The sequence below is a fragment of the Camelus ferus genome, chromosome 32, assembly GCF_009834535.1.
Source record: "Camelus ferus isolate YT-003-E chromosome 32, BCGSAC_Cfer_1.0, whole genome shotgun sequence".
NCBI classification, from domain to species: domain Eukaryota; kingdom Metazoa; phylum Chordata; class Mammalia; order Artiodactyla; family Camelidae; genus Camelus; species Camelus ferus.
In genome coordinates this window covers 20,540,685-20,773,467 of record NC_045727.1, presented here as the reverse complement: position 1 = coordinate 20,773,467, position 232,783 = coordinate 20,540,685, and the positions used below count along the sequence as shown (strand labels likewise).

Here is a 232,783-nt window from a genome sequence, read left to right as displayed (position 1 = left end):
GCCCTGACCTTGCCACCTAGGAAAGAGTCTTTGGTCTAGTTTGGGAAATGCACCTGCCAGCAAAGTGTGGAAGGTGCCTTTAGGGGAGGGTGGGGATGCTGGGAGGGAGGACGAGCTTCTCCAGGTGGGGTTCCCCAGGTGGCAGGAGGCAGGAGAAAGTTCCAGGCAGAGGGGGAGGGCAGAGCCTGGGTGTAGGGGGCAGTGGGAGGATCAGGCCCTTTCCTACCATCAGGTACAAGAACCCCAAGAGCAGAGAGGGTCCCAGAAAGCAGGGGGCACAACTCAGGGCAGGATGAGAGATGGTGCTGTGGGGATGTGGCTGCGAGAATCAGGACCAGGTGCTGACTGGGTGTGGGAGCCAAGGGCACAAGGAACCCAGGACAACTCCGGGTTTGGTGCCGGGCTGTGAGGGGTTCAGTAGGCGACCACTGCCTCACAGACCCCAAAAGTCAGTGGCTCAAAGGGCAATTTGTTATTGTCTCTCCAGGTCTGTGGGTTGGTTGGGCTCAGTTCTTACTTGGAGTTATGTGGCAAAGGCCAGTCAGGTGACCTAAAGATGTGGCTTCTCCACCCGCACATCCACGATGGCTGGAACAGCTCACAGCATGGCGGCCTCAGGTGGGGCCACCCCTCCTTGGGGCTGGCTGCTCCTGAGTCTCCGAAGAACCTAGCCCAGGAGTCAGCACCACTTCCAGAGACAGCCCGGGTCAGTATCTGAGCCAGGGTTGAGTGTCTGAGAGCTGAGGACTGAAACCACAGCAGGGGACATGAGGAGGAAGGAGCTGGTAACAGAGATGGGGTTTCTTATAGGGGTGATAAAAATATTCTAAAACAGATCTACAAAGCTACAGTTAATCCAAACAGTGTGGTGCTGGCATAAGGATACCCAGATAGAACAATGGAATAGAATAGAAACTCCAGAAATAAGTTCTATGTCTATGATCAACTGATTTTCATTACAAGCACGACCCTTCAATGGGTAAAGAATAGTTTCTTTAACAAGTGGTGCAGGGACAACTGGACATCCACATGCAAAAGAATGAAGTTGGAGGGCTACCTCACACCAAGAGCAAAAGTTAACTCAAAATGGATTGACAATCTAAACATAACAGCTTAGGGGAGGGCATAGCTCAAGATAGGGAGAGCTATCTTGACAGAGCTCATGCTTAGCATGCAGAAGGTTATGGGTTCACTCTCCAGTACCTCCTCTAAAAATAAATAAACCTAATTACCTCCCCTCAAAATAAATAATACAATAAAAAATTTTAAATATATAAATATAACAGCTAAAGTCATAAAACTCTTAGAAGAAAACAAGGGTTAATCTTCCTGACTTTGGATTTGGCAACGGTTTCTTAGAAATGACACCAAAAGCACGAGCAAAAAAAGGAAAAAAATAGATAAATTAGACTTCATTAAAATTAAAGACTTCTGTTCACCAAACGTCATTATCAGTAAAGTGAAAAGTCAACCAACAATGGGAGAAAATATTTAAAAATCATATACCTTATAAAGATCTGGTATCCAGAACACAGAGAGAATTCTTACAACTGAACAAGACAACCCAATGCAAAAATGGGCAAGGGACTCGACTAGGCATTGATCCAAAAAATTACACAATTTCACCCACTAGGATGGCAATAACCAAATGAATGGAAAATAACAAGCATTGACAAAGAGGTGTAGAAGTAGGAACTGTTGTTTATTGCTGATTGGAATGTAAAGTGATTCAGCTGCTTGGAAAACATTTTGGTGTTTCCTCAAGAAGTTACACACAGAATTACTATACGAACCAGAAATTCCACTGCTAGGCATATACCCCAAAGAATTGAAAGTAAGTGTTCAAACAAATACTTGCACACGAAGAGCAGCACTAGCCATGACAGCCAAAACTTAGAAACTCAAACATTTATCAGCAGATGAATAAACCGTGGACGATCCACACAATGGAATACCATTCTGCCATAAAAAGGAAGGGAAGACTGACACAGGCTACAACCCAGATGGACCTTGAAAACTTCATGCTAAGTGAGAGATGTCAGACACAAGAAGGCAAATATTCCACGATTCTGTGAATTCCCCTGCAGGGTATATTCCCCTGATGCGTAAGGGGTTTTATTTGGTGATGATTGAAAGTAGACAATGGTGGTTGTACAACATTGTGAACGTACTAAATTTCACTGGATTGTTCAACAAACAGTTCTTTAAAACAGTTCATTAAATGCTATGTGAATTTCATTTCAAAAAAGTGTAAAACATTGATCATTTTGGGAAATGCTATGATGTCTGGGATTTGCTCCAGAATAAAGAGATGGGTGTGGAGATACAAAAAGAAAAAACAAAAGAAAAAACAAACCTTTGGTTTGCAAAGGGGGTGGGGAGTGGGAAATGGATCGAGGCGTACAGTTGGGAGCCACTGCGGAAATCCAGGTGAGAAAGGAGGCTGGGGGGTTGGGTGGAGGAGGAGCCTGGAACTGAAGGCCCTGACACCTATCTGTAGATAAAAGCAAGAGGGCTGTTTGGGCCGAGGAAGGGATCCAGGTTTTTGTCTGGACCCTGGAGGCGGGATTGCCTTGGGAGATCATCTCCTTGTACACCTTCCATTTACACAACTTCACGTCTATTGTATCTCAATAAAAATGGGAACGACGTACACATACTTTTTTAAAAAGGGATTGCTCCTCGGGGTTAATGCGCGGTGCAGATCAGACGCCGGTGGAGACGCTGAGGAGGTGGGCGGTCCTTCGCCCGGTTTTCCTCCCGCCGCTTAAGTGCCCTCCCCGGGCCTGATCCGTCTTCACATCCTCCCCGACGGGCTGGGGGACGGGCCGGGGGCGAGGGCTGCCGCGACCCTGGATCGGCCCCCGCCCGGCCCTGCCTGGCGACACCCGCCAGGTGCGCTGGGTGTCTCCACCCGGCACCCCCCAACACCCCCGGCCCCTCGGGAAGGGCGGGACAGACGAGGCCACGCTCAGGAGGAGGGCGCGCCGGAGCCCCGCCCCAGCCCGCCAGGCCCGCACCGCGCGCCTCCCAGCCCTCGAGAGCCCTCCGGGTCCATGGCGGCTGCCGAGCCCAAGCCCCCCGCGGGGGTGGCCGCGGCCCGGCGCCTGGCCCGGGGCTGCTGGTCCGCGTTCTGGGACTACGAGACGCCCAAGGTGATCGTGGTGAAGAACCGGCGCCTGGGCGTCAGTGTACCGCTCGGTGCAGCTGCTCATTCTGCTCTACTTCGTGTGGTGGGTGCGCGCCAGCCCGGCGCCGGGAGGGGGAGCCCGGGGGAAGGGGACTCAGGGGAATGGGGTGCCCCGCGGGGTCCCCAGGGGCGGGAGTGCCCGGGGAGGGGCCGCCGGGGAGTCCTAAATGGCAGGGGCCACACTGGGCTGGGAGCAAGGAGGTCGCCCGGCGAGAACGGGCACAGGGGCTGGAGAACGCTGGGGGCGACCGGGCTGGCCCCTCCCGGCCCGCAAAGCCTACCCGGCCTCCGAGGAGCGGTGATGGAGCCTCGATCCCGCGGGCGCCGAGCCGACTTGGTAAGGGAGGGATCCCGAGTCTAACCCGGTGTCCGCTCCAGAGCTGGCTCTGTCCGTCTGCACAGGTACGTGTTCATCGTGCAGAAGAGCTACCAGGACAGCGAGACGGGCCCCGAGAGCTCCGTCATCACCAAGGTCAAAGGCATCACCTTGTCCGAGCACAAAGTGTGGGACGTGGAGGAGTACGTGAAACCCCCCGAGGTGCGCCCCGCCCCCCACCCCCGCACCCTGAGAGTGGGACCTAACGGTTGCCCAGCCGCCCCCGCCGGCCGACCCGCCTTTCTTTCTGAGCTCAGGGGGGCAGCGTGTTCAGCATCATCACCAGGATAGAGGTCACCCCTTTCCAGAGCCTCGGAACCTGCGCCGAGGTGAGGCCGAGTCGAGGGCAGAGCTGGGAGGGGAGGGAGGAGCCCTGCCTGGTCAGCTGCACTGACCGAGCAGCGCCTGGGGGCAAGGGGTGTCGGGGCCCCTGACCAAGCAGTCCCCCTCCCTAGAGTATGAGGGTCAACAGCGCCACCTGCGACTCGGACGAGGACTGTGTGGCTGGGCAGCTGGACATGCTGGGAAACGGTCAGTGTGCGCCAGCCAGGGGCAGGGGCAGGGGCAGGTGCAGGGGCAGGGCCGGGGCGCGCCCCGCGCCACCTGAGCGCGCGTCTGCCCGCAGGCTTGCGAACCGGGCGCTGCGTACCTTACTACCACGGGTCCTCCAAGACCTGCGAGGTGACCGGCTGGTGCCCGGTGGAAGACGGGGCCTCAGTCAGGTGTGCGCGGATGGTGACCCCACCCACCTAGGACCAACCAAGAGCCACTCCGCTTTGCTCCTTTCTTCTCGCTGACCAGAGCCGGGGTTGCTGGGGGAGGGGGAGGGGAGGACAGCGCAGCCAGGGGGGGCTGGGGAAGGTGGGGGGAGGGGAGACTAAACACACCCAGTCTGTGCCTCCTCAGCCAGTTTCTCGGTAAGATGGCCCCCAATTTCACCATCCTCGTCAAGAACAGCATCCACTACCCCAAATTCCAGTTCTCCAAGTAAGAGCCATTGGGCCACGGCAACAAGGGACGGGCTGGGGTGGGAGCTGCCTCCTTGGAATGTGCTGTCTGGGGGTGCAAGGCTTCTGCCCTCTCTCCACCTGATGCCGCTGGGCCTTGTCCTCAGGGGCAATATCGAGCACCGGAAGGATGGCTACCTGAAACACTGCACATTTCATGAGGTCTCTGACCTCTACTGCCCCATTTTCAAGCTGGGCTACATCGTGGAGCAGGCAGGGGAGAACTTCACGGAGCTGGCACACACGGTGAGGGCGCAGCCAGGGAAAGTGGGCAGGGCAGCTGTCCTGGGTGCTGGCTCCCACCTGCACACAGAGGGTCTCATTACAGCTGAGTTCCTCTACAGTCTTGGCCAGCCCTGGCCCTGCTCGGGCAGAGGAAAGAGAAACACGATCGCCTGACCCATCCGGGTGTGTGGCTCCTGCTAAATTATTGACTCCTGGTCACACAGTTGGCCACGGGCATCCTCATGCTTCAGAAGCAGGGCACTCAACAAGCCCCCTTCTCCAGCTCTCTGCCCCGAGCTGCCCTGGATGCCCCCAGCATGCCCCTCGCACAGCCTCAGCAGGACCCCAGGGCTCTTGAAGTCCTCTCTGTGAACTCAGTCTGACCAGTCTCTGTGCTCATTTCTGGGCAGGGTGGTGTCATTGGGGTCATTATCAACTGGGACTGTGACCTGGACCTGTCGGCATCAAAGTGCAACCCCAAATACTCCTTTCGGAGGCTTGACCCCAAGCACGTCCCAGCTTCATCTGGCTACAACTTCAGGTACCTTGGCCTTGGGACACTTGGGTTCTTGTCTGCCCTGGCTGTGGAGGTCCAGGAGCAAGTAGGGCAGGTGCCCAAAAGCCTGGGGGCGCAGTGGTCAGCAGTCTTGGAGCTGCCCCCTGGGTAATGGGCATACCCACCACCATGCTCCTCAGGGTCAGAGCCAGGGCTCTCGCACCCAGTCATTCTGTCCCAGACTCTGACACACTTCCGGGTCCTAGGTTCGCCAAGTATTACAAGATAAATGGCAGCACCACCCGCACACTCATCAAAGCCTACGGGATCCGCATTGACATCATTGTGCACGGACAGGTGACTTGCCCACCCTGCCTACCCGGGATTCAGGCTGGCCCAGCCTCTGTCTCCCGCACCACTCCACCCCGCCCCTCCCTTGAGTCCCACCCACTCCCCACCAGCTGAGGCAGCCTCTCCCCGCCAGGCAGGGAAGTTCAGCCTGATCCCCACCATCATTAACCTGGCCACTGCGCTGACCTCCATCGGGGTGGTAAGAATGCACGCTAGGGTTGGGGACGTCGGGGGTTTGCCAGGCCCTTATGCATTGGTCTTGCTGGCCTCAGGGCTCCTTCCTGTGCGACTGGATCTTGCTAACATTCATGAACAAAAACAAGGTCTACAGCCATAAGAAATTCGACAAGGTGTGTACCCCAAGACACTCCTCAGGTAGCTGGCCTGTAACCCTGGCCCTTGTTTTGGGCCAGGCCCCTCCCCCACCCTATCCCTGCTCCACAGACCCCGGGGAGGCAGGCCATCTTCAGGGTGAAGGGCAGAGCCAGGAAGGAGCTGTCCCACCCCCACGACCTCGCCCCACCTCCGCCCCATCTGAGCAGATGGTGGATGCTCCCAGCCGGGGTGCAGGACCAGGGCTCTGTGCCTCCCAGCCTTCCCAACAGGACTACACACTCACAGATGCCCGAGGTTTGGCCCAGCTCTGAGCCCACTCCCACCTTCCGCCATGCTGCACCAGAGACCTGGGCCTGTCCGGGCCCCTGAAGTGTGTGGCCCTGAGACAGCTCCCAGCTACCCTGGCAGCACGGCTGGGACCTTGGACCTGGGCACTGCCCACACCCTCAACACTGCATCTCAGCAAAACCAGCAGCCAAAGGACCCCCAAGCAAATGGGATGACATGAGGGGATGGCCCTCCATCCCGTCCCGCAACTGCCCAGGGGCCTGTAGGGGCGAGTGCCCACTTGCACCTCTACCTCCTCCCCACCCACCCACCACTACCCTGGCCCTTTGCTCGCCTTGTAGCCAAGAAGTCACATGTCCAGTGTCTAATAAACCCGTGACCAGTACCTTCTGGCCTCCTTTTTGGGGAAACGCATATTGAGGCTCTGAAGACAAATATGCACACGAGGGCTCTTGGTGTCCTTGGTTTTCAGCTTCCCTCTAGCCAGCCTGGGTGCAGGGTGTGCGGACATGTCTGCTGCCCCGTCCAGCCAGGTTACAGTCACGTCCGACCTGGGGGCCAGTGGAGGTGGAGGACACACAGGCTGAGAGTACGTGAGGATCCCGGGACCCGCCCAGCAGCTGCCCTTTAATGAGCACATTTACCGGATAACTGCAGGGGTCACCCCAGGCTCCAAACCTCAAAAAAGGGGCAGAGGATGGCACCTCTCGAGGAAGAAGAAAGCCAGAGGGGAGGCTGTGAGAGCTGCCTCCAAGGAAAAGGAAAGCTTAGGTCACATTGGGCTCTTAAACCAAAACGCCTGTCAAGGCCCTGAGGCTCTACTTAAAACGGGGATTGACGTGGGGGAAGGACGTTGGTGCCGGGGAGCAGGGGTGGACAGGGCAGGAGGTGGAGCGTGGAGAGCTGGCACTGGGTTAGCCAGGCTGCATCCTTGGATGCTACAGTTGTCATCCCACCCAGCAGCTCTACCTGGCCAGGCCCTGCTCTGAGGGACACCACAACCCGGTGGAGGGCGGCTTCTCCAGCAAGTGATGGGTGTGCAGGTCTGAGGCACAGTGCCTCCTGCAGACCATCTCACCTGTGATCACAGCACTCCTGAGGTCATGGCTGGCCCTCCCATCTGCCAACTGGGTCGGCCCCACTCTGGAGCCAGCGAACACTTGAGAAGCCCCTATCCAGCCACCCCTGCAGACCCTCCTAAGCTTGCAGTTGGCCCCACAGGTCACCCAAGTGCCCGTGACACCCTGAGTGTTTGGCTCACAGACATGCAGCTCTAGTTTTAGAGAAACTGGCTTTTCCAGTTGGGGCTGGGCTCCAGCTCAAGAACCAGGGCCGGAGGCTCAGGTTTCCCATCCCAAATGTGAGTGACCTGGGACCCTCCACCGCCCCAGATGCTCCCGGTCCCTAAGCTGGCATCCGAGGGAGCTGCCAGCAGCTGTGGAGGCAGCCAGCACCCAGTGCCCCTAGCCCTGCTGCAGGGAGCACAGTAGGGGTGAGGCACGCAGCCCCACCTCAGGCTCCTCTGTGCCCCCTGGGACTTCTCCGTCTCCGCTTCCAGGAAGCCTGGTTTGCCCTCTTCCTCCCATCCGGCCCTAATTTGATTTGTTCTCCATCTGGGGCTGACCGGCTCCATCACCAAGCAGAGTCAGGTTTCTTGCAGTCATTGGGCCTGGACACACCTGGTGGGCAGTACCCAGGGGCCGACAAGCCCAGACGGACACATGTCAGTCAGTTTTCTTCCAGAGACCAAGGCACAGTGCACAAACACAGGAGACGTAAAATTCACATGGAAATTCCAAGTGTTAAATTAGACAACAAGGATGAATTTAAACCAGGCTCCGGATCCAGGAGTGGGGCCCCACCACCCACCCATTAAGGGGTTTCTGAGTTTATGATTCACATTTAATGTGTTTGCTGCCTCGTCAAGTTGGCTGTTTTTCTTTTTCTGCTTTTGTAGTTACAAGTGAGGGGCAGAGTTGGTCTTGTGCTCTGGGGCTCTTGGCAGAATGGAGGGAGACTCACGCTCAGCAAAGGCTGCACCCGGTCGCTGGAAGGCCGACTCCCAGCCCCACCTGGGACGGAAAACCTGCAAGGCCCACACCAGCAACAGGGCCCTGAGCAAGCCGATGGTAAGTGTCCAAGTTTAAAGACACGGCCCAGGGCCCTCTCTGCCTCGGGCACTCAGAGACTGGGCAGGCCCTTGGGGTCAGAGGTCCTGGGCTGCTCCCTGAGGCTGAGAAGCAGGAACAGCGCCTCCACCGACACAACAGCTCTTGTCCTTTGCTGCGTCCTCTCCCGCCCCGCCCACCCTCAGGGCTGCAGGGAAGAACTTGGTCTCGCATGTTAAGAAGTATCTTTCTAAAATCCAGGTGCTGACATATGATATCAAAATCTGAGGTAATGGTGTGCCTCATTCCTCCCCTGGGTCCCCAGGTCCCCTGCTGCGGTGGCCCCTTACAGCACATGCAGGTTCAGGAGGAGGGGGTGCCACACCCACTGCAGCCAAGCCCCCAGCCGTCTCGCTGCTGCACGCAAGGTGACTACACCCCAATACAGCCCCTCTGCAAACCCTGCTCTGACCAGGAAGTGTCCACAGACAGAGAAGCCCAGAACTCAGAGATGCTCAGGTTGAGGTCAAGGTTCCCCGGACCCGGAGGACAGCATCCCTCCGCGGTAGCCCGTGACTAAAGAGCCGGGGCTGCAGACCCTACCAGAGCTCAGAGAAAGACCTCTGGGCGCAGCCCGGGCAGGCAGCAGAGGAGAGGGTGGGAAGGCTGTGGGGAGGGCTGTTCACACAGGGGAAACGACCCCTCCTGGGCCTAGAGAGGGCTGCCCTGACCGAGGCCGGGGGCATGGGGAACCTGGAGCCACTTCCTGCTCTGGCTGGATCATGTTCCTCTGAGCTGTGTGATCTGCTCCCCAAAAACTCTGAGGATCGTTCTCCTGGGTGCTCATCTTGGATGCGGGAAGTTGGAGCAGAGAATGGGGACACCACCCCGCTGGCTAGTGGCCCAGCTCGGGGTTCTGCTGCAGCAGCCACTCCAGGGTCTCCATGAGGTACGACATGCCGTAGTGCTGGGCAATGTTCCGGAAGATCCCGATCTGCTCCATGAAGACCTACAGGAACGACACAGTGCAACCTCGTCCCGGAGGAGGCACAGGGGTGCAAGGCCGAGGCCTGGGTGCGTAAGGGGAAGGGCAGGTGTGGGCAAAGCACAGAGAGGGCCAATGGCCAAGTTGGGCAGCAGGGTCGGCTGTCCGTGGGAGCCCCACCTTGGTGTGGATGGTGAGGGAGAAGCCCCCAGCGCAGCTACAGTACACGGCCATGTTGGTCTCCTTCACACCCCGGCATTTCAGGCAGATCTGCAGTGGGAAGCATCCCTGGTCAGCGCTGGCCAGTCGCCTGGTGCCTGGCAAGTTCCCCCTACCCCCATGGCCTTCACGTCAACTATGAATAAAACCTGAGACTCGATAATGGGCTTTAACCAAACTCCCTCTCTGTGGACACCCCACCCCTGACTCCGAGTCTGGGGCTCCCCTGTCCATCACACCAGGCTACCGGCTGTTCTCTGCATGGATCCCAGCACCTCCCTCGGGTCTTGGCTGAGATGTTCCCTCTTGGTGAGACCACTCCTTCATCTACACTGAAAGCCCCCTCCTTTGCACACACATGTCCCCGTCTGTCCTCTGTGCTCTCACCACCACGTACACACTTTATCTGTGCTGTTTACTGTCACTCTCCCTCCACTAGAATAAAAGGTCCATGAAGCCAGTACCTGGCCACTGTAGGTACCCAAAAGGCGCTGTAAGAATGAGTCAACTAGGCTTGTCTACAAGGCCTGACCTAAGAGGCAAACTGCTTATAGAGAAGCCCTCTGCTGACTGGAGGGTAGGGGGGCCAGGCTACAGAACAGCACCCAGCGCCAGGCCCCATTGCTCACCAGGTCCTGCAGGGTGAAGGCCATCAGTTTCTTATGCAGGGCTTCCACCAGGGCCATCTCGATGACTGAAGAGTCGTAGGGGACCTGACAGTTGGAGCAGAGCCACTGAGGCAGCACGGCCCCATCCTAGGCAGAGAAGGAAAGGGCCCGGCCCTGTCACCCTTCCACGCAGCCTTCCTCAGCAGCTTCTCCACACCAGCCCGATGGGACCCCAGAGTCGAGAAGGGATGGGGAGCTCTGGGTGAGAAACGCGGCCCGCCTGCCCACAGCCCCAGGGCACACTATCACCACTGTCATCAATTTGTGTCCTGTTTACCAGCACAAGGGTCTGGCACGTGGCAGCTGAGTGGCGTGAAAAAGGGTTCTTCTTTCATTTTTTTTTTTTGTGGGGGAGGTAATTAGGTTTTAGAAGAGGTACTGGGGATTGAACCCAGAACCCTGTGTATGCTGAGCATGCGCTCTATCACTGAGCTATACTCTCCCCTAAAAGGGTGCTTGTTTCTAATTCACATGAAAGCTAGCAGGGGGCCCAGCAGGTGTAACCCAAAAACGGTGGAGACTGGGGTCACATGAGAGGGGATATAGCAGGACCCTCCAATTGTCTGACGCCTGAATATTCTGACCCTACCAGGGACGGGCTGGTGGCGCTGGCCCACCTGAGAGAAGGAGGGGTCTTTGCACAGGTCCAGGTCCCGGCAGAAGTTGCAGCTGCGGCAGATGACCTCAGGGAGCACGTACGAGCGGCAGGGGTCTTGGAACTGGGCCTCCTCTGAGAACTCGCCCACGTCTACCAGGCGAAGCAGGTCTCGGTTCAGCTTGTTCACCTGGTTTGTGATGTTCGTGTCCAGAGACAGGACCTGCGGAGAACAGAGCCCACGTCAGGGGCGCTCCCAGGACGCCCTGCTCCTCTCTGCACCAGAAAACCCTACGGCCAACTCTTTAAGCTGTTTCTCAGCATCATCTCAACTCTTCCTTTTCACGTTAGAAGCATCAGAGGGCACATCAGCAGGTCCCCAACTCAAGGCCGTAAGAGTGGAGGCCCGGCCCTGCCACACGCCTGCTGGCCTCTTTCAGCTCCAGGGGACTCTGGAGCACCAAGGTGGCCACTCGCCGTCCTTACTGGCTCCTTCCTCCTCTGTGACAGGCAGTCCGAAGTCTACCAGAGCTTTCTATCCTATTTGCAAAGTGGCAGAGTTCAGCCTTCTACAGTGGAGGGATTCCTGGGTCAGCCCAGAAAAGTCTCTTCTCACACACGTGGTGCTGTGGTGCTGGCAGTGGAAGTCAGACTCCCACAGTGGTGCCTGCAGAGCCACAGGCGAGTCACTAACCTCTTGTCTGTAAACAAGAGGACAGGACAGGACAGGTCTGACTGACTCACAGGCCTCCCCCACCCCTCACACCCTGCTGTCCTAGCCCAGTGCCAAGAGCACAGAACCAGACACTGCTCAGAAGGCTTCTCTGGGGTAAGTGCTTGTGATCAAACTTGAAGCAAAGCAGAGGAGTTCACAAGAACGTTTACTTACTTATTTATTTAAACACCTTTATCGTGGTCTGGTTCCTGTCAACTACACGTATTTCAAACGTACAATTTGATGATTTTTGATAGATGTGTAAACTAATGTGAAACCACCACCACAATCAAGGCAGCTAACATTTCCATCACCCCCCAAGAGGTGCCTTTTCAAATTCCCAGTTTATCCCTTCCCACCCCTATACCCCCGGGTGACCATAAGTTTGTTCTCTATGTTGGTGAGTCTGCTTCTGTTTTGTAAGTAAGTTCATTTGTGTCCTGTTTTTTTTTTTAGATTCCACATATAAACGGTATCAAATGGCATTTTCTTTCTCTTTCTGTCACAAATACATTTATAGTAAGGACTGACAGCCTATTGGGCAATATACCCCTGTTTGTTTAAAAATATATACATTACACAGGCCCTTTACATAGGAAGAACACTGGATTGAATTAGAAGAGACAGATAAAAATGGAAGTGAACTTACCAAACATTAAGGAAGAAGTAATACTGATTCTACACAGTATCTTCCAGAAAACACAGGGGGGATAACACTCCTAACTTATCCTGTGAGGCAGCACCACCCTGATAGCAGCACCGAAGTCAGTACAAGAAAACTACAGAAGAACAACTGTCATGTGTACAGACTCAAATATCCCCAACAAAATACCAGCAAACGGAACCCACTGATCTATAAAGAGGATAATACATGAAGACCAAGTTGGGGAGGAGGGTATACCTCAGCGGTAGAGCGCATGCTTAGCATGCACAAGGTCCTGGGTTCAATCCCCAGTACCTCTATTTAAAAAAAAAAAAAAAAAGCCCAAGTGGGATTTATCCCCAGGAATGCAGGAAATCAGTGTAATTCACCGTATTAATAGACTAAAGGAGAAAACCCAATAGGATCATCGCAACAGATGCAGAAAAAGCCCCTGACAAAATTCAACATCCACTCATGATTAAAACTCTCAGGAAATGACAATTATCAAGGAACCTCCTCAGCCTGTTGGAGGGTTGTCCCCGCAATAATCTACAGATAATATCGTGCTTACTGCTTTCCCCCGAAGATCAGGAACAAGGCAAGGATGCCCACTCTGACCACTGCTATTGAGTTCTGAAAAACGCACAAACATAAATGGAGAAAGGATAATTTTCTCAACAGTGCTGTAATAACTGGATATGCTTATGCAAAACACAAACCTCAACCTGTAACACACACATTGTACAAAAATTAACTCAGAATGGACCAGACTAAATATAAAGCCTAAAACCTAAAACTGTACAACTTGTCAAAAAAAAAAAAAAAGAGAGAAAACCTTTGTGACCTTGGTTAAAGCAAAGATTTCTCAGATATGACACCAAAACCTCAACCCATAAAAAAGCGATAAATTAGATCAAAGCTAAGGTCTTCTGCTCATTGAAAAAATCTGTTACAGAAATTTTGAAAAGGCAAGTCAAAGTTTGGGAGGAAATATTTGGAAATCACAAGAGCTAATAAAGAACTTGTATCCAGAACATATGAAGAACTCTGAAAACTCAACAGTAAGAAAAATGACCCAATTTTTAACAACGGGCAAAAGATCTGGACTTTTCACTAAAGACATGAATAGCAAACAAGCACGTGAAACAACCCTCATCTTAGTATTAGGGAAATGAAGCTAAAAGCACGACACTGGACTTCTGACGAAAGAGGTGGCTAAGCCAGAAGAATCCAATGTGTCGACCACAGGCCAGTAAACAGAACTGTCATTCAAAAAACCACCAACAAAAAACAAAAGCAAACCGTAATGGTATACACCACTACACACCTATCTGGACAGATAAAATCTTGAAAATCAACAGCATCAAGTTCCTGCAGGAGGCAGAGCAGCTGGACTCTAGTCCTACGCCCTGATGAGAAGGCAAAACGGAGCAGCCACTTTAGAAACCACCCAGCAATTCCCTGCTCGGATTTTACTCAAGAGAAGTGAAGCTTTCTGTTCACACAAAAACCTTTTTGAGAATGTTTATAGCAGCTTTATTAATAATCACCACAAAGTGAAAACAGTGGGGAGGGTATAGCTCAGTGGTAGAGCGCATGCTTAGCATGCATGAAGTCCTGGGTTCAAGCCCCAGTATTTACATTTAAAAAAAAAAAAGTGAAAGCAGCCTGAATGTCCGTGGGCAAGTGAGCAGAGTGTGGTTCTCCCACACGGTGGAACAGCACTCAGCCAGGGAAAAGAACTAAGCACGGAAACAAGCAGCAGCTCCTGGCCCGGGAACCCCAGGTGCGTTTTGCTGTGTGAAGGACGCCAGACCCGCGAGGCTGCATAACCAGCCATTCCACTCATGTGATATTCTGGGAGGGGTCCCAACGCAGGACGGAAGGCGGACGGCTGGTTTCGGGGCTGAGGTGAGAGGAGGGTGGGGCCCCAACGAGAAGCACGGGGGGCTTTCTGGGGGGGGGGGTGGTGGTGACCGTTTCAACCTTGCCGTTGATGCACAGCTCTCTCCGTCTGTGAGAACTCGAACCACCGCACTGCACAGTGACTCTTACCACAGATTTGAAAAAGCGAACAAACCTCGGGACAGACAGACGAGCCAGTGCCAGGGGTTGGGAATTTGGAGGGTGACGGAACGTCCTGTATCCTGACTGTGGTGGTGGGTACATGACTGTGTACCTTCACCAAAACTCATGGAATGCACACTACAAATGGTGAATTTTACTGTATGTAAGTTACACCATAATAAAAATAAAAATTTAAATTTCTGAAGCCTACCAAGGAATTAAAATGGTATGTGAAATCATTTCTTAACCACAGTCAGAAGTCACTTGATCACTGAGAAATGCAGTTTGCTGGGAGGTTAACTTAATGGACAGTAAAGTGCTTTGTAAGGGATGACGCCTGCTGGGTCCTTATCTGGTAATATTATCCCATCGCTGATTGAGCCTGCCCTTCCCAGAAAGGCATTTAGCATCTGAGAAGGCTCTCCTCTTGGGTTCCACAGTGGCCCAGATGTTCGGGGAGCTCCGTCCAGTTCCTAGCCTGTCCCACCGGCCCTACGTGACCCGTAAGCAACTGCTGTTCCACTGCTCCGCTGCTCCGCCTTCCACCAGCACCGCCAGATCGTCCCCCGGGGTCTCTGCCTCCCCTCCACCCAGACTTCATTCTTCCCTCAGATCCCCACACAGCTAGGTCCTCTCAGTCCCAGGGTCAGCCTGGCCCCATCAGAGGGCCTCCTCACCTGCCCCGCCCCTCTTAGCCCACCTGACCCTCAGTGGAGTGCGGGATCCAGGACAGAGGTCTTTCCTGTCTCGTCCACCTCTGAGCCCCAAACGCCTCACACAGCGGCTGCATGCAGTGGGGTGCCGAAAGTGTTGTGGAATAAACAAGTGACTTGCACCCACATCACGTGCACTTCCTCACCTTGCACACGTATTTGATGAACTCCAGAGCAGGGTTATTGAGCCGCAAGTGAGAACCAGGGAGGACAGGAAACATTTCTGAGAGCTCGGTCAAGTTCCGAGAGCCTGTGACTTTCTTCTTAATTTTCTGAGTGATGGTGAAGAAGTTCTGAGTGAGTTCATTCGCCACATAGTCTTGTGAGAAGGTGATCATCCCTGGGAAGAGACGCACACGGTCCTGCTGCCTACTCTGCAGTAATGAGGACACTGAGGGAAGGAGTTGGGGACCCCAGTGGTGGCCTCACACAGCAAGGGTGCTCACCGGGGAGGGCTCCGGCCCCCGCCTGGGCCTCCTGGGAGAGCTGGCTAGCCCCCCTCCTCCGCACCGGGGTACTCCCTGGGGTGCTGCGCCTCAGCTCCTCCTTCATGCTGTGGTACACGGCCACGATGTAGGCTGCAGAGACAGGGCAGGCTCAGCCACAGGCCCCCAGAGTCAGCGACGCCTGGAGCATTCCAGCACCCGCCGACCAGGCTGGGCTGAGATGCCATTATTAGTGGTGATTCTATTTGCTGCATGTAGATGAGCCAAAGTCAGAGAGATGGGAATGAGCAGGGCACTCGCTGATGCCCAAGCTCACACTGAGGGAAAGCGTGCCGCTGAACAAGGTGACGCACGCTAACCTTCACACTGGTGCCATAGAGGGTTTGCGTTGACTCCCAGGGAGCACACCCCTCTCCAGAAACTCCACGAGGCCCACATTGCAAGAGAACTTAAGAAAGTGAAGGACTCAAGGACAAGCAGACAAAATATAAAATAATCATAAACACAACTACCTCCGCCGCGAGCTACGTGGGCACGTCTATGCTGCGTACCCGCTGCCAGTTCATTTATGACGCTCTCCATTACTCGTTCTGTTCTGATGCCTCGCTCTGAGATGCACTTCATCTGCGTATCAACCTAGGTGCCTTGGGTTGTAAATACTAAGTCTTTAAACCCAGATCAAATACAGGAGTTTCTTATACCAAAAGTTGTGAAAAAAAGACCAGCCAGAGGGGCAGCTGATTCAGGAAGGGCCTAAACTTTTCTCTCGGGGTTTGTGTTAGTCACGGCACGTGCACACGCACAAACCCCGGGGGCAGGACCTTCGGTGACGCCTGGGCAGCCTTCCTCACTGGTTCTGTGGGAGGCCGAGGGGCCTCCTCTCCATCACCCCGGGGCCCCGACGCTGGGTGTGCTTCCTCCTGCCGGGGCCACAGCGCCCCCACCGCAGGACTCAGACGTGATGGCAAGCGTGGACGACTCACCGGAAACAATCATGAGGAAGTAGCTCTGGCAGGAGGCTGCCTGTGGCAGAAACTGCAAGATGTTCCAGTTGTTTTCCAGCAAGTCCTCCACATCCAGCTCCTGTGTGCCTTCCTCCTCCTCCTCCTGCTCCTGCTCCTCCTCCTCCTCCTCTTCAGGCTCCCCCTCCTCCTCGGCTCTGCCCTCTTTGGGGGAGTCCCGCTGTGACAGAGACCACCCCAGTCAGGCTTCCCCACAGTGGCATTCACAGCGGGAAGCACGCTGGGTGGATCCGGGGTCTGGCCAGTGTGATGTTCCTCATCCCATGTCCCCATGCCCGGGTGAGGCCCCGCAGGACGACGACTCTAAGGAGCAAGCCATTCAGAGCGTGCTGGTGCAGAAGCCAGCTGTTGCTCTCATTGCTGTTTCAGAGGATTCACTTGAAAATTACTCAATTCCCACCTCCCCGGAAGGGAAGAATCAAGGGGGCTTCCTGGGTGAGCAGTTCTCCTGAGTTCCAGGCCCCCTCCTGGGATGGAGACGGTTCTACTAAGGATCTGGCTCTCTGGCAGACCGCCCCTGCCGCCTGACCACGGCCCTCCCCACAGCCCTTTCACTGCAGCATCTCACCTCTAATGGCCGCCATCCTTAACAGCAGCAGCCACCACCGCCTTCCCTTGATTCATCTATACGGCCTGCACTTCCTCTCCTGCAGCGTGGTCTCTGGGGACCTCCCTACCCCACCACCAAGGGCAGCCTGTCTGCATGGCTCTCAGCAGCACAGCTCCTTGCTTCTGGGAACGCTCTCTGGTTCTGGAGGCTCCACCACCCACTGGTGGCTTCCTCCGTGGAGACCTGCCCTAGGAGTGCTCAGTCCTCCCAACCTGCACTCACCCCCAGGTGATCTCACCAGCCCCAGCTGCCAGGCTCACGGATGACACCAAGTCCCTACCCCCAACCCTGCCCCAGACACCCGTCACCACCTGGCCTTCCGCACGTTAAGCAAATTTCAGGCATGGCAAACACCACATGCCCCTGCCAAGCATGCCTCCCCTCTCCCCACAGCCATTTGGGTTCACACACCCAGGCACACCCCTCCCAACCTATATGCCCGGGGATCACCCCAAATTCCCCCTGCTGGCCTGTCCACTCCACCTTCAGTACCCACTTGATCCCTCTCCCTGACTGCACCCTGCCCCGCCCACACCTTCCTTGGTGCTCCCAGTCACACCTGGTGGTGGTGTCCACACGGGGCCCAAGTGAATTCAGGCCTTGACACTTCCCCACTCAGAATCTCCCCATTACTAAAAGCCAAGTCTCTGTTAAGGCCCTCAGGCCTAGGTGGCCTGCTCTGTGCCCACACCTGTGCCCCCGGCAGCCCTGCACTGGGGGCCTGCCCCCACTCCGAGGACACCCTGGCCTCCCTGTCTGGACCAGCCCCCACCCCCCGCTCTGTTCCAACTGTGCTGACACTGTGCTCTGCACCCACTGGTTTGCTTGTTCGTGACGTCTGCCCTCAGACTCTGTGAGAGCACGGACTCCCTCCTGTTTACTGCTGCACCACGGGGCCCAGACCTGTGCCTGGCACTTGGCCTGTAACCACCATGTGTGTGCTGAAGGGAGAAGCGTGGACACCTAAAGTGGCCTCACTCAGTTCTCCAAGCCTGTTGCCTCTTACCTGTCCACAGTGAATACTAGATGGAACATTCCCTTTGATTCCACCATAGTTAGAGGGATCCATCCAGAGAAGAAATTCCCAGCATCGAGAGAAAGAAATTGTCAAAGAATGGAAGATCTCTTTAGAATGGATGCTAAAAAGAAACAAAACAGAAACTGCTCAAATGAAATCAATAGTTTCCCCCCCTTTCTCCACTTTCCTTGTTTTATTATCTGTTTACCTTCCACTTATTTAAAAATGAATTTAGAGTGGATGCAGATTTTTATCATCCTTCAAACTTTCTAGGGAAGATGAGAAACATAGCACCAAGGAGGAGTAACTGGGACCAGTGCTGAGGGGATGAGAGGCGAGGGCTGTGTGGAAGGAGCCCCGAGGTGCACTGAGGCTCCCCCTCAAGCCCTCAGCCAAGCATGGGTCTCGCATGTGTGAGAAAACTACACAAGGCCAACTGGGTGCCGGCTCCCACCCCATCAGAGCGTCTTATAACTTACGAGGCATCTGGGGCTGTGTTCACCAAAGTCTGCTTCAACAGCGGAATAGTGAGCTCTAGACTAAACACTGCTCTGGCTTTCCCTATAAATCTCAAAAAATGCCCAAAGGGATCAAGCTGTCCCCACGTAACGCAACATAAAGCAAGAATATTTACAAGGACGTCAAAGTATCCAACAGACATGGCAAGATTCACAGCGCCTGGCCCCATCTACTATCACCAGGTGTGCAAAGAAGTGGAGAAATACAATACATAGTAAGAAGAAAAATCTATCAATTTGAAAACAAATCAGGGATGACACAGATGTCATAATGAGCAGAGTAAGACACTAAAACAGTCATTGTAGGGGGAGGTAAAGCTCAGCAGTAAAGCCCATGTTTAGCATGCACGAGGTCCTGGGTTCAATCCCCAGTGCCTCCTCTAAAAAATAAATATATACATACATACATATGTAAATAAGCAAACAAACAAACCAAATTATCCCCCCAAACAAAACAAAAATAAAAGTTATTATACTTGTAGTCCATGTGTTAAAAAAAAAAAAGAGGAAAAATTTAACGTGTTTACAAGTAGACTCTAGAAATGTATAAATAAGAAGACCCAAACCAAGCTTCTAGAGGTGAAAATTCTGTGTAAAATGAAAACTGTACTGGATGGGATTAACAGCAGATTGAACACTGCAGAAGGTCAGTAACTAAAGACATAGCAACAGAAATTATCCAAAAAAAAAAAACCAAAAAACACAAAGAGGAAAAATCTTTTAAAAAAGGTCCATCTACAATACTATACCCAGCAAAAAAATCTTTCAGAAATGAAGGTGGACCAGGGAGGGAGGGCACAGCTCAGGGGCAGAGTGTGTGCCTGACATGCACAAGGTCCTGGGTGCTTCCACTGAAGACGAATAAATAGAAACCGGATTACCTCCCCTGCACCCAAAAAAAAAAAAAAAAAAAAAAAAGGTGAAACAAAGGATTTTTCAGATATTCAAAAGCAGAAAGAATTTGTTACCGACAGACCCACGCTGCTCACAGGTTAAGGAAGCCTGTCAGCAGAAGGCAAGAACACAGGAGAATGAAGAGCCCCAGGATGCCGGCACCTGTTGGTGATATACTCCACGTAGGCAAGGGCGTCTTCCACCCACCGCTTCTTGGTGCAGAGGATGATGCGGTTGAAGTTGGCATAGACCACCGACGACCCCAGGCGCTTGAACTCAGCAATGAGCCTGTGGACCAAGCTCAGAATCAACGTCAAAGACACCACAGACAACACTGGAAGACACCATGAGGAAAAAAGCTGACCGTCCTGGAGCAGAATGTATACTTGGAACCAGAAGCAACAAAAAGCAAAGAGCTCCGTGTGGCAAAACCCCACCACAAACAAAAACAAAGACGATCAGAGACAGAAAAAACACACCTCACATCGTAGAAAAATGGCTAATTACTTTCTTCAAGGAACTCATACGAATCAATGAAGAAAAACAACTAATCTACAGAAAAATGGGCAAGGATATGAAAAGAAAATTTCATTCATAATAAGGATGACAAATTAAGAGTATATCAAAATCACATTCTGTCCCATCAGGTTGGCAATGATACCCGCCATGCTGGTGGCACTCGGGGTGGAGATGCACTCCCCGTCATCGCTGGCAGTCCAACCAGCTGCACAACCTTTACGGGAGCTCTTCAACAGTGTCGACCAAATTAGCATTTATCCACCTGCAGTCACCTGGTGTCACACCCGCATCAGTGTTACTTCCTGGACTTCATCCTACAGATGTATCTGCATGACCTCACGCACAAGCCACACCCTGGCTGGCTATGTGTAGCAGCACAAGCTGTGGAAGCAGCTTCACCTCCCATCAGTGGGCGCACCCGCCCACATGCAGCTCTCCAGCGCCTGCTGCTAACGAGCGAGGTGCTGAGCAGCAAGTGCGGTGCAGGGTGACTTGTGCAGAAAAGCGGCAGGACCGCATCGCACGGCGCGTCCGGAAGCTGCAACGGCAGCAGAGCCCTCCCTGGGCCCGCCTGACTGCTCTGGACCAGTCACCTCTTGGGTTTTGGGGGCTGAGGCTGGAGGAGGCACTCACTGCAGGAAGAGCTTCTTCATCATGCTGTGCAGCGTGCGGTGCAGCGCAGGGTCGTGGAGCAGCGAGGACGGGGACCGGAGCCAGCGGTAGAAGTGCATCACCTGGTTGTCGGCGTAGACGTTGCGGTACTGCGTGATCTCCTTTACCCAGCCCACCACCATGCTCTTCAGGATCCTGGAAGACGGGTTCACAGGGCCCCCCGCTGCTGACACCGGCCTTTCTCTGATCTGCCATGTCTCTGCCACCTCCCTCCTCACCGTCCAAATTCCACTCCTTGGCCTCTGAAACTCATCCGCACCCCCAACACCACTGCCCTCAACCCAGCCTTCTGAGTCTCCCCATAGCTGGTGTCAGGATGAAGCTGAGAAAATGGGGGTGCCCTTCGAGAAGCAGCAGGTTTGTGACAGGTGCCTCACCCTGCTGCGAGGAGCGGCCCCCTCCCTGGTGCCAGTCATAGGCCCTAACTGTGACTGCCCGCGTTAATTGCCCACGTGACTGCAAGCGCATCACAAGGCCCTCTGCCACTCGGCCACCCGCCGTCTGACTCCATCACCTTCGAGGGCTCAGCTGTCCGCCTCTCTGCCCAGACAGCCCTCGACCCTGAGCACGTCATGCACATTTTGGCCTGAGCCTTTCTCTCCACCAGTCCCCCAGCCTGTGAGAAGGCAGCAGGAGTGGTGGAAGAAGAAAGCTCTGGAATCACAAGACTTGCTCTTGAATGTCAACACTTCCCCACAACTGCAGCAGGGCCACAAGCACGGACAAGTCACATCACCTGTGGGGCTGGGAAGGGCATGTGCCCCTGGCCAGTCAGCACTGCAGTTCTCTCCTGACACCCAAACCCTGGAGCTCACACTGCTTCCTGTGTGGCTTAACCCACATCCACATCCTGCTGTGTGTCCCACAGGAGACACCCGATGAACACCCACACCCCAGGTTAGTTGGTGACTTCCCACAGGCATGCCTCTGGCCACAGGAAGGGGCCAAGATGCAGCACCTGGAATTGTCACCCACACCTGGAGGGTGGCCAAGACCCATGAGCAGAGCAAGGAGCCGGACCCGTGTGGTTTCTGACCAGGCAGAGGGAAGCCCCAGTGACAGTCTTAGCTCTTCGCTTCCAAAACAAGGACAGAAAGTAAAAGAACTCCTACTGCTCCTTCCAGAGCCCCAGCTGCTGTCCTGCCCTTGGAGAGGAGACCACACAAGAGGACAGGGTCGGGTGCTGTTCCCAGGGACACAGGCCCGCGCACCTGAAGGTGCTCGAGCAGAGGGCCGTCTCGTCGTAGCTGGCGGGGGCGCTGGCAGCCTGGTTGCCGGTGATCATGTCCTCCAGGGAGGCCTGCTGGATCACATCGAAGCTGACACCCACACTGTCGGCCCCCTCCATGTCATTGACGTGGTGCGACTGCAGGATGGTGTTGACGGCCAGGTTCTGGATGTCCAGCTCCATGCACACTGCACACAGACACCACTGCTTGTGCATTGACCCTTCCTGGGTGCCGAGCCCCACCCATGCGAGCACTATCTCAGAGAAACCACGGCTGTTTGGGGTGGCTGGTGAGCCCCTAACTCAGGCTGCCTGCAGAGCCTGGGTGCCAACTGCTCCCTGGGAGCTCCTGCCCCCACAGAATGGCAACAAATGGCAGAAACACCGGCCGCCAAGGTCCCCGTTCGCCTCACCCACCCACCTGTGGAGTAACAGCCTGAACTGTTGATCTCCATTGCGGCCTGGTCGTCAAACTCCATGACGAGCCGGTTGTCATCAGCCTCCTTCCCGCCCAAGTCAGGGCGCAGGGTAGGAGACAGCCAGAGCAGATGGTTGTGGCGCTGGAGGTGGCGGGCAAAGAAGAGGTCGGAGCCAAAGGTAGAGATGTCCTCAGGCAGGTTCCCAACGGGGACATGGAAGTACCTGCAGGGGCGAGGGGTGGGCCTCAGGAGGACGAGGGGCCAGCCCCAGGACAGGGACAACACCTGGGGAAGGCTGACTTGTTGCCAGAGGCCAGAGAGGTCAGCAACAACCAAGACAGCCAGAAACACTCTCCATTCGGCTCACCTGCTCATCTCAAAGGCCTGTGACAGGCAAGTGTCCAGGTTGAGGTAGTGCTGGATCATGCGCCGGGCTCCGTGGCGCTGCCAGTCCAGGACCCCGTAGCTGATCTTATCAGCCACACGCACAGGCACTAGCGGGAACTCCTCCAGGACGGGAACCTCACCAGCCAGTCTCTTCAGCTCCCAGTTGGACTGAACGGCGATGAGTGTCGGCCCTCGGCGCTCCTCCTGGGCGTGGGGAGGAAAGCAGCTGGGGGAACCCGGCCCAGGGAAGGTGGGGGCTCACATGGCGATGGGACCCCAGAGGCACTCACTTTGTAGGCCAGCAGGAAGCGCTGGATGGCTCTGCAGATGACCTTCAGGTCGGTTTCAGCCCGAACTTCAAAAGTGTGTTTGGGTGGGGGCAGGAGCTCAGGGCCCACTTTCTCCAGCAGGAGGCTGTGCTCCGCTGAGTACAACGTGCTGAGATTGGGCATTTGGTTGCTTCGCACCTAGACAAACAAGGGCTGGGTCAGCCCCTCTCCCCTGGGGAAAGAGGTGGGCAGCCCCGAGACCGGATACAGGTGGCAGGCCCTACCTCTGCAGATCCACTTCTGACTCATGGGCAAAGGCTTCTGGAAACAAGGTGGTAGCCGGGGAAGGAGGGAAGAGGGTTGCGGGATGTTCCCGCCCAGTGAAGTGCTCCTCCCACAGCCCTGGCCCAGGAACTCACAGTGTCCAACACAAACACAGATGCCTTGCGCTGTGAGGGCACGAAGACGCCGAAGAGAGCTTTGTGGCCCTGTGCGTGATGATACAGGTAGATGTGGCGGATGCTCCCTGCAGGAGGACATGGCCTGTCACCCTGAGATGCGCAGGAAGTGGGGCCAAGCAAGAGCAGCTAGCAGGCGCCATACCTGGCTCCAGGTAGCTGAACTGGGCCAGAGAGCGCATCTCCAGGTGCTCAAGAGAGAAGGTTTCCGCTTCCCAGCCTGAAAGGTGCCTCACCAGCTGCTTGTTGACCACACACACACAGCCCAGCTGCACCAGGGCCCGGAACAATAACGGAACCTGGGAAGGGGCAGATGGGGCGTGAGAGCTGACTGGGGAGGGTGCACTGCTCAGGGCGCAGGCCCCAGGCCATCCCTGGAAGGCATGCTGCTGGAAGTCAGTGTCCATGGGGTGAAGCCCACAGCTGCTGCTGCTAGCCTGTCTGTTCCCTGTGGGTTTTCCCCTCTACTCCGTCCTGCTGGATCCTCACACAGTTCAGGAGGGAAGACAGTTACCTGAGTCTCATATACGCCCTCGATGTCTGGTGCTGCCAGCTCAGTATTGATCTCATTGATGTGTTCTTGGTACATGTCCTCTGGCACCGAGTACTCATAGAGATTGTAGACCGTGTTGGAGCGAGGAAGAACTCGATTCACCTGGTGACAGAACGGCAACGACCTCACCCCACAACTGTGCTAAGTGCTGACGTCTATCATAGTGCACAGGTGTGCACACGAGCACACACCCTTACACACACACAGGCATTGTCCAAACAGCGCTAGGACTTCTGGTGCCCACAACCATGGAGTAAACCCCCCAGCACATCTCTCCCAATGAGCAGAGTTTGAGAAGCCACCTGAGGCTTCTAAAAAGCAGATAAGCTCTCAGACTGTGAAGGACTATTGCCCCTGGTTTATTTTCCTCTGTTCTCTCCTGGGTTTAACCTAAGGGTGCAGGAAGGAAAAACCCTGGACAGAAGCCTGGGAAAGGAGCCCCTAGGGGAGCCAGAGAGCGTGGGGAGTCCTGACGAGGGAGCAGGAGAGGGTGCCCAAAGGAAAGAGGTTTCCCCACAAAGTTACATCACATCACATCCCAGAAAGCTGGAGGCATTCCAGATCACTTGTTCTCTGGCGCCCTAGATCCTCCCATCCTCTTTCTAGAACCACATTCTGCTGAATCTGCCGGTCAGAATCAAGGTTCACCTTCTCCAGAAAGCCTCCTCAGTCTAGTTGTTAGTTACAGACACCCAAGTCTCATCTCCTCCACCAGACATCAGCTTGCTGAGTGATCTCCGACACCCAACCAGGAAATGGGCCCACTTGCTCAGTAAACGAGCTCTGGGCAGAGCTAACTGGGATGGAGACACCAGGCGAGAGCCTCTGAGGACACCCCCGCAGAAAGGAGGACCACCCGCTGTGGGAGTCCATGTGCGTGAAGCGTCCACAACAGGCTGATCTGGAGGCAGATGGTGCACCAGTGCTTCCTGAGGGCCGGGAGAAGGGAGAGACTGCTAAGTCCCTTCCCTGATTCACGGACCTCAGAAGCAAGAGGACAGCACAGCAAGGACAATGACACCAACTGCCCCTGTCACTCAGCACTTCACAGCATCACTTCAGTTAATTTTTACAGCATCCCAAGAAGGTTCTCGTGGGACAGAGTCTCCAGAACAACACATTCAAGGTCACGAAGCTCACCAGGCCTTTGCATCTGCAAACCCCGTTCTTTATGTGGCCTCTGCCACTGGGGAGACCACCTCTGAGGCGGAGACAGCAGCTGCCCCTTCGCCCCGCACCTTTCGATAGGAAGGGCCCGCCTCCGTTTTGGCCACACGCTGGTTCACGTAGAACACCCGGGGGATGTTCAGCTTGATGCAATACAGATCACTGCTGATGACAGCCCACAGCCTGAACAAGCCAGGCTGGCTGGTCTCGCTGATCTGAAAGGGAAATGCAGATCATTCGGCAGTGTGTGTTTCACCTCGATACCTGTGAACAGGCCACCTCCCAGGTGGCCTCCAGCACCAGCACCACCACAGTGACATGAAGGTAAGGCCCCGCCCTTTCTGCTCCCTTCCAGACCAGGTTCTCAGACACCTCTTCTCATGGGCTGTACTCCTGCCCTCCCACTGATCCCGGTCCACACCTGCACAATCTGCCACGGAAGGTCAAGAATGCTGCGAGCAGTTCTTCGAAAAAAGCCCCCCAGCCCTGCGGAGGGCCCCTCACGGACGGCCCCAGGCCTCAGTGCACCCTCTGCCGCCTCCAGCCTCCGCCTCTTCTTGTGAGCCAGGCGCTGTCGAGCCTGCAGCTGCCACTTCTTCTTGTGGAACCGGAGCCACACCAGCCACTCTTCCTGGGATGGGTGGTGGACCATGTCAAGAGCAGAAACACACACCGTGCACACAGTAAAACAGAAACTTCCTTCCACAGCAACTAAACCTCGCAGCCCCCAAGCACTCTGTAAGGACTAGGCACATCTCACAAGTCAAGACCGACTTCAGGGCCCCTCACTACTCAGCCGACCACAGGGAGGTAGCTTATCACAGCTTGGGCCTGACCAGTGCCCTGCTCCTCCTCCCACCAGCCACGCTGGGCTCCCTGAGGCTTCTTACGTGGGTGCTCCCGAGCGCCGGAGGCTGCCCCAAGATCTCCTGCCAAGGCATCATCAGCTCCATGTCCTGAGACTCCTCCTGGCTCTCCCAGAGGATGCGCTTCCTCTTAGTAGCAACAGGGACTGCTGAGGGTAGCGGCTTCACGAGGCCAAAGTCCTCCATGTCAGGAGCAGCAAGGCTCTGGGCACCTCCTGAGGCTTGTGCCACTCCCACCTGCAAAGATCCAAAGCAGATGAAAAATTTTCTTCTAGAAAACCATTATAAGCACATCGTCTGAAAAAAATACAATACTCGTGTGCATTTATAGACTAATCTACTTTTAAACTTTAAATAGTGAAAAAGTCAGACAAACAAGTCACTCAGGTACCACTATTATGAAGTGAATGTTTACATTTTTCTGTTTGCTCCAGAACTCTGTACTTTTCATAAGAAATGCAAATAGGTAAAGGCCCCCTTCTTTCTCCTTCCCAGCCCCCAAGCACAGTACCGATCACTCCCCATACAATTCATACCTTTAATCCACCTTTGTAAGCAACATACACCACTACTTTAAGCTGCAGCTTTATATAAATAGGCACATGGTGCACATCCTACTGCAACTTGCTTTTTGTTTCTCAGTGCACACGGTTTTGAGGTTGTTCCCTGTGGATATGCACGGACACTGTCCATTCATTCCAAGGGCAGTACAACCCATCACACAAGCAGATCAGCTCACCTATCCAAGACTCCCTAAAGTCCACTCTCCAATCCAGAAACGGAGTCAACGACCATCCTTCCGCACACCGCCTGAAGCCCTTGTGCTCAAACTCCCACCAGAAATACAGACGAGCTCCTATTTGCCCCCTGTGTTAGTACCTGGTGCCACCACACTCATCTTTTTGGTATGACATGTATCCAAGTATTCCATTTTACATTTACCCAATGGACAGTGGGACCGACACTGTGGTAGGCAGCCTTCCAAAATGGCCCCAGTGACCCTGCCTCCAGGTGTTCAAACCCCTGTATGACTCCCTCCTGAGTGTGGGCTGGACCCCTGACCTGCCTCTAACGAACAGATTACAGCAAAAGGGAGAGGATGCCACTTCTGAGGTTAGATAATAAAACGCCGTGCCCTCTGCATGACTGGTTCTCTCTTTCACTGGTATCCAGCACCGGAGTAGCTGCCATGCTGAGCCATCCTACGGAGAAGAGGTCCACGGAGCAAGGACACAAGGGCAGCCTCCACACACGAATCCCGCCACCAGAGTGAGCCTGGAGGCACTTCCTTCCCGTTGTTGGCGAAACCCTCAGATGAGAAGTATTTCTAAGACTTTGGCTTAAAGGTTATTTTGTCTGGCATTAATAGCTACATCAGCTTTGTTTTGGTTAACATTTACCTGATATATATGTTTTTTCATCCTTTTAATCTTTTTGAGCCCTTTTCTTTTTGGCATAGCTATTATAAATAAGATAAAGTTAGATTTTAAAAACCAATCTGAGGCTCTGGTTTTTAGCAGGTGAGTCTGTATACTGCTCTGGTTTAAAGCTTACTTTTCATTTTTAGCACCTGAGAATTTTCTTCTTGAGCTTTGGATTTTAGCTATGTTTGTTATTAGACCGTCTTCAGTATTTTTCAGTGCTTCTGACAGATTTTTTACAGTTTAGAAAACTGAAGTCTCAAGTTACAGTAATGCATTCCAAGTTATGAGTCGAATTAGCACAACCTCTACTTACAGATAACAGTTCTTCACCCTAAACTGACAATTCAGTGTTTCCTGTCACAGAAGAACACTGGGAGGAATTAAAGGATAAAGCATCAAGGTGTGTATTTTTTAAAAGAAAAAAACATTCTAGATGCTCCAAACCATGGCCGGCGGTACGAGGACTCTGGTGCCGTGTGCCCTGTGATCCCCGCCTGTCACAGCCCCTGTCGTCAGCGCCGGTCCCCACTACCTGTCTCTTGCCCTCAAGGACGAAAAGCTCACTGATCTTCTTCTGCTTGCAGACATCATTCTTCTCCAGCAGTTTTTTGTGCAGCCAGTCGGGGTGTTTGACGCGCGGTACTGGGTTCTTCACCTGTGGGAAGGGGACACCCATCACTTGTCTGACTGCTAGTCTGGGCCAGGCCCAGTTTCTGTGACTTTTCAGCCACACTGGGCCCCGTTTCCACAGGCTCCCAGCCTCACCTGTTGCAGGGCTGCGGGGATTGTGATGATCTTCTGTATGGCACTTCCCAGCCGCTCAATGTAGTAGTCCCAATCCAGAATCTGGGGCAGCAATAACGGGGCAGGGCATGAGAGAAAAGCAGCAGCAGCAGGTTTCACTCTGCACCAAACGCTGTGCGGAATGAAGGCTTCATGCGTCTGATTCAGCCCTCCCAGAAATTCTACACTGAAAGGTGCCCATTCACAGAGGAGGAGACGAGGTGGACAGGGTAAATGACTCTCCCAGGATCACAGCAAGTAGGTGGCTGAGCCAGCACCAGACCCCAAACCTTAGTCCACCTGAGAAGAGTTAAAAGGGCCCCCCTGGCATCTAGTTTCGCCAGTTTTGCCCTCGAATGTCAGTTTCCTCATTCATTACATAATGGAAAGGAGGAAATCAGAAGAGTGAAGGCTCCAGACAAAAAAGGTGACCTGAGTCAGGAATACCCTGCTGTCTAGTTTTCCTCCTAAACTTCCGAGTAGAAAAAAATCAGCACTCACTGTACGAATATCAAAGTCTTGAAGGGAAGAACTCTTCAGCCATTTCCGGAGAAAGTGCTTCCTCACTGTGGGCTCGGCCTGGAAAATGGCGAGTGGAATGGCCCTGGGTGAGAAGAGACACAAGACTCACATATGTGCAAATCTCCCTGAACCCGAACATGGCGCTTCCCAACAGAACACACATTTCACCTGGAAGTAAGTATTTATGATCTACTTTCTTTCATGTGGTCGTTTTGTATAAACCATGCCTGTATCGGCTGTTTGCCACACTTAATAACTAAGTAGCACTTCATCACGTTGACATACCGCGGTTTACGGCACCGTCTCTCCACCACGGGCCATCTGGTCTGTGTTGTCGCTGTTAACAGGTGTCCTCACATAAGTTATACATTCATGTGCATGCATATAATCAAACATCAGAAAAAGTTATTCATTGGGTAAAATGTCAAGTCCATCTGCTCTCCTGGAAATGAAGCCAGTTTTTGCATCACTAGCAAAGCAACAGGGCAACTGTCACCACCCCTCTTGTTTTCCCTGGAGGAAACACCTGTTATTGTGAAATACTGTGAAGCAGCTCAGAAAGAACACAAGACACCTGTGCACCCTTCGCCTGGTCCTTTCAAGCTGGCCCTGCCATTTCTACTTCAGGGATGAAAAAATAAAGAGGGAACAGCCCCCTGCCCCTCCTCCTCTGGAGGCACACGCAGTCTTCACCTTGGTGCCTTCCCACGGGTGTAGGCCTCTGTAGCACGCCTGCTGTGCATCCATAGGGGAGTACAGCTCCCCAGGTGTGAACCACACAGCTGGCCGCGCACTGTCTGTCACCCTGTGCTGTTTTCTTGCTTAGCTGTTTCGCACTCTATGCGTGTTGCAGCACATAGCTGTGACTCAGCCATCCCAACTCCTTAACAGTACGTTACTCTATATACATTTATCCTTTTTCTAGTTGATGGACATTTATGGTGTTTCCAGATTTTGCTTACATCTTTAAATTTTTAAATTTTTTTCCATTTGCAGAGCACTCTTTAATATTTTTTAAATTTTATTTTTATTTTTTAACATTTGCTGAGCCCTGCCCTATTTTCTTTCATTTTTTTTTTTTGGAGGGGGGAGGTAATTAGGTTTATTTATTTATTTATTTTTAATGGAGGTACTGGGGATTAAACCCAGGACCTCATGCATGCTAAGCATATGCTCTGCCACTTGAGCTATACACCCCCCCCACCAGATTTTGCTTTTAAACACAATGTAAACACACATGGGCAGTTACGCAGTGTATTCCCCAAGGGCGTGACTGTGGGGTGGGTCAAGGGTCTCTACTTCACCACGCGCTGCTGGTTTCTCTCCACAGGGACTGTCGCCCACACTGCCATATACACTGTGTGAAAGCCAGTCTACATGGTCACCAAAAACTGATACCAGCAGACTCTTTATTTCCAACCAAGAGGCACTTTAAGATCTGCATTTTCTGATCACTGTACTGACCATCAATTTCTTCACTTGTGAAATGCCTGTTTGTATCTGTTGCCCACTTCTTCTTCTGGCTGGTTGCCATTTTCTTTTTGACATCCGGGAATTCTTCATTTTTTTCTGCATGTCATCTATTTTAGCCTTGTATCAAATTCCTTCTCTTTTTGTTATGACTCTGGGGATTTCTTTTTAAGAAAACATTTCATGTGCTTCATTTTCCTCTTTCTACAGGCCTTGCTAGCATAGGTGGGAACTCTGATCACCAAAGCTTTACCAGTTATCTACTGCTGAATGAACCACCACAAAATTCAATGGATTGAAATGATAACCACTTTTTGCTTATGAGCCTGCAATTCGGGCAGTCTCTCCTGGGGTCACTGGTGCAGCTGCAGTGGCCTCCCTTGCCAGCGCAGCATTGGTGCTGCCGGCTGGGCCTCCTGCACTTGACGTCTCAGTCACACCGGGCAGCACCAACAGCAGACCCGCCAGGCCTCTTGGGACCAGAGTTCAGCAGTTACAGGTCACTTCCATCATATTCTACTGGTCACAGCCAGTCAAAGGGCCGCCCAGACTCTGGGCAAGGAGAGAAAGGCCCCTCATCACGCGAGAAGCAACAAGGCCGCATTACAGGGGATCACGGAGGCACCCTGAAGGCCGTTTTGAAACAGTTTCCTTTGATGGAGCTTCGCGCTTCCCTGCGTCTGCCCACAGGCCATTTTCAGTGCTTGAGTTCTTGGCAGGAAGATGTGCCAGTCACACAACAAAGGGCAGGGATGAGGTCTGTTTTTCACTCTAGGTACCCTCAACAAGAAAAGCGATCCGCTGTACTCTCCTAGTTCCTCCATGGTGCTCCTGCACCACCTGAATGGCCCACCAAGCCTGGGTGACACAACTGCCCTGTGACCCTAAAGTTTCCACAGTCAGAACTGGAAGCTAATATCTGACAGAACCCTTTGCTGTTGTCCTTGGCATGTTCCAGAAGCTGGGGGACATTTCTTTCTGTCATAAAGCAGGCTGGGGACACAGCACTGGCAGCACAACAGCGCCTCAGATGCTGGACATTCTGTGAGGCACGCCAGTGCGCCCTCTCCAGCCAGGACGGCGTTGGTCTCCTCGAAGGGGTGAGTGATCTGGAGCCCTGCCCCAAACTTGGACTGGACCTTGTGACGGGGCCCATCGTAGCAGACCCTCCAAGACATCCCCCACCCTCCCACACCCAACAAGAGGGCACTCTCAGCCCGGCCCCTCAGGAGCCTAGGTTCTCTGGGCTCCAGGTGGATGGGTTCACCACATCCTCAGGGGGCTCACCAGGGCCCAGCAAGCCCTCCTTCATCTGATCTGCATCATCTGACCTGTGGGGAGTCCACGGCCAGGCCCCTCCTTCCACCACGTGACCACCCTGCTCTTTCTAAGGAAGCTCTTTTCTCTATGAAGGCTCAGAGCTTCCACAACAGATGCAGGTTTTCAATGTAGGCATCTAAGTCCCTCAAGGAACTCCTTTCTTAATTTGGAAAATGCTCACCTCTCTGTGACTGGAGACCCCTCAGGCTTCCGGGAGATGATGTAGCGGCAGCTCAGCCCAGCATCCTTCACCATCTGGTCTCCCAGGAACTCGGCCAGGCGCTTGGCTGTGCTGATGGACGTGGACTTCTGCTCCCCGTAATCTTCCAGCTTCCGAGACATGGAGCGGTTCTCAGAGATCAGCTCAAACAGCTCCGAATCAGGCATGTTAGCTGCCTGGAGTAACAGGCAATGGGCAAGATATCACGCAGAAGGAAAGGAGTACGACCCTAAGCTCACCTGAGCCTTTCCTCCAGCCGAGACCTGTGTTTCTCCAGCCTCGTGAGCTGAAGGCAATAGTGTCATAGGGCTGTCTCATGCCAGCCCTAGGTTTAAACCACACACAGAACCTTAACATTCATTTTATTAAGCTGTGCAGAAGAATTTCGAGAAACATTTATTGAGCTATTAACATGAAGACTGCAGAAAATAAGAAAAGACAGAAGAAATGGTGATTTTTTTCCCCTAAAAGGAAGAGAAAGGTGGGGAAAGGAAGAACCAAGAGGGAGAAGAGAGAGACAGTGACCATCTGGACAGCAGCATTCTTCAGCAACAAGGAGTCTAACGGACTTGTCTGAGGACAAACAGCTTATAATTCCTTTCATTATCATGCGATTTGGTGCCTTCACAGAATTCTGTCACTGGATACAAAGCTGAGGGGGATTCTGAGAGGCCCTGGAAGGCTTGCTGGTACTTCGTGTGACTTTCCCCCTTGGTGCTTACTCTCATGTGTGGGTCAGCTCTATACAGAACAAGACAACGTGCCAAGAAACAGAAGCCCACGAAGCAAACGAAGCCAGAAAAATGTCCAGAATACTCCAGTATTCCTTCCACCCAAAAGGCCTCCTCCTAGCAAACAGTACAGGACAGGAGGGAAAGGCCATCTGTACAAAGATGTCTGTGCAACATTATTTGTAACAATGAAAACAACCGACAGTAGTGGACTAGTTCTGTAAACTGAGCCACAGAAACCTGATGAAATACAAAGACTGCAGAGCAGCACAAGAGCAACGATAAATTCCGTGAAAGGTATGAAGATAAGCCAACACTGTCACTTAAACTGTAGAAATTATGTTTGCATTTATGGGGCCTAAAAAGATGTTAAAAAAATCAAAGAAGTTGATGAGCTCGCTGGTAAATTTCTCTCTTACAATTCACTCATTATCATGCTATTTGTTTCCTCCACAGAATTCTGTCACCGGATATAGAAGCTGAGGGGGATTCTGCGACGCCCTGGATCTAAGGAGGTCATGGGATTTTGCCAGAGTCAGCCTTGAGTTCATCTGTCACCTTGTCACCAGGTCCCTGACTGCAGGGTCCTGGAAGCCTCACCTTGCTGTACAGCACGTCCAGCCAGTAATCAGCCACCTTGGCCACAGAGCTGTACACTTCTTCCAGGGTGCTGCCCTTGAGGAAGGCCTCGAACACCGAGGACTGGAAGATCTTAATCAGCTGCAGCTCCCCGCGGCGTTTGACTTCGAAGCCCTTGAGCTCAGCCAGGGAGCCATCCTCATTGAACACGGCGTACCTAGAAGCGCAAGCCAGCACAGCAAGGAAGGGAGCCTGGGGTGCCGGCTGCTTCTCATCACCCTCTGCCTTCCTCCTCCTGTTTCTTACCCTCCCTCCAGCACCCATCAAGCAGCAAACACCTTTCCACCCTGAGGTTTATGCTTCTCCAGAGTAAAAATGACTCAAAGGCCTACAATCTGTAGAACCAGAATACCACAGGTGGAGAACAGATCTGGTGTCGATAACAGCTTTCCACATTGAATCAAAAAGTACAAAACACCAGAACCGAGGTCTGCCCCCATCCTGGCTCCTGGTCCATTTCCTAGAGAAGTCGTTAAACCTAATCTATCCATTTCCTTTCCCAAGCACAAAGGCTGTGGGATTCCTACCTCTTCTTCAGCTTCTTGCCTTCTTCCTTGGAGGCTGGAAGGATCATGGCAAGGTAGGGTCCGTCAACCTCAAAAAAGATGCTGTTCTCTGAGCGGGTGACATAGGTGAGTGAGGAGGGCTCAGCCAGCTCCTGGTACTGATCATTGGTGAAGCCTTCCTGCAAAGCCAGAGTGAAGAGAGGGCAGCCTTACTCGCAATCATCCAGACCTGGGAAGACCAGCTGCCCTCCAAGGAGGGGACAGATCAGCACTGGGGCTCTTCTATACAATGGATGCCACCTGGCAAGAGAAAGGGATCGAGTTCTGACACGTGTCCAACATGGACGAGCCCAGGTGCCCCTTGCCAGCTCCAGGAGGTTACACAGCACGTCTCCCCTCATAGGGCATCTGGAAAAGGCAAAACTGTCACACAAAGAACACACTGGAGATAGGTTTGGGTGTAGGGAGAAGTCTTGACGACAAAGGGACAGCACCCAGGAACCTTTGAGTGCTGTTCTGGAACTTTGTGTTGCTCCATGGTGGTGGTCACACGCCTCTACGTGTGGGTCAAACCCCACAGACATGCACCCTGTAAAAAGTGAATTTTACTGGAAGCAAATTAAAAAACATTCAACCAGGATCTCAGGTGATGCCAGGAGAGCCTTGCAGACTAGGACCAACGAACTCAACTGCGTTACTGATGTATGGCAGAACCCCGCCAAAGGGCTGGCTTAAGTCACTTTGGCAAACCTCGTGCTGATGGGTGGTGTAAGACTGAAGACAAAATACAGACTGCAGCTGGGGAAGTCACTGCTCAGACATACGGCTCTGAAGCTACTTCACACACACACTAGGGCTGAACAAATAAATAAAATGGGAAAATCAGAGACAGGAGAAAAAAGTTAAGAGTAAGAAGACTAGACTAGAGCTGGATATGTCAATACAGACTCACGTTACTTATTTCTATGAACATATGCAGATAAACAGAGGAATAAATACAGATGTGTGTGCACGGGGTTACTGCTCATACATAAATCACCTAGTCAAGCCACCAGGAGCAGTGGCAGTGGTGGCACCCCAGCAGCAGAGAGCACACCATCACCCCACCCTGGTCTCTAACACTGCTCTCAGATAAAAGGAACCTGGGATCCTTGAAGAAATGCCTGATTCCAGGGCAAGATGAAGCTGCAGTGTCTCGTAGTACCAGGAAGTAAGAAAGTACTCAGACCTAGACCAAGGAACTCGGCACGTCTCAAGAATGTAGGGCAAATGTGAAGGACTCCCCACTGGCCAAAGGGGAGCAAGCTGAGCAACAAAACACATCAGGATGGAACTGGGTTCTGACCCAGCAGAACAAACACCCAGGAACCCACACGGACTCAGGCAACTGATAAAGCAAGGGAAAAAGTGGGGTGGTGGGGTGACAACTCCTCCTTACAGGTTTTCAATTACCAAATGTACAAGGAACAAGGAAAGGGGTCCTCTCCAGGGGCAGAACCACCCTGGAGAACACAGTGATGACTGCTGCACGAGGACCACCCACGGTGCTACACTAGCAGGCGAAGGCTCGAGAGAAATGGCACATTTGCAGTCTCAGGGCATCTCCTCCACAGTCTTACTGATTACTGTGCTGGCTGTGATACATGGCCAGGCTCTGACACTCCTCCCTCTGGGAAGGGAAGCTTAATTCCTCTCCTGGGATGTGGACTCACTAACTCGCTCCTGTAACATGATGGTGGGGCAGCCGGCAGGCAGTGACCGGAAGTGCAGGCCCCGGTACTCTGCCCTGACAGAACGCCAGTCACGTCACCCCTGTGGTGTTTCTCAAAAAACCCCAATAAGCCTAGTCTAATATCCAAGAACAACAGACAAATCCAAATCAAGGGGAAGCCAGCAGAATGAGGGCCAGCATGCATTGGTGTCCCGGTCATAACAGACTGGAAAGACTGAGGGGCTGCGGGCTGGAGGGGACTAAGGAGACAGGACAACTAAATGCAGCGCTGGGTCCTGGAAAACCAGGCAATCCAAGTCACGCTGAAGTTTAGTCACAGTGTGGTGCCAAAACGACATCTTAGTTCTGACAACCACACTGTGGTTTACAGATTTTAATATTAAGGGAAGCAGGCTGAAGGATATCTAGGAATTCTCAGTTCTATTTTTGCCATTTTTCTGTAGGTCTGGGTGCTACGCGGAAGGAGAAGGTAGTCAGGTAACTGTCAAGCACAGCATCTTCCGCAGATGCTCAGGCTACAGAAACAGTCACCTGAATGGCAGAGGCAGGGGGTCTGAAATCGGGAAGGGGATCGTGCCAGTGCGAGAGCCGACGCAGCGCCCCTTCCCGAATCCCCTAGTGCGGTGGCACTAGGAACCCAAGCCCAGAAGGCTGCCCTCTGCTGGAGACCCAGACTCACCTTAACCATGATGTTTAACATAGCCCCAGGGTAGGAGACGGTCACCTTGGGCTTCTTCACACTGGCTGTCTTGATGACAAAGTTTTCGGGGAAGCTGTTGGGCAGGACGCACCATATTCCATCTGTGTCCAGCTCTAAGGGCCTCCTTCATAGAAACAGAGAAATGAGGCCACATGGATGCTGGGCTGTGACCTACACAGCAAGAACCCAGTGTCAAGTCCTGACAGTGGACGAGGCTCCTCCTGGCCCTGAACCCACGAAATGAAACACCTGCCAACTTCAAACTCCACCTTCACCATTTGTTCCCTCCCACGCTCAGCTGTCCGGCCTCCCCCACCAGCCAGGCCACCCCCAGCAGCCAGCCAAAGTGCAGCACTCACCCAATCTGCTCAATCAGCTCCCGTGCCTGCGTGATAATGTTGGCCCCCGTGAAGCAGACGATGCCGGCCATCTCCATGGAGTACCAGCGGGCCCTGCGAAGGACAGTCACAGTCGGGCGTGGGGGGCTTCCTCCAGAGGGTCATCAGAGGAGTTGGGGTTGGGGGAGGGGGAGGAGGATGCCAAGAAGGGGATGTCAAAAGCAGGGAAGAACTGAGCTGGATTTGAGCTCTGTGCCGAGGGCACTCCTCTGTTCCTACTTCAAGGTGCAGGGCTCAGCTCAGGAAAGTTCTGGAAGGATGCAGCTTGCTGCCACTGCAACAGCTCACCTCCTCAGCTTCAACAGGACTCTCAGTACTGGCCCAAATGGCCGCGTGTCCCCCGAGTGTCTCTCACCCTCCCCCGCACCATCTCATGCCTTCTCTGTTCTCCCAAACCCCACACTCATCTTCTGACTTCTCAGGGAAAGCACAAGCTGGCAGATACCCACAGCTGCCCACCTGCCCACATGGCTCACTGTCCACACCAGGTCTCAAGAGGGGTCAGGCGACCTGAGGCCAGTCCCTCCAGCCCCAGGGAACTCCACTCAGGTTCCAGCCCTGCCCATAGCCCCTCCCTCTCTACCATTAAAAAGCAACAACAAATAAACAAAGCCACCCTCCCTCGAACCAGTCCTGGCCCCACCACCACCCTTCTCCTCCAGAGCTGCCCAGTTTGACCCTCCTCAAGGCCCCCACCCACCTGGCAGTTAAGTCACGCAGGCCCCACCTGGCCTCATTTTCCTTCGGCACCTGACCCCAGGAACAGTCTCCATCTTGGTTTTGAGATCCTCGCTCTGGCTCCCTCCACTTTTGGGACGACTTTACGCCCTTCATTAGTCATATGCCAGAAACTAGCAAACTGCTGCCTCCAGCCCAGGGTGCCCAGAAGAACGTACCCAGCAATACCGACCCTTGACACCCAGGCCCCACCTGCTCTCGCCCTTATTCCTGGAAGTGAGCCTGCAGGAGCCAACCCTCCCCTCCCGCTCGCAGCCCTGGGCCCTGCTCACCTCGAGGTCAAGCTCCCTCGTTGGTTCCCTGGCCCCCAGGCCTCCCCAGGCAGGAGCTTACCCCTTGCGCATGACGTAGCCGTAGAAGGAGTTGAGGATGCACTTGTGCGCCAGCTGCAGGGAGTCGTACAGGACCTCCATGTTTCTGCAGCGCTTTACCTCAGCTGCGTCCCCCGCCTCCACGGCTGCGGAGAGCTTCTTTTTCCACACCTGAGAGCCACATACACAGTCACCACCTGGAGTCTCCCCGTTCACGCTCTGCATACAGTCAACGCCCAAGGTTTTAGTATTTCGAAAATTTTAAATATATAGGAAACTTAGGGGAAAAAAGTACGACGAAGACTATATACGCTTCTCCAAGAGAGGCCGCTATTGATACTTTTTGCCACATTTCCTTTACTCCATTCTCTCTCTCTACTGGCACAAATAACTGAAAGCTGCCGATAGCATGAACAGGCCCCTAAAGACTTCAGCACACAATTTCCAGGAACAGGGACGTTCTCCTACGTAACCACAACACCACTAGTACTCAAGAAACTTAACATGAGTACAGCATCAACATGTCCCTCACAGGGTCTGCATGCCCCCCAACCAAGAGCCAGGCCACAACGGCACACGTGGTTCTCAAGTGTCACCTTCAGATTAGAACTGTCCCATGTGAGACAGATGTCCTGAAAGGAGTTTTGAACATAAAGGAATATACATGCACGTTACATTTTTGTTTCTTATGAGACTAAGGACTAGGAGAAAATACTCTATGACAGCAGCAGCCCACCTGGACACCTCAGACTTGGAGCAACTTCAACCTCCTGGGATAGAACCCAGAACCTGGCAGCTAACTGTAGAAGCAAATGAAATTCACATCTGGTGACCAGTGACAGAGGTAGGGGCTTCACTCCACCAAAGAGGCCCAGGGGTTGCCAATTTGAGCGAGTCCTCTGATTCAATCTACTCTCTTATGTGATGCACTCAACAAGCTGAGTTACAGGGTTTCTCAAACAACGGAACTCAGAAACCACCGACAGGCAGAAAGCAAAGTGCACATCATTAGAGGCAACAGCTTAGAATAATTTACTCACTAGGCAGAACTCACAGACCAATGGTGGCTAGTCACAAACTATGTCAACGCCAACAAGGGCCGTGTGCTGCCCCACCTGAGGGCCAGGTTACCCCATGCCAATTTCACCTCAATAATGTAGATGCAGCCATCACCAGGGAGGGTGAATGCACCTGCTGCCACTGCGCTGTACACTTCACAATGTTAAATTTTGTATTACATATGTTTTAGCACAAAAAAAAAAAAAGCTAATGATAACAAAGCATGATGATGAAAGTCTGTAAGGGCAGGATGCAATGACTCACTGAGTCCAGCAGGGAAGGAAGGTCTCAGAAACAAACAACTCGATCTGCTGAAATATAAAATTATCTGTTGATATCATAACTGAGGTACTGCTAGGTACTTTCCTTAATCCTATCAGATGAAACATGTCAGTAAAAACATTCGTCTCACGTGGCCCAGCCAGAGGTCGGCAAGGTAAAGGGCCACGTGGTGGCTTCTGTAGACACGCAGGCCTGTTTCTGACTCAGCTGCTCCCTCCCTGCCGCGGCAGACACAGCTCAGTTCCAGTAAAGCCAGCTGTAGCTTGCTGACCCCTGCTCTACATAATTATTTTAAAAGCAATCATTCAGAATAGCTGTGAGGCCCCAGGCCCTTATCCTTCAAGGTTAAAAACAACTGCACACCGTCTGAATGCGCATTCCCAGCCCAGAGGTCAGGAGGAACACATCCAGATCACGACAAGCAAGAAACTTTCAGCCCAGAGACCAGACTCTATTCCATCCTCAAAGGTGACTCACCTTGTGGAGACCTTTGAACTCATAGCGCCTGTCCCGGAAAGCGCGCACTGTGTCCACATAGAAAGAGTTCTCCCGCTGGCAGATGGTGGTGAGACGCTCCTCCACCTTGGTCACATGGATCTTCTTGTACGCCTTCCGGCAGTAATCTGGACACCATTGAGAGTGAGGGGCGTGTGAGACTCCACACAGGAGACAGGCAGGCCTTCTGGACACAGCCAGAGAGAGCTAGACAGTGATGCCAACAAATGCAGCTCCTTATTAAGGCAAAGGAGCAGGAAACTCAGAAGGACGTGCTACGAGTGAACCATACGAAAGAAAGGGCAGCCATCGTAGGAACAGACCGCGTACACAAAGACTACAGGAAGGAGGGTGCAGTATCTGAATATTCGCTGGAAGTCCTGGCCACAGCAATTAGGTAAGAAAAAGAAATAACAGGGATCCAAACTGCACACTCGCTGAAGGATCAGTGATGAAAGGGAGCCCACAGGAGGAGCTGCTCAAAGCAGCCTCAGCTAGCTCAGCACTGGCTTCACTGACCCGAGGTGCGACACACCAGCACAGAAGATGCGACTGGAAGACACAGCTTGCGGAGACCAGCGGCTGCCCCAGCTGCTCACCTGCCAGCCTCCTCTTCTCGTACTTGGCCTGCTCCTCACGGGACAGCTCGTGAAAGGCCCGAGCGGGGCCCTCCGGGGTCAAGGGAGGGAACTTCTCTGACTCCAGCTGGTGCTGGATCCGATGATACTCACTGCGACTGGCTGGCACTAGGAAGCGTGACGGGAGAAGTGTCTGTGATACAGACCCTCCCGCCTGCTTCCACTGAGCAGCCCCCACCCAGGGCCGACACTCACTGAACTCGCCCCTCCACTGCCAGGCCATCTTCCTCTGGCAGTTTGCTCCAGGCTTGTTGAAGTCACAGGCAGCACAGGTAGCCTCATCCACCATGGCAGAGGGCTGCGCAGGGGGCAGAGAGGGAGCAGTTAAGGTTTGGGCATGAAGAGCTTGATTCACTATGAGAATCTGTCTCACCTGCAGGCGGTTCGTCAGGATGATGTTGGGGTACATGGCCCCCACGTCCAGGTGGTAGATAAGAGGACACTCAATCCGGTTAGGGACATCTTTCAGGGAACTGAGCTTGGTCTTAATCTGGTCACACACCTACAGACAAAGGGGAAGAGGTTGAGGCTGGCAGCCAAGATGAAAACTGCAGACCGTATGGACAAAGTAACAGAGAAAGCACCCCAGGTCCCAGACGGACGGCAGATGACAGCTACCAGAGCCAGGCCCTGAAGGTGCACGGGACTTGCAGGAAGGGCAGAGGACAGGATCACTGGAAGCAGCAGCTTCCACCCCCAGAGCTTGGAGGGCTGGGAGAAAAGATGGTTTGCAGCCTCACAGGCCACGGCCCGTCCGCTAGCAAGCGCAGAACCCAGCTACCCAGCTACCCAGCTAGATTATCAACAGCCACACTCCCTGGGTGCCGAGTGCCCTGCCCCACCGGTGCAGGCATGGGACACGACATCCCTGTCTCAGTAATCCCTCATCTGATGGATGAGAAGGCTCGAGAGGTTAGCATGGGCTCAATAGCCGGCCCTCGTAGACCAAATGCTCTGCCCTGAACCATGGTGCTAAGACTCTCCAGCATTATTTTATAAACCAATGAGTCAGATTTCTCTTTCTAGCCAAGGCTGTCAGCTTAAAAGCCCTCCTGATGGCAAACATCTAGAAATCCTGCATAAAATATGAAAACTATCCCTGTAAATGCAGAACTAAGCTTCTAAGTTATCCCCAGAGAACAAAAGTGACAAGCAGACTCAAAACCAGAGCAGCTTTGAGCCTAACTCACTGGCCCTGTGTCAGGGTCCCCAAGACTACCCCCAGCTTTGGTGACTCACAGTGGAAGGACACAGAGCTCAACAGGCAAAGGGGCAAAGTCAGGAGGTGCCCAGGCTCAAGTGGGATGAGCTTAATTCCAGCATCAAGCATGATAACACGTGAGAGGTGCCGTCTCCCAGGGAAGCTCAGAGAGACCCAGCACCCAGGGTTTTAATGGGGGCCGGTCACACAGGCACCTCTGCCTGCAGGTACCAAAACAGCTGACTCCCAGAGGGAGAACAGGTGCTCAGCATAAGCCACGTTGTTGGCACGAGCACCCTAAGTGCACATGAGGCATTCCTATCAGAGGAAAGTGAGAAGCCTCCTGAAACTCAAGTTCCCAGACACCAGCAGCCATACATGCAGGCTTTTCTGAGGTCAGCGGCCTCAGGCCTGTGGTGTGAGCTCTTTCCTTCACATTTCTCATGTCTCCTCAGGAAGGGACAACCTATACACAACAGGGAGACAAAACCCACACCCCCAAATAAGGTAGGACTCTCAAAGGCCACCTCCATAACAGGATAAACTGGAACAAGTCTGCTCAACAAAACTGCATCTATTCTGGGCTCTGGTGGAGAAAGTGTCTTCCCTGAGCATCTGTCACCACAGGCTCTAATAGGTCTGTGATCTGCATTATACTCTCCACTTGGTCTGGGACCCTCCAGCCAAGGAACCAGGTGAGGAAGGACATCAGGCCTGTGTCACTTTTGTGGAACCAGGCAGAAACTGTAAAACTACCTGACGGCTCTCCTGCTAAAGATGAATTCACACTCCAAAACTGCAGAGCATGCGAAAAAACACCCACTGTGACTGAAAGCAAACACAGTGGGAGGAGATCTCCGAGAACGTCAGAGAGTAAACCTCCTGGAGTGCACATGCTAAAATTAGGCTGATCAAAGATAATAAAGACCAAAAATCTAAAACAAAGGAAGGGAAAAAGTCCAGGCCATTTTAAAGAAATAAAGCACATTTAACAAAAAGAACCAATACAGAGTTTCTGAAAATAAGAATATTACCCTAAAAAACAAAAATGGTCACATAAACTGTAAGAGGCTGAACAGGCTTCTAACAGTTATTTTTACTCACTCCCCAAAATGTAACACCTAGTTAAATCAGAACACTAGGGATATATAATTATTTGGTAAGCTCACTTTGTCCAAAATGTATGCAACACTAAGAAACATGACACTAAAGTTTGAGAGTTTATCTAATATTTATTTAAAATTTATCTAATATCTAAGGAGTTAATCTAATATTTATTAGATCATTTAATTTAATACACCGGCATTCTTAGACAAGCTGGTCAAAAAAAAACCAAAAAAACAAAAAACAACTTTAGATGTGGGTTCAGCAAACCTCTGTAAAGGATCAGGTAACCAATACTTCAGGTTCTATGACCACAGTCTATCACATATTCTTTCTCTACCGCATTTAAAAAATACAAAAGCCATTCTTAGCTTGCTGGCTGTACAAAAACAGGCCTCCTGTGCCATGGTTTGCCAAACTCTGCTTTAGACATTTAAGAATAAACTAGAAAACACTTAAATTATGCAAAAATTAACCAGAAAAAAAATTAATCAGGAGAGAATACATTAAACTTGGTAAATTCATTTTACAAAATTACTTGTATGTAAAATTCCCCTTAGTATTAAAAAAAATTCCTTAAAGCCCTCCAAAGTAGTCAAACTGAAATTGTAAAGAAAAGAATGACTAAAAGGATTATCTAGCAAGTAGAACAGGAAATACCAGACAAGACTTGATTCTAACTGAGTTTTAGGCAAAAGAACCACTGGGAGAACAATCCCCCATCCTTCTCCACTCCAAGGCATGTTCTGAAATGCTGCTCGGGAAGGGACAGGGAGGAAGGCTGGGAGGACAGGGGACAGACGACCCCTGGGCAAACCAGACGCCGTGTGCCCCCTGCTGATACCTCCCACCAACTGCCACCACCCACCGCTGGGATGATAGCTAGGAACAAACAGGTGAAACCGTTGCCCTTCCCCTAAAGACCCTGGCCGGCCCGTAGAGAACACTTTCTGGAGACAGCTACCAAGACACATTTCCTGTCATCTAGAAAGAGTTCACGTCTGGATTCCCTAAGGTGTCTGGAGACCCTTTAATTAATTAATTAGCACACCTTTCACCTCACTCCTCACTCATTTTATTGTTTCTTAGACTCGAGAGAAGTAGCTTTGTTCCTTCCAAGTTGTTCTTCAACCCCATTTGTTATTCAGCCAGACTTCCTTCTTCCCACGTTGGTTTGTAGAGAGTTCCCGAAGTACATGACAGCTGTAGCTGACAACAGCTGCACAGCACTTCACAATTAGCGGAGTGTGTGCACATGTTCTTGTTTCAATTTTGCCTGCTGAATCTATTACAAGGCGTGTCTTGAAATCAGTTCTGGAACTGGTAAAAACCACAAACCACTGGAGTAACGGAACATGCCAAAGTGTGGAGCAGGGCCTGACTGAGACCAAAGATGTGCCACACTCAAAGGAACAGGACCAGCAACGCAGGAGGTGCCTGGGGCCTCCAGTCATGTGAGACACTTTGGAAATGGCACTTTCTAAACCATTATGTGATGGACTTTACAGTCACTACATTCTACCCTGTAATTTGAAAGAACTTCTGTCACCATTTTTAAAGTCTTCTTAACAATAAATAAAAAAACCTCCAACGGTGGTGGGGGTAACCCTCCAAAGTCTCCTCACTGCCTACAAAATAAAGCTCAAATGAGCTGGCCTGGAACCCTTCACTTGCCTTCCCCTCTCTCATATCTGCCCACCACTGTGTCCTGAGAGCCAGCTCAAGGGCCCACTGCCTCTCTGAAATTTTCCCACCCCGCTAAGCTGGCTCATCCACTGTGACCAGGCGACTGCCCTGTCCTACTAGACCAGACGAGACCCTGTGTCCTGTCTCAGTGCCCAAGCACCACCACACAATAGGTGCCAGTCTACAAGGCAAGGCATGTGAACAGACTGTTTCTCCCAACCCCACCCCCAGAGCGTTACCTCTTGGAAGTTGGTGACCTGCTCCATGGGCACCTTCTCCTCTTCCTCAATGGCATGACGCATGGTCTTCTCCACCCGCTGCAGCAAGAAGTCAAAAGCGGCAGGATTCTAATGCAAACAACCAAAAGAGAGCGTGGGTAAGACAGGAAAACACCCTCGCACCAACTAACCTGCCTCAGGGGGAGGCTACAGAGAGGATGCTCCAGAAGGAGCCAAGTGCTTGCCCTGCAGTGCCCTGGACAAGGGCGGCCAGACAGAGGATGTAGGGGGAGCCCAGGGTAAGGGCTACTCGTCGGCCCCTGGGGCTGGTCCCTCCTGGGTCCTACACAGCACTCAAGGGAAGAGGCCCAGCCTCAGGAGACTCAGGGTGGGGCGGGGGGGGTGGGGCGTGCGCACCATCCGGAACCGACAGGGGATGTCACTGCGGAACACGCCCGACTCCAGGGCCTCCACATGGCCCCCCACGTAGGTCTCTGCATCCAGCACGTGGCCATCATCTGTCAGTTTGTTGAACTCCTGCTCCTGCTTGTTGGGGAAGATGATGTTGGCGTGGAAGGCCTGCACCATCAGCAGGGCCTCACACAGCGTTCCGGAGCCCTTCCGCAACACCTGCAGGGGAGACGCCAGGCTTTGAGCCAAACCCCAGCCTCCAGTGGCCAAGTGTGATCAGCCGCCTGGGACTGCCCCCAGCAGAAGTGGGCCAGGGGAGGCACTGACCTCATCAGGCTCCATGGGGATGATGGTGCAGAGGGCGAATATAAAGGGGTGGACGTACTTCATGTACAGGTAGTACGTGGCCACCGCGTCCGACACAGAGTAAGTGGCCAGCGTCTGAGGAGAGAACACGGGTGAGTGAGGTCGACGACTTCCCAGTGGCCCCCACATCCCTACCAAGGGTGAACTCATCAAGGCAGCGCACGTGCCTGGGGCTGCTCGGTGGCCATCCTACACATGTCTTCGGGGTCCAGTTCCACGGGGTCATAGCCCAGCTTCGCTTTGGCAGCTGCCTTGAGGTTGTGGCTGCCCACAGGAAGGTAACTGTCCCTTTTTACCCACCTGGGAATGTGAGAGACAGGAAAAGCCAGAAATGAGTGAGATGAAGCCAGGAGCCTGTGAGAGGGGACAAAGCTGCACACACCTCAGGAGGATGTGGGGTCCTAACGGGGACCCCAAAGATCTCCAAGACCTCATGTGGTACAGGTCCCTTAAGAAAATCTTTCACCTAGAACCAGGTAACTTCACAGACGCACTCACAAATACAAGGAGATGCCAGAGCCAGTCCTCTGAACCCCTTGGCCTTCCTTCTCACCCTCAAAGGGAAAGTCAGAGGTGAGCAGGCAGGACCCTAATCCTCTGGCCGTCCAGATCCCTCCACAGCTGGTCCCCTATGGGTGCTGCCAGGGTCCACCCTGCTCTCCCCTCCTCTTACAGGACCTCCTCAGCAAGGAAGTGCTCAAGGCCACCCCATGCCCACCTCCACTTCCTCCCCAAGACTCAGCCCCACGACTGACACCATTGTCACTGTCCCTCTAGGACACACAGCTTCCTACTGGCACCATCTAATTGCACCTTCTTTGGCATCTCTGCCCTACAGGCCATCCTCTCCCCCAGAAATGCCCCACTGTGGCCTCCCTGGCACTGCTGCCTCCACTGAAGGCCCCCACCTCTCTTTACTTCTCTTCTTGAGTATCCTTCAACTCTGTTTCTTTTACATGCCCCACAGTCCCTGGGTCCTCCATGAGGATGGGGCTCCCAAGCCTGCTTCTACTTTGAACCTGAGCTCTGCCCTATTCCCCGAGGAGCCCACCTCAAATCCTGAGGACTAGTGCCCCCGTGCCTCTTGGCCCTCTGTCCCCAAATCTATAGATCCCCAAGTCCTCGCTTCTCCACTCCTGTCCACATTATGACCCAGCCCATTCCTTCAATCCATGCTCCATAACGCCAGGCTAAAGGGAAAAATGAATCAACCAAGATAAAACCCACCTCTCCACAGGGCACAGAAAGGCCGTGAGACCTCCCACCTCCCCAGCCTTCCCTTCTCAGCACTCAGGGCTGCCTTGCATACTTGTCCTCAGCCTGGACATCCCAGCCTGTCTGGGTACTGTGCTTGTCCTTTAGGAGACAGCCCAGCTCCCACTGGGCCAGGCACCCCCACGAGCTCCCAAAGCACTGGACCTCACTCCACCAGGCCTTTCTCCCTGGTGTGGCCTCCACACCCCAAGGGCCAATGCTCAGCATGTGTGTGCTGACTGACTGAATGATGAACAAGTGATGAAAGACATCTCCCTGGGCCTGGGCAGAGCCAGTAGGCACTGTCCTCTCAGGTGAGCTGCTTCTTGGAATCCACCTTTCTTCCTCAAGAGAGTGTGGATAGAATCAGCATGAACGAGAAGGAAGCCTTGGATCTCACTCACAGAAAAGCCCTCACAAGACACTGCGACAAGCCGTTAGGTGAGCTGCAGGGCCTACCTGAGACAGTCCATGTGGATGCACTGGGGTGCCTTGTACTCCCCCTGGCTGTCCTTCTGGAACCCTATCTCCTGGTACATGCTCAGTCCGTGGACTGCTGCTCTGGCCTCCACAAATGGCCTGAGGGTCAGAGGATGGACAAGCACATGGGGCAGTGAGTCTCAGTTCTCTCAGAGACAGGGAAGACTGCCCAGAGGACATCTCACCCCATCTCCTCTCAGACGGAATGAGGACCCATCCATGCCACCTGGTGCTCCTCTCCCCAACCCCCCAACTCACCAGTCAAAGAAGTCCCCGTTATAGGTGACCACGATGGTGGGTTTGGTCTCCTGGACATGTTCGAACCATCTCTGGAGTAGATGAACCTGAATTCAACAAATCTTAGTAGTCAGAGGGTTGCTTTTACTCTTCCTCAAGCTGCCTGCAAGTGTTTCTCCGAAGCTGAGGAGCAGCCACCTCACACCAGCCCTTCACTTTCACCCACCACCCACACTGGGCCTCCACAGGAATGAGGAACCAGCCACTAGGAACCGAGTCCAGCTGCTGCTGTGACAAGGGGTCACCAAGCCTCCTCCTCCCATTCTACCCCAAACACAGGCAGTTTCCCATGACATTGCTACCTCATCAGGCTCATTGAAGACACAGAAGGGCCCTTCGTATTCTGGCTTGGGGGTGAACTCGAAATCCTCTATGTCTTCTGAGACGATCTCCCTGTTGGTGATGAGGTAGCCCTGGAAAGTTCATTAGCAGTCAGCACGAGTTACAGACACAAAGCCGAAGACACACCTCTCCACACGCAGCCGAGACTCTGGCCACAAAATCTCTGCAGCATCTCAGAGGCACCTTCTGTAGCTTTCCCAAGAACAGATGTGCTCCCTAACCCTCAGATTTCCACTGGAAGGCAGAGCATGGCTGAATGTCAGACAGCTAATTCACCAAAAAATACTAACCATGGGCTGGACACTGTTCTGGTTTGGGGACCAGATATGGTCCCTGTTCACAGGGAGCTTACCTCCCAGAAGGCACCACTCACCTGACCATCAATCATATAGGAAATCATCATAATCTGGTCAGTCTCAGCGTCGGGAAACTTGAGGGGCAATTTGGTCGTCTCAATGTCAAATGCTAAAACCACAGGGTCCTGGAGGGACGAAATGCAGCGTTAAGTAGGCCACAAATCAAGCCGAGCTCCAGATACCCTGGTGGTCCTCTCGACAGCTACCACCTCCACCTCCACCACCAGTTACTACAAGCAAGGGTCAAGCTGCTGCAGAGGAAGGCTCGGGAAGAAGTTAAACTAAACAGGCATCTTGAGACTGACTGACCTATGTCAAGGACACTATGATGATACAAAAACTTACACATGTGAGAAAAGGCTAGAGCAGCTGTTCACAGGAAAAGTCTAGAATTATAGAATGCATGAGTCTCAAAGCTCTTGAAAATGCATTACCTCATTTAGACCTCTATGATACCCACGACAGGAGACTAGTACAGAGCCGACATCTTCATTTTGGATGGGGGAAAACAGAGTACAGACTTTCCCAAGATCACAAAGCTGTCTCTGAACCACTTGTAAATCCATTTCTCAATGTGTCACTTTGCTATTAACCACCCAAAATGGAAGTCAGAGAGCTTTCCCTCCAACGTTCAGATCCAGCCTCGCTCAGATACTGACGTCACACGATGATGCATACGTGCAAAGTGAAATTACACTGTCAGGCCAGAAATTGATGAAAAGAAATACAACATGATTCTTTTAAGAAAGTATCTGAGGAAAAAGCAGCAAACAAATTTCTGGATCAAAGTCACTTTTCAGCACTGAATTAGATACTCCCAGAAACAACTGGAAAATTCATGATGGTGGAAATGCAAGAGGTACTCACAGGTCGTTCAACGAGGTCATCTCGGCGGGTAATTTCCACAGGAAAGGCATTTCCTCGGTATCTGACATTGTACCAGTGAGCCTGCAGGACGAGCAGTGCATTAACCAAAGGTCCCACGTTGGCCAGCAAGGTCCACGTCTCTGCGGCTCCACCCTTCAGTATCACCCCGGCCGCCAGGAGCTGTTCAAGTGCAATGGCCCACTCACCACGTGGATCTTCAGGTCGATAGAGAGGCGGATGTGGTAGGGCACATCGTACTCTCGCATGTCTACAATGTTGTCTGACTGGTCAGCAATCTTCTTAGAGGCTTCCTCTTCATCAGTAATCACACTGCCCCCTTGTAGAACACTGCAAAATTAGAGAGCGGCTTCTTTAACTACACTCTTCTAGCGGCTGGAGTGGGAAGACCAGCGTCCGCACACTGTAAACACAAGAAGTAAATCAAGGTGGCTGAGATGATCAGGACAGGTTCTTCTTAAGGAATGACCTTGGATGACCCATACTCCACCAAGCAGCAGGCCACAGACACAGGAAATTCAGTACACTCAGGAGGTGCACTTTATAGGATGTAAGTTACACCCCAATTAAAAGAGCAAAGAAGTTACTTGGGAGGCATGTCTACAGATGTGACCCACTCTCACTGAACTTGTTTCTTCATCAAGAAAAGGATGACAGTAACAGCCCCACCTGCAAGAGTGTTGTCGGTAATAGTGACAAAGCTCTCTGCATGGTGAAGTGACTGGTAAATAGTAACTATTTCTGATTCACAGTGATTCTTATATCCAACTGAGAAATCACTGTCCCTAGAACATTCACTCCAATATTTGCCCACTAAGCTTCCAAATGCTAAATAGACTATTAAGGGGGGAAAAAAAGAATGAGTTTTAGAGAAGGCTCAGGCTTTATTTGGTCTCTGGTTAAAACTCGAAATATTCTCAATAGTAACTAATGGGCCACTGGCAGGGGGCATGGGGTTTGCAGAAATGTACAGGGTCCCAAATTGATCTTCTTTTGTCAGAGGATACAATGAGTTCTTCTGAAGTCATCATAACGTTTAATTAGGCAAGATTTCTTCTTAATCTCTCACCCCATTTCCTGTTACTGCTGATGTCTATACATTTAATGAGCAGTGTTTGGTATCCTGTGTTTAAACTTCTCTGTATGATACCCAGTGTCCTCTGGAGAAGATGTGCACCTCAATTTGGAGGTGCAAATCTAACTCCTGTGTGAGTAAAGGAGGACAACTAAAACATAACCTAGGAAGCCACCATATATTTAACACAAATGGAACACACAGGAAAGTCTACCTAATTGCTCAGAAATGTTTCCACACTGAATGGAGCCGGTCATTAAAGTAGTCTTATTGCTGTTTTCCCGCCTCCTATCTATCTTGTCAACTAAGGAAAAATGGGAAACAGTCCTTGTGGACTGATTGGCTCTTCTGCTTATGTGAGTGACGCTCACCTGGAGAGCATAGCCGTGTATGCATCGCTGGCATGGCTCTGCTCCCGGTTTTTCTTCACAGCAGGGGAGATCTCCTTCCTCACTTTGACAAGGTCCTCCACAGTGTTGAAGGACAGCTTAATGTAATTTCGCTTCAAACCCACCAAGTGATTTGGCTACAGAGTGAAGAGATGGTGCTCATGAGTTCAACAGAAAAAAAAAATACTTAATTGGGGAGAGGAAATAAAAGAGAATATTTCAAAGGTAAATAAATGAGTTGAAAATTTGGCAACTCCAAAGGACCTTGTCCAACTCTGCACGTGGCACCAACTATGCCACAAGAGTTCTCTAAGAGGATGTAGGAAGGTCACCAAAGCCCCATCACCTGTATCCCCCACGGGTGCTGAACTTGTTCTCTTCCCATCTTGCCCCAGGGCAGGCTGGACCCAACCTCATTTACCCTGAAAGGGCTGGATGATACTCACCAGGTCCAGATCCTCTTTGGGGACAGTCTCTACTTTCGCAATTTTACCCTGAAACTTCTTGGAGAGAAAAGATGAAACTTCTCGCTCGCAACCCTAAATCAGGGTTAGAATGAAAGGATTTTTTGTTAGTAAAATCTATTTCATTCCTTGTCTGCTTTTCTAGCAGCCTCTTTACCTCCAGTGCCGAAGCCCCTACAGAACAAGGCACAGCTGGTCTGACGTGATGCCATTAACCACAGACTTACCTTTCTGGTTGCAACGTAGAAATATGGCTTGTAGGGCAAGGCCACCTGCAGGAGTCACAACCCGTTCAGGGGTGATGAGAAAGAAAAAAGGGAGAAAAATGAAGACAGGCTGTTTGCTGTTATATCTGTGAGCAGCCTAGACCCAACGCGTTCTTGACCTTGCCATACCTTAAGACAGATGATGCAATACAAAATTAGGACCTGCACGTATCACAGAGGCAGGAGTCTAAGAGATACAACACTGCTCATCTTTTAGTCTTTCCAAGCCAGATTCTCTTAGGACATCTTAAATGGTGATTAATGTGGCTCCCAGGGGCCCATGTTCCCGATGGGCTCTGGGTAACTGCACACTAGAAACCTCCCGCCCCTCCTCACAGCTGCAGAGCTAAAAGAACACTTGTCATCTGGGGCACAGCTATGCCTCATCGCTGAGTGGTTTTAGCTTCCTGGGGTTCAAGAGCTTACCTTAAACCTGCTCCCATCATCTTGAATAAAGTAGTAATCCACCGCGCTAACTAAGCGCTTATCTTCATCTAAAATCTCAGTCTACAAGAGAATCAGTCAACATGGGCACAAGGTTATCCTCTATACAGCACAAGAGACTTTCCTCCTTCTCTGGGAAACTGAGCACTTAAAAAAAAGGGGGGGGGGATGGGGGAGGTATAGCTCAAGTGAGAGAGGGCATGCTTAGCATGCACTAGGTCCTGGGTTCAATCCCCAGTACCTCCTCTAAAAATAAATAAAACCTAATTACCTCCCCACCTGAAAATTTTTTCTAATTAAAACAAAACAAAACCTTCTTCCACCTTTGCCTAAATACTACCAGACCCATTCACAAGAACTTCATCACAACAGCCTCCGAATGGGAATTTCTCTGCCTCCCCCTCATCTTTGAAAGCTTTATTCTCATGGGTTACAGGGATGCCCCTCACCTTAGTCTTCCCAGCGGCCCGCAAGAGGGCTCAAAGCAGTTAAAGAGGAAAGTAGAACTACAAACAACCCCACCTCTGCATGGCCCAGACAACCAGTTCCCACCAGGGGTCATTCACAAGGGGGTGCAGCCACCCTCCCGAGTGGGGAAGACGGAGGAAAAGCACTGGTGCTTACAGGGTGCATGTTGATCAGCCAGCCTGTCTTCTCACCAGGCTCTTTGAGTCTCTCAAAACCAAACCGCATGTCCATCTTATCCGTCCACTGACTGCGCTCCAGGCGTTTGAGTGCCGAGACTGAGGAAGAGGGGCCATCGTCCCTGAGAGAGAGGAGGAAGTCCAGTCTTCGCTGCTCATGACACTACCCAGTCCTACAACCCTCAGTTCAGTATAAGCATTTTAGGTGTGACAGGGTAGGAGCGTCCATGAAAAACCTCACGTTTGGCAAAAGAGCTCATTAAGGTAACAAGACTCATAGGAAAAATTTGACTGGGGCAGGACCCTCAGAAATTGTTCAACTCTGTAACCGGAACACTGATTTAAAACAATCTTGGCTGGACGCTACTGCCTCATGGGATATTAAAAATGCCCAAAGTCCAGTATTGCAATTCTAGGCATTTATCCCAGAGAAAAGAAAACACATTTATACAAAAACTTGCATGTGAACATTCATAGCAGCTTTGTTCATTACAGCCAAAAAGTGGAAAACAACCTAGATAGTCTTCAACAGGTGAATAGTTAGTTACCCTGCGTTATACCCACCCCATGGAAACAGTTCATCGATAAAAAGGAACAAACTTATAGATAACATGCAATAACTCGGATGGGTCTCAAGGGAATTATGCTGAGTGAAAAAGGCCACACCCCCAAATTACACACTTTATTCCACTTATATAGCATTATTAAAATAACAAAATAAGAGATGGAGAACAGATAAGTAGCCGCCATGGATGGGGGAAGGGAGGGATGGAGGTGGCTGTGGCTATAAAAAGGTAGCAGGAAGGACCCCTAGGACAGAACTGTTCTGCACCTTGGTTCTGGCAGTGGTGGTCATGAATATACAATATGCACATAACTAAACACACACACAAACACAAGTGTACATGCACTGTACTGTACCGATGTCAACTTCCTGTTGTGACAGTGTGCTTGAATGATGCAATATGTTATAATTGGGGGAAACTGGGTTAAGAGAACTCTGTATAATTTCTTACAACTGCATAAGAGTCTACCCTTATCTCAAAATAACAGTTGTTTCATTATTTATTTGTTAAATGTTAGTTCCCAAATTATTACTTTCTTGCTAAAATGGAATTAACAATATCTACCACACAAGATTTTCATGCATATTATAAGAGACAATGAACATAAAAGCACTTTGAAAAATGCAAAGTTGGCAGCACGGTACAATGTATTAAAAAAGAATGACCATGTTATTTTGGATTCTAGTTCTGGCAGGATGCAAATGATGTGCAGATAGGATTCTTTGTTGAATGGGTGTCTGATAATTAGTATTTGTGGTACTTATTAAAGATCAATAGAAACAAGGGATTCTCCGCTTTTTGTTATCTACAAGGTAAAATTCTGTACTGTCAGAGTTATTTGAAATAACGTGAATGAACGAATTCATCTGGGTTTTCAAGTCTTGTAATTTGAGTTGGAAAAATACTTACTGAACACTTTACAGGTACTACCTTGCGCCAAGGCCCATGTAAATAAAGCACAGCACTGGTACAACCACTGAGGTGGTCACAGAACATTGGGGAAAGTGAAACAAGGATGTCTGCAGTGTGTTGGGATGCACAGTCCAGCCCCAGGCATGAGTGTTCAGAAAAGGCAGTGATCCACGCTAAGCCATTTTCTCCTACTTGGTTTATCAACATTGAAAGGTAGCTTTATTTTCTGTACAGTAAAGTCACTAACCATGTTTTTATGGAAATATCTATTTTAAATGCACAAGAGAGCAGAGATCTTTGTTTATGACTGCTGAGTACAGGAGAAAAATGTAGCCTGCCACCTGAGATTTGTGCAAGGGGGTTACACCTCTCTGATGATTTTTTTTTTTAAGTTATGTGTGATCTTTATTCCACCTTGGTACCGTTGCTCATATGAAATTTTCTTCAAGCAGAGCCAACACGGCACATACCTTGCAACACTCCAGCCAAGAGCTTTCCCTTTTCTCCCAAGGACTGTAATTTTACTCCTCTATTCCTATCCCCTTGCCTAGGGAAAACTAACTAAACCAACACCATCTCCACGTTTTACTGAATTGTCCTCCTGCTTACCAACTGCATATGAGCAAACCGGGGTTATAGAAACACCTGTTGCAACAGAATAAACTGTACCTTAAAAACATGATATATCTTCTGGGATGCCTGAGCCTGAATGTCAGTAGAACCACATACAATGGGATAAAAATGGGGATGTAATATTGTTCTGTGCGAGAGGAAGTATCTCAACTGACAAAGAAAATCACTTCTCAGCTCTACAACATCAGTACATCTGCCTCAAACTTCCCAAGCCTTTTTCTGATTAGGATTTTGTAAATAACTCTTCACACAGATTTAATCATAAACCTTAAATTAAGTACTTGATAAAGACTTTTCATCAACAGAACTATCCAAACCTGTTCTGAGTTCAGAGACTAGGATAATCCCAAATTGCTCACAATCTTTACCTCCACAAGTGCGATCCCATCTAGATAGACCAGACTAATCATGGTTTACCTGTCTTCCAAACAGAACAATTCTTTTATTAGCATTCCAACTTAAATGCTACTTTCTTCTTTAAACTGCAGTTCTGAGATTCTGAACCCTGTATATTTTGGCAAGAAAGCCTATTTATTAGCTAAGCCAAGTGTACTCTCCACTCCTCAAAAATGTACAGCTAAGAATAAATATCTATGCCTTTTTGTCTTAATGTAAATAAATGAGCTACTTTATAAACCAAAGAGCAGAGAAAATACGTACTTGTCTAGAGTGGTACTGATAAGCAAGTGGGAGGGGGCAGGTGGAGAAGGTAAATATATATTTCCTATGCAGAAACAAGCAGATTCCCACCAGCCAGCGTCCCCCCCACCCCCACAGGCATATGTATCTACACCAGTTCTCATTCTTGCTAGACTGTTCTCCTGAGCAGTGTCTCCCTAAAAACTGTTGGCATGCTCTGGCAAACAACAAGGCAATGTGGTGAGTACTCCAGGTCTTGGAGACATTCTCTCCCCCACTATTCTTGGATATTCATCCCCTCCCTTCCATCACCTCTCGTCTGCCAGCATCTGATTCTAGCTTCTTGCTACATGGTGCCAGGTTCCTGGGATCCCACAACTCTTGACGAAATTAGATGACCATTCCATCTCCGACCACTAACAGATTTCTCCAAAAAGTGAGTGTTTCTAAAGACAATGTCCTATCATTTTAACTTGCAATTCCACTTCTAAGAATATATGCCAAGGAAACTGATGTGCAGGAAGTAATTTTCACCTAGAGATGTCCATCACAGCTGTTATTTTTTTTTTAATTGAGAGGGAGGTAATTTTACTTAGTTTTATTTTTCAAAGAGGTGAATTGAACCCAGGACTCTGCATCCTAGGCACGCGCTCTTCCACTGAGCTGTACCCTCCCCCTACAGCTGTTTGTTTTTAATGAGAGAGAAAAAAAAGGGAACACTCTAAAGCTAAATATACAAAACAAAGGGAGAAAAAGACTTGAACCAAACCTGTGCAAAATTCATGTCTTTAATTACTATAACATGTTTCACCAGTTACTAATTTATAAACAGAAGTGGATAGAGAATTGCTTAAGAAAAATTCTTCCTTTGCCTGAAGAACATTCCTTAGGTCACTTCGACTTGAAGAGGAGAATGACCTATTTCAAGATTAGAATCCTTACTTTTCACAGATTATAATCACCTGTTGCAGGCAGACTAATGCCCCCCGCCCAGATATTTATGTCCTAATCCCGCAGCATAACGGCACTTTTCACCCCGTGACGGTGCATAATCTGAAAAATGGAGGCACCAATAACGAAGATGACTCCCACAGACGCTGCTTGCTACTACGAGACACCCGGTCGAGGCGCATCCTCTCTCACCCACACCGCCCCTTCTAAGGGGACGGCGAGCACCCCGTTTCCCAGAGGACCTGACGCACACCCACGCGCCCTCGCCCGTTACCACCACCAGCACCACGTCCCGGGCACCTCCTAAGGCCCCAGTTCGAGTATAAAACGCGCACCGCTGCAGCGGAGACGGCGGGCACCGAGCCTTCAGTCCGCGGGCCCTACGGTGCGCGCGGCGCTGCGGACCGAAGGCGCTCAGGTGTAAAGGAAACCACGCCCGCGCGCCGCTCCGCCCCGAGCTGCCCCTTTCCCAGGCGCCTCCTCCCGCAGCCGCCTCGGCGGGGCCCGCGGACGGCCTCGACACCTCGCGGGCGAGCTGACGGGGACGAAGGGGAAGGGGCGGCGGCGGACACACGCCCCAACTCCCAGACGGGAGCCCGAGTCACGCAGCCGAGGGGAGCGCTCCCGCGCCGCCCTCGCGGAAAGGAAGGGGCGCCGAGCCCGCCCGTCCGCCCTGGAGGCTGGGCCGCCCCTCACCGGCTGGCCTCACCGTCCGCGCCCGGCTCCGCGCGCCGCCGCCCGGTGTTTCTCAGAACCATCGCGCCGAGTCCGCGCCGCCGCCGCCGCCTCTCCTGAGAAATTTGGCGCGCTCCCACCAGCTCTCGCGAGAGACCGGAAGCGCCCCGCCGCCCAATCAGGAGACCGGTCGAGCCCCGCCCCGCCCAGCTCCAATCGCCGCCTGCGCTCGAGGGGAGGTGGCCCGTTAGGGACTCTCGGAAAAGTGCGCGGAGGCGCGTGACCCGCACCGCGGGGTCTGTCTCCGGTGATCTTGCGGGCCTCGGCGGGGCGGGAAATGGCTGGCCGTCCCCGCCCCGCGCGCGGCATCCCGAGTCCTGCGCCCGGCCTGCCTGGAGTACGGTCGGTCCCCCCGGCGGGCGCGGCGCGCGAGAGGCGATGGCGCCGGCGGCCTCGAAGCTGCGGGCTGAGGCCCGGTTCGGGGCGCTCTCGCGGCGGGCGCTCGCCCAGTACCTGCGCCTCCTGCGGCTCTACCCGGTGCTCACCAAGGCGGCCACCAGGTCGGCGCGGAGCGGCCGCGGAGGGGACGTGCCCGGGTGGGGGCGGCCCACGTGGGGGTTTGTGTGAAAGGCGGAACCCCCTGGGTCAGAATCACCCTCCAGAGACCTTCGATTAGCCAGAAAGCTCTGAGTGTGCGGGTCAGTATGTTCGGTTCTGAACCTGGTTCTGGGGCGACTCTAAAACGCGAGCCCGGCAGCCAGACTAACGGAGTGCGCGAGCGGAGGGGCCTGTGCAGACCGCTGGGCCTTCAGTCCCGCTGCCCCGGAGGTAACATCCGTCCGTCCGTCCGAAGTGGAGCCTGTCCCCGGCCCGGCCTCCGCGCTACTGTCGCTGCTGCCTTATGGCCCATTAGTCGCTGAGTTGGTTGTGAGGGTTAGAATGGCTTTCAGGAAGGGTGCGCGGGGAGGCTGGACGGCGTGGGAGGTGTTAAAGCTTGTTGTCTTCGGCCCCTTTGCTCTTGGGAGAACTCAGACAGAGCGCCCTGCCTCTGTGCTGCCGGTTAGCTCGGCCCTTTGGGAGTACAAAACATCTCCCCCTTCATTACTTCTAATCAGTTTTATGTTTGTCCCCTTTTATTCATTCGACCTTTCATAAATGTGTGCAGCAGATTCCTGTGTGTGCAGCATTAGCAGGGATTAAGATAAGTACTTAAGGTCCCCATCCTCAGGGAGCTTGCATTCTTAAGAACTAGGGGGAAAGAAGTTAAATATATAACACAGATAAAGTGGTCTGGGAGGTTTTATCTGAGGAGGTGACATTTAAATAGAGGCCTAAAGAAGGGACGGAACAGGCCATGCAGAGAAGAGAAGCAGAAGCTCTCTGGGTAGCGGGTACAGCAGGTGCAAAGGTCCTGGGGGAGGAGCAAGCTAATAATGGAGGAGTGGAAGGAAGGTCTGTGTCACTGGGGAAAATGAACAGCGAGTAAGGGAAAGGATGAGGAAGAAGTAGCCAAGGATCGGATCAAGAAGGTCCTTATTGCCCCTACTAAGAATTTTGCATGTTGTAACTTAGCTTCTCAGAAACCAGCCATGGGCTAAGACTTTGAGCAACTGGGCTTGTCTCCACCTTTTTATTTGAAGATTTTATTGTGATAATTGTAGTTTCACGTGCAGTTGTAAGAAATGATACAGGGAGATCCCTTGTGTACTTTCTCCAGTTTCCCCCACTGGCAGTGTTTTGTGAAACTGCAGAACAATGTCACAACCAGGACACTGGTGTGGATACAGTCTGTAGATCATGTTCTGGTAACCTTTTGCAAAATTACATTTTAATATCACAATCAGGATATGACGCTGATACAGTCTACCAATTGGAAATATTGTAGTCCTGTGTGTGTATTAAGTTCTACTGTCTCCACCTTTTGATGTAGGGACCTTCCATTGTGGCTGCTCTAATAGGGGTTCGTTTCCACCCATCCCCAGCATATTCTTAGAACTGTGCTAACTCCATGGAGGAAAAGACGCCCGCCTGCAGGTTGCTTCTGTTTTCTGAATACCTCTCTGTTCACAGTGGCATTTTGTCAGCCCTTGGGAACTTCCTGGCCCAGATGATTGAGAAGAAGCAGAAAAAAGAGAACTGCTCTCAAAAGCTCGATGTCAGTGGGCCTCTCAGATACGCCATTTTTGGGTGAGTTCCATCAAGAGCTGGTTTACCCACTAGCAGACTAAGTGCAGACGAAGCTAGGCTATCAAGACTTGGAATAATCTAATTTGGAAAAATAATTTTTAAAAAGCATTAAAGTCATCATGGGAAAAATCAAGAGTGGTGGTTAATGTTAACTTCACTTAATTTATAGTTGCATTTGGTTTTTACTTTGAATTGCATGGGTGGGGGTGACCGTCTTAACTGGGCTGAGAGACCTGAGGGCAGATAGCTCCACTGGAACCTCAAATCAGACTTCAGGACTCAAAGACCCTGAAAGAGGAAAAAGACCCAAACATGGCCAGTTAGTTCCTGTTGTTATTTTTCATAGCATAAATAACCGGAAAAGAAATACTTGGGTATTTCTTTTTTTCTTTTTTTAATACTTAGGTATTTCTGAAAGAAGTCATTTCTGAACCACTTTTTGAATTGCAAAAGCACAAAGATTCAGGTGTTTACCAACTAAATCCACCCCAAGTTCTCTGGACAACAATCATGTTTGTAGAGGGATTATTTTGAAGTCTCTTAAAACAAGAGTGATTTTTTTTTTTTAATTCACAATTTACAAATACCAGTTTTGTATTTGTAAGCATGCTAACTTCAGTCATCACAGCTTTTTCCATAATTTTTTTTTTTTGCCTCTTTTTTGGTTGGGGGGAAGGTAATTAGGTTTATTTATTTAGTTATTTTAATGGATGTACTAGAGACTGAGCTCATCCCCTTGTGCATCCTAAGCATGTACTCTAACCGCCAAGTTATACCCTCTTCCCTCTATGATGTACTTAAAATCCTAATCCCCCTGGAGAGGGAGAGTGTATCAGAATCACCTGGGAGGCTTTATCCGAACACAGTTATCATCTTCAAGACTTCCAGAAGGGAGGGTATAACTCAGTGGTAGAGTACATGCTTGGCATGCATGAGGTCCTGGGTTCAATCCCCAGTACCTCCAATAAAAATAAATAAATAAATAAATATGTGAATAATCCTTATTACCTCCCCCACCAAAAAAACACAGAAATTAAAATAGAAGGAAAAAAAGACCTCCCTTCTCTTCCTCCTGAGAAGCCCTGCTCTAAGCCACTTAACATTCCAGGAAAGGGTGGGAAGAGACAAGGGAGAAACACTTGTTTAAAGATGTTCTGCATCGAGCTGGAAGACCCCTGAGCCCCTGCCCATCTTTTGATTCTGGATTTTATAGAGCCTTACGTCCATCCCAAGAGACATGGTGGCCGAGTTCAGTCCGCTTCTGAGTACTCTGGGCACTTGGCAATGAATAGCAGCAATACAGACAAGCCGGGGCACCGCGCCAGATTTCAGCCTTGATAATGACCGGGGAGGGTTTGATGAAAAGCTCTAGAGGGGAAGGGTGTATGTAGCTCAGTGGTAGAGAACGTGCTTAGCATGCAGGAGGTCCTGGGTTCCATCCCTAATACCTCCATTAAAAAATTAAATAAATAAACCTCATTACTTACCCCCACAAAAAATAAGAAAACCAAAATTTAGAAGAGGAGCGCTCTGACACGAGGGACGCATCCGTTTGCACCTCGCTGAGCCAGGCCCTGTTCCAGGCACTGCAGTCACGGCAGCTGTCAGACGGATACTAGCCCGTCCGGCGAAGGTCACTCCCAGGGGTGAAGGGGGTACTGTGCAACTGAACAAATCAGACCGTGACGTTCAGGGATAAACGCGCTGAAGAAGCCTGGAACAGGGAGCAGCTGGGACAGAGGTGGGCTCACTATTCAGGACAACTAGGAAGCAACTCTCCAAGCCAGCAGTGTTGAGAAGGAGCCAGCCAGGTGACAGCTAACGGGTCCATAGGCAGGAGCAAGCCTGATCTGTCGGAGGCAGAAGAAAGAATGCTTGCGGCAGATTCATAGAAAGCATATTTTCTAGAAGGACCACCCAGAGCTGTGTGGTCAGTGCTGAGGGACTCCAGGGAGGCATCGTTCAGGGTCTGGAGTTTGGGGGTGAAGCTGGACCCAAGAAGGGCATGTGCTGAGAACGCAGGCTGGCTCACCGCCACTCTGGGGCCACAGGTTCTTCTTCACAGGGCCACTGAGTCACTTCTTCTTCGTCTTCATGGAGCACTGGATCCCCTCCGAGGTCCCTTTGGTGGGCGTCAAGAGGCTGCTCCTGGACCGCTTCCTCTTCGCACCGGCCTTCCTGCTGCTGTTCTTCCTCGTCATGAACTTCCTGGAGGTTGGTCTCTGCAACAGCACTTAGCACGACGGCCCTTCACTGGGCACAGGGGTTCTTAACCTGGCGTCCGCGGTTGGAGTTCAGAGGATCTGTGAACCGGTCACTACACTCCAACTGAAGTTTCACGTTTTCCTCTGTGCACATCGGAAGCAAAGCACGGTCGTATTAGCAGCGCCCGTTGGCCTGCAGTAGCAATCACAGATAGTTGCGTATCACACGTCCACAGTTACAGGTGTCCCAGGGCATCATTTGTGCTTCTCACTCCTTACACCGACCTTAGGTCTTATCACTGAATATGTTAATAAAGAAGCACAGGGGGAGGGCAGAGCTCAGTGGTGGAATGTGTGCTTAGCTTGCATGAGGTCCCAGGTTCAATCCCAGGTACCACCATTAAAATAAGGGTATAGCTCAGTGGTAGAGCACGTGCTTAGTATGCAAGAGGCCCTGGATTCAATCCTCAGTACCTCCTCCAAAAATAAATAAACAAACCCAATTACCTCCCCCTCAAAAAAAAAAAAAAAGATAACCTAATTACCTAGTCTACCCCTCAAATAAAAACAAAAACAAAAACAAAAAAAGCTTAAAATAAATAAACCTGTGGTGGTTTCATGGGTGTATACATCTATCAAAATTCATCAAATTGTACATCTGAAATACATGTAGTTTACAGGAACCATACCACAATAAAGGTGTTAAAAAATAAATTGAAATAAACCTAATTACCCCCTAAAATAAAAAAAAGCATTAAAAAATAAGCTTAAAAAAGAAGCACATATACTGTCATAAAATTGTTTTCTGAATGTTTTGATAGATGTACTTAAGTATAATTGGTTTCTTCATAGTCCCACGGAGTTTTTTTTATACATTACAAAACGTGATACTGAGAAGTGGATGTAAGTGGGCCATCACCAGGTGGCCAGAGGGACCTGTGGTGCCGAAGCTTCAGCCCCTCGTGACGTTGCAGAAGCCTGTGCTAGCTAGCTCAGGGCCTGGACTTCAGAAGTGCTCTGAAGAGGTTAACGCATAGGCACAGACTTAACATCACAAGTATCTGGAATACCAGGCATGTCCATGTTGATGTGCCCAGCCTCACTCCCGCTCCCTGGCATCCTCACCTGGGTCTTCTGCCTTGGTAGTAATTTGTCTCAACCAAACACAGCAAGTAAAGGCTTCTCATTCAGATTTTATTTTGAAACCACATCTCAAGTTCTTGTTACTACAAGAAACACATCCCCCCACCTTGCTGTCTGCAGTGGCCCTGGAGAGGGAGAGGTGGGAAAGATGTTTAAAGTTAACTGCGATTGCTAGTAAGTTCCTGATGTTTAAAAGATATGTTTGGGAAATCCTTAGGAAATTAGAGGTAGGAGAAAGTAAAGCGTGCCCATATTAGAAGTGAGGGTACCACAGCAGTTTCTCCTTTTTTCTTTCCTTCCAAATAGGGAATATATTTTCACTGAAAAACAAAAACCCAAGGGTGGAGGGTATAGGTGAATGGTAGAGTGCATGCTTAGCGTGCATGAGATCTTGGGTCCAATCCCCAGTGCCTCCATTAGCAACAACAACAAAATAATAACCCAACCAAAAAACCCCAGTGTTACCAAAGTGCATAAAGTCACCACGTCAGTGACACATATGGGACCACACTATATATACTGCGCACACTACAGATGCTACTGCATCAGGTTTTGTGATTCCAGATGTCATGTTAGACTGCAAAGCACGCCACCATGCGCCTGTCCCTCTTGTGTACGGATCCCTCTTGGGTCCTTGTGTGTCCTCGCTGTGGTGCTGCAGAACAGTAACGTCAGTGGACATTTACTGAGCACCTGCCTTGTTCCAAGCTCCAGCCAGTACTTCCGGGCTTTGAGCTTGGCATCAGCCCCACTTGACAGCTGAGAAAGCTGAGGCCTTCTGTAATTTAGGGGATAAATAACTGGCCTAAGGTCCTGTAACTTGTGAGTCCTGGAGTTAGGATTCAGACCCAGGTTCTGTGACTCCAGAGAGCTCCTAACTGTTACGGCTTTTTCCTCTGTGAGGTTTGTTTCCCCACACTCCTGACAACTGTGATTGTTTTTTTCTTCTAAATAATTTGCAATCTGACAGGTGAAACGTATTTCAATTTCTGTGTATTTATGAGACCAAACACCTTTTTACATGTTTATCTGTATTCTGTGAACTTTGCTTCTATTAGAGTGTTTGCCTTTTTTCTTACTGATTTGTATGTCTATATATATTAAGGATTCATAAATCCTTAGCCAAATATGGTTGCACATGTTTTTCCTGTTTTTTAGGTGTTTGTCTTCTAACTTCATAGAAAGTTAAAATGTTTGCATGTAGTTTAAAAATTTAAGTTCTTTAAATAAAATTTGTTACAGTGTCTTTCTCCATACAGGAGTTTAAAAAAATTTATGCATTCAAATCTGTCATTCTTTTCCTTTGTAGACTTCCTTAAAGGAAGATAATGGAAATACTCTCCTATGTTTTCTTTTACTCTTACTTATTTTCAGTTTTCTTTTCAGGGGGGGAGGTAATTAGGTTTACTTCTTTAGTTTTGGTGGAGGTACTGGGGATTGAACTCAGGACCTTGTGTGTGCTAAGCATGCTCTCTACCACTTGAGCTATACCCTCCCCCCTCTTCTACTCTTATTTTGTACATTTTGATAAACCCAAATATAATAGGAATATTCTCATATACTTTCCTCTAGTATTATGTGGTTTTTTTTATGATCCCATTTTTTTTAAGGATTAAGTTTGGGGTTTTAGGGGGGAAGGTAACTAGATTTATTTATTTAATTAATTTATTTTTATTGCCTTTTGGAGGGAGGTAATTAGGCTTATTTATATACTTATTTCTTAATGGAGGTACTGGGAGTTGGACCCAGGACCTCCTGCATGCTAAGCACATGCGCCACCACTGAGCTATACTCTCCCGCACAGGGGACATTTAGAATCCATCTGTCGGGGTCCACTTTGATTGGAAATGCCTCCACTTTGTAGATTATTCTGGAAGGAGCTGACAGTGAGCCTTAAGCAGCAGCAGTTCTGGGGGGATCACGGCATCAGCGGGGCTCCTGGGGGGGGGGGTGGGCCGCGGCCTGGCTGGTCTGCTGGTTTTCCTACCTGACGGTTAGCTCCTCGCGGCTGCGCCGCTGGTGAAGCACACGCGTGCGTCGCCTGCATCTAAGCGGAACCAAATCTGCAGTTTTAGGTGTTAGGCTTCGGGGCCCTCCGGCCTGGTGCCGCGGTTCAGGCCGAGGGGCGGTGGGGACGCTCAAGGTCTGCCTTTCCCCCCCTTTCCAGGGGAAGGACGCGGCCGCCTTCGCTGCCAAGATGAAAAGCGGGTTCTGGCCGGCGCTGCAGACGAACTGGCGAGTCTGGACCCCAGTGCAGTTTATCAACATCAACTACGTCCCTCTGCAGGTAAGGCCGGCCCCAGAGACCCTCCCCACCAGTCCCCAAGTCACCCCAAGTCCCGGACTCTCTCCGGGGCTTTCCTTGCCGCCCGAACTCGTTCAGGTTCTGGATTCCGGGAGGCAGAGCGACCTAGAGGGGCCCCCACCACGGTCCGCGCTTTGCCCATTCGTACCGGTCGGCGCTCGGCTTTCTAGGGATGGATGGTTCCCAGGGCCCGGCCGCACGGATTGCAGCCCAGCGCGCGCAAAGCTGCACAGCGGCCACGGGGGCGGGAGGGCAGCCTCACCTGTAGAGACGTCAGAGCCACACATGGGTGGGGGCGGGGCGGCCGTCCCAGGCCGGCTTCAGAGCGTCACTGGCGCTGACTTCCAACGCCTGCTGTGAGGCCACGCCTCCTCTCCCGGGTGTGGAAGGCCCCAGCACTGTCCACTGTCTGCACACCAAGTACAGCCCCTCTGTATCTGGGTCTGAGGACCACTGCCAGGGTTAGAGACTTGCTCCAAGGGCGCACAGCCTAGACTTACAGCCACGCAGCAAGGACCTACAACTGGATCCTGGGAACCCCTTGCAGGCTTCCTAGGCTGCCTGCCTCCCTTGAGGGTCACACAGCCCCTCTCTAAGCCACCCACAAAATGCTGCCACCTGTGGTGTTTCTGCCAGGGGTTTTATCAGGGGGCTGGTCACCTAGGCTCCTCTCTCTGCATGCACCAGTTCCAGACTCCGGAAAGAGGGCAGGTGGTCGCATAGCCCACACTGGTTTTTGCAAGAGCCTAGGCCCAAGGAGCCATTCTTATCAGTAAGGAAAGGTGGGAACCCTCCTGAAATCCAAGTTCCCAGACGCCAGCACCAGCCAAGGACCAGCCTCTAAACAGCCTCCTGCCTACTGTGATAACCTTTTTCTGCACAGCATCTAAGTAACCTACCTGGAACTAGCTCATACAGGCTGATTTCCGCCTGCTTTAGAGAGAGGAGAGAGAGAGACCTGGGGAAAAAAATTTAAGAGAAAAATCAGTTCATTTCCATTGGCTTTACTTGTTTATTTTTTAAACTTTTTTGGTGGGGGAGGTAATTAGGTTTGTTTATTTTTGGTGGCAGGACCTCATGCCTGGTAGGCATGCACTCTACCACAGAGCTATACCCTCCTCCATTGGCTTTAATAGCGACCTTCCCAGGAACAATTTCAGTGGCTCAGCAGGGGCTGAAGCCAGATCGCTGGGAACTGATGAGTGGGTGGGGAAGTAGAAAATAAACTGCAAGTCTAAAGAAGTCTCCCAGAAGTTTGGGAAGAGGTGAGGAGAAATGGCAGAATGGGGCCAGGGGAGACGTGTTTGCAGCCAAGAGAAAGTTGGCCATGTTCTATGCAGATTTCACGAGCTGCCCCTAATGAGAGGAGGGGAAAGGATTCGAGCATAAGCAGAGGCAGGCTAGAAGGAAGGCTCTTCTTCCCCACGATTAAAGAGAGGAGGCTGTTTACTGGGGAACCCCCTTCTCTTTCCTCTGGGAGGGTGGTGGGTTGGGATGGGGCTGCCTGAGAGGAGAGGAGGTGGATGGGCATTTTGAGGGGAGTGAAGAAGTGGTAACCTTGGCATCGTGGAGAATGGGAGGAGAAGCTGATTGGAGACAGGGGAGCCAGCAGAAGCCAAAGACCCTTATGTGCACAGGCCTGGGGGAGGTTAGAAGACAGGGAGGATAGAGGTTTTTCCAGGGAGTCCAGCGGAGGAACAGGAAGGTAAGGAAACCAGAGCTATGAGCCATGGGTTCTAAGACATGAGAGAGAATGAAATAGAGAAGACGGGGGAGACAGAGCAGCTGGGGCTGTGGAGGGGCCCGTGGACGGAGAGGAGAGGCTGGAAGACTGCACCCTCCTGAGGAGCTCAGGGGCAGGGCTGCCAGGGCGGGGCCAAAGACTTGCCTACTATTTTAAGTGGTTGCAGGCGAGTTCTTAAGGGGCAGGGAGTTTATTCAGCAAATACTGAGCACTTGCTTTATGACCTGCTGCTCTAGACTCTGGGGCTACCGAGCTCAGTGAGCTGGATCAGACTGCCGCTTTCATGAGCTTATGTGCCAAGGACACGCAGTAACTGACTAAAGGGGATTTCAAGTGGGGGGAGGTGCATCAGATCATCGACAGGACAGGCTAGCGTGAAGGGAAGGTCATGGAGTTGTCAGGGAGGGGCTGGTTAAAGCCACATGCATGACAACTGGTCCTAAGATGAGAGAAGCTGAACCAGGAAGTGCTGAGTAAAGGACCATTTTCCGAGATGATGCAGGAAAAACCGAGGTGGGGTATGAGGAGGGCCATGTCCTGGGTCTCAGTGGAGCCCTTGGGACATGCCACCCCAGATGTGGGTCCTTGGCTTCACGCAGGAAAGAATTCAAGAGCGAGCCACAGTTGAGTAGAGGTAGATTTATTTAGAGAGAGACATACTGTATAGAGTATAGGCTGTTTCAAAAGGCAAGAGAAAGGCCATGAGGTGTGGTGCTCAGATTAAAGTAAAGGTACACACTCCATAGACAGAGTGTGGGCTGTCTCCGAAGACGAGGGAGTGAGAGAGGCGGGCATGAGGCGTGGTGCTGCCAGTTTTTATGGGCTCAGTAGCTTCCCACGCCTGCAAGTGGGAGGACTATTCCAACAACCCTGGGGAAGGGGCTGGGGTTCCCAGGAATTGGGCTCGGCCCACTCTTTGACCTTTTGTGGTCAGCCTTGGGACTGTCATGGCGCCTGTGGGTGTGTTATTTATCATGCTAATATGTTACAATGAGCATGTAAGGAAGCTCAAGGTCTACTAGAAGTCAAACCTCCCGCCATCTCAATCCTCAAGGCCAACTGGGAGTTCAGTCTTCCACAGTTTTGCTGTTAATTGCTGTCATTCCTTGAATGGCTGTGTCCTGCCCCCTTCCCTCCTGTCTCACTACCGTCCTGTAAACACTATTAGGCAGGGCCTGTCCTCTTCACCTTTCTCTGCTGGGGTCCTAGCCCAGTACTCTGCAAAGTAAAGGCTCAGCAAACACAATAGTTGGTGGATGGACTAACTAGTGGATGAGCTCTGTCCTGGGGAACTGGTGCCTGATAAGTGTGCCCAGGGCCTGCCCTTACTTAAGCCTGTCTGTGTTCTTCCTGGCAGTTCCGGGTGCTTTTTGCCAACGTGGTGGCTCTGTTCTGGTATGCCTACCTGGCCTCTCTGGGGAAGTGAAGATGACTTGGAGAGAACATCAGCCATGCTGATGACGTGCATCAGGGAAAATGCTCACCTGCTCAGGGTGAGAGAGCAGAAACAAGCCGATCTGGCTCTAGATCATGTGATTCAAGATGCCCTAAAATGATGGATGGAGAAAGAGAAATCTCTTAATGTCAGAATCTTGTGTTTTAACAAGGCAGTAGCTGTCCTCAAGTGGTGCTGCCCTAGAAACTTAAAATTCAGTTGAGATGATTTCACCTGTCACCTTGGATTGAATTAGGATCACAATAAAGTGTAACATAGCTTTTTCAGCAGTGATTTTTTTTTTTAATTGAAGTATAGTCAGTTATAATACGTCAATTTCTGATGTACAGCATGATGTCCCAGTCATGCGTATATATGCATATATTCATTTTCATTAAAGATTATTACAAGATACTGAATATAGTTCCCTGTGCTGTACAGAAAAAAATTTGGTTTTAAATCTATTTTTATATTTAGTGGTTAACATTTGCAAATCTCAAACTCCCAAATTTATCCCTTCCCACACCCTTTCTCCGGTAACCATAAGATTATTTACTATGTCTGCGAGTCTGTTTCTTTTGTAGATGAGTTCATTAGTGCCTTCTTTTTTTCTTTTCTTTCTTTTTTTTTTTTTTAGATTCCACATATGAGTGATATTATATGGTATTTTTCTTTCTCTTTCTGACTTACTTCACTTACAATGATGATCTCCAGGTCCATCCATGTTGCTGCAAATGGCATTATTTTAGTCTTTTTTATTGTTGACTAGTATTCCATTGTATAAACATACCACAACTTCTTTATCCAGTCATCTGTCAACAGACATTCAGGTGGCTTCCATGTCTTGGCTATTGTAATAGTGCTGCTATGAACATCGGGGTGCATGTGTCTTTGCAAGTTAGAGTTCCCTCTGGATATATGCCCAAGACAGTGGTGATTTTAATTTCTCAGAATAATTGCTGTTGCTTTGGAAGAAAGGAGTGATCAGTGGACTGCTCTCAGATTTTTTTAAACATTTTAAAAATTGTGGTAAAATACATGACAGTACTACTGAAAAGAGCCCCTTGAGCCCAGGACTTTCCCCTGATGTTCTGAGAGGCCCTATGTGCCACCCTTTCCACTGATTCTGCTCTCCTGCTGCTCATTTACATTAGCCTTCCCTTCTTGCTTTTTCACTTTTAGAACATTCCTTCCTGATAGTATCCCATGCTTATTTCATGGATGCAGTATCCCTTGGGACCTTAAATACATATTTTTTGAAATTTTCTTCTGTCCCATGTGCTATTTCTGTTTTCTCAGGGTTCTTTTTTTTCCCTGTTTGTTTTTATCTTTATCTTTCTCCATCAGGATTTCCTGGAATGTCTGTTGATCCTTGATTGTGCATCACTGTTTAAGAGTCAAAACCACTCGGGTATTCTTTGGAAGATTAGTGTACATGTGCTAAACAGTACCCTCACTGTGGGGTGACCAAGCAGGGACACAGTTTTGTGGGGAATCACCCGTTCTTGATAACCGAGGCCTTTTCTCTTGGGCTAGTCAGTTTACCCAGAAGGAAAGATGGTGGCTGTAGGGGAGCATGGTATACACACAGGGGCCAACATTCTTGTGGCTAACTGGAGAAAGAGGGTTAGAGTCCTACATGAACTTTATATAATTGCATCTTTATGACTGCATCCCAGTCTCAGCTGTCTGGTGTTCTCAAATCCCAGTCCTTCTATTCCAGATCCTCTGGAATGAACGTTTTCTAGTCTTCTGCCACGGTGGAGGTGAGGCATTCACCTGAATACACTGGTGATAGGGGAGATGTATAGTGCAACCTCTTGCAGATTTTTCAATCAATCCTCCTGTGCTTAGCCCCACCCACAGTCCTGTCCTCAGGGATAGGGCTAGTACCTGGAACTCACCAGACTCACTGGACTAAATGAGCTTGCTTCTTGGCTTCTATCAGTGCAGCAGCTGATATTCCTCCATCTTCTCAGGTCAATGATGATCTGATTTCCAACTTCGCAAATTTTGTCAACTGATTGTTTCTTCTTGTGGACCCAAATATATCTCTGTGGATTTCTCTTTTTTTTTTTTCTGGAGGAAGGAGACATAAATGTATGAGTTCAAGACAGCATATTTGAGCAGAGCTCTGGTTATTTCTGTGGAATACTCTCCAAGTGATTATTTACAATGTAAAGCAGATTGGGGGAGGGTATAGCTCAAGTGGCAGAGCACATGCTTAGCATGCAGGAGGTCCTGGGTTCAATCCCCTAATTACCTCCCCCACAAAAAAATAAAAATAAAAAATTTTTTAAAATGTAAATCAGATCAAGTCACTTCCTCACTTGAAAACCTGCCAAGGTGACCCAGCAATCCCACTTCTGAGTATACACCCAAAAGAACAGAAAGCAGGGACGTAAAACAGATATTTGCAGACCCATGTTCACAGCAGCATTATTCACAGTAAGTAAAACGGGAAACAACCCAAATGTGCACGGATGGATGAATAGATAAGTGAGATGTGTTATGTCCGTACAATTACTCAGCCTTAAAAGGGAAGGACGTTCTGACACAGGCTACAACATGGGTGAAACTTGGGAACATTAAAGTGAAGTAATCCAGTCCCAAAAGGACCAATACTGTATGGTTCGATTTCTTTGAGGTTTGTGGAGCAAACTCATAGAAACAGAATGTAGGAGGGTGGGGGCCAGGGGCTGGGGGAGGGGAATGGTGAGTGAGTGACAGGGACAGAGTCTGTTTGGGAAGATGGAAAAGTCCTGGAGAGGGATGCTGGTGACGGTTGCACGACAGAGAATGTGCTTAACGTCACCGAGCTGCATACCTAAAAGTGACTAAGATGGTAAATTTTGCGTTATCTGTGTTTTACTACAGTAAAAAAGCAACCGCCAAGCCGTGCGGGAGTTTCCCAGCTCCCTGAAGCCAGAGTCCCCAGTTTCTGCAGGGCTGGGGCTCCTTCCAGGCTCCTCCGAGTCGCCCCGCCACCTCGGCCAGGCCGCGCGGCGCCCCTCGAAGGCGGGGACGACGTGCGCCGCGCCCCCAACCCGAGGTCGTGGGGAAGGTCTCAGAACCGCCGCCGCGCCGCCTCCGCTCCCGGAAGTCGCCGCGGCGGGGCGGGGCGATCCCGCCGGACCTCGCGCCGCCCGCCGGCCGGAAGCGCGCTCCCGGCGAAGCGTGACCCTCGCGGCGCGCCGTCTGGCCCCGTGAGCGCCTGCGCGGAGGCGGCGCGGACTGGCCGGCATGGCGTTCCGGCAGGCGCTGCAGCTGGCGGCCTGCGGCCTGGCTGGGGGCTCGGCCGCCGTGCTCTTCTCGGCTGTGGCGGTGGGGAAGCCCCGCGCTGGCGGGGACGCGGAGCCGCGCGTGGTCGAGCCCCCGGCGTGGGCGGGGGCCGCGCGCCCCGGGCCCGGCGTCTGGGACCCCAACTGGGACAGGTGCGGGGCGCGCGGTAGAGCCCGGTGGTCCCCGGCGACCGGCGGCGGGAGCCTTCCCGGACCCGACGTTGCGCTGGGTCGATGTGGTCGGCTCAGCAGAGTGGCGGGCGGGCTGGCATGCAGGTTTCTCTTTCGGTTCTGGCGGCGAGGCTGGCTAGGGCGGCCCTCGACCCCTCTGCTAAACCCCGCCCTGGTCCGCCCAGAGGGTCGTTCTGAGGGACAGCACTGTGATGCCGGGACAGCGCCCGCACTCCGGGAAGCCCGAGGGTCGTTTTCAGCCCCAGCCGGAGGGCTTGGGCTCCGTGGGCTCTCAGGCTTGTTACCCTCTCTCAACTGAGCCCTCAGACTGGCTTAGGGCATGTTGACTCCGTATGTGCGACACGGCTGAGAACGAGGTGGGTGTGGGTCCTGAGAGGGGCCGCTGCGGGAAGACGGCCAAGGACAGGACTAGCAGCCATCTTGAACGGGAACCGGAGCCTCCGGGGGTCTTGGTCCCCACCTGGCCACTACCTGTCACGGTCTTACTGAGCACTTGAACTGTGGCTCCCGTGGGAAACAATTTTTAGTCTTACTTAATGTTAATTAAATTTCAGAGCCAAAGCAGTGCATGTTGTGTTGAAATGATATTTTTGATACACTGGAGTAAATAAAGTGAGATGGTGAAATTTCACCTGTTTCTTACTACTTTGTAAATGTGGCTACTTGGAAATTTAAAATTACATATGTTGCCGGTGTTCTGTTTCTATTGGACAATACTGCTCTGGAGTCTGAGAGTGGCCACGTGGGATGGTTCACCCAGTCCCAGCTCTTTACTGCTTGACGCTTCTGAGAGTGTGGCAGCTAATGTTTATTGTTAGCCTAGTTGTATCAGGAACATTATAGGTGTTTTTTTTAACCTTTAATTTTTTAAAAGATACACTTAACACTATTTTTTTTTACATATCAGCTTATTTCTGTTGTTTATCTTTTTTAACACTTTTATTGTGGTATGATTCCTATACAGTAAACTACATATATTTCAGATGTACAGTTTGATGAATTTTGATGGGTGTACACACCCATGAAACCACCACCACAATCAAGACAGCTAACATTTCCATCACTCCCCAAGAGGTGCACATTTCATATTCCCAGTTCATCCCTTCCCACCCTCTTTACTCGCTGGTTATCATAAGTTTGTTTTCTATGTCTGTGAGTCTGTTTCTGTTTTGTAGATAAGTTTATTTGTATCCTTTTTTTAAGATTCCACATGTAAGTGATATATGATATTTTTCTTTCTCTTTTTGACTTTACTTAGAGTGATGATCTCCAGGTCCATCCATGTTGCTGCAAATGGGATTATTTTATTCTTTTTATGGCTGAGTAGTATCCCATTGTATAAACACACCACAACTTTTTTACCCAGTCATCTGTCGATGGACATTTGGGTTGTTTTCTTGTCTTGGTTATTGTAAATAGTGCTGCTGTGAACATTGGGGTGCACGTGCCTTTTCAAATTATATTTTCTTCCCGATAAATGCCCAAGAGTGGGATTGCTGGATCACAGGGTAGGTCTATTTCTAGTTTTTTGAGGAACCTCCACACTGTCCTCCATAGTGGCTGCACCAATTTACATTCCCAACAGTAGTGTAGGGGAGGGTTCCTTTTTCTCCACACTGTCTCCAGCATTTATCATTTGTGGATTTTTTTTTACTTTTCTTTTTTCAGTTTTATTAGGTAGACTTCTTACAATTTGCGCATATACAGTGTACTGCATATAAATACATATACACAATATACTGCACATGTATTTTAAAAATTTACATATATGTACTGTTCATTGTTTCTAAGAATGTAAAGCTTTAGCTTTTTAAACTTAAATAGTTATCAAAGGAATAAAGCCAATCATTTGTGGAGTTTTTTTTAATGATGGCTATTCTGACTGGTGTAAGGCGATATCTCATTGTAGTTTTGATTTGCATTTCTCTTACAATTAGTGTTGTTATCTTCATGTGCCTGTTGGCCATCTGGATGTCTTTGGAGAGATGTCTATTTAGGTCTTCTGCCTGTTTTTTGATTGGGTTGTTTGCTTTTTAGATATTAAGCTGTATGAGCTATTTGTGTATTTTGGAGATTACTCCCTTGTCGGTTGCATCATTTGCAAATATTTTCTCCCACTCTGTAGGCTGTCTTTTTGTTTTGTTGTTGGTATCCTTAGCCATGCAAAAGCTTTGGAGTTTAATTAGATCCCGTTTGTTTATTTTTGCTTTTATTTCCATAACTTTAGGAGCTGGTCTGAACAAAATACTGCTGTGATTTATGTCAAAGAGTGTCCTGCCTGCGTTTTCCTCTAGGAGTTTTACATTTAGGTCTTTGATCCATTTTGAGTTCATTTTTATATATGGTGTTGAAGAATGTTCCAATTTCAGTCTTCTACAAGTAGCTGTCTAGTCTTCCAGGCACCATGTATTGAAGAGACTGTCTTTTCTCTATTGTATATTCTTGCCTCCTTTGTCATATGGGGCCCGGTTATATCGCGAGCACACCCCCCCTACTGTCCTGCTGTGGTTACCTCTTTATGTTTCCAGTTGAAGATAATCTTTTTTGCTAGGTTCCAGTCTTTTTCCCAATGGTTATTTAGCAGTCAGTTGTGGTTTTGTTCTAGCTGCGAGGAGAGGCGAGCTCGTGGTCCTACCATTCCTCCATCTTGACTGGAAACTCCAGAAAACTTATTTTAGAATAGCTTTATATTTACAGAAAAATTGCAGAGATGGTAGGGTTCTGGCTACTCCACACCTGACTTCCTGTGTTATGAACATCATACACTGATGTGCAGTGTTTGTCACAGTCAGTGAAGCAATACAGAGAGGTCATTATCACCTGATGTCCATCGTGCTGTGTCTGCGTGCTGCTGTCCATCGTGTCGTCGAGGATCCCACCTGAGCGTTGTCCTGTCCCCTTGGCTCCTCTTGGCTTTGACAGTTTCTCAGGCTTTCCTTGTTTTGATGACCTTGACAGTTTTGTGCAGTGCTGTTTAGAGATTTCATAGAATGTCCTTCCATTGGGATTTGTCTGTTTTTATCATGATTAGACTGGTCATAATTTTCTTTTAAACATCAGTACAATCTTGCAGATTTCTTAGGCTTTCTAAGGAAATAGCTTCAGTCTGAGGTTAAAGGACTTGAGTTAGTGCCAGGCTCCAGCTTTACTAGTTGAGGGTGACATGCTGTATTTGCTCGTCGGGTCTAGATTTATGGGCAGGGGGGTGACTGTCCATGCTGGAAAATTCCAGAGCCTAATCCCATGAAATCTCCAGCCTCTTCCTGAGGAATGAGGTGTGCTCCAAGAAGCTGGCCTCTGGGGCCAGAGACAGAGAACAGAGCACTGAGGGCACTGGCTTCTGCCCTGTGCTTTCCCAAGAGGGAAAGACTGTCTTGTCAGAAATACCCAAGGGTGACTTGTGAACAGGGTCAGAGGACACACTGTCTCGTATTTCATCATTAGGCGAGAACCACTGTCCCTGGTCAACCTGCGGAAGAGGAGCCTGGAACCTGGAGAGGAAGAGCTGGCATCCAGGCTGGACCACTACAAGGCCAAGGCCACGCGGCACATCTTCCTCATCAGGCACTCCCAGTATCACGTGGACGCCTCCCTGGAGAAGGACCGCACGCTGACGCCCCTGGGTACGTGGCTGGGCCTGCCAGACCCCCAAGGCCGGCCTCCTTGAAGGTACCCCTGGGCGCTGGGCCTCCTTGGACCTGTGTCAGCCGAGGTTCGAGTGTTGTTATTATCAATAATTAATTCTCAGCCTCATCTGACACAAGACAGGCCTTGAAAACATGTTCATCTTTAAAAATATTACGGTGCGTCTTCCTGCAGGCGAGAGGTGCTCTGCAGGGCAGTTTCAGTTTCAGGGTGCCCTGTCTTGCTTGAGTTGTTCTCTTGCTTAAGATCTGCATCTGCAAGTCTGCCTGGTAAACAGACGGGCAGATGGGGTGAGGGCAAGCCTCGCAGCCCCGCCCAGAAGCGGTGCCCATCGCAGCATCCTGCCTGGTGTCCAGCGCTGCTGGGCCCTCCCTTCCACCTCTGTCTTCCTGCCCATGTGCACATGTGCCCGTAGGAGAAGGTCCTGGGAGAGGAGAGGAGGCGAGGTGCAGGGCAGTCTGAGGTACAGTTTACACTTTTAAAAATTTCTTTGTTGAATGGGACATCCCCACTTGTGTGTGAAGGGGCTGGTGGCCTGTCCCCCGGCAGGCTGTGCCCACCACCCTGGGCACAGATGGGACGTGAAGCTGCATCTGTGGTGTCGGGAATCCAGCTGGACTGACTTCCCGAGGACGTTTCAGCTGGACTTCAGGATATATCTGAGAAAAGCATTTGTATTTGCACCCAGTCCATCCGTCCTTAGCAGGGCTGAATTGTCCCCTCTTTGCCTGCCCACATCTGTGATGGTTGCACAGCTGGCAGTCACCAGGTGGTCACTGGCGCACTGAGACCCAGTCTTTAGACAAAGTTGAGTAGGAATGGTGTGAGGGATCCAGCAGGACCCACCCACACTTCAGCCACCCTCAACTGTGGTCATTGTTTTCGGTGTTTTTTCCTGATGGGGCTGAAGGTGGCTGGTTTGTCTCGTTGAGTTTACCTGTTGAATGCCTGGCCCCTTCATCGTAATGGCCTGAGCCCCGGGAGCCCTGCCTGTCTTGTCCCCCAGCCCTCACAGTACTTGGTGAAGACCAAAGGATTTGTGCAGTAAACAAAGAGGAACTCCGGCGACATCTAATTCTCCAATGTGTCTCACCCTCCAGGTCGAGAGCAGGCTGAACTAACTGGCCTCCGACTTGCAAGCTTGGGGTTGAAGTTTAATAAAATCGTCCACTCCTCCATGACCCGTGCGGTAGAAACCACTGACATCATCAGCAAACACCTGCCGGGTGAGTGCTGGGCGGCCTGGGGCCCCCGCCAGGCAGGGTGCGGCTTCCCCGGCGCTAAGCACGGTGCCTTTCCACAGGCGTCTGTAGGGTCAGCACGGACCTGCTGAGGGAAGGCGCCCCCATCGAGCCCGACCCCCCCGTGTCCCACTGGAAGCCGGAGGCTGTGGTAAAAACTGCCCCCCTCGCCCCCGCTGGGAGCAGCCGCCACACCGGGGGCGGCCAGCTCCTGCTCCTGGCTGCTGTGGGCCCTCCTCTCCTGACCCTGCTGCCGCCATGCCTACGGTTCCTCTCTCTGCCCCCAGCAGTATTACGAAGACGGAGCCCGGATCGAGGCCGCCTTCCGGAACTACATCCACCGTGCGGACGCCAAGCAGCAGGAGGACAGCTACGAGATCTTCATCTGCCACGCCAACGTCATCCGCTACATCGTGTGCCGGTGAGGGTCCCCTTGGTGCCCTGGGCCCGCCTCCCCTGCCAGCCTGCTCCAGGCCCGATCCGGGTGCTGCTAGGAGGAAGGGGTCAGGAAGAGGGGTGTCAGGCAGGCCTGGGCCCGCACGCGGCTCCGGGAGCCGGCACATCAGCTCTTTGACTAGGACGGTGCCCTGAAAGTGGTGACAGTGACACTGAGACTTTAGAAAGCAGCGTGGAGGTAGTCACTCCTTTGTCAGCAAAACCCTTGATGGGAGAATGTCGGCTGATGCTGCAGGGCCTGCCCTGGGCGCCGCCCATCCGCCCGGCATCGTTTGCTGTCTCACGCGTGGTCTTCGCTGTGCTGCGCTTTTCAGCAGATACCAAGTGGGCCTTTTATTTTCGATGGGGATTTAATTTTTTTTCTTAATGGGGATGTTTTTAAATGGGGATTGAACCTTGTGCATGCTAAGCCTGTACTCTACCACTGACCTAGCTCTACCCTCCCCACAAAAAGGCCTTTTTCTGAGCGTGAGAATGCTGCTGGGCAGTGGGAGCCAGGGCAGCAGGGGACCTGCTCGTGCTTACACTGGTACGAAACCAGTGCGTTTCTGACTCGCCTGCATGTCCTGAGTGGAGTTGAGCCCCTGTCCCAGACAGGTCACCTCACCCTGCTGTGACCCATGGGTTGGTGTCACCAAGCAGCGCCTTCCCGAGAAACCCCCTGCTGGGAAGCGGGAGGTACTCAGGGATGTGGCCCCAGCCCCAAGAAAGCCTACTGAGGCCTCCTTACCTGGGGCTGGGGCTCTGAGCTTCGCCGAGACCCTGCCTGTCTCCCAGAGGAAGCCCTCATTCCTAGCACTTCTCTCCTTGGTCCAGGGCCTTGCAGTTCCCACCGGAAGGCTGGCTCCGCCTCTCCCTCAACAATGGCAGCATCACCCACCTGGTGGTCCGTCCAGACGGCCGCGTGGCACTCCGGGCCCTCGGGGACACAGGGTTCATGCCCCCGGACAAGATCTCGCGCTCCTGAGGGGCCCCCAGCCAGGCCCTGGCGTGGGTGCCACCAAGCACACAGGCCCCTCCCTCCATCTTCCCTCCGCGGGCTTCACCGCGGCCAGTCCCGTCACTCCAGGATGTGGCAGTGGAGCAGAAGTGTCCTGAACTTTTCAGTACTTGCGGCCCGGGATGGGCAAGGGAGACATTTGGGTCCGATCTGCTTGATTTCTCGCAGGGTCTCTGCCTCGCTCTTGTCCTGCAGGACGAGCCACGGGGTCTTGGGGACTGGGTGAGGCCTCAGAAGCCATCCTGGTGGAGCCGCAGGGCCCCGTCCAGGCTCCGTCAGCAAAGCCTGTCGGCAGAACCCGGGGAGGAGGGCGCCAGTGCTTCCTTCGTAACTTATTTCGCTTCACACATTTCTTTCCATTTCTTAAAACTCTGGTCACTTAACTATTTGTCAGTTAAGGATTTTCTGCATTTGGGTTCTTGCCTTGAAAACCAGTCTCTCACTTGAGTTACTCCCCAGATTCTGTTGGATCGGGGCTCAAGTGTGTCATTAGGCCTTTGCGGACATGGGAGCCCCTGGCAGGTGAGGGCAGTGACGCACCTGAAGGTGTCGCAGGAAAGGGGCTGGGCAGTGATGGCCCAGGAGGGAGTCTGGTTTCTATAAAATGTCTGACTCACAGTTCAGTCTTTGTTTGCCTCTGGCTGTTCATCTTTTGTGCTTATATTTAGATATGATGTATCCATCCCAAATTTCCACTAATATAGGGAAAACTACAGTTTCTGTGGAGTGGTTGTGAACATTTTCTGCAATCAGTGCAACTAATTAGGATATTTGATCCATTTCTCCGTCAACTTTGGAAATGACTACAAAATAAAATTTTATTATACTGGTTTTTCAAAGTGCTGAGTGTTTTAAAGAGAACAAGAAGCCTGTGCAGCAGGACACACGGCAGCCCTGACTTGCTGAAACAGTTTTAGCAGGAGGCTCTTCTCCCCAGTGTTTTGTGGACCCTGGGCTGACGGTTTTGCTGGGTGGTCTGCCCACCAGGGCCTCAGTGAGAGGCCCTGACCCAGGATGGTGAGCTTGGTAAGAGGTTTTCTGAAAGCAGCAACCACGCAGCATTTTGTAGCGATAGTTCCAACAAGTTAGCCAGGGGCTGTGCTGACTTCCAAGACCAGAAAAGTCACAGGTGGCTTCCAGGTCTGGCCTCAGACCGTAGTGCCACAGGCCCCGCCTCTCTGTTCCCTCAGGCCTGCACGGCCACCTCGCTCTCCAGTCACAGGCCTGTCTTTCCAGTGGCGTTTCCACCCTTCACACTTGACCTTTGAGAAGCAGGGCAGCATCTCAGGAATAGGAAACAAGCCCAGTGGGAGGAGGGTGTTTGGGCCCCGTTGTTTACAGGGCCCAGGGACATCATGCTGGAAACTGTCCCCTGAGGTGGGCCAGACTAGATGACTGGAAACTTCGGGAATGACAGTAATGCTACCCCTAAGTTTGACTAAAAGGAAAACAGCCTTTAGAGACCATACAACACGTGGGCCCCTGAACTGGCGCCAGGAGGAAGGGCCACAGGTTCCTCCTGCCTGTGTTGCTCCAACCACTCCCGCAAATAAACCACTGAGATGGCTGTACTGTTTAAGCAAAACACTGCTTAAAATTTTGCTAAAAAGGACATTTTGCCAGGGCAAGGGTGAGAGAGATCTTTCTGAAAGCGTATGATTACCATGTGGGTTTAAAAATAATTTATTTCATTAAGTAGTTTTAAAAAGACAAACCTGCCATAGGACATGTGATAATGCATTCACTGCAACCAGGACCACCTCATGTAAACATGTGGAGAAAGTCAAAGGCCTCAATTTGAGAAAACAGCCTGCAGAATTAGGGCAAACCACTTTTAATTTCCACATGGATATTTACAACACACAGGACAGCACAGCTGGACTTCGGAGAACACGGATCATCCCTGTGAATATTCCTGTGTTGTGACTTCTCTGAGAACAGGTGCCTTTTAAATGTGCTGTTTGGTTTTTAGAACAGAACGTAGTTTTCTGTCTTACAGCTAGAGCGTCTCTGCACAAGTCGTACCACCCTGTGTAACAACCTTTTGAATTTTAAAACCTAAATCTTGGTTCCAATATTCCTGACCTATTATCTCGTTATTGTGTGAAGAAATACACTTAAAAAAAAACAAGTTTCACATCAGAATTTTTACAAATAAAAAAGCTCTTCTATGCCTACTTCCTATCCCTGTATATTCTCAAAAAGTCCAGGAGAATCAAAAGTGATTTACAAAAGGCACTGAAGTCGGCAGAAGCATTGGTAGTTTGCACTTTGGATCAGACACTGGAGATGTTCCCAGGATACTGCTTGTGTGTGAGCAGTGGTAACACCAGGGAGAAACCAGACCTCAGCTTGGCGTCCTTGGCATGCGGTGCTACGTGGGTTCCCAGGCTCTGTGCACACAGACCCTGCGGGAGGCAGAGCCACGGGGAAGGCTGAGATAAACCCACACTAGGGTAACGAAACCCAGATCAGACACACCCCCTGAAGCAAAGCTTTAGTTTCTGTACTAAAATGTGACACTCTTTTCTGAAATGAATTCTAACATACGGGATACGTTTCAAAACTAGGGAACAGTTTGATTTTATCACCACTGCGTTGGCAGCTAAACAAGGTGCACCGTGAAAGGTCAAGTGCTGGTGAAAAAACATCTTGTAGTGACCACTGGTGCATGAGTTCTGTGTTTGCATGACTCCCAGTGGCTCAATTTTTTCTGAGTGAAAAGGTAGTTTTATCTTCTGGTCACCCAGTTAAAGGTTTACAGTGACTAAAATTCCGAGTATCGATGCAAGTCTAAGACATTCAAGGTCCACTGGGTCCCGGACATCCACCTCACCACTTTGTCTGACCAATGAGATCGACAGGCAAAGCAAGGAGGATTTTCTACCAGGAACTAGAAAGTCAAAGACCCTCCCCGGAAAAGGAAGACGGTGCAAAAATCACCTTTTTCTTAAGAACAGAGTTGCAGCAAGCGCAGCTGCTGGCGGAATGCTGCCGCCGCCAACGGGGCGCTCACTGGCCATCTGGCGAGCTGGCAGCCCCAGAGCCCTCCTCTGTCTCGTGTGCAACTAGGGACGGCTAACTGAAGTCTGTGTCGTCACCACGCAGACAGGTTTCAGGAAATCTGATCTGTGTGTGCTTTCATCAACTTCTCACAAAGTACCAGAAAGCTGAATTTTATACAGAATGTTGGCATTGTCTAAAACTGTTCCCCTCTAAACGAGAATTGATAAATTAATCAGAATACATGTATGTTTTTGTGTGTGTGTGTGAAATTTTAGCAATAAGCACATTACCTTTCTGTCTTTAAAAGTGAAGGGGGAACCAAGAGCCGCACAGCGCTCGGGCCCTACAAGACGGGGAGTGGGCCCAGGCGCACCATCCTGCGGAGGTGGCCCCTGTTTGCGGGGCTGTAGCGCCCAGGGCTGCCTGGGCCGGGGGAGTGGGGAGCGGGGCCAGGCTTCCCGGGGCTGCCTGCCACGGGGCTGCTCCTGCCGGGGCTGCCGCTGGGAGCACAGCCAAGATCCAGCAGCTGCGACTTCACCTTCCCTTTCAGCGCGGGGCTCGGCCAGCTGGGGAACCAAGAGCAGTCAGTCAGCACAGACAGTTGAACAGGATGGGGAAGGCACAGGCCACCACAGAACTTGGGCCCCTGCACCAGAGCCTGGGGAGCCCTGCAGCTCCGAAAAGAGGTGCCTCAAACCTCAGAACCAGGGGCCTTGAAGGCGGAAAGCTCATACTATTTCCCCCTCGAGTCGAGTGACCCTGAACAGGAATCCCTGCACCCCCCATCCCTGCGCCCCCCAACTTGCCTATCAGCAGTGCCCCCGCTGCCAGCGTGGCCGACAGGTCTTCTATGTTCCAGACGAACCCTCCCGAGAACCCAGCTCCCGATACCCCACGTGACAAGCAGATCGCCTCCGAGCCCCTGGTACCTCTGTCTGTCCGCGGGCGGGTAGCACAGCACGGCGCCCCTCCACCGGTGCACGGCCGGGTACTGCCGAGGGTCCACGTCTGCACACTCTAGAGCGGCCAGAACGTCGCGATCCAGCTTGGATGGCTCTTCTCTAGAAGGTACGAGAAAACACAGAAGCAGCCATGGTTACAAACTCAGATGTCTAGCAGCACACATCCTGGAGAACTGGAGGAGGACCAGGCGGCATGGGAGCCGGCCTGTCACCGCCAGCTGTCAGGGCTGCGGTCCAGGCTGCGAGCAGCCCAGGCAGGGCAGCGGAGGGGATGCAGGGAGGAGCCCTGGACCTGCCGTGCTCTGAAAGCATGTTTGTTCTGCATAAAGCCCCTTCAGGCCACAGAGCATCCTGGGGCTGGGGACAGCCCATCAGCCGGGGGCCTGGGACTGACCCTGAGGGGTCTTTCTTCCTAAAACAAACTAAACTCCTAGGACAGCTCAGTCATCCTGGGGACAACCGCTTCCTAGGAAGTACAGGGATGGGGGGATGGGCCAGAAAGGAGGATGCCATCTTCCACGACTTAGAAGATGGTCGAGGAGCATCAAGAAGCTACAAACTGGAGAGAGGGAAGGAGACTGCCCATCAGTCAGGCTGTGGGCAGAGGAGCGGCCAATGGGCCCCCAACAGCGGCCCTGGTCCTCACGCCCCACACCCCCCAGCAGCACCGTGTGCACACCCCAGCTCGTACCCCAAAAGGAAGAGCCTCTGTCTGGGCTCCTGCGAGGCGGGGACCCCCGAGGGCTCCAGAGGTACAAAGCTGCAGCCATGGTGGGCCTCACGCCCAGGACTCCTGGGGCCCAGGCACATTTTAGCAATTCCAGCTGACATTTCGTTTTCTGTCCTTGTCTGGTTATTTCCGAGTTTGTCGGCAGCAAGCGGTTCTAACCAGTCATTCTCTCCTGCGTCCCCGTTCGATGCTGGGGTCTCTGCACTTTCATCTGGTGTCTTAGAAAAGCCACTTCCTAGATTCTGCAAATTCAGTTTATGGAACTCAGCAGTCAGGCCGGAGACAGGTGACAGGAGGGCCCCCTCCCCATTCAGGTCCTCGGGCCTCTTCTCACGGCTCAGGCGGCCACACAGCCTGTGTCCGCTGCTGCGGGGGCTGGTCGGAGCGTGGGCCTCCACAGGGCTGGTATGCTCCCAGGAAGGGTTGTCGCATCCTGAGCCTCCGAGGGCAGCGCCCGGGGGCCGGCTGCCGTTTGGAGCCGAGCTCTCCCGGGTTTTGGTCTCTTCCACGCTCACGCCATCGTCCCCATCTAGAAAGGCCCTCACAGAGACGGAGTTGCTGCACCTCCGGTGACGGCCTATGGGGACAGAGGGCGGCTCTCAGGGGCGAGAGGAACGTACCCTGTGCTGCCATCAGCACGGCCGCGAACCTCTCCATAGCAAGTCCCCCACACTCAAAGCCCCCTCCTCAGATTCCAAGACAGAAAACCCCTTGGGCTGCTCCCTGGAAGTGGCAGGCAGGACCCAACAAAGAGAAATACAGCCTCTGGGCCCGGGTGGCCTCCCCCAAGGCAGGAAAACGAGCAGGAAGCTGCGGTGGGGCTGGGCCTGAGACCCCTAGCAGGAGGGGCCGCGGACAGCTCACCCGGGGGGGCCGAAGCGTTGTCCTGGCAGCAGGCTGCGTCTTCTCCCATGCCGTATTGGGGATTTTTGCCTACTTCCTGCTGAGTAAGATATTCTTCTAGCTTTTGCAGGCCTGCCTGGGAAGACAGATCAACAAAACAGCCCAGAAAGTCCCAGTACTCGACCCAGGGGTACCCCAGCTCGTGGGCCAGCTCCCTGTAAGAATAAAGCACAATGACCACTTGTGAGACCAGAACAACGCCCACAGAACTGACTAGGCAGGAGACAGCGCCTGATTCTGGAAGTGGCGGGACAGCACCTGCAATCCTGGTGGAGACTCTACATGATCCTCTGCTTGGGGCTAAAGGCGCACTCTCGGTTTTCTGAAGGGGCGCCCCTCCCAGGGTCAGGCTGAGCATAGCCTTGCTCTTGGGCTCTGTCATGGTCAGGAGTGAGCCAAGGTCACCAGGGAGAAAGGAGACCCCAGCCACAACACACCCTTCACACCGACACATTCAAGAGGGAGGAAAGGCCAAACCACTCACTGACAGAAGACTTTCTGGTTTTCATAAAACAACTGTATAAAGTTGGAGATGATTCTGGTTTGGGCCAGACATAAAAATTCTAAAGTCCTTTTCGCTTGCAAGCGGAAAACCTAAAACCAGGCACATATTTTGAGAAAAAGTTCTGAAAAATTCAGTTAAGCTTTGTTTATTTCCCACATAAATTAGCTTCTCGACTGCAGACAAAATCCTTTCCAGGGGCTTCTCTGACTAGTACCTTCTGGCCACACCCACCTGGTGTGTTCACTTCCCTGTTCATCATGGGGCACCTTCCACCACACACTGTAGCGCCCTCGGACCCCCCTCGCCCCCGCAGGACCATACTAACAGAGACTTGTGCTGCACAAGCTGCGCTGTGCACGTCTGCAAGGAACCCGGCCTGAGAGGCTTTAGAACCTCCCAGGAAACACCTGGGAGCTACCGCCTGAAAGCAGCTGCACTTCCCCCGCAACCTCCAGACAAGCACACGGCGGGCCACGCAACAGCACCACAGCTCCTCGTCCCTTCATGCCCTTCAAGTACCTTCCCACTCTCTCGATGCCTCTTTCTGGATCGGATTTCCTGACGTTGTGAAAGAAGCCCGCTTTCTCTCGGGGTGGGGTCTTCCAGAGTCGGCGGAAGTCTTCTGCCTACAAAAACGTGTGCTGAGCTGTGCTGTGCCCCGTGGTCCCTAGGCCCACCTGTCCCAGAGCCAAGAGAGCACATTCCAGAGATGACCGGGGTGGGGGTGGGGGGGTGCTCTGACAAGGTCCCGTGAGGGGAGGGGGAGGCCCTGGGCTGGACTGAGGGTCAGAGCCACACCAGGGCTGCCACCCCAAGGGCCTCGAGCCATTTCCCCACTGCACAAGAAGAAAACAAACGTTCATGCTTTTTACGTTGTATGTGGCTAACTCTAATCCTGACATTTTTACAGTCTCAGGTAACTAATTGTCTAGAACTTTTCATTTACCAAGATTATATACCGGTCAGCGTATGAAATGTCTTGGTCTGGAAGGAACTTCAGTCTGCAAATAAAGTTTCCTAGTGACAATACAAATCCAAGAATACTTGAAGGGACAGCCTAGCCAGCCCGGCACAGCGCTGAGAAGGGCCACCGACACAGATGGGAGCAGGTGCCGACAGCGTGGGGAGGGTTGGCCAGGGATACCTTGCCTCTTGGAAGTATGGGCTCAGCACACAGCCGCCCTGGCTAACCAGTGAAGAACGGGGTCAAGACACTAGTTCCTCCAGCAAAAGTTCTGAAGCCTCTGACAAGTCACTGAGATTCCACGAAACCTGGTCTCTAAGGACCAGAACAAAGCAAGAGGCTGGAACAACCCAATGCTTCTGTTGGGGACAGCCAGGAGCTGGTTCCAGAAGCTTCCACAGCTCACCTTGGACGGACTCAGGGGCCCCACAAAGGCTCGCAGGGTCAGAACAGGGTCCCTGGGGCCGCCTCCACTGTGGCTGACGTGAGAGGCCTCGTTGGTCTGGTCTGAAGACCACAGCTCCCCAATCACCGGAGAAGATGTATCCTCTGCTCTCAGGAGGGGCACGTAATAGTGACCTGCAGGAGGAAACACACCAGGGCTCAACTGCCTGCCTGGGCTGCCCCCAGCTCAGTGGATGTTCGCCACCCCACAGGCCCCGCACGGGGTCCATGGTAACAGTAGTAAGAAGGCCGCAGAAGCTCTGGAGCTAAAGGACCCGGGCAAGAGGCCAGGGTGCGCCGTCCCACACAGAACACGCCCGCGTTCCTCCAATGAGAAGCAGGAAGGAAGGGGCAGCAGGTTCTTACATGGACCGAGAGCGGGACTGGGGGCATGATCAGCACGGGGAGCACTTGAACCTCCCCACTCCCTTTTGTGTATCTTAGTGTCTTTTGCTGAATCCAAGACACTTTGCCAGGCCAGGTGGCACAGTGCGGCGGGAGCGCGCCCAGAAGAGCAGGGAGGCAGGCCTTAGCCACCCCTGCGGCCCATGGAGCAAGGTGGGCGGACAGGGACGCCAGCCAACAGAGGAGCGGAGACCGGCCCACGGGGAGGCCAGATCTCTGCTGCAGTGTCGTCCCGCGAGCGGCACCACCGGGCTTCTGGCGAAAGGGCACAGGACAGGTGCTTCCGCGGCTGGCTTCCCAAACTCACTGGAGCAGCACAGAGGACGACGCTGGGAAAAACCCTTCCCGCAGGCTGCCACCTTCCCCCCAAAGCCTGCACGCCAGGAGATGCCAATGCCACGGCCCACACGCTCCGGACCAGGGGCGTGAGGCCAGAGAAAGCACTGGCAAAGCTTGCGGAGCCAAGCAGGAGGGGTGGCCCCACGGGTCACGGTCTCAAAACCCAGGGCTGCAGAGGCCACAAGAGGGGTGCCGGCAAGGGAGCCGGAGGAGGGGCAGGGCCTAGGGCAGCGGCTGTGGGGTGACAGGGCCAGCAGGGACCCACCCACCCGCCGACCTACCCCTTCTTGCCTGAGGGGCTCAGGGCAGCCGCCCCCCTCCACCTGAAAAGAAGGGGCCACAGAAACCTGCAAGACAGGCCCGCAGAGGTTGAGGGCCGAGGCCGTGAGCCACAGTCAAGTGACAGACAAGTTGGTCTCCCAGAAAACAGGTGAACAAAGGGTAATTCTGAGGGCCTCCCTGCAGCCCCGCTTCACCCTCACTTGCAAGACCAGGCCCGGACGCTGCCCAGGACCTCCACCTGGGCCCACTTCCCACCACCCGTTCCCCACCTTACCCTTTAAATAGTCTCTAATCCGCTCCTTCAGCTCCACAGATTTATTTTTGCTCCTTTCACAAATAACCTATTTTAAAGAAAAGGGGAGGGTATAGTAAGTGGTAGAGCATGTGCTTAGCATGCAAAAGGTCCTGGGTTCAATCCCCAGTACCTCCATCAAAAAATAAACAATAATAATAATATAAATAAATAAACCTAATTACCTCTCCCCCCACCAAAAAAAAGAGAGTAAGTGAACACTCTAAATCTAATTTACCACATTTTCTTATCATTAAAATGATTTTTAAAAAGCAAGCTGTAAAGTCAACAAAACAAGGATAGTATCCTAATGCTGAATACTGCATAAGCCCACCATCAAAAAATGTGCACTGAGAATGGAGCGCCCAGAAGTAAACACACCTACGGTCAGTTAATCTCCAACAAAGGAGACAAGAATATACCATGGAGAAAAGGCAGTCTCTTCAGCAAGTAGTGTTGGGAAAGCTGGACAGCAGCATATAAATCAATAAAATTAGAACACTCCCCACACCACCCATAAAAATAAACTCAAGATGGCTTAAACACTTAAATAAAGGCAAGACACCATAAAACTCCTAGAAAAGAACACGGGCAAAACATTCTCTGACATAAATCTCAGCAATGTTCTCCTAGGGCAGTCTACCAAGGCAACAGAAATAAAAGCAAAAATAAATAAATGAGACCTAATCAAACGTACAGGCTTTTGTACAGCAAAGGAAACCATAAACAAAACGAAAAGACAACCTATGGAATGGGAGAAAGTACTTGCAAATGATGTGACCGACAAGGGACTAATTTCCAACATACACAAACAGCTCATACAACTCAGTACCACAAAAACAACCAACCCGATCAAAAAATGGGCAGAAGACCTAAATAGTTATTTTTCCAAAGAAGACAAATAGATGGCCAATAGGCACGTGAAAAAATGCTCAATATTGCTAATTATCAGAAAAGTGCAAATCAAAACTACGATCAGGTATCACTTCACAGTGGTCAGAATGGCCATCATTAAAAAGTCCACAAATGCTGCAGAGGGTACAGGGAAAACGGAACTCTCCTACATTGTTGGTGGGAAGGTAGTTTGGTACAGCCATTATAGAAAACAGTACAGAGGTTCCTTAAAAAACTAAAAATAAGAGTTATTGTATGATCCATCAATCCCACTCCTGGGTATACATCTGGAGGAAACTCTTAATTTGAAAAGATACCTGCACCCCAACGTTCACAGCAGCACTATTTACAACAGCCGAGACACAGAAACAGCCTAAATGTCCATCGACAGATGACTGGGTAAAGAAGATGTGGTATATTTATACATAATGGAATACTACTCAGCCATAAAAAAGAATGAAATAATGCCATTACAGCAACATGGATGGACCTAGAAATTATCACAGTAAGTGAAATAAGTCAGACAGACAAAGACAAATACCATATGATATCACTTACATGTGATATGAATCTAAAATATGACACAAATGAACTTATTTATGAAACAGAAACAGACTCACAGACACAGAAAACATACTTATGGTTACCAGGGGGGAAAGGGGAGGGGAGGAGAGATAAACTGGGAGTCTGGGATTAGCAGGTACAAAGTACTAGATACGTAACAGATAAACAACAAGGTCCTGCTGTACAGCACAGGGAACTGTACTCAATATCCTGTATAAACCATAGTAGAAAAGGATCTGAAAAAGAACACATGTAACTGAATCCCTTTGCGATACACCAGAAACTAACATAATATTATAAATCAATACTACTTCAATAGAAAAAAAATTTTTTTAAAGTGTGTTGAACAGTGTTATCTTCTTCCTAGAATTTTTTGTAAAAGTTCACAGGGGCTGGGACAAGAGGAACAAACTCTGAGATTAAGGGTGAATTTATCATTTTCTAATTTTGTGCAAGGAAAGGAAATCTTCAAGTGCACCACCAAGTCAGAGCCAAGACACGCAGACACGTCTACCCTCAGTCCCTAGCATCTCGCTGCCTGGGCGCTGTTCACTGCTGTCTGGCTGGGTTGAAGAAGAACTCCTCTCCAGCCTGGGACACGTGTTTTATTTTGGCAGCCAGAGGAAACGATGTTCTCATCCAGTCGAGAACTGTGAACACTTTAGCTAGAAGCAGTAAAAAAACCAATAACCTTACAAGAAGGAGGGAATTCCCAACTCCTGTCAGAGGAACAAACTACAAGGGTACAGCTGTACCCTTTGACTACCACAACTAAGTATTTTCTTTTAAATTCTGTAACCGATTGTGAGATGGCAAATGCTTTAAAAGTGTTAGTTACCAGACAGCCTTTTCTATTGAAAAAAAAAAAAAAGCACATGAAAAGTTGAATCAGATTTATGCAAAATAATGTTAATTTCTGGCTTGTAGAATGGCCTGGTAAATTTTACCCTTTCATGTGCATTCCAGACTTTCTAGAGGTGGGCCCTACCTGTGTGTAATCACAGCCACTACAAAGGAAGCGCTCGCTACCGAACGGGACCCTTGGGATTCTATCTCCGAGGGGCTGGTGGGTCCAGGCCAGCTAACCGCTCCTATGCATGGTTCAGATTAACCCATCTTCCAGTTCTTTTCCAGTCCCCGCCCCTCTCCACCTCACTGCAGAGGCACCTCTGGCCTCTGGAAGGCATATTTTGCTCAACTGTCAACACAGATCATGACGAGGCCTGCTTCATACGGCTTGTATGGGGAAAGTGAGGCTACACGGGAAGGGCTTAGGACGGCCGCTGGTGCACGCTGAGCTGAACACCCATCAGCCCCTTGCAGCACCATCGTCCTCACCATCTCCATCCTCACCACGACCCCCACCTCCCGTGTTCTCTCTGACCCTGGTCAACTAAAGTATGCACAGAGGGCACCTGATCAAAGACAGGTGCTGCTGAACACAATTCGACCACCAGTTTAAGGAAAATATGATCAGCAAACTGGGGCAGTTCACTCCCTCCTGGCTCTACAGACGCAGCTTCTTCACAGAGCATGTCTTACTCAACAACCAGAGTCCTCAGGTGTGCCCCGAGGCAAACACACACACACAGTCAGAGTCACTTGTGACCTCACAGCGGCTGTGACCGCAGGCTGTACTTCCCTGCGTTTTCACTTCTAACACTGACCGGTAATAGCACTGTAATGGATACTTACGTCTTCAGGTGTTTTATCGTATTTATTTCTTGGGTTTTTTACAGTCAGAGGGTGTGAAGAAAGCACATTGACCACATCTGCATTTCCAAACTTACAAGCAAAGTGCAACGGTGTGTCGTAGCCCTGGGAGAGAAGTAAAGAAAGAGCACTTACTTCCTATTTACGCTTCTTGTGTTTCATGAAGCCACTTTAAGGTGCAAATATGTATTTAGTAAAACAGTCAAACAAAACCCTTGAAAATAAAGACCACAAAAGACAGTGTTTTTCTAACTGAAAAATCACTGGCATGCTGGCACCTCCCCACTTTATGCCAAGGCTTGAGGGTGGCATGGCCGTCGTTACTGTGTACCCTTTGCTGGCGGGGAGTTCACAGAAGAGCTGGGGTCTAACACCTGCTCAGCAAACAGTAGCTTTAACAATTCAGGGCCCAGTACACTGTCTTAAAAATCAGTGCTCAAAAAGCAAAATAAACAGATGACGGCCACATTCAGGACAAACCAAGACTATGTTTTGGTCTGTACTCAAAACACTCTCTAGCAGATAATATCACAAGTCAGCCACAGAGCGTCCAAAACAGAACCCACTCACGGCAGCCCTGCAGTCCACCTGCAGCTACCAGCTCTGACATCCCTGGCAGGCTGTCCCCTCCTTCCATACGCCACAGCTGCTGTTTCCAGGGCTCCTCGCCAGGTACCAAGACTCCAAGGGACCTTGCTGCCCAGGGTTGCTCCCAGCTCCAGTACCTCTCCACCCGGTGACCCCGGGGACCTCGTGCAAGCAAACATCCTCAGGTCAGCTCCTGCCACGGGTCCATGCCTCCTTGGGCCACGGGTCCATGCCTCCTTGGGCCACTGCTCCATCTAAGACAACTTCCTGAGCTGAAAAGTCCTGGGTGTTTGCCCTCCCACACCCCCCGCCCTTTGTCCAGGGTTGGCAAGCTTGCAGTTCAAGGGCCACGTCATAAACCTTTGGGGCTCTGTGGGCCATCCAGTCTCTGCCCTAATGTTATGACTCTGCCCCCTGCTGCAGCTGCAGACAGTAGAGAGGCTGAGCATGGCTGTGTTCCATTCCTGAATCAGGCCCTTCCTGATCACCTTCTACCTGAGGTAACTCCAGTTCTGCGGCCCAGGCTCCAGCCAGAGTCCGAGCCCCCTGCCAGGCCTGCGGAGCCAGGGCCGCTACACATCAGGGCCAGCTGGTTCCACCCGGCATTCAGAGCCTCACAGTGGCCCCCACACTCACACAGCCTTCTGGCTGCTCCACACCCTCACGCTGCAAACTGTCCGTCTCTAACCTGCTCCAAGTCCCACCAACGAGACCCCAATCTCCCCTCCTTCGTGCCAGAAACTTCCATCCCTATCAGACAGCAAGCTCTGGGCTCTCCGACACCCCCGCTGACCCAACCCCGCTTCTCACCCACCTCGTAGTCTCTGAGGAGCCCCTGTGCTTTCTAAACCACCCAAGAACTTATGGCCAACACTTGAATGGATTCCTGCTTTTGGTGCGTTACAGCCAGAGCAGGTGACCTGGGACATCTACTTTCCAGACTTTACGTGTTCTCGGGGAACCCACGTACACACGTCCTCAAGGCAAACTGCAAAGATGTTAAGAGACTGTATTTTCTGTCGGGCCCGCAGGTCTGTTCGTACCTGAGAGATTACACCCTCCACTGCACCATCAGACCCCCTGACTTACTGCTTGTTCGTACGGCGTCCAGAGCTCTTCGACTTTGCACCTTCTGTCCTCTTTTACAGTCACTGTTGCTTTCATGTGCCACCGCTTTCTCTTTCATGCCTTCCTTTCACTCTGCTAGCTCGGCCCAGTTTATCTCCATCCCCTCCTTCCCTCCTGTTCATTCTCGTTTGCTCTCGCCTCTCAGTCTGCAGCTCACCGTGCACATTCAGCATGTATGAGGACACCACTCCAGCCTGCTGCTTCTGCTTCCTCTCCCTGCCAACCACAACTTTTCAAACACCCAAGTTTCGCTCTGAGTTGACAATTCTTGGCTCTCAGATATCAATGGGTTTTCCCAAAACCCTTCTGTTTCAAGAATCCTTATGTAAACCTTACTTCACTGAACAATTTTCACCCCACAGGAATATTCCTAATGTCACGCTACATGGAAAAAAGATACGCGTGGAACACGCCCTTCTCTCTTTAACTTTTGGGCATCTCCCTGCCCTCCCATCAGCTCAGGCACATCTGAACAGGGGCCCTGGGGAAGTGTCCAGGGGGCAGCTCCACCCCGGCTGAGCCCCAGGTGCACCCACCCTGCCAGGCCTGGGGGACCTCCTGGGTGTGAGCAGGTCCCGTCTTCCAGCCAAACCTTCCTAAGCTCCCTGACCCCAATGAGCTGAGCTGAGCCAGTGCAGGGACATGGTAAACAGGCATGCAAACGCTAGGCACCCAGCCCCCTTCTCCAGCCGGGGCCTGGCAGGGCCTGGCCAGGAGGCGCAGACGCACCACTCTGTCTGGCGTGTTCAGGTACAGGTCCACCACGTAGCGGATGCGTTCCTCCAGCATGGGCAGCTCGTCGTCAGGGTACATGAGCCGCATGAACTCAGGGTTCTCCAGGGTCTCCAGGGTCAGCTGGCACATGGAAGCCTGGTTCTCCTTGGCAGCGACGTGCATGACATTGTACCTGCACCCTTCCTGAAAGAGACCCGCAGACTCTGAGCCTCACGCCCAACAACCGCCGTCCTAGCACGCACGAGGCTGGCGGCGGGCTCACCTGCACGATGGTCGGGTTGTCCCCCGAGCCAATCAGATAGCGGGGATTGCTCCAGATCAGGTCGGAAAAGGTGTCCTCCTCTCCCTTCTCCACAGCTCTCCGAAGTTTGGCGGTGAGGTCTTGTGTACGAGGATTTTTATAGCTGTTGGCTCGCTCTTTGTTTGCTGTTTCTGACTCAGACAAGTACAACCCATCTGTTGTTAAGAGACAGAAATAAAGAACATTTAGTTTCACAGACTTCTTCTCATCATTGAGAAAACCAGGCTATACTGAGAGCGATAAAAACCTTTCCCACAGAAGCTGACGTCACTGGGAGTAAAAAGTAAGAGGGATGTGTTTCCTGGCCCCCAGCAGTGGCTGTGGCTTGGGAGGGAAGACGGCACACACCCAAGGGCCGCCATCAACATCCACAGAGATCTTCCAGGCACACGGAGCCCTCCCGGAAAGGCCCTGAGCCAGGGCTTAGTTACAAAACCTAAGGGTGCACGAAAGCCATCTGGAGGGGAAGTGCCACGAACTGTGAAGAGGGAGACCTGTAATGTCTGAAATCGGTCTGGTTTCCATCGGAGGGAACAGAGGAAGAGGACATGGGCCTCTCGACTGTAGGCCAAATGTCCGCAGGGGGAGGGCACTTCCTCTGGAACACCGGCCGGCCTGAGAAGCAGGGCAGCTGTGAGCTCCTGGAGAGGCTGAGACTGAGGCTGGGCTGCCGGGTTGTGTTCGATGCTGACTGCAAAGGCCCCTGACAGGACCCTTGTTCTGAGCTGGGAGTAGCCTGCAGAGGAGGCTGACTACTGCTGAATGGCCCAGGGCTAAGTCGATGCCGTGGTCCTAGAGGGAGGTGTAGCCCCTGGGGTGGATGGGGCAGACAGGTCTCAGCATCTGAAAAGGCCCTGAGTCCAACAGGTGGCGAGCATGACCAACGGACGGAGCGGGAGGAGACGGAATGGGAGGGAACGAAGGAGGAGGGGACACAGGCCCTCAGCAGCTTCAGGGCCTGCAGGAGCCACCGCCCACTCGGCCCCCAGCCCTGTTGCCTCTGCCCAGCCTGGCAGACAGATCCATCCTCCTCTAGCTGTTCCACAGCCTGGGCTCCGCGCTCTACTCCCAGCAAAGTGGACTCCCCTCGCAGGTGGAGAAAACTAGTTACCAGGAGACAGAGCACAGAAAATGGGGCGGGGGGGGGCGGCGAGGAGTAAACCTGACAGTTACGCCACGACGGGAAGTGCTGAGCAACCCACCTCTCAAGCCACCATCGCTAAGGAGTGGCACTGTCCTCACAGGAGGTGGCAAAGAGGCTTTACGTGGTGAAGGGGAGCAGTCGCAAACTCCTCTAGCAAACTTCTCAGCATCTTCTCTGCTTGTGAAAGCTTTGAATCGGGACCCTTTCATCATCTTGACAGCTTGCAAGGCTTCCTTTTTATCTTCATAAACATGGATCCTTTCTGTGTGGGAAAAGCGACAAGGGAAATCAGAGGTAACCAACTGGAGCCACTGTTACTGAATTCACACCTGAAGCCCTGGGTCTGATAACTAACAATTGTTACCCAGTTGTCTGCACTTTTCTCCCGTTAATATTTCATATTTTTAGTCTTGAAGAAAAAGGGCTTCAGGTAGCCAAAAGAACACATCATATGTATGTGCACAGATATATATGATACATACTTTATACCTACACACATGGTTTTTATATCCAAGGGTATCATTCCATACTAAAAAGTTAAATTCATGGGCTAATAATCTAAATAAAAATAATTTTTAAAGTAAGCTAAAAACTGTATTAGTAAAGAATGTAAGAGAATTTTAAACATAATTTGGATGGGGAATGCCTTTCTAAGCATGCTAAGAAACCCAGCCGCATAAAGAAAAAGAAAGCTCCAATTACATAAAAATATTAAAGCTCTGCAGGGAAGCCGTCACAGTCAAGCTCTGCATGTGACTCAAACACACACGACACAAATGACAGACTGGGGAACATACTCTTAACCCGATACAGCAGAAGACAGACAATGTCAATGGCCAATAAAAATAGTCAACAGACATGGCCAAGCAATCTGCCAAATAAATACAGACAGACTACAGCCATATAAAAACGATAACCAACAACAAAGAACAGGTGTTGGGGAGGATGTGGGGGACAGGGAGCCTCATGCACTGCTGGTGGGAAGGTAAACTGGTGCAGAGTATGGCAGGTCCTCAGAAGGTTAAAAACAGAACCACCACACAATGCAGAGTAAGGGCTGGGTGGGAGAAAGCAGCTTTACTTCTACTTTGCAGGTTGCGTCTATAATACACACATGTACTTTCTTCTTACAAAAAGCAACTTCATCCTAATCAACATCAAACTTTCACTAAATCTTTCCAATGCTCTCTCTTTTAGTCTTCTTTAAAGTGACAATGCTGGCGGGAGGGTACAGCTCAGTAGGAGAGTGGGTGCCTAGCACGCACAAGGTCCTGGGTTCAATCCCCAGCACCTACATTAAAGATAAATAAATAAACAAATAAACCTAATTACCTCCTCCCAGCAAAACAAACAAAAAACACTTAAGTCTTATACTTCAGGCAGGATAAAAAAATAAAATGACAATTCTTTGATGCTGAAAGTTACATCTTCACTGACCATGTGCATTCATTAACATACAAGGTGGTCAGGTTGAATTAAAAAAAGGGAGAGAGACGGTTAATCAACAAATGGCAGCTGGTCAATAGATCTTCGTAAGAGAAGTCTATCTTCTAGAATCCAATTTTCTTAATTTCTGAAAATTCCTACATAGCTCAACAAAAAACTCAGGTGAGTTCTATAGAAAAATGCTAACAGTGGTTACTGTGGAGTGGGGAGATGATGCTGGTTTGATTCTTTCTTCTCCTCTGCTGTCTATCATTCTCAAAATCACTTTTCCCCGCTGTCCACGCACCGCCCATGTAGGAGACCAGGCACCTGCCACCTTACCATTTCTCACTGGGGCGTCCTCGTAGGCCAGACACACCCCATAGTACACAGGTGGCTCTGCGGAGGCTCTTGGTGTGGCTCTGTGGCTGTTGACCCCAGGTGAGGCACCAAAAGACACTGAGCAGGTCTTAGAGGCCACAGCATCTTCCTCTGGAGGATTCAGGCCCACACCATAACCAAAGTCTCTGTCTTCAGAAAAGCCCACTGGCTCAGCCGGGCTCCCTCCTGCAGACTGCACGGGCCTCTGTGTCTTGTGGCCAAGAGCTGGGGCATCTGCGGCACCCTGGTCAGGAGGGTGTGAAGGCAGTGAACTGTGCTCTGATAAAGCCCGAGCCAATTTCTTCTCCAAAATGAACCTGGTGGTTGATGTAATGGGTCCACATTTCAACCCGGCTTTGACCATTTCTTCTCTAAGGTCATCTGAATTCAGGAGTTTCAGTCGCGCCAAGACGGTATCCATCGTCATTTCACCTAGACCCGAGACAACAAAAGTCAATCGATGGCTCTAAGTACATCTTCCCTTACACGAATTCAGCAAAGCTGCAGATACAAGAATAGTATACAGAAATCTGTTGCTTTTTTATACGCTAATAATGAACTATCAGAAAGAGAAAGTAAAAAAACAAACCCCATTTAAAATCACATTAAAAAAGAATAAAGTACCTAGGAACACATTTAAGCAAGGAGATGACGACCTGAACAGACATTCTCCCAAAGAAGACACACAGATGGCCAACAGGCACATGAAGATGCTCAACATCGCTACTCAGGAAAACGCAAATCAAAACAATGAGCTATCACCTCACACCTCTCAGAATGGCTATCATCAAAAAGTTACAAATAGTAAATGTTGGCGAGGATGTGGAGAAAAAAAAAAGAGTACCCTCTTACACTGTTGGTGGGAATGTAAACTGGTGCAGCTCCTGTGGAAAACAGTATGGAGGTTCCTCAAAAAATTAAAAATAGAACTCCATATGATCCAGGAATTCCACTCTTGGGTGTGTATGTGTGTGTGTATGTATATATATATTGAAAACAAAAACATTACTTTGAAAAAAATATGCACACCCAATGTTCATAAAAGCATTACTTACAATTGCTGAGATATGGAAGCAACTTGTCCACCAAAAGATGATTGGATAAAGAAGATGTGGTACACACACACACACACACACAACAGAATACTATTCAGCTATAAAAAAGGGTGAAATTTTGCCATTTGCAACAACATGGATGGACTTAGAGGGTATCATGTTTACTGAAATAAGTCAGATGGACAAAGACAAATACTGTATGTTATCACTTATATGTGGAACCGAAAAAAAAACAACAAACCAGTGAATACAACAAAAAAGAGACTCACAGATAGAACTAGTGGTTACTAGAGAGGAAAAGGGAAGGGGGAGGGCAAAGCAGGTGAAGAGGATTAAAAGATATAACTACTACGTAAAAAATAGAGAAGCAACAAGGATATATTGTACAGCACAGGGAATTACAGCCACTGTCTTGTAATAATTTTTAATGGAGTATAATCTGTAAAAATACTGAATCACTATGCTGTACACCTGAAACTAGTATGATATTGTAAATCAACCATACTTCAATTAAAAAACAAAGTGGCAAAAAGCTGGCTTCAGAGTTTCATTTCAATCCAGTATTTACCCATATTCTTTGAAGTCTATGAGTTTTCTGAGAATTTTCGTAAGTTTTTTTCTTTCCAAATTTGTAACCATCTAAACAAAATTGAGAGGCAGTTTCTGGTTCACTTGGATGAGAATCTTAAAAGCGCAGTGCTTCTATGTGCCCTGGTCACATCGACACTCCAGGCAGGCAAGTACACTGGGAAACAGGGCACCCATCTGGGGCCACTTGGAGTATAATCTGGAACAGATCCCCAGGAAAGCAACTGGACAATATCCGTCAAAACTCCAACTGCAGAAGTTTATCTTGCAGATATATTTGCACCTTATTCTGTAAGTGATGAGAAAGTGTGTAAAGATTTAAATGGCGGAGCCACACAGATAGCTCCAGCAGTCGTATGCATATACTGATAACAAAGAGCTACTGTTTAATGAATGCCTGGGTCTGTCCTAAAACCCTCTGCATGCACTAAATTATTTAAAATTCACAATAACTCCACGTGGAGGTATCGCCATTGCTCACCCCCGCCCCACCCCCTGCTTTACGGATGGAGATTCTTAATCAGAGAAGCTAAGTAACTGGTTCAAGTTACACAGCCCCCAAGCAAGTGGATGGGCGCTGGGGCTGGGGCCCCAATCAATGTACCAGGAGAAAGCAGTTAAATCTATGGCGTTCAGGTGTAAGCATGGTCAGCTGGAACCAGGGAGAAGGAAAGCAGCGAAAGGGCTAGATACGAAGCCTCAGAGGAGAGAAACAAGATGTTTTAACCACAGACAGAATAGATGCCTTGGGGAGGGGCCTGGGGGACTGGAACCCGAAGACGATAACACCTCAGTCTTCAGCCTGGATCCCTAGGGAGTGATTCTACCCGAGGCAGAGACTACGAGACAGAGAACAGATGGAGATTTAGGCTCTGAGCATTAGACACACCTAACCACACATCCAGTGGGCATTTTGATGTTCAAGTGTGAGATTTAGAAGACAAGAAGCTTAGAGTGGGAAAAACAGACTGGGAGTTACAAGCACACAGGTAGAGCCCACCACTCCGAGAGACTAAAGGCAGGGGTAACAAGAAACACACAATCTGAGTCACAACAAAGATTAAGGAGGTCAAAAAGACAAGAAACTCAAAGAGATGATCAGGAAAGAATTGGATGTATTAAAACATCGTTGAAACTGGAGGAGAGGGTTTTTAAGACGGGTTTACGGCTGAAATGACAAGGTTGGTGGGGCTGGCTTTAAATTACTCCAGGGGTCTACTGACCACAGGATCCCACCCAGGGAGAGCCCCAAAGGGGAGTTTCGGAACACCCAGGTAGAAGGGCAGCAGAGGTGACAAGGAACTGATATAAAAGGTATAGGACAGGTCAAAGCCACATGCAAGGCGAAGTTTGACGGGTGGGGGAGACTGGGGCGGATGCTATGAATAAGCAGAGGAGCCCCACCCAATCCGGACAATGTTCCCTTTTGCATACCATCTCTGCGTCCTCACTCTAAAGCTACCTTTTTAATGTAGACTAGTTTGAAGGGGGTTTTGTCCTCACAACCAGGCAAGCCCTCAACAGAATTCTCAGGTCACTAACGGTGTGACCTTGGGCAAGCTTTGTGAACTCTAAGCCCCGGCTTCCTCATCTATAAAATGGACTAATAACATCTCTACCTCTTAGGCTGTAATGAGGATTAGCTAAAATAATGCCTGTGTCTGACACTGAGAGATTATCCTCAAGTGTCAGTTACAGCTCTGAAGGTATCAAGTAAATACTTACTGAACTCGCAAGATACATAGTAGGCTAGGAAGTCAATCTGAATAAAAACAAACATGTACCCTGCGTCACTAACATTCTTAACATAATACACTTAGCTTATAATAATAACATTCTTATGAACTTATTTAATAAGTGTCTAATCATGTGTGCAAAAGAAACAAAGGATAAGATGGAAACAAGAGACTGGTCCGCTTTTGGGAGGGTGTGAGCTGGAGAGGAGCAGCGCAGGGAGGCGGAGAGCAGCACTTCCGAACGTGACCTGGTTTGTTCTGACTTAGAAACAAGTTTATGATTCACACGCACAAAAAGTACGATGGGGGGAGACCTCCGAGTGGAATACAAACCAAAGCAAATGAGCTCAACTGTAGGAAGGCAGTGACATGTAACCATGGTCTCTCGGTAAAGACTAAGGAAGGGAACACAAACATACTCGAATGGGCAGGTGGGTTTCTCCGGTGTTACAGGTTAGTTATTCTGAAGCTATTTTATGTGTGGTCTAGAACTCGGCAAATCACCGGGTATATCATGCCTAATGAGGGCCAGGCTCCTCACTGTCAGGAGGGCGTTACAAATGAAGAGGGAGAAGGTTACAAGAGGTCTCAGCAAACTTCCGTAAAGAGTCAGGGAGTAGATTCTGAGGCTCTATGAGACGATGTCCCCTCAAACATCAAGAACAACCACAGAGGAAAGACTGTGACTGTGTTCCAAACATAGGTGGGTGCCGGACGTAGCATGCGGGCCATCACTTGCCCACTCTTTGAGCTAGAATTAGAAGTATCTGCAAGACCTCCATCGACTGATTGATAGAAACATCAAGATACAAGTATAAGAAATTGAGGCAGGTCTGCAGATGGGATAATCTGTCTTTCCCACTTGTGTGGGGAAGATTATCAAAGACACTAACATTGGGGAATCGAAGTGGATGGTAGACAGGATTCCTTTAACTCTTCATTTTGAAGTAACTATAAACAAAAGTTGAAAAATAGTACACAGAGGTCCTGTGGACCCATCACCTGGCTTCCCTCAATGGTGACATCTTAAACACTGAAAGGCATCATCCAAACCAGGCAACTGACACTGGCACTGCACAGTGAACTAGGTCGCAGGCCTCACCAGGACCCACAGCCACTCTTCTCTTGTGTAAGAGTTTGTATGTCATTCCGTGATCGGTCATCACACGTACCTGAATAGTCACTGAACTGTGTCATCACCACGGAGATCTCCCTCTGGCTGCCCCTATGCTGTCTCGCCCAACCTCCTCCGCTGTCCTCTCCCCTTGGCAACCACTAATTTGTCCGCTATGGTTGTAATATTTTCAACTCAAGAATGTTATATACATGGAATTATACACTACAGACTTTTTGGCAATTGCGGATAAAGTTAGAAACATTCAGATGTGGGTTTCTGCCTAAGTGTTCTTTCCTCCAGGGTGAAGGCCCAAGACTGCAGTACAGGCTCAACTTCTTGAGAAACTGCCAGTCTGAGCTCAGAGTAGCTGCACCTTTAAAATTTCCACCAGCAGTAAATTAGACCCACTTTCTCAGCACTTCCACCAGCATCTCGTAACATCTCCATTTTTTATTATAGCCACTCTCATAGGTGTGTAGTGATATCTCATTGTGGGTGTTTTTTTTTTTTGTATATATATATTTTACCAAAGTATAGTCATGAACATACATCATTGTAGTTTAATTCAAAATAAATTTAATTTTTTTGAGGGGGGAGGTAGTTAGATTTACTTATTTATTTTCAGAGGAGGTGCTGGGGGTTGAACCTAGGACCTCCTGCATGCTAACCACGTGCTCTACCGCTTGAGCTACGCCCTCCCCTGCTCACTGTAGTTTAACTTTGTTGAACATCTTTTCATATGTGTTTATCTGTACTATTTTTGCAACTGCTCCTAAGTCTAAAATGATTTAAAAATAAAAGTTAAAAATTGAAAAAGAATTTAGTGTAAAAAAAACACTCCAAACTCGCTAATGGACACATCCGTCCTTTATCCTTAATTTTTTGTCTCGGGCACAGTGCTCGCAATGTAACTGAACAAATCAGCGTGCTATTGACAAAGGTGCCACCTAAAGTTTTCCTAAGGGGATGAGAAGGTAAAACAGTCAGCAGCTGGACAGGATGGAGGTCAAGCCGAGCCTCGTGTCAACGGGCCTGCTCCCCGCCTGGCTTCTGCCTCGGACCTGTGTTCTCTCTACCGGAGCGGGACCTTCCGGGGACAGTTCCCTCAGTTGTTTTAAAAAAAAAAAAAAAAAAAAGGATCGCTTAACCCTGAAGGTGCCAAGGTGGGGTCATCAACTGTGCTTTCCGCTAATAAAACTCCACCTTCCTAGCAGAAAGACTTGAGGAACTCTTGCTTATCCCCCAGGAAGAAACCAGACTTGCGGGCAAGGGCGTGAACGGAAAGCGCACCGGGACAGGTCCGGGATGCCGCAGGGCGCGCACGGCCTTTGCGGTCGAGTCAGGGAGCCAGACTCACAGGCCGGCAACGGACAGGCAGTCGAGCGTGCAGCCTCACAGCTTTTCCACCGACTTACGGGGACGGCTGCGGAGCTTCACTCCACGTCTCTTCCACAGCCAGACTTGGGCCGGGTGCAGGCTCCGAGCCCGGGATGGGAGCCGGGGAGGGAGCCCGGGCGCCCAGCCCCGGAGGCAGGTCCGGGGAGGAGGGGAGGAGGATCCCGGCCCGGGAGGGGCGCGGGCCCACCGGCGGGCCGGCCTTACCTGGATCGGGGGCTGGGCCTGCGGCCGCGCGGGGCGGCGTGGCCGGGGGCCCGCTCTGGCCCAGGCCCCGAGGCCGCGTGTCCAGCCGCCGCACCAGCCAGCGCACCGCGATCAGCAGCACCGAAGCTCCCAGCAGCTCCCAGGCCAGCGCCGCCCACTCGGCCGCCGCCAGCCGCGGCCACAGCATCGCCGCCTCTTGCCCAGTTGCCGCCGCCGCCGTCTCCGAGGCCCGCCCGCCGAGGACCCCGCGTGCCGAGCTGCCCGTGCCACTGCCTGACGGCGCTGCGTTGGGGAGCGGCCGCCGCGGGTCCGGGCCTGCATTCACGAGACAGGGCGTTCTCCCCCGTGCCCGGCGGCCTGACGACGGAGCGCAGCCGCGGCCCCAGCTCCTGCAGACGCAGGGCGGGCGAGGGCTTTATCGGGCAGTGGGGCGGACAGCCCGGCAGGCAGGGTCCTGACGCGGGCGGGAGGCGCCGGCAGGTCCCGAGGCCCCGTAGTGCGGCGCGGGCGGCCCGGGGGCGGGGTCGTTCCAGGGGGCGGGGTCGTTCAGGCCCGGCGGCTTCCACTGATGAACCGCCCCGGTTTCCCTGGAAACGGCCAGCGCTACGTTGCGCCCGGTGCCACAGCGTCAAAGCGGTCAAGATCCAACCCGCGAGCGTCGGGTATTTTATTCTTACGGATGCCCTTTCTTTCTTTTTTTTAATTAAAGTATAGTCAGTTACAATGTGTCAGTTTTTGGCGTACAGCAGCATGTTTCAGTCATACATGTACGTATATTCATTTTCATATTCTTCATTAAAGCTTATTACAAGATATTTAATATAGTTCCATGTGCTATACAGAAGCAACGTGGTTTTTTAAAAATCTGTTTTTATATATTTTATTGATAAACTTTCAAACGGCAAAGCTTCTGACGGCTCACAATTTTACAGGGCAAGTGTCCCCACGCCAAGCCAGCCGACTTCCCAGCCGCTGCGCGCGGAGAAGTGGTGCCCCACCTTTGCAGCAGACGTTGCCCTGCTTTACCTGGATTTAAAAACGTTCTTACGGGGCAGTTTGCTTTCTCACTACCCTAGCCCTGGGGGCACCCAAGGCTTCCCAGACACGTATGAAAGTCGCTGGACCGCGGGTGTCCTGTCAGGCTCCACGCTGTGTGACCCCATTCCCAGGGCATCCGCGCAAGTGGCCCGGCAGCAGGGGAGTGGTCGCCGCCGGCGGGGAAGGTTGACTACCAAGGGGCCTAGGGAACTTGAGGGACTGATGGAACTGTTCTGTCTTGATTGTAGTGGTGTCACACAACTGCATAGGCCGGTCGAAACTCTCAGACGTGTGTAATTAAGAAGGGCGAACTTTTAAAAAAGCGCCTTTATTGTGGTCTGGTTCCTGTACAGTGAACTACACAGATTTCAAATGTACAACTTGAATTTTAATAGTTGTACTCACTTACGAAGCCACCACCACAATCAAGATAGCTAATATTTAAAAAGGGTGAATTTTCCTGTGTAATTTATACCTTTTTTTTAATAGAAAAAATAACCCTAAAGAAATAAAATTAACATCCTTGGTTCAAAAAAAATTAATTAGACGGTACTAACAGTCAACTGAGCACAACAGAAGAGTCAGTGAATTTGAGAATGAGTAAAAAATGCAAATTAAACCCACAAAAAGATACTACTTTATACCCACCAGAATGGTTAAAATTAGAAGACAGACAGTATGAAAATTTGGTGAAGATATGGAACAGTTTTGTAATTCTCATACACTGCTGTTAGGAGTGTAAAATGAGCTAGCCACTTTGAAAACTATGAGGCAGTTTCTTGTAAAGTCAAATGCAGTCCTCCCTGTGGCTCAGCAGTGCATCCTTAGCTATGAAAATGGGCGTTCACAGAATGTTCATAGCAGCTTTATTTATAACAGCCCAAATAGGAAACACCCAGGGGTTTGAATAAACCCTAGAAGGATGCATAAACAAATTTGGAGTTCTCACGTGATAATCCTATAGAAGTTTATTATTCAGCAACAAGGTAGATGGACTTGAAAGCCATATTAAGCAAAAGAACCCTCACACAAAAGTGACACTACATGATTCTGTTTATAGGAGTTTCAAGAACAGCCAAAACTTATGGTGAAAGAAATCAGAACAGGGATTATCTGTGAGTGGTGTGGTGAACTAGGAGGGGAAGCAGGGGACTTTCATTGTGAAAGAGATGTTCCACATTTTACTTGGGTTGATGGTAACACAGATGCATGTTGGTTGACATTTGTCAAAACTCATCAAATTCACACTGAAAATCGGTGCCTTTTTTAATGTCAGGTTATTTTTTAACACCTTTATTGTGGTATGATTCCTATACAGTAAACTACACATATTTCAGATGTACAATTTGATGAATTTGGTAGATGTACACACCCATGAAACCACCACCACAATCAAGACAGCTAACATTTCCATCACTCCCCAAGAGGTGCAAATTTTGAATTCCCAATTTATCCTTTCCTACTCCCTTTATCCCCTGGTAACCGTAAGTTTGTTCTCTATGTCTGTGAGTCTGTCTCTGTTTTGTAGATAAGTTCACTTTTGTCTTTTTTTTTTTTGATTCCACATATGAGTGATACTATATATTTTTCTTTTTCTTTCTGGCTTACTTCACTTAGAATGACAATCTCCAGGTCCATCCATGTTGCTGCAAATGGCATTATTTTATCCTTTTTTGTGGCTGAGTAGTATTCCATTGTATAAACACATCACAACTTCTTTATCCAATCAGTCATCTGTTGATGGACATTTAGGCTGTTTCCGTGTCTTCACTATTGTAAACAGTGCTGCTGTGAACATTGGGGTGCATGTGGCTTTTCAAATTATATTTTCCTCCAGATATATGCCCAGGAGTGGGATTACTGGATCATATGGTAAGTCTATTTTTAGTTTTTTTGAGGAATCTCCATACTGTCCTCCATAGTGGCTGCACCAACTTACATTCCCACATTCCCACCAACCATGTAGGAGGGTTCCCTTTTGCCACACCCTCTCTAGCATTTATTGTTTGTAGACTTTTTAATGACAGTTTTTCTGGCTGGTGTGAGGTGGTACCTCATTGTAGTTTTGATTTGCATACTAATCTAACAATTAGTAATGTTGAGCATCTTTTCATGTGCTTGTTGGCCATCTGGATGTCTTTTTAGTATCCATTTTGTCTACATTTAAAAAGAAATAAATGACACATTATAAACTGACTATACTTCAACCTAAAAAAAAAGTGAAAAAAAAATACACCCAAAAAAAGAAATAAAGTGCACCTTGTTAGAATGAAATCTTACCATTTTTCATTTTTAATTGCTAAGTACCTGAGAACAGGTGTCTGTCTCTAGCCGCTCCCCAGACCGCCCCTGCCTGCTGGGTAAACTTTTGGTGAATTAATCTCCCTGTGCTTCAGTTTTCTCAGTAGAACAGGATGACAGTTGCATCTCTGTCAGAGGTGAGGATTCATACATGCCAAGCCCTTGCTACAGAGCCACAGCGAGGACTTAATAAACATTAGCTGGTGTTACTACTTCTTTAATGGTTTAAAAAACAGGAAAGTTAGTGGGGACAGTTTAGCTCAAGTGGTGGAGCACATGCTTAGGATGCATGAGGTCCTGGATTCAATCCCCAGTACCTTCATTAAAAAACAATAATAAATAAATAAACCTAATTGCCTCCCCTCCACTGAAAAATAAAAATAAAAAACAGAAAAGTTATGTGTGTGTATGTATACATATACATGTATGTATATGTATGTGTATGTGTGTGTGTGTGTATATATATATATATATCTCTCTCTCTCTCCATATCCGAATCTTTAAGGGGTAGCAGGGTCACCCCCATCATGAGGGATTTGTTTCAGTAATCACAGATCCTAGTAATTCAGAGCATGACTCGAGAGATCTGAATTATGAGAGATGCTGTGGCCAGCAGCACCCATTCTCTGTTTCTTCATAACAGAGTCTCCAAGCTGTTGCTGGACACACTGCTGTCCAGCCAGACACCACATCCTGTGGCCCAGTGAGTGAGCGGAGGCAACAGGCGAGGCTGGGTCACTCTGTACAACAGATGACCCCCAGTCAACACTCTGGCCCAGAAGGGACACACCTGGGCAGCACCCCAATGCCTGGGGGACAGAGCCTCCTGCCTACAGAGTGCACCTGCAGCTCCCTGCAGCAGAGCACGACTGATCACTGTGGAAGCCAGTCAGTGTGGATGGAACTGAGGTGGAGTGGGGTCATGGTAGCAGGTCTGCAAGCTGAGCTGTGTGCACTGAACTCAGTCCTGCTTGCTCGGCCGGAGTCAGCAAACGTGTGCTGCAGGCAGCAGCGGGAAGAGGGCGATACGGAAGGCCCAGAGACCATTCTGGGGCCGGCTCCCGAACTCAGCTGGGTTCCAGGCTGTTGCACAGAAGGGAGGATTCGTGAAACAGCGACACGGAAGGAGCTGTGGGCTGGGCTGGGCCAGGCCAGCAACAAGAAGGATGCTGAAAACACCATTTTATTACCAAAAGAAAAAAGAAAAGAAAAAGGATGCCGAGGACAGGAAACCCAGGGGGCTAAGAGATCAGAGGGACAGATCACTGTCATAGGGAAGTCAGCCAAGGAAGGGCCCATTTTCTGGAAGGAGGTGAGGCGATTCAACACATTGAGGTTTAAGGACTGTGGAAATCACTTTGAAATGTCCACCGAGTATTTAGAAATGCGCATTTGAGCACTCGTGGAAAGCTCACAAATGAAACGATCGTCCTCCAAGAACTTCCTGAGCAGAGACTGTTCCCAGGTGGAGTCCAGACCTGCCGCAAGCTCCCAGAGGTGCCCCTTCCAGCCAGGTGCCAAGCTCGGGCCTGAGAAAGGACCTGGTGCAGAAGCTGCACCCCACGCCAAACAGGCCAGTGAAGGGATCAGCCACACAGAATATTGTTTCCCACGCTTCTGGGGAAAGATGTCACCAAAGCATACTTTTTACCGGAATCTGCCACATTCTTTGTTAAGTGAAAACCTGCATACAGGCAGGCTGCTTCTGGTCGGAGAAGTTACTGATTGCACAGAATTCCTTCTCAGGGAAAGGCTTGGATGCTCTTCCAACAGCCCTCGTGTTTATCCATCACACTGCACATCAGTGGCATCAATAATTCTATTCATCTTCCCCACGAAGTCTGCACAAGGGATGAAACTGCCTGATCTGGTGATTTTTAAACACCGAGCCGCCCCTCGGCGCCAAGTCCCCGGTCCCACACTCACCACAGGTTTCCACCGGCAATTACACCTCCTCTAGGCCAGGAAGCGGCTGGCCATCTGAGCCTAGACCACTCCTGCAACACCCACTGCGGGACTGTTAAGGGTAGGTTAGCACAGAACACCTATTTGATGAAGGAGATACAACATAAAGGTAAATCCAGGGGGAGGTATAGCTCAGTGGTAGAGCACATGCCTAGCATGCACAAGGTCCTGGGTTCAATCCCCAGTACCTCCAGCAAAAAAAAAAAAAAAAAAAAAGAAAAGTAAATCCATCGACTTGTTAGCTCATCAGTGCCTGCATATGTCCAGCAACTTTATAAGAAAAGGGAAGAGTTCGGATACATAGAACCATGCCCCTCATGATTACTGCAGGAAAGAAAATCTGCATCTTCAACCTTTCAGGAAGCTAAGGCCACAAAAAGAGGCGGTCAGAGTCTTCATTCAGATAAGGTAGTACGTGTGCTCCCTGACCCCTGGGTATGGACGCTAACCCGGTGGAGGCCTAGGGAAAGTGTCAGCCCCACCGCAAAACCAAATCCTGTGCTGCCGGCTGGCTTCTCCTTCTCTGTGCTTTTTTTCTCTTTTTTTAAACCATGCTGGTTATTAATACTAATATTTAACTGAAGATTCTTACTGATCAAAAAAAGTATGAACGAAAAAGGCAAAACTGGGGAGCTGCAGCATTTCTCTTAGTCAAGTATTTGACCAGAGTTTATAACTGGACAGAAAAGTTACTTCCAAATGTGCTGAAATATAAACATTAAAATGAAGCCACCCCCACAATGAAATGTAAAAAGTCTTTAACAAAAAATAGTTTATTGCACAAATTCAAGGAATTCCCAAGCACGCTTGAATTGATATAAAAAAAAAATCAACATGCTTTTTAAAGTTACAATCCGTTGTGCGTGGTGACAACCTTTCCCCTGAACGGCCCCAACCCGAGGACTCCCTTTTTGTGAGGACATTGTTAAGAGACACGAATAACTTAAAACCACTGAGTTTTCAAGACCCTCTAAAACATTACTCTCAAGGACCCATCATAACCTGGGACCACCATACCGTGAGACTCGCCTGGAACACGGTGAGTGGACTTGTTTGAATAAGGCTCAGAGGGTCCCACACGCCCCAGCGTCGCACACGTTGTGGGGTCCAGGACATTTCTCTTTCAGGTACACTGGTCCGTTTCAATATTAGAAATCTTTACGCACGACATTTAGTTTTTATTAAAAAAAACACTCATGGAAGTGGGAGCTTATGTCGTGGGGACTCTGCAGGCTGTGGCTTTTGCCACTGCAACAAGAGTCTTTAAACTGAGAGCGTTTAACGAGAATCTTCCTAATGCAGCCTTCCACAGGCTGCCTCCCTCGAGGCCCGTCCTGGTCCTGGACCCCAGGCCAGGATACGAGCCAGTTTCACACGCTGTCAAAAACACTGCCTGTGATAGCTTCTAAACAGCAGAATGAAGGCGTGTAAATCTGTAAGACGTGGCATCTATCTGATGTGCACCGTGGAGAAATCAGCAATAACCACGTTGCAATAAGTTATCTTTGGGACGTAAGAAAAACACGTAATAATAGCATGAAGTGTCCAAGCCGAGGACGCGACATACAGTATCCATCGTACAGATGAACTACAGACACCAACACAACGCAATGGCGGGCTTGCCTTTGTAAGTGCTCCAGAGCTGACTGCTGTCTTCCGTGAGCACGTTCCTATTTCCCCCTTCTGCCCACAGCAGAACATTTCCAACGTCACTCACTCAAGAACCTAACTCTGGGAGGTAGCTGTGCCAGTAAAGTCCCTTGGACATAGAAAACCAAAGAGCCAAAAAAACCCCCTACAAATCAAGAGCAAGTGAGTCAAAAACACAGCTTCCTCTTTCAAGATGATGTATTGAGGAAGCCTGAACACAAGAGCCCCGGATGGGGAACTGCGACCAGACACACATGAGGCATCACTGTGGCTGGAAGTGGACAGCCAGGCACTGCCAGAACCAAAGGACGAGGCTGCACCCTCGTCACCAGGTGACGTGGGAGGGCACGGGCACACACACACACAGGCCCCCCACAAGGGCACACGCACGCAGAGGGTGACGCGGCAGAGGAAAACAGGGCCGAGGAACAGAGATTGGCTTTCTCCTGATGGACGTCTTCAGGATTCGTTCATCCTTTCCTAAGAAGAAATGACCGTGACCAGCATTCACGGAAGACCTCAGCAAGCAGTCAGGAAGCAGCTACAGAAGGAGGCTGTGTGTGATTTCTTGGCTCTAAAGATGAAAACAACAGAGTGCAGCCGAAAGAAGTGAGAACATAAATTACACTTTTCTTTCCCGAGGGCACAAAAACAATCTTGTCAAAAATGATTCCAACCTCGGAGGCAAAGGATATATTTATAATGAAGTTTTCAAGTATAATTTCCAAGATTAACCCTGTACCAATGACGTACGTATTTTAGAAGTTCTATTACCTGCTGGGGGAATTTTTTTTCCAATACCAGATGTCCTTGTGGTTATTGCCACTTTAACCTTAGGACTTAACCTTCTACAGCAGATCGTGAGAGAAGAGGAACGACTGAAAACACCGCGCTGCTTTCTGCACCGACGAGACTCGGGTGACACGGTGGCAGGAGCGGATCTGGCCTGGTCAGTATCACCACAGACGTCATCTTCAGACCAGCAGCCTGCGCGGGGGTCCCACACCCTCCCTCTCTCCTCTGACTCAGAACAGTAAACACTATTTTAGGACATCTCAGCAAACTGGGGACAAATGCACAAACCTCGAGTCTCACAGTCAACCATGCAGTGCCGAGGTGCCCTAGGTGGACCCTCACACACCCGGGAGCTCTGACTTCAAGTTCGGCATCCTGACATCCCGCCCGCCCAGGGGTCGGCCACGGTGAGTGAGGCCACATAGGGCCAGGAGTCAGACAGGTGGACATTGTGCATGCAGGATGAGGAAAGAATCTCAAAATAAAGTGAAACAGAAATAACAAAGAACTTCTGTCTAAGGATATTTGGTTTTAGAAGGTGAATAAAATAATTACCTTTCTTAAAATATAATTTTCTGTCTGACGTTCCTAAATCCTACACATATATTATTTCCTAACAGCAGATTTTCAGAAAGGCCATCGACAAAAAGACAGTTCAGGTCATTCTTAAATAAGGTGAGCATATACTTTTAAAAGATTAGATTATGATTTTTCAGGATTTCTATGCACATTCTATGGAGGGATGGTATTGAAAATAAAATAAAATAAAATAAAGACCAAAGGTGCAAATGGAGTCTCACTTCTGCAGGGAGGGAAAACTCTTCCTGAATCAAACAGGACAGTGAGAAACCAGACCCAGAGTGTGGTGACCCCACCAGTGACCGTCTGAGAGCAGCGCCCACTGTCGTCCTAAGAGATCTCCTTCTGCAAGTAACCCTTTGGGTACGTTCAAGACGTCCCTCTGAGATCTAAATGAGGTTTTCAAGATTTGGTCATTTCAGGAGAAAAGCTGGTTGTGATCTGCAAATGACGATTTGTTGACCCTGGGCTCTCGCCCTGCTGTGCTCCTTGTAGAGGCAAATGCAAACCTTAAATCTCATCTTAGAGAAACACAGAGCGCACGGTCCAATGAGCAACATCGGTACGAGGACATTCCTCTGGGTAGCTACGAACACTCGGGGTGGGGCTGCTGAGCGGTCGCTGTTCCAAGCCCCTCTTCAGAGGCCCTGCCCTGACTGTGTCGCTTCGTGTCCCCTCTGGGGTTGGCGTGATCTCCCGACGGGGCGGGGCCGGCGGGGTCCCCCTGAGTCCATGAGGACAGCGACTCATGCACAGTGACCGTGTGAGCCTCCATCTGGCGCTGCAGGCTGTCCATCTCCTGCCTGGGGAGACGGGGGAGGCAGAGGAGGAAGCGCGGTCAGGGGAGAGCCGGCAACAACGTCGTCCCTGCCCTGAGACACAGCAGTCGCCGCGGACTCGCCCCAGTGACCCTGAACGGGACGGCAGCTGGCTCATGCGTGGTGCCTTCTGGGACCAAGGGAACCTCTCTACTTGGACTGGGAAAGTGGTGGGGTCGCAGAACGAGAGGGATCCTGGGCAGTTTTCTCGGCACCCTGCAGAGGCCAACTGGCCATGCGGTGCCCCGCACGGGCCTCTGCTTGGGGACAACGTGGGAAAGACAGTCGAGGGTCCGCCCCTCACGGCTTCCAGCCACGGGGTCAAAGGACACAGGGCCCCATCCTCCCAACACTGGCCTCCCGCTGCTGCCTTTCTGAGGGCTCAGCCCTGTGGCTGGAGGCGTCTCAGGTCGTTTGGCCCTGGGCAGCCCCCCCTTAACAAGTGGCTTGAGGAGGGAAGGGTGTAGCTCAAGTGGCAAAGCGCATGCCTAGCACGTGCAAGGTGCTGGGTTCAATCCCCAGTCCCTCTTCTAAAAAATAAACAAACCAACCTAATTACCTCCCCCCAAAACACAAAACAAGTGGCTTGAGAGGCATGTGACCCTGAACACAGAGCTGCTCAGCTTCTGCTGGGTAGGCAGCGCTGGCAACAGGGAAGCTCCTTCTGGGTTAAAGGTGCCACTTAATCAGAAGGACTCAGTGCCGGGGCCCAGAAGCAGGTCGTACTTGAGCTGCTGCAGGCAGCTGTTGAGGTTCTTGAGGGGCTCCTTGCTGACGGCCGGTGGGGGTCGCAGCAGCTCCTCCAGCAGCGAGGCGGGGACGGGGCAGTCGGGGACCTTCACTGGCGTCACGGGGCTGGAAGAGCTGGCGTCGCCTTTCCGCTCCTTCCTCTGATTTGAAAAGGGACAGAGTTAGCTGCCCCCGTCCCCCAGGAGGCTGCTGGTGGGGCTCCACCACCCCGACTGCTTCCAGAGGTGCCTCCCCAGCATCCCTGGGGCCTCAGGAAGGCATATCCTGCTAGTTCCAAATCAGCAGACCCAACTATACTTCAATTAACAAAATAAACAAATCAGCAGAGCTGGCCACCGCAGGGGTTCACGAATTGGGGGCTGAATAAAGAGCCACCTTTCTGACGCATGTGACAAACATCCAGGCCTGGCTCCTTGGGCGGACGGGGCGGACGGGGCTGAAGGCCCCCCAGGTGTGAGCACGACTGTGGGGCTTTCCACAGCCTGGACGCTGAGTTTCCCTAAGAAATGAAGTTACGTTTTCAACTCCTAAGACACCTCCCTACCTAGGACTTCAAACCTCTGCCACAGATACTTAACCAGGCTGAGTAAACCTCTGGATCAGAGCGATTTCTTTGCAAAACATTTATACGGACCGAGGAGAAAGACAAACGGTGTGTAAACATACAACCTGAGCAGGGCTCATGACAGTGGCTTTCGGGGTCCCTGAGCCCCGAGCCCGTGCTGGTAGCTGTCAGGTCCCTGCTAGGCTCACCGAGAGGGCCAGAGGCCCTTGTTAACACACGAGCTCCACACCCTTGTGTGGCCTGTGAGACGTATTGCAGTAAGACAGCCCTGGAATTGCGGGGGAAAGGCACCAAGGCAGTGATCTGGCCTGGTGTCGCAGCAGAACACTCCCTCATCACCTATTTTCACACAACAGTCGCTCGATGTTGGGTGAGTCAACTCCGTAACTGAATGACCAGGAAACCCGCCAGCCTCCCACCAACACGTCTACGTAGGCCGCTGACCGTCTTGGCCGCACCGCGTCGCAGGTCCAGCTGGAGCTGCTGGTTTTGTTGAAGTAGAGTCTTCATGTTGTTCTTCAGTTCTGACACTTTAGCCTGAAGCGTGAACTTGTCTTTCTGGGTCATGGACAGGTCTCCCCGCACCATCTCCAGCTCAGCTTTAATGTTCTAAAGGGAGGGAAGTCAGGTTTTCAGAAACTGAAACACTTGAACCACTGCTAAAATCTTCATCTGTAGGTCACCAACCCAAGGGGCGAGTGTCTACAGGATCGCTTTTTACCCGACGCTCCCTCCCCAGCACAGCTCCTCTCCCGGAGCCTGGCCTCCATCTTCTGGCCCAAATGTCAGCGCCTCTGCCCAGGAGCTGGTGGTTTTCCTACATTCTACAGTGAACCCCGAGGTGCCTGTTCATATCCCAAGGTCAGAAGCCTAACTACCCCTAGGACAGAACACAAAGCCGTTCTGATTGCTCCTCAAGCCATCCACCTACAGGGAGGAATCTCAGCAGAGTCGTGGCCCTGATCCTTCTCTCAAGTCGTCAAGACTCTCCACACATTTCTTCCTAGAGATGCTTATCACAGATGTGTGAGCTAACGTGTACTGTCTCGGTTTTTGGACTTAATGAGACCCAGTTCCTGGTACACATCACACAGCTCAGCCCAGGCCAGGGCACAGGGTCTCTGATCTCTGCTCAGCACCCTTCAGCGGCCTGGCCTGGCTTCTCTCTGAAACGGGACAATGTCTACAGAAAGGTTTGGTGAGAATATCCGATCTATCGAGAATGCCTGCACAGCACCGGGACAAGCTTGTGACACGCTGCCCTAGGGCCCTTGCATGCCACACACCTGCCATGACTGCTGTATTCCATCCAGTTCCTTTTTACTCTGCTGTTCCGTCAAGTTCAGCTGCTGCTTCAGGGACTGGATTTCTCTCTCCTTCTGATCCACCTCCCATTTGAGATTTTCCATCTAGAGAAGGGAAAAAGTCACGTGAGCAAAAGAATTTTCAAATGGCCTTCTTGCGTTATAAAAGTGCTCTCACTGTATCTCTGCGTGTTGCTTAATATTACACTTAGAAAAAACAAATATCCCTTTCCGAGGAGATAGGGAATGAAGCGAAGTGTCGGCCAGCAGAGCCCAGCTCTGTAAGCACATCCACCGCAGGTGGAAAGCTGCCTCGGAGGCTCACCTCTTGGGTTCCCACGGGCTCTCTGCTCAGCTGCTCGTCCAGCTGCTTCTGCAGGAGCTGGAGTTGCGTCCGGGCCTCGGCCAGCTCTGCCTGGAACTGTGCTACTTCCTGGGAATGCTTCCCCTCCTGAATCCTAGCACGAAGAACAAGGAAGAGTGAAGTCACAGTCTTCCCTTTCCCTTCCTGCTCTACGACGCGGTCAGTTGGACGCTGCATGTGCTGGTGACACTCCTAATGACAGACAATCATGTACGGCTCACCCTGGGCGGGGACTGTTCTGGGAACTCTGCGATGCGCTGTCCTCACTCATCCTCACTGCTCCCCCAGCCCCCCACCGAGGGAAGCTGGGTTGGCGCATTTCACAGATTGTGATGGGAGGGAAAGTGCCACGGGGACCCACGCGCCTGCAGGGCCCAGCACGTATGCCTGCCCTGAGCAACACGCGGCTTGCCCAGAGGGCGCCTACGGTGAGCCTCGGTGCTCGGTGGTGGGCACAGCCCGCAGGGCTCTCTGTTCTCGAAGGAGGCCCAGCCAGGCAGGGCGGGGGCGCATGGCGTCAGGGCCTGCGTTTCAGAGTTAAGCTGCAGGCGTCCTGACGCCAGAACTGGCTCTATGGCTCCTTAGATTTGCCTCCAGAGCCCTGGCAACTTGCTGAGAGACCGGGGGCCTGATGTGCTGAGTGTGCGAACTGGAGGGGGCAGGGAAGCCCCTCAGGAAGCTCTCCGGTGGCGCCGCCTGGCCCGTGCCCGCTCGCACTCACTGGAGCCCGTCGGCCTCTGCCTGCAGCCTCCGCACCGCCTGCTCCTTGGCCTGCAGCTCCTTCTTCACCTCGCTCAGCTCTAAGGTGGCGGCCCTGAAGTGGCGGCGGTTATGGCCCGCTTCCGCCTTGGCAGCAGCAACCTGGGCGGGTGGAGAGCGGCAGCAGCAAGTTCAGAGGCGGAGCCAGGCTGTGCGTGCCCGGGGTGCGAGGAGCAGCCACCCCGCCACCCGCATCCCTGCCAGCCTTGCAGGCTCCCCTTCCAAAGCGTGCAAGTCCCTGTCAGGGACTAAAGCACCGAACGCGTGCCGGACACGCAAGCTCGCGCAGCACAGTGCAGGCAACTGTGACTGAACAGAGGGGCCCGGTGTTCTGGGTTTTCCTCGGGCACATCTGTACGTTTCTTGTTTATTCACAATTCACGTATTTGGGAGAAGTCTACCTTTCCATCAGACCGTCTCACTGTAATAAAGCTACTGAGTATTGTCTGTTTACGATATAACTGGCTTTTACATAGTTAACAGTTTAACTCAAGGTTTTTGAAAAAGACAAGCAAATTCTCCGAATATATCAGTGTTTTCCATCTTCCTTTCCAATAATTTAGTTTTCTCATCTAAGTGCACTAGCAAGCACTTCATTTAAAAGAAGTTTCAAAAAAAATTTTTTAAAGAAGTTTCATAAAAATAGTTACAGTATATGACATATGAATATAGAAAGAACTCTCAAATGTAAGTGGGAAAAATCCTTCCACGGAAGGTATGAGCAGTGGTTGTTACTACTCAGAGGTTCAGGATGGTCTGTCCTTCAATCTCCATATACTTCAAAGCTGTTTACTAGCACGTGCTACTTTTACAATCGGGACAATCAGCCCAAATGCACTTAGAAAAACGAATACACGTTATTCACAATTACCGCCCTTAAAAAAAGAAATCAAAGTCAAATACACTTCATGCCCCCAGCACTTTGAGTTACACATCACCTAGCTAGAAGTTGTAACTTCTTTAAGCTGAGACTAAACCTAAGAAGTGACACTTGAGCATCTCCCACACCAGAGGCAGGATGAGGGGAGAGAGGTAGGGAGAGCTGCCGGCCCAGCTCAGAGCCATCAGAGGGGAGCAACGCCACCCAGAGACCGAGTGTCAGCTGCAGATGCGGCAAATGTGGGTCAAAAATCACTCAATAATGGTTTATGTTCAAACATTCTCAACGTATCTTAAAACTAGTTCTATTTCAGAAGACTGTTTCACTGTGTCACCCAGGAAATAGAGAACTGTTTTCTTCTATCTCTACTACATAATTATGGAAAATTTTGAAAGAACGTGCCAAAACAGGGGGGAGGGTATAGCTCAGTGGTAGAGTGTGTGCTTAGTGTGCGTGAGGTTCTGAGTTCAATCCCCAAATCCCCAGTACCTCCTCCAAGAATACATAAATAAATGAACCTAATTCCCTCCCACCCAAAAAAAGAATTTAAAAAATAAAAAAAATTTTTAAAAAGAAAATAATAAGGAGTGTGCCAAAACAAAACCCAGGTCAAAAGAAAACACCTGCGTGAACATGTGCACGGCCAACGTGCCCTGGGCATCTGTTCCGTGCAGGCACTGGGGTGTGAGGGCGAGGGAGCCGCGGCCCTCGTCCCAGGAAGCTGACATTCTAATGAGGAAAGGGCTCTGTGGAACCACAGGCGCAGAGACGGAGAACGCGGGGCCCGCTAGCCCGCAGGGTGGCTGGGGCAGGCCTCACTGCCAGAGGAGCCGCCTGGTGTGCTGGTGGCCACCTGAGTGTGGCCAGCAACAGCCCGAAAAACTGCTCCAAACACAGAAAATGGCCCAGGGTCTCCAGACTGCTTTTCCTGGTTGCTTTTTTAACACAAATGGGATCACCGTCCTGCTCTGCAGCCTGGTGTTCTAACTCCCTCCCTAACGCGCGCAGGGAGTCTTTCCTAGCGGGTATAGAGCCGTGTGCAGGCCTTACTCCCGCCTGCCGGCGCCTTGGTTTAAGCTAAGCCCCTCTTCCACTGACGAGCCTGGGGGCTCTCTAGCCTCACTGTCACCAGCACCACGATGACACCTCTGTCCTCGGACACGGCAGAAAAGGCGTTCACGCGGTAAGTTCCTGGACGGGAACCTACGTGCCGAGGGTACCAATACTTCAGACACTGGAAAATCACAGCCCTGAAGGCTCTATGAGTTGTAACTTGGACCCGGGCGGGAGCCACGCACCTGCTCCTCCAGGCTGTGCGCTGTCGACCTCTCCTTCTGCAGCGCGGCCTGCAGGGCCTGGACCAGCTGCTGCACCCGGCGGTCCTCCTCTTCCTTGCGCTGCAAAACCGCCTGCACCTACGGCACAGGCCACGAGTGGGAGGAGGACAGATGGACGGGCGGACGGCAAGTTCCCAAAGCCTAGGAGCCCTGGGGGAAGGCATGGGCCACGCTGATCGGGGCCACGTGCACATGGGGGGGCCTGGCGTTGTGGCGGCACACGACATCACGTGTTGCCAGCAAGGGTACAGCCAGGGCAGGTGCGAGAACTGATTCCATCTCCGGAGACTGTCATGGCAAAAGCTGCAACCTCAGCTCACAGGGACCCAAAAGATGCACGTAAGTCAGGGGTTACAAACGCAAACCCCTTCACAGCAAGGCCGGGACAAGGGGCTTGAGACCTCCCCTGATTCCCTGAGCCTCTGTTCCTGCACCTTGGCCCTGCAGGTGGTGATGATGATTCAACACCAACCAGGCGGCTGACACACTCCGAGGGCTGCCTGGCCTGCAAAGTCTCCTTCTGCTTCTGGAAAAAGAGTTTCAATACCTGAAGATTCAGCTGAACTAGGTCTGCTTCCCTCTTGGCCAGAGCTGTTTCCAAGATGCTGTTGTGCTCCCGCAAAGCTGCATTGGACTGTCCCAGGCCCGTCAGCTTCCCTCTCTCATGTTCTAACTCAAGAGCCAACTTCTTATTTGACTCCTCAAGGCGCTTTATCTTCCTCCTAAAGCCTCTGGACTCCTGGAGCTGAAACAAATCAAAGTCACCCTGAAGCCAGGTGGTTACACATCCCAGTTCCCGGAGCTACGGCACACCAGAAACCGAACAGCTAGAGCCAAAGCGCAGCAGCCAGCAGCCAGGGAACGCACCGGATGCAGCGGGCGCTCGCTTCACAGCTGGGAAAGCGGCCGCAGTCTATTCCCTTCCCAGACCCCCAGCCAACAGCCCAGCTTTCCCCCGAGGACCACATACTTCTGGAGAAGCACACCCCAGGTCGGAGCCCAGATGGGCCCAGACATGCGTGTGACTCAGATGGCGCGCAGACCCACAGCTCCTGATGGCCACCTGGGACCCCAGGGAGAGCCCGTGGCAACAGTGCCACGCTGCTGTGTGGGCACCACCTGCCGCCACAACTGTCTCTGGGCCCGAGGGCTACATGGAGTTCCTCTAAAGGCTGAAGCTAGTTTGAGCTCGGTTTCTTCTCTGCCACCAGGGCTTCTACCTGGGAGCAGCAGGGGAGCCGCCAGGAATGTGGCCGATGGCCTTACTGAAGGGCGGGGGGCACGCAGCGGGCCTGGCTGGAGAGCTGATGGCACCACACGGGTGAGGAGTCTGGCAGCACGGGCAGTCAGAGGCCCAGAGCAGCGGCCAGGCGGCGACGCTGAGCACACAGGCTGGGCTATGACTCGGGGCCCCCTCCCTGCCTCTGAGCTGCGCTCGGGGCCACACAATGGCAGGACCTACCTACCTCGTCCTCCAGCTCCAGCACCTTCTCCCGGTGCTCCTCCAGCTCCTGGCCAGTCATCGCGATGACCTCTTGGAGCTCCCGCTCTAGCATTGTCTTGCTGTGGGCGACGGTCTGCAGCTCCGCCTCCAGGGCCTGGATCCTCTCCTGATGGACAGGAAGGTGAGCCTGGTCACAGGTCTCCGCATGGCCTCCCCTAGCACGTGACCCCACATCACAGAGGCAGAATGAGGCTGCTGACCACGCTCGACAGGCGAGATGCTCTCTGCCGGACTCTCCTCTTGGTTACAGTTAACTACGCTCAGCAGGCACGCAGGAGTGACTCACAAAGGTACTTTTTCAGTTAAACACTATGAAAGCAGGTGGGAGGGTTTAACTCAAGTGGTAGAGGGCATGCTTAGCAGGCACGAGGTCCTGGGTTCAATACCAGTACCTCCTCTAAAAATAAATAAACCTAATTACCTCCCTCATCCCCCACCAGAATAAAATAATTAAATAAAACAATAAAAAGTGAAGAAAGAAATCCACTATTCTACAAATTTGAATCACAGAAATTCTAAAAATTACTAAAAAAAAAAGCTTTGACAATACAGAACGACTACTCTGTGGCAGATAGGCTGCAGTATAACCAGGACCACGCTCGTGTGCACGCACAAGTGCACACAGACACGCGCACGCTGGCTGCTGTTACGGTGCGGGCGCTGGTCTGAGCACTTCACACGTCTCCTCCACTCACTCAGAAAGCTGGTCCCATTTCACAAGGAGAAAGGAAACTGCAGTTGAGTAAGCTGTCCCCCTCCCAATGTTTTCAAAAGTAAGCAGGCGAGAGGGAACACTGAATTGATCTATTTCCGCAAGAGAACACCACGCTATGATACGGCCTCCTCACTTAAATCGAGAGGAGAGAGAAATAGAGAGAAAACACAATTACCAAGCGTAAGCGTGTTATTCACATTGCTGAGTAACAAGTGAACTGCAAATGACCTTCAGCAGAAGTTCACACCCACGAGCAAAAGGGAAAGGCAGTGGTCAGATCCAGGACACTGACGGCGACAGTGCGAAATCCAAGAGCTCGCGTCTCACCAACACCCCCCAGCACACACACAAGCCAGGAGGACTTGCCGCGCTGCCCCGTCCTCCATCCTAAGACAGACCCCAAGGCCGGAGGCTCCCGCCCCCTGAGGCGACAGTAGGAAGAGCAGTTTCAGCGCCCCCGCCCCTCACCGTGTGGGGCCCTGGTCCTTCTGAACCCTAGGGCTTCACAGCCACCCCCACCAAAGCCACCCTCTCTGGCCCCAGGCTTGCCCCTGCTCCTGCATGCCAGCTCCCCGGCACTGTCCCCCGCAATGCCACCTCCTGCTTGCTCCCCTGCCACCTCCACTCAGTCTCCGTCTTCTCAGCTGCTGGCACAGCCTCTCCCGGCCTAGCCCTTCCTCCTCACTGCTCCTCGGGGTCCTCCGGACAGGACAGTGACTGGTCTCAGCCAGCTCTCTGTCACACGGAAGTTCCAGTCCAAGTCCCTGACCCAGCCCACTCACCCACCCTCCAGTGGGACCCTCCCTGCCCACCTGCCCTCCCCAGAACCAGTGCAGGGCGCACCTGGTACAGGAGCACCCCTTGGCTGGGAGGCCCCTCTCATTCAAGACCAGTTCGGAGGTCACCTTTTCAAAAAGCTTTCCTGGATTTTCCAAACACTCACCCCAAACCTTCTCACTGCCCCTTGTCCGCTCACAGAAGCTCCTCCCCAGACACCGGGGCGGAGGGGTCTGGCCCAAGCAGGGGAGCCGAGGGGGAGAGAGGGTCCCCACGTCACCGGAATCCCTGTCCATCCGTAACCGTGCGGTGTTTTAAAGAGACGCTAGCCCACCCCTCCTTTCCAGGCCCTCTTGGGGCCCAGAGGGGAGACGCCCGTAAGCGCCAGGCCCCTGCGTGAGTCTCTGCGACCGGCCACAGCAGACAGGCTACCCACGTGCAGAGCGAGGTCGCCGCCGCCGTCAGCCGCCCGGGCTCTCAGCTGGTGCAGCTCGGCCTCAGCGGCCTCCCTGCCCACCAGGGCCTCCTGCAGGCGGCGGCTGAGGATGCCCACGGCGTTCTCATAGGCCTTATGCTTGGTCTTCATCTCCTTCTGCGCACTGCTCAGGTCTGAGCCCAGCCGCTTCATCCTCTGCTTCTGCTCGGTGATGGCCCTGGGGCGGGCAGACAGAGAAGGAAGTCCTCACTCACTCCGGCCCTACTGCGCCGCGCCAAGCAAAGGCAACGTGTGTCTGGCCAGTTCTGCCCTTCTCGGCCTCCAGCTCCCTCCCTGGGGCTCTGATGGGTGGCCGCCCCCCGCTACCACACTGCCCAGGATGGGGTGGGTGGCGGCCTCCGCAGAGCCCAGCCCTGCGCTTACACCCACCCTGCTCCCTCTTGGGGCTGCTTCCAATGTTCTTCCAGAATAGCAGTCAGAAACTCAACTGTCAGGTGCACAGTAAATCAGAACAAAGCCCAGAGGCTCCCCCCATGCGCATGTGCCCCGGGAGGGTGGACACAAGCGTCAACCCTGGTCTGGGAGCCAGGGGTGGGGAGGGCGCTATTGCCATCAGCGCTTGATGCGAAAAGTCAAACAAAAACAAAAATGAACAGGGACCGTTTGTTAAAGCAGGTGTGGAACCGCCCAATGACGACAGAATCACTTTGCCAGCTTCATCTTTGGCACTGACATCCCAGGCCAGGGCAAGTGTGAGCAGACCTGGCGAGGGCTGCACAGACAGCGCTCAGGGCCTGGCCTGGCCCCCGCCCGCCACCCGCTCCTCCCTCCCACGCCCCCATACTTCGTGGCTTCTTGCTGCAGCTCCTCTATCTGTTTCTTGAGCATCTCGTTGGCCTCCGTAAGAGCAACCATCTGCTCTTTATCCAGCTGCAATGACTTTGAATAAAGGGAGAGAAAGACAAAGTGAGGAGTGCAAAGCCCTCCCCAGGAAGCCCAGAGGTCGGGACTGGCTTCCCCTCTGAGGGGACTGACAGAGGACCTTGTCACAGTGACCACCTGACAGGGGTCAAGAGTGCCCTGAGCTGCCTGTGCCAAGACTGCTGCTGGGCAACAGGTGGGAAGGACTGGCTAACAGGAAAGGCCCACTGGACCCCCGACAGAGCCCCCCGGCCCCTTCCCTGCTTCTCCCAGCCCTCTCCAGAGCAGCCATGGGCCCTCCTCCTGGCCTCACTTGCTGCCGTTTTCCTTCTGTGCAGTGAGAACTGTCCCAGGACGAGTTTGCCCCTGAAAGCCCTGAGCACCTCAAGGAATGCACGTGTCCTCATAGCTGTGGGTGTCACACCACACTCCCCCAGGGCCCTCTTCTCCCCTGCACCCTCCTGGCTCTCAGTTGCAGTCTCCAGCCAGTCTTTCTACCTGAACCCTGCCTGGCCCGCTCTGTGGCCTTCTGAAATGTTACATGTAAGACAGAGCCCTCCGTCTGCTCCCTGTCCACCGCCCTCCCCAGGTCAGCGGTCTCCCAGTTTCTAATCTCAGGACACACTCCTCAGTCTTGACAGGAACCTGGACTGAGGGTCTCATCTCAGACCCTGGGGCTGACCCTGCCCCACGATCTCTTATGGGCTCCCACCCCGACGCTCACCTCCCCTCGACCCTGGGGACCCTCAGGTGCACACATCAAATCCGGTGACCGGCTCCCAGAGCACATACAGCCCAGAGCCCAGCACCACATTGTCCTTGCGCTCCGGGTCCCCCGCCTGCCCCACCAGATGGGAGCTCCAGCAGGGCCTCACTCCAGGCTGCTGGGCTACAGACCTCCCCATGTGTGCCCGCCCCCAGCACGGCCCCAGGCACATCGGCAGGACCTTCTCAGTCAAGTGCTCCCGGACCTGCAAGCGTGTCTCCACCTCATCGCGCTCCCTCTGCGCAGACTGGAGATGCCCTTCAAGGTCCACCACCTGCTGCCGGGCCTGGGACACTTCCCTCTGCAGGCGCGTAGTGCTCCACCTCCACCGACCTCTTCTCCCCCTGAAGTTGGATGAACTCCTGCCTCAGCTCCCTCATCTCCGAGTCCAGCCTCTTCTTTGTGGCCTTCAGCTCACTGATAAGCTGGTCTTTGGAGGTGGCGTCCCGGCGGTAGGCCTCCACCATCACCTGCCGAACGAGACAGTAGCTGCAGCCAGCGCGGGGCGGGGCCTTCCGAGGGTTCTGGGGCCTTAAAGAAAAATGTTCACTGCGAGTCTAGGCAGAACTGTTGTGGGGCTAAGGATAACACATTTCACCAAATCCAAGATACCACCACGGAGACTTGCCGTGGCTTTATGCACTGGAGCAGGTCTGGGTGACGCCTGGAGCGGCCACGGAGCTGCTGGGACCTTAATTGCCTCACCTGCCCCCTCCAGTGCCCCCCCCAGCTTCTGATGGGGACCCCCGCTCACATCCCAGGGATGAAACCCACAAGCACCTGGTGCGCCCTCGGTCATCCTCCCTGAGCCCCTTGGTGATGCTCTGCGCCCCTCCTCCCACAGCACTCCCACAGCAGAGTGGGCCTGACTAACGTGGAGGGCCTCGTCTCAACGCTGGACTGAGGTGTCACTTTTTCAGATATGACAGGCAGGACACTGGACCGGTGTGGTGGTGACACACGCTCACCCTGATGTGACAGCAGGCGTGGTCCACGTAATGCCAACCCCGCTGTGAGAAGGCATCCAACCTCAGAGACACACGAATGGGAGAGTGAGCGGGTATCTTAGAATCAAAAAAGGGCCTTCCAAGAACTGGAGTCTGGCTGTTACCTCCCTCCTGAATGACTTCCTTCCAGTGAAGTGATTAACCGCACAGGATTTTCTTTTTTTCCTTTTTTTAAAAATTTTAATTTCGTGAAGCAGAGCTTAAAACTTTGCCAAACATACAGGACTTTCTTCACGCGCCTGTTTTGCAGGAAGGAAACCAACCCCACGTTTTTACCTTTTGTTGAAGAAACTGTTCCTTTATCTTCTGCGTCTGCTTTTTCAGGGCGGCAGCTTCTTGCTGCAGATGCTCCACCTGCGAGGGACACGCATGCAGACGTCACCCTGACGGCTCCACCTGTGCACGCCACTGACCTGCTCCAGTGTGTCTCTCCTAGAAACTGTCCTAGCACCTGTCAATGTGCCCAGACAAACCACAGCCTGCTTCCCAGGAGGAACACACGTTACTGGTCTCCTCCTGTCCTCGACGCTCACAAGGGGGATTTGAAGACACAATCGCTCCCGACACCCACTCCACTTCCTCCACACCCTGAGCTTTCTTGTTTCGTCTGCGTTTTTTTTCTTAACTTTTAAATTTTGTTTTGTTGGGGAGGCTATTAGGTTTTTCTTATTTTTTTAACGGAGGTGCTGGGGGTTGAACCCAGGACCTTGGGCACATCAGGTGCATGCTCTAGCCCAGCGCTTCACCCACCCACTCTGCATTTCTTAACGTTCACCTACATCGTCAGGAATGATGGCATGACCGTTCCCCAGTGTTGCCTGCTGGGTCCTGTCCACATGCACCCGGGCCTGCAGAGGCCGTCTCCCCGCCCTCGCCCACTGACACACCACAATCGGCCTGCCCACGCGTCCGGGGGCCGCACAGCCGTCAGGCACCCGGGAAGGAAAGAACAGAAGTTCCACATGGCTTTCCCCTGCCTGACTCCACATCGCAGGTGGACAGAAACTGGTGTTTTTTAGATTACTTCCAAAGCCCCGAACATAACTCTGTTTCCCGGTTCTCCGCCATCTACACACCCAGCGGCTCACGCAGGCCCAGAGGCATGCCCCCAGCTGAGCTGTCGTGGGTTCCTTCCCCAGTCGAGCCCTGGGCCCTGCCCTGGATGTGTTCTTCCCCGTTTACAAAACAAGGAGTTCAAAAAAAGACCAATCAGCATTAACTCCTGTGTGCGTGATTTCGATTCAGAGCAAGCTGATGGCGAAGCGCGTTACCTGGCCGGACTTGACGGCTAACTCTCGTCTCAGCTGCTCTAAAGTTTCTGACGTCTCCTGGGTACCTTCTTCCAGGCGTTTTGCTCCTCTAGCAAACTCCTCCCTGCTGCTCTTGGCTGCTTGCAGAGCCACCTCCAAGACGATCTTCTCGTTCTGCAGGAAATGGATCGCGTCGTCCTTGGAGGCGGCCTCCCCCTGCAGCTCCTCCAGCCTGGCCTGCAGTTCGTCGTACTGCATCTGCAGGCCACCCAGGGACTGCTCCCGGGTCTGCAAAGCCTCCTGGGTCGCGGTGAACTGCTTCAACAGGTCCAAGTGCTCCTGCTGCAAAGCCTCAAGCTGCTGGTCTCGCTGAAGCAAAGTCACCTTCACCTGGAAGAAAAAGGACCTGGAGTCAACGTGGTTGTGCTGTAAACAAAACACCACGTTTCCACGTTCAGGTTGGAAATAATCTGGATGGACGCCATGGAGGCAGCCCTCTACGGAAAGCTGCAGGGTGGACGAATACTAGCAGAAGTGAGCAGCGGCAGGTCTGAGGATGTGACGTTAAGACCAGACCGACGGGCAGGCTGGCCCAGGCGAGCAGAGCGGGGCGTCAGCGCAGGGCCATGGTGGGTCCCTGCCTGCTCTAAGTGCTGCTCCAGCGTTGCTGCTGAGGCCACCATCTTCTGCAGCTGCTCCTTCTCGTCTTCAAACTCCTCCAGCTTCCTCTGCAGGTCCTCCTCCACCATCGTCTTTGCCTCCTGAATCTGCACAAAGGCAGCCTCCTGGTCCAACATGTCAGCCTGGGCCCAAAAGACAGAGGGTTTTTTTAAAAAGTGGGATAACCTGATGGCTATGGCAGATGCAGCGGGTAAACCCAGTCCCCCCCAGTGACAGCCCTCGTCCAAGTCACTGTCCCGTCTGCCACCCACAGACAGAGGGTCCTGGAACAGAACCTCCGTGGCTGCCTCTTAGGTGAGGACAGGTCGCAGCCCCGCTGGGGTGTGGGACACGGCACATTCTCTTTCACAAGATTACTTCTCGATGCCTCTTGGTGAAATGGGAACCCAGGGGCCTTGGGACCTGACTAGGTAGATAAGACCCAATCTAGGTGTTTTCTTAAGGAAAAAAACATCAGATTAGAACTTAAAATCGTTCCAGTTCTTTGACACTGAGCCCTTGAAGTGTATGTTTGACTCAAGGATTCTCTCTGATCATCCATGTCATCTGCACGGACAAAGGGGAGGGGCAGAGAAGTGAGGAGGTGGGCGACCACAGCAGTCACAGGACGCCAACCTTCCATGTGACTGGGAAAGGCCAGTGACGTTCTCAGCACACAACTGCCTCACTACTCAGAAAATAATTCACGGAGGCAGCTGGACATGGTCCTGACCCGTCCCCTGGCTGTCGGAGGGCAGAATGGTGGTGCAGGCTGGGCGCTGGGACCAGGCAGGCTCTGAGGTGGTCTCAGACATATGATGTACTAAACTCCTCCCTCCTCACCCGCTCGCTGCCCAGGCACACAGTGGCCCACAGATGAGTCCCAAATTACCCTGACAACTCAGACATGAGGGAGGGGATGAGTGTACAGCAAATGCGAGGAACAGAATCCCCATGCCTGACATCACTGCAGGTGGCTCAGGAGAGTATTCTGAGACACATGTACGTGTGTGTACAGTATTCACGTTGCTGCGTATGTGGACGTGTTGGTATGGTTTCTTAACCTGGCTCACTGTCACCAAAAAGAAGCCCAAACCCCAAACAACGCAGCCATACAGCCACCCCAGGAGCAGCACCCACCTCGATGCCCTGGAGCCGGGGCCCAAACCCCAACACAGTGCGGCCGCCCCAGAGCAGCACCCACCTCGATGCCCTGGAGCTGGGCGGCAATACGCTCCTTCTCCTTGATGGACTTCTGCTGGGTCTCCGTCAGCTGGTGGGACAGGGACACATTCTCCAGTTTCAGGTGCTCCAGGAGGCCCGCCTGGGTCATCTGTCCAACCTTTAAAGAAAAACACCACAAGGTAGAAAGGTGCAAGGTGCCAAGCACCAAGTACAGACAGCCAGTCTCTGAGGCCACGAGGGTGAGGGTCACTGTAACAGTGCCGGTCCCCAGGAGGGCCACTCCCCAGGACCCCTCCACGCAGGGCCTCACTGCCCACCCTCGCAGCTTCTCTAGGTTCTGTGTGCCTAAGAGGGGCTGGCCAACAGCCCAGAAGTGAGTGCTCTTCACCCTGAAGGCCTACACAAACGCTCCCATCAAAGGTGCACCTCTGAGCCCTGAAGGTGGGAGGCCTCATCTGGACGGCAGGGACAGCCAGGGCTGGAATCTGCCCACCCAATGAACGGACCACCTACAGCCAGACACATTTCAGGCCCTGCCTGCTCAGTGCCAGGCTGAACCTGGCCACTTCCAGGAAGTGGCACTGGCTATCCAGCCCGGCCATCTCAGACCTCGAGCACACCCCTTCCAGAGCCAACATGAACGCTCCTGGACCTGCAGGTGCCAGATACAACTGGAAGTTGTGAGCACTGGGGTTTCAGGGGAAGCCGCCCAGAGCAAAGTCAGGCGCTGTCTGTCGGGGTTTTACTTCAAGGCAACAAATGAACAGACTACCTTGCATTCTCCTCCCACCTGGACGGTCCCAGGACACTTCCATGTTATGGGAAAAGAGGGCGAAAATTACGAACGCCAACTAACGAACGCTGAACCTGGGTGCCAGAGGCATTTGACAAAAGCAGGTATGGTCCTCACGCTGCCACTCTCTTGGACTCTGTCTCTACTTTTGTCTTCCAAATTCCACTTCTGACTTACGTTAGGACACATAAATCTGGCTTCTTTAAGTATTTTATGCCTCAAATAAATGCATAACTTCAAAATTGCATTGACTTGCGATGGTCTATTTCTAAGCACACTGTAAACAGAACAAATGCTTATCTCTACAAGCATTTGTATGCATGCTTAAAATATATATATACATTTTTTAAAACTTCTTGGGGGGAGGGTGTAGCTCAGTGGTAGAGTGCCCTCTTAGCATGCACGAGATCCTGGGTTCTATCCCCAGTGCCTCCACTGAAAAAATAAATTAAAATAAACAAACAAACAAACAAACCCAATTATCCTCCCCTAGCTTAAAAAAATTAATTTAAAAAAAACCCTTCTATTTTGTGTATTTGTAGACTTAAGATTTTTTGAAAAAAGAGAATTTGATGGGGTTAGTACTTTCCATCCTCTACTTGAGAAATCAAGTTTTAATTAATCTACAATATTTTACCTGGGGGAAAAAAAAGGGTGGGGGAATAAAACTCACAGCACAATTCAAAAAGAAGACATGCTGACTGAGGCACCATCAGCACCCTCAGGATTGGTCCTATTAGTCCAAAGCACTGAGAGCTGGAGCAAAACGCTGTGGAGCAACTTGCCCACCGCTCCTGAATGTCTCCAGAGCACGCTGCGGCCCTGGTCACCCTGCAGACCTGGACTGGCCCCTGCTCTCACTCACACTCAATCAGGGGCCAACGCACTTGCACCCGGATAAAATGGAAAGGAGAGGAAAACGTCTCCCCCGAAACGGAGGAAATGAGTGTTCTCTGGAAAGCTCTGGGGGTCAAGCAGCTGGAGGAAGGAGCAGCTCCACCGGGAAGGTAATGTGTGCTGTGCTCCGTGCACAGGAGGGATGCGTCCCAGGAGGCAGAGGAGCCCGTGAATGGGAGTCTTGAGACCCAGGCAGATGTCGATATGACAGCAGGGTTCAAATGATGGAAGGTGCCCTCCAAGGAGGTGGTGAGATGTTCTGCATGCAGGAGGCCCCGGGGGAGGGGGCTGAGAGTTAAAAATGCTCTAGCGGAGGCTGTAAAACTCCCTGGGTCAGCTGGTCACGGAAGGCGGGCACTAGACAGGACAGGGTATGGGCTAGACAGGTAGTTAGAGGATTTTGAAAACACCCTGTGAAATCTAAAACCAATGTAGGGAAAACTGCTCCACAGGAGACGCGACCAGCCGCGTCAGGGGCCCTACCTGGATGTGGGCCATCTCGCCCTGCAGTCTGACCCGGGCCTCCTGGGCCAGGGCAAGCTGCTGCTGGTACCACTGCCGGACACTCTGCAGAGACGAGATTTCGGCCTGGGACGCCTTCAGCTTGCTGGCCAGCGCTGTGCGCTCCAGTTGCACCTGCTGCAGCTGGCTCTGTAAGGCTGTCATCTGTTGTCGCAGGTCGTGCACTGAAAGCAAGAAGCACAGCTGCTCGGACCACCTGCACCAGCCAGGAGAGCCAGAGCCTGCACCGACATTCCGGTCAAAGTCAGAGCAAGAAACACACTAAGCCTTCTCGGTCACAGGAGCGACGTTCTGCAAAGTCGCAGGGGCATGCGACAGTGAGGACCGACCCACAGGTCCTGGGGGAAACACGGGGTTAGGTTCTGGCCACGTTTCATCACATACGATCGATACATAACCTTGTTTTACTGTGTTTCTGTTTAAGGAAGACACCTGACTTCCTGTCAGTTCAGTAACACCGAACCGACAGCTGACAGCACTGCAACTTGTGCCTGAGCAAAGCCAAACTAACGTGTGTATTTTTCTCCAAAAAGCACATCACAGCCTTCCTGCACTTAGGAGCACCAGGTGGTGTTTGGGGTTAGTTGTAAAGAGCAAAATGACCCCCAAAAGCACACAAATGCAGAAAATGTGGCACTAAGTAGACCACGAAAGGGCACGCATCTGTGGTGCAGGCGCTGCACCGCGAAGGCTGAGCCTCACACATCAGGCGACTCCAGCCCTTCCCTGCTCCGCACTGTGTGCCCGAGACCCTGAAGGAGCTGTACTGACCTGGGGAGTCAAGTACATTAGGGAATCTGCAAACATGAAGATCGGCCACACCACTGCCGGGTGTGGCCTGTGGCTCTAGCCTTTGGCCTGAAGGCATCCACGAAGCATCCACAAACTCAGGAATGGAATCCTGTTGCTAACTCGGCACTAGAACCCGCTGGTTGGCTGCTACAATCAACGTTTAGCACTGATGAAGGGGGGGGGGGGGGAGGGGGAGGAGACCGGAGATCTCAGACAACCCAAATCACGGTGCAAACAGAACCAAAGACTGAAAGAGAGAATTGCACCAAATACTGAAGAAAGCATTTACAAGTCTGATGACAGTTTCCAAAGATATAAAACAAAACAAAACAAACACCATAGGAACCCCGACCCCTGCTCCGAAATTCTTGGGGACAGCTGTGGCTCAGGGTTCAGAGTGGTGGGACTCGACATCAGCCTGCACCCCCGTCCACCACGGGGCAGGCCCCTTGCATGAGGCAGGGGGAGGCTCACCCCGTGCTCATTGAGGCCCGCACTGCTGCCTGCTGGGCTCTGGTCAGGCCAGGTCTGGCCACCCAGAGCGACCCAGTGATTCTGGAGGTCAGCTCTTCCTGCTTTTATCACTTTCTTAAGGGACTAGGCATTGTAAAATGCCCAGAGACTAAAAATGACTGGCTGCTTTATTTCCCACTGGCCCTTTCTCCTCCTGGTATCAGGATAAAGCTCCTGTGACAGTTTGCGACTTTCACGTCATCAGATCTGAAAGCCAGTCTCACCAGCCTCCCAGTCGAGACTCCACATTGGCAGATGCAGGTCTTCACAGCAGCCCCGCTGCACCGCTCTCACCTCCCAGACACCCAGAGCTCTGGGACAAGACTGTCGCCTGTCCAGCCTGCACTGGGGGAGCAGGGCCTGGGCTGACTGTACACCCCCGGGCTCCCACCTTGACTCTCCCCACCCCGACTCCCCAACCTCCCCCCTCCCGTCAGCGGACACTGAGACACCATGAGCCTGCAGACGACCCGGCCAGGTGCAGAGCATGGACTCTAGGGGTGGAGCACGTGTCCCCAGGATAAGAAGCAGGCGTGAGGGGAGGGCCACATAGGTTCTCCGTGCTTGGCCTGCCACCAGGTTCCCTGACTCCCCTGTTCCAGTGGTCTACCATTCCAGGGGTGGTTCCCACAGGGGTCCAGCTAGACCCCAAATCTGAACTTATGTGAGGAAAAATAAAGTCCACAGTCTAAGTGTTGCTTTAAATATTTTAAATAGCATTTGCAATTCTGTGGCATAAGCAGGAGCTCCAGCCCCCAAACAACAATGGCCTGGGAAGGCAGGACGAGGGGGAATGATTACTACTGACCATCCAGCTCTAAGACCCATGGCATCCCCTTGACGTGCGTGCAAAACCAGGCAGAATTCCAGGAGCGCAACCAAAAACAAGGCAAGTGGCCACATCATGTATGAATAGGAAGGGACTACAAGCCCCTACGACAAGACATGACAAGAGCTCAGTCCCCAGTGCAGAGTGATGCACCCACCCCAGGCCACAGCCCCCAGGCCCCCGAACGGGACCGAGGACAGAGGCAGACGCAGGACCACGCACCTGTGTTGTCCTTGCTGAGGATGCTTCTCTGCATCTCCTCCACTTTGGCCATCAGTCTTTGGTACTGCTCCTCTGCCACCTGCAGGTCGCTGTTGGAGGACTGCCAGGCTGGCATTCTTGGCTTCCAGCATGTTCTGCAGGTCGGTCATTGCCTGCTCTAGGTCCCAGCAAGACTGCTTTAAGGTGTCAACCTCCGAGCTGAGTGAGTCCTGCCTCTGCTGGCTGCTGTGGCTGAACTCCACCTGTGCCTGGAGCCTCGTGCTCAGGGCAGCAAGCTGTGCCTGCAGCTCTGCCTTCTCTTTAAGTGCCTGGAAAGATCCCCAAAGAGCCACACTGACTTCCAGAAAAGTAAGTCACTTCCACCTCGCTTTTCACGCAGGCCAAAACACAGCCAGGGAGACAAAGAAAGGTGTCTGACAGGTGGACTTTGCAGGAAAGCACCATGATTTCCAAAATATGCAGTCGCTCCAGCAAGACAGTCATCCCAAGAGACGGGGTTTCTCCACACAGGCCCAGGAGGCAGGAGGGGTCACTAAAGAATCTGCAAAGGGCAGGGCCACCACCCACCCTACAGTCAGCCTACTGGGGTCTGCAGAGCAATTCCAAAATGCAGAGAGTGGCAGAATGTCGCTCATCGACACCCATCAGGAGAAAACCAACCTCGTAAAGACAAGCAACAAACTCAACACACAGAATAACAAAAACCCAAAGAAAACACGTGAACTGAGCCAATGCAATGCGGTTAAGATTTTTCCACTAAGAGTAAATTAGTATCTTCATAGAAATGCCAGAAAGTTTGGCACCCTTACCAATCCACAAAGATCCTGGTTTAGATGCAAGTGAAGAGCAAATCAAATCCCAAGAGGATAAGAAAGTAAAGCAAAAGTACCCTCAACTATTTACAACAGCCAAGACGTGGTAGCACCTAAATGTCCATGGACAGATGGCTGGATACAGAAGCTGCGGTATGTTTAGACAATGGAATACTACTCAGCCATAAAAAAGAGTGAAATGCCATTTGCAGCAACATGGACGGACGTGGAGAACATCATTCTAAGTGAAGCCAGAAAAACAAAGAAAAATACCATATGATACCACTCATACATGGAATCTTAAAAAGAAAAGAAAAGAAAAAAAAGGACACTAATGGACTTATCTACGAAACAGAAACAGACTCGCAGATACAGTAAACAATCTTATGGTTACCAGGGGAAAGAGAAGGAAGGGATAAATCTGGGAGTTTGAGACTGCAAATGTTCACCACTATATATAAAAATAGATAAAAAACCAATCTTCTGTATAGCACAGGGAACTACATTCAATATCTTTAATAACCTTTAATGAAAAGGAATATGAAAATGCATCTATGTATGTATATGCATGACTGGGACATGATGCTACACACCAGAAACTGACACACTGTAACTGACTATACTTCAATTAAAAAAAAAAAAACAAACCACCTAAATAAAGAGCACACTCAGGTTCTTAGATTGTTCGGGGATCAAATGTAGACAAAGTGGAAATGCATTTGACGAGGTCACATTCTAAAGGAGGACAGAAAGTGAAAATAATGTACAACCAAAGTGCACCTTGACACCTCAGTTGTCACCTCTTCAGTCGGGAGTTCTATGTATGTGGAGTCAGGGGTCTGTGTCCCAGGACTGAGTGCACAGAAAAAGCCACAACAAACACGAGGAGCACACTGAGCAGAGCAAGCTCTTGTGGGTGAGAGCGGCTCCCCTCCCCGGCCCAACAAAGGAACACCCTTGCTGCCTCTGCCTTGCTGTGCCCTGGGCCGTCTCCTGTTCTCCATGCCAGATGTGGGAAGTCAAAGGCAACTGAACTGATTTACTCTAACTGCGGATGGGAAAACTGAAAGTTAAGGGATGGAAAATGATTTTTCAGGTGTATGCTAACCAGAGAAAGCAAAACTCCTATTATAAAAAGAAAAAAGGGGTGGGGGAGGGAGGGTAGAGCTCCTGCTTAGCACGCACCAGGTCCTGGGTGCAATCCCCAGCACATCTGTTAAAAATAAATAAACAAATAAGCCTAATTACCTCCCCTGCCAAAAAACTGTTTAAAATTTTTTTTTCTTTAAAAAATAAAAAAAGTATGGCAATTGTACCAGGCAAGAAACAGGTGAAATCCACCAAAAAGATTTAACTGTATGGATTACTAGGTGTCTAACAGCTCAGCTAGGAACTATTCCAGGCAGATCCTGAGAGAGAGACACGGAGAAACGGAACCATGCGCAGTCAGAGCGGGAAACCGGCACCAACTCCTCTGGGGCTGACAAACCTAGCAGACAAAAGGTGAGGACATGGGAGGCTTGGCTGCGGCCACTGCTCTGATACAGCGCCTTCCTACAGGCACGTGGAAAGCTCTGGCCCCGGCCACCCGGAGTGGCACGCTATTTTCAAAGACGTGGGACAGTCACACACACCCATCAAATGTCCGTTACCTGACTAGCCTCTAACGATAAAGCTTCCAGCTGTCCTTCAAGTCTCATCTTTTCCTTAAGAACCTGCAACATTTCATCTTGCGTTTCAGCCACAGAGCTTTCCATGGATGCACTGGAAGAAAAGGCACGAGGGATCAGGGGGTGGGGATGTGACTGTTCTCTCCCCTGAACATTTGTCTACGCCTTCCAGATTCCACACCCTCTGCTCCCCTCCCCCGATTATTAAAAAGAAAACAAGTAAAAAGATTTAGAGGCAGGTCTGCACACATCCTGGAAGACAGGCTCTTTTAACACTGCAGATGGTGACACATTAGGTCAAACTCTGTTTCTCACAAAGCAGCGGGGTCCTGTGTACATGAAACATTAAAGGCGAGGGCGGAGGCCCGGTGGCCAGGGGCGGTGCGGGCGGCGCCCACCTGCTGCCGAGGCTGTCGGTGCGGCTGCGTGTCTCCCCGTTGACCTCCTGCCTCCGGTCTTGGTGCTCGGCGGCTGCAGCCTGGAGGACGTCCGCGATGGAGGGGAACTGGCCCAGGGCGCTGGCAGCAATCTCCTGGCCGTGGACCACGTAGGGGGCCCCGCGCGCACCTGCGCTGCGCCCCAGGCGGCCGAGTGCCCCCAGGGCGGAGGCGCCGCTGCAGGAGGAGCTGTCGCTCTCATTCCCGTCTGCCTCAGATGCGTTGTCCCCCGTCAGGGCCGCCTCCTCCAGGCGGTTGTCTGCCTCGGGGCTCAGGCTGATCTCGGACACCACAGATGCCCCGCTGCTTCGGTTCTGCTTCAGGGAACCCCTGGCAGAGTCTGCAGCTGGGACATCTCCACCAGAATTCCGACTGTCTGAATCTTCAGTTCTGTAATCAGCCAGAGACCGAATTTTGCTTGATTTGGCACTTTTTTTCTCCTTAGGATGTGCCAAGAGCCCTAAGCTGCCCACCTTCGGCCCCCGGGGGACACTGGTGCGCAGGAAGGAATATTCTTTTGTCATAGCCACGGCACTGGCCCTTGGTAAGGTTTCAGGGTTCAACATGAGTTCAGGATCAAGTGTGCTGAAAAGTCTTGTTTTAGTTACAGGCTGAACTGACTGAAAAGGAAACAGAAGTACAATAATTACGTTTAAAATTGACAAGCAGCATTTCGAAATTACCAGCCAGAAAGGCCACACCAATCATATAAACAGAGTGCGCCCTCCCACCCCGTGCCCTCACCACGGCAACCCCGCCCAGGCCTTGAATCCTTCATGACCTCACTGCCTCCAGGTGGAGTCCCAGTGACGGTCTGAGCACACACCTTTCCTGACTCTGACCTGATACCATTTTAAAACATCTATTAATAGAGCAATGCCTTCCTCATCATGCCTCCTTTATAAAATTTTCCTGGCTATTCTCCCATATTTCTACTTTTCATAAAAAAAAGAAAAAGAAAAAAATTTTCTTCAAGTTAAAAAAGTCTTGCTGAATTAGAACTACCTTAAATTCACAATTACGTAGGGGTAACGAGCTGTTTCCCGGCATTTACTCATACCTGCTTGCAGGCGCCTCAAACAAGGAAGCTAGGTAGTGCTTGTCTAGATTCTACACCATTTTTGTTACAATTTTAATGCACTACTTAGATATTTTATCATTTTGTTGATAGTATAAATATTACTGTCTTCCACTCATGATGTAACTTGTTATGAGGATAACTATTGATTTTTCATATTTGTATTTTAAACTGACAATTTTCAGCCCTCAATTATTTTAATGTTTTATAATATCTTTATAAATTTATAATAATAGCAAATTTTCAGTTGATCCTTTAGAGGTTTTCCAAAGCGTCACCAACACCTGCAAATAATAATATTTTTCCTCTTTCTCAGTATTTGTATCTCTCATTTCTTTTTCTTACATCCTGTTGGCTAGAACTTCCCAGGTGGGCTTGAACGAGGCTGGGGAGGAAGGAAGGCGGTGCCTCGTGGCGCTGAATCAAGTGACTCTCCCTCACAGATTCACGTTCAGCTCTGTGTTATTCTACAAAGTCGATGCAGTTCCAAAGGGGCCGGGGGGTGAGTGTCTCGAAATGATGCTGAGGTGCAACAAGAAGGATAAACGCGCAAGAGCGAGAAGGAGCACGGGGGGGGGGGGGGGGGATGCGGCGGCGGAGGGACAGGGCCTCCCAGACGCTAGCGCACACGGTAAGGCTGCCTAAGGGGATCCACTGAGAATCAGAAAAGCCGCAGGCGGGGGAGACACACAACACAGCCCAGAACCCAGCCCAAGGGCAGGCAGGGCCGCAGACGTTTAAGAAGCACCGCAGTAAGGCAGCGTTCCGACCAGCGGGGAAACGACAGACGACGCAGCAAGCAGCCTGAGAGAACCGACCAGCTGCCCACAGAGGCTCGTTCCCACCTCCCGCCTCTGTCCAGTTAGCTTCATGTAGGAAAAACACAACTCTTTACTTTTTATACCATCTCTTACTTTTAGTACAACGAGAAAACACTAGTGAATTCATTCACAGCCTTCAAGCAGGGAGATCCTCTTCAATACGACATGAACCCCCAAAGAAGTAACAGCAAAGACTGAAAACTTTGAAACATTCAAAATCGATGTGCAGCAAAAAAATATACAAGAAAGAAAGAAAGACAGACAGACAGCAGAAAATAAATGAATAATAAATTAAAAAATAGGGGGAAAAATGCCAGAAATCAAAAGATATGGCAAACTGAGAAAAAAATTATTTGCAACAAAGACTGAAAAAGGATCACTTCCTTGTGTATAGCACCTACGCAGTAAAAAGATAACCAAGAGGAAAGCGGACAAGGGCTGACAGACACCCAGACAGCCAATATGTAAAGAGCGCCTACTGTTAGGAAGTACTGTTTTTTCCACCTACTCGGGGACAAAAATTCAATTCTGTTGCTTCTCACGCTACCAAGGATGAGAAAGCTAACAGTCTTACACGCTGCTCACCAGAACGTAAACCGGTCTAGCCTATTTGGAGGGTGGCATGTATCAACTGACAAATACGTAAGATCTTTTAACTCAAGAATTTGATGGTGAAGGATTTACCCACAGAAGTACACCAAGACACAAAACGTTCACTGTGGCACTGTTTGCAATTTCAAAAAATTAGAAACAGCCTAAATGCCGGTCACTGTGTGTTGGTTACTGCAATGCTGGTCCACACATGGTTACAGAGGATGAGGTCAGTCTCTGTGCTGATGGAAAAGGCGTTCAGGACAGGTCAGTGACAAAGGTCATATGAAGAACAGTGCAGATGGTTAGTGACAATATGAAAACGAATCCACACATGTATACACATGACTGGGACACCTAGAAACTGACACACTGTAACTGACTATACTTCAATTAAAAAAAAAAGGACAGGGCAGACGGGGTGCTTGTCCTGCATACAAATCATCATGCCCTAACGTGACAGCACACGCAGAGCTGTTCTCAGAGTACGTACGAGGCTACAAACACGGGGGCACTTGTACTCTGCGTCTGTATCATTCAGACATGAGGTCTGCAGTACATTCCTCGTGCTAAGGAAACAGTCCTAAAGAAAGACCCTTCTACTCCTAGTTTGTTTTCGTGCGCTTGCTTCGTATTTCTTGAATCAAGAATTCTGAATTTTATCAAACACCTTATGAGATGATTATGAGTCTTTTCACATGGACCAACCATTATAATGAGTTCTATCAACAGATTTTGAACTGGGGGGAGGGTAGAGCATATGTTTAGCATGCATGAGGTCCTAGGTTCAATCCCCAGGGCCTCCATTAAAAATAAATAAACCTAATTACCTCCGCACCCCATGGAAAAAAAATACAATTAAAAAAAAAACAACCAGATTTTGAATTAACTATACTCTTAAAGAAATCCTCACTCGTCAATCTAATACAGATTAGTCCATAAGTCACCAGGCGCACTGACTGGTCACGATCACAGCAGAGGGGGCACAGCTCTGTGCTCAGACAGGCAGGTTCACATCCCAGCTCGGCTGCTGGCACCGCTGACTCCGGCGGTCACTTCAGCTCTGAGCTCCCCCAGGTTGTGGGGGCATTGACACCTGCCCTGCAGACGCTGGTCTGCACGAGGATGACACCTCCCAGGCTGCACTTGGCCTTGGCAGGCCCTGCCCCGAGGGTGTCCAGAGTACCTGGCAGCTGGGCCTGCCTCCCTCAGTGTGGGGGCGGTGGGGCAAGAGGGCCTGTCAGGTTGGGCAGAAGGGGTGTGATGAGTGCAGCAGTTTGAGAGAAGTTATTTTACTGAGCCTAAGACTGTTTACATATATGTGTGTATATACACACACACACGATGTTTAAAGATGGGAAATGATGTTGAAGTGCACAACTGATCGATGTTGGATGACCCAGCAGAGCTTGGGACTTCCATTGCAAGGCTCTGGGAAGCAGGCAGCGGACGGGTCTCGGCACGCAGACAGACACCGGCAGGTCTGTATCTCAGCTCTGCACTTCACTGCTGAGCGACGTCCGGATGTTCCTTGCCCATCCAGCCTCAGGAGCAAGTCCAGGGGGAATGTAACCCAGGGCCTGGCGCACGTCATCACTGACCACTGACCATCGTTGTGACTTTTCCCGGCAGGCCACAGGGACAGACCCCTAGAGCCCCAGACCAGGCGGGGCCCTCTGTCAGCTGAGCGTCCGTTTACGTGGCCTCCAGAGCAGTGACACCTGCAAAGCCAAGGTTCTCTCTTGGGAAAACCAGCGGCCAGCCCTGATGAGGGCTTTTCACTCTAGATCATTCACTGAGGGCATTTTTTTTTAAAGTAAGCTTAGCTTTAAATCATTTGAAAACTTCCAAGCCCACGGAAAAGTTGAATGAACAGCAATACCTCCCTTTCCTAGAGTCACTTGATGTGATTATTTTTAATCCAGGATTTTTATTTTTTCCTTTTTTTGGGAGGAGGGGAGGAATTAGGTTTGTTTGTTTGATTGATTGATTTTTAATGGGGGGACTGGGGTGTACAGCCAGGACCTCGTGCACGCTGCGCACATGCTTTACCACTGAGCCCTACCTCCCCCTCTTTGATGTGCTTTAGAAGACTGCATGCACTAGTGACCCAATGAGTTTTATGAAGAACACTGACTTCAGCCTTGCCTGTGGACACACTTAGCAGAGTGTGTCACCTGGCGTGTGTTCCAACGCTGTTCAGCAGCGCCCAGTAGAAACTGGAGCGCTCACTCAATAAAGGAAACCTCGGACTGGCTGCTCGAGGACTGAGAGCAGCTACACCCAAGTATTTGCTGTCTCTGCTTTTCCCACGGGAGACTTATAAATAAACTACGCTTGTTTCAAGGGAAGAAGGACCAGGCGGGGTGGGAACCCTGTGGAATCTCCCCAAAGGGTGGGGACCATGCGAGAAGGATCTTTCCCAAGAAGCACACAAGCCCTCCCGAGAAGAGAGAAATAACAGCAGATCCGGGAGTTTCGTGTGGCCAACTACTGTTTTCACACATCAGGTTCTCCAGCAGCTCGCTGGGGAGGAGACTCACCCTTTCCTGCTGGTGCTTCACTCTGTACTGTTTGAGCTGCTCTTCCAGCCGTTTCCGAGCCTGAAGTCGGACCTGCTCCTCCTTCTCCAGGGGCAGAGAAGCCTCTGTGGAGCCTGTTGGGGGGAAAAGGCCATTAAGAAACTCATCATGCACCAGGGCGCAGAGGACAAATCAGCACAGCAGCTTGGCTGTTGTGTGTTTTATTACCAATATGATTTAGCATCTAAACCACACACAGCTGTCCAGTTTGCAAGGACTTTTCCAGATGGACAGAAAACTGTGTGCCTTGGACACGGGCCCCACCTGGTAGAAGCCCCACCGGCCAAGCACAGGGGCTGTGCTCGCACTACAAGCACGTCACTTCCCACGGGCACCCAGCTGGGAAAGCGGGACACCGGCCACTTGTGCCCTGCAGCAACGAAGGACCTGGGTCTGAAGTGTGTGCCTCGGTAAGCGGGCTCAGGCTCACACCACGTCCCCAACCTCTCCCTGCCATCCCGGACGAACATGAGACAGAATTACAGCCAATGGTGGGGAAGGCACACGCCTGCCACACCTGCCTTCTCTCTGCTGTGAGACTGGGATGTCACCTGACCCACGGCTCATCCAACTCCTGCAACAGTGAGTCACACTAGGGTTTTGTAAAATCAAGAGAGCACGTACAAGCCATGCTCAGACATTCCTCAGGAAGGACTAAAACTGTTCAGGGACACCTTCAGGACTCCCCGTGGAGCAAAGGCCGAGGAGGCAGCCCTCAGAGGCCTGGGCTGTGCTCCAGGACAGGAGGGGAGCTATCTCCACAACTTTCGGGCTAATAACAGAATTTAAAACACCTAAAACCAAGCCTTTTATTTGGGGTAATAAAAGGGCTGATCAGTGAGTGACAGGCGTAACCAGCACAGGCTGCCTTCGCACACAGCAGGGCGAGTATGGACACGACCACCAGGGTGCAGCTGAGAATGGAGAAATGTCATCATCTAACCACTTTAAAGGCGGCATCATCTTTGAATGCGGATTCCAGGAGATAAGCAGCTGTTGTTATATTTATTTTTAAGTAATACAAATTCATGTTTTTATTTTTTTTGTAATTAAAAAAATTTGGGGGAGGGTAGGTAATTAGGTTTATTTATTTATTTAACAGAGGTACTGGGGATTGAACCCAGGACTTCGTGCGTGCTAAGCACGCGCTCTACCGCTGCGCTACACCTTCCCTGCAAGCAGCTGTTGTTTTAAATAAACTCTAAAACCTGAACAGTTGCCAAGAATTTCACTAGGAATTTAGCAAGGTCATTACTGATTTGTGCATTTATCACTGAAAAGACCTTTAATGCTTTTCATGACCTTAAATGGTCCAGATGGCGGAAACCAAGGGGCCTGCCGCCTCTGGCATGGAACCTGGATCAGCAAATGCAACAACAGAGGCACAGCTTCAGGGCTGGGGTGAGGAGGGACACTCCCAGGAGGGGCAGCAGGTAGGACAGGTGAGCCATGGGGGCACGTGGGGCCGGGGCACCCAAATCCCTCACCTTCACGTGAGGTCTTGACTTACAAAGTAACATTCAGCTTATAGAAATTTGTAAAACATGCTGTGGCCCTAACAAGATAATGCCTGTGAAGAAAAAGTCAAATAATCTGAAAGAAAAATGGGCCAACACATGCAGACAGTTCACAGGAGAGAATGGCCAAATGGCCAACAGATAAAGAGATGCTCAGGGAAGGGTGTAGCTCAGTGGTAGAGTGCGTGCCTGGCATGCACAAGGTCCTGCGTTCAATCCCCAGTACCTCTGCAAATAAATAAATAAATAAATAAACAAACAAACCTTAATTTCTTCCCCCTGCCAAAATGTTTTTAAAAGATGCTCAAACCGTCTAGGGAAGAGTAAGTTGCAAATGAAAGTACAATGGTGGCCTCATGGCACACCTACTGGAAAGACTGAAAAGAAACAGCGTCTGTGGCCTGGCACAGGGTGTCAGTGCCACAGCCGCATGACCACACGTGATGGAAATATACACACCCATAGTCAACAATACGGGTTCAGACCCCTGACCTGTCCACACTTGGGGCCCACTAGCCTTAAAAGAGAAGCTGCATCGGATGACGTGGGCGATCCCCACTCGACGATGCTAGGTGAGGCTAACGTGCAGTAATGTGAGCCATACGATCCCGCTTTACAAGACGAGGGCCCCGTAACCTGTAAAGGGTTGTGTGAGCCTGTGGCTGACCCGGAGGGGAGGGGAGACACAGTGGGGGCGAGGGATAAAAACAGCACGTGTGACACGATCCTAGCAAGTAAAACTGCATACGTCTGTGTTTGAAATCCTAAGGGCTAGGAAAAGGCCCGGAGGTTTCTAGGGCTCCCAGGCTGCCCGTTCTTGGCTTATTCACCTGAGTCCCCAGTGACTAGCACAGAATGAACGTTGATCACAGTAACTCATAAAAGAAAGCTTTCACATGTAAACATTGCAATCAAGTCCCCACTGGCTGCTGGCTCACCATCCAGGGTGACAAAAGCCCCACACAACCGACCCTTTAAACCTGGACCTCAAACACCATGGTCAGTATCAGGCCATGATAAAGGGTAACTTCTCTCTAAAACGGAGCTGTCTGTTAAATGCAAGACCCACCACAGCGATAAAACAGCGAACAGCAGAGGGATGGGGTGGCCCGTTGGGCCTGTGCCTTGCAGGACGGTGAGGGACCAGGGGCCCTGGGGTGGGGGTGGGGGGCGGGCAAGGAAGAGCCAGGTGGGACGATGCTTACACAGTTGCGTTTCTTGCATAGGAAGACTGAGTCTGAGGGACTGCAAAGCTTCTTTTCTTACACTGCCCTCAGCACTAGTCCCCTGAGACTTCCTTAGGTTGTCATGGAAACCAGCCACACCTGGAGAGGCATCAGGACCCACTGGCGGCAGAGGGTCTGGGAACTGCAGCGTTGGCCCGTTTGGACAAGGGTCCCCTTGGCTTCCTCCCTCATCCGAAGCTCTGTTTACCGTGGCACTGGCACCTGGAAAAGAGGATGTGCTGGGCCATCATGGTTTTAACAGCTACGTAAGGTCATTCTTCAGACACACAGCTAAAACAGGGCAAAGGAGAGTCGAGATATGTGAGTGCTCTCCACACCTTGGCAATCCACTCTGAGAGAAGAGAGGGCCTCGGCCCCTGTGCGCGGGTGATGTGGGACAGGCTGCCCAACTGCACAGAGCCTGACACTCTCAGCTGTGGAATGCCCTCACCCTCCACACTACAGCTGGAGAATTTCAGTAGGAATGTCTCCTTTTCATTTAAACAAGACCAGCAAGAAATCTCATGAAAGTCTGTTCTTAAAAAATGGCAAAAAAAAAAAACCCACAAAAAAACCATAAGATGCTTAAAATGCGGCTCACAATGTTTTTAACAGGTGCTGTTAGCAGCAGTGCTAATCCGTGTCTCCACCTCACATTTACGGGGAACTGATTCCAAAGTCATTTCAAAGCATACGTTTATCCTCCAAAACCAGAAATTAAAGGCAAAAAGTCAGAATAGCTGATCAGAATGATGACGGCAAAGCTGAGCGTGGAACCCAGGGTGTGTGCTTCTGATGGACAAGCACCCGTGGGGGGAAACCCAAGCCCAGCAGTGGTGGCTGTAGGTGACCACACACACCCAGCTCAGTTCCACCCGCCGACGCTATTACAAGTGGACTCGTTTACACACTAACTGAAACCTGTTTTTGCAGCAAAAGGAGACAAGGAAGAAAGCGCCCTCCCTCTGCCCCTGATGGGCCGGTTGGCAGCCCAAGAGCCCAGGGGTGCTGTGCCCCCAGCTCTCACAGGGGTCAGCCTCACCTGGATCTCAGGACGTAACCAGCACGCAACCAGAAAAGTGCCTTTGTGACCAAGCAAATTTAACACGGATTTCTGTCGGTGGAGGGGAGGGTACAGCTCAGTTGTAGAGCGTGTGCTTAGCATGCACGAGGTCCTGGGTTCCATCCCCAGTCCCTCCATTAAAAACAAATAGATAGACAGACAGACAGACCTAATTACCCTCCCCAAATGATAAAATAAAATAAATAAAATAAAATAAAATAAAATAAAATAAAATAAATAAATAAAATAAAAAATATTAAAAAATAATAAAATAAAATAAAATAAAATAAAATAAAATAAAATAAAATAAAATAAAATGTTTCTGTCATCTGAAATGTGACTCTCAACTAGCACAGCTACTCACTGTCACACCTCATGGAAAGGAAGACCAGCATAAAAGTGGGGCACCCCCAGAGACGTAGCAGCCAGGAGACTCGGGCATGGCCCTGACATAAATGGCCTGCAGCCCCACTGCTGGGGCTTGTGGTGGCAGGGGACCTGCATTTCAGATCCAAGTCCATCAGGTCAATGCCATTTCTGACGGGCCTCTAGGTCTGGGAGAGTCTCTAGACCTTCTGTTCACATAACAAAGTAATTCTGTAAGCATCACAGTGCATTTTAAGCCCAATAAACAGTAAGACTTGGCTGTTTTCAAACACAAGTCTAACTGTGGATAAACAAACGATGACCCGCAAACCCGGCTGGCACCACGTCCTGGGCGCTTCCCGAGTGCACCTGCAGCCCTCCCAGCTGCCCTCAGGTGCAGGACCATTCACCTTCCCGCTTCTCAAGAAGAGTGAGACTGAGATAAAGTCAGGATCTTGCCTGAGGGCTCATGGCTCGTAGAGGCAGACCCAGGAGCTGCCCCACAGCGGAACCCTTGGTCTCAGGCCAAGCCGCATCGGCCTCCCTGGCACTTAAGAAGCACTAATCAGCAAAGCCCTTGCAGGTGGTTGAGCGTTGTTTTACAAAAACAGGGATGCAATTTCTGCAAGTAAATCAAGACATACGCAGGCTCTGATTTTCAAGCAGGTGCTGACCAGGAAGGAGCAGGAGTGAGTAATTCACCTTGTGCTTCTGATGCATGAATAACCCACCAGCTAACATGCAATGTGATCCAATAATCCTCAGACCACCAGTGGACCATTTCTGGATCCCACTTAGTAAAATTTTGGCAACCAACCAACATACAGGTTGAATGTTAACAATAATGCGTCGGTGAAGACCCGCAGAAGCCTTAAGGGCAAATGATGCTGCTCCGTCCTGCTGGGGCAGAACGTGGGCTGGTTCTCACTCTATTTAACACGAATGCTGCTTAGCTGAAAGGCAGCATCAACTAAGGAAAAGCACTCATCTGATTACAAAGAACCCACTCTGAATGAATGAAAAAGTTCACTATGGCCTCAGACACCAAAGTCTTCCTCCAAAATGCAAGCTGACCCACGTCCTCCTGTTTAAAGGCAAAATCAGCAGCTGCAGAGTAACCGGCGACTTACGCTGGGCTTCATCCCACTGGTCCAGAGGCGCCAGGGCGCCTGGGGGATCCGGGGGGGCCTCGGGGCGAGCTGAGGTGCCACTGCTGCACCTGTCCTCCAACAGGCCATCCTGCACTGCCCCAGCACCCTCCATGGCCAGGATGACACAGGCTGGGCTGACACTCAGGGGCTACCAGTGAACCACTAGTGAGTTTGCTTTCTGCCATCAGCAACAGCCAAGAGCTCCTGGGATGGACCGCACTAGGCTTTCCATTTTCGGGAGAAGATTTAAAGTCTCACAGATGGCTTCAAATCACACCAAGTAATATCATGATACCTGGCAGGAGACAAAAAGAGAAAGAAGGTGTTATGCGACTTTTATTCCAAGACCAGCATTTGCTTCACACCTAGCATCTCTTTAATAAACGTAGACTCTTCATTCAACAAATAATCCTGGGGCACCTACAATATCCTAGATTTCATTTATTTAAAAAATATCTTCACATGCATTTTATTTATTTCTGTTCTTCAAGGGAATGTAATTATGTTTATTTTTTCACATATGTGTTTTTTAGTGGAGGTACAGGGGACTGAACCCAGGACCCTGTGCATGCTAAGCACGGGCTCTACCACTGAGCTACACCCTCCTCCCGACATCCTGGATTTTGAGGATAAGTGTTGAGCCGGCCGCATCTGGGCCCGTTCCTGAAGGCGCGTCTGTCCTGGGACTGGCTGAAGACAGTCCCACCAGGATAAGCAGCTCTGTAATGAGCGCTGTAATTGGGTAGGCGCAGGTGGTCACTCAGCTGGGGGGGAGGCCTGAGTGACTGAGGAACTGAGTTTTTACTCACTTAAATGTAACTCACTTGTGTGTAAATAGCTGCATGTGGCCAGTGGCTTCTGTACTGGACACGCAGGCCCAAGCACTCGCCAGGGCTCACAGGGCAAGCTCCTCTCCCAGGAGACCTGAGGAGACAGTGCCCAGGCCACAGCTCCCAAGCGGAGGACAACAGGGAGGCTGCAACTGCGTGGAACATGGTAGCCCGTGTGCTATTGGCGGAAGCCCGGGGACAAGGACACAGGACACGTGGGTGGAGGGCGGAGAAAGCACCTCACGGCAGGTGACTGGTTCTGCCCTTCCTCTCTCACAGGATCTGCTATCTTTTCACCTGTCCTGCTAGGCTAAGCTTAAGGGAGCGAAACTTTGCCCAAAGCTTGGCAACTGTTTATCGCGTTTGCAGTGGGATGAGGATGCTATCGGCTCACTTCCTCACCCACAGATAAGGTGCTGCTCTTACTCGTTGTGCAGAAATGTCAGCATTTACTTCCTTTAAGATCAGTTTTCGGGCGGAGGCATATAGCTCAGTGGTAAAGCACGTGCTTAGCATACACAAGGTCCTGGGTTCAATCCCCAGTCCCTCCATCAAAAATAAACAAAACACACAAATAAATAAATTTCCCCACCAAAAAAAAAAAAAAAAAAAAAGAAAGAAACAAGAGAAAGGGGAATTAAATTTAAAAAAAAAAACAAGTCAAAAAAAATTCAACTCCTTAAAAAAAAAAGATCAGTTTTCATATTATCTTATGTACTCTTCTGTGTCTCACAGGTTTCAGGACAGAAATTTACAGGACCGTCCTCTCCAGCTGACGAATCCTATACAGATGTTTTGGAAAACAGCCTAAATGGGAGCTGACTCTGACTCAACAGTCCAGTGCAACTGTTTTCCGACAGTCCTACTGCCCTGTCACCCAAGAGCAGGCACATCCGGGGGCCTGGGGTAACCTGTTTGCCCTGTGGTGAAGGACTAGTGATGGGAGCGTCCCTCTTGGGGACCCAGTCAAGTGCGGCCAGCAGCGCTGACCGTCAACACGTCCCTCTCTGCAAGCTGGCTTCCTGCAGGCCAGCAACACCACGGGTTACTGCAGTTATGAATGTGAAGAGGCAACGCCTGCTATTTCGTGTAAAACTAGCACTAAGGGTTTGTATGTGAAAGGACCGTTGAAATGTGGGAGAACCTGGGTGACTATAGTCCAACATGGCTAACCAAAGAGCCCCAGAGCCACTCCAGCTCACGGTGCCTCACCCATGTAAATATCTGGAGACTGAAACAATATCTGAAATGAACTGAGGTCCTGAGGCCAACCGAACATTCTCTACCTCATTTCTGTCTCTACAGTAATCAGTAACCTCTTCCATCCACGGAGACACTTTCCCGGGTGGGGAAGGGGCAGATAAATGGGCCCTTGGAGGCCCCATGCCTGTCCTGGTACATCCCATAGGCCCCTCAGAAAATCACCATTTCGCAGGGTCCCGCCTCCACAGGAAAACCCTGTAATGTTGGTGGAGCCCACCTCTGGGCTACAATCCCGACCCTCCCTGGGAGCGGCTGGAGCTAAGCTGATAATGCACAGAAGGTGCCCAAGAAGCAAGGCAAGGCAGTCAGCCCACGGATGGGCAGGCTATCCCCTCCTCTACCAGCTCACCCCTCAGGACAGATGATTTCAGGGGTCCTGTAGGAACAAGCGTGGTGGCAAGTGGAAGCCACCGTCCCTGCACGTGATGCACTGCACTTGCTGGCCATCCTGAAATGCTCCTTAACAAAAGGAAACGTTCGCATTGTGCTTTGACATGGCTGTTTCTGCCTTGTGGGGGTTTGGCGGGGGGGGGGGGTGTCTAAATCACCACAGGCTCCCTAAGATGCCTGAGAGGGTAACACTTAACGGGTCAGTGCTTGCCGGGCAGAAGCTGGTCCCTCTGTTGCAGGTGCCCTGTTCCCCTTGACCGCCAGGCATATTTCTACCAGTCCTTCTGCGTCTACCAAAAGGCACTGCTGTCAAGTCTTCTCTGGGCCTCAGGTAAGGCACCTGGCCAACTCCGTCCTGGCATCATGGTACCCCCGCGTGCACACCATACTGCGACTGTCTGTGCCCATCTCTTCCACCAAGCTGTAAGATCCCTGGGCATACCGGGGGGAAGGGGTGCGAAGGGATAAATTTGAGAGTTTGAGATCTACAAATGTTAACCACTATATATAAAAATAGGTAAAAAGCAGCTGTCTGCTGTACAGCACAGGGAACTATATTCAATATCTTGTAATAACCTTTAATGGAAAAGAACATGGAAACGAGTATAAACACGCATGACTGGGACACGCTGCTGTACACCAGAAACTGACTCACTGCAACTGACTATACTTCAATTAAAAATTTTAAAAAAGATCCTAGGGCACAGAAGTCACCACTCCAGGTCTGCCCCGCTTCCCGGAACATTCCCTACGCAGAGTGGTGCTCAGCGCAGGCTACCGACAAATCTTTGCCTCTGCCCAGTTCCACCCCTCAGCAACCAACCGAGTGGTTCCAAAACCAAAGGATACAGATGCCTTTTCAAATACATGATGCCTTTTCAAATACAGAAAAACTCTATTTCTACTATAAAAGGTTCAAGGGAGAGCAAAGAACACGTCTGGGAGTTATAAACTGGGAGAGAGACGTGTAATGGCCACAGCCCAGATAAGCAGTGTCCCCTGGGTGAGAAGGAAGAGCAGGACGGCCCGCGGGACTGGACTTCCCTATGAAATCAGAAACTGCCAACCGAAAAGGGGGACAGAGGGGCAGCCAAGGAGCCGCAGAGAATGTGGCCCCAAGGCTTGCAGTGAGAACCCCACACCCGACCCTGTGCAGGAAAGAGGGACACTGGCTGAAGGGCCAAGATGTTGGTGCCCACTGATGAAGGCAGGTGAAGGCCGGCCAAAGACTGAGAGAAATGCACCAGGCTGTCTGAGCCCAACGCCGTCACACACGTCATTCACCTGATTCCCTTTATTTGGATTTCTTGCTAAACAAGAAGCCTACTGATTCCCAAGCAGCTCTAACCACTCCAGAGATGGATGGTGCAGCCTAGAGAATTCAAGACCCTGTGCCTGTGACTGGTTCGGAAGACTGGCCTTATTCACATGCTGCTCCTCCCAGAGCCAGACAAGAGACAGAATTCACGGACTACCACAAGAGGCCTCTGCTGAAGGGACGCTCTCCCTACACATGATAAACGGGCATTCTGTGCCTCTCCTGTCTCATGTGAATTTTACTTAGCATGACTCAGTCGTTCAGGGCCTCATTGTCTCAGACTGCGGACAAAAACAAGATAAGGAGGGTCAGACAGCTGGGAGCACACCACAAGGAAGCTGTTATTAGTAAGATGCACCCTATTTTGTGGTCAAAAAAAGAGAGATCAATCTGATCACAGTACCATCTGACCACCTGCATTCTGCTGTTTCCCAGAGGGAAGAGATGAGGCAAAGCTGTCACTTAGAACTTGGCAAAAGTGTTTGTGACTCTAGGTTCACAGCTGTCTGACGTCAAGAGACCTCGGACGGAGAAACTACCATCTCAGGCACCAATGTGACTTCTGGTTTCCCCTATCTGGTATGTACACATTAACAGCTCCACCTACCCTGTCTTATTTAAGGTGTTCCTATCAGCATTTAGAAACAACAGAGCATGAAAACCCCAAAAGCCTCATGTGTCTGTACAGCGGTGGAATGGAAAGCACAGACTCAGGCACCAGGCATCTTGGCTTCAGGTCCTGACTCTGTCACCTCAGCCGTGAGATCATGGGCAGATGCTTTACCACACTTAGCCAGTGACCTCATACAGTAGGATGATGAGAAAAAGAATAAAAAATTTGTGCTGGGATGAAGTGCAGCAAGGCACAGCCTGTGTCCCATGCCCTTGATAAGCAGCAGCTGGTGTATTTTCCCTGCAGCTGTTGCTTGTCAACATCGATAGGGAAAAGCCAACTGAAGTTCAAGAACGTACACTGCTTGGATAAAGAAGATATGGAAGATACATATATACACACATATACAGACACATACATACAAACACACACACCTGCACGCACAACAGAATACTCAAGCCATAAAAAATGAAATTTTGCCTTTTGCGACAACATGATGGCCCTCAAGAGTATTATCCTTAGTGAAATAAATCAGACAAAGTCAAATACTGTATGTTATCACTTATATGTGGAATCTAAAAAACAAAACAAATGAACCAATACAACAAAACAGAAACTGACTCACAGATACAGAGAACAAACTAGTGGTTACCAGAGAGGAGACAGGAAGGGGGAGGGGCAGAGGGGTGAGGCGGACTAAGAGGTACAAACTACCAGGTACAAAATAAGTTACAAGGATGTCATGAACAGCACAGGGAATACAGCCAGTCTTTTATAATAACTTGGTATGGAGTGTAATCTATAAAAAATCAAATCACTAAGTTATATTCTGTATAGCACAGGAAACTATACTCAATATCTTGTAGTCACCTACAATGAAAAAGAATGTGAAAACAATTATATGTATGTATATGTATGACTCAAACATGCTATACACCAGAAATCGACACATTGTAACTGACTATATATCAATTAAAAAAAAATCACTATGCTATACACCTGAAACTAATATAATATTGTTAAGTCAACTATACTTAAACTTTAAAAAATTATACTGCTGCTTAAGGCAACTGGCTAAAAAAAAAGGCAACTTTTGAATCTGAGTAATGTCAGATGATTTTTATTTCCTTTTCTTGCCATTCAAGGTCCACTGTAACTGAAAGCTATCATTCCAGGAAAGCTATGTTTGCAATAGTTAAGGGTCAATTTTAAAAATGCAAAAAAGATCTATGAGTCACCTGTAAATGGCTTACAACGTCCCAGTGGTTTTTAATCACACTGACAATAAAATCCAAGCCTCTTACCAGGAACTAGGAAGCTGTGGACAATCTAGCCCCTCCCTACATTGCATCCTTGTCCCCCATCACTTTCTTCCTTTTTCATTACACGCTTGCCATACTTCTCTACCTAAAAACACCAAACCTACTCCTCCCTCAGGGTCTTCACATTTGGTGCTCATTCTACCTGAAACATTCTTATTCCACAATTTTGCAGAGCTGGTTTCTTGTCATAGAGACCTTGGCTCAAAAGTCACCTCCCTGGACCCGCCTTCCTAGAGACCCATCCCAAGCACCGCCCAATACTCTCTCAGCAGTGACCTCATAGAACGTGAGCCCAGCGAGGTCAGGGACCCTGACACGACTGCAACCCTGTATCCCAGGACCTACAATAAACAGTGCCCGTCACACGACTGACACTCACCAGTTGCTGAATGAAGGCCGACCTGCACACTTGTATCGCACTAGTTACAATGTCTGGCCCCACTCCCGCTGTAAAGTATCACTGACTCGGTGAAACACGTCTAAGCACCCAGAATTGAGATGGAATCGAGGTGGAGGGAGAGGCAAAGAGCACACGGATTCTTTAAACCAGGCTTCACACTAACCACCGACACCATGTCAGGACGTCATCTTGACAGAACTTCTGCAAAAGGACAAGAGCTGTTTCTCAGCAGCTCCAAGAGCAGCTGGGGCATCTCTGAATAAGTCACTCCCCGACACGCGTGGACAGCGTCCTGGAAGGGCTCGAATGTATGTATATTTATGAAGCTAGCTTCGCTAACAGGTGCACAGGTCGGCTTCCAAGCCCGGAGGCTACCAACGGCGAGATGCCAGACTTGCGCGGGGCGTTGCCGCTCCAGGCGGAGCCGCGGCCGGCCCTCCGCGTCTGCCCAGGCCCTGCCGCCCTTCGCCCACCACCCGGCCCCTGCCTAGACCGCGCCGAGGTCCCCCGACTTCCCGCGACCGCCCCAGCCTGAGCCTCTGCCCAGGAGCCACCCGCGACCCTCACCCCGGCGCTGCGGAAGCCGCGGCAAACGCCCGGCCCGGCTGCTCCGGCGGAGACGTGGCCGCGCGAGGGGCGGAGCACAGCGCCGCGACGGAGTCTGGCCCCCGGAAACAGCCTGTGCGCACTGCCTCCGTTCCGGAAGAGAGAACGTCCTCTTCTGCTAGCCAGCAGCGGCCTTCCGGCCACGGCTGCGCCGAGAGCAGGGTCGGGATCGAGCCCACTCACAACTGGCCCGAGGCGGGTTTCAGAAAGTGATTTTGGGGCTCCTTCACTTGGCAGGAACGCAGCTTCCGGACTTGCCGGACCAACTCCGACAGGAAGCCAGACAGCTGAGCTTCCGGCGGAAGTGGCGTGGCCAGGCTCCGGTCCCAGCCCTATCTTTCAGGGTGTGGGGCGTGGCCATCCTGGGCCCGCCCCTACCTCTTTGGGGGCGTGGCTAGGCGGCACGCGGGGCCGGGGCGGGGCGGGGCGCTGGCTCGGGTGGGTCTTTCAGCACCAAACTTTCCTTTGCACCTGTCCTTACTAATCTTTCGGGTGTCAATACCAAAGTGACTGCTGCTTTGGAGCCGTAGCAATGTTTTATCTTAAAAATAAAATATTGTTGGCATTGGGCATGAGGTTTAGGTGAAGGGTTTTTTTTTTTTGGTCTGTGGATATCAAATTGTTCTAGTACCGTTTGTTAATAAAAGTCTGTCTTCCTCCATTAACTTGCTTTTGCACACTTGTCAAAAATCAGTTGGCTGCTTGTTGGCTGTTTCCGGGTTCTCTGCTCTGTTGCAATGATCTCCATGCCTATCCCTGTGCCAATTCCACAGTCTCCACGGAGGTAGCTTTACAGCAAGCCCCAATATGGGTAGAGGATTCCTCCCACTTTATTCTTTTTCATGATTGTTATAGCTATTCTGGGGCCCATGTCATTCTATATAAGTTATAGAATAAGCCTATCTGTGTTTACAAAAGTCCTTCCTGGGATTTTGATAGGAATTGCATTAAAACTGTAAGTCAGCTGGGGAGAACTGGCATTTTTTACTATGTTGATTCTTCCAATTCATGGACATGGCACGTCTCTCCATTTATTTATATCTTCTTTGATTTATTTCATCAGCATTTTGTAATTTTTGGCATCCTGTACATGTTTTGTTAAGTTTATACCTAAGTATTTCATTTACTTTGGAGTAATTGTAAATGGTATTGTGTCCCACAGGGTGTTAATAATATTGAGGATGTGGGGTTTGCCAGAAAACCCCACCTGATTTTATCAAAACCTGTGGTTTTTGATGTTTGACGACAAAGTGTTTCAGGCTGAACTGTGTCCCCCTCAAATTCACACGTTGACATGCTAACCCCCCAGGACCTCAGAATGTGACCGTGTGTGTAAATAGGGTCTTGAAATGGGTGATTAAGGTAAAATGAGGTCATATGTGTGGGCTCCTATCCAAAATGACTGATGTCCTTCTAAAAAGAGGAGATCAGGACACAGATATGTGCAGGGATGACCCTGTGAGGACATGGGGAGGAGACGGCCAACTCCACTCCCAGGGGAGAGGCCTCAGAGGGAACCAGCCCTGTCACACCTTGATCTCCAGAACCGTGAAACCAGGAGTGTCTGTTGTTCAGGCTACCCCATATGTGGTGTTTGTTACACAGCACCAGGGGACTGGCACACAAAGCTGCTACTGAGGGAAGCACTGTTCACAACACACAGTGGACCCCAGTAACTCCATGTCCAGTTAACATTCAACACGCCTTCCCATACCCGTCCTGTCAGGCCCAGGATGAGGATGCAGTTCCAGGTTCACCATCTTCAGAAGGAAGCACAGAAAAATGAAAGACAGAATTAGGTTTAACAGAGAGGAGGGGAAAGAGCAGTCACCTGTGCCTCGGGGAAGAGACCCAGGACAGGGATAGTCTGAGCTGGGTCTTTGTGAGGACCAGTCTGCTAGCAATCATTAGACGCTTGTCTGCATCAGATGTTTCAGCCCAGTTTACACCAGTGAGCAAGACAGGAAGGGTCCTTCTCTGGAATTTTTTTTTAATTTAAGTACAGTCAGTTACAATGTGTCAATTTCTGGTATACAGCATAATGTCCCAGTCATGTATATACATACATATATTCATTTTCATATTCTTTTTCATTAAAGGTTACCATAAGATATTGAATATAGTTCCCTGTGCTGTAACAGAAGAACATTTTTAAAATCTATTTTTATGTATAGTGGTTATCATGTGCAAATCTCAAACTCCCGAATTGATCCCTTCCCACCCCACTTCCCTGGGTAACCATGAGATTGTTTACTATGTCTGTGAGTCTGTTTCTGTTTTGTAGATAAGTTCATTAGTGTCCTCCTTTTTCTTTTTCTTTTTCAGATTCCACATATGAGTGATATGGTGTTTTTCTTTCTCTTCCTAGCTTACTTTACTTAGAATGACAATCTCTAGGTCCATCCATGTTGGTGCAAATGGCATTATTTTTTTATCACTGAGTAGTATTCCATTGTATATATATATCACAGCTTCTTTATCCAGTCATCTGTTGATGGACATTTAGGTTTTTTCCATGTCTTGGCTATTGTATATAGTGCTGCTGTGAACAATGGGGTGCATGTTTATTTTCAAATTAGAGTTCCCTCAAGATATATGCCCAGGAATGGGATGGCTGGATCATAGGGTAAGTCTATTTTTAGCTTTTTAAGGAATCTCCATACTATTTTCCATCTGCTCTGGAATTTTGAATGGGAGGTAAACAGTACAGAAATGTCTGCTTTCCAGTGGTAGGCACCTGGAAGTAGACTAGAAAGGCTGGTTGGGAGGCCTCTCCAAGGAGTGGATCTGAGCCGAGCCCTGAGTGAAGAGACGGCATCACCATCTCTGCAGCAGAAGCAGTAGCAACAGCGTAAGCAGTACATGTGAGGGCGCAGGTCTGGGTCGCTCTGTAAGAGACCCCGGGGCGAGGCGGATGGAAGGGAAGGTTTGCTGAGGAGGGGGAAGGAGCCATCCAGTGCTGGGCCTTTGTGGTCTATGGTATTATCTTTGTTGCTCTGTAAGCAGCCAACCCAAAACACAGTGGCTTCCAACAACTAATATTTCTCTCGACTATATTGGCTAGGGGCGGTGGTGTGCTGGTAGGCAAACTTTAACCAAGTTTTCTCCAGAAACAACAAGAAAATGACCCTGATTTGCAGCATTTACCAGTTTCCATGGGGTGCATGCACTTAGTGGGGCCAGTTTCAATCTACCAGCAGTGAGGTCCACAAACTGGACCCAACGCAGCACCACGGAGGACACACAGGTACAGACACAGACACCCCTGGAAGCAGAGGGAGTGGTCAGAGGCAGCACATTCATCAAGAAGAGATGAGTTGTCAGTGCTTGTTACCTCTGTTTGTATTATAACTCATGAACTGCAAGTTTATATGATTTTTCTAAATAGGTGTGTTTAAGTTACCGCCTGGAGTCATTCCTCAGATGGTGACAGTTGTCTCCTGGGAGCTGGCCAGGTGGCCCTTCTGTGAGTCACCAGGGCTCATGGTGCAGCTGGCTGCTTTCAGCTGGCAGACCCACGGGTTCTCTGCACAGGGTGGCGGCTGAGCGCAGGAAGGACCTCGCACAGCTTGTTCCTGCTGCGTCTGCTTTGCTGACATCCAGGGGAGGATAGAGAGGAAAGTCAGGGAGGAAAGGACATCCGTGTGCAGCCGAGAACTGGAGCAGCACGTGGCTACACATCCCACCACAGGCTGGCCTTTCCAAGGGGAGTAACTGAGGCCCAGCCAGCACGGTTCCCATTAGGGTCAGACCTGGGAGTGCGAGGGCCGCCGTCAGGGTTGGCTGAGATCTGGCAGGCTGTCTGGCCCAGTAGCCAGTCTGCCCTCCTGGCGGTGACACAGCCCCTGCCCCACCCCACCCGCCTAAGGGGTGCTGGTGGCTGACAGGTGGTGGGAGGCTCAGGACTGGTGGGTCATCAGCTTTGGGGTCAGAGACAGGCTCCTACCTGAACTGCTGGGGAAGCCACCAGTTCACCCACTTCTGCCTGGAGGGAAGCTGAGGTCTGGGAGGAATGACCCAGGATCGCATGCAGGTTCCCGCATCCAGACACTCTGGCCTTCCTAAATCCCACAGTCCCCACGTTTTCACTTCCTCCAGAGCACGGTTAGTTTCCTGGTGCTGAGCCACTGGTGTCATCTGAAGCAGCTGGGCCTCTTCTCTGCGGGCTGCATGAGGGATGGTCTAGCTGCAGGACCCCCATCCCCCCAGCAGAGGCCTGGCCTAGACTCCTCTCTCTCCCAGCTGAGGCACTTCCCTGGGGTAAAATCCACTGATGTCAACCTGGAGCTTTTGGATCTGAGGCTGCGCTTCCAATCTTTTTAGCCACGAGGTATTTAAGATGTGTTGCTGGGTTCTTGGTTACACCAGGAATCCAGACAAAGACAGAGCTTGGACCCACAGGCCAGGGAAGGCTAATGTGCAGGCCCTGGAGGCTGCACAGCTGATGTGAGGTGGGGGCGGGGCCAGCCTCTCTAAAGGGGGGAAGGGGAGCCCAAGAGGAACACGGGTCTGGGTATGGTCTGAGAGAGGCTGGGAGAGGACAAGGGCTGGGCCCAAGAAACTGAAGACAAGCACATGGGAGGCCCTCTGCATGGGCCGGCCATGTTCCCCAGTGTGGCCTGAGCCATGAGGACAGAAGCACAGGGCAAGGCTCCAGCACAGCTGCGGGATGGCCACTGGGTAGGGTGGGAGGGAGGATAGAAGAACGGGGGGGACAGATCATAAAACATTGTGTGGTGCACACCTTGTAAAACAGCTTGTCGTCAAGCCCAGAGACCCACCCCCACCCTGTCCCAAGGCTCCTCCCTCGGGTTAGAGCTGACAGGCTGTTTTGATCCCATATGCTCGTTAGCAACGGGGACTCCAAGTTCCCCCAGCAGGGCTGTGCCTTTGCCTTCACAGACAGATGCAGCATAGTCCAAGGAAGGCTGCGTGTTGTTTAAGCCTCGACCAAAAAAAGCAAGTACATTGCTAAGGGGCCTGCATCTCTGTTCTTACTTTGGGGGGAGGGGTCGGGTTGGGCATGAAGGGGGCGATGAGCCAACGTCCTAGGTGGTGGAAGGCAGCCCTGTGCCCACACAACTAGACATAAAGCTGTGGCTTCAACCTGGGTCCAACTGGCTGTGGCTCAGGGTTGGAGGACCCAAGAGAACCTGTGCCTTTTCCCAGGTGCTCAGCCAGCCCTGGGCCCCCAACCCCAGGTCACCTGCAGGGCCTGCTAGGCTCCTCCGAGTGGGGTCCCCAGTGGACTCTCTCTGTTGATAAGGTGACCAGTGCCACCTGCAGCCAGTCCCCACCGCAGCAGAAGGAGCACACAGCAGCCAACACACGAACCAACGTGCTGGGTATAGAAACAGACACGGCTTGTTTATTGGGACGCAGGAAGGCAGACTTCTTCCAGAGCGCTGCTTCTCAGTCTGCATCAAGAGCAAGACAAAGCTGAAAATTGTATTCCTGAGGAGAAGCAAAAAAGTTACCCTTTTGCAGACAAACCTAACAAGTGATTTCGACAAAGGATAAACAAACTTTTTTTTTTTAAACAAAGAACAAAATTTCAAGTATTGTTCTGGATGACACGGCACACCCAACGCAGGAGGAGAGGGCGAGGACTCAGGGAAGCACGGGTCCCTCACGCTCTTGGCGGGAAGGGGCTGCTCCAGAGGAGCCAGAGGGTGACCCCTGGGCAGCCCCCAGCCCCCAACACAGGGGAGGAGCAAGAAACGGGCCCGACCGTGCCCTCGATGCCGGGGGTCTGGGGTTAGCAGCCCTGGATGGCTGATGACTTGTTTGTAATCGACAGAGACATACTCTTTCAAATATCATACTAGCCCCAATTTTAGTCCAATTTGTACACTATAAATTATATCATTTATGCTACTGGTTGTGATAGGTAAGTCTTATTAGAGGATAAGCACCAAATCTATGAAAACACAAGCTTGAGACGCTGGCTCGCCCTGCAGCAGGCGTGCTGGACGCCCACGGCCTGTCAGCCTCCCCTTCCTCAAACGACACAGCGCTCCTGACAAACTTTCCTCCCTCTCCCAGGACGCTTCTCCTGAAGAGGGATGGCTGTGTTGCAGTGGTGCGGGAAGGTGCAGAGGGCAGGCCTGCGGTCATCTCAGTGGGAGGGAACAGGTGATGGCTGCTTCTCGGGCCCCAGAGCTCGGAGAACAGCTTGTGCCGTCCTGTGCCGCCCTGGGCCTCCCAGGCCACTGGAGGGCTTCTTACCGAGGGTCTCACTCCGCAAAGTAAAAGTCACACCACAGGGCCCAACGCAGAGATCCCCCCCAGTGTCCCCTAAGGGGGGCTGTAAAATGCCCTCAAACTGTCAGAATTCGGTATTTTCTGAAACACTTGTCCTCGACCTCCAATATTCCTCAGCCATCTGGGTGCCTCACTGGATGCTTAGTTCTTGAACCTCGTCTGTTCACAGATGTGATTGAATTTCCTGCAGGGAGAAAACAGTCGAGTTACACCAGAGGGCGCAGAGAACATGTCAGATAAAGGAATTCTGAAGTTGCATGGGCAAGACCTCCAGGAGAGCTCAACTGTGTCCTTGAGAGTTTGCAAGGGCGTGTTCTTCATACCGTCAAAGAAACTCACCCCCAGTGCAGGCTCCTTCCTCCTTTTTACATTTTAAAATAGAAGCTGAACATCTAGGGAATTTTCTGGGAGAAGAGACTCCAAGCTGTGCCTTGCTGGCGTCCCCAAGGCACTGCTGGGACCCTGCGGGGACCCTGCGGGGACCCTGCGGGGCTAACACCACCACCACCTCCTCTCGGAGAATACGAGGGTGCCTTTGCTGTCTTTACCTACGTCTTTATTAAGAAAGGTTAGCCAAGGGGGCGGGTACAGCTCAGTGGCAGAGCATGTGCTCAGCATGCACGAGGTCCTGGGTTCAATCCCCAGTACCTCCTCTAAAAACACATTTAAAAAAAAAAATAGACCTAATTACTCACCCCCCCCAAAAAAAAGGTTAGACAGTTACTAATGAAATCTTTTTTCTTAGATTAAAATGGTCTCTTCCATATGGTTTATGCTCAAATACAAAGGCAGATTTTTTTTTATTCCACAAATCACTCCTCAGAGGCAGCCGCCTTTCCGAGTCCTCACAATGCCTCTTGAACCAAGGGTGCTCCCTCAACTACCTTAATTTGAACCTCCCGTGACTATCTGGGGATCACAGTATCCTCAAACAGCGTCAATTCATGAGACTGACTTGTGTGATCACTGTCTCTCAAGGTTTGGAAGTGGAGGCGAACTTGCTTGCATGGGCGGCCGCCTGGGCAATGTGAACATCCACGTCAGCAGACCTCTAAAGAGCTAGGGGAAATGCCCAGTCAGTGTTCCAGCACCCACAGCACCAAAGACAGAGCCAGGTGTGCGGCGACCTTGGCTTAGGAAGAAGTTCTCAGTGACCACAGCCACTGATTCGGAAAGTGCTGAACGTTGAACACGTGGGCTGGGAATGCCGGGCTGTGCTCCAGAGACATGGCGGCGGAGGAGGAGGTGAGCATTTGCACGCAAAGTTTTTATGAAATGAGGTAACAGAGAAGCAGAATTTCTAGGTGATGGAAATTTTCTGTATACTATGTGACTTGATAAAAGCGTGACAGCTGAGTTAGTACATTTATAAGTGGATAGTTGACTAGTTCATGAACATCCCTAAAACCTACTGTATCAACTTGGCCAAAACACTTTAAGAAAAGAAAGCACCTTCCTGTTGGGCGGGCACAGGTTGGCCCTTCTGCAGGGGACCCCACCCAGCCCCCTGGCAGGCCTGGAGCCTGTGCCCCAGCCCCTGACACTGCACTCACATTGCATGGTGGGCCTTCACTTGAGTGCGGCAGTTGCGGCCCCAGTAGCAATCAGGACGGGATGTTACAGCCACTAGGAAGAGAAAAAAATTAACTTCACACTCCCCGGCTAAGCCAAGTGCATGTAAACAGAGACCCGAGAAGAGAAACTGCAGCTCAAATGCGGCACTTGTCACACTTTCTGACTCGTTTCCTTGCCCCGTTCCAAGACCTCAGGAGAGGAGAGAATGAGATTGTCCAGTTGCCCAGAGGATGCTTTCCGTGCATCTTTTTAGGAACCTACTTCACAGACCCAGAGCCTGAGCAAACAGCAGGCAGCCCACAGCCCGAGACAGGCATGGATGGCCCTGGTGCCCCCTGGCCCAAAGAGAACCTCTGGCTATTACCACGGAGCATAGAAGCCAATCCGAACAGAAGTGAGTGGTGGGCAGGCAGGGCTGGGGCGTCTCCTCACCCGGCAGCTCAGAAGCGGGAATGTTCTGCCGATACTGGTAGGACAGCTCTCGGAAGCTCCGCAGGCCGCAGCAGTAGCACAGCACGGTGTTCCCGGTGACTCTGTAATCTGGAAGGAACACAGCTCACTGCCCGCGCCAGAACAGCAGAGCAGACGCAGCCCTGTGAGCCATGGGGAAACCAAAGCCCAGACCTGTGCATAGGGTGGCGACGGTGGGCTGGGTGTTCACAAAGAACAAAACCCATCTAGACGCCAACTTACTTACTTCCTCACAGCAAAATAACTCCACTTGGGTGAAAAACTGAGATATTTTTTGTCCCTTGACAGATGCCTGGATAAAGAAGCTGTGGTAAATATACGATGGAATACTATTCAGCCATGAAATATGAAATAATGCTGTTTGCAGCAGCATGGATGGACCTGGAGGTCGTCATTCTCAGGGAAGTAAGCCAGAAAGAGAAAGAAAAATGCCCTATGACATTGCTTATCTATGGAACCTAAAAACAAGGACACAAATGAACTTATCTACAAAACAGAGACAGACTCACATAGGGAACAAACTTATGGTTACCAGGGAGTAAAGGGGGTGGGAAGGGATGAATAGGGAACTGGAAAATTGTACCAGTTGGGGAGGGATGGGAATGTCAGCTGCCTTGACTGTGGGGGTGGTTTCATGGGTGTGCACAGCTATCAAAATTCATCAAAGTGCACATGTGGAATATGTGCCGCTTACTGTACGGGAACCAGACCACAATAAAGGTGTTTTTAAAAAAAGAAAAAGACAAAAACTGAAAGCTCCTCAATCTTGTTAAGAGTCAAAGACGGCAGATAAAACAATGACATCTCACTGTTTGTCCCTTTCATGTTTACAAGACCTAAAAGGCAAACACAGGCTGACAGGCTCAGGTGGTGCTGTCCTCCGGACCCGAGGCACGTCTCAACCACGCGTGCTGTTCTCCGACCATCTGCCTGTTGCCCTAAGTGGGCGATTTCTAAACCCACAGTACTGCATGCTCAGCAGCTTCAGTGCCGTTTCAAGTAGTGAAAAGCTGGAAATAAATATCCTTTACTAACAGATTGGCTAAACAAACTATGATACCAAAACACTATATAATAATTAAAAATCAAGGTACAGGTCTTTATTGATATAGAAAGGCTCTAAGACACACCGTTGAGTGAACAGGTTATAAAAAGCATATATGGTAGGATTTCATTTATGAAAATTATGTACACACGTGAATGCATGTGTCAGAAGGGTGGTCACAGAGTATTACCACTGGGTATATGTTTAGGTGGTGGGATTTCCAATGACTTTTTCTTTTACCCTTCAGACTTCTCGGTTCCACTTACTTTCTTTGTGAACCACGTCATTCTTATAAAAATAGCAAGCCATTAAAAAGCAAAAAGAGTTAAGACCCAACCACACAGAGCTGTCCCAGCAGAGAAAACCCAAGACATGAGACGAAAACAGCATAGAAAGAGTCCCAGTGAGCTTCTCAAGCCTTTCATAATAATTCATGTCTTAGGAAAAAAAAAACCACTTGCTGATTTTTCTGATCCCTCCCTCAGTGATAAGCATTCATACGTCACAGTGTAGTGGGTGTCCCTGGGAGGGGGAGCGAGCCTTCACTGAGTCACCCACACGCCGAGGGCCAGCCCAACGAGGACCCTGAGGGGGGGCTTGGGAACATCCAGCCCCGGGATCAACGCTGGCCAGTGGAGGAGCCCACACCTCTCTGGCTGTGCCCCGTCCCCACCATGGGAGAAAAGATGACGCAATATGTCACGTCGACTCAAATGCAACTTAAAAAAAGAAATCCGAAAGTATCAGGACCTTTCTGTCTGTCTCTGCCAGGGTGGGCAGAGGTCAGAGTTGTGAATGTGGGGAGGCAGACAAGTTAGTCCCGCCAAAGTGAGGCCTGGCGGGGCTCTCTAAAAGGCAGAGGTCACTGGAAAGCGCCACCACCTTGGGACAGGAAAGCCAGTGCCACAAGGCTCACCAGACAGCAGGAACACTCCCCTCTGCAGAGCCACGAGACTTTCGGTCAGCACGTTTTTCCACGTCAAACCCCTGGTCGCCAGGTAATTCTGTAATGGAGACGGGGGCAGGGGAAGAAACTGGAGCGTGCAGAAAGACACACTAAGATGGCAAGAGGATTTATACATCCTCAAAGGCCCATGAACTTGGGCAAAGCCAGAGTGGTGGGCACTCAGAGAGGGAAGCCAAGGGCGAGCTCTGCATGAGGTTAAGACCACAGCCTGGGACGGCGGGGACAGCCTCGTGGACCTGGAGGCCGGGACAGATGTGGTATCACATCCACAGAGTGGGGGACTAGACTTCTGTCGGAGATGCTTCTTCAGACTCTCAAAAGGCAGGCGAGCTCTAGAGCCTGAGTGGCAGAGTGACCACATTCTTTCTAAGATTCTGCAAAGACACTCCTCACCCAGGAACAGTGAGACACCTAAGTCTGGCGACAGGCCCACCACAACAGGACAAGGAAGCCCGGGAACTGGATCTGGGCTCTGCCCTTGAGACATATGGAGCCGCTCGGCCCCTTCTGTGTGAACCCACAAGGAAGGGCCATGCGGACGTCTAACCAGAGCAGTGGTCCTGAGGGGCCTGTCATTCAGGTGAGAAGGCCCTCAGCCCTGGCTATGCAACACTGCACATAAATGGGGGGGAGGCAAGATTCCTGGCGAGAGACCGATGTACATGTCAGACACTGAAATTCTGGGAGCTGGGCTGCCTCCAGAAACATGGGAAGCCAGCCAGAAGGCAGGCCCTGGGTCCACATGAGGCCCAGCCGCTACCCCGGCCCCAGGAGCACTCTGCGTGGAGCAAGCAGGAGTTGAACCCGTGGGAAACAATCCCCGGGGCTCTCAGCACGGTGGGCACGAAGGAGCACCTATTTTTGAGAGTAGAGGAAGAGCAGATACGCAGGGGCAGCCCTGGGCGGAGTGCAGCCGCCGAGGGCACTGGGAAGCTCTGGGGACCCGGGGGCCTTCCCAGAGTCCACATCCAGCCTGTACCTTTAGGATGTCCGACTCGTAGTTGTTGTTGCTCAGCACCCCGTCCAGACACCTGTCACCCAGGTTGAGTTCTGCCAGGACGTAGGGAAGAAGGATTACCTGTTTCATAGACACTTCCCGAAAGCACCGCTCACCTGATAGTTAGGATGACCCCACTTCCCCCTTCCTTTCTGAGTCTACAAAGAATAACAAGTTCCACTACAGGGGGCTGGGGAGGGTATAGCTGAGTGGTAGTGTGTGCCTAGCACACACGAGGTCCTGGGTTGCATCCCCAGTACCTCCACTAAAAAAAAAATTAGAAATAAATAAGTGAATAAATCGATTTGTCCCCCACCAAAAAACTAAGTTAAAAAATACAGTAAAATTTAAACAATTTAAAAGGAAAAAAAGGGAAGTTCCACTATGAAATACAGTATCGAACAGAGAAAAAGTCAGTTAAAAGGGCTTCTGTTCCACTCCCTCCTGCAATGGCCTGTCTGCAATGCTCTGATTTGGGCTCAGGGGGCCCGGCCCATGTTTTGAGTGGGGTGTCCTGGTGCATAACTCAGGGTCTGCTACTGCTGGGGTCTGAGCTAACGCTCGCTGACCCTTCTGAAGTGGCAACCTACACAGACGACCAGGAAAGGTGGCTCATTCGGGGAGGCTGAGGGGCCAGCATTACCACAGAATGGGGCCAGGCAGCCAAGGCAGCCGGTGCGGGCACAGCCCCAGTACAGGTGGCAGAAGGGCTGTAGGCAAACAGCACCTGCGGACAGAGCAGAGCCGCTGGTCACGGCATTCGGTGAGGACAGTACGTACAAACAGTCCCTCGATAAACAACAAGCAAGCTGGGTTTTCAGAGCAGTCCCCGAAGCTGCCACCTGTGAGCCTTGCACAACCACCATGGCCCTGGTCTGGGGACAGGGTCAGATGCAGAGCCCAGGAAGAGAACCGCCCGTGTGCGGAACCTCAGTGTGTGATAGGGCAGGGTTACCCATCGGTGGGAAGAGACAGATTACTCAACACGGGCACGCGGGCACCACAAGTGACGCGCGTGGAGAAAACAGAACTATGTCCTCGCTTCACCCCAGACGCAGAGTCAGCAATGCTTTGAAAGCTAAGCTGGAAGGACATGCGGGAGGGGCTCCGTCGGGGGGGGGTCCACGGGCAGACTGGGCACGCGCATCCTCAAACTCACACTGCTGGGGGGCGATGCGAGGGTCCCGCTCACGCTCCGCCCGCCGGTCGGGCATGGGCTGGAAGCAGCAGTTGCAAATGGCATGGCTTCCTTGCAGGGCACACACGTAGTCCTGGGCTGTGGAACAGACAGGAACGTTCAGGCTGACGCCTGCCAGGACACAGCTCAGCCCACACCTACAGGGAGGCTACAAAGGCCCCATGAGGACACAAGCCTACCAGGAAACCCGGACAGAATTCAGACCTGTTCTCTTGAACAGCCAAGTGACTGGCCACCCTTTAAACGAAAAACTTTACAGAGACTGAAAAATGACCAACGTTATCTTTTGGTTCTGTAGTTGTAGTAAGATTCCAAAGATCTCTGGAAGGTTTCCTCCCCTCTCCTATGATGGAAGGGCAGGCCATAAAGCACACACTGTAAAAGAGTAGAACAATTTCTGTACCTAGTCTTGGCTGGCTGAGCCTGCACCAGGAGTTGTGATCACATGGCCCAGCCCCAAGTCACTTGGAGACCACACGGGAGGCTCTGTCTGTACACACACCTGACAGAGGCCAAGGGGGTCTTCCATGCACCGCACTGCCCACCCCCATCTGCAGGGCCTACAGGAAAGCCCCTGGGAGCGGTGGCACAGTGTTGTGGCAGCTGGTAAAGAACGGGGCTCTGGGTCACAATGCTTCAGTCAGTGGCCTCTTAGGCTTGGGCTGACAGTGGCTGAGAGGCCAGGCCCTACGACACAGATTCCATGTGTCCACTTCCCATTCCAGGTCCTGACGGCACCTGGGCACCCGCCCATCGAAACAGGCAGTGAACAGAGAGCACAGGGCAGCTCTGCTAAAATAGTGACCTGCTGCTGGCAAGAGGCCAGTCTCTCACTGGAGAGTGAAGGTCATTCTGGCTTGGCTGACACCACTGGGGACGGGGGCACCAAGAGTGAGAATCGGGACTGAATCCTCAGGTGTGTCCAGGAGCGGAGGCCCACGAATGAGCCAGTTAATTATCTGGTTTCTTAGCCCAAAACAGATGAGAAGCCATGAGCTATGCGAGGTAGCCAACAGCAGAGCAGAGAGGAGCCAGGAGAGATGCCAGGCCATGCCCCGGAGGTCACGCCAGCACAGAAGGCGAAGCCCCCTCACCTGTTGCAACACTGGTGGATGTTGACGGCGCATCCCCAGGGGCTGCTGGTGCCCCTGGCTCACTGCCAGGCCCTGGGCAGGGAAGAGGCTGCCCCGCCTGCCTTCGGTACTCAGGGCACTGTCTGCACACAACGTACGGCTGGCTGCAAGGAAAGCACATGGACCGGAGCAAAGGGCACTGAGGTGACACCTCCTCTGGCTGGTGTGTGGGTGGTGGCCACGGTACCCCCAGCCCTGTTGACAAGACAAGACCCAGAGCCCAGCTCACGGACCTGTCCTGCCTCCCCGTGTCAGCTTGCATCAGCTGCTGCCACCAAGGCTATGCAAAGGGGAAGGGTGGGCAGTGTCCCCACCTGCACCTGCACAGTGGGCTCTGCTCCCCACCAGCTCCCCGCTCCCCTTTCCCAGCGCCCTCCCCCTCAGCCACTCATGGGATCCCCTGACCCTTGCAGTCCCCACGCTGGGCAGGACGCCCTCTCGCCCTCTCGCATGTGTGACGCTGGGCGATGCCCTCACCCGGCCCAGGGCACATCCTCCCCTTCATTAAAATCTGAGCAAAATACGCGGCAGTGGGACTCTACTGTCCTCGGCCGGCGGGTGCATCCCCGCACTCGCTGTGCTGAACTCTGGAAACCTGCAGAGGGTAAAACAGACTCCATGGGAGGGCAGGACGTGGATGCCTGCCTCCCCTCAGTCAGAGGATGTCTTCCCAAGCCAGCAGGAGCCAGTGAGGGGAAAACAGGCAGGACCTGACTAGAAAGTGACAGTGAAAAAACAATCAACCTCGTCCCTTGGAGACACAGGTGAAAGGAACCAGACACTTTCCTGCTCCTTCACACCTAGTGTCAGGAGGGACTGCTGGTGTCCCCCAACACCAGGTGGCGCGCCATCACTGGGACCTTGCCCTCGGATGTCAGAAGTCCTGCCAGGCATCCTCTCAGGGAGACTCCTGACCTGAAGACCCTACTTCCACGGACATATCTCCAAGAAATAACGGGACGTGTGCAAAAGTATACATGCAGGATGTGCGCTGCAGCTTTGATCCCGAATTCCGAATATTACAAACTTTCTTAATTGTTAAAAAAAAAGTGTGTGTGTGCGGGGCAGAGGGTATAGTTCAGTGGTAGAGTGCGTGCTTAGCATGCACGAGGTCCTGGGTTCAATCCCCAGTCCCTCCTCTAAAAATAAACAAACTTAATTACCTCCTCTGCCCCTGCCAAAATAAAATAAGTAAATACAATAATACATAAATAAGATATTTCAAAAAAAAGTGTGTACAACCACACATGTATGGCTAGATGAACACACAGTAAAACATTCATACAAAAGTGATTTTGTTTTTTTCTTTTTCCTTGACCAGTATTGACAAAATTCTGTGAAAAGAAACAAAGATCATAAACTGGGGACCCAAGGTAGGGGGTTACCTTTTTAAATATTATGACCTTGTAGTAACCTATGGTGAAGTAGAATATGGAAATGAACATATGTATGTTCATGTATGACTGAAGCATTGTATTGTGCACCAGAAATTGATACAACACTATAAACTGACTATACTTCAATAAAAATATCTATGTACAAGAAAAGAAAAAAAAATAGTATGGCCTCAACACAAAATTCACAACCCTGGACTTCTGAGTCAGGAAACATCAATGTTCTACAGCGGATTAAACACGGTCTCCTAGGACTGCGTCCTCTCAGCCAGGTGTACCGGTGCTTTTCCGCAATGACATCCTGACAGGTGATGAGTGTCACAACTTATGCTGCAGGACCATGGTCACTAGAGAAGCTACAGAGTGAGCGTGTGGACATGGGGTTCGTCCTTGCAGGTGAACCATGGCACTCGACGAGGGCCCAGCAACCCTCTCCCAGTAGGTTAAACCAAAGCATTACGCTGTATACCGTGACCTTACAGGGCTGTATGTCAGTTCTGTATTAATAAACTGGAAAAAATGCAGATCAGCAGCAAAAAAAAAAGCATAAATGTTTCACATATACCTAAAAAAAGGCCATCACGGGAGGCAGGGCAGTGAGGAAGCCTCATCACGGTCACCTGAGTGAGCGGCATCCTCAGCGCAAAGGCAGGCGACGCCACCACCTGGTCACATGTTGGTGGAGTCCAGGTTCCAGGTGGCAGTGGGACCCGTGCCCCCCGCCCTGCTCCTGCTCCCCTCCTGCGAGGCTCACCTAACGTCTGAGGACTCACTGTCCACGTCTGACAACTCCAGCAGGTCCTCGGAGCTGCCCTCCTCGTCCGAGAAGGCCCTCCGGACTTTGGGCTGCAGCATGTCCTGAGTGATCCTGTTCCTGGCGGCCATGCTGCGCATGTCCTCCTCGCTGCGGCCCTTGTCCGGGTGCTGCAGCAGGTAGGCCTCCACCAGGTTGTTGAGGATGTGGTTTTTGCAGATGCGCTCAACTGGACAGCGGCAGGTGGGGCACAGGGCAGAGCGCTCCATCCAGCCCGAGTAGCAGGCTGCGCAGAAGGTGTGCATGCAGGGCTGCAGGCTGGGGCACAAGGATAGGCCTTCAGACACCCTGCGGGGCATGCAGGCTAGAGCGTCCGCAGCGCAGCAGATGCTAGGGCCCCAGGGACACGGTTGGCCTGGCATGAGAAGCAGGATCCTGGGTCACACTGCCTCTCTCCCCAGAGGAGGATGAGGCCTTGCTCCAACTGAGGTTTGCTTCCAAAACAATCAGACAACTGCCCACCCTCTGCACTCCTCTGACTCAGCTGGGACCCCAGCCTGTGCTTCTCAGGCGCTGCACCCACACCGGGTGGGGGGCTTGCTGCTGCGGGGTCTGCATCCTCCACTAAGACAGGGGGATGCTGCCTGCTCCCACTACCCACCCGTGAAACAGTCCCTGTGCAAAAAGCTCAACTCTGTGCTCGCCAGCTACAAGGAACTAGAGGCCACATGGCAGCCTGTTCCAGGAGGGACAGGGAGCAGGTGCAACCAGGAAGGCACAGGGTGGAGACACTGGGTGGGGAGAAGACCTGCATTTAAGCCGAAATTTGGACAGACTCTTAAGCTCCCATGGAGGAGCACGGAGGGGGTTTGGGGACACTGGCCGCAAGGAACCACTGCAGGCCCCGTGGCCCCATACCTCACACAGTCGTGCAGCAGGTCCTGGCAGATGATGCAGGTGAGTGTCTCCTCCATCTTGTCTGGCTTCACGGCTGCAGCTCTGACCTCAAGGCTGGCCTGGGTGTCTCTGTCCTGGTCTGCGACCCCCTGCTGGCAGGTCCAGGTTGGGATCCCCATCTGCATCTGTGAGGGAAAAAACCTGTTCTGCCCCTCACGACCGAGGAGGCAACAGATGCTCGGTTTCTTTGTTTGACAAATGTCTTACCCCAGACTGAAGACAAGACCTCACTGTAACCTACAGGGCATCTTTGCTAGGGAGGGTGTAGCTCAGGGTAGAGCAATGCTTAGCATTTGGAAGATGCTGAGGTACCACAATTATCAGCCTAAGACAGTGCCCTCTGGCTTCGGCAGATGTGATGGTGAGACCCTGAGGCACTCGCAAGCCGGGAAGGAGACACGGAACCACAAGACTGACCTCCTTTCATTCTCTTCCTAACAGGCCCCAAGTCCTCCTGATCCTGGGGTTCTGACCGAGAAAAGGATGCTCCCTCTCTGCCTGGGAGAGCCAAAGGGAAGCTGGTGATGTCGTCACTTGCCATGGATGGACCACACCCTTTTGGGGGGACGCCTGCACCTCTGAAGCCTGGGAGGGGGACAAACGAGAGGAATTCTGATTCACCCACCTCAGAAAGAGAGGGCACAGGAGTCGAAAGCATAGCTGATTCAAACCAGGTGCAGGTAATCCAAGATGCCATTAAAAAAAAATGGAAACATACACTCTGTGTGACTCTTAACAGTATGTGATTTATAACCTGTAGAAAACACCACAGCATGACAGTCCCTGACCTGCAGCCATTCTTCTGGGGATGGAACATGACGACAGGTACTGCTACCGAAGTCCTACCACCGACAGCCTGATGCACCTTGACTTCCGCAGGGCTCGCCTGTCTCTAGGACAACACCGGTCAGGCTGAGGGAGTAAAAAGCAGGCAGCTACTCACTGGGGCTGCAGGGAGGCACTCGCCCTGCAGAGCTGGGCTCTATGGAAGAGGTAGAGGCCGCGGGGAAGAGGTCTGACGTCGACGTCGATGGCTGTGGTTCCTCAAAGCACACCTGAGTGGCGGGTGCCGACAGCAGGGCCCCAGGGTCGTCGCCTCGCCCTGTACCTGAGGTATCTTTGGTCGTGTGGAGCACATTTTCTTTATTAGCTTCTGTAAGCACAAAGGGGCAGGAGCGGAATGCACTCAGGGCGCAGGTGAGGGATGTTGCTTTAGGAAGACGCTCGGCAGATGGAGGAGTTAACAGCCCTCAACACGCACCCTCACCTTTGCTAGTCTCACTCACCGAAGGAGTCCTGTGTTACGCCTTGCTTTTCATTAAAAGATTCGTAGAGGTATGCCACATCTAAGGGAAATAAACCAGATCAGAGCAGCGTCAGCCATGCACCAGGTGGACTCATTGTTCTGTTCCCTCCGGTCACCTCACTGTCACTTGGTCCTTGTCGACTGTTTCGACTCATCAGCTGGTCACAGTGTTCTCCAGCTTGAGGGGTTTGAAAGCACGTGACCCACGCCATCTCAATTTAAAATAAATAAGCTTCCGGAAAAACCTCTGGAGTTAGGAGGCAGATGAGGGAAGCAAAGCGATGAGGAGGTGCTGATTCTCTGCCTTGCTTATCATTTCAAAGCACTGGAAGGAACAGACACGAGGTCCTTCCATGTGGCTGGGGGCTGGCTTGGATTATGCTGAGGACAACCTGGGGAACATGTGTCCCTCCTTCCCTTTTCTGGGGTAACCTTCGAAGGACCTCCCTAACTCTCCCTGTCCAGTATCATCCTTTTTCCACAGACTCGGATGCTCAGAGCTGGAAAAGCCTGAATGGAATCCAGTCTAACCTTTGGGGTCTCCTGGAAAGTCTCCCAAAGTGGTGCCATTGGTGGCCTTGGGCCCCCCATGCTAGGCCTTCTTCTCCACAACTCGGACGTCTTCTAAGTAATGCACCCATCCCCTTTCACTTCTCCTTGGCTACCGCTATGAGATTCCTGGCTCACAACCACAATGGTATTTTTGAAGAATGGCTAGGGCTCAGACAGCAAGGCCAACACCCCCACTCTTCAACAGACACCACTCACACCAAGAATTTATATAACCAAAAAGGGAATGTAGCCACCACAGACATTGCTTCAGAAAATGTCTGCCTCAACAGACTCTTCCCCGCAATCATTCCTGGCACGGCCAGGGCCACCCCGCTCTACACCGCCCAGGTGCCCATCCCAGAAAGCCTCTGCCTCTTACTGTGTTCTGGTTCATTCTTCCTGTACACCAAGTAGATGACATCCCCAGTCTGTAAAGGGCAGGTCTGCTTCTTAACAACCTTCAGCTTATTAATTACTGTTCCATTGGTGCTGTAGAGATGACAAAAATCCAATTTATCCTACTTAAAATAATGTGGAGTTAAAAATGTCCTTTTCGACAACCACTGGGAAAGCAGTTCAGTATGACCACATTGAGAATGAGGCAGTCCTCAGGGGGATGGTGTAAATATTTAATGAGGCACATATCCAAGTGCCACCTTCCAACTCTCTGGAGAAAAAGCTTGCCTGGTGCCCCCGCACTCAAGGCCAAATGGCCTTGTCAAGGGTTTTAAAATGTTTCTTGCTCCAGCACCACGTTCTTTTCCATCTGCCTCCTGGTTGACCGCAGAATTCCACTAGCAGGACCACGCTTTGCTTTCCAGACTCTCTTCTGCTTCTGTGTGTGGCTCTGGTCCAGAGAGCTACCCTCCCTCCAGCAGCCACAACCCAGCTCCGCTCAGTCTTCAGATGAGGACTGACCCCTCCTGGGAGGCAGGGTCTGGGCAGAAGCAAACGAATGCAGGGCTGGCAGCTGGTCCCTGAGGCTGGGCGGTCACTTGGGCTAAGCAGGGACCCGCTACTGGCTGGGAGGGGCATGGGGCACTGCAGGGAATGACAGGAAGTGCTTCTCCAGAGTGGAGACCTGACAGAAGGTCAGGAGTGGTCCAAACCACACCGCGGGCAAGTACAACAGCGCACTGGACAAAAGCAAAACTCGGAGGCTGAGCAGACCACCCCGATTGCAGGCATTCGATCCACCAGCGCCTTAACACTATTCTCAAGTTCCTTCTAACCCAAAAATCTGATTTCACTTTTCCGCTTAAATCCCTTCGTGACTTCTCACTGCCTCTCAGGCTTAAGTCCAAACTCTCCAGCATGGACCTTGGGTCTTCCTGCTCACGCCCTTTCTCTGCGGCACCCCACCCCCACCCCCTGCCACCCCTGACCCCGGCCAAGGCAGGCAGAGGCCTCTAGAATCTGGGGAAGGCAGGGACCCGATTCTCCCCTACAGCCTCCAGAAAGAGCTCCACCCAGAAAGAGCCAACCCCAGGCTTCGGTCCAGCGAGACGTGAGGGCTTGGGACACCCAGCTCCACCAGGTCAGCGATTTGTGTTGTGTCAAGCCAGAGCCTGTGATTTGTCCCAACAGGCAGAGGAAGCAAATCCTGTCGTGCAGCCAGCGTGGGAAGGCCCGGAGCTGATGCAGGCAGACGGCTCTAGAACCAGAGCTGCTACTGCACACGGTGCTGAGAAGTAAAAACAACTCAGAGGACCCCATAGAGGAGGAGAAGGAGCATCAGTTTGTCCCAATAAAACCAATTCCTGACCTTTCAGCCCTAGAACTGTAGTTACCAAAGACTCTGACAGCACTTGACCTTCCCGAAAATAAAAGTCATCTTGCAGGAGAGGCACACTCTCCACATACTGCTGAGGGCCACCTGCCTGCCACTTGTACCAGGCTTAAAGCAGGCACATTCAGACACAGCCGTCCATCCTATAAACTCAGAGAGAGTTTTGGAAGAGAGTCGCTGCAGTCAGAAAAAGTCCAAGGAATGAGTTTCCGTCAGTAAAGGACCTGACAAGTAAGTTATTATATAATAAGGAAAAAGCTGAGGTGGTTCTAGACGTGCCGCTGAGTCAAGCCCTCCAGAAACATTACAAGTAAAAGAAGGAGATGCGAGGGGCGGTATAGCTCAGTGGTAGCGCGCGTGCCTCGCGTGTACAAGGTCTTGGGTTCAATCCCCAGTGCCTCCTCTAAAAACAAATAAATACCTAAGTATGTCCCCCCCAAAATAAAAAAAAAAAAAAGGAGATGCAACAACAGTGTGTGTAGTATAACCTCATTACTACAAAATAAACACCTGTGTATTCTTAATGGGTGAGTGGAAGTTTGGAAAGCTTTTCACATTTATGTGCTACTTATGCTGTATGGTAATAATAATAAAAAGATGCTTTGATTTGGAGGAGTCTAACCTGAATAGGTGTGCAAGAACCCAAAATGTATCGCTGCCTTTTAAGTCTTATTTCTGAGATTTTTTTTTTTGCCTTTTTTTTTGGACGGGGGAGGAGTAGGGTTTATCTGTCTGTCTGTCTGTCTATCTTTCTATCTATCTATGTATTCATTTAATGGAGGTACCGGGGATTGAACCCAAGGGGAAATTATGTTTGTTTGCTTATCTATTTATTTACTGGAGGTGCTGAGGATTGAACCCAGGGCACGTGCTCTACCACTGAGCTCTACCCTCCCCTTTAATCTGAATATATTCAAGAAGGGTCACAGACACCAAAGTGTCACCAAGTAGTCCACTCTGGAAACTGGCAAACATCTCCAATACCCTGAGAAGCTAGTGGACTACTGTGCCGCAGAAAGCAGGCCCTTGTTACTCCTCTGCAGTCACAAGCTGACTGGCTGTAAGCCAGCTTCATGAAGCTACAAAAGGAAACAGAAAAGAAGTTCAGAAAGCGCTTACCTGGTATCTTCCAGTGACACCTGACCAGATTTTTCGTCCACTATAATCTTACAGTGGTCTCCAGAGACCAGCTTATTGCCGGGGAATGAAAGGTCACAGCCTGAAACAGAGGGGGGGACATGCCGGATTTGCCTATGGGTACTGAGCACAGAGTCACCCTTTGCTTAACCAAAGCATGTGACTGGAAGTCAAGACCCACGCTGGGGGGAGGGTAGAGCTCAGTGGTAGAGCACATGCCTAGCATGCACGAGGTCCTGGGTTCACTCCCCAGTACCTCTGTTAAAAAAATAAACCTAATTACTAACCGCCACCCCCAAAAGCTAAAAAGACGTATGTTGTACCGACTAAGGAGACAGCACTTAATCAATTACAGAAAAAGTTTTTAAAAAGCATTTAAGTGTTAATCAAAAGTAAAGGAACGGGGGAGGGTATAGCTCAACGGTAGAGTACATGCTTTGCATGCACAAGGTCCTGGGTTCAATCCCCAGCACTTCCATTAAAGATTAATAAATAAAACCTAATTACCACCCCTACACCCACCCCACACCCACACACAGAGTAGAAGAACAGGGCCTATATATGGAACCTTTCTGACTCATTACGCAGAGCATATACCCCAGCTACACATCAACTTCTTGGTGACATTTTTACCATATGCACACATATGCAGAGAGCCTGATAAATATACAACTTTTAAAAAACAAAGAGGCTTATTAAATACCTTCAGTATCTTACTCCTTAATTTCTTCTGTGTCAGTTAAGGCTTCATAAATCATCACAAAATGGAAGCAATGACAAAGCCACAGAAAATACGACTGAGTATATTATTGCAAGCACACGCACATGTTTAAGAAAATTTAAAACAGAAGGGGGATGCTAAAATAAAATACAATAGAAAAAGGGGGTGTGCATCTACAGCGGAATATAATTATATCCTCACTAAATCCAATGGGAAAGTCCTCAAATACTTTGTTCTCTCCTTATATCAAAAGAACACAAGCTTTCAGGGGAGTTTTGATATTGAGTCACTCATCTGCCTATAACGGGTCTGTACTCTAGGTTTATGTTTAATAACCAAGAGTGGGGAGCAGTGCAGTGCCCATCAACTAACAAACTCTGACACACGCAGCTGCCAAGGAGCGACGCCCGGCACAGATGGTGCCAAGTGTACGGCTCCTTCAGACGGCAGTCTGGGAGAGGCAGAACTACATGCAGAGAAGTCAGACTCGTGGGTGCCAGGAGCCGGGGCTGGACTCAAAAGGCCACCAGGCACTTCTTGAGGTGACAGAAATGGTCTACATCTTGACTATAATGCTGCCTCCATTCCTCAAACTTACTGAACACCTAAAGGGGGTGAATTTTACCATATGTGAACTATGTCTCCATAAACCATAATTATTAGAATTCATATTTGCGTATTAGCTGAGACATGGAAGCAACCTAAATGTCCATCGACAGACGACTGGATAAAAAAGTTGTGGTATATTTACACAGGAATACTACTCAGTCATAAAAGAGAATAAAATAATTCCATTTGCAGCAACATGGATGGACCTCAAGATTATAAGTGAAGCCAGAAAGAGAAAGAAAAATACCACATATCAGTTATATGTGGAATCTAAAGAAAAAAAAACAAATGAACTTATTTACAAAATGAAACAGACTCACAGATATAGAAAACAAGCTTATGGTTACTGGGGGTAAGGGGGTGGGAAGGGATAAAATGGGAGTTCGAGATTTGCAGATACTAACTACTATATATAAAATAGATAAACAAGTTTACACTGTACGGCACAGGGAACTATACTCAATATCTTGCAGTAACCTATAATGAAAAAGAATATGAAAAAGGATTTATGTGTGTACATGTATGACTAAACCACTATGCTGCACGCCAGAAACTGACACATTGTAAACTGACTATACTTCAATTTTTTAAAAAATCATATTTGTATAAACATTCTACATTATGGGAAGTACTTTTTTTTTTTTAACTCCAAGTACAAACTTTATTTCTATAACAAGGATGTTAATAGTGAAAGTGGGTGGGGCTCTGATACTTGGTCTTCAGAGCAAGCCATGAGCTTAGGCCTCAGTCCTGATTAGGGCAGAGCCCAGCACAGTCCCCAAGGGGACAGGAAGCCCTTGGCTTCCTCCATCAGAAGGCAGTGAAGACAAAGGAGCTGTGCTACCCATCAGAAACAGGAGGCAGAGATGCCAAATGACAAGGCGAGTTTTACCTGTGCCATTCAACAAGATCGCCCCTATGGCACTGAGCAAAACCACCAGGATAGTCTCCTTGCAACCTCAGACCCAGGCGAGTCACTGTGTCACCAGAGTGGCTTCTCCACACCAGAACACCAGCGTTCCAATTTAGAACCGAAATACAGTGCACTCAAGTTCTGTTCTTGCCATTTGCCCTGCCTGGCATTCAGCTGGTTTATCTCTCCATGGTTGGTACACATTTCTGTCACTCCGGGAATGGGGAGCTCTTTGGAAAGGCAAGGTCCTCCTCTCCTTCCCATACATACCACCTCATCTCTCCCTTTCTGTCAGAATAATGCCTTATAAATAGCAGGCCTGTAACAGTTTTAAAATAAATATAATCTGGGGAGAGGGTCCAGCTCAGTGGCAGAGTACATGCTCAGCATGTATAAGGTCCTGGGTTCAACTTCCATTAAATAATAAATAAGCCTAATTACCTCCCCCCAACAAAACTTTAAAAAATAAAACAGAAAAATAAAATAAACATAATCACGTTCTACACCTTGGGTCCCCCTCCAAAATTCATACACTGAGACCCTATCCCCCTGCTGTGTGACTGTATTTAGAGAGGGCCTGTGAGGTGACAAAAGTTACATGACATCATCAGGGTGGGGCCTTCATTGACAGGGCCCGGGCATTTATGAGGAGAGACACCAAAGCGCTCTGTCCAGCACGGAGGACACAGCAAGAACGCAGCTGTCTGCAAACCAGGAAGAGGACTCTCACCAGGAAACAAACTGACTGGCACCTTGACCTTGGACTTCCTAGACTCCAGAACTGTGAGAAATGAATTTCTGTGGTTTAAATCAAACTACAATACCTCATATCAGTCAGAATGGCCATCATTAAAAAGTACACAAACAACAAATGTCGGAGAGGCTGTGGAGCAAAGGGAACCCTCCTACACTGCTGGTGGGAATGTAAATTGGTGCAGCCACTATGGAGGACGGTATGGCGGTTCCTTAAAAAACTAAAACTAGAAGAGGGGAGGGTATAGCTCAGAGGTAGAGCGCCCAGTATCTCCATATAAATAAATAAACCTAATTACCTCCCCCTACCACCAAAAAAAAAAAAAGTAAAGTGAAAAAGGATCATCTCAGTACCTTTAAAATAAAATTAAAAAATTTTTTAATTAAAATAAAATTTTAAAAAGTAAAAACAGAGTTACCATATGACCCAGCAATCCCAATCCTGGACATATATCCAGAGAAAACCCTAACTCGAAAAAATACAGGCACCCCAATGTTCATAGCAGCACTACCTACAATAGCCAAGCATGGGAGCCACCTAAATGTCCACTGACAGATGAATGGATAAATAAGTTGGGATATATTTATATGTATATGTATACATATACATACACACACGTATACACATACATACACATACAGAAACACACAATGAAATATTACTTAGCCACAGAAAAGGATGAAATAATGCCATCTGCAGCAACATGGCTGGAACTAGAGATTGTCATACTAAGTAAGTCAGTCAGAGAAAGACAAATATACGATATCACTTAGATGCAGAATCTAAAAAATGATACAAATGAATTTGTTTACAAAAAAATAGACTCACAAACACAGGAAAGAATCTTATGGTTATCAAAGAGGAAAGGAAGGGGGAGAGATAAATTAGGAGTCTGGGATTAGCAGATATAAACTCCTATATATAAAATAATAAAACATTATGCTATACACAGAAATTTAACACAACATTGTAAACTGCCTATACATCAATAAAAAATAGAGGAAACAAGTTCCCACTGGATAGCACAGGGAATTGCATTCAATATCTTGCAATAACCTATAATGGAAAAGAAAATGAAAAATAATATACCTATGTATAATCGAATTACTATGCTGTACACCTGAAACTGACACAATATTGTAAATCCACTATACTTCAATAAAAAATTAAAAATTTCTGTGGTTTAAGCTTCCTGATCTGTGGTATTTTGCTATGGCAGCCTGGGGTGACTAATACAGCAATCTTTATGTTTTGGAAAAGCTAATACATTCAAGGAAAGGACACCTATTAAGAATGAACTCAACACACTTTTGCTGCTTGTATTAACATGCAAAGTGATATTACAGTACTGTTATAACAATGGTTAATATTAAGTGCTAACTCAGCCAGGCTCCTTCTAAGCACTTCACTTAGGATCTCATTTAACCTACACAGGAATCCTACGAAGTAGGCACAAAGGCACAGAAAGGCAAGTTGTTAGCCCAAAGCAAGTTACGTGGTGGCGGAGTTGTAGGGAAACCCGAGATTTGTTTCCAGGGCTTCAGGGCTTCCGGGCTTCTGCTCTTTCACTAAACTTCCTTTTCCATCAATTAAAGAAAATTAATGCATCTCCAAAGTTTCTAATGATATGTAAATACTTTTAAAGTTGTAAACAAAAATCTAACTTGATACTGGGATTTAAGGCTGCCTCCCCCAAAACCCCAACAGAAAAACAGATACAAATAGGTAAAATGAAACCAAAAGCTTTGCTTTTAAACAGTATCTTTCTCATCTTCTCTTGTTTAAAGTATAAAGTCAGAGTGACTATTAATCTGTAGGCAAACTGAGTATTTTTGTTGGCTTGATCACCACTGCACTTCGCTCCGGCGGGAAAGCTACTAGGGAGGTTAAATTACCAGACGGTCGCTTAGGAATTTAGAGGCAGTTATCCTGGAGGGTGAGGGCACTTTCTCTCACTAGCTGCCTGACTTTCTTCAAGTCCTTAGCTTTCCAGGTTCATTAAATCAACAAATATTTGAGCAGCTCTCTTCTAAGAGCTGGGATTGAGATATTTTTCTAATGTAGCTGCCTACAGCTATAAATTTCCCTCTGAGCACTGCTTGCCCGCACCCCTTAAGTTTTGGTGTATCACAATTTCATTTATCTCAAGGTATTTTCTAATTTCCCCTGTGATTTCTTCTCTGACCCACTGGTTGTTGAAGAGTTAGTTAATTTCCACGTATCTGCGAATTTTCCAGTGTTCCTTTTGCTATTGATTTCTAACTTCATTTCATTGCGTTCAGAGAAGATGCTCCGTGTAGTAATCAACTTGAGAAGACTGCATTCTAGGGGATAAATTAATGCCCCGACTTCCTAAAGCTGCGGTGAGGATTAGATAATCTCCATGAAGCAGTCAGAAGTGACTGGGCAGACCAGCAAGTGAATAAATGGCAGCTCTTACACGGAAAACTGGAAGCACGGTGCGCCCCGCCCAGTGGCCTCCCACAGCCCGGAGGGCCTGTTTGGCGCAGCTCCGGTCCCCAGGCCCAGGCCCCCAGCTCCAGCCCCCGGCTCCCGTCCCCCGCCCCCGGCTCACTTGGTCCCCGTCTCCAGTCAGTCCCGCGTCTCCCATCCCCGCTCGCCGCCCGCACCTCTTCTCCGCCCGATGGTCCACTCCCGTTTCCTCAGGAGGACGTGCGGCTCGCCCTCCTCGGCGCCCAGGCGGAGGAGCCTGCCCCACGGCTGCTGCTGCGGCGGCTGCTCGCCTTCCCCTGGCCGCTCCATCCGACTCACATCTGACGAGACCCGGAAACGTCGCGTGAGTCCCGGACTGCAAAAGCACAGGCTGCGGCCGGCCCTCCCCGCCGCCCCTGACCCCGGGCCCGGCGCCCACGCCGCGCCGCCGCCGGCCACGCAGCCAGTCTCCCCCCGCGTCCTGCCGGTCGCCCGCGCCCGCTGCCCGCTTACTCCCCGCCCCGCACCGAACCCGGAACCGGCCGCCCAGCCGCCGCCGCTGTCAACAGACATCGCGGAGCCCTCAGCTGATCCGTGGGGGCGGGGCCAGAGGCACCTGCGCCCTGCGATTGGCCGGCGGTGGCGACTACCGAGCTCGGCGGCTAGAGCGGACCCGGGGGGGCGCCACAGAGAGTGGGCGAGTGGAGGCGAGCAGAGCGTGCGGAGACGGGAGGCTGCGGGCCTTGACGCCATCTTTGGTGCTGGCGGGGAGACTTGTTCTTGGTGGATCTCAGAAGTAACTTCGGTCAGCGCCATGTTAAGTGGGGGCAACAGGGACGAAGAAACTTGGGCGTTGGGCCGGCTCTGAAAGCCACGTTGGAAGTGCTGATGGCTTCTAGGTCCGCGAAGCGACGGCCCGCATGAGGCGATAAAAGCGGGTGGAAAGTGGGGGTGTCAGTTCCCCGCGATGGGAGAGGGGATGTTGCCGGGAGAGCTCTGGAGTGCGAGCGTCTCCGGCGTCAGTGGCCGGAGCAAAAGTGGGCCACGTCTCGGAGGGAGGGCGTGGGGCAGAGGCTCCTTTAACTCGGCGGTTCCGCGTCCCAGAGGAGGTGCTCCGGGACCGCGGTGCCGGGCGAGGGAAGCGGACGTGCGCGGAGACCGAGCCCAGGCCGGTGCGCACGGAGCGGAAGAGCGTGCGGCCCAGGACGGCGCTCGAGGAGCAGGGGTGTCTGCCTGACTGGGCCTCAGGAGGGGAGCGGGCGCCCGGTTGTAGAGAATAGGTGTGTCCGTGTGCCCACGACAGTGAACGTGAAAAGGCCCGAAATATGGAGCCGCTGGCACTGTCTCAAGTTCATAAAACCCCCACTCCTGGGCTCTTCCTGCGCCTGGAGCCACTGACAACTTAACCTCCAGTCCCCTCGGCAGGACCCTCCGCACACCTACATTCCTGCAGGATGAAAACCATCTCTTGGTGTGTGTTTACCCTAACAAAGCTCATCGCCCCAGGAGATAGCCCGGGTATCAATACGCTGAGCTGGCGGGTCTCACATCCTGTTCTCATTGGGGTCCTAAATCCTGTTACTCAGAGTAGTTAGTCCCTGGCAGATCTTACCATCAGGTACCTGTGCATGCATTGATCATGCGGCCCCTACTCCTTGTGTGCATAGCCCCACCCACCCCATGACAGACCCCGCACATCCACCCCTGCGCTCACACAGGCACCTCTCCTCTGTGTGGCCCGCTGTTGCTTGTAGCAGGGTATCTGTTGAACTTTTGTCTTAAACTTTCCTTTTCCTTTCATAAATTCTTTTACCGCCCGCAACACTGACCCACCGTGTTCTCCAACACAGTAATACTTGGAAATGAAAGGATATTAAAACATTACTTGAAAGCATCCATCCTTTTACAAATGTTCACTCATTTAATCAGAAAAATTTGAGTATTATATAGACAAATATGGCCTAACATAGCATAAAATTTGTGATCTCAAGATGTGCCTAACGTGTTCAGCAAAGAGTGATCCCATCCGGATGGTTGATTTTAAAAGGTTATGAATATCTTGATGCTCCATTTTGTTGTAAATTCTCTATACTCACATGCGATTTAAGTGTGTCATTTGTTATATATAAGTTTTTACTTTAGTTGCTAATGTACATGCGGTCTAGTGACTATAAAATGACTAAACTTAAAATGTGAAACTCATTGGATATATCTGACATATTTTCATGCACTTAACTATAAACGTAACTGTGTATGGGTTGTTAAAAAATGCCTTCCTAACCTCTCTTCCCAAAAAACAGATTAAAACAATTACCAGAAAATAGTGAATGTTTTTTCTCTCTGGGAATCTATAAATGTGAGACTGTTTCCATCCTTATTGTGAAGGCTGATTTTCAAAGCCATCTTACCGATGGCTTTCACGAGTCCTAACAAATGCAAAAGTGGCATATTGTCAAGCAACTTTGATGGTTCCTACTATATACATGAAAATACTACTAACATGGCTGTAAACTACAATGGAAAAACCTATGAATCTATTTTTATAATTTGTGCATCCAACAGAATGTAGAACATTTATTATTCCCATGTAATTTTAATTGTTAGTAATATTCATGATGAAATATTTTAATTCCTTACACATTATAGTCCACTATTGATCTTTAATTATTTTATATATAACATGTAATTTACTTACTTATATATGTATACATGTCTTAAAGAACAATATATATTTATATGTAAGACACACACACTAAGTGAAATATTTAAATGAGTTAAGAAAAACTATGGAAAAAACAGCTCTCAAAATAGAATCAAACCTTTAGCTCATACTTTATACTAACATTTTTATTGAAGAATTTCTCATGTGTTTTTATGTTATTTATGCTTATTTCTATTCAAGCAACATGATTTGTAAACCTTCTTCAGAAGAGCAACCTCTCAAATTAACATCATACACTGCACTGAGACTAGGATACAAGCTGTCCTCTGTCAGAAGTTGAGTTATTTCACTTTTTCTTATTGAGTTGTAAGAATTCTTTATGTATTCTGGATACAAGTTCCTTATCAGATGTATGATTTGCAAATATATTCTATTCTGTGGGTCTTTTCACTTTCTTATGTCTTTTGAAGAACAAAAGGTTTAAATTTTGATGAAGTTCAATTTGTTTACTTTTGTTGTTGTTGCTGTGTTGCTTCTGGTGTCGTATCTAAGAGTCCCTTGCCAAATCCTTTGGGACGTGGAGAGTTACTATCTTTTGCTCTAAGAGTTTTATAGTTTTATCTCGAACGCCCCTGCCATTATAGCTTTGTTGCCTGTTAACTTCATCTTGATTTTTAAAACAGAAAAGTAATTTTGGATCAATACTTATTTATATTGACCTACATATTTGTTTCAATTTCTTTCTCAAAATTGCTTCTTGAACACTGTTCCTTCTTTGAGATTTAATTACCTGCGTACTGAAGCACATGCTTTGGTGTCCTTTGTTGGGTATTTGAGGTAATGAACTCTGTTTTAATCATTTTGTCTAAGAAGCTTATTCACCCTTATTATTTATAGAAACTTATTGAAATATATGTGCAGAAAAGTGCACATGGGGTACAGATCATGAATTTCCACAAACTGAACACACCTGTGTAAGCAGCACCCAGAATAAGAAAACAAGACATCACCAGCCCCTCCACAGCCCCTGCACCCCTCGCCAGACCCTGACTTCTCTTCCAGGGGTAATCACTTTCCTGAATGGGTGAGTTTGGCCTGTTTTTAAACTTTATATAAGTGGAATTATGCTTATGTACTCTTTTAGGCATGGTCTCTTTTCTCAACATCATGTCTATTCAATTCATCCATATTGTTACATGTCATCTTAGTTGTAGTTGTGAATTTTTGACCGTTTTTAAAATCCATTTAGCTGTTGGTGGATATCTGGGTCACGGCAAGGGCTACTATTCTCAGAGCTGCTACAAACATTTTTTGTTTCGGTATTTTGGTAAATGTATGTGCACTTCTGATCTTTGGAAAAACATATGTCAGATTTTACTAGATACTGCCAAGTCGTGTTCCAAACTGGCTGCACTAATTTACTCTCCTCTCAAAAGGAGGACACGAGGTAGAGAAAGATGAGGAAAGGGATGGCTGTGTTTTTCACTAGAAACCCTTATCTGTCTAATCTGATCTAAACAACAAAGAAGTTTATTTCTTTTCTCACACAGAAGTCTGCAGGCAGGCTGGTGTGCTGGCCCCATGAAATCACTGGACACTCCTTCTATATTTCAATTCCACCTCCCAGTGTGTGGCTTTTATCTCATGGTCAACTTATTGTCCAAGGTGGCTCCTTGAGTGTAGACATTATCTCAAAAGTGTAGAAAGAAGAGGAGGACAGACAGGTTCTCCTACCAGCTGAGTTGGTCTTTAGACAGTTTTTACTGGGAAATTCATTTTTATTAATTTATGAGATACACATGCACATATACTATTAACCCTGTCTATCTTGTATGTGAGATACACATTTTATACTTAATCACTTGCTTTTTAACTTAATTCAGAAATTAGTAGTGTTTATAGTAAAATCTCTTAGCATTTTGTTTTTGCTTTTTGTGTTGTTCTTAGGCCTCTCCACTGAAGATTATAAAAATATTCATCTATATTTTTTTCCAAGTGGCTTTATATGCTAATACTTAGTGTTATTTTAAACTTGAAATCCATTTGAAATCAATTTGTTGTTATACACGAAAAGGTACTCAAATAGTTTCCTACTGTTTTAACAATTTGGACTAATGTCATGGATCAACAAAGGTTTTCATTTCCCACTTTCAACATATGAAAAACTCACATAAGTGTTTCATTTGTCTGCATGTGTTTTCTAGAGATGCTTACACTGTGCTGATTCTTGCAGTTTTGTAATACGTATCGTTGTCTCTTTTAGTAGGTTCTTCCTAATTGTTCAGAAGCGAGCAACTACAGTGGGTGGAAGTGGGAATAGACATGAAATTAAAGATGATGTAGGGGAGGGAAACAGCTCAGTGGTAGAGCGCATGCTTAGCATGCATGAGGTCCTGGGTTTAATCCTTGGTACCTCCACTGGAAAAAGAAAAAGATTATTAGAAATGAAACAAGGACAGGATTTGGTTCCAGACTATACATCAGGAAATGAGGGTCAGGGAAAGGACTGAATTTCCTAGAATGGGAGACTGGAGGAATGTTGTTTCCAGTGACAAAATTAAGACAGAAGGATCTGCAGCTTGGGGAAGGGTGTTATGGTGAGGCAGGGACCATGTATTTCAGAATTATATTTTAAAAATTAAAAATAGAATTACCACACGAGCTTGTAATTCCAGTTCGGGGTATACACCCACAATAATTAAAGGCAAGATCTCGAAGAGACAGTGGTCCACCCATGTTCACAACAGCATCATTCACAAAGCTGAAATGTGGGAACAGCCCAAGTGCCCATCAGTGGATGAATGGATAAGCAAAATGCGATGTACATATAGAGCAGAATATTCTTCAGCCTTAAAGGGAATTCTGCAATATGCTATGATATGGCTGAACGTTGAGGACGTGCTGGCCAGTGAAACAAGCCAACTGCAGAAGAACAAATACTTACGATTCCACTTGTATGAGGTTCCTAGTGTGGTCAGATCCACAAACAGGAAGTGGAAAGGTGGTAAGCAGAGGCTGGTGGAGGGGGCTTTGGGGAGTTATTGTTTACTGGGTGGAGAACTTCAGTTTGTAAGATAAAAGAGCTGCTGGGATGGATGGTGGTGATGGCTGCACGTTATAAATATATTTAACACCACTGAAGTAGTCAGGATGGTACATTTTATATGTATGTTAGTACAGGTTTTAAAAATGAAAAAAAAAAGGAGGCCTACGTGCTACTTATTTTTCACTTTGGTCTTCTGAAGAAGTAGCTCAGAGAGGTATAATACCTACTTTAGTCAAAACTTCTGACTGCAAGAGACAGAATGCAACTAAAGCAGAAAAGAAAACTGGGGCACAAACAGAATTCAAGAGTGTAGACACCTCAGGGAAAAATGGCCCAGACCACAAAGGCCATCACTGGGACTTTTCCCTACATTCACTGCTCGGCCGCTGTCTGCTTCACTCTAAGTCTTGGGATCTGCCTTCACCCCCAACTGAAGCTAAGGCTTTCCCTCCAAGGAGGAGGATGAGCAAGAGCAGCCCCCCCTCCAGTTTTCACACTCAAAGACAGCATCCTTGCATCTGTGCAGCATCCATTTACACAGTCTTGGCAAATACATTCCTTGAGCCACACGCCCCCACACCTGGGCAGTTGCTGTGGCCAGACAGCTGCACTGGCAGTAAGGAGGGTGGGCCAGGATTCCAGCCCCCAGAACAGGAAAAATGGGCTGGACAGACACCATTAACACCACTACAACCCCATTTTAATTTTATAAATTGGGAAATTGGAGTTAAAGAAAATTTAACTTGTCAAAAATGACATGACAGTAAAATGGCTAGCAACGCCAATGAGAGACGCCTTTCGTGACCCTGACATTTTCAGACCCTCCGTCTTTCCGGCTGTCGTGGGTGTCAAGTGGCAGTAAGGACTCCGAGATACTTGAAATCAGCTGTTTTAAACAGGGACGAATACAGCCTAATTAACAGTAGCTTAAGAAAGAGTGCTTCATTTCTAGGGAGTTGGAGGGGTTCAGACCCAACCCTGCCACCTGATAGCTGTGGGACCTTGGTAAACCAAAGGAGCTTAAAGTGAGCGAGGAGCTACACGCTAAATGAGGAGACAGTAAAAGAGACCTGGAAAGCGCGAGGCACAGAGCTCACCTAGCCCAAGCACTGCGGTACCAGTCCCGGAGTCAGTGACCGCTCACTCCTTCCAGCGGAGAACCTCTCATCTCGGTTTTTCCTGAAAGTTGTGCTCTCGGTACAGCTATGAGTATCCTACTCTTAGACCTCAGAGGATCAGGGGAGTCCCCAGATTCTTTTGTGAAAAAAACAGGCTGTTTTCCTGCACAGACCCCAGGCCCCAGCCAGGTGAGCTAAGGGCTGGACAGAGCATTAACGCTCAGTACTGCCAACACCTGCCTTTCCTCCATGTTAGGTGTATCTGGATTATGATGGGCTGGCACCTGCCCAGAGTTTGGATTTCATTTGTGATCCTCATTGGAACTGAAGCTAGTTTATCATTCCCAATGATCACACACATATTAATCAAACTGCTTACTCAGTACACATCTGGGCACAGAGATTTTTCCTTTTAAACACAGCCCAGAGGGAAGTGTCAGCCAAAAGGCTCAACCTAATGCAGCTCCCCAGGTGCCCCTGGTCTCCAGATGCCCCTTCAAAATGCAGACTGAATCACTTCTCGGCCTTTTGGCTAAGGTCAAGTGTAGTATATGTTCTAATCAGATTGATATCTGCCGCGTCCTCTATCTGAACACAGTATTAAATGGATTTCTGGAGCAGGGAGTTGGAATAGGAGCTTGCTCTGTCCACTCCGTGCACTGACCTGGTATTGCAGTACCTCCAGGAGCAATGCCCCAAAAGGAAAACAAAAGCAGACTGAAACGCAAATCCAGCTGGAAGAGAAAGCCCCACAGGATAGCTGCATACAATTACTCCCCTCAGATGAGGCTGGTGTGGCAGTGGGAGAGAAGGACGGGATAAGAGGAGATAAAGAAGGCTGAAATTCTTGAGAGAGCTCTGGTAACTGATGGAAGGGTGCTATCTACGCCCTCTGGGCCTCGGTGATGGTCTGTTTCAGCCCAATTTATTATGCTTCATGAAGTTATAAGTGAAGCACCTCTGTTTTAATCTTAGAAAAGCTGATTTTCATCTTGGCCTGCCGTCTGTGGTGGGAACTGCTGTGGAGCCTTTGAAGACGTTCTCAGGAGTGATTCTAACTCCTGAAATGGGAAATCTTGTCTCGAGTTACAGACTACGTGAATTATACAGAATAAGAAACTGAAGAATCTGGAACGAGAATATTTAATTGCACAGCACAAAGCTTTAAAATGAGAGTACAGGAAAGTACAGTACATCAGCCCTTTCTTCACTCAGTAACTGCTTTTCTTTTTCCCGTCCTTACACATTTAACATAAATAACAATGCTTTCTTGTGGGGTGTTTGCCTAACCCAGAGGTAGCATAAGACTTCATAAATGTTCTGGTCTCTACTTCTGAAGAACAACTGCCAGAACACTTGCACATGTGGCAGGCGGTAACAGCCTCCAGAGCCATTTACATTTGCAGCAAAACAAAACACACAAAGAGAAAATATATCCAGTGTGGGAAATCTTGACTGATGTCAGACTATGCTCCAGGAGCCCCATGCACCAGGAACCGATACTCAGAATTTTGTTAAACATTCATCATTCAACATGTTACAGAAAACAAACGGTACGCTCAAATTATTCACTCAAGAACATTTAGTAAAGGGACTCCTTGCAGAGTTGTGTTCAGAATTAAGAAAACTAACCAGGGATGGTGAAGCCCCTGAAGCAGTCACCACCTTTCAGTCTGATGGACAGGGAGAGGGAATGTGGTCAGACGGGAGCTGCAGCCCAGCTGCTCAGGACACAGGCACTGTCAGAAACGTGGTAGAGGGAGGAGGGACCCGCACTCCGACCTCTCTCTCTCCCCACTCTCTCCCGTGTGCTCATGGCTTACCAGCACCTCCCACATTCAAACCTAAGCAGAAACCCAAGGAAGCAGTCTGGAGAGGGCAGCCTCTGGGTGCAGAGCAGAGAAAGGAGACGTGGATTCGTGGAGAATGCTTGGCACACATACGGAACCACAGTGCAGACAATTCCCATCCTGTATCTGCTGCTACAGATACAGGTCATCCTGAGCCCCAGGGAAACAGGCTTCTGACTCAGATGACGCAGTCTATGCAACTATTTTTAGAGTCGTACTTAAGCGCTACTGTTCCCGTACACTTTACTTCTAAATAGACCATAACCCCTGATGTGTTGTCATTCCTTTGGCTTTAAGCGGTCCATTACCTGTTTAAAAGATTTTCAAATGAGAAAAAAAAATGTCATAGTCACCCACAGAGTCACCATTTCCACTCAGCAGACTCTTCCTACTGCCCCCAAACTCCCTTCAGTGTGTCCTGAAGGCAGGTCTACAGATGAGGAGCTCTCTCTTGATTTTGCTTTTTCTGAAGAAGTCTTTTTGGTCCTCTCTTTTGAAAGACAGTTTTGACAGGCAACTGAACTCCAGGTTCCAGGTTCCCTTCCGTAAGTTAATGATGTCACTCCGCCATCTTCTAATTTACAGTTTCCGACCAGACATCAGTTGTCATTCTTGTGTCTTTTCTTCTCCAGGCATCTTCCAGTTGTTTGAACACTGGGTTTCATCAGTTTGACTACCATGTCCGTTGGCTTGATTTTCTTTATGTTTCTACTGTGTTGGGTTCTCTGAGCTTCCTGACTATGTCGAGCTACACTTTTCATGGTATTGGGTATTTTTCAGTCATTATTTGTTCACGTCCTTTTTTCTGTGTCTCCCTCCTCCCCTTCTGTGACATACATCCCCACTCCGTGAGGATTACACCACTGTAATGACTTCCGTTCTCTCCCCTCCTTCCCAATCTTTTTCTGTGTGTACCACTTGGATAGTTTTTATTCTTATTCTGCAAATTCATTGATCCCCCCCCTTTTCTATGTCTAATCTGTTCTAAATTCCATCCATATTTTTTTTTTTTAATTTTCAGATGTTGTTTTCATCCTGAGAAGTTCCATGAGGGCTTAAAAAACATATCTTCCACTTCTAGTTTCATCAAATTCATGCTTCCCTCTACTTTATATTTACATTAGCTAATTGAACATCCTGGTCTACTAATTCCAACCACTTCAGTCTTTCTATCTATTGACTGGTTTTCCTCCTGGTTATGAGTCATTTGTTCCTGCTTCTTGGAATGCCAGGTAAGTTTCTGGAGGCAAGACCCTATGGGCCCAGGTTGGCTTTCAATCTAGGGTTAATGACTTTCACTACCAAGACGGTACTCTTCTGGGAACCCTCCCTGGTGCCCACATGTTAGAAGTTGTCTCCACCAGCCTGGTGGGCACAGGAAGTGTCCCCAGCCCTGCACTGAGCTCAAGGACTCACTCAGCTGACTGCTCCTCCTGGCTGTTTCCTTTCACACACACATGCAAGTCAACACCAAAGCCAAAGGTTCAGGGTAAGGTGCCCCCTGGAGACTTCTGTAGCCCCCAGCGCTCCCGCCAGGGAAGCTCCCTCCTACCCAGTATTTTCCCCTGCAAATTCCAGCTACTGTGGCTCCTCCAATGAGGGCCACTCGCCCCTCTCTCTTCGGTTCAGCAGGACAGGTTTCTGCCCTGCCCTGCCCTGCCCTGCCCTTCCCTGCCCTGCCGCTGGCTGCTTCCACAATGGAGCAGGCTGGGCAGCCGTAGGGCTCTCCCTACTTGGTCCACTGCTGCCAGGGGTCATGGGCCTGTGCCTGTCACACAGCTAAAAACCGCCATTTCACATATGGTACAGTTTCTGGATGTTTAAGGCGGGAGAGTCTACCTGTCCCTTGGTACACCACCACGGCAGGAAGCAGAAGTCTTCACGCTTAACACACAGCTACCACTTAAAAATGACTACTTTCTTACAATAATTTATATACAATGAACACTTCTTTATAGGATTATTTCAATGGGATAACACTTATCAAGTTCTCCCAACTATTAGGACCCCTCCTCTGCACGAGAGCTCTAACACGGAATACCGTTTCCCTCGTGTGTGCTCTCTCGTTACCCTTTCCTGATGAAATCCTTCACTTGCTTGTTAGGACAGCAGCATTCTCCTCCTGTCTCAGTTTCCTAAATATTTAATCGCTGTCACTTTTGACGGAAAGGTCTGTACTATCACAACACCGACCAGACTTCCACACTGAGGAACCATCACGATACATAACAAGCTGTGTTTTCTGGGAGAAGCCTTTCCTATGTTGTTCACTTGAAAGAAAAAAAGTTCTTTTTCTGAATTCTGCATTGACAGGGCTCCTCTCCGGCTCGCGGCCTCGGAGGTGACACCGCCTGACCTCCGACGGCCGACTCTGCGTCCTCTGCTCTCACACTGTTTCTAGATCACATGATTCCTCTGGTGCATCATGAGCTGTGCCTTCCTGTGGAAGGTGGTCCCACATTCACCGCATCCATAGTACTTGTCTCCTGTGTGGATTCTCTGATGCCTCATGAGGTGCGACTTCCTAGTGAAAGACTTCCCACATTCACTGCACTCGTAGGGTCTCTCTCCCGTGTGAACCCTCTGATGTATTACAAGCTGTGCCTTCTCAAAGAAGGCCTTTGCACAGTCACTGCATCCATAGCTTTTCTCTCCCGTGTGATTTCTCTGATGCTTAACGAGCTGTACTTTCTGAACAAAGGCTTTCCCGCACTCACCGCATTCGTAGGGTTTCTCCCCTGTATGAATTCTCTGGTGCCTAAGAAGCTGCGGCTTCCACGCAAAAGCCTTCCGACATTCACTGCACTCGAAGGGTTTCTCTCCCGTGTGGGTTCTCTGGTGATGAATGAGACTTGACTTCTCACTGAAGGTTTTCCCACATTCCCTGCACTCGTAAGGTTTCTCACCGGTGTGTGTCCTCTGATGTGATATCAGGCTGGACTTCTGGGTGAAGGCTTTCCCACACGCGCTGCATTCATAAGGTTTCTCTCCAGTGTGAGTTCTCTGATGTGTCAGGAGCTGTGACTTCCCAAAGAAGGTTTTTCCACATTCAACACATCCATAGGGTTTTTCTCCTAAATGGATTTTTTGATGTCTCATCAGTTCTGACTTCTTAAAGAAGGCCTCTTCACAACTGCCACACTGATAGTTCTTCTCTCCTGTATGAGTTACCTGGTGTTTGATGAGCTGTGGTTTCCTGATGAAGGCTTCCCCACATTCGCTGCACTCGTAGGGCTTCTCTCCTGTGTGAATCCTCTGATGCCTAATGAGGAGTGAGTTCCTGCTGAAGGCTTTCTTACACTCGCTACATGCATACGGTTTCTTCCCCGTGTGAATTCTCTGATGAGTAATGAGCTGTGACTTCCAAAAGAAGGCTTTTCCACAGTCACTGCATTTATAGGGTTTCTCTCCCGTGTGCGTTCTCTGATGTGTAATGAGCTTCAACTTCTGGGAGAAGGCTTTCCCACAGTCGCTGCAGCCAAAGGGCTTCTCTATTGTGTGGGTCCTCTGATGCCTTTTGAGCTGTGACTTCCTGCTGAAGGCTTTCCCACAGTCACCACATCCGTAGGGCTTCTCTCCTGTGTGGGTCCTCTGATGTAAAATGAGCAGCGACTTCCTACTGAAAGCTTTTGGACATTCCCCACAGCCATATGGCTTTTCCCCTGAATGAGTCCTCTCATGAATGGTGAGTAGTGACTTCTGGGAGAAGGCCTTCCCGCAGTCACCGCAGCCATAGGGCTTCTCTCCCGTGTGAGTCCTCTGATGGGCAACAAGCTGTGACTTCCTGCTGAAAACCCGGCCACACGCCAGGCATGAATAGACCCCTGCGCGTGGCGCACGGTCTGCACGGAGCCCCAGCTCTCTGATGCTGACTCGTCCACACTTACTGTAATCAGAGTATTTTATACCACCATAGGTTCTGTCAGCTTTGATACAGAATAATAATCTCTTATGAAGCTCATCAAGTTTCTTTCTTCCACAGTTATTTTTTGGAATAAGAAAATCAAAAGGATGTTTCAAACTTTTTTCACCCATGCCACATTTATGGGATCTCATTCCTAAATGAACAAAGTTAATGCTTGAATGAAACATTTTCCCCAGAACGTCATATCTGTGGCCTCTCTCCATACTTTTCAGCTTGTCCTGAGTATCTTGGTGCCACATTGTGAAGGTATTATCTAGTCCGACTTCTTCTAAAAAGGAAAAAAAATGAACCATACTGTGTAAATTTCCCCAATGATCATGCCTATCGAATAAATCTGAAATGGAGCCTAAGATCCCAGTCCAAAAAAAAAATAAAATAAACTCCCAATACAATGTCTACTTATTAGCCATTAAAAATTTTAATAGAAATGAAAACAGATTTTGAAATTACCAATGTTTATGAACACAGACTTTTAAATACGGGAAGAGGACGTCTACTCCAGTAATCATGATGAGTTAAGAGAGAGGAATAATTTCTAACCACACGCTGCAGTGATTACTCACTCCACAATGACCTACTGACCACTGATTATGTGCCCAGACGCTGTCAGCAGCAGGTCAAGGGAGAAGGCAGGTCAGCGCCCTCACCAGAGACGACTGAGAGTCACAAGTACACAGAAGAGCAAGATTAGCACACACTGCTGAACGTTATAGAGGAGGAAACACTGAGTACGACGCACAGTGAGTGCACGATATCAACTTCACATCCGAAAGATGAGGTACTCTCTTAGTTTTCTGTACTACTGGCACATTTAAAAAACATTCTCACTAAGGTCATCACCCGAATCACTGACATCAGTAATGTCACCATCATGAGAGCTGATTTTTGGAATTATCCAAGAGTTCTCCAGAGCTCAGCTTTTATTTTATTTAGGCTTTTTGACATTTTAATCAAATCTATCATCTAGATATTGAATCTGTATATCACGGAAATTATTCCAAACCACAAGTATTCTTTGCATAACATTAGGGCAGGTTTTTTTTTTTAAACTGGTAAGTACAACTATTTGTGATCCCCACAATATGACCATTTGTTGAGTATTTTAAAGTGATCTTTTAATGGTTTGTTTCCTTTATGATACTCTTTACTAGGAATTGTGGAGGTAAGATTCCTAGGAAGTACTCTGCAAGATAAAAGATGTGGCAAGATCTCAAATGTAAGGCAATTACTTATTTTCAGCGGGGTAATTTTTGGGGGAGAGAAAGCCTCATCTATCTCTTACACATATCAGAATTATGAGGACTAGAGCAGCTGACACGGAGAATGAAAGGATTCAATGTTTTGAGCATACGTGAGTGGTGATGATAATATTATTCACTGAGATTTTAGAGACTGAAGAGAGAAGTTTAGAGGTTAAAAGCAAGAGTCGTATGTGAACATATTAAGTGTGAGATCCATTGGAAGAGTTTACAGAAAACTTTCATAAAATGCGAGTAAAAAATTTCTTAATTTTTGTATCAAAAAATGGTATCACTTATATGTGGAATTAAAAAAAAAAAGGACACAATGCCCTGGAAGCTCGACTGTCATTCTCTATCCACAGACTCACCGTCTACTCTCTGTGGCTCTGAAACAGAAATCTGACAAATTGGAGAGAGAGAAGAAAAATAATCACAGAAACTCAAAGATAATCGGTATCACCTAAAACAGGAAATAAGTTATGAATCCTTCAAGAGGAAGAAACAAGCCTACCTCTGCAGGTTGGACTGGGGCAGGAGAGAAGGAAAAGCCAACGGGGGGAGGGGGGAGCTAGGAAGGGAAGCCCTGTCCAAGGGGGAGGTCCCGAGTGACTGAGCCACCGTGCGCACAAGAGGCGGCACCTGTCGCCATCCGCCCCACCAGAGGGGACGCACCGCGACGTGGAGACCAGGACAGAGAGCGTGTCAGAGGGCAGGAGGCGCTCCTGCCACTCATCCTGAGTCGACGCTGCAGACACAGGAACTTTAAACACAGCCTATGAGTGACATTTCCAAAGGCCACCTATCACCAGAGACCCGAGACTTCACTTCACTGCATGCCCTGCACCTGATTATTTCTCACCTGAAAAGCCCTGACTTAGGGTTTCTTCATCTGCTACCCATGGCTTTTCTCGCTCCAGCCTGAAAATCGCATCAGGTTTGAAAATCTGATAACCTGTCAATTGGAAACACAGAGAATCCCAATTGCTTGGGCAGAGGGACTCAAATATAGAGGGTTTTTCACTAGAGACGCTGTAAAACAAAAGTAAGCAAATGAAAATCTTTCCATTGGATACAGAAATCAAAGAATCTTTGACATTTGAAACTTAAATCTAAAATCAGTAATATCTAGGGGGGAGGGCACAGCTCAGTGGAAGAGCACGTGCTCAACATGCATGAGGTCCTGAGTTTAACCCCCAGTACCTCTGTTAAAAAAAAATGTAAATAAATTCTAAAAAGAAACCTAATTACCCCCCACCCAAAGAAAACAAAAATAAAATAAAATAAAATAAAATAAAATAAAATCAGTAATATCTAGGGGGGAGGGCACAGCTCAGTGGAAGAGCACATGCTTAGCATGCATGAGGTCCTGGGTTCAACCCCTAGTACCTCAGTTAAAAAATAAATAAATAACCTAATTACCCCCCAAAGGAAAACAAAAATTAAATAAAATAGAATCAGTAATATCTTAGGGGCCCCATGGTTATTGCATTGCACATATTTCGTAAGGCTGTTCTTACCCAGGAACATTAGATTGCTGTAGTTTTCCAGCGTCACCTCTCTGTACAAGTTCTTTTGAGTCGGATTAAGTAGCTGCCACTCCTCCAACGTGAAATCCACTGCCACATCCTCAAACGATATCTGCAAAAGCATCTCTGTTCAGTCTGAAGTAATTAATTCTCTGTCGAATGCAGGCTTTCCTCCCTACAGTGGTAGGCAGCCTCCAAGGTGGACCCCGTGATCTCCAGCTCCTGGAATTCATGCTTTTGTCTAATCCTCCTCTCCTGAACATGGGCTGGACTAACCGACTTGCTTCCACTGACTGGAAGAGGGCAGAAGTGATGGGTCTCACTTCCACGATTAGTTTATAAAAGAATGTGACTTCCATCTTGGGAACCCTCTCCTGCTCTCTGAGGGGATCCAGCTGCCACGTGGTGAGGTAGCCCTGTGGACAGGGACCTGAAACCTGCCAACACCCATGAGAGCGAGCCTGGAGGAGGTCAACTCCCCACCGCACCTTGAGATGTGACCCTTCTCAGCATCTTGATTATAAGAGACCCTCAACCAGAACCAAATGGGTAAGCAGCTGGCAGACTCCTGACTCACAGAAACTGAGATAAATGTCTGTTTCCAGCCACTGAGGTCTGGGGTAGTGCCCTGGGCAGGAAGGCCTGCAGCAAAAAACTGCCCTGGGGGCCCCATTAACCTCAATGCCTGACTGAAGTATGTTCTGCGTGGGGCGCCCTGGCTCTGTTGATTCTTGGTTTCTGGGAGGACCACGTGCACTTCTGGTGTACAGACCCCAGCTGCAGGAGCCTCACTGTCTCAGCCCTGGTGGGCGTCTAGGCCAGCTTCCAGCTGCCAGCCAAACCTGTGCTGCGTCAGAAAGATTCACGTGGCAACGTGAGAAGCCTCCTGATGCACTGGGACACGATTCCCGATTCGGAAACTGCTGAGACCACATTCAGTCTGGGAAGCGGCCTATCATCTGCTCGGGAGGTCTTCCTCAGGGCCCCGTCTGCTGCTGCCCTGGATTAATTCCCCAGTCCTTGGCTCAGCGCCTCAAAGCCTGACCCATTCAGGCCCACCATGAGGTAGCCTTTCTCTCACTCAGGTCCTGACAAATCAAGGCGGTGGCACTGAGGAATCTGACTGTTTAGAACCTATGCGTGACTCTTCAGGTCCGACCACAGGCAGTTACAAAGGCATGACCTGGCAGGCTTCACGGGGGAGGCTGCCCTCCCCACAAAGACTGGGACGCAGCCTATGGGCCACAGACTCCAAGGGGCTGCAGTCATGCTCCTGTGCATCCTGTCTTTACCTGAGGCCCCTGGCAGGGGCCCTTCTTGGGTGCCTCCCTAAGACCTCCTTCTGCGGGGAGGCGGGCCTGAAGACATGTTACCCACTCCGACTCAGCCCCCGTTCCCTTTCTCCTGACCTGAGTTCATAAAGCTGCCGGGTACTTCTGTTAGGGCTCCCTGAGCAGGGAGCTGACCCCTGCATCTGCACTGGGCCCCGATCCCTGCCCAGTTCCCAAGGGGACAACGCGGGGGGAGAGTCGCCGAAAGTCAGGAGAGGCAGATGCCCTCGTGTCCAGCAACAGAAGCAAAAACACTTCCACCTAAAACCTATCAAAATTCCAACTAGGAGAGTATTTATAGGGGCGAAGGTTTTGTGATGACAAATTCTGCCAGATGATTTAGGTTTCTTCCCTAAAACCAGAGTGTCATCTACAAAAATAGCAATCAAAACGCCTTTGCTACACTACTCAGCCATAAAAAAAGAGTAAAATAATGCCATTTGCAGCAGCATGGATGGATCTGGAGGTCATCATTCTCAGTGAAGCCAGAAAGAGAAAGAAAAATACCCTATGATATTGCTTATATGTGGAATCTTAAAAAAAAAAAAAAAAAAAAAAGGACACAAATGAACTTATCTACAAAACAGAAACAGACTCACAGACATAAAGAATAAACTTACGGTTACCAGGAGGTAAAGGAGGTGGGAAGGGATAAATTGGGAATTTGAAAATTGCACCTCTTGGGCAGTGATGGAAATGTTAGCTGCCTTGATTGTGGTGGTGGTTTCGTGGGTGTGCACATCTATCAAAATTCATCAAATTGTACATCTGAAATGTGTGCAGTTTACTGTACAGGAACCAGACCACAATAAAGGTGTTAAAAACAAACAAAAAATTGTCTTCTTCGTCAGGAAATGTGCGCTTTTACTGAGCAAAGGGTCTGCTTTTAGAGAGAGGAATTCACGCAGCTATTCCTGGGATACCTGATGAAAGCTCGCAGCTCAACGCTTAACAAGGACGGACGGACCTCATTTCCTATACGGCCATGTCCCACCTTCAAGACGTCTGTACGGCTCTGTGATCCACTCAGTGCTTCTTCTGACATCTCCCTTCCCAAGTCTGTATTTCCTCTGTTTATAATTTAAGTGTGTTTAGATCCTTCCTGTGGGTTGTAGCGATCCCTGCAAGCCTCCTCACATCCACAGAAAACACTGGTGGAGGATAAACAAATAACTCACCTGTGACTTCATCATCTTCCGCTGTTCTTGAGAAATAAGCTCTGTGACTTCTCTCTGTCCCAGTGCTCTGGACAAAGGCCTCTGGTCAAAGGCCTTAGCTCTGAGAGTGCACCCCAAGTCCCGAGGCCTCTTCTTTCTTATCTCATGTGAGTCATCTTGTTCCTGAAAGCCATGGCCTGAAGGTGCAGTGGGAACTTCATTTTAGATGATGAAATTGATTTGGGGACCGCAAGCTTGGTTCTCTCTTATGGGAACTCAGGTGGGTTGTTTGCTAGTGGTTAAGACACAGGATGGAATATGAACTACTGGCACGTGTCAGCTGACCCGGACAGCGGCCAGGCCAGACCGGTACCACAAGCTGAGCTCTGCAGCCCTGGCTCCCACCTGGGAATGCCAGATGGGAGCCACCTGCCTTAGTGGTTCAACCAAAGACCCTGGGGCAGCCCCACTGCCTCTAATCGCTCTGCAGAGACGTCAACAAAGTCTGGAGATACAGTTTTGGCTCCTTCATTCTGTGGCACCATTTCCCAGGGCACTCACATGAAATGCACATGCTACAGAGTAAAACGCAACTCACTTCCAGACAGGACAGTGAACAGTAAACGGCTTTTATATCAAGAGGGTGAAGCAGCCTGGGGTGCTGGCCCTCTACTTCAGAATCAGCCCTGGAGCAGAAGGAAAGCACAGATCAGAGGAACTAAAAGAAATGACAAAACAAGAGGACAGACCGCAGGGGGAGATGGAGGTCGAAGCGAAGCTGCTGCTCATGTGTGAGTTTACGCCGGGGTTACTGCCCTGAGCAGTGAGAAGAGGGACCTAAGGAAATCTTTGATGTTCTTTCTTTCTCGGCTCACATTGGGGCAAATACTGCCTCCCTTCCCATCAGAAATCAGCTGAACAGCTCAGGCCACAGGTTTCCAAGGGGTGACAGAAAGCAGATCAAAATCCCTGCTGAGTTTAGGAATCGGGGAAAAGGCAAGGGCTCCCGGCTGCCTGTGGGCACTCACGTCCCTCTGGACCACAGGAAATGGCTCCACAATCTACTTCTTTCCAAGGGTCTCTGATCCCTGACCGGAGCAGCTGCTCAGAGAGGTGGTGGGATCTGGGGCCAGCCAGTCGTTCTGTAAGGTCCACACTGTTGGCCCTGGGGCCCCTTCCCTCTCCTCTTTGCTTCTAAGGCCTGGCCTCAGCCCTTCCCGAATGGAAATTACCAGAGTAGCAGAGTAGGTAACACCTCTAGGGGGATAAAAGCTCTGAGGCCTGTAGGACAAATACAAATTAAGGAGAAAAAGACTCTCCAGGCCCTGACTCAAAGACCACTTACTGCAGAAAACCCGTAATTACAAATTCTTTCCCGGCCCCTTTGAGATGGATGTAAATCTTAAATCTCATCCAGTTTAACAACTCAAGAATGTCTTTCTTAAGGACCTGGGAGCTGTCTCACTGAAATCATCCAGGAAGACACCTCCGTGTCTCCCAGTCTCTGGGAGGACAGGAGCCTAATCGGCCTGACCCTGGCACCTGGCTCCAAGTTGTAAAATCACCTCCCGTCATAAAGACATGAGAAGTATACTTTTCCTTTGGATAAAGGCAACTACCTAACACAGACAGCCACCCCAACTACCAGGTAAGTTTAGGATGAACTATGTGTGACAAATTATCACCTATCTTCTTTTTTTTTTTTTTTTCCTTTTCGGGGAGAGGTAATTAGGTTTATTATTTATTTATTTTTAACGGAGGCACTGGGAATTGAACCCAGGACCTTGTGCATACTAAGCAGGTGCCCTACCACTGAACTCTACCCTCCCCCTAAATTAACACTTACCTTGAGAACGTGTGTATAATGGCTTGCATGTGCCTGGTACGGAAAAGGGTGCGATCTCTTCCTGTCTCCTGCAATCTCTCTGGCCGACTGCCTGAGGTGGGCATCACATTCTGGTTTAACTTTTATTCAATATTGAAACTATTCTTTCTCTTCTACTTCTGTGGAATAGTTCTCTGGATTGGCAGATTTGGGTTTAAATTATTCCCCCCCACAAGCCAAATAATCAAATAAATGAATACAACCACTATTTTAAAACCTTTTTAAAAGATCACAAACTGTATAACAGAGATCATTCTAGGCCGGATTATCGGAACAGGAGTTAAGCATTGTAATAAAAAACACTATGTCTTGATGCACATAAATACTTACACTTTAAATTTCTTCACTGCTCAGGAACCAGGTCACTTACATCAGCCAGATATGGGATGAGAGCCAAGGACCTCCCAGGCACGGGTTGCACAGAGATGTTACTTCCTTCATAAGAAGACACCTGAAAGGAAATAACCAAAAAAACATGGTATCCAGTAAACCTGGAGACATGAGGGACAAATTCTACCTGCCAACTGAGATTTGTCTAGTGCTTGTGGTCCACACCTGTCGTCTGGGAGTGGCTGCTAAGCGCCCCCCAAACCCCCCAGCTCTCAGCTTGGTCTCCACGGGCCAACAGGCTGCAAGGAAGACCAAAGGTGGCGGATGGTCACTGGGCACCTTTCTAGGAAGTAAGTTGAGGAAAGAGAGGATGTAATCCCTACCAGATTTAAAGCAGTTGTTCTGTCAAAGAACGGGGTGGGGGCGGAGGTGCCTTCAGCATCCCCCTGGAATAGAGAGATGGATAGACCACGTGACCAGCTCCTGGCATGGTCTTGAGGGCCTTAAATGTCACCCTCTTGGGAAACTCAGGCCAGGGACAGGAGGCAGGTCCCAAGGTTAACAAGGGGATGAGCATCTTGCGGAGCCGCCAAGACCACAGTCAGTCTGGAAAGGCGACTGGATTTTTGAATTGGGACCTGAAACAGTGGTGGAAGGCAGAGCAAGGGCATCCAGGGCAGGAAGAACTCCTGCGAGTCGAGGGGGAAGCGTAACATGGCTTTGCCCACGTGTGGCGTGCCAAAGACATACAGGTCAGACCCCCGAAGGACACGGGACTCTACAGTCCCAAGGTAAAGAGTGAAGCGCTTGAGAACAGATCGCTCAAGAAAAATGCCCTGGGAGAGCAGAGAGCAACATCCAGAGGAAAAGCGCCTCTTCCCGAGATGCTCAGGGAGTTCCTCCCGGCTGCTGGGCGCAGGTCAGGGACCCACTGGTCTAGGAAGTCGAGTGAAAAACAGACCCCAGAGTTACTGCTTGCTAAACCTGGGGTCCCTGAGATGAAGGCCCACCTGCCATGGAAGGTTCTGTTTCATTTGGACCCCTCTGGGATTGATGCTTAGGTCCTTGGCAGCTGTCTCCTCTGGAAAAGGGGACTCGCCAACCCTACAAACATCCAGAACAGTCACCCTGGTTCCTCCTCCAGGATCCCAACATGCTCTCGCACTCCGCTGTCACGTCCATCTCAGATCTTTCAAGTGAACTCACACACGCAGGCTCACGCGCTGGTACCCACGTGCACACACACTCAGCTTCACTTACAGGCCAGGAAAGCAGTCATTTGCTGAATGCCTCTTACTACCTGGCCGTGTTCTGGGCATGGGAGAGAAACCACTGAAGACAGACAGGGTCTCTTCCCCTGAAGAACTATATCCTGGGACGGGAAACAGACATACAAGTAAACTTCAGATGGTGAGAGCGCTCAGAAGCGGGTGGATGCAGGACACTCCTTCAAGATGGCCTCTGGGAGATGACTTTTAGCTGAGCCCTGAAGAGGAGGAGGAGCCCACCTTGGGAGGCTGCAGAAGACCTCAAGGAACCTCAGACACAAAGGGCTGGAGGTGGTTCAGGGATGGAGGAGGGTGATGGGGTTTACCCAGCCTGGGGGAGGATTTAGGGTCTCCGAGAACTTTTAACAAGGAAATACTCAAGTAAAAGGAGCCATCGCTGACCAACACAGTCACATTCTGGGTGAGAGGGGCCAGAGAACACAGGACAACATGGTTATTTAACAGAAGTCACAACAAGAGTCTGGCCTGAGCCAACACTCATGCAGATCCACCCACACCCCAAAGCACCGCCCTCACAGGGCCCGTGATCCCCAACACACAAAGCCCCTCAAATACGGGTTCCAAAGATGGCCTCAGTCACACAAACTGACTGGGAAGTCTCCAGCCCCCAGATCACCGAACACACTGGCCCCGCACAAGTCTCCAGACCACACAACCCCTGAGCCCCGTAAACCCATGCCCACCATTCAGGATGTCTGGGCTGTCAATTACACAGACTGTGGGTCCACAGTGACTCCTCTAGCAAAGCTTTCAACTGCCAGCCCCCAGTGACAAAACCGACCCGTACAAGTACATGGATTAATGGACCCCAAAGGCTCTCCACAGCCCCACCCCTGGTCGCATACCCACAGAATCCTTCACTCCTGGTCACACCAGGGTTTCCCTCACTCGGCCCTGCGCACTGTCCACAGTCATTCCTACAGACCCCTTGACTGATTACAACTGCGTAGCCCCTTACCTCTTGATTCCCGCAGGCTCCTAAACACTGATGCCAAGAAACCCCATCACTGGCTCCTCCAAACCCCACTCAGTAATCTCCACGGTCTATTCACTGACTAGGAGCTGAGTCAGTGAAACCCCAAATGCTGAGTCCCAAAGGACCCCTGCAGAACTCCAATCACTCTCTCTACAGGACCCACTCACTCGCCTTTACAGGTGTCCAATAACGGCTCTCAGAGACCCCCTCCTCAGGCTTGCTATCTCCTACCACCCACCACCTAAACTGGCCCCTCACTAAACCCCAAGGGGTCCCCAGTCCTCATCACACAGGGCTGCCAGCCATTCACCTCAAGGATACCCACTCTCTAATCCACTCCATGCTCACACTACTCAGTGACACCCCCACAGGTCATCACCCAGTGAGGGCCTCCAGCTCTGCACCAACACCCACACCCCTAGCCCTGCAAATGACACTCATTACCACCCCCATTTTCCACTCACTCCCAAGCCCCCAACAGGCCACCTGTCAACTTGTGTCCAGACTCCTTACGGACACACAGGCTCCAATGTGATACCTCCATTACAAGACCCCCAAACCTGGGCCTAGACAACTCTCCTTCACAGGCCACCCCAGTCATTCCCCTCCACCGAAAAAGCTACCATTGAACTGTCCAGTAAAAAACAAAGCAGACTTAGCAAAGAAGTAGTTTACTCCAAAGATTTATTATTGGGGTGGGGGAGAACACTGCAGCCATAAGAGGGCAAACATCTCTGCAAGGTGTAGGGAAGCTGGGTCAAAGGGCAGGGTGACCAGACAGATCAGAGAATATTTTACCAGAGGCCGGCCAGTTCTCAGGAGGGGCTATAAGCTGAGGGTGGACCAAAGTTTAGGGAACTGGGAGGAGAGGAGCTTAACCAAAGTTTGGTTAATGAGCATTTTGATCGGTAGGGACAAACAGTTCAGCTAACCATGCATGAGACAAGGGATGAGAGTTTGACGGGACGGTGTCATATTTACCTGTGATCCTGTCATAGGTAAACAAGGGAGTCACGTAGGGGCGGGGCCTTTCCAGCAAGCTGTTTCCTAGAACACAAGAGAGTAGATTTCTTATCCTCCCTCAGGGCTCAAGCCAAACCCAAACTGTCAGAACCACCGGGTTTTCCTGCCAATGAAATCCTTGGTCTGACCAATCTGAGCCCTCTAAATGCCCCCCAAGCAGACCCCCCGCCCTCGGGGCCTTATCATTCATCCCCACAAGCCCAGTCACCAACCCCAAGGGACCCAAATCACTACTCACAGTTACTCCTATAAACCCTCAACCTATATTCCCAGCGCTCACTCTCACCCCAGGGCTTCCCCACTCAGTTCAGCGGGCAGCTCCCTCACTCCCAATGCCTGCTGCCTGGACCCCTGAGCTACCGCCCCGAAAATCTAAGGAGTCCCCCCAAAAGCCCCTCCCAGAGGCCCCCATAACCCAGTTAATTCCCCCCACTGGCTTCACAACCACTCACCTCTCCCAAAGCCCAAATTACTTATTTTCATAGACATTTATCTTGACATCAAGTGTCTCCAAATTAATTAGCTCCACAGTATCCCTTCACACCCATCACACTCACACAGTATCCCCTCCTCACCCATCACCACGGGAGGCCCTGCCACCGACCCCCAAAACCTCCCTCCTGACTCCCACGTTCATTGCCAATCACACGCATCCCTACAGGCGCCCCTGCCCCCTAGGCACGGCCCCCCACGACCCCGCTCCCTCCTGTCGCCCCATGGCCCCCCCCCGCGGCCCCCTCCCCCACAGCCTCACCCCCGCCCCCGACCTGGACCGGGATCGGCGCCTGCGCGGCAGGGCCGTCCTTCCGCACCTTGCCCGCACCCGCCCCGGAGCTGGTTCGTTCCCACGCTGGCGTCGCGGTCGGCCGGTCCGCGCGGGGGTCACTGTGGGCCCCCGTCGGACGCAGAGGCCACCCCCGGCCCGCAGCCTCGAGTCCCGCTCCCCACCCCACACACGCTTACCCCTCAGGCCACAGCGCGAAGGAGGACAAGGCCAGGCCGCGGAAGTGTACGCGAAGAACTACATTTCCCAGAGTCCTACTCGCTTTAAAACTATATTTCCCAGAGGGCTCTGCGGCGTGCCTCCCAGGCTTGATAGGTTTGCGGTGTGCGGTGTGCGCTGTGCGGTCTGCGAGGACTTGGGGGCGCCAGGTGGGGTGTAGCCTGCCCTGCCCGCTCAAAGTATGTTCACCTTTCCGTTTTTGATCGCAGAGCAAAGTAATTTATAAATTCAAAGCGAGTAATGTAGGTAAGTGTTAGTGCCTCCAGTCTAACACTAAGTACATCCATCCAAAAAGAATGAAAATAAGTGAATTGAGGGATTGAGGGAGAAATTAAATGTAATTAGGTAAAGAGAGGAAGTTAATGGATATAAAAATATAAACTGAGGAATTAAACGAGAAAAAGCTGACTTGAATCCATTTTTTAAATAAAATATGAAATCATACCATAGGTTTTTATTAAAAAGCAGAGAAACAGCACAATTGGCAATGAAAAAAGAGAATTGGCCGTAAAATACAAATTTAAATATTTGTGAAAGAATATTTTGCTCAATTTTATGTATTAATTCTATGCAGTATGTTAATAAAATTTCAATCTAATGAAGTACATGATTTAAAGGGATAATTGAGTAATTAACTTGGGAAAATAGTATCTTTTGAGACCTACAGCGATTGTTAACAATGTTTTTAGCTACAAGCTCATATGTTTTAATTGGTGAATCCTCATTATCAAAGAATATAATCCTTAACAAACAATTGCCAGAAAAATCTAGGCAGACTCTTTTTTTTTTTTTTTAAATGGAGGTACCAAGGACTGAACGCAGGACCTCATGCATGCTAAACATGTGCTCTACCACTAACCTATACCCACCCCCTTAGACAGAACACTTTTCTTAACATTAAGGTAGCAAAATAGTTATACCATAACCAGACAAAGGTAAATTTAAAAAAACTCTAAAGCTGTCTCAGTTATGATATTTATGTGAAAATTCTGAAAAAAAAAAAGTGGAATCAAGCAATACATCTGAAAGTATATACCATAACCAAATAAAAGTCATTGCAAGGCTTTATAAACTAACATAATTCACTGTATCAATAGATTAAGGGGAAAACACGCATCATCATCTCATTAAATACTGAAAAAAATCATTAAATAAATTCAACCTAGAGTGTCTGTTTTTAAAAAATCCCACATACAGAAGCGTTGAGAAACTACTGCTTCACCATGTAAAAATAAATGTCTCTGTTAAGTGGATAACAGTATAAGAAGTGTTACCATTAGAAATCATAAAACAATCACCTATATTGTTTGCTTAAATTGAGACTATTTTAAAAATACACAAAAGTATAGAGAATGATATCATAAAGTGTCAAATGATCACATATTCATATTTGGTGATATTTGATTCAGAGCCTTCTTTTTAACTGTTTTATGTCTTTTTTTTTCCTGAGGGGGAGATGTAGTTTGTTTGTTTATTTATTTATTTATTAATGGAGGATCTGGGGATTGAACTCAGACCTTATGCATGCTAAGCACACACTCTACTACTGAGTTATACCCTCCCCCCATCTACTTTATATATAGTAGTTTATCTGCTAATCCCAAACTCCTAATTTATCCCTCCTCCCACCCTTTCTCTTTGGTAACCATAAGTTTGTTTTTTATCTCTGTTTCTGTTTTGTAAATAAATTCATTTTTAACTTTTTTTTAGATTCTACATGTGAGTGACATGATGTGATATTTGTCTTTGTCTGATTTATTTCACCTAGTATGATCATCCCTAGGTCCTGGTGCTAATTGATTGTGATAAATCAATCGATCATCTAAGTTGGATCAACTACTTAGTGCCTTTTTAAATGGCACAGAAGGTTTTGTTTTTTAAGTAGGCAATTTAATTAATACCCCTATAACTGATTCTTCAAACTCTTCAGAATGGGCATAGGACCTGTTCTCTTGGCTTAATTTAGTTAAAGCTGACTCTTGGATTAGAAGTCTCTGATGTGTAATGAAGTCTTCACAGTGTCTGAAAGGTTTATCACACGTTATATTTCACAGGGTCTTTCTTCAGTATGAATTCTCTGATGTTTAACAAGGCTTGAGCAATAACTAAAACTCTTCGCACATTACTTATAGTTAGGACCTTTTATCTAGTATAAGTATGCTGATATTCAATAAGGAGTAAGTAACATTTAAAGACTACCACATTCATTGTATTTATTTATTTATTTATGTACTTATTGAAGTATAGTCAGTTACAATGTGTCAATTTCTGGGGTACAGCTTGTCCCAGTCTCTCTCTCTCTCTCTCTCTCTCTCTCACACACACACACACACACATACACACACACACACATTTTCATTCATTGCCTTCAGAGAGACTTTCTGCACTATAAATTATAGGATGTTGAGTAACGTTTGCTCTGTACATGAGGGAATTATCTTCAAAGAATTTGATTCCAGCATGTGTTTTCTGGTGTTGGGCTAGAGTTGTGTTAGAGCTAAGATATTTTTCACCCTTAGATGTTTGTAAAGTTTCTCTCCAGTAAGAATTCTCAGATATAGGTGAAGGTTTGTATGCTGGCTGAAAGAAGAGATTCCTTGCTAGGTCCTGATAGTGTCTTCTGATTTCCCTTCTGTTTCATGTACTAGCCTTTACATTCCTAATTCTCTCTGAAACTGGAACACTTAAGACCATGGCTTAAAAGTTGTTTCATCATTTTGTGTTGGGATGAGTTATCTTCACAGATATCCTAGACTTCCGGTCTGAAAATGAAAGAAAAAAAAAACCCTCCTACTTTGATTTCATATTTTAGAAGTAAGGAGACTTCTGTACTAAAAGTGGGATCACTGAACTTCAGATAACACCAATGAGACATGAATGGCACAAGCAGCTATTGACTGTGGATTTGCAATCTCAAAATTGGATAAGAGCACTGAAAATTAAGAGATTTTTGTTTAGCAAAGTGAGAAAGGATATCAGAGAAAGAGGTAAATCAGTGCTTCTCACGCTTTGGCAAGCATCATATTCATGTAGCAAGTTTATTTAAAATGCAAATATCCAAGTTTCATCCTCTGAGTAAAGAACACATGTTTTTACTAAGTTAGGTGATTCCAACAAATCCTAAGCTTTGGAAACCACTGGACACAATCGAGGGAAATGAAAATATAGGAAAGTATTGTGAGGTTAAGGAATTGGAGAAGCCAGTTTAGAATCATACTCTTCATTGTGTATCTGCAGTCATATAACAAGTGGTAAACTCTCTCCCACTAATCTCCCCAACCTCCAAAACATTCTGTATTTGTTTTAAGACTTATCTTTGTTAAGTATCAATTTATATTGCTGGTGCTAACCAAAAACCTTCAAGGGCTTCCAAGACCACTGCCCTGCAACTATACATTCTTTGTAATGACAAGAATTGCACTGTGATTGTAGGTAACATTTACCAACCACTTTTATTTAAACCCAGTGCCACAAGCTATTTACTAGTAGATCAAAAATCCAAACCTGGGTGGTCTAAATACAAAGTTGTGACTCAGAAAAGAAAAATGCAATACAGGCCTATTCACCGAAGAATTTGTGTGAAATTTCAAGCTCAACTTTTCTGAATGAAAAATAACGAGAAATTTTTCTAGCTGAAAAAAATGTAGGTGACTCCAACTCTACATACCTCATCAAAATCTGGAAATCATTATTGGTATAAATATTACTTTTCACACAAATCGAATGAATTTCCTCATTAAGTATAGGTACTGACTCTACCCAGGGTATATCTCCCAGTAGTTTTGCCTAGTTCTGTTTAGAAACTGACTTCATAACAATAGGCTGATTTTCTTGCAAAATCTTTAAAATGCCCATGGGCAGTCTTATCTGAGTGGTTTACTGCCCTGTGTGCGTCGTTGGTACTCTGGTATACAACCTACAACCTCCTTCAGGACTGAGGCACTCACTCCTCCAGATAACAACTGTGGTGCCTTCTGAGGGGCCATAAATGAGTCCTTCTCAAGAAATTGCCCTCAGTTGGTAAAGGAAAAGCCGGGCTGGGCTAACAAGCTAACTCACAAATCTAAGTGTATCAAGCGTTGGATTACTGATTTGAGTTCTGCTGGGCTAACTTGTAAATCTAAGTTAATTAGTGTTGGTTTGCTGATTCCCTGCTCATGTGTTTTTGCTAGCCAGCTGGATTTTCAAAGAGACATATCTGGCCTTGAAATGTTGGTTTGCTGCCTCCCTGCCTCTACTTTTGTGATAATGATGCTGCTAAAGCTGTTCCATGCCTATTGGCTGAATACCCCAAGCTTGTAGTTAACCCTATAAAACCTCATGCACACATCTTAGAGGTGCTCAGAGCTTTGGAGCAGAAGCCCCTCTGAGCCCGCTGGCGTAATAAATCCGAGTACTCCAACCCTCTGAGTGGTGCTTGTTTCTTGGCTGGCCTGTCATTTCCATAACAAGCTGAAGGGAGCTGCCTCACCTAAGATAAGTGTCCTTCTTGGGGACATCCTGTATCCAACAGCTGGTCAATATGGGGGTAAAAAGTCCTCACCCCTTTGCCTCAATTTTGGAAATCTCTGAAGGACCAGCTTCAGAAATTTTTGTGGGATTAGCTGAGGCTTCCTTTGACAATGGAACTCTTCAAATTTTCCCTCTGTCCAGTCCTGTTTCCCTCCTTCCCTCACAAACAACCTGCTCATCAATCTCCATTACAAAGTGTGTTTCTAGCAAAACTCAGCCTACTGCAGTATATACTCCTTGTTCTGGCTGGCTTATAAATCTCTGTTAGAGAAATAAATTTGTCTCATCCTTTGCTGAGTCCCTTAGTATTAAAATCCTTGGCTTACACAGTAGATTTCCATTCCCCTCCATCCCACCCACCCCAACAAAACACAGAAAGAGAATGGACGATCAGGAAAGCTGACACTGAGAAGAAACGATCATGAAAAAGAATTTCAAAAATGAAGAAATAATTTTTCTAGGCATATTCCTTGTAAATAAACTAACCCATTAACCATCAACTAACCAACTAACTGGCTGATGAGAATCTACTGATTGCAAAAATCAGAAACAAAATACATAGGAGCCCTTACTTACTCGAACCTTCGAATTTAAGTAGAGAAAAAAATAAAGGATATGCAAAGAGGGAGAAAAGAAGGATATGCCATGTGAGGGCCACGGGAATACTTTACATGGTTCAAATGACAGGTCACACCACAGTTCATCAATATAGTGGGCTCAGAATTCACTGGCCTAGTCAAGAATTAATTTGGAGGATTTGCAACTTGACTTGAGTGCTGAAAATGTGTTACAGTGCTTCTTCATGCTGTGGCTATCCCATGAGACAGAGTGCATTCATGTATTGGGGAGTCAGTAATTCCAGAACTAGAGGAACTGAGAAATTTTATTTTTGCGTTTCCTACATCCATTACCTTTCTTCTGATAACTCGTCTCAATTTTCCTTTAGGAAACGATCCTCCTATGCTTAGGGTATGTGGTTTCAGCAAAGCTTCAGACCATTAAGTGTTGGATGTATACAATGGGCCAATGGCTGGACCATCAGTCATGTGACTCCAGTTCAGGGATGGGCATTTTTTCTGGGGTTAATTTCTAACTTAATTCCACTGTTGTCAGAAAACATACTTTGGATGATTTCAATCCTTTCAAATTTATTGAGATTTATTTTGTGGTCCACCATAGGACCTAGCCTGGAAAATGTTCCACGTGCATATAAAAATTATGCATATTTAACAATCTTTAGATACATCATTCTGTATATGTCAGTTACTTTGAGTGGATTCGTAGTGTTATTTCAGTCTTTCCTGTTCTTGCTTATTTTGTGGGGTTTTTTTTCCTTTTATCCTTAGTATTTCCTCTCCTTTGCCTTCTTTAGGTTTACTTTGTTCTTTAGCTTTTTGAGAATTTAACTCACTTTTTTTGTTTTGTTTTTACCGTTATAATTACTGAAGATTATGAAATTTCCTGTCATCACTGCTCTTCTCCCACAAATTCTTGTATAAGGTTGTCTCTGTCTGTGTCAGAGTTTTGTCTGTATCTCCCTATTTCATTCGATACTTGTTGAATAGAAAGCTTTTAAAAATTTTTTTTCAGGCAGAAAGGCCATTTAAAATTATGCTAATGATCTACAGTTTTATTGCATTGTTAGGAGAGAGGATTGTTTGCTCTGTCTTGGACCGGGCAAACAGGAGCAGGTTCGCGTCTGCTCTTACTGATGTGCTTATTTCTCTTTTCATCTACTGTGGTGTCTCCTTTACGAAGTTGGTAACTATTCTTTGGTGCGCTGATACTCAAAACTGCTTCATAAGCCTGGGCACTGCCGCTCGTAGCCTCACAGCGTGTCCTTCTCTGCGGTGACTTTTGATCTGAATTCCACCTGGTTCGGCGAGAATATCCGAGCACGCCGGTCCCGCATCGAGGCCGGCTCTCCCCGGGGCCGCGTGGGCGCTGCGGACGCGGGGCAGGCGCCGAGGGGCGGGCGCCGGGCGGGGTCGGGGCGGACCGGGCCGCTTGCAGGGCCCGCCCGCCTTTCCCGCCAAGCCCCGCCCCACCCCCCAGGCCCGCCTCCCCTGGACGCCCGGCCAGTGAGCCGGGACCCGCCGCAGAGGGTTCTGGGAAGTGCAGTTGTCTTCCGGCCGGCTCGTCCGCCATGACGTACTTCCGCGTGCGCCGCGCCGCTGCCGCAGTCAAGTACGCGCCTAAGGGGCTGTATCCGGCCGGGCGTCAGTGCCTAGGGGCGGGCCCGGGCAGTCCAGAGTTTCCGTCGCCGCGGGCCTGGCGGAGACGCGAAGTTGACCCGGCCCGGAACGTCCTGCGCCGACCAGGATCTCGGCCGGCCGAGCCACCCAGGTCGATCCAGGGCGTGGAGGGAGCCAGTCGGGTCTCGTCCGCTCGCGCGTCAGAGCCGCGGGCGGCACAGACTTATCGCTCCGATTCCCTGTCCAGGCCCAGAGGCCGCGTCCCTGCGAGGGACTCAGCCCTGGACGGGCAGGTGTCTGGTGCCCGCGGACCCCCCCTCCGTGGGCCACGAAGTCCCTGCTGGGTGGACAGGGTGGGAGCAGCGAGGAGACCCTCCGAGTTCGGGTCTCTCCTCCGCAGCTTGCACGAAACGGCGCGGGATGGCCACCAGGTTCCGAACAGCTTCGTGTTGGGTAAGTAGGAACTTTCTCCCTTGTGACAGCTGTCTCGGCACTGAGGGTGGACATGTTCATCCCTTCATGGTTAACACCCAGGGCTTGAACTCACGTGTCCCCCGCCGCCCCCTGCTGCTCCCCGTCTCTGGATCTCCAGAAAGGTTCCCTGTCTCCTGGCCTGGTGTGTCCGGTGCCCTCTCCTCCGGCAGTTATACTGCTGTTTTGCCAGCCGCGGACCCTGAACTCTGAGGGTCCTTGTGAAGGAAATTATCCTCTATCATTTCGCCTTTTTCACACACACGTACTGAGTTGTCTTCATGTCCAGACCTCTAGGGCCTCATTAAGGAAATTACCCTCCTTTTTGTTCATTCATTCGTTCAAATACCTATATACTGAGTATCTTTTTGTGTGCGGGACCCTGAGGCTGGGTTGGCAGTGCAGAGAAAAGAGGTACCTTTCTTGTTTTGGAGGCACTGTAGTCTGGGGAGGAGGGTAGTCATTGGGCAGGACAGCAGGTGAATGGGTGGGGAGAGGAATTTGAGGGTGCAAAGCAGGAAGGAGCAGTTTTGTAAGAAGAGAGGACCAGTAGACCACCTGGACTATGGCAGGTGATTGATGGAGACTTCACAGTGAACGCTACACGTCTGAGCTGTGGCACACACTGGCGATGTTCCCAGCCGGTATCCAGGGACAGAGTGTGGCTTTGTATGTGTTAAATATGCAGTGCCTGTAGTTGAGTATGTAGCTCGGGTGGGACTTTTCAACTAAAATATACAGATTAAAGGCACCTATGTTAGTGGAAGCCCAGGGTGTGACAGACAGAGAGAGCCCTGAAAAGGACCAAGAAGACTCAGGTCAGTGATTAGAATAGAACTGCAGTGAAAAAGGGCTGTGGTGCAAGAGGTGAGAGAAAGTTTGGAGAGTATTTTTTTTCCCTGAAAATTTGAGAAAAGAGAACTTCCTAAAAGCCATGATATGAAATGCCTCAGAAGTATTTAATGAGACCAAAAAGTACCTCTTGGATTTCAGAAGATACAGGTCTTAAGCAATTTTGTCTTTTTTTTAAATTGAAGTAGAGTTGATTTAAAATGTTGTGTTAGTTTCAGGTGTCCAGCGAGGTGGTTCCATATATGTATAATAATTTCAGATTCTTTCTCAGGTTCTTTTCAGAACTTTTTTCAGATTCTTTTCCATTTTACATTATTACCAGGTATTGAATATAGTTCCCTGTGCTGTACAGTGGGTCCTTAGAGTTTAGGTCTTAAGCAGTTTTCCGGAGCAGAGAGAATGTTCAGGATGGTGCAGAGGGTAAAAGGGTGTTGCAAAGGGGAATGCATGAGGCTGTGGACAGCAAGATGTAAAGGGACAACTAGTAATAGTATAGACTTTTTTAGAGGATCAAGTGTGACAGGAAAAGTTTGGGTGCCAGTGAGAAGGGGATTTCACTAGTGGCCTGAGTGGTAAAATTAACCTCAAAATCAGTGAACGTTTCATCTTTGAACAGTAACTGTCTAGAAAGTACAGTGAGAGAAAATATATTTGCAGTAGCACTACGAAAAGAAAGCAAGTGAACATAAGTATACAGGACCTAAATAAAGAAGACTTTACTGTTGATATAATAGGTATTACGAGGTACCACCGTTGGCTGGGCCCTTGTGTGTATGAAGCTGTTAAAGTCTCATGGCCCCATGAGGCAAGTATGTCCCCATTCCACAGGTGAGGAAACTGGGGAGTCTCCGCATGATCCCAAACTAGTAAGGGAAACAAGGAGACAAGGGCGGTGGAGGTAGGATTCCAACCCAGGCAGAGTGTCTTCCGAGTTTGTGCTCTATTTTTTTTTTCAAGCTGAAGTATAGTCAGTCACAATGTGTCAGTTTCTGGGGTACAGAATCATTTCTCAGTCATGCATATATATATATATATATATATACACACACACACACACACACAGATTTGTTTTCATATTCTTTTTCATTAAAGGTTATTATAAGATATTGAATATAATTCCCTGTGCTGTACAGAAGAAATTAGTTTTTTAATCTATTTTTATATATAGTGGTTAACATTTGCAAATCTCCAACAGAGTTTGTGCTCTTTTTTGCCTCTTAAGACACTAAAAGACTAGCAAATGTAAACAGTATTTCCTTGTTTTTGAGTGCACGTGTTTATCAAACATTTATTGACCATCATGCCAGGTAATTTTCTAAGGCATGCGGGGGTGAACAAGATTGACAGGGTCTGTGACACCATGGAGGGTAGAGGAGAAGGGGAGACAAGTCAGAGGAACAGCACAAAGTTGTGACTGTCACACACATGAAAGAGAGTGGCTGGGTGGCTGCCTTAGATTGGCAGCATTGTCTTGAGCCACTATTTCAGCAGAGTCTGGATGACAACTCGATGATCATGGGAAGATCAGGGCCGGGGAAGAGGAAGCATTCAGGCTATGGATGCAGCGAAGTCAGTGGCCTTAAGGTGAGAACCAGCAGGTGCCTTGTCTAGTGGAAAGGGGTCTTTGGCAGGATGCGGAGGGGAGTTCGATAGCAAGGACCTGATTGTGCAGGGCCCTTTAAGTGAGGCGAGAAAGCCCTAGGAGTTGCCTATATTTTATGTTTTATTTTGAAACAATTTCCAAACTAGAGAAGTTGCAAGAATAGTAACAAAAAATAAAATAACCCCCCCCAAAAAACTGTATTGTATTAAAAAAAAACCTTCCCCCAGATTCCACAGTTGTTACTATTACCACACTAGCTCTGTCATTCTCTCTTTACTCGTGAGTATGTGTATATGTGTGTGTGTGCATGTGTTAGTGTAAAAGGAACAACCACAGAGACTGAAGTTCAATGTTACTTTTTTAAAAATTTGCATTCTGTTTTACTGAAATACATATAGTCAGTTTATAATGCGTCAATTTCTGGTGTATAGTATAATGTTTCAGTCACACATGTACGTACATATGTTCATTTTCATATTCTTTTTAATCACAGGTTATTACAAGATATTGAATATAGTTCCCCAATGTTATTTTCTGCTAGAGCCCATTTCCCCTTTCCTCTGTTGTGTAGTTAGGGAGTGACGGATCACCTAATCTTAACAGGCAACAAGCTAGTTTGGGGCTGGGTTGCCACTTTAGTTGGTTCACGGTGTTTTCGGGTGTGGGGGGGTGCCGACTGCAGGCTCCTCCGTCACAGTACTTTGTGTCCTGAGCGCCTTGAGAGTATGGGAGAATCAGTCTGCTATTCCAACCCAGTTCCTGCACCGACTGGCACTCAGGAGATGCCCCATGGGGAGAACTGCTCTCCTTGGGGGCATCTAAGTCTCCTCTGGTTTCTCTTACTCCTGGTATGGTTCTCTACCTATTCGCAGGCTAGACAACCCCCCGCCCCCAACAGTGAATTAAGCAGCCTTACTTAGCTTACCCGGGACAAGCTCTCCCCTCACTGGAATTTGGTTTATTTAGTCCTTCTTGCTTCCTTGGGTGTCTCTGATGTCCTTAAAAACGTATCTGAGTATTGTAATTTGACATTCATTTTCTAATCGTAGCAGCAGTAGTCCAAGCATATGATTTTATTTCTTGTTAATGAGTGTTAGAAAATACTTATAATTAGATGAAATAAAATGAAACATCTTAGCATTTTGATTGCAAATTCATTGAATTTATACATTAATTCGTTGAAAATTAAAATCTTGGCCACATTGAGTCTACACATCATGAATGTTAATTACTCACATCTTTTTTTCTTCTTTTTAAAAAATTGAAATACAGTTGATAAACAATATTATGGTACTTTCAAGTGTACTACATAGTGCTTTGACATTTGCATACATTATGAAATGACACCACCCTAAGTCTAGTCATCTGTCCTCATACAAAGTTATTACAATATTATTGACCCTATTCCTTATGCTACATCCCCATGGCTTATTTATTTTATAACTGAAGGTCTGTACCTCTTAATCCCCTTCACCTATTTCCACCTGCCTCCCCTCTGGCAACTACCTGTTTGGTATCTGTGTCTGTGGAGTCTGTTTTTGTTTTTGTTTGTTCATTTAATTTTTTAGATTCCACATGTACGTGAGATCATATGGTATTTGTCTTTTTCTGTCTGCCTTATTTCACTCAGCGTAAATACCTCTAGTTCTATCCATGTTGTCACGGAGGGTAAGATTTCGATTTTTTAACGGCTGAGTCATATACTATTATGTACATGTATGTGTGTGTGTGTATATCTGCTTTATCTGCTTTATCTGCTCACCTTTCAGTGGATACTTAGGTTGCGTCCATATCTTGGCTATTGTGTTTCCTTTTTAAATCCTCTGCACTCATATATTTTCACATGTGTCTTTTTTGTTATGTTTTCCTGTATTTTTAAGCTTTATTACTGAGTACTTTCTAGATTGTTGCGGTTTTTCTTATTCTAAATTCTAGTTGGTTACCACTAACGTATCAAAGAGCTATTCCATCCATAAGGAACCATAATTCAAAAAGACACCTGCACCCCAATGTTCATAGCAGCACTGTTTACAATAGCCAAGTCATGGGAACAGCCTAAAAGTCCGTTGACGGATGACTGGATAAAGAAGATGTGGTATATTTATACAATGGAATACTATTCAGCCATAAAAATGACAACATAATGCCATTTGCAGCAACATGGATGTCCCTGGAGAATGTCATTCTAAGTGAAGTAAACCAGAAAGAGAAAGAAAAATACCATATGATATCACTCATAAGTGGAATCTAAAAAAAAAAAAAAGACAAATGAACTTAAATATAAAACAGAAACAGACTCATAGAAATAGAATACAAACTTGTGGTTGCCAGGGGGAAGGGGGGTGGGAAGGGACAGACTGGGAGTTCGAAATTTGTAGATACTGACAGGTAGATATAGAATAGATAAACACGTTTATACTGTACAGCACAGGGAAATATAGCCAAGATCTTGTGGTAGCTCACAGTGAAAAAGAACCTGAAAATGAATATATGTATATTCATGTATGACTGAAAAATTGTGCCCTACACTGGAAATTGACACAATGTTGTAAACTGACTATAACAAAAAAAAATACATGTATATATTTATAAAAAAGAGCTATTCCATGTCGATTTTTTTTAAACTGCCACCCTGTTGATGTTTCTTATTGGTTCTCATGTATGTCAGCTGTTTCTCATGGGTTTTTTAGTCAGGAAATCTGGTGTTTGTAAATAATGACTGTAGTTTTTCTTCCTTGCTTCATGTTTGTTACTGGTGTTTTGTTTTGTTCCTGCTGTAACCAAATCCTTGAGGACATTGCTGACTAGTAGAGTTGATATGAGCATCCATGTCTCGTTCGTGATTTTGAACGGAATTTGTTTTTGTTTTGTTTTTTGAGGGGGAGTGGCAATTAGTTTTATGTATTTTTAAATTTAAAAAATTTTTAATTTTATTATTATTATGTTTTAAGTGGAGGGACTGGGTATTGAACCCAGGTCCTTGTGCATGCTAAGCACATGCTCTACCACTGAGCTGTACCCTCCCCCCATTGAAGGGATTTAGAATCGTCCTCGCCACCCCTGTGGAAGGTATCCCTGAGTTATCAGACTTTGAACTTTTTCTTTTATTGGTATGCATAGATGTTTTTTCCGTCTACAAGCCCAAAAGCTTCTGGAGAGCAGAGTGGGTTTTATGTGTCCTGGAATCTTTAGGACCCAGAATAATATCTGGCACAGGGAGGCTCGGTTATTAGTAGCAGTATTTTTAAATTCTCGCACAAAGTAAACCCTGGCCTGGGTGCGGGAGGCAGTCCGTGGAGGGGCGCTTCTCCTTTCCCTGGTCCTCTGCATCTTTCCACATGTCCTGGTGTCATTGCAGCCTGTCGAGCGGTGTGTATGTTGTCACAGGGATTGCTGTCATTCACGGATGTGTCCATGGAGTTCACCTGGGAAGAGTGGCAGTTACTGGACTCCACGCAGAAGCACCTGTACAGGGATGTGACTCTGGAAAACTATAGCAACCTGTTGTCTGTGGGTAAGTGACTCATAAGTCGCCACCCCTTTATCTTTTGTTGACCTGCCCTGGGGCCTTGGAAGTACTCAGTGATCATGGACTTGAACTCCAGAGGTCCTGAGTTCTTAGACCCTGTTTGGCCCTCACCTCCTAATTGTAATCTTTCCCCAGATGCAAATGAGTGCTTTCCTGTTGTAGCTCCTGATCCCTCAGTGCCCAAGCTTGGCCCACATCCTTTGTGATTTTCCCTGAACAGGGTATCATGGTTCCAAACCTGATTTAATCTTCAAGTTGGAGCAAGGAGAAGAGCCATGGATGATAAATGCCAGACTTTCCCGCCAGAGCTGTCCAGGTGGGTGAGCAGAAACCGGGAAGATGGGGGGTTGGGAGTAAACCGGGGCTGGCACACGGGCAGTGTTGTGTGCAGAAACTTCTTGTTGAAGTCTCTGAACCACGGGGGCGACTCGGGCTGAGCCCGAGAGTCCTCAGGGAAGGACGTGGCCCCGAGAACATGGTGTGCCTTCTCTGCACTCTGCTCCAATGCTGCTTTCTGGGCTGGTTTCCTTCCTTCTGGCACCTTCTTTCTCTGCCTTCCTTCCCGTGGTCCTGGGCATTTTTCTCTCTCTTGCCTCCACAGTTACATCCCTCAACTTTACCCACAGGTTTCGTTTCCTTCTCTCCCCTGGTTGGTCGGAGGGATTCCATTGCTTCCTTCTTGTTTCTCATTCTGGTCACTTGGAGATTGCAACTGTTAACTTTCTTGGGCACTTTTCTGAAAGAATTCTGAAATCTGGATTTTAAGTGATTTTTGTTGCCTTACTTTTATTTCCCTGGCCCCTCTTCCTCTTCCCTTTGGAATTGTCCAGATCAGCAGTTCCCTCCTATATTGGAATGGTTGGAAGGCTCTTCCATAGTGACAGTGGAAGCTTTTTTCCTTCCCAGCCTTGTGACCACACAATGGACATCCTCCTCCTCCTTCCGTTCTGCACTCTGTTCCTGGCTCTCTGTGCTTGCGGGAGAGCTCCCCTGTGCTTTCCCACTCTGCATCCTCAGTAGTGGGACTGGGAAGGCACTTCTGAAATATACTTCTTCCTCAGTTTTCCTGCCACTATTGGGAAGAAAGCATTCAGCAAGAAGTCCTGAGGGAGTGGGACAGCGCCTGAAGACCCCCTCCCACCGCAGCAGTCTTGGGATGGGGTGATGGCAGTTGTGTGCCTGACTGGAGCTGCCCAGACTTGTCTGTCCCTCTTAACATCACACTATTTGGGGCTTGTAGATGGACTTTACCATTCTCTCTGCATCTCCTGTCCAACCCTAATGTCTTCTGTTCCAGGGCTGTTTTGGCAACTCTTTTAATTTGCACGCGTTCCCTAGAGGACCTCATCCCTCACGTCGTTTAATACCTTGTATGTGCTGTCGACGCCTACTTTTTACTGAGCACTGCACTTAGGTCTAACTACCTACCTGCCGTCTCCATTTGGATATTTAACTAAGATCTCAAATGTAATAAGATCCAAAACAGAGTCCTTTGTTTTTCCTGCAAATGTGTTTCTCTCCCAGTATGTTGAGTCTCAAAGAGCTGCTTCTCAAGTCTAAAGTCTAGGAGTTCTTCAGTCTTCCCCTCCTGGGTTCCTGCATCCAGTCCCTTAGCATGTTTCTTAGTTCTGTGTCCAGATTGAGCCACATTACTCAGCTCCAGAAGGACTGCCCAGCCCTACCCTGCCATCCTGGACTACTGCAGTGGCTCTGAATCTGTCTCTCTGCTCTTTTCCCATTCATTTTTGACGTAACAGCCACTGACCTTTTAAAAGCAGAAGATGAATCGAGGTCCCCTGTAATCAGACTCCTTTGCGTAAGATGAAAACTTCCTCGGAGCCCTGCCTAATTTGGTTCCTGCCTTCACTCTGTTCACTCACTGGTTTCGGCTGTCCTGACCTTTTTTCTGTTTCTTAACCATGCCAAGCAGGTACCCTCCTCAGGAACTTTGTGCTTGCTATTCTTTCTTTTTGAAATGCTCTTGCCCTTAATTTTCTCATTGCTCACTCCGTCTCATTTTTCAGATCTCGCCATACCTACCTAAATGTCACACCTAGCCAATCTGTATCCTGTGAATTCGCTTTTCAGTAAACTCCTGCAATAAAAAAATTCAGGTATAAAATAGTTGGCCTGGCTGTAAGCCCAAGCTAAGTTTCTTAAACTTCGGTTTCAAAATACATTTTTGGTCACTGCTAATTTGCTAGCTATTTTGCTACCTATTTCCATAAAGGGACTTGGTTTGGTTTGATTCACTTCCCCTTGCCCCCACACTGAGTTAAACGTTGTGTGTGCAGTTGGCCATTATTACTTTCTTTCTTTTTTAATGTTTTTAGTTCTTCCAGCTTGTCTCTTTATTTAGACCATTTTTTAAAAATAATTTTTTTGTTTATTTATTTTTTAGAGGGGGAGGTAATTAGGTTTATACATTTACTTATTTTTAATGGAGGTACTGGGGATTGAATCCAGCACCTCATGCATGCCAAGCACACACTCTACCACTGAGCTCTACCCTCCCCACCCTGGCCAGTATTTCTTTTGAACCAGTGTTAGAGGCCAGTTACCAAAAGAAGATTCATTACCTGGCGGTTCTAAAGCTTTTTAATTCTATATCAGGTTTGTATTATGGTTTTTAAAATAGTGTTTTGTTTTTTTTCCCTAGAAGGTTGGAAAGAATGGTACCAGAAAAATGATGAACTTGAAAGTGTTGAGAGAAGCTATGCTTGTAATGCATTTGGAAAACTTCACGTGAGCAAGACCCACATTTCTTCAAGACAAAAGTTCCTTAAGTATAACCCACATGGAAAAAGTTTGCCACAAAACTTAGCTTCAACCACAAGCTGTCTAAGAAAGAGTCCTGAAAAGTTTCACGGATATGAAGAATCATATTTTCTGAAGCATCAAAGAGCTCACAGTATAGAAAAAAACTGTGTGTGTAATGAGTGTGGGAAAGCTTTCCGATGTAAATCACAGCTCATTGTACATCTCAGGATTCATACAGGAGAGAGACCGTATGAATGCACTAAATGCGAGAGAGCCTTCAGTGCCAAGTCAAACCTTAATGCCCATCAGAGAGTCCACACAGGAGAAAAGCCCTACTCATGTATCGAGTGTGGGAAAGTCTTCTCTTTCAGGTCACAGCTCATTGTCCATCAGGAAATTCACACGGGAGGGAAGCCTTATGGTTGCAGTGAATGTGGGAAAGCCTACAGCTGGAAATCACAACTTATTTTACACCAGAGAAGCCACACGGGAGTGAAACCCTATGAATGCAGTGAGTGCGGGAAAGCCTTTAGTTTGAAGTCACCATTCGTTGTGCACCAGAGAACTCATACAGGAGTGAAACCCCATAAATGCAGTGAATGTGGGAAAGCCTTTCGGAGTAAGTCCTACCTCCTGGTTCACATTAGGATGCACACAGGAGAGAAACCCTATCAGTGCAGTGACTGTGGGAAAGCCTTCAATATGAAGACACAGCTTGTGGTACATCAGGGAATCCACACAGGAAATAACCCTTATCAGTGCAGTGAATGTGGGAAGGCCTTTGGCAGGAAGGAACAGCTCACTGCACATCTGAGAGCTCATGCAGGAGAGAAACCCTACGGATGCAGTGAGTGTGGGAAGGCTTTCAGCAGCAAATCATACCTTGTTATACATAGGAGGACACACACTGGAGAGAGACCCTACGAATGCAGTTTCTGTGAGAGAGCCTTTTGTGGGAAGTCACAGCTAATTATACATCAACGAACTCACTCAACGGAGAAGCCCTATGAATGCAGCGAGTGTGAGAAAGCCTATCCTCGGAAGGCATCACTTCAGATCCACCAGAAAACTCACTCAGGAGAGAAACCCTTTAAATGCAGTGAGTGTGGGAAAGCCTTCACTCAGAAGTCTTCTCTCAGTGAACATCAGAGAGTTCACACCAGAGAGAAACCCTGGAAATGCTCTGAGTGTGGGAAGTCCTTCTGTTGGAATTCAGGGCTTCGAATACATCGAAAAACTCACAAGTGAGGACTCAGAATGGAGTGGATGTTAGAAGCGTTCACCCAGACGTTGACCCTCAGGAGGCTTCAGATGACAATACAGACAGGATACTAAGCGGGAAGTCCTAAAACTACAGTCCTGTCAAATTAGTCGTACAGGGAGAGGCCAGGCATATTTGGAATGAATGTGCAAAAGAGTCCAGAAATCAGTCATGCACATCTTTGTGGACAAGGGGACCACTGAAGGAGTAAGGAGCAGCACCTGCGTCAGATGTAGTAGCATCATGATGAAGGTTTAATTTGGGGAATTCATTTTGAGAACTCCCCGTAAATTTAATAAATCAGGAAAGCATTTTCCCACAGACATGTTACATGGGGACTCATATTCCAGATCTGATGCTGTTTTAGAACAAAGAAAAGACTTTTTCTTGGTGGAGAATAAAGTTGTTTATTTTCATGTGTAAATAGAGTAATGGTCAGGGAAACAGCAAGGACCATATTCTGAAGGTTAAGGGGTATCAAGTGTGACTTTCCTGAGTGACACTGAAGAGCATTTTTTAAAATTCTGGTATTTTATTTTTAAATGTAACGTTATATTTGATAGTTTGTCAAATGACATCCCCCAATATCCTCCCTATTAAATGCTAAGTATCAGCATTGTCTCTTTATTTCTTAGCAATATAACTAAAACCATGTGGCTTTTAATAAATGAAAGGCGTTAGTTCTCACCCCAGATGGGTTTGTTCACTCAGTGGTCTGCGTCATGGGTCTGGAAGTTGTTACAGGGTCACTTCCTAAGCACAGTCTCAGAGTGAGCCCTGACCATACTCCAGCAGTTTGGTCTGTTCTCCGCAGATTGGTAGGAGCAGCCTAGACGTCTCTGGAGGAACCCCCCTTCTGCGTTGTGTGCACCCTTGTGGCAGCGTCCTTCAGGCTGTCCTTCCCACCAGCCACAGGTCAGCATTCTACCCCTCGTCCAATAACAGTGCCCTCTCTCCAAGAGTGTGAGTCTCTAATTCAGTTTTATGTGAAGGGAAATAGCCCAACCCATTCATCCTTGTCCTAGAATTGCACTGAGACCATCAATTAGTTCCTGCCGTATGGATTCCTCAGAATAACTTGTGATGCTCCCTTTTATGAACCTGGGTTTCTGGTCATCTGTGCACTTCCTCACATCTTTTCAATAAAAATATTGCCCTCTGCTAAAGTTAAGGAAAATGAGTTCCTGTTTCTTGTGACTGAAGGGCTTTCATTGATAAGCTGTTGCTCTGGAGTTGTTGTAGGTAGTAAACTGTTAAAAGAAAAGCTGGGTATGAGGTTTAGGTTTTTGCCTGAGACAAGAAGAAAATCTTTCAGATTCTTGTTTATGTTCCAGGATGGATACTTTTTAGCTCATGGTATGAAATGGTGCTGATGCTCGTGTATACCATGAACCTTGTGGCCCCTGATGGTAAGATTCTGGGACACAGGAAGAGTTTTAAGTTTATGAGGGAAATCTGGGGCAGGAGATGACCTGGCTACTTTTGGTCCTGTTGGCTCTTCAACTCAACCATGACAGGCTTGAAGGCCTGAAATCTCATCTCAAGGCAGAGAGTTGACCTCGGCTGCCCTCTGCAACACTGCTGAAATAACTGCTTACTCGGAGCTTTGTGGTCGGGATGGTGGGAGTCAGACAAATACTTGGCTTGCTGAATCAAGTCACACAGGGAAGAGGGCATAGCTCAGTGGTAGAGTGTGTGCTTAGCACACGAGAGGTCTGGGTTCAATCCCCAGTACCTCCACTGAAATAAATAAGTAAACCTAATTACCTCTCCCCTCCAAAAAATTTTTTTTAATGTACACAGGTGATGAAACAAAGAGAACTTAATGCACATACACACAAATGAGTGTGATTAAAACTGGGGAAATCTTAGTAAGTCTTATGGATTATATCGGTGTCAATACCCTGGCTCTGATATTATACTATAGTTTTGCAAAATGTTAACATTGAGGTGAACTGGACTGTGTGTGTAAGGGATCTCTGTGTTACTTTTTATACTGTGGGTGAATTTGCAATTATCTCCATAAAATTTTCAATTAAAAAAGCAAATGTAATAAAGATGTAAAAGGAGAATGAATAAACTATTACATACAGTCAATGGGATATTATGCAGCTGTGAAATAAACTACAATTGAATAAACAACATGTTCAAGTCCTGGATATATAGTAGTGAGTAACAAAAGTCTTTCTCAGAAGGCTGTATATAATGTAATACTATTGTTAAAGGCCAATAAAAAGGACTTATATGTTATTTAGGCACATATGTGTAGGTGATAAAGACGATGAAATGAAGCAAGATAATGATAACCAAAATATTTAGGAGAGTGACTACCTCTGTGGGGGAAGCAGTGAGTCGGAAAGGAGAAACAGCAAACAGGTTGCAAGTAATCTGTAATTTTTTTTCTCAGACTGGATGAGAGATTCATGAACATTCATGAGGAAGTATTTGTAACTAAGATTTAAAAAGGGGACACAAACACAAGTAATTTAGATTTTTTAACTATAGGAGAATACCAGGAGTAATCACATGCCACTAAATGTGACCATTTAGATTAAAATTTCCATTTTCTTGCAAATTGTACATCACCAAAATCGACCAAGCAGAAAATCTAAGACTAAATCAATAAGAAATAAGGAAATTGGATTGTAGTAAAAAACTTACCTAAATGGAATGTAGCAAGCCTAGATTACTGAACAGTAAAATTTTACCAAACATTGAAGGACTTGGTCATCATGTTACACAAGCAGTATTAGAAATATTTGAAGGATAATTACTCTCAAATTCATTTTACAATCTTGGTATGAACTTCACGCTAAAATTGGATAGACACAATAGGAAAACATAAAGGTCAATTTAATAGATGCAGGGGGAGGGTATAGTTCAGTGGTAGAGCAGCTGCTTCATGTGCACAAGGTCCTGGGTTCAATCCCCAGTGCCTTGGCTAGGAGGAAGATACTCTTTTTAACTAAAAATAATAGATGAACATTTTTTGAATAAAATGGAATCCAGATTTCTTTCCCTACACACTTGTGTATGTATTAGGTTGAAATGGTCAGTAATCGACTGTTTTGTCATATGTGGTAGGGTAGATTTTATTTTCCAGAGATGATTCTAAGAACATGTCCCATCTCCTGTCCTCTTCTACAGCGTGACTGAGAGTCCTGTTGGCTGGTGACTTGCTTGTAGCTAAAAGAATGTGGAGAAAGTGCTCTGTTTTCATTGCTGGAATACTTGTTCTTGAAGCTCTTGGCAGTCATTTGAGCTGTCCCTCAGGCTGTGGTCCTAGGAAGAAACCTCAGAGAGTCCCTGTAGACAAACCACGCAGAGAGGCTCTGAGGCTCCATTGAGGAGAATGAGATGCCCTTCCAGTCCCCACCTACGCCAGCTCCAGCCATGAAAGGGCAGCAAGTGCACGAGGGACACTGACCATTACTGGCCATCCAAACCAGCCCTAAATTCCTGACCAGCAGAAACCATGAGAGATGTAGCATCTGTGCTTTTATCTATGCAGTAGAGTTTGGGGGAGATATTTTAGGCAGCAGTAGTGACTGGAATAGAAATTTGGTATTGGAAGTGGGATGCTACCGGCACAAAATCTTAAAACATCTGCCCCTGGCTTTGACACTGGGTGGTGAGCAGAATCTGGAAGACTTTCGAGGAAAATGTTAGTGAAAGCCTGAAGAGCCCTTAGGGAGAGTGTTAACAGAGCCGAAAAGCCATCAAGGAGGTTGCTGATGAGGGCTTGAAGGAACATAAGGAACGTGTTATTGGAACACGGGGAAAGGGAGATTTTGTTATGCAACAGCAGAAAGCTTCTCAATATTATTACCTGATGTAGATGGAAAACAGAAAATGCGCCTAATCGGAACCAACCAGGACCCTATGGGGCCTCCCGAGAACAGACCGCCTGCCTCACACCCCACCATGTGCTCCGCCTGCCTCCTGTCTGTAGAAAACTCCTAGGCCTTCCTCAAGTTCCAAAGAGGAAATTTAATCAGAGAAATGAAAAAAAATGCAGAAAGAAAGGAAAAGAGTCAAGCGAGACATAGTTTAGTCATTAAACAAAGTCAAGGAACTTTATTTCCTCCTCAAAGACTGTAGATAAGATTCTGAGCCACATCCTTTGAGCTGCTTTTGCAAATACTGAAAGCCCCACCAGGTAGAAATTAAGTGTGTGCTGCCCACAAACATGTAGACTCCAGACTGGTTGGAACCACAAAGTTGGTGCTGTTGACTCCCAGTGACCTCACCACCAACTGATCAGATGATCACACACCCCACAACCCCCTCCCTCACCTTGTCTTTAAAAACCTTTCCCAGAAAGCCGCTGGGGAGTTCAGGCCTTGTGAGCATTAGCTTCCTGGACTCCTTGTTTGGTGCCTGCAATTGACGTCGCACTTCCCTCACCACAACTTGGTGTCAGTAGGTTGGCCTTATTGTGCGTGAGGAAGGACACCCGCATTTGGTTCGGGAACATAATGACCTCAAATGGTAAAGCTAGGAGTTTTCTAGGCAAAGTGTTAGTGTGCTACGTGGTTTATTCTCACTGCTTATAATAAAATGAGAGAGGAGCAAGAAGAACTGAAAAACAAACAATTCCACGGAGGAAATGTCAACGGTCCTGTTACAGTCTGTTCAGCCAGTAAATGAGAAAGGTCCTCAGGCACCATAAAATCCTTACATAAGATTTCAGAAAGATCTAAGGGGAGCCTCATGTACCCCATCAGAGAAAAGAAAACCTTCTAAGGATATTACAGGAATGCCTTTGTGGACCCTCTCTCATAAAAAAAAGAGCTTCTAAGAACCTCAACACAGGCGGCAGATGAAGTCTTATCTCTAAGAGATGTTTTGGGGTTGTGGCTTTTGCCTAACTGATACATTAAAAAGCCCACAATTGTTTTTCGTCATTTTCTATGTATCCCCTCAACATCCACCAAACCCCTTCTTCACCAAAATACTCTCATAACAGAAATTGGGAGCTCCCTCTTTCAGAATTGAAGTCAGTCTACACACCCTCAAAGAGATAAGCTGTGGATCAGGTGGTGAGTCCTGGCAGATCTAGGGGAGAATCATTTTGAAGAAAATCTCATTGTAGCCTGTCAGCCGAGGGAGGCTGATGTGGGGTTCTAGGAGGTGAGCGGCCCAAACGAAAAAATGCACGAGGAGTTGCCATACTGCTGGACAGACTTCAGCCGGAGACACCATGGGGTTAATAACACTTTATTGCCACAGGGAGGTGCACCCTATGATGCACCTGTCCTGCTTTTATCTGTTTTCTGTCAGCACATGCGCGGTCTGAGTTTCTTTGTTCATTAGGCTTACAGAATATCTCTAGCACATGTGTACTTCTATTTTCTTTGTTCTAAATCTTATATAATTGACGCATGCGTGGAGCAATTATTTACTGCATACTACAAACATGCTCTGATCGTGGCCTTGGGTCCCACGGCCTTAACTCATCTCAACACCAGCTCACATAGCCTCAATTCCCAAGAATAGTTTCCGTTACTTGAGGTTGGAGCCATGCAAATGGAAGAGTTAACATGAATGTTTAATAAATAAAAATGGTGAAATCGGATCACGTTTGAGTAGAAAGAAAAATAGAGGATAACAAATATAGGTAATTGTAGGGTTCCCAGCCAGAAGTGGAAAAAGAGAAAGCCAACTGTAAACTGAAAGGCAGTATAAACACGTACACACACAACACAGAGTTTTTAACCCTGAACTGACAAGGACAAACCTTGTTCCCAATAAAAAGAGATCTTTGGACCACCAACCTTTTTGCAGCAGGAAGGAGGATGAAAAGGCTACTCAGTGGCCAACATGGATCAGTTTTCTTAATTCTTATTTTTTACTGAGGTATAGTCAGTTTACAATGTTAGTTTCATGTGTACAGCAAAGCGATTCAGTTATACATATACATACATATATATTTTTTCAGATTCTTTCCCATTACAGCTCATTATGAGAAACTGAATATAGTTCCGTGCTGTACAGTAGGTCCTTGTTGATGGAGCACTTTTTATGATTAAAGAAGGATGACTCAGCAGAACCAGGTCCAGAGGTGCCACTAGAAGATATGCAGAACTCCACGCGCGCTGGACTGGACTGTAGTCGATGAACTGGTGACGAGCACCCAGCAGGATTTAGGAATTTCTGTGGACCAGTGGCTGCTGTGTGGGGGCTTCCTGTTGGCCCCAGTTTTGAACAGGAGCACCTACAGCAGTTTGCCATGTGTGCCCCACCATTCTATTCCAGGAGTGTAAGAGGAAAATAACTTGCCTTTCAGCTCACAGGTAATCCGGTCGAGAGGAAGAGCACGCAAAAGAGCTGTACCCGAGGGAGCAGTCCTAACGCACTTCAATCAGGCAGTAGTGCCTGATTCAGATGATAAGATCCTGGACTTTGATGTCGTGATGGAACGAGACACTTGGGGTCTTGGGACAGGAGACGGTCACAGCTTGCGGATGTGAACTGTCAAAGCCAGAGGGCAGAGTTGTGTCTTCCTAGGATGTCTACAAGAAAACCTCCTACTCAGCACCCTCTTCCACAGTGTGACCATGTGACTGCTGCTCCTCCCATGGGGAGGGGAGGTCTGAGCCCCCACCTCTTGAATCTGGATGCACAGATGATTTGTTCATAGCCAACAGACTGCAGCTGAAATGTAGCTGTGTGGCTTCCAAGGCAAGGTCATAAAAGGAGAGGCAGATTCCGCCTGGTTCACAGAAACACTCCCTGATGAAGATTTCAGCTCCCAGATAAGTAGTCCAACTGCCTGAGGGCTGTGCTGTGATGAAGTGGCTGCAGCTCACACAGAGAGTCCACGCACAGTGGCCTAGAACCACAGGAAGCGCGAGAGACATCTCCACCTCCCCAGGTGTTCCAGCCCCTGCTGGAACCTGACTGCAATCACGTGAGAAACTTCAAGACTAAACTGCCCAGCTGAGTTGTCCTCCATTTCCCACCCAGGAAACTGAGAGATATAATAAGTCACTAAATTTTTTTTTAATGCTCAGCTTTTTTTTTGCAGTTAAAAAAATGTTATGCTCAGCTTAAAAATTTTTTTATTAAAAACTCTTTTTATGCTCAACTGTTTTATTTTTTAATTAAAAAATCTTTTATACTCAGTTTTTTAAAATTATCTTTTATGCTCAGCTTTTTTTTTTAATAAGCCACTAAATTTTGAAGGGATCTATTGTGTAGAAGAGTAATAGGAGTAACCTCACAGAAGGACAATTTCATATTGTTCAACCTTATAAATAAATAAATAATATCTTCAAGGCAGTTTAATATTAGAGTTTACCAGTGTATTTAGCATATTAATCTCTTGATGTAGAGATAAGTTAGTATAAAAAAACCCCACCTGTATAGCGTAAGAAAAATACTCAGTACAGTTCAGCAGTTCTTCATGATGAAGTTCCTAACAAACTCAGAATGGCAGGTAACTTCTTTTAAAGACAGTAAAGGATAGCTACCAACCCCTACAGCAAATACCATACTTAAAATAAAACTTCAGAAACATTATACATAAAGCCAGGAACTACTGAGCTGACCCCTCTATTTCTCATACTGTTAAGCATTGAACTGGCATCCTAATCAGTGCAGTAAGACAAGAAGTAAAAATAAAGAATTATATGGACTGGAAAGAAGGAGAGAGAATTGTGGTTATTAGAAGCAACATCTGAAAAGTGATTTTAGCACTGCTGCTATTAAGACAATAAATTCTTAGCATTCTTACCACCACAGCAAAATTTTTTTTCTATTCTGTTAATTTTGTATCTGTATGGAATGATTGATGTTCACTAAACTTACTGTGGTATCATTCCATGATTTATACCCTGCTGTATGTCAATTACATCTCAGTAAAACTGGGGAAAAACAGAAGGAGGAGATTAGGACGCAGACACGCACAGAGGGATGACCATGTGGGGGGCACAGAGGGATGACCATGTGGGTACACAGAGAGAAGACAGCCACCTCCAAGCCAAGGAGAGGAGCCTTAGAAGAAAACAACCCTGCCAGCACTCTGATATCAGACGTCCAGCGTCGGGTCTCTAGAATTGCAACAAAATTAATTTCTGGTGTTTACCCCTCCCAGTCTGTGGTATTTTATTCTGACAGCCCTAGTAATCTAAACACAATTGGAATGAGGAAACTGGCTGCTTAACATGTGGAAACAAAACAAAATTAGATCAATATTTCACACAATTCCAGACAGATTAAAATTTACATGTGAAAGCAAAACGCTGAAACTGTTAAAAGATTAAACCATGGACATCTTTTATGATACCAGGGTGGGGAAAGATTTCTTAACAAAACATATAAGTAAACCATAAATGAAACCATAAAGGAAAAGTTAGATAAATTTTATGTCAATAATAAAATCTATGGGATCAACAATTTTATAAACAAAGTTCCAAGACAAGGAATAGACAGGAACCAAATTAAAACATATATTGTGTATCAAGGATTAGTAAACAATATATGTTCAACTCCATGAATCTAGTAGAAAAAGTTAACTCAACAGAAAAATGGCAAAGGATAATTGACAGTTTATGGAAAGCCCCAAATGGTGTAGAAATGTGTATACTTTGGCAGTGATTACTGACATACATCCTTGTAAACAGGGAAGAACAAATCAGACTCCATGTTGGATGTTTCTTTTACTTTAACCCTGTATTATATTGCTTTTGCCACAAGTTAAGAATGTTACCTAGTGCCTGAAATATACAGGGTAGCCCATTCTCAAGACTCTGATATTTAAAGGTATAACACTTTTCCATTCATATAGAGATTAAAAAGTTGCAGAAGAGAGAATAGCATTTGTCTTGTTGGAGGTTTACAGGTACACCATCACCAAACCTACGTGGACAGGTGAAAGAACAAAGGATTTGGACACCAAGAAGTTTGCAACAACCAACCACACCCTTCCCCTTTTTAGTATAAATGGAGCCTGAATTCTGACTTGGGAAAGATGGTTCTTTGGGACAGTAGTCCCCATCTTCTCAGTCTGCTAGCGTTCCAAATAAAGTCTCTATTCCTTGCCCCAATACCTTGGCTCCCAATTTATTGGCCTGTCGTGCGGCAAGCAGAATGAGTTTGGACTTGGTAACACTTGTGTTCTGCATTTTAAGTATTAGTTCAGTTTAAAAATTTTTGATCTTGGGTATTCAGACCTTGTTCCAAACTCCTCCTCATATTCCACCTTTAAGGAGCATAGTGGCTTCATGGTTGAAGTCTATATTTTTCATCATATTAAATTAGGAAACAACTTTTTCTAATTATTTTTAAAACCTAGAATGTATTTTTCAGTTTAAAATTTTCTTTCATCTTATTGAGATAATTCTATTTTCCCCTTGACTTATTTATTTATACTATTGTATATCCTGATTGTCCTTATATTTCCAGAATAGAGTCCACTTGGTTTCTAGTCTACAAATGTATTTTTACTTCCACAAAAATATTGCCAGCTTCTCTCTATGGGTAATTTTTCAGTATTTTTGAATGGGCAGCAACTAATCAAGTTTTGTCTGAGCTTCCTTTTCAAATTATACACTTATCGATTTTGGTGCCTCTATGCTATTTAATAAATAGAAAACTTTCTATTTAATTCCTCTGAAGCTATTTAATTAAGAATTCTCTGATCACTGGATGTTCGAAAGAATCCACTGGAAACTCAACGATTGATGATTTTTGACAAATAATTTCTAATATTGTCTTCGCTTTTACCCATGTTTAGGTTTTCCCGCTTCTTGGGTCAAACTTGACACTATTCCTTGGGAATCATTTGTGTCACAAAGAATTTTGCATTTATTAGCACAGAGAGGATTCTCATTCAATTTCCCACGTGTCTGTGGTCCTCTTTTTTCATCCTGCCCTTCATTGTCTTTCTTGAGAAGTCGGGATAGTGACTTATTCATAACTTCCCCCACAGCATCTGAATTATGGACTAGCTTCACTTGTTTTCTGCTTTGCCTATCTACTGTCCAACAAGTGTTAATTTTTTTTCCCTCGGTTGAATTCTTGAGCGGTTGTCTATCGTATCTATCATCTCTGTCGGTCTGCCTGTCCGTCTGTCCATCCCCAGCCACCGCCCATCTACGTGTCTGACCCGCATCCCGGGGTCCCGGAAGCCCTCACCCGCGCCGTCCCCCCACGCGCGTGCCCGCCGCTCGCGCCCGCGGTCGCCCCCGCCCCCTGGGGACCTGCGACCCACACGCCGCGTGCCGCGGAGCCTCCTGGGAAGTGGAGTTCGGCAGCGCCCTCCTCGCGCGCGCGCGGCCCCAGGAAGCGGGGCGGTCGCGCCCCTTCTTTGTCCTTCGCCGCCGCGCGCGAGGCCTGTGTGCGCGTGCGCGCGCGCGCGCGCTGTCTCGGAGTCCGGCTCCGGCCTGTCAGGAACCCGCGGAGCCGCCTGCATCGCGCCGGGCCGGGCCGGGGCGGTCCCGTGGCCCCGGCCCCGCGCGTCCGTCGTCCGAGGTCTGGGGGTGCCGTGCGGACTCTGCAGGTTCGGGGCCGGGTTCCCGGGGGGCGGGCGGCGGAGCTGCGGGGAGGGCCTGGGGTGGCGTTGGGGCCCCCGTGGGCGTCCGCGGTGGGGTGCGGGGCGGCGGCCGACGCGCCCTGACGGCGTCCGGGTGTCGGGGAGGCGGCGCGCCACGGCCCCGGCTCTCACGCGCCGGTCGTTTCCTTCCAGACGCGCTTTCTGAGGCGGTGGCTCCGCACGTGTGTCCCCGCGGGTCTCCGGCCGCGAGCCCGGCGGGTGCGGCTGCGGGGCCGGACGCGGGGCTGGTCGCGCGGGGCGTCGGCCGGGGAGTGTCCGCGGGGCTTGTGGTTGCTCCCCAGCCTGGTCCTCCGGCTTCCCCCTTACCAGTATGCTCCCCAACTCTCCCTCCCAGGGCTTGTCTCCTAAGAAACAAAAACCCTGGACAACTTGTGCCCGCGGCTGGCGCGGTGGGGCCCTTGTCTCCGACTCTGATCCACCTCTGCCCTTGGAACAGTCACTCACGATTTCTGGTCTCACGCTTGTCATCCTAAAAAGGAGGGAATGGAAAGAAATGATCCCTTTCCCCCCTAGCTCTGATGACTTTTGCTGTCATTAAAACATCCGTTATTTGCTTTATTTTAATTATTATTGGCTGTTTAATTTGTTTCAACCACATGATGCTGGACTGACAATGCTCCGCTTGCCTGTTCTCTTGGGTTTAAAATATGTTGTATTTTAACATTTACGCTGTGGTCCGTTTAGAGTATCATCTTTTCAAATGAAAGTCGTTCATGAGCCCTTCGACAGGAAATAGTCACTGCTAACATTTCGTGCTTTTCTTTTAGTCAGTAGTTATGTGTATGTTTTTAATACATATTTATTGCCTTTAAAAAACAAAATTGGGAATATGCCACATGTCCTGCTTAAAGCCATTACAATATATCACAAATACGTTAAGCTGAAATATTTTGTCCCAAGTGGGATGTACAATCGGGGGAGTTTTTTTTCAACTGGCCCCTGAGAATTTATCTTTCTCTCGTTTTTGTCCTTCTTGGGCCCTGGTGCCCTCATTTCTGGATGGGAAACTGTATCATGCTTGAACCAGAGATGTAAACAGGGACTCCCGAGGCCTTAGCTCCTCATCCTCCCTCCTCTGCTTGGAGGGGCTGTGGCCACGGCTCTGGGGTGGACTGTGTGGCACCAGTGGTCCAGACCTGCCACTTCTGCGTGTGTTGCCTCAGCAATGAGCGCTGAATGCATCAGAAAGACAGTATGCTGTAGAGGATTTCCGGCACGCAGTAAGTGGAAGTAAACGTTGCTTTCACCTTTCCCTTGAAATCTCGCAGAACCTGATGCTGAGTGGAACTACCCGATGATGATGAAGATGGTCCTTCCTTCTGAAAACAAATGTGAGCGCTCACAGGGAGAGTTCAGCGCTGTGCTGGAAACTGCCCCGGTAAAGACACACCATGAGGTTAAAATGGGCCGCACTGTACAGGGAGGGGCTTAGGCTTCATCTGCTCAAGGGACACCCAGGAGTCATGCAACAGAGCATTCAAGGGGTGACTTCTCCCTCAAGAGCCAACTTGCAAAAACATTTGTCTAAATCAGAGTAAAGTAAGGTCGAGTCTGTATGTTCAGAGTAACAAATGTCAGAAAGATTTTACAACTACCACACTGATGGCTTATCACACTTGGTCCACCTGAAATGCTCGACTCTGTGTGTTCTCTGCCAACTCTTCCTCATTTCGACATGTCTCTGCTGTTGATAAGTCTCCACTGAAATGCAGCTATACTCCACAAGTAGTTTTTGACAAAATTACAAAGGAAATTAAAAAAAAAAATTTTAGGGGGTAGTTAGGTTTATTTATGTATTTATTATTATTATTTTTTTAACAGAGGTACGGGGGCTCGAAGTCAGGACCTCCTGCATGCTAAGCATGTGGTCTGCCACTGAGATATACCCTCCCCCTACAAAGGAAAGTTTTAAATCACATTGTGAATTTGGCTGTCTGCTTAAGGAAATGGTTTGAATGTCAGTGTAGTTTTATTCATGAGAATGTTGAAGTTTTTATTATGTAAGGTGAAATGAAAGTGTAATGCAGAGGAAATGACATTTTTATTGTAGGTATATTTTCCTGCTCTTGGAGTGTGTGTGTGTGTGTGTGTGTGTGTGTGTGTTTATGATTGATTATTTAACACCAAACAGGTTTTTACATTTTTAAATGTAAAATCTTAAATTTTACATTCATTGACTTTACATAAAATTACATGGTTTTTGCATTTGTGTCATGTATAGGGAAATCTTCCTCCAAATTACACAGATATTCACTTGGGTTTTCTTTAGGCACTGTCGTGGTTTCTATTATTCTAAATTCTAATCCATCTGGAAGTACAGTTGACCCTCAAACAATAGGCTTTGAACTGCATTGGTCCACTTACATGCAGAGTTTTTTCAATAAATACTACGCGATCAGAGGGAAGTTGGTCAAATCTGCAGATATGGAGGACAGACTAAAATGATACGAGGATATTCTTATGCGCAGCGTGGAGGTGGGGAGTTGGCGTCCCTAGCCCCCAAGTTGTCCAAGGGTTCACTGTAGTTTGTTGTAATGTGTGAGGTAGTTAACCCCCTTTCTTTTAAGTGTTAATCACTGCTCCCGTTCATCAGGTAATGTGGTTTTACTTTGGCTTTGAAATGCCACATTTATGGCACCTTAAATTTTAAAATATTTGGACCATTATGCTTTATTTATCTTTATCTGTGTATCTTTTCTGGAGCCAGTGCCAAATACTTTTTTGATTCTTATAACTTTATAATATATGTTAATATTACATGGGCCTGTTTACATTCATTATTTTGTATTTCCAAAAGTGTCCAAGCTGTTCCTGAACCTTTTTTCTTCCAAGTGAACTTTAGAGTCGCTTGTTAAAGAAAAACTTCCTGAGATTGTGATTGGAGTTGACTAAAGACGTGAATCATTAGGGCTAAGTTGTCTTTCTTACGTGAAGCCTTCCTATCCCAGAACAAGCCCAAACTGTACATGTGTGAAGTCTATTTTCATAATCCCTATTGGTGTTTATAGTTTGTTTCAGATAGATCTTACAGGTTTCTTGTCGAGGATATTTTTATATGTTTTATGTGTTTTTTCCTGTTATGGGTAGATTTTACTTTCTACCTTTTTATTGGTTTAAATAAGAAAGCTGTTGATCTTACAGAACTATGTTTATTGATCTGGAAAGATGGTTTGCATAGTGAGAAGAAAACAAAAACTATTTTTAAAAAAATTTGTGGGGGAGGATGTAATTAGGTTGATTGGTTGGTTGGTCGGTTGGTTTATTTATTTTAATGGAGGTACTGGGGATTGAGCACAGGACCTGCCTGTGTGCTAAACAACCCTCTACTGATGAGCTATACCTTCTCCCCAAAAAACTATTTTGAAATGTGACCAGATACTTAAATTTTGTTCAAAAATTTTCATTAGGGTGGGGGGAGGGTATAGCTCAGTGATAGAGCATCAAATAACATAACCTTAAACATATAATCCAAACATCAACAGAATTGCAAGGAAAAACTGAGCAATCTATGATCACACTGAGAGAGTTTAAGATACTTCCTTCAGAAAGTGAATAGAATTGGCAGACATAAATTAGGAAAGTTATAGAAGATTTTAATAGGAAACTAAGGCTCAGAAAGATTAAGTTTGTTTGTTTTTGCCCGATGTCACATAGCCAGTAAAGGGAAAATGTTGATTGAACCCCAGTCTGTTTTACTACAAATCACAAAAGCTTTTCAAAATTCCATCTGCTTAAAATGGAGGTACCTTGTCCTTCAAGCACCCTGTCAATTGATTTATGCTTCATTGTGCACAGTGACCATTGTCTGGATCTCTGAATTACTTACATCTGGTTCTTCTTTATCTGTGTGCTTCTGCTGTTCTTTTATGCT

At 49.4% G+C, this 232,783-nt stretch overlaps 10 protein-coding genes, 1 long non-coding RNA gene and 2 other non-coding genes across 28 annotated transcripts in view; 7 read left to right on the top strand and 6 right to left on the bottom strand.

Annotated features, from left to right (window-relative positions):
* Nucleotides 1-2,915: 2,915 nt before the first annotated feature.
* Nucleotides 2,916-7,959, top strand: P2RX2 (purinergic receptor P2X 2). Its single transcript, XM_032471947.1, is given in 13 exon segments — nucleotides 2,916-3,188; nucleotides 3,190-3,233; nucleotides 3,593-3,728; nucleotides 3,824-3,895; nucleotides 4,022-4,097; nucleotides 4,192-4,288; nucleotides 4,473-4,553; nucleotides 4,681-4,819; nucleotides 5,209-5,339; nucleotides 5,561-5,651; nucleotides 5,779-5,844; nucleotides 5,918-5,995; nucleotides 6,188-7,959. Coding segments are annotated over 13 exon segments (1,248 nt in total). The 5' UTR covers nucleotides 2,916-3,056; the 3' UTR covers nucleotides 6,293-7,959.
* Nucleotides 7,960-8,050: 91 nt separating this feature from the next.
* On the bottom strand, nucleotides 8,051-56,443 carry POLE (DNA polymerase epsilon, catalytic subunit). 2 transcript variants are annotated; one of them, XM_032471936.1, is made up of 49 exons: nucleotides 56,276-56,443; nucleotides 51,859-52,000; nucleotides 51,217-51,297; nucleotides 50,752-50,796; nucleotides 50,507-50,599; nucleotides 50,043-50,197; nucleotides 48,785-48,926; nucleotides 48,579-48,659; nucleotides 47,729-47,836; nucleotides 47,316-47,426; nucleotides 46,975-47,060; nucleotides 46,696-46,815; nucleotides 45,150-45,282; nucleotides 44,944-45,057; nucleotides 44,623-44,835; nucleotides 44,227-44,334; nucleotides 40,370-40,498; nucleotides 40,192-40,294; nucleotides 39,958-40,104; nucleotides 39,341-39,486; nucleotides 37,545-37,693; nucleotides 36,435-36,527; nucleotides 36,055-36,199; nucleotides 33,665-33,822; nucleotides 33,099-33,294; nucleotides 31,729-31,943; nucleotides 28,737-28,839; nucleotides 28,218-28,298; nucleotides 27,985-28,107; nucleotides 26,053-26,265; nucleotides 25,584-25,793; nucleotides 25,234-25,377; nucleotides 23,957-24,097; nucleotides 23,588-23,741; nucleotides 23,404-23,510; nucleotides 23,006-23,182; nucleotides 22,696-22,919; nucleotides 22,331-22,551; nucleotides 21,893-22,097; nucleotides 20,643-20,816; nucleotides 19,653-19,778; nucleotides 18,067-18,199; nucleotides 16,412-16,610; nucleotides 15,429-15,560; nucleotides 15,129-15,322; nucleotides 10,867-11,067; nucleotides 10,211-10,336; nucleotides 9,543-9,632; nucleotides 8,051-9,386 (listed from the first exon to the last, which is right to left on the bottom strand). In XM_032471936.1, the coding sequence occupies exons 1-49, from the start codon at nucleotides 56,335-56,337 to the stop codon at nucleotides 9,273-9,275; spliced, it is 6,867 nt and encodes a 2,288-aa protein (XP_032327827.1). In that variant the 5' UTR covers nucleotides 56,338-56,443; the 3' UTR covers nucleotides 8,051-9,272. The 2 variants fall into 2 exon arrangements, with proteins under 2 accessions (XP_032327827.1, XP_032327828.1); XM_032471937.1 differs by having other exon boundaries at nucleotides 19,698-19,778.
* Nucleotides 56,444-56,554: 111 nt separating this feature from the next.
* On the top strand, nucleotides 56,555-70,168 carry PXMP2 (peroxisomal membrane protein 2). Of its 2 annotated transcripts, none has more exons than XM_032471952.1 (5): nucleotides 56,555-56,814; nucleotides 58,325-58,441; nucleotides 60,493-60,655; nucleotides 63,956-64,075; nucleotides 70,150-70,168. In XM_032471952.1, the coding sequence occupies exons 1-5, from the start codon at nucleotides 56,693-56,695 to the stop codon at nucleotides 70,150-70,152; spliced, it is 525 nt and encodes a 174-aa protein (XP_032327843.1). In that variant the 5' UTR covers nucleotides 56,555-56,692; the 3' UTR covers nucleotides 70,153-70,168. The 2 variants fall into 2 exon arrangements, with proteins under 2 accessions (XP_032327843.1, XP_006175085.2); XM_006175023.3 differs by lacking the exon at nucleotides 70,150-70,168 and adding an exon at nucleotides 67,195-67,562.
* Nucleotides 59,334-59,405, top strand: TRNAA-GGC. The gene has a single exon. It is a non-coding gene; the product is annotated as a tRNA-Ala (tRNA).
* Nucleotides 69,307-70,205, bottom strand: LOC116660988. Its single transcript, XR_004316727.1, has 2 exons — nucleotides 70,100-70,205; nucleotides 69,307-69,351 (listed from the first exon to the last, which is right to left on the bottom strand). It is a non-coding gene; the product is annotated as an uncharacterized LOC116660988 (long non-coding RNA).
* A 144-nt stretch (nucleotides 70,206-70,349) lies between these two features.
* PGAM5 (PGAM family member 5, mitochondrial serine/threonine protein phosphatase) lies at nucleotides 70,350-77,926 on the top strand. 2 transcript variants are annotated; one of them, XM_032471948.1, is made up of 6 exons: nucleotides 70,350-70,706; nucleotides 74,190-74,368; nucleotides 75,491-75,616; nucleotides 75,694-75,782; nucleotides 75,919-76,052; nucleotides 76,904-77,926. In XM_032471948.1, exons 1-6 carry the CDS (start codon nucleotides 70,516-70,518, stop codon nucleotides 77,052-77,054), a joined length of 870 nt encoding a protein of 289 aa, XP_032327839.1. In that variant the 5' UTR covers nucleotides 70,350-70,515; the 3' UTR covers nucleotides 77,055-77,926. The 2 variants fall into 2 exon arrangements, with proteins under 2 accessions (XP_032327839.1, XP_032327840.1); XM_032471949.1 differs by having other exon boundaries at nucleotides 70,467-70,706; nucleotides 75,922-76,052.
* An 828-nt stretch (nucleotides 77,927-78,754) lies between these two features.
* On the bottom strand, nucleotides 78,755-101,140 carry ANKLE2 (ankyrin repeat and LEM domain containing 2). Its single transcript, XM_032471946.1, has 13 exons — nucleotides 100,891-101,140; nucleotides 94,754-95,224; nucleotides 93,045-93,248; nucleotides 91,804-91,997; nucleotides 91,536-91,724; nucleotides 89,073-89,195; nucleotides 85,902-85,968; nucleotides 84,564-84,736; nucleotides 83,713-83,819; nucleotides 82,650-82,843; nucleotides 81,747-82,362; nucleotides 81,023-81,154; nucleotides 78,755-80,659 (listed from the first exon to the last, which is right to left on the bottom strand). The coding sequence occupies exons 1-13, from the start codon at nucleotides 101,075-101,077 to the stop codon at nucleotides 80,437-80,439; spliced, it is 2,880 nt and encodes a 959-aa protein (XP_032327837.1). The 5' UTR covers nucleotides 101,078-101,140; the 3' UTR covers nucleotides 78,755-80,436.
* A 5,803-nt stretch (nucleotides 101,141-106,943) lies between these two features.
* GOLGA3 (golgin A3) lies at nucleotides 106,944-150,121 on the bottom strand. The gene is given in 26 exon segments (XM_032471938.1): nucleotides 106,944-110,021; nucleotides 110,763-110,926; nucleotides 111,796-111,960; nucleotides 112,638-112,760; nucleotides 112,981-113,113; nucleotides 113,741-113,880; nucleotides 115,957-116,073; nucleotides 116,543-116,740; nucleotides 117,462-117,605; nucleotides 119,428-119,644; nucleotides 120,272-120,366; nucleotides 121,320-121,430; nucleotides 121,432-121,584; nucleotides 122,398-122,475; nucleotides 123,393-123,761; nucleotides 124,013-124,174; nucleotides 125,236-125,373; nucleotides 127,390-127,592; nucleotides 129,785-129,884; nucleotides 129,886-130,092; nucleotides 132,249-132,360; nucleotides 132,665-133,323; nucleotides 137,737-137,849; nucleotides 140,498-140,740; nucleotides 143,078-143,393; nucleotides 149,802-150,121. Coding segments are annotated over 25 exon segments (4,494 nt in total). The 5' UTR covers nucleotides 143,211-143,393; nucleotides 149,802-150,121; the 3' UTR covers nucleotides 106,944-109,804.
* Nucleotides 150,122-155,174: 5,053 nt separating this feature from the next.
* Nucleotides 155,175-177,402, bottom strand: CHFR (checkpoint with forkhead and ring finger domains). Its single transcript, XM_032471840.1, is given in 18 exon segments — nucleotides 155,175-156,288; nucleotides 157,658-157,730; nucleotides 158,112-158,219; nucleotides 160,112-160,199; nucleotides 161,142-161,212; nucleotides 161,803-161,886; nucleotides 162,319-162,435; nucleotides 163,452-163,594; nucleotides 165,639-165,956; nucleotides 166,557-166,684; nucleotides 166,686-166,714; nucleotides 167,013-167,180; nucleotides 167,539-167,748; nucleotides 167,882-167,941; nucleotides 168,833-168,942; nucleotides 171,362-171,461; nucleotides 177,007-177,150; nucleotides 177,337-177,402. Coding segments are annotated over 18 exon segments (2,040 nt in total). The 5' UTR covers nucleotides 177,383-177,402; the 3' UTR covers nucleotides 155,175-156,245.
* A 6,745-nt stretch (nucleotides 177,403-184,147) lies between these two features.
* LOC116661023 lies at nucleotides 184,148-184,336 on the top strand. Its single transcript, XR_004316790.1, has one exon. It is a non-coding gene; the product is annotated as a U2 spliceosomal RNA (small nuclear RNA).
* A 426-nt stretch (nucleotides 184,337-184,762) lies between these two features.
* On the bottom strand, nucleotides 184,763-201,193 carry ZNF605 (zinc finger protein 605). Of its 9 annotated transcripts, none has more exons than XM_032471834.1 (8): nucleotides 201,132-201,193; nucleotides 200,127-200,192; nucleotides 196,512-197,001; nucleotides 195,264-195,351; nucleotides 194,687-194,862; nucleotides 192,169-192,289; nucleotides 191,511-191,603; nucleotides 184,763-189,678 (listed from the first exon to the last, which is right to left on the bottom strand). In XM_032471834.1, the coding sequence occupies exons 5-8, from the start codon at nucleotides 194,699-194,701 to the stop codon at nucleotides 187,883-187,885; spliced, it is 2,025 nt and encodes a 674-aa protein (XP_032327725.1). In that variant the 5' UTR covers nucleotides 194,702-194,862; nucleotides 195,264-195,351; nucleotides 196,512-197,001; nucleotides 200,127-200,192; nucleotides 201,132-201,193; the 3' UTR covers nucleotides 184,763-187,882. The 9 variants fall into 9 exon arrangements, with proteins under 9 accessions (XP_032327725.1, XP_014406359.2, XP_032327728.1 ...); XM_014550873.2 differs by having other exon boundaries at nucleotides 194,687-195,351; nucleotides 196,512-196,602; nucleotides 196,881-197,001; XM_032471837.1 differs by lacking the exon at nucleotides 195,264-195,351 and having other exon boundaries at nucleotides 196,512-196,602; nucleotides 196,881-197,001.
* Nucleotides 201,194-207,856: 6,663 nt separating this feature from the next.
* On the top strand, nucleotides 207,857-220,496 carry ZNF26 (zinc finger protein 26). 3 transcript variants are annotated; one of them, XM_014550878.2, is made up of 4 exons: nucleotides 207,857-208,331; nucleotides 214,163-214,318; nucleotides 214,554-214,649; nucleotides 216,993-220,496. In XM_014550878.2, the coding sequence occupies exons 2-4, from the start codon at nucleotides 214,180-214,182 to the stop codon at nucleotides 218,339-218,341; spliced, it is 1,584 nt and encodes a 527-aa protein (XP_014406364.2). In that variant the 5' UTR covers nucleotides 207,857-208,331; nucleotides 214,163-214,179; the 3' UTR covers nucleotides 218,342-220,496. The 3 variants fall into 3 exon arrangements, with proteins under 3 accessions (XP_014406364.2, XP_032327344.1, XP_006175076.2); XM_032471453.1 differs by having other exon boundaries at nucleotides 207,866-208,331; nucleotides 214,192-214,318; nucleotides 216,996-220,496; XM_006175014.3 differs by having other exon boundaries at nucleotides 207,867-208,331; nucleotides 214,192-214,318.
* Nucleotides 220,497-228,630: 8,134 nt separating this feature from the next.
* Nucleotides 228,631-232,783, top strand: part of ZNF84 (zinc finger protein 84) — a 23,103-nt gene continuing 18,950 nt past the window's right edge. The window contains exons 1-2 of one of the 3 annotated variants that reach the window (XM_032472147.1): nucleotides 228,631-228,858; nucleotides 230,181-230,243. The gene's annotated coding sequence lies outside the window, so the exon portion shown is untranslated. Of the gene's footprint in view, nucleotides 228,859-230,180; nucleotides 230,291-232,783 lie in introns of all 3 variants that reach the window. The other 2 variants (XM_032472146.1, XM_032472148.1) reach the window with 2 other exon arrangements.

Excerpts from the sequence above, each read along its gene's own strand:
- PGAM5 (XM_032471948.1), top strand. The coding sequence starts at position 70,516 with ATGGCGTTCCGGCAGGCGCTGCAGCTGGCGGCCTGCGGCCTGGCTGGG. Across the intron at positions 70,707-74,189 it reads TGGGACCCCAACTGGGACAG|GCGAGAACCACTGTCCCTGG; the intron begins GTGCGGGGCGCG and ends TTTCATCATTAG. Across the intron at positions 76,053-76,903 it reads ATCCGCTACATCGTGTGCCG|GGCCTTGCAGTTCCCACCGG; the intron begins GTGAGGGTCCCC and ends TCCTTGGTCCAG.
- PXMP2 (XM_006175023.3), top strand. The coding sequence starts at position 56,693 with ATGGCGCCGGCGGCCTCGAAGCTGCGGGCTGAGGCCCGGTTCGGGGCG. Across the intron at positions 60,656-63,955 it reads TCGTCATGAACTTCCTGGAG|GGGAAGGACGCGGCCGCCTT; the intron begins GTTGGTCTCTGC and ends CCCCCTTTCCAG. Across the intron at positions 64,076-67,194 it reads TCAACTACGTCCCTCTGCAG|TTCCGGGTGCTTTTTGCCAA; the intron begins GTAAGGCCGGCC and ends TCTTCCTGGCAG.
- ZNF605 (XM_032471833.1), bottom strand. Across the intron at positions 191,604-192,168 it reads CAGCAATCTAATGTTCCTGG|GTTATCAGATTTTCAAACCT; the intron begins GTAAGAACAGCC and ends TCCAATTGACAG. Across the intron at positions 189,679-191,510 it reads CCTAAGTCAGGGCTTTTCAG|AAGAAGTCGGACTAGATAAT; the intron begins GTGAGAAATAAT and ends TTTCCTTTTTAG.
- ZNF26 (XM_006175014.3), top strand. The coding sequence starts at position 208,299 with ATGGCCACCAGGTTCCGAACAGCTTCGTGTTGG. Across the intron at positions 208,332-214,191 it reads TCCGAACAGCTTCGTGTTGG|GGATTGCTGTCATTCACGGA; the intron begins GTAAGTAGGAAC and ends ATGTTGTCACAG. Across the intron at positions 214,650-216,992 it reads TTCCCGCCAGAGCTGTCCAG|AAGGTTGGAAAGAATGGTAC; the intron begins GTGGGTGAGCAG and ends TTTTTTCCCTAG.
- POLE (XM_032471936.1), bottom strand. The coding sequence starts at position 56,337 with ATGGTTCTGAGAAACACCGGGCGGCGGCGCGCGGAGCCGGGCGCGGAC. Across the intron at positions 46,816-46,974 it reads AACGGGGACTTCTTTGACTG|GCCATTTGTGGAGGCCAGAG; the intron begins GTGAGTTGGGGG and ends TCTGACCCTCAG. Across the intron at positions 18,200-19,652 it reads GTGGAGTATATCACCAACAG|CATCCATTCTAAAGAGATCT; the intron begins GTGCCGGCATCC and ends GTTTCTTTTTAG.
- ANKLE2 (XM_032471946.1), bottom strand. The coding sequence starts at position 101,077 with ATGCTGTGGCCGCGGCTGGCGGCGGCCGAGTGGGCGGCGCTGGCCTGG. Across the intron at positions 93,249-94,753 it reads GGACGCCCCAGTGAGAAATG|AAAGGATCCATGTTTATGAA; the intron begins GTAAGGTGGCAG and ends TTTCCCACACAG. Across the intron at positions 84,737-85,901 it reads GATTAGAGACTATTTAAAGG|GTCACTATTACGTGCCCCTC; the intron begins GTAAGGTGGGGA and ends TTCCTCCTGCAG.